General features: G+C 40.1%; 4 protein-coding genes across 10 annotated transcripts; all 4 read left to right on the top strand.

Annotated features, from left to right (window-relative positions):
• The first annotated feature begins 12,827 nt into the window (after positions 1-12,827).
• Positions 12,828-35,143, top strand: cdc42ep4b (CDC42 effector protein (Rho GTPase binding) 4b). Of its 6 annotated transcripts, none has more exons than XM_073026110.1 (2): positions 12,828-12,998; positions 32,012-35,143. In XM_073026110.1, the coding sequence occupies exon 2, from the start codon at positions 32,245-32,247 to the stop codon at positions 33,247-33,249; it is 1,005 nt and encodes a 334-aa protein (XP_072882211.1). In that variant the 5' UTR covers positions 12,828-12,998; positions 32,012-32,244; the 3' UTR covers positions 33,250-35,143. The 6 variants fall into 6 exon arrangements, with proteins under 6 accessions (XP_072882211.1, XP_072882215.1, XP_072882210.1 ...); XM_073026114.1 differs by lacking the exon at positions 12,828-12,998 and adding an exon at positions 13,085-13,107; XM_073026109.1 differs by lacking the exon at positions 12,828-12,998 and adding an exon at positions 23,262-23,468.
• A 22,396-nt stretch (positions 35,144-57,539) lies between these two features.
• LOC140714668 (large ribosomal subunit protein eL38) lies at positions 57,540-69,115 on the top strand. Its single transcript, XM_073026116.1, has 4 exons — positions 57,540-57,800; positions 64,280-64,340; positions 67,865-67,987; positions 69,039-69,115. The coding sequence occupies exons 1-4, from the start codon at positions 57,798-57,800 to the stop codon at positions 69,062-69,064; spliced, it is 213 nt and encodes a 70-aa protein (XP_072882217.1). The 5' UTR covers positions 57,540-57,797; the 3' UTR covers positions 69,065-69,115.
• Positions 69,116-76,810: 7,695 nt separating this feature from the next.
• On the top strand, positions 76,811-192,788 carry ttyh2 (tweety family member 2). 2 transcript variants are annotated; one of them, XM_073026107.1, is made up of 14 exons: positions 76,811-77,074; positions 107,928-108,100; positions 128,966-129,077; positions 141,393-141,613; positions 152,063-152,158; positions 162,699-162,771; positions 169,786-169,855; positions 171,752-171,807; positions 172,311-172,403; positions 176,500-176,589; positions 177,817-177,959; positions 178,175-178,375; positions 181,774-181,852; positions 185,375-192,788. In XM_073026107.1, exons 1-14 carry the CDS (start codon positions 76,949-76,951, stop codon positions 185,453-185,455), a joined length of 1,614 nt encoding a protein of 537 aa, XP_072882208.1. In that variant the 5' UTR covers positions 76,811-76,948; the 3' UTR covers positions 185,456-192,788. The 2 variants fall into 2 exon arrangements, with proteins under 2 accessions (XP_072882208.1, XP_072882209.1); XM_073026108.1 differs by having other exon boundaries at positions 176,497-176,589.
• A 5,549-nt stretch (positions 192,789-198,337) lies between these two features.
• On the top strand, positions 198,338-238,822 carry dnai2b (dynein, axonemal, intermediate chain 2b). The gene is made up of 14 exons (XM_073026106.1): positions 198,338-198,406; positions 205,375-205,562; positions 206,860-207,021; positions 210,346-210,470; positions 211,897-212,039; positions 214,318-214,431; positions 215,796-215,935; positions 217,185-217,307; positions 219,498-219,721; positions 229,139-229,274; positions 235,046-235,192; positions 235,879-236,103; positions 238,197-238,229; positions 238,558-238,822. The coding sequence occupies exons 2-14, from the start codon at positions 205,380-205,382 to the stop codon at positions 238,570-238,572; spliced, it is 1,770 nt and encodes a 589-aa protein (XP_072882207.1). The 5' UTR covers positions 198,338-198,406; positions 205,375-205,379; the 3' UTR covers positions 238,573-238,822.
• The last annotated feature ends 6,240 nt before the right edge of the window (positions 238,823-245,062 follow it).

Here is a 245,062-nt window from a genome sequence, read left to right as displayed (position 1 = left end):
TTTGGAGAAACTCCAAAGAAATAATGTTAAAGTTCAGATAGTAGTTACTAAAGGCTGAGATTGATACTGGGTTGTGTGACACAATTTGATTTACCAACTTAGATAAATACAAACATCCTGTATGTCCATTGCAAAGAAAGAAGGGCATTGGTGCTAGTGTCTTTGTCTTATGTCCTTTTTAGTAATCTGCATAAGCTGCACAAAGCAAGTGTTAATTGAATAAAATATTTTCAGTATTACTGAGTATCTCAGTGCACAGAAAGTAGATCGATAAATATTTGAAGAGTGCAATTTCAGTTTGTGGTGTTAGGCAATGGAGCCATACATTTACTGGTCGATCTTACATATCAAAAATGTACATACGAGGGGTGATTGATATGTTCGTGGCCTAAGGTAGAAGGAGTCAATTTTAGAAAACCTAGCACATTTATTTTTTCAACATGGTCCCCTCCTACATTTACACACTTAGTCCAGCAGTTGTGGAGCATACGGATCTTGGACCTCCAAAAAGTGTCCCCAACTGGCTGACTATAAGTTTGTGGCCCAAGGTAGAAGGAGATGAGTCATACAACTCTCGTTACATGTACATGCAGGTCAACTCTTTGAGTGATTATGCAGAAAGTTTGAAGTTAATAACTCATCTCCTTCTACCTTTGGCCACGAACTTATCAATTACCCTGATGAGTTATTAACTTCAAACTTTCTGCATAATCACTCAAAGAGTCGAACTGCATATACATGTAAAGAGAGCTGTATAACTCATCTCCTTCTACCTTAGGCCATGAACTTGTTAATCACCCCTGTTGTGGACACTTTCTGGAGGTCCAGGATCCGTATGCTCCATGACCGCTGGACTAAGTGTGTAAATGTAGGAGGGGACTATGTTGAAAAATAAATGTGCTAGGTTTTCTAAAATTGACTCCTTCTACCTTAGGCCACGAACATATCAACCACCCCTCATACTTTGCACATGAATTCCAGAAAGCCAAATCACCAAATATTGCTTTTTAATGTGTGTGTTGTGAAATAAATCATAAATTATATGTGGATCCTCCCCAGTTTTTAAACACATGGCATTTGCAGATCGGGGGGGGGGGGGGTTTAGATGGGGATGGATTTGCCCTCTGTTATAGGGCTGGCAGGTAGCTTCTGCTAGGTGCAAACAAGGGATTTACATGACCCTTCTTTCCCCACCCCCCAACCTTTCATGCCCTATCCCTCACCCCCAGAAGCTGGTTCAAGCTGAGCAGCGATAGGAGTGCTCAACAGACCTTCTTGCTCACTCACTGAGTCGGTGAAGCCAGCTAGCGGATATTCTTCTCACGCCTGCTCACCCTCCCAACAAAGTCATTTATTTCTGCTAGCCTCTCCAACACACTGCCCCTGTTCATTTCCAACTTGCAAACAGTGGAGGTTGTGATCTGAATCCTATCATGATCCCAGGGACTGCCTGTATGGACCATTTAGCTAATTATTTTTCAAAACGTATTACAAACTAAGGCAGCGCACACAAAATGCTGGAGGAATTCATCCATGGAAAAGAGTGTACAGTTAACGTTTCAGGCTGAGGGCCTTCTTCAGGACAAACTAAGAATGGGCCTGCAGTTTCTATTTGGAAAGGGGATTGCAACTATGCTGACTAATCAGAAACATTCAATTAAAAACAAAAATTACAGATGTTGGAAATCTAAAATAGAAACAGAAAATGCTGGAAGTACTCAAACAGTCTTGCAACTGAAACTTCTCTTTCTATAGTTACAGCCTGATCTACTGAGTATTTCCTGCATCTGCTGTGTTTGTTTCACATATTATGATGACATTGGGATCTTTGCCAGACTATCTGTTAAACTTATAGGACAAAAGGTAGCAGATGGCAAAGTGAGCTGACAAAAATATTCTTGCCCTCTCAGATGAGTGCTTAATTCCATACAAGACCTATAGGACAAATTTATTCATTCTTCTAAAGACTTTGCTGAATTTAATACTAACAATTCTGCACTTTGGCTGCTAGAAGGCAAGTACTCATTTTACATATAAGAGATTCTTGCTTTGCATTTGTTACGGCACAATTTCTTCTCCTCCCAACAAGCACGACGGGTTTCAACTGATTTTATTCCGCAGTAACAATTCAGCCACCTGTTGCTTTGCTCTCTCTCCTTTTGTATATTTTAAATACCTATCATCTCCCTTACGCATCTCATGGAACATTCGGCCTCCCTGCATGAAACAAGTAGCACTTCACCCATCGTATAAAATCTGTTGCCAAGATGACACTGACTGAAACACTGGAATAAAGGAGGTCAGCCAAAGCTATTTTCAGACTGCCACTGCTGCATTACATCTGGCAGTAACATTAAAAATATCATTCCTTGAGTATACATTTTGGAAAACATCCATTCTTCCACCCTTGGTGTGCATAAAAATTCATAATTATTCTTCCATCTTGCAGATTCATTTGTTACAAAAAGCAACAGAAGTATTTTCTCTTCTTACTTTTATTCCCTTGATTTTAGTCTAGTCTGAAAAATAATACAAAATATTATTTTTCTCTGGCTATACATTATGAAATATGATGCAACCAACCAGAATTTTTAAATAAATCCTTGGATGCACATGATGGCCAAAGGGAAATGCCAACTGCAAACATTAGTCAGTCCCTTTTTTTGACAATATTTGTGAGCTTTGTACAAAAAAGAAGTGTTTCTATTTTCTTAAATTTTCTGAAATTATATTATTGTTTTTAATCCTGTGTGATTTAAAATCATGAAGAAAATACATTACTGTACAAAACAACATTGTGAGGAAGCAAAAGTCTTCATAGTTCAATCTTAGGTTTGTGCAATGATTGGCAGATATGTCGTTTTGGTAAATTAAAAATGATGGGGTGTGCTTCTGGATAGTATTTCAGCCTCTTGCTGAAAATCTAACTCCTATCATCCTGTATAAAGGCTGTATGAAGAAAAATGCTTCACTGATTTGCATATGTTCATTTTCTTTTTTACCAATGATTCCAAATCTCTGAACTGGTATAATGTTCATTGTTATATCATACACAAACTGTGATATTTTCTGGGAGTTAACGAAAAACCTGCTTTACAATGAGAACTTTAAATTTTTTATTTTTTTTAACTAGTTAAATTTGTGAATTTTCTGTTATATTTGCTTTAGTGTATCAGTATGTTTATACCATTCTTTTATTAGTTTAGGTTGTTTCAAGTTTTGCTGAATTTATTCTCTGTCTACAGCAATATAATGGTTTTATAAGTGTGTTCCATTGTACTCAGTACTTCAATGTTATGCGGTCTTTTTTTCCTGTTATGCTTTTGTTCATGATGTTTGAATACATTAGTTTTATCTTTGTTTCCCTTCTTCTTGACTTTATTGTGAATATCATATCTAGGGAAACATTTGTCTTAATACACTCAATACTTCTTACATTCGTCATATATATAGTAATAGATAATTACAATGTACTTTAAATCTGAAATTTTAAATGTTGCTTTGAGAAATGACATTCATTTGAATGTTGAATCTTGTTTTGCATGTATTATTGTCCTTTTCAGAAAGAATAGGGGATAGAACAACTGTATATTAAGAGATGGCAGAAAGCCTCAAACTCATCTTCAGTCGAACAACTTAGCTGAGAGATGGCCAACTTCAGGACCATCTTTCACTTCATTGCTAGACTCCCTGAGAGCAGGACATTGGAAGGTCAGTCCTTTAATAAGTATGGAGCAGAGTTTAAGACCTGTCCTGCATTCAAAGACACACAATTTTATTCACACATATATTTAAACTACAGCTTAACAACAGTGACATCAATCATGCCTAGCATGAATGTCATTGATGCAGCTGGCCACTATGCCTAATTATGCCATGCAAATGGAGCCTGCACAATACTACATTAAGTGCATAATATTCATAGAGTTCTCAATCATTCTTACTGATGGACTTCAAGGTTATAAAATATTGTTTTGTAATACAGAAAAAAATTACACACCATGGCGTAGGGTTTCTTACCTGGTTTCATCCTCCACTATAGTCTGGGTACAGTCTAGCTTGTTGAAAGTCATTCTATTTGAATTAGAAACCACTCGCATTAATTATTCCCAAGATACGTCTCACTGAGGTGCAAAATGCATTTCTCTTTGTTAAAAGAGACAACAAGAAAATAGCAAATATTTGGATCAATAAGCAATCTGCAATTTGGTCCAAATTCAAGCCATTTTTCGAAGAGATACGGGTGATAGTTAACTTAATGGGACATTCTATCCTAGAGGTATTTGCAGAATTTTTATTTGCAATAGCACGTAGAATATTCTTATTTGTAGGAGTTAAATTTATAGTGTATATTTTTTCTAAACTACCTGTTCAATTTACAAGATTTACAGTAGTTTTTTTTAAACTGTTACCCAAAATTTAAATTAAAAAGTACAATCAAGAGTTCTAAAATACTAGTGCTATGCCATACATCTTCTGCATTTTGGAGAGCTGGTAGTTATTCGAGCAATTAGCAGACTTGGTTTCTATCCTGTTCTCTGCTGCATTCTGTATGGAGCTTACCCATTCTCTCTGTGACTGACTGTGCATGTTTTCCCTACGTGCTTCATTTCCTCCATCTCAAAAACATGGTTGGCTAATTGACTACTATAAATTGCTCTAGTGTGTGGCTAAGTGGAAGAATACTGAGGCATGTAAAGGGGAATGTGGGAAAAATAAACGAGGATTAGTATAAATTGGTGCCCAGTGGTTGGCACGAATTTGGTTAGCCAAAGTTAGTCAGTTTCTGTGCGGTAAGATTTTTATTTTAATAGTTTTGCATGGCAGGTACTAAAAGACGACATCTAGAATTTGACTTAATTGCTTCTTCAGATGCAGATAAAAATTGTGCATTTTGCACATTTAAGGAAGACAGTGAAATCCTGTTATCAAGAAAAATAACAATATACTGCAAGAACTACTGAACTGTGCAGGATATGGAATTTGGTGTTTATTGTACAGGCTAGAAGCATTACAAATCATTTTCAGCAGTATTCTTTTTAAGGGTTACTGGGTAAATGTTTTTATTGATGACTATGAAGATAGCCTTGCCGGAGTTGCATCCATTTTTCCTAATCAGTTTCTCTGTTTTCTTTCATGAATTCACTAACTAAAGTCAAGGTATAACTTCATGAGCGATAGCAGTTCTCCAGTGTCATACCAATGAGCTATTCTTTTGTGAATTAGACTCAAGCTAATTCTCAAGCAGCACCTAATATTTGCATTTTGCCAGCAGAGCTCAATAGCAATCAGGGATATTTTCAAGTCTCAAGACTAATAGCAATAGCTATAACATTTCCTTTATTGAACAGGGACTGAAAGCTGAATCTTCCTGGACTTTAATGTCCATTTGCCCTTGAAAAAAAATAAAGAAAAAATTGAAAGCCAAGCCATGAACATATAGAACCTTCTCGTGTCCTGTATAAAAATGTCATTTCTACAAAAGAAAAGGTTTCCTGTGTATTACCTTTTATCAATCTAGAGTAAGAAAACAGAAACAGTGAGAAATTGCTGCTTACATTATATGGAACTCTTACAATTACACGTTATTGAGATTAAATCTGACCAATTGTTCATTGTTGATTCATTGCTAATTTACTGTCCTTTCTATATGTTATTGTTAATCACATTTGGTTTAATTTCAAGACAGATAACAGAATACTAATAAAAAAGTTGCAATTAAACAGATAGTATACCTTGCAAAAATACTTGAGGTTGAAGGGAAACATCCTTTCTTAACTCAACCAATCAAGTACCATAGATTCTCCAAAGGTAAAAGAAAAGAGACCTCAAAGATGACACACTATCAACTGTAGTTCAGGCTTGTTATACTCCATTTTTCATTCTCTCCACTTCTGCAAAAGCTCTCCTTCCTTCTAAACTCCATTCCTGTGTTGTACACAATGTAAATCTCGAGATACAATGTTGAGCAGATGTTTCGGGCATAGAATGTAGAATAGTTATTTGATTTATTCTATTTCACGAAGATAGATGGAGGTGCAGGTAGTGTTGAGGAAGCAGGGAGTCTGCAGAAGGACTTGGACAGGTTACGAGAACAGGCAATGAAATGACAGATAATGCGTTGTAGCGAAGCACACGGTCACGCACTTTGGTAGAAGATGTAAAGGCGTGGACTATTTTCTAAACAGGGAGCAAACTCAGAAATCAGAGCTGCAACGACCGTGGGAGTCCTAGTGCAGGATTCCCTGAAGGTTAGTTTGCAGGTTGAGTCAGTTGTAAGGAAAGCAAATTAAATTTAGCATTCATTTCAAAAAGACAAAAATAAAAGCAAAGATGTAATGTTGAGGCTTTCTAATGTATTGGTCAGTCCACGTTTGAATTATTATGAGCAGTTTTGGTCATCATATAACCATATAACAATTACAGCATGGAAACAGGCCATCTCGACCCTTCTAGTCCGTGCCAAATGCTTACTCCCACCTAATCCCACTGGCCCGCACTCAGCCCGTAACCCTCCATTCCTTTCCTGTCCATATACCTATCCATTTTTACTTTAAATGACAATACCGAACCTGCCTCTACCACTTCTAGTGGAAGCTTGTTCCACACAGCTACCACTCTCTGAGTAAAGAAATTCCCCCTCATGTTACCCTTAAACTTTTGCCCCTTAATTCTCAACTCATGCCCTTTTGTTTGAATCTCCCCTACTCTCAATGGAAAAAGCCTATCCATGTCACCGCTATCTATCCCCCTCATAATTTTAAACACCTCTATCAAGTCCCCCCTCAACCTTCTACGCTCTAAAGAATAAAGACCTAACTTGTTCAACCTTTCCCTGTAACTTAGGTGCTGAAACCCAGGTAACATCCTAGTAAATCTTCTCTGTACTCTCTCTATTTTGTTGATATCTTTCCTATAATTCGGTGACCAGAACTGTACACAATACTCCAAATTCGGCCTCACCAATGCCTTGTACAATTTTAACATTACATCCCAAGAATGGGATATCTAAGAATGGTTGTGCTGGCATTGGAAAGGGTCCATTGGAGGTTTACAAGAATAATATCAGGTTTGAAAGGGTTAACGTATATTGAGCATTTGAAGGCTCTGGTCCTCACTGGAGTTCAGAAAAGTGAGGAGATTCTCATTGAAACTGACCAAATATTGAAAGGGCTGGAGAGAGTGGACATGGTGAGAATAGTTCCAATAGCGAATAGTGGAACAGTCTTGGACAAGAATCCGCAGCCTCAGAGTACAAGGACATCCCTTTAGATATGAAGTGAGGAGGAATTATTTCAGACAGAGGGTGGTGAAATCATTGCCACAGTTGCCTGTGGAGATCAAGCCGCTGGGTATATTTGAAGTGGAGGCAGATAGATTTTTGATTAGTAAGGACATCAAAGGTTATGAAGAGAAGGCAGGATAATAGGGTCGAGAGGGAAAATAAATCAGTCATGATCAAATGGTGGAGCAGACTTGATGGGCTGAATGGCCTAATTCTGTTACTATATCTTATGATCTTAAGTCTACTTTTACTTCATTTTATTTCATATACATTTTCAAATATATTTATTGAAACATTCCATCTTAGATAAAATCTACGTTTTGCAGATCAAATCTCAAGTTAGTATCTCACCTGACATCTTATAAGCAAAAAACAGCAACACTCTGGTGATAGTACAGTTATCTTCTGTCTTGATAATTATTTGAGGTGTGCATTCGAGTTGTAGAAAAACATTAGTGACAAATATTACTTCATAACATACAATAACCTCCCTGTTAATGTTTTTCAGACACCGACATGCCTCCAGTAATTGGTATTTTACATTGAAAACATTGACATTTTACTGAGGTAAAAACTGTTACATGTTCCTCCAAAGTCTAACTTCATAAATTATTGAAACTCAAACTGAATCTCAAATTCACTACTATGCCACTTGGATCAATGAAACTGTAATTTGCTGATAAAAAAGAATGTGGAAAACTGTAGTAATTATTTTAGATTCTTAACCTCAGTTTTGTGATAGTTCTATCAGCAATATAGTTTTAAATGATTTGTTTATTATAACTCAACACAACATAAGCTCAGTGCCGGTTATGCTGAAGATATCACCAACTGGAATTTAAGTTTATATTTGTAAAACTTCCACATTAATATTACCTAAATGTCCATCTAATTGATGATATTAAACCTCAATTTAATTATGCTCATTCTACATGAGAACAACATCCGGATTCTAAGATCTCTGAGGTATGCATTTATCTGATAATTGTGTTAAATCGAATCTGCACAATTAAATCTCAAGAATACAATGAAAATCATCGTGTCAATTTCTCTCCAAGCACTACAAATCCTTTAAAATATACTGCTCATAAAGTATTTCAGGGAACTTCTCACACATTGATTTCTATTGAGATTAAACCAATGATGAAGGATGTCCAGTCCCTATACACTTATATATCAAGAAGGCCCTAAAGCTCACTGTTTCTTTCTCAACAAAAGAACCAACCAGATCCCCTCCACCACCACCATCCTCTGGCAGAACTGGTCCTCACCCTCAACAATTTTTCCTTCAGCTCGTCCTACTTTCTCAAGACTTGAGACATAGCCATGGGCACCCACATGGGCCCCAGCTCTGCCTGCCTCTTTGTTGGCTATGTAGAACAGTCCATGTTCCCAGCCTTCCCTGGTAATGCTCCCCAGCTCTTCCTCCACTACATTGACGTCTACATTGGTGCTGCTTCATGCACCCATGCTGAGCTCATCAAATTCATCAACTTTCCATCTAACTTCCACATGGTTCACTTGGTCCATTTCAGACACCTTCCTCCCATTTCTTGATCTCTTTGTCTCCGTCTCTGGAGACAAACTGTTGATTGACATTTTTATAAATCCACTGATTCCCATAATTATCTTGACTATACCGCTTCCCACCCTGTCTCCTGTAAAAACCCTATTCCCTTTTCTCTATTCCTTCACCTCCCAACTGTTCCCTGGATGCGGCTTTCCTTTTCAGGAGATCACAGATCTCCTCCTTCTTCAAAGAACAAGGTTTCCCTTCCTCCATTATTGATGCTACCCTCAACTGCATCTCCTCCATTTCCCAAATATACACACTCACCCCATCTTCCTGCCATCTTCACAGAGTTCCTTTTGTCCTTACCTACCACCCCATGAGCGTCCACATCCAACACATCAACCTCTGCATCTTCTGCCACCTCGAAAGGGATCCTACCACCAAACATCTTTACCTCTCCCCCCTGCCTTCCACAGGAATTACTCCCTGCATAACTTCCTTATCCATTCATCTCTGCCCACTAATCTCCCTCCCAGCACTTATCCCTGCAAGTGGCCAAAGTACTACACCTGCCCATTTATCTCCTCCCTCACCTCCTTTCAGAGCCCCAAACAGTCCTTCCAGGTGAGACTTCCACCTGCAAATCTGTTGGGGTTGTCTATTTTGTCCGGTGCTCCTGATGCAGCCTCCTCTACATTGGTGAGACCCAACATAAATTGGGGGACATATTCATTGATCACCTCTGCTCCATCCGCCAAAAGCAGAACTTTCTGGTGGCCAAACATTTTAATTCCAATTCCCGTTCCACCATGTCAGCCCATGCCAAGATATGGCCACCCTCAGGGTGGAGGAACAGCACCTTATATTCTGGTAGCCTCCAACATGATGGCATGAATATCGATTTCCCTTTCCTGTGAAAAAAATGTTTCCCTTCCCCTCCCCTCTTCTTCTATTCCCCACTGTGGTCTTTTAACTCTACTCACCTGCCTATCACCATCCCTAGGTCCTCTCCTCTTTCCCTTTCTCTTATGGTCCTCTCTCCTCTCCTATCAGATTCCTTCCTCTCCAGCTATTTGTCTTTCCTATCCACCTGCTTTCACCCATCATCTACTTCAGAAAATCTGCAGATGCTGGAAATCCAACGCAACACACAAAATGCTGGAGGAGCTCAGCCAGCCAGGCAGTATCTATGGAAAAAAGTTAACAGTCTATGTTTCAGAAAATGTCATCAGGACTGCTGCCTGGCCTATTTTACGTCTGTTGCTTACCTATCACCTTATAGTTGTCCTCCTTCCCTCCCCCCCCCCCCCACCTTTTTATTCTGGCTTCTTCGGCCTTCCTTTCCAGTCCTGAGGAAGGGTCTCGGCCTGAAAAGTCGACTGTTTATTCATTTCCATTGATAATTCCTTTATAGCTGAGTTCCTCCAGCATTTGTGTGTGTTATGATGATGAAGGATGTTGCTGATGAAGGAAGAATTGTTGTCTACCTGTTTTGATACAGTTTAATTTTTGTTTTGCAAATGTTCCTTCCTCATCCTTCCAACAATAAATATTCAATCAGAATAATATTATGGTTTTTTTTCACCTCAGCTTAGACTTGTTGCTCTGTGCAACTTGATTATTATGCATGTCTGAGCTTTGGCTGTGAGAAGAAGCAAACCAGTCAGTCATAAAGTGGACATCAAAGCTGAGCTCATCCTATCATGCCCTCAGCCTCATTCAAAAGACATAGAAGTATCACTAATTTCTAACCTAGAATATTGATCCTAATTGTCAAGCACTTGCAATTTATCAGAATCCTAATTAAAGGTGATCAAATCAATGGATTCACTTATTAAATTCATTGAACTAGCGAAATTCCTTTCTTACTTCTTCATTACTCATGTTTCTCTGCTCAACTTCAGTGACATTTCTCAACCACTGCCATCAACATTTGCATCATTCAACCTCTCTTGGTTTCAACTCTCTCATAGATCTGCCCTTCTCCACATATTTACTCTTTCTCCCTAACTTAAAACAATTTTGATTTCTAACTTTTAATAGTGCTGCTCAAGTCATCAACCTGAAACATTTCTAACATCAGAGATTACTTTTGTTACTTCAAATTTCCAGTATCAACAAGTTGTTTTGCTTTTTTATTGGATGAATAGTTGTTTCTTTTCACCACTTTGACATGGTAAACAATCATATTCTACCTTACTCTTCCCAAAAACACTCTCAGGACGAGGAGAGAGAAAAACAAAGTTAACACATTTAACTGACCTACTGTCTATTGCTAGCATTTTCTGCTCTATTTTCACAGATTTCAGTTGAGTTCACATCTGTGCTTTTGACCTATCAAAAACGACAGTGTGAATCTTCGCAACGTCAGTGACAGAGAAACTAGGACAATGGAATGGGAAGTGGAATAATCCTTACAGGAAAAAGAATGATCTTATAATAGACAATTCAGACAATCCAAAGTCCTGAAGAAGGGTCTCAGCCCAAAACCTTGTTTGTTTATTCATTTCCAAGATAAATGGTAGGGCATTGAGGAATGCAGTAGAACAGAGTGATCTAGGAATAATGGTGCATAGTTCCCTGAAGGTGGAATCTCATGTGGATAGGGTAGTGAAGAAAGCTTTTGGTATGCTGGCCTTTATAAATCAGAGCATTGAGTATTGGAGTTGAGATGTAATGTTAAAATTGTACAAGGCATTGGTGAGGCCAAATTTGGAGTATTGTGTACAGTTCTGGTCACTGAATTATAGGAAAGATGTTAACAAAATAGAGTACAGAGGAGATTTACTAGAATGTTACCTGGGTTTCAGCATCTAAGTTACAGAGAAAGGTTGAACAAGTTAGGTCTTTATTCTTTGGAGTGTAGAAGGTTGAGGGGGGACTTGATAGAGGTATTTAAAATTATGAGGGGGATACATAGAGTTGATGTGGATAGGCTTTTTTCATTGAGAGTAGGGAAGATTCAAACAAGAGGACATGAGTTGAGAGTTAAGGGGCAAAAGTTGAGGGGTAACATGAGGGGGAATTTCTTTACTCAGAGAGTGGTAGCTGTGTGGAATGAGCTTCCAGTAGAAGTGGTAGAGGCAGGTTTGAAATTGTCATTTAAAAAAAATTGGATAGGTATATGGACAGGAAAGGAATGGCTGGTTATGGGCTGAGTGAAGGTCGGCACGGACTAGAAGGGCCGAGATGGCCTGTTTCTGTGCTGTAATTGTTATATGATTAAAGATGCTGCCCAACTTGCTGAGTTCCTCCAGCATTTACTGTGTTGCTTAGGATTTCTGGCATCTGCAGACTTCCTCATGTTTATTAATTTTTAACTGGATTTATTAGTAGATATCGATTACTGGACTTCCCTCCAAAAAAAAAGGATGTGGAGAAATCAAGGAAGGACAAGAGATGGACTGAGGAGAAAAATCAATAGAAAATGACGTCAAACTTGATGAAATGTCATTCAGTGTGAGAGCAGAAAAATAGCATCAATTCAGTTAGCACTGTACTAATTAAACAGACCACCTCGGGTTGAGAGCTGACCACACTATAAATTGCCCCTAGATGAGTGGAATTGATGGAGATTTGAGAAATGAAATTAGAGATAAGGGTTGGGCGTTTGATGACACGAGATGAGAGCTCAAAAGGGCTGTACTAACATGCAAATGGCTGGTGGAATTCAGCGGTTCGGGCAGCATAAGAGGTGTGAACTGGACGGTGGATATTTCAAGTCATGACCCTTCCTGTTTCCGTGCTGTATGACTCTCATCTGCTACAAAAGAGGACGCAAGAAACACTCCGCCGGTCGGGCAGCGCCTGGAAGAAGGGATACAGTTAACGTTTCAGATTGAAGACCTTTGTGCCGGACCCGTTCAGTTTCTGAATAAAGGCACCGTGTCCTTGTTAGCACAACGACCACTCCACCCATTTATCTCGCACTCTACAGTCCCGGGGCAAACTTCAGGCTGCGGATGGGCGGGCCTTGCCATCGCAGCTTGGCCATTGGCCCTTTGGCTCGTAGTGACGCGACCGCGATGACGCCACAAGCGGCGATTGGACAACATGTGAATCCCCGGACAGTTCCAATCCCTTAGTTAATGTTCAAGAAACAAAAAAAAACGAGGACCGGGAGTGGAGGGGGGAAATAATAACAACGAGCCGGCTCTGAAGTGAGGGTGACTGAACGATTGGTGCAGAATTTCCTTTCAGGTTAGCATTGTGTCTATTATTCCGGCTCTCGCTGGGCGTTCACCCTTTCTGCGGCTTCAAACCGGCGGGCGTTGGTTACTCGGGTAGAGCGCCTTCCTCTTGGTTCTCAGTGAGTTCTAATTTTCGCCGTTTTCGAGAAGGGGGATGGACACTGTCGTTGGGCTGGGCAGGCGGGTGGGAACGGTCGCTTGTCCGCAAGGCGCACGCAGCGAGAGCCCGCATCCCACCGTCCGTCCCCGACCCCCTCCCACCAGCCCCGTCGCACCCTTTTCAGGTCGGCGAGCTTCCCTGACACTCTCTCCATTTGGACACTTCGGGACAACGAGACTGACACCTCCTGAAACAACCTTACAGGCGCATTCCCGACGAGTGTTCCCCTATTGTTCCAATCAATTCATTGAGGCATCTTGAAAACGTCTAAAATGCGAATAGTGAAGCGGAGAAAATGCCTCTGATCGATTATCTATTTTTCCCTCGCACTGTTCTCTATTGTTATCGCAGTATGTGATACGAGTTCAGTTTAAATTGCACAAACGTGTAACTGACTTTTTATGATATTCTATGACAATGACATGTTTCACTAGACAGTTATTATGCTTGGAGTAAACGAATGAATCATTTAAAATCGCAGGGCGGTTTAATTTACCTAGACACTAAAGGGGACAAAGGAATATGTTAATAAGGCTGCCACATGGATTACAACAACCAGTATCGTGCCTTTTTAACGTACCTGGTGCCCAGTTTTTCACAGCAACAAAGCCACATATTAAGGTGATTGCCCGAAACGTTTTAAGAATTTTGAATTTTAAAGCGAGCTTTGTTAGTAAAGAAGGTATGGGATGGACATTCGAGAATTTAAGATTCGAATAGTTGAAGGCTTTCAAATTTACAGAGTAATTACAGTACCGAAGAAGACCATTCATTCGACCTCAAGTCCTTCCAACCCAATCCCTGCCGTCTTGCCGTGACCCTACAATTCTTCCTTTACCGATATAGCTCCCTTCTGGATGCAACAATGTCTTTTTTTCAAGATGTCTCGTATCCCTTTGGTTCTTTGCACATATTAATCCCACGCCTCCTGGTTGTGTTCTCTATCACACACACCCCCGACCCCCAGGTTATCCGCATCTTTTCTGCACCCACTCCAAATCCTTCTCATCTAACTACAGCGTGGTACCTCAAGTAATGTTTTATAAAGGTCATTTCCTTTTTCATGTCAGAGTTGTTGAATTGTTTACAACAGTGACTTGGAGTACTATAGTGTTATGGTTTGTGATTTAGTTCTGCAAAGGGTAAGATCATGTGCAGTTGTTTGACCTGTAAAAGCAAGTTCCATGTACTGTATTTCAATGTAAACGAGTCAGGGCTATAATATCAATGTCATTCCTTGGGTAATGGCAGCTCGTTAGTGCAGAGTTAAGTATGATCTTGCTGCAAGACGCTCAACTTGTCTGACAGTGGGGTGTAAAAGGGAACAACAACACACACAAAATGCTGGTGGAACACAGCAGGCCAGGCAGCATCTATAGGGAGAAGCGCTGTGGACATTTCGGGCCGAGACCCTTCGTCAGGTGTAAAAGGGAAGACTGTTCCTCCTCTCTTTCCAAATATGAGTGTTTTAGGATGAGTTGAAGAACTGAAATCAAGCATCACATCTTTTCTGCCTTCACTGCCTTTTTGATGTTGTTATCCATTTTAGTAGCAAAGGCTGATAAATCAGCTATTGAACCAGGAGCAATGACATTTTTGAGCGCAGATTAGAGTGAACTGGAATAAAACTGATAAGTTGCAGAGTTATAAAGAAATGTTGACATTTTATGCTACATTTTGGGGAACATTTAGAATAAATGTATATTTTAACCTTCAGATTTGTTGATAACATGCAACCAGAATTATTAATATGTTAATCTGGAATGACAATAAGTGACACCAATAACAAAGGGTTTTAAGTATTTTTGTCTGTTAACATATTTTTAAAAATACTCAGTGAATCTCAATTTGAAAAATAATTAATTTTCTTCAATAGTAGATGAAGCAGTCTCAATCTGCTGTGTGTTTCAATTTTTATCAGTTTCAAGAGTGCAATTGCAAATCCCTCATTGAGTCTGTTCTTGCCTTTACGCAATAAGGATTCAAATTGTGATGCATAAATACTTCAAACATGTCTTTGCTGTGATAAAGGACCTGGACTTGATTGTTAGCTCAACCCACTCAAAGGGTCTCAGCCCAAAATGTTGTATGTACTTTGTTTCCATATATGCTGCCAGCCCTGCTGAGTTCATCCAGCATTTTGTGTGTGTTACCTATCCTTTACCCATCTTGCAGAATTCAAAGTTTTGCTGTGTTCCTACGTCCTTACAAATTTAAAAATCTTTCATTGACACCTACCTTCCCCTAATCACCAGTTTGTATGCTAATTACCTCCATTATGACATCCTCATATCCTCATTCTTGCCATACACAGGGCTAATTTGCACTTCACCAGCATCCATCTGGGCATTCCCCAGACCGAGTTCACACCGCATAAACAATTTGCATTTCTTCATTTATGTTTTAATGTAGGATAAGCTACCAAGGTATTTCACAGCATTCTCAAACATTGTTCTCAGTGTAAAGTTTGGTCAGGTGACCAATTGCTTGGTCAAAGGGAGTGGTATGTAGGAACATCTTCAAGGGAAGGAATTCCAGTGGTTAGGGTCAGTTGTTCATTGAAGAGTGGCGTTCAAAGTAATATCATGGAGCTCAAATGATCCAATGTCCCATGAGTGGCAGCAAGGCTACTGATGTGCATGAACATAATAGAACAGTACAGAAAGCATTGACTATGAATGGAAAGAATTGGTTTATTCTTATGAATAAAGATCCTTTTGTTTAAACATGTTTCAGTTTATGTCAATTGAAGAGTTGGGGACCAGATCATGGAGGGATTTGAAAAAGGATGAAAATTTTAGAGTGAGTTAAGTTCTTGATGGGAGCTAGTGTGGGTAACAATTGCAAGGATGTTGGGTGAGTGGGACATGTTCCCAATTAAGATTTAGAAATCAAAAATTTTGAACTTCACTTCAGACGGTAGAATAAAAGGATGCTAGGAAACAACTGGGATAATCAAAAATGAATTTAATATAAAAAAAAGCAAACCTGAATCTTACTCCCAACTGGAAGGCCTTAAAGTTCTCCACTAACGTAACCAGTTCACCTCCGGTCCTCACCCTGAATAATTTCTTTTTTGGCTGGTACCACTTTCTCCAAACCAAAGATGTAGCCATGGGCCCAAGGAGGATCCATGTTCCAAGCCTGCACTGGCAACACTGCTCAGCTCTTACTGCACTACGCCGATGACTGCATCAATACTGCTCGGTGCACCCACATGTCAATTTCTTCAACTTTGCCTGCAATTTCCACCCTTTTACACTGTCCTCAAATTTACTTGGTCCTTCCATACACCTCTCTCCCCTTTCTCTATCTCTGGAGACAGACTGTCGACTGATATCTTTATAAATCTACTGACTCTCACAGCTATATTGACTATAGCATTTCCTACCGTGTCACTTCAAAAAATGCCATTCCCTTCTCCCAGTTCCTTTATCCCTGCCACATCTGTCTTCAGGATAGGGCTTTCCATTCCAGAGCATCTGAGATGTCCTCCTTCAAAGAACTAGGGTTTTCTTCCTCTACTGTTAAAGCTGCGCTCACCCACATCTCCTCCAGTTTTTCAAACATCCACTCTCCCCTCATCTTCTGTCATAACAGGATAGAGTTCTGCTTGTCCTTACCAACCATCCCACGAGCCTCCCCATCCAGCACTTCATTCTCTATCTCCCACCACCTTAAATGGAATCCTGCCACTACTAAACACATCTTTTTGTCCCCTTCCTTCCTCCACCCCCCCACCCCCCACTTTCCACATGGATCGCTCTCGATGCAACTCCCTTGTCAAGTCATCCCTCCCCGCAGAGCTCCTTGCTGGCAACTACCCCTGAAAGTGGGACACTTGTTATTTTTATTTATTTAGATATATAATGTGGAACAGGCCCTTGTTGCCCACTGAGCCATGCCACCCATAAACCTACTGATTCAACCTCAGCCAAATCACAGGACAATTTACAATGACAATTAACCTACTAACTGGTGCTACTTTGGACTGTGAGAAGAAACGAGCACCCTGAGGAAACCCATGCTCACGTGGGAAGGACATACAGACTTTATTACAGAGGACGTTGGAATTGCCCCAAGGTGAAACAGCATCGCGCAAACCACTACACTACACGGCACCCTGTACTATATGTGCTGCACCTATCCCTATTACCTCCTCCCTCACCACCATTCAAGGCCCCAAGCAGTCTGCACCTGCAAGTCTGTCAGGGTTGTCTACTGTGCTCCTGGTGTGGCCTTTTCTTACATTGGTGAGACCTGACGTAGATTGGGGATCACTTTGTCAAGTGTCTGTTCATTACAAAAGATAGATTTTCCTGGTGGTCATCAATTTTAATTCTGCTTCCTATTCCCGTTCTGACACGTTGGTCCATGGCCTCCTCTGCTGCCACAAGGCCACCATCAGGTTAGAGGATCGGCACTTCATATTCTTTATGGATAGCCTTCAACCTGATGGCATGAACATCAAGTTCTCTAACTTCTGGTAATTTCCCCATTCTGGCTCCCCCTTACCCTTTTTCTTCTCAACTGCCCATCACCTCCCTCTGGTGCACCTTCTCCTGTAGCCCACTCTCTCTCCTCTCCGATTGGATTCTTTCTCCATTACCTCTTTAACCTATCATCTCCCAGTTTCTCACTTCATCCCCCAATCTTCCCCCTCACCCACCACCTTATTCTGGCTTCTTCCTTAATTTCCAGTCCTGATGAAGGGTTTGTGCCTAAATGTCGATGGTATATTCCTCGTCTTAAATGCTGTCTGGCCTGCTGAGTTCCTCCAGAATTTTGAATTGCCAAAGATGAGATTTTTGGTTTAAGATAAGTAGAGATAGATGCATGTTACAGTCTTTAAGATGGCATACAGGCTAACTATTAGTTAAATGCCCATGAGCAATCATGAACTGGTTAGGTACTTTGTTTTTACCAATACAACAGCTTTGGACTATTTATATTTGAATTAGAAGAAATTTCTGTTGATGCATTTATGGATATCAGGCAAGCAGTAACACAAGCTTTAAGAAGATGAGCATGAGATTCTGTAGATACTGGTCTAGAGTAAAACAGAAAAAAATTCTGCAGGAACTCAACAAATCAAGCAACATCTATGGCAGGGAGTAAACAATTGATGTCATGGGCTAAGACCCTTTATCAGACCAAGTCCCGATAAAGGTTTTCAGCCCGAAAAACAACTGTTTATCCTATTTAATTAAATGCACAGCTTATTTGATGCAGAAGCAGATAAAAGGTGTTTCTGCTTGTGAGGGAAATTTGAACTGGGGTCACTGTTTTTCTTGAAATCCTCTTAGTGCTGAGATTTTTTTTGTCTCCAAGTTTCATGAATTCTTTGGAAATCCCCTTCCTCAGAGAGCAAAAGCAGAGATTTTGAATATTCTAGGCAATGGTGGAGTAAGTAAGAGATAAAAAGTTAAAAAGGGTAGAAAGGAATAAAGTGTAGAGATAGACTACATTCAGATTAGTCAAGATCATGTTAATTAGCAAAACAGGCATGAAGGGACAAGTGGGCAATTCCCTAATTTGCCTTTTTTTGTGATAGCTTAAACAATTTTAGGGTTAGACTCATAATATTTCCACTTGTATTGTCCACTTAACATTTTAAAGTGTTTTTTTTTAAGGCTGAAAATGATCTAAAAGCTCTAGCCAGGCAGTGGAGATGAATGTGAATTCTCAGAACACTGCTGTAGGTTTTTTTTAGACTATAGCTATCTTCCTATCTGCATTTCTGGAGAAATTACCCTGCTATTGCTGCTGTATGTTTGTTAGTATACTCTCTAGTTAAGCTCACTTTGTTGAGAGGCAAACAACAAAGTAGGGTTGATAGTGTTGGCAATAAATACCATTTTTAAAGTATATATGGGAATATATATTTAAAATGTCATGGTTATTTCTGCAAAAAAACAAAACCTATTTTAGATTTGCATTAACTTTTAAGGGGATGGATGAAGGAGTGTTAACTTTTCCTACTGAAATTAAATATATTGCAAGGTGTGTATTTGGACCAGAATTCTCATTTGTATTATGAAAAGACAAGAGTGTCCATTGCTTGGAATTTGATCAGAACAATACTGTCATGCAATTATTAACACAAGAGATTCTACAGATTATGTTTGTTCATTAAATTATTACCTAAATGATGAACAGTTGCAAGAAAAACCCTTTGCAATTACCTAGTTTTCTGCATTAATTACTCATAAAATGTGATCTGATGGTCATCTAAGACAAACACAATCTGCTTAAGCTAATTACACACAAACAATTGTACTTCTCGTCAATACTGAATACACCATTTAAACAATCACAGTCTAGGTTCAAAAAAGTATGTGATAAGTAGGTTACAAAAAAGTATGTGATAAGTAGGTTACAAAAAAGTAACCTCTGGGATAATTTCTTCTAAAGACTTGAGTGTTTATCAGTCCACAGCAAGAGAAGTTGTCTACAAATGGAGGAAATTTAGTACTGTTGCTACTTGCCCTAGGAGTGGGCATCCTGCAAAGATTACAGCAAGAGCATGGTGTGCAATGCTGAAGGAGATGAAAAAGAACTCATGGATAACAGCAAAAGACATACGGAAATCTCTAGAACTTCTAAAGTCTCCGTTCATGTGTCCACTATAAGAAAAGCACTGAACAAGGATGGTGTTCATGGCAGGACACCGTGGAGGAAACCACTGCTCTCCAAAAAAAAAATATTGCTGCACGTCTCGAGTTTGCAAAAGACCATCTAGTTGTTCCACAGCGTTTCTGGGACAGTGCCTGGCCAGCTTGTAATCGTTGAGGGAATGATGAATTCAAAATTTTATCAAGTTATTTTACAGGAGAATGTCAGGGTAGCAGTCAGTCGCCTGCAGCTTAACAGAAGTTGGATAATGCAAAACACAAGAGTAAATCAACATCAGAATGGTTTAAAAAGATGAAAATTCGTGTTTTGGAAAGGCCAAGTCACAGTTCAGGCTTTAACCCAATTGAGATGCTGTGGCATGACCTGAAGAGGGCAGTTCATGCTTGGTATCCCAGAAATATTGACAAACTGAAACTGTTTTGTTTGAGGAATGGTATAAAATTCCTCCCCACTGTTGTGCAAGTCTGCACAGCTGCAGGAACCATTTGGTGGAGGTTATTGCTACTGAAGGATTATTACAGGTGAACCCTTGTAAACCAGTATTTGCAAGGATTCACATACATTTTCAAGCCTGGATTGTGAATGATTAAAGAATGTGTTCAATAAAGGTGTGAAAAGTACAATTGTTTTATGTTTTATAGTTCGGACAGATTGTGTTTGTCTATTATGGTGACTTAGATGGAGATCAGATTGCATTTTATGAGTAATTAATGCATAAAACCAGGTAATTGCAAAGGGTTCACAATTTTTTTCTTACATCTGTAGATATATTTTTTGTCAAACTAATCTTAGAGTTATACTTTTTTGCCTGCCCTGGATGATGGTGTAAGGAGCTATGTTTTCTTATTTTAGTTTATTATTATGTGGTTCATGCTGGGAAATATTCACAATAGGCTTTATCAAATTCATTAAATTTTTTCACATCATGCATGGTTAAGCAAAAGTTACAAAATGATTCTTAAAAATTCACGCAAAAGATTGTGTAAATATAGATGAGTTGCTTCAGGAAGTGGTCAATTCATTGGTTTGTTTTTTTTAAATTATTGTCACATGTACCAAAAAAGAGTAAAAAAAACTTGTCTTGCTATACAGATCAAATCATGACATGGTACATTAAGGTAAAACAACGGCAATGCAAAAGTAAGCTACCAAAAGAGTGCAATGTAGATAAACAATGAAGTGGAATATCATAACAAAGCAGATTGTGAAGCCAAGAGGCCATTCTTATTGTACAAGAGGTCCATTCAAGCGTATGATAACAGTAGAAAGAAGCTGTCCTTGAGCTGTGTGGCATGTGCTTTCAGGTTTTGCATCTTCTGCCCAATGGATCAGAGGCAAAAGAATGTCTGGAGTGAGTGGTGACTTTCATTATGTTGGCTGTCTTACTGAGACAGTGAGAAGTACAGATGGTCCATAGAGGGGAGGCTGTTTTCTGTGATGTGCTGAGCTGTATCAACAACTCTCTACAGTTTCTTATGATCACATGCAAAGCAGTTAGCGGACCAAGCCATTATTTATCCAGTCAGAATGCTTCCTGTGGTGTTTCAGTAAAAATTGGTAAGTTGTTTTGGGCATGCTGAATTTTCTTTAGCCTCCTGGAAAGGTAGAAGCATTGGTAAGCTTTCTTGGTTGTGACATCAACATGGATGAACCTGTTCATGCCTTGGAACTTGAAACTCTCTCAAGGTTGATGTAGACATGAGCGTGTGACTTTCTGAAGTCAAAGACAAGCTCTTTTGACATTGAGGGAAAGGTTGTTTTCATGACAGCATGTCATGAATCTGTCTCCTTCCTGTATTCCAACTCATCATTATGAGATGTGATCCACTACAGTGGTTATCATCTGCAAAATTGTAGATGGGGTTAGAGCAGATTCTGGCCATGCGGTCATGAGTATACGTGGAGTAGAATAGGAGGTTAAGGATGCAACCTTGTGGAGCACCAGAATAATTGTGGCTGAAGCTTTGCTGCCCATCTGTACTGATTGTGGTTTGCTGATCAGAAATTCAAGGATCCAGTTGCAGAGAGAGGCATAAATTCCCAGGGTCTGGAGTTTGGTGAAAAGTTTGCTTAGCTTATTAGTATCGAAGGCAGAACTGTAGTCAATAAACAATGGTCTGATTTAAGTTTCTTTACTGTCCACTTGCTCCAGAGATGAATGCAGGGCCAGGGAGATGGTGACCCTGTTTCAGAGGTAGGCAAACTGCAGTGGGTCGAAAGTGTCTGGAAAGCTGGAATAGATGCGTGGCATGTCCAGCTTCTCAAGGCATTTCACAGTGGTTGAAGTTAAGACCACTGGGGTGGTAGTTATTACAGCACATTATCTTTCTTATTTTGAGTACTAGGATGATTATGGTGGCTTTAAATCAAGAGGAAACCCCAGTCTGGAAGAAGGTATAATAACATTTAAAATAAATTTGCAAGGGCACTTGGATTTTAAAAAAGGTTTTGGTTATCGGCTAAATGGAGGCAAATGGGTCTAGTTTAGATAGGCATCTTTTAGGCATGGGCATGTTGAGCCAAATTTCTGTGCTGTATTCTGTGACAGAGATTATTGAAATCTGAAATCAAAACAGGAAATGTCAGAAACACTCAACAGGGCTGGAGGTCTAAGATATTTTGTCGAAAGTAAGTTTTAGTTGCAGAGAAGTTCGGGAAGTGAAATAAGTCAAATAAGGGGATACCCCTTAGAGAGCAAGGTCCAACTGTGTGACAGGGACATGAGTTTGCAGATGCTGGAATCTAAACAAAAAAAAACTGCTAGAGGAACTTGGGTCAGGCAGCTCCTGCAAAAGGAAATAAATGGTCTACATTTCAAGATCCTTCATCCTGACTCTTCAGATCTGCTGTGTTCCATCAGAAGTTTGTTCTTGACTTTTTTAAAAAAAAACATTCCTGCCCTGCAACTGAAACTAATTCACTTTTCCTTGGGGTCTTGTGCCTGAAAATTGAACTAAGTTTCTGTTTCCATAGATGATGTTTGACATGATAGTTGCCAGACTGGAATGTAGAGACAGAGAATAAACATTAGAGAATTAGCTTCACATACAAACTCTTTAGCATTTTAAAAACTGCTTCCTTCGAACATTCAAGGTATCTAGCATTTTGACTGTGAAAGAAGAATTTGTACGTTGTGTGTTGAATTTGTACAACTATATGTTAAGGAATGAGTTGAGAGCTTTGGGAATCTGGTCTGAGCATTCTTGATAAAGTGATTTAAACAAGATGTAGTCAGGACACTGTTACAGTAGGACAATAGGACATTCTACATCCATCTTGAGATTTAGTGGCCTATCCTGTTTTACAATCGCTTTATTCTCTACAAAACATAAAAAAACACTGTCATATCGCATTCTTTAAAATTGGTCAGTTACTCTGCTTCATCATTACGTTCATTGAGAATGCAATTTTCCACGTGGATGAGATGTGAGTTAAAGGGGCGGGGATGTGGTTCTGACTGGCTCGCACTACGCCACCTATCCCAGATTGTGGGGTATTCTGCCGGACCAAGTCTGCGGGAAGACGCCCGCGAAGAAGTCCTGTGAATCAAGCATTGTAAAAGCAAGAACTTCGCACGATTTCGAGAGTCAAGGTTCCGTTTTCCCCCCCAGAAGCTTGGTATTAGCTTTTTTTTCCACTTATCGAAAATAAACCCGAGGAAGGAAGGAACCGAAGCGGATCGAGGTATTACTCCAGAACCAAATATCTGAAATACAGTCTTTAGGGATGTTATTGCCGTTGACTGGATTTGGAAGGTCGCTACTTTAAATTTGATCGTCTTTGGAAACTTCGGATTTTCGTGCAATAGTAACTTATTAGTTTAGTCCGAGGACTGTGCACTCTGAGCATGATGTCACGGTTCGTGTTAGTTAAGGCGTGTACTGGACGATTACTGGGCAATTTCAGTAGTTTGTCGCCCCTGTCTGGATATTGAGGCGAGCTTGGAGCTTATTCTCCGCAATTGCTCAGCTTTATTCCTTAGTTTTTCCCAGTACGTCTTTTTTTTTTGTGTCTGCCTACCATAATCTTCCCCCACCATCCTTGCAGGTAAGAATTGCGGCAGAGCAGGTTAATTTGACTTTTGAGTTGTGACCACGCCATGGAAATTTTGAGTTTGACGCAGTTTGTCGATCGGAGCTGAAACCGAAGGGATCAAAAAGAACGAATCAGTTGGAGAATGTAATGGGAATCGTAAACAATATTATCGTGGCATGATTTTTAAAAAAGTTGAAGTAGAGTCTTAATTTGTTTCCTAGTAGATCGAATGTTTCTAGGCTGAATCACTTGTTCAGTTGCCGCCATGACAGAAGGTAAATACGAAAACGTTTTGGGAGCAAATTATAACCGTATTTGAATAGAACGCCGGCGTGTTGTAGAAGGAAAATGAAAGTGAGTATTTTCCCCAGTGTATTTTCATCCCTGTGACTACTGTGTCTCTCAGTGCCTTGCATCAAATGCTTGACAAATTATTAGAGAATAATTTCTTAATGACAGGACTTACTGGCATTTAGAAAAACATGGACTTGTAAGGAGTAGTCGGCATGCTTTTTGCGGGGGGGGGGTGATCTTGTCACTTAAATTTGATTGTTTTGAGGATATGACAAAGATAACCACAGAGCAATAAAGTGTTTACATGGACTTGAGTAAAGAATTTGACAGCGTCCCTCTTTGGCCATTCTGTAAGATTAATTTGCATGGGATCCATAGTGAGTTCTTAAATCTAGAATTGACATAGACTGGGAGTGGCAGTTGAGGGGTGTTGCTCTGACTTGGATGTCTGTGGCCAGAAGTAGTTTTCCAGGAATTTGCCTGGATTGATGTGTAGAAACTGTAAAGAGAGGTTTGACACACTTAGATTTTTGTCTCAAGCATTAGAGGCCTCCGACTGGATATATTCAGTTGTTAGATATATTTCCTGGGTTGAAATATCAAATACTAGGGGGCATAGGCTAATGTTAAAAAGGAGGAGAAAGTTTTTAAATATGTGAGGTAAGTTTTTATTACACTGTTGATGGGTTTCTTGAATGCAAGAAGTGGTAGATGCAGGTTGAAAATTTTGGAGGCATTTCACCACATAAACAGGCAAAGGATAAAGAGAAACGGACCACGTGCTGGTAAATGAGAATAGTTATATATTAACATCATAGTCATTGTCGAAGGGTTTTGGCCCGAAGCATAGACTGTACTCTTCTATAGATGCTGCCTGGCCTGCTTAGTTCCCCCAGCATTTTCTGTGTTTTGCTTGGATTTCCTGCATCTGTAGATTTTTCTCCTGTTGATATTCACTGTAGATATAGTGGACTGAAGGGCTTTTTCCTGTATTCTTCTGTTCTGTTCTATAATGAGTTGTGAGAAACCTTTGTGTTCTGATTTGTGTTTTGAGTCCAACTGAAAAGTGAGTGCACTCCTCACTTAAATAAAGCCAGTGAGTTGTGAGACAACATATATTCATTGCTGGTTTTGCAAAAATGGCTCAGATGACACTACAGTTAACACATTGTTATCCATTATTGTTAAACGATTCTTTTAGAAATGAAATTTGATAACATTGTCAATTTGTAGCAATCCTGCTTTGTTAAGAGAGAGTTTTAAAGTAAAGAAGGAACAGGTTGCTGACTCTTCTGCCAATGAAACTGGAGAGCATAGATGGTAATTGGCTAAAATAAAATGAGAAAGCCTGTATACATTGGGAGATTAGGATCTAAATTACATGGGAGTGGGAGGCAAGTTAGTAGCAGCAGATTTCACTTGTGACATGTGGATTATCAGTTCCCTCATCTCTACCCCCATCTGTTCCCAGAATGAGGCTTTCCTTTCCAGAGATGTCGTCGTCCCCCCTTCAAAGAATGGGGTTTCCCTTCCTCCACCATTGATGCTGCCCTCGCCCGTATATCCGCCATTTCCCAGACATCTGCACTCACCCCATCTTCCTGTTACCTTACAGAGAAAGTTCCTCCTATCCTCGCCTACCTCCGACAGGGCTCCACATACATCAATCTCCGCACCCTCTGCCATCTTCAACAGGATCCTACCACAGACACATCTTTACCACTTGCACTCCACTTTCTACAGGGATAGCTCCCTCCATGATTCTCTTGTCCATTCATCCATTCCCACTAAACTCCCCCTTGGCACATACTCAATTGCAGTTATCCCTGCAAGGGACATATACTGTATGCCATACTTTCCCATCTACCTCGCTTGCCTCCATTCAGGGCCCCAGTCCTTCTAGCTGAGGCAGCACTTCAGCAAATCTGTTGGGGTTGTCTGTTGTATCCAGTACTACTCTACAGTGGTGAGACCCGATGTAAATTTGTCAAGCACCTCCACTCCATCCACCAAAAGCAAAATTTCCCAGTGGCCGACCATTTTAATTCCGATCCCCATTCCTGTTCTGACATGTCAATCCATAGCCGCCTCTTTTGCCACGATAAGGCCACTCTCGGGGTGGAGGAGCAGTACCGCATATTCCATCCATGTAGCCTCCAAATGACAGTATGAATATCAATTTCTCCTTCCGATAAACAAAAATTCCTCCCTCTTTCTCTCCTCTATTCCCCACTCTGTTCTCTCACCTCTTCTCCTCACCTTCTCCCCTGGTCCACAGTCCTCTTTCATCAGATTCCTTCTCCAAGCCTTTGCCTTTCCCACCCACTAGGCTTCACTTATCACCTCCTAGCTTGTCCTCCTTCCCCTCCCCCACCTTTTTATTCTGGCATCTTCCCCTTTTTCAGTCCCTGAAGAAGGGTTTCCGTCCTGTTTATTCATTTTCATAGATGCTTCCTGACCTGCTGAGTTCCTCCAGTGCTTTTTGTGTAATACTGGGGCAAAAGAAATCAGCATGAAAAACGTGCATGTGCTCTAAGGAATTGTATTCTGTAGCAGTTTATCTCGTGCAATAAATCAGCTTGCATTTTGCTTTATTCTCTAACAAGGTTCTGAGCTGGAGTGGGTCTAAGTTTGGTCTGTCCAATTTCTGTGAAATTTGAGGCATAAGCTGCTAAATGTTTATCAAGAGTTTTTCACACCATTGTCATGATAATTTTCTAATTACTCTTTGAATTTCAAGTTCGCAATATATAAAAGAAAAATTGGTAATATCTCTCTTGAATGTGGTTAAGTGATTCATTTGAAGTATGGAATGTGTTCCCTCTATATTTTGAGTAAACAATTCTATAAATAGAAAGTAAAAGTGCAAATAAGCATTCAGTGTTTTTTTTGTAATAAAATGAAAAGTAGCCTGTAAATTGATATACATAGTGTAAAATATAGAAACTACCGTAGATGTCAGATTATAAGCCGCTACTTTTTTCCCACATTTTGAACAGCTTTGAACACTGCGGCCTTTACTACAGTGCGGCTAATGCATGATTTTTTTTCATGCCGCCAAAAACATTTTGCCTCGTAACAGTAGACCAATAAAATTGATGAGTAGTTCACAGAGGTCCAATGAAATTGTACGATAAATCAAGCGCACTTTCACAATTAAATTATTGTAAATCAGTCATTTGTACTCACCCTCATCAACATGGAAAACACTCGAAGAAAAGCATTGTGCTGCCTTTATGGCAGTTATTTAGTTTATAATATTTTCGCTTAGTAATTCATTTGTTAGTATTTTCTAGTTAAAGTTAGAAGTACTACATCCCGGGATACTATGACGTCACATCTGGTTTCGCCGCGTCTTGTGGGAAATACCGGTTTGCGATAAACGGGAAGGTGGGGGCATTAGGCGAGCGTGAAACGCTGCTTTTAAGTTAAAGGCGATCAATAACTTTTCCTGGTAGGCTGCAGTATATATTTTTTTACCAGTCGTTAGGAGATATTGGAATGTATACGCAACGTAATTTGTGTGTTACCGATACGTATGTATATTTAAAAGTAGCCGTGTTACAGGCACGGTTCGAAAAAAAGCATTTGCAATATGTATTTGTTTATGTTACCATATGGATTTAATTAAAAGTTAAAAAATCCTCACGTGTAATATCTTTCTGTGTAAATATCTCATATTACAACGTGGGACACCTGCGGCCTAAAATCCGGTGCGGCTTGTACAAGTACAAAATTGATTTTCTTTCTAAAATTAGAGCCAGCGGCTTTTAATCAGGTGCGCTCTGTAGTGCGAAATCTACGGTAGTCCATTATCTGTAGCAACACTTAGGACAGTGGGCTGTAGCATTAATTAATTGATCCAAAAAGAAAACATGGTGGACATTGGTTCCTGTTAATGAAACAGACCATGCATTTTGGCCATTTGATTTCACAAAATTAATGTCAGGATTTATTTCAGTGGTCTTGTATCTGGTTGCTTCCACTGTGTTGAAAATTCTAGCCTAACTACAGAAGCTGTCTCTAAACAGGACATCCTCAAATTAGTTTCTTTAAGTGACAAGTGAAAATCATCTTGGAACTTGTGCTTCTGGATCAAGGATTCCCAACCTGGGGTCCATGAACAGCTTAATGGTATTAGTTCATGGCATAAAACAGGTTGGGAACCCCTGCTGGATAATTAAATTATAATAATTGAACTCATAACAGATTAACATTGTAACATTCGCAAGTACAGCTGTCCTTGTAAAGCACCAAAGTGAAGTGGTGGGGCAGGTGATGCTGAGGAATCAGGTAATCAGCAGAAGGACTCGGACAAGATTAGGGCAATGAGCAAAGAAGTGACAAATGAAGAAAATGTACGAAAGTGTATGGTTGTGTACTTTGGTAGAAGGAATAAAGGCATAGACTTTTTTAAACAAGAAGAAAATTCAGAATTCAGAGGTGCAAAGGGACCTGGGAGTCCTAGTGCTGGATTCCCTAAACATTAACTTGTAGGTGGAATCAGTGGTAAGAAGGCAAATGCACTGTTAGAATATAAAAGCAAATAAGTAATGCTGAGGCTTTATAAGGTATTGGTCAGACCACACTTGGGAGTATTGTGAGCAGTTTTGGGCCTGTTATCAAAGAAAGGATGTGCCAGAATTGGAATGGGTCCAGAGGAGATTCATGAGAATGATGCTGTGAATGAAAGCATTAGCATATGAGGAGTGTTTGAGGGGATCTCATTGAAACGTATGGAATATTGAAAGACCATGTATGTGGAGAGGATGGTTCTTAAAGAGGGGGAGTCTAGGACCAGAGGGCACAGCCTCAGAATAGAAGGACGTCTCTTTAGAACAGATGAGGAATTTCTTTGGCTAGAGAGTGGTGAATTTGTGGAATTCATTGCCACAGATGGCTGTGGAGGCCAGTGTCATTGGGTATACTTAAAAGTAGAGGTTGTTAGATTCTTGGTTAGTAAGAATGTCAAAAGTTGTGAGGAGAAGGTTGGAAAATGGTATCCGAGAAGAAATTCTGCTCCTATAATCTTATGGTCTTAGTCTTCAATGAAATGTACCTCCTCATCATGAACAACTTACAGGAAAAGTTTTCAATTAACTGAAGTTGAATAATGGCATCCATTTGTGATTGTTCAGTTTTGTAGAAATTGAAGTAGGCCATTACCCCACCCCCAGATGTTGAGCTTCTTGTATAGTTGGAGCTGCACTTAACCAGTCAATTGGAAATCACATTTCTGACTTGTACTCCGTAATTCAGGGGTGTCAAACTCATTTTAGGTCACGGGCCGGATTGAGCAAAATGCAGCTTCATGCGGGCCGGATCAGTCGGACGCGTGTGAACGCAGCTTTCGTTGCCTCCGTTTTTTCAGCCTGCTCTCATGTGTCTCAGTCTCTGCTATAACTACAAAGTGTTTCACTTTACAAATTCCGTTTCTTATGAAGAAGACTGCCGAGCAAGACTGCCGAATAAACACTAAAAACCCTGAAAACCTGGTACCTGAATAAACTCAGCATTAGCCATATCATACGCCATAGGCGCTTCGATTACTGGGGCCAGCTTTAATAGTAATTAGATATTATCTCGCGGGCCGAATTTGGCCCACGGGCCTTGAGTTTGACATATATGCAGTAATTGGTGAAAGGCTTTTCATGCAAGGTGCATCATTCACTGCACAATAGTTGGTCTCTAAGCTCTGTTGTTTTTATTTGACCGGTCCTTGAGTTTCAATTAATGATACCTAGATTGTTGATGGTATTTATAAGGGGATGTAGTTAGACCTGAGTTGGTGATGGTCATTGCTTGGCCTTTTGTGGTGTGACAACTACTTGCAGTTTGTCAGTGCTTGTCTGCATATTGTCCAGTCCTTTCAACATGCAGGCATGATCTGCCTTTGACTGAGTTGTAAAAGGAATTGAATACCAGCTATTCTGTTCAAGGTAGGTAATTGAAGCAACAGGTTGGTTGGGCCTAGGATACTATCCTGATACCTAGGAGTTGGAATGTTTGACTATCCACAGCTACCTTCCTTTGTGAAGAGTATGGATCTAGCAATTAAGACTGCTTTCCTCCTGTTAACAATTGAATTATTTTGGAGAGTAAGTTTCATTCAAAAGCATCACAAACAATACCCTCATAAGTAATGGAAGGTAAATTGGGCAGTGATTGGATTAGATTTGTTCACAAAACGCAGGGCAGCACGTGTGTATCATAAACATTACAATAATTACCTTACATTTATTATAGTGGGATTTGGTAGCTGTGGCATACCTGAGAAGGGAATAAATCTATTGGATTATGTGTACTTTGGCATTGAGCAACCTGAGTTGGTGGAGTGGACCGATACCCTGTCAGGTGGAGAATATTCCATCAGTCTTGTATAAGTTACTGGTAAGTATGAAGGGTGATAGTTGTGCCACAAATGGCTAGCTTCCAATCTCTTAAAGTCATAGTAATGTTCCCCCATGAAATACTTTTTATGTATAAAGTTCATGAGATTTTATGTCTATCTTAATGTAGATTACATACACATGTCTGTAAAATGTGATTTATTGGCTTTCAGTTGATGGCTGGTGTTAAAATCAAAACTGTTAATCATTACTTCTAACAGAATGTGATGTAATAAGCATTACATTCTCAGATAATGGATGTTGAACTGATCAAGAATTGTAAAACATCTCTAAGCTCTGCCTGTTGTCTTCTCAATTCTGCTCTGGGCTACCTGCATTTATGGTCAATTTCAGGGCAGCAATTCTTCAAGCCAATGCCTGTTTTAGATAGAATATGTGAATTGAGATGGGCACGTAGCTGGATAGACTTTAACCTGGGTTAGGTTCTTGGACTGATCTTGTTTGTATGACTAACTGAATCTCGGCTGTTTTGCTAAGCAGTCTAAATGGCACTATTCTGAACCTGTACCAAGCCTATTTTATGAATTTTTGTCTGTTATTAATAAACAGTGAAAAAATATTTTTTCCAGAAAGGATACTAACACAATGTTTGTAAAAGAGAATTGCCCTCCTTGCAAACCATAATCTGTCAGATCCTGAAGTAATACAAACTTGAAGACATTGAGTACAAACTTCCTTATTCTTATTTGCTCCATCTACTTGAATGTCTTTTACATTTCCTCCATTTCTGTGTTTTGGTTCTGTGGAACCTACATTTGGCTCTGCTGGTGTTTTTTTTTAAATGAAGAGAACTAAATTTTAAATTTTAACCATGTCTAAACTTCATTACTGTTCTTTAAAGCAGAAAAAAAGCTGCTGAAGGAACTCAGTGGGCCAGTTTCGGCTGGTCCTGTGACAGAGTATTATCCTTTTGCCTCCACAGTTACTGTGTAATCCACTGTCTTTTGCTCTAGATCTCAACATCTGCAGTCTCTCGTGTTTCCTTTCTTGTCATAAATTTGCCTCCTGATTACTAACCCCTTGTGATTGAATAATTCCTTATTACTGATTAATCCCACTCATCATTTTCAATATTTCTGTTCAATTCTGCCTCAGTCGTCCCAGTGGCAAGCAATTAGAACTTATTTGTAAAGCTGCTCTGTTCAAGATAATGGTATTTTTCTTCAAATGTAGCACTTGGAATTAGGCATGCTATTCAATGAGGATTAATTAGTAATTTTAAAACTATTTTGCAAAACCTAATTTTGTATTTCTACTTCAGAAGGTTTTGTTGAGACTGTCTTTTCCATTAGCTTAAATTATTACTTTTGTTTATACAACAATATCAATTGTTTGTCTTTTGCTTAACTGCATGGAAAATAGAAGAAAATTAAATTTTACTTTGAATTTGAGAAGGTTTCTTAATGAACTCAAATAGTTTGTTTTAAGACATTGTCCATAACTAATTCTATGACTTTTAATTTTTAAAATCATCTTTATCCTTTTTAGGTGCATTAAGTTGGAACAGTGAAGCAAGGATTAGCGAAGGAATGGCTGCAACAGATAATGTGATGCTTCATGACCTGTAATTTTGCTACAGAAATTTTAACTTTGTGTTTCAAGATTGCATTGTGCTGCAAGTGTGGATTCTGGCTGTATGAAGAGAGTTGAAGACGAGATTATTTTGCTCATCTAGAGGAAATTTCCAGTATACTTGTGTAATCGTCACCTACATTTGGAAAATGCCGATCCTGAAACAGTTAGTGGCCAGCTCCAGTCAGTCTAAGCGTCGCTCCCGAGTGGACTTGACTGCAGATATGATCAGTGCACCTCTCGGTGATTTCCGCCACACAATGCATGTGGGTCGTGGAGGTGATGTCTTTGGAGACACATCGTTCCTTTCGAGCAAGGTTGGAGCGACAGCTGCTGCTCCCGCTGAAGCAACCCCTAAACCAGGTTTGCTCTCTCGGAAATTCAGAAGCAGCAGTAAGCGGTCTCAGTCTGTGACACGCGTTGACAAGCAGGATATACTGACGCAAAGTGATTCTGCTTTTTTTGTGAAAAATGCAGTATCCCTTCCTCAGCTAAATGATAAGATTGTGGAGCCTACTAATCAATTGGCAAAGAGCCTTTCGTCAAGCCCCCTGAAAAAGCTTACAAATGAAGACACTGAAAATAAACCGGTTAATGGGGCTGCTGGTGGAGTTGAAAGTAAATCTATAGAATATCAAGATGAGAGAGATTTTGGAGATATCTCGGACCTTCCCACATCTCTGTCCAGTGGTGGGTTTCCACTGACACATGCTGAGTCCATCATGTCCTTCCATGTCGATCTTGGTCCTTCAATGCTTGGTGACATTTTAAGTGTTATGGAAAAAGATACCTGGGAAAATAATACTGATCTTGGTTTGGGAGAAGCCAAGGAAGGTGACTATTCAAATTTGAAGAAGATGACTACAGAAAAGTTTGTGGAGGATTCCTCAAAATCAGCAACTAGTTTGCCAAGTACTGTTAAAGGTGTTGCATATAGCCCAGGTTCTGGTAGTTGCTTATCACAAGGTAGTGGCTCTGTGTCAAGTTTGGCATCTGGGACAACAGAAGAGATGCAGTCAGTTTATGAAGGAGTTAGTCATGGAAATACAGATAGCATGAAAAATACAGGTGAATCCACAGATGCCTTCAAAGAGGAAGAAAATGAAGGTGAGGAATTTACCTTCATGGATGAAGAGGATGAAATCCGTGTATAAAAATTGGCCTTCAATATAATTATTGACTTTTAAAGAGCAAGATGAAATTTGCCGGACCTAGCATTTGCTGAGTTAATGAAGCATGGCAGGATTGCACTAGACTTTTACACCACAGACTCAAAATTCTTTCTGTAATAGAAGCTGTAACCAAAATTCTCCAGTCCACATAAACTAGCAGTATGTGCAGGTACTCTTCATGACTTTGCTTGTTTTGGTTGATCAGAATAAATTACATAAAATGCCCATCCCAAGTAGTGCAAGTAATTTTTGTGGTACCATCTGTAGATAGTGCATACCATTGTTGACTGTAAATATTGTGATCAAAAATGATATGCCCCAAAAGATGTAGTTTATCGATCTTTTCTGTTGCGTGCCTTTAGAAATTCTGGTTTAGGGTGCTCCCAAACTTTTAGTTGCCTCTTTCTTTCTCCTTCCCTGTTGTTCATTTGGTAATTTTAGGGTAGATCTTTTATATATGCACATAATGTCCTGTGTAGGGGTGGATACATGTCGCCAACCTGTTGGATGCCAGATTTTTTACAAATTTTAAGATAATGTAATTAATTTTTTTCAACAGGTGTTTGATTTAAATCTGTCTTGAAACCTGCCATCCAGAAGCATAGTGGCTTGTGACTATTTTTGCCAAGTTAAATGAAAGTGGGTCAATTTTACCATCAAAGGAAATTAACTTTAAAAAAAATTCCAATATAATATCTGCTGAAGTGTTCCAGTATTAAGCATCCGTATAGACCCAACATCCATTCCATAAATGAGTTTATTTCCCAGTGCTTCATTAACTGTGAAACATTTATGATGTTGCATAAATGTAAGTTTGTTTAATCATTAATAATGAGAAATAAGTTCTTTTGTTTTACTGCTCTGAAACTCTTAACATTTTTAAGACTAGTTTCCTGTCAATTGTTTTATGCCCAACTCGTCAATTTTTTGCATTTATCTCCAAACATTACTTTTCACCAAGTAGTTCTTAAAGCTACATTTTGCACATTCCATTGAGATTTGGGAATTTTGCATCAACATAGCACTATACCAGTTTATGGAATTAAGTGGAAGGGATTTTTCAAAACTTCCTTTTGCTTAGGATATAAGTTTGGCTAAAGATTTAATTTATTTTTCAAGATGTTTGACATTTAGGACTTTGGGGTGTTTTGACAGCTTGCTTTACTATAGTTCAAACAAAATCTTTGAGATAAAAGGTGACGTACTTTCTTATGTGCATAGAGTAGATCGATTATGGGCAAACTTCAAGATGTGTATCTAAATTATGCCTCTGCATTCTTGAAGCATATTGCTGATGAATTTGCAAGTAGAAACTCTAGTGTTTTGTAGGTACAATTTTAGCATCAATATATAGATATTCTCATTTAAATGGCAAATCTGGAACCTATAAAATATTATTGCAGGCATTATACTGAATTTACATGTCTATCTTGAAACAAGTTTTCAGTGCAAGATACCCTAGCAATGAAAATACAGATATTTTAGTTTCCTCTACCTGGTACATTTGTAGTCAAAGGATTGTAATGATGGCAAATTATTTCTACAGAAGAACACTAACCACTACTTTATCACTAATTTCAATAGATCATATTAATTTTTTTGCACTTTTATAACATTTGGGGTTAATTGTGAACCCATTCAGGAGTGGTAGCATTTGGAAACATCACTACCTGTCTTAGCTCCACCACGTCCCAGTTTAATTATGAAGTGAAACAAAACATAAGCAATGCTTCCGTCAAAAAAAATGGAGATTTCTTCTTAATATATTATATAAATCGAGCTCCGGTGGTATTTCCTGAGCTTCTCCAAGCTTGGTGTTGCACGATGGCTGCTCAAGTGGACTGCTGGCAGAAGATCCAAAATTGCTTTTGGTACATTGTATGGGTTGGAGGGAAGCATACAGGGTGACACAAGTATCTGATCCTTTTGTAATCTTTGCACTCACTCATGTGTATCTCTTCTAATGGAGTCCTTTTGATGTGGTTTGGGCTGATTTCTGGTAACTGAGGGCAAACATCCCTTTTGCAATATTTTAAGTCCCATCTGTAATGCAGCTTGGTCATACAGTTAATTGCCAAGCATGGTGAAATATTGCAGTGTTATTTATTAATTTGGCACTGCTCAGAGTTCACATGTTTTTCTTGTTAAATAAATTGAGATGGAGAACTGAACCCATTCATCTATAAATAACACTGATATCATCATTATTTAAACTTACTTTGCACTACAGTAATGTTTGCCTTACCTTAGTGTAATGGAATCCTAATACTTGTTAATTTGATTTTTTTAAATCAACCTGCATCCGAAAAAGCTCTCCAATTAAACATTACTTTATATGACACGCTACACAATTGAGTTATGGAAAGGCAGCAGTCTGAAGAGTGCTTTGTGCATTTTTTCCAACTGCTTTCACTATATAACACAGTTAAATGCAATCCTGGTTGAGAATAGATTATTCTCATTAAATGGCCAGATATGGTGGCACGCAACATGCTGCTTTATCTTTTTTATTGAATATTTATACCATTTTATACAGTGTGTAAAGGCCTCAATGTTGGAATGTAAATGAAGCAGGTCACTAGAAAGCTGTGCAGCAGCACGGTTACTTTAATGTTTGTAAGCAAGTGTGTTTGTTAGTTATTGGCCTGCTTTTGAGTGGTACAATGTAAAATTTTGATCAACGCATTGTTTTGTTCAATACACGCTAGACAATGCTCAGATTCAAGCTGACGGCTGTGTTTACAGCTGGAGAGTTGCATTAACTGCATGCTTAATAGGAAATGTGAAGGTTAACAGTTCCTTCTTTTAGGCAACTCCCAAATATTGACACTAATTTGTTTCTTAACAAGAGCTGAGATCAGATTATTTGATGCAGTGCTAATTGTATACTTTGTGTAATTTAGCCTCTATTCTGAATGCATTTCATTGTGTTTTTAGAAAGTTCTATGCGTAAGTTGCAAATTTCTGTTCTACGATCCCAGCTGCAGAACATAAAACTTTCTTTTAAAGTTCTTCCAGCTACAAATGTGATTGTACAATATAGTGGTTTGTTGTGGAGAAAGAAAATGTGACCAAAGGATCCCAGCAAAAAGGCTGTAATGGTGTTCTTGTGTGTTTTTGTTTGCTGGTTTGTCTGGTTTTTAAAAAAATTTCAGTTTTGTACATCTTTAATTGTGAAAACGCTGGTGATCTGAAATGTACTCAGCAAGTAGGTATCTGTGATTTTTTTTGTTGATGTTTTGAATATGTACTGTTCAGAGCATACTAATGCATGGATAATGGACTGTGTTCTTGTACTCTAGATATGCAGGCTGACCTCCCAGGTACAGTTGCTGATAATACAGAAAAACAAAGGGGTTGAACAGAAATGATATTGTTAGAATATTTTTACTGTCAATAACTTGATTTGGGAAAATTGAGAAAAAGCAAATATTCAGAAAAGACAATAGTTTTTGCATTGGTATCAAATGAGGCCTAGAATGTAATGCACAAATGATTCGAAATATACCACTAAAGTGATTTTGTAAAGTTAAAATTGCACATGACCTATTTTGCTAGTAGTATTTTAATCCAATTGTGTGCCAAATATTTAAAGGTATCTTAATTGCTAAACAAAACTACAGTTATGAAGTGCTGTCTTCTATATGCTGTCAATCATACTTAAATAGAGGTATTACATAGTGTCTACATAGACTGCTCACTGTGTATGATTTTCTATGTAAAAATGAATGTAAATAAACTGACATTTTAAAGGTTTTATTTTTGAAATGTGTTGGTATAAAAACTCGAGTAATGCTATCACTGACTTCACAAAACAACCTGATATTTTCACATATTATTACATCATTGTAACAGTATTCAATAATTTGATTCATCTGATTATTTTTTTAGTTAATAAACTGCCAGCAAATTGGTTTCTTTATCTTGTCTATTGTGAATTGTTTTACTCTTCATCGGTGAATGTCATTTGTTTACCTATTACTGATAAAAGTCATGTCGTTAGGGATGGAGAGAAAAAATCCCAAAACGTCCATCATTTGAGCAGGATAAGTTTGGCCAATGCTCAGAAATTCACTTTCCAGCAAGGTCATCTGCTAAAATTGAACTCGAATTTCTAGTTGTCATGGTTTTAAATTCTTTTGGATGTGATCCAAATTTTGAAACCATAGGCAATGAAGAAGGTAATACAGAGGATTTATTTTCATAGTATTCTCATCTCGAGTCCAACTTCATGACTGAGCTCATGCTGTGAGGTTGAAGTTCATGCACTGTGGAGATGTAGTACATGCAATCTGAAACCCTGGCTGTTTTCGAATCAAACTTCCAAGCCCTTTTTTTTAAAAAAAAAAAAAGCAGGAGAGCTCATCTTGTGGGATCATAAGTAGAGGAGAGAGCAGTTATGCCAATCATTAGTTTCTCCTGATGCCAATCTCTATCTGCATTAGGATTTTGTGAGACTTAAATCGCCTAACATTTATGCCTACACTGTATGAACCAATGATCGAATCAATTGCGCCCCTGTGGAGCAAATAGTCTGATGAATCTGAGTGAGGACCTGGAAGACAAGGTATTTCTGGCACAATTTCAGTAGTGTGGTGGAATAGTCCAGTAGGGTATCTCCCAAGGAGAATATTTATTGCCCTTGAACTACAACAAACTGAAGTAGAAGAGCTCTTCTTTGTGGTGGCGTGTTGGGGAGGAAGCATTAAGAAGAAGGACGCCTCACGTCTTAATAAGCTGATAAGGAAGGCGGGCTCTGTCGTGGGCAAAGTACTGGAGAGTTTAACATCGGTAGCTGAGCGAAGGGCGCTGAGTAGGCTACGGTCAATTATGGAAAACCCTGAACATCCTCTACATAGCACCATCCAGAGACAGAGAAGCAGTTTCAGCGACAGGTTACTGTCGATGCAATGCTCCTCAGACAGGATGAAGAGGTCAATACTCCCCAATGCCATTAGGCTTTACAATTCAACTGCCAGGACTTAAGAACTTTTTTTTTTAAAGCTATTATTAATGCTTTTTGAGTTAGTGATTTAGATGCATATCATATTATTACTGAGTTAAGTATTGTATGTAAGGAGTTTTTGCTACAACAAGTGTATGGGACATTGGAAAAAATGTTGAATTTCCCCATGGGGATGAATAAAGTATCTATCTATCTATCTAATGTATTAACATCTAATTTGTTATGTTAAAGCTAATTTGAACTGTACTTTCAAATCTGGGCAACTGCTGTTGCTAGCAACTTGCATTTCTGCTTGTAGATATGTCAGTACATCTCACCAAGTCTGTCATGACCTGCAGCAATGTGTGAAAGGGGGGATTTTTAGTTGTTGATTTCCATCCTGTAGGTGTGTTACAAGAAACTACCATATCTACACAAGGACCCAAGTACTGTATCTCAAATTGTTGGCTGGCTGCTCTGTCATTATTTCATCTACTTAGCACATTCACTAGCATTCTCTTGTAAAAACGATAAGCTTGATTATTCCTATTATCTCTTATAGTCCCTGCAGTTATTTGTCTGTCACTATTTTGTTTAATTTAATTATTTTACCCCTGCCACATTCACTTTGTCTGTTTCAAAAAAAATGGGTTCAGTTTACTCATAATAAAATTAAAACAAACCATTCCTAAACTTTCAAACACGAGGAAATCTGCAGATGCAGGAAATTCAAACAACAACACACACAAAATGCTGGTGGAACACAGCAGGCCAGGCAGCATCTATAGGGAGAAGCGCTGTCGAGACCCTTCGTCCTGACTCGGTATTGGCTCAGTGAGCTACAGGACATGCAGGTAGGTGTACGCGCTGCGGTATTTGCCAGATAAGCTGATTGCCAACATCATTCAGAGTTTGCCAGTGACAGCAAACAGCAAAGAACAATGTGTTGTAGCAGGGCTATGCAATACGCAAGTGGCAGATTTTTCTTTTGAAAATCCAGTTAGGGTATTGAAATCTCTGAGGTAGAGAATTCTTGATTTAAAATGCCAGAAATCCTCAGTAAATCAAGTGTTATATATCAAAAGGGGTATAGAATCAATATTTAAGAATATTCAATCCTTCGTCAACGCCAGAAGTAAAAAAGAACATAGTAACTAATGCCAGGGGACTTTTGCAAAAGTGGAAACGAAGGGTGTCTGGGGATTGTTTTAATGCTTCTCTACATTTGCTTGGGATTAGCTTTATCTTGTATGCAAATTACTCTTATTAAACATGAATTCAGTCTCTGCTGTTTTAAATACCTCCTGGAATCTTTTAACTTGTCTTTGATAAAATGCTGTTTAAGCTTAATATTGTTACACATTTTTGTGAAATGTGAATGCTGTTTCCTCCCTGACAAGTTTTGTATTTAACACTTTGCCAATTACATTATTGAAAACAAATTCTTCTGGTAATATACCTTTTAACTTTCATACAGCAGACTCAACGTTAAAATTACTTTTATTTTGATCTAGCCCCCACCTTTACGTTAACAATTTTCAGTCCAAGGGCAAGTCCTCATGGTCAAAATTTATGCTTTTGTAATTGCCAATAAGGAAAATGGATAATTTAAAATGCTGTTGCTTGCAGAACCAAGCCATGCTGAAGCAGATTGCCATTTGCCTAAACACTGACAAGGCTCCAGCTTGAATTAACTAATGCATTTTGGAACATTCTTGTGCATTGAAGGCTTTTGAGAAACCTATTTTTATGTATTCAGGTTAAGGAATAACAAGTCTCATTTCAAATTGTAGAATCATGTGTTTTTATTCTCGGTTTTAAAAGCATTGTGCAAACAAAGTATTTATAATGTAAGTTAATGAAAATGTGCTTATTAAAAGTTTTGGATGAAAAATCAACTACAAAAACTATTTGCTTACCAGCATTTGCACTTGGCATCATGACTAAATTACGCTCAAGTCCTTTTACAGAGGTGCAAAGCTATTGCAACACCAAAGTAATAGTGGGCAGAATTTGAGATTAATTAACCTTAATGAACTATCCACTTAGTTTACATATCAAAATGATTGAATGGAATTTGCATTTACCAACTCCTTAGTGCAATTCTGATACAAAGCAATCTACATTGATGGACTAGATTATTCTGTATCCAGCTTGCTGCTCCAGTTTGCCTTTTGTATGTACTCGACTGTACCTAAATATTGAGGGCCCACCAAGCTGACCTACCTGTGGTGAACTACATATACCTGTCTGGACACGCCCCTCTGCTGACTGCTCCTGTGGCTCCTCCCACAGACCCCTGTATAAAGGTGGTTGGAGGCACTGCTCCCCCCTCAGTCTCCAGGATGTTGTGTGGTCGTTTCTTGCAGCTAATAAAAGCCTATCGTTTGCCTCCAGTCTCCAAGAGTTCTTGATGGTGCATCACTACCAAACATACCATACACAGGCCCCAGTTGGAGCCATTTGATTTATATTTTGAATGGCTTCTGAATAATTAAGATACTTAAAATGCATAAGAATGCAAGCATTTAAGTAAACGATATACATTACAGTAACACCAAACAAATGAATGGCTCTTTCGCCCTTGTTTAAAGAGGACAGATGTAAAATGCATGCCATTTCTATTTTCAGGGCAAAGTGCACTGACCACAGTTGCTTGGGGCTTATATGCAGTTATCTACACATGCATGAACATTTAAGATGCTCTCTATAATTAGCTTCTGTTTTCTAAGGAGTTGCAGTCCATTAGTTCCATAATTTGTTTAATGATATTAATAGGACTAGTGGAAAGAATGATCTAAAGATGTATTTGGTTCATAACCAAAATTTAATCTGTTGATAAACAACCGTGTTTCATATACCTACTTTTGAATTGTATGTGAATTTCTGAATACTTGCCTATCAGAGTGTAACTAAGAACGGAGAAATCCATTTTCATTGTTGTGACTTTGGAACAAAGTTCCAGAAGACAATATTTGAACTAAATTGAATTGGCTGAGGCATCATTTGCTATGATCTTAAAACATTGATATGCTTTTCAAAACATTGATATGATCTACATTTGCATTTGTTTTGTGTAAAATTAAAAGTTTTAAGTCCTGTTGCGGTCCTGACTCGATGCTGACAATTCCTTTCCCTACCACACAGCTCCTGCTCAGCCTGCCGAGTTCCACTGGCAGGTTTTTGCTTAGAATTTTTACTCTCTGGTGGAAGCCTATAATTGCATTTTTGTCTCTTTTGGTGAGGGTGCAATATCTTTTCTGAAGACTGACATTGAATATTAGATGGTCCTGTTAGCCCAGTGAATAAATACATAATTGATGTGAATTTAAACTATATTCTATAGAAATGCATCTGGCACTACAATGGACATACTCTGAAGCTCAAAACAAATGCAAAAAAAATTAATACTGGAAACACTCAGCAGCTTGGATGCAAAGTGGAAAGAGAAACTAATATATAGTATTGAAACCCAAAATCCAGGCTGACATTCAAGTATAAACTTGGAATACACTTAAATGTTTGACTAAAATATTCCAAAACCAAGAACTTTCTTCTGTTTAAAACTAGGCTAATCCAGAGGACAATATTGCATTAGTTTCTGTGTGGTTTAGTGTCCATGAGGAAATCCATCCAGAAACGTAGAAAACCTACAGCACAATACAGCCCCTTTGGCTCACAAAGTTGTGCCGACCATGTCCTTACCTTAGAAATTACCTAGGGTTACCCATAGCCCTCTATTTTTCAAAGCTCCATGTACCTATCCAAGAGTCTCTTAAAAGACCTCCTTCACCAATGTTGCCAGCAGTCCATTCCATGCACTCACTACTCTTGTGCTTAAAAAACTTATCCCCAACATCTCTGTACCTACTTCCAAGCACCTTAAAACTGCCCTCTTGTGCTAGCCATCTCAGCCTTGGGAAAAAGCCTCTGACTATCCACACGATCAATGCCTCTCATCTTATACACCTCTATCAGTTCACCTCTCATCCTCCATCGCTCTAAAGAGAAAAGGCTGACATTACTCAACCTATTCTCATAAGACATGCTCCCTAATCCAGGCAACATCCTTGTAAATCTCTGCACCCTTTCCCATGGTTTCCACATCCTTCCTGTAGTGAGGCGACCAGAACTGAGCACAGTTCTCCAAGTGGGGTCTGACCAGGGTCCTATATAGCTGCAATATTACCTCCCAGCTCTTAAACTCAATCCCACGATTGATGAAGGCCATTGCACCATATGCCATCTTAACCACAGAGTCATCCTGTGCAGCAGCTTGGAGTGTCCTGTGGACTCGGACCACAAGATCCCTCTGATCTTCCACACCGCCGAGTGTCTTACCATTAATACTATATTCTGCCATCATATTTGACCTACCAAAATGAACCACCTCACACTTATCTGGGTTGAACTCCATCTGCCACTTCTCAGCCAAGTTTTGCATCCTATCAAGTCTCGCTGTAACCTCTGACAGCCCTCCACACTATCCACAACACACCCAACCTTTGTGTCATCAGAAAATTTAATAACTCATTCCTCCATTTCCTTATCCAGGTCATTTATAAAAATCATGAAGAGTAGGAGTACCCAGAACAGATCCCTGAGGCACACCACTGGTGACTGACCTCCATGCAGAATATGACCCGTCTACAACCACTCTTTGCCTTCTGTGGGCAAGCCAGTTCTGGATCCACAAAGCAATGTCCCCTTGGATCCCATACCTCCTTACTTTCTCAATAAGCCTTGCATTGGGTACCTTATCAAATGCCTTGATGAAATCCATATACACTACATCTATGGCTCTACCTTCATCAATATGTTTAGTCACATCCTCAGAAAATTTAATCAGGCTCATAAGGCAGACAAAGCCATGCTGACTATTTCTAATCATATTATACCTCTCCAAATGTTCATAAATCCTGCCTCTCAGGATCTTCTCCATCAACTTACGAACCACTGAAGTAAGACTCACTGGTCTGTAATTTCCTGGGCTAGCTCTACCCCCTTTCTTGAATAAGAGAACAACATCCGTAACACTCCGATCCTCCAAACTTCTTTCTCCATTGATGATGCAAAGATCATTGCCAGAGGCTCAGCAATCTCTTCCCTTGCCTCCCATAGTAGCCTGGGGTACATCTCATCCAGTTATGGTGACTTATCTAACGTGATACTTTCCAAAAGCTCCAGCACATCCTCTTCCTTGATATCTACATGTTCAAGCTTTTCAGTCCACTGTAAGTCATCCCTACAATCGCCAAGAACCTTTTCCATAGTGAATACTGAAGCAAAGTATTCATTAAGTACCTCTGCTATCTCCTCCAGTTCCATACACACTTTTCCACTGTCACACTTGATTGGTCCTATTCTCTCACATCTTATCCTCTTGCTCTTCACATACTTGTAGAATGCCTTAGGGTTTTCCTTAATCCTGTCTGCCAAGGCCTTCTCATGGCCCCTTCTGGCTCTCCTAATTTCGTTCTTAAACTCCTTCCTGCTAGCTTTATAATCTTCTAGATCTCTATCATTACCTAGTTTTTTGAACCTTTCGAAAGCTCTTCTTGACTGGATTTACAACAGCCGTTGTACACCACAGTTCCTGCACCTTACCATCCTTTCCCTCTCTTATTGGAATGTACCTATGCCGAACTCCATGCACATATCCCCTGAACATTTCCCACATTTCTTCCATACATTTTCCTGTGAACATCTGTTTCTAATTTAAGCTTCCAAGTTCCTGCCTGATAGCCTCATATTTCCCCTTACTCCAATTAAGCGCTTTCCTATCCCTTGGCCAATGCTATGATAAAGTATTGTGATCACTATCTCCAAAATACTCTCCCACTGAGAGACCTGACACCTGACCAGGTTCATTTCCCAATACCAGATCAAGTACAGCCTCTCCTCTTGTAGGCTTATTTACATACTGTGTCAAGAAACCTTCCTGAACACACCTAACAAACTCCACCACATCTAAAACCCTTGCTCTAGGGAGATGCCAATCGATATTTGGGAAATCATAATCACCCACCACAACAACCCTGTTATTATTACTGTACACCTGTCCAGAATCTGTCTCCCTATTTACTCCTCGATGACCCTGTTACTACTTATTGGCACAAAATTGATCTGCACTGAGATTTTCAACCTCTGTGATCTCAAAATTGAAATTTCTTATTTACTAACAAAGCAACCAAGCTTTACTATCCCTGTTTTCTTCAGTAATGATAATGTGTAAAGGACCACCTAACAAATTGTATTTGTTTTCCTCATCTTATGACCTTAAAAGCAACCTTGTGTTCAAGTGCTTTGCCTTTTAGGTCAGGATCACAATCGTTGTGCAGTCACATTTGACTACACCTTGCATCTTGCTTCTTATAAGGATTCCATTTCATTCTCCCCAATTTCTGTCTCTAGCATATCTGTCTTAGGGATGAGACTTTCCACAGCACTGCTCTGCAATGTCTGCCTTTTCCCCTCAGTCGTAGTTTGCAGACTCTCAGCTATGTCTCTTCTGTTTCCTGTACTTCTGACCTCAGTGCTTTTCTCCCAGCCAGAATATGGATCTGCTTGTCCTCACTTTCCATCCTGTCAGCCTCCACATTCAATGCATTTTTTCCCAACCAGACATATCTTCCTCCTCCCTCCCTTTCCAGCATTCTGTAAGGATCATTTGTCTTGTAACCCTTGTTTTGGTCTTCCTTCTTCAGCAATTATTTTTTCTTTCATTGCACTTCTCCATGTAATTGTAAGGTATACATTTGCTCTTTTGCCTCTTCCTATCATTCAGGTCCCAAATAACTCTTCCTAAGTACCATTCAACTTATGCTTCTTCTAAATTAATTTATTGCAATCAGTGCCCACAAAGAATCATTATCTTTGAAATGTTAATTCTATTTTTCTCTTTACAGATGTGTTCTCATTGCCATCGTTCATGTTTATCTGCCCAAATCAGAATCGGGTTTATTTTCATTGTTTTACATGGTGTGAAATTCGTTGTTTTGTGATAGCAGTACATTGAAAAGATGCACGATGCTATTAATTACTAAATAAATAGTGCAAGCTGAAGAATAATTGTGCACTGTTGATGGACAGTTCAAAAATCTGATGACAGGGCAAGAAGCTGGTATTGAATTGTCAAGTGTGGGTCTTCAACCTCCTGTACCTTCTCTCTGATGGTAGAGGGCATATCCCTGATGTTGAGGGTCTCCTAGCACCATTATTCACCAGCCATTCCTGGCTCCTTGCACCTTGTAGTGCCCATTTATTGAGAACAGCACTCCCATGCAGCTGGCAACATACTGGTTGACCAGTGCATATTTCTTAAAGTGAGAAACCACGCTCAGTACCACAGCCTGAGAATGTGCAAGGCATTAATAGGGACACTGCTGTAACTAATGATGTTTTAGCACAGCTGTACATAAAGAAATCTGAGAACAATATTACATGACAACATTCCACTTTGCAGTACTGTTGCAATGCCAAAATAAAACTGACAAGGAGAATTCATCGACCATCTTTTGGAGGAGAGTCTTTAACCACAAAACTGCATAAATGTGGGTGGCCCCAGTTTGAAGGTAAGTAGGACTAATATAAAATTAACACCAATATGACTGTAACTGTGGGGGGGTGGTGTGGGTGGAGATTAGCTAGAAACACTCAGCAGGTCAGTCAGCATCATGGAAAGGAACAATTGGTTTTTCAAATCATAGAATCTTCATCAGAACTGGGAAAGGCAAAAAAAAAGGTTGTTTTTAAGTTACAGAGAAATGTGCAGGGATCTATAGAACAAAGGGAACAGAGGAGATTTACCAGGATGCTGCTGCCTGCATTTGAGAGCATAGTTTATGAGGAAGGGCTGAGTGAGCTAAGGCTTTTCTCTTTGGAGCAAAGGAAGACAAGAGGTGTATAAGATGATAAGAGGCACAGATAGAGTGGACAGCCTGAACCTTTTCCCCAGGGTAGAAGTAGCGAATACAAGGAATAATTTTAAGATGATTGGAAGAAAGTATAAATGTTAGAGGTAGGTTTTTTCCCCACACAGAATGGTGGGTGCATGGAATGCAATACCGGGGTAGTGGTAATGACAGACACATTGGGAACATTTAAGAAACTTATAGGTAAGCACATGGATGAAAGAAAACTGGATGGCTATGTGGAAGGGAGAGGTTACATAGATCTGGAGTACTGTAACTTAAAAGGTTAGCTGTACTGTGCTGTACTCTTCTATGTTCTATGAGGTCAGAGTTGACATAGGGTTTCAGTGATAAAGTTTTGGGAAGGAGGGATAAAATATAAACAAGAGAGTGCATAAAAGCTCCGATAATGCAGGTCAGAACTGTTGGGAATGCTTGTCATGTCAGGCAATGGTAAGAGAGAACAAAAAAAATGAGTTAATCGTATTCATTGACGGATACCCCTGACATCCGATTTTTCACTTCTTGCCTCTCCACAGAAGCAATTGAATATTAATTCTAAACATTTATAAGGTTATAATGTGATACTCTTAAACCCACAAGAGAGAGACAATATTCCCCAGTGAATTATACACTTCTGGGTGTTTTTTGGTACATGCAAGCAAGCTACTTTCTAATATGCTAGATCATATATTTTACATGTACAGTTGAATTTTGTGCCAAAAAGATGCTGCAAAGAAGGTGTAATTTGTAGAAGGAAAAAACCCTCTCTAAAACTAATCCTCTATGTAATGTGGTGTGTCCCAGTAGAATATAATACAGCAGAGTCTGTTTAAGATCTGAGAAACACTAAAATTAACCTTTTTCTGATTCTTTCATGATATTTTGCTAAACCAACTCGTGTTGGTAGGCATAATTTTTAAGGTGCTGGTTCGTCTCAGTGCTGATTAGAAAATGTGCTAGTTGTACTATTTTTATGGCAATAATGCATGTGAATCTGAACAAGGACAATAGTAGTTTCTCTTGTGAATCCTCCTGCATTGAATAACCAGCATCTTTTCCAAGATGCGCCCAAACATGGTGAACTTCCATTCAAGATGGTGGCAGCGAACAGCGATTCCTCTGGCGACATCATGCAGATTGTCAATCTCTTCAATTATTTCACTTTCTCTATGCCTTCTGCTTATTCTTTTTGTTTTGATTGTGCTTTGTAAACTGTTGGAATCTGTGACATGCAGTTGGAGTTCGACTGAGTGATCTGGCGCTCTACTGTACATCTACATCTCTACATCTCTGCTGTACCTAGAAAGGACCTTGAGCACAAGCTGTGTCATGCAGAAGACCAGAGATGGGGAGTAGGGGCATGATCGACTCCATTTTGAAGCATCGAAGAAGATTGAAGCACCGAGGCGAATGCGGAGAAGATTAGTGGTGGCTCCCCATGGAGGCCACCGGTCAACGTTGGCGACATTTGGAAGGCTGAAGGTCAGCAGCATGGCAGTCGCTCTTCACAGAAGGACTGACTTTGAGCAGTCACTCTCCTGGATTCTGACAAAAGGATGTTTTCAAAATTCTAAGTTTTATGTGATTATTGGACTGCAGTTTATATTGCTCTCCTCCAGTCTTCTGTGTTTTATTTCTTGTTGCCAATTGGCTATTATCAGATGCCAATTGGGTTCCAGGTGGGTGATATGTTAGTTTTTGTGCAAGGGAGGGGGTGGGATTTGGGGCCTGATGTTCTTGCTGGTTTTTCTGTGTGGGCGAACTGTTAAGTTTTTTATGTATGAGCGAGGGAGTTGGGGGTTTGATGCTATTGTTGCTGTTCTTTTTTTGCAAGTTTAAAAAAAATGTTTTTCATTGCTATCTGGAGAAGATAAATATCAGAGTTGTATTGCAGATGCAGACTTGGACAATAAAATTAACCTTTCAACCTGCTCATTTTAGATCCACCAGTGCTGACCAGGGCTTCGCATAAGCTATTTGTTCCATTTGAATGTCTGTGCTTGTGCAACAATATTCCTGCAAACGGTTAATACTGTTAAGTAGCAGGAATGGTAGCCAAGATCAAAACAAATAGTGATTATTGTGCTGCCAACAAAACAGAAGATTATATACTTTTAAAAATGTGTCATCAAATGCTAAATGCCAAACATGATGTGGAAATCCTTCCTAGGAAGAGTTAAGTGTAAAAGTCAGATGATTTAATCAATTTTGTAAAAAAAAATTTTGGCCGTTTAAACGGTTTGGCATGTTGAGGGGGCAATTTCTCTGCTGTACTTTTCTATGGCTATATCTGCACAGGTGCAATGAGAAAAAGTTCTTGCAGCAGTATTGCAGGCACATAGCATCATGTAAGCAGCATTCATAAGAAAAACAAAGCATAAATCTTAAATAATTTCTGCAACCAAGTTTTTACAAGTTTACCCTCTTCCAAGTTTATTGGAGATAATACGAGGGGAATACAGCCAATTCACTCCCAGAAAATTGCTTCAGTTTTGAGTGTGATTCTGCCTGTCGATTAGAAGACAATAGGTTCACGATCCACACCAGAGATGGACATATACAGTAACTCTAGACTGACCTCCATGCATCACTGAGCGAATGTTGTACTACTGGATGTGTGGGCTTCAGGGTCAATCAAACCTAGTCAAATTCCTTAATTCTTGTTGTTAAAACACTTTATCTAGTGATTATCAGATGTCTGTCACTGTTATTTTGCCTTGCCCTAATTAGCTGCTAAAACTCCAAGCATTTCAATAATGTTTTAGTGAAAACATGTTGTGGTTCTTTCTAAGGTTGTGAAAGATGCCATAAAAATGAGTAATCACATTGCAATTCAGCCAATGCTGACAACATGAAATAAAAACAGGATCAGGAAGTATATGTAGAAAGAGGAAAACAGAGTTAATGTTTTAAGGTGACTATATTTTATATTCATGTATTTCAGACAGCCCACTTGGCTGAATCAAACTGATCTGGCCAAGCTTCTCAAGATAAAGGGAATAGATAACAGTTTTGGACAGAAGATGCTGAGATACTTTCAGACTAGGAACCAAAGAAGTAATGCCACCAAGTTTACCCTTTTTGCCACCAATCACTGGGAAATGGACACCCCTGTACAGTTGCAGTCATAAGAGCAGGCTCTTTACCTGGCTGGGAGCTCTGCACACACCACATCTGACTGAAAACCAAGCCCGTCAAGCTGACTTTGGGGAGCAAAGAAGTGGGTGGTGTGGTGAATCTTGGAAAATGAGAAGTATGCTAGCTTTTCCTCATTCGGCCGGCAAGCAATCTGATCTAAAGGTACTCATTCTGGTATTTTCCTCAAATATGTGCTTGAAGAAAATTCTTCTGAGCTGACAAAGTTCATGTGATGATCACTGCTGATCACTTCCAGCCTTTTCTCTTAACATGCAGTATTTGTTTACTAACACTAAAGGTCAGGGTGATTGTTAGATTCCAATTGTCTTACCCTTCTCAAATAACCACCTTTCAGTTTCTTCATCTGTAATGTACCTTTTAGTGGAAGGGAGAAATAATAGCTTCATTTGCAACTATTCAGATAACTCCATAATCCATGGCCACTTTGAGACTTGGACAGACTAAAGATGAGTCATAATTGTGCCATACAGGAGTGAAGCAATGGCCCCTCAATGGCAAATTGATTAATTAATTAATTTATTTATTTTTATTATTATTATTATAGATTATGTATTGCATTGAACCGCTGCTACTAAGTTAACAAATTTCTCGACACATGCCGGTGATAATAAACCTGATTTTGATACCATTATCAAAGCTTGTGGTTTGCAGAAAAAAACTGAGCGTGGCAATACACAAATAAGTATCAAGAACACAAGTGAGTCAACAGTTTGCGGAGTCAGTTCAGTGTTGGGGTGAGTGAAGTTATCCCCTCCGGTTGAGGGGTAATGTTCCTGCAGCTGCTGGCATGGGATTTGAGGCTTCTGTACTTCCTTCCTGATGACAGTAGCAAGAAGAGTGCTTAGCCTGGATGGTGGGGGTCCTTGCTGATAGATGCTGCTTTCCTGCAACAGCACTCCTTGTAAATGTGCTCAATAGAGGGAAGGGCTTTACCTGTGATGGACTGGGCTGCATCCGCAACCTTTTGTAGTATTTTTTCTCTGTTCAAGGGCACTGGTGTTCCCATACCAGGCCGTGGTGCAACCAGTCAATGTACTGTCCACTGCACATCGAGAGAGGTTTGTCAACATTTTAGGTGGCACACTGAATCTGTGCAGACTTCTAAGGAAGTAGATGGACTGCTATGCCTACTTGTAATAACAGTTACATGCTGAATCCAGGACAGATACTCTAAAATGATAATGTTGATTCTGTGGTCTGATCTTTACCAAAAGAAATGCTGTTTAACAGTATGTTTTTTTTTCTGTTTTATTAGTTTTTCATTCTTACTGGTCAAATATTCCCACTCATCAGACAAAACTTCGCAGAATAATACATATAATTACAATAATGAGGGTTATGTATTTCAATACTAACATTTTAATAAATTTGATGTTACAGTTGAATTTTCTACATGATTTAGGGCTTGTAACTTTTGTAAGAGGCACAAAATTGAAGAAGGATGCCTGCCCACACGGAAGGGGAAAAATTGTCAAAGACAGCTGGGGGCACTTACACCTCCATTTAAGTATGATGAGACACACCCAGCCTAGATAAGTAAGGAATTTACACATACATTTTAAGGTTTAAGATGCTTTGCAATGGTACCCATTCGTATGCAAATTCATTAAGCAATTTAAGCATTCCAAAACATTTACAGTCATCTTGATAAAAAATGCAATTCACTTTTATCTATTATATTTAACAAGGTAGGTTTGCAAACACCAAAGTCCTTTGTGCATGCGATAACATTAAGGAATGCAAAATAATTTTTAGTGGTAGTGTGAAATTAACACTGAGGTGTATTTGTGTGTTTAAGTCTTTCATGGAGTGGATAATCTATGTTTGATCTAAAGCATGAAGAAAATTCTAACAACTAAAGCTGGAACATTGTGCAGAGGTAATTGATTTTGCTTCAAAACAGTAAGTAGAGTGTTCACATGCAAGAAGGCAGATTGAACAGCTGTAGGAAGAAAGGATGCAAACACAAAGCGGGGGGTGGGGGGGGTAGAGGGGGAGTGGTTCCTGGAAGAGACATTGTTTTTTCTGTCATCTATAACAACAATTTGGATGATAATGCGGTTAACTGGATCAGCAAATGTCCAGATGACACCAAGATGGCGGGGTGTAGTGGACACTGAGGAAGACTGTCATGGCTTGCAGCGGGATATGGATCACCTGAGAAATGGCAGATGGAATTTAATGCAGAGAAGTGTGAGGTGTTGCACTTCAGTTGGACCAACCAGGGCAGGTCTACACGGTGAACAGTAGGGCACTCAGAAGTGCGGTAGAACAAAGGGATCTGGGAATACAGATCCATAATTCATTGAAAGTGGCGTCACAAGTTGATAGGGTTGTGAAGATAGGTTTCAGCACATTGGTCTTCATATATCAAAGTACTGAGTACAGGAGGTGGGATGTGATGTTGAAGTGGTATAAGACATTGGTGAGGCCTAATGTGGAGTATTGTCTACAGTTTTGGTCAACTACCTACAGGAAAGATGTAAATAAGATTGAAAGAGGTCACAGAAAATGCTGAGTCTGGAGGACTGAATAGATTAAGACTTTATTCCTTGGAACATAGAAGATTGAGAGGAGATTTGATAGAGGTATAGAAAATGATGAGGAGTAGAAATAGGGTAAATGCAAGTAGGCTTTTTCCACTGAGGTTGGGTGAGACTACAACTAGAGATCATGCATTAAGGATGAAAGGTGAAAAGTTTAAGAGGAACATGAGGGGAAACTTCTTCACTCAGAGGGTTATTGGAATGTGGAACAAGCTGCCAGTTCAAGTGGTGCTTACGAGCTCAATTTCAACATTTAAGAGAAGTTTAGAAGGATAGATGGATGGTAGGGGTATGGAGGGCTATGATCCCAGTGCACATCGATGTGATTAGGGCAGTTTAAATGGCTTAGCATGGACCAGATGGGCCAAAGAGCCGGCTTCTGTGCTGTACTCTTTTATGACTGTGTATCTTTAATTGGTGTTGATCAGAATCAGGTTTAATATCACTAGTATATGTAGAGAAATCTGTTAACTTTTGCAATAAATTATATATATAGAAAAAAAGAATTATTGTAATTATATATACATTTATTAAATAGTTAAAATAGGTAGTGCAAAAACAGAAATAAATGAAGTATTGAGGTAGTGTTCATGTGTCCAGTGTCCATTCAGAAATTGGATGGCAGAGGGGAAAAAGCTATTCCTGAATCATTGAGTGTGTGCCTTCAGGCTCCTGTACCTCCTCCCTGATGGTAACAGTGAGAAGAGGGCATGTCCTGGGTGATGGGGGTCCTTAATGATGGACACCGCCTTCCTGAGGGACCACTCCTTGAAGATGTCTTGGATACATCATACCCAGGATGGAGCTGACTAATTTTACAACACTGTGCCACTTACTTCGATGTCGTCAGAGTGCAGAATTATGAGGGGCTGTCCCTCTGTCCTGCATCTGGCCTCAATTTCCAGCAGAAGAAGCCGTAGCCAGACTTGTCGGTGTGGGAATGGGAAGTGGAATTGAAATGGCTGATCCAGGCTACTACAGAGGATGGAACAAAGGTGCTCGATGAAGTGGTTCCCCCAGTCTGTGTCAGGTATCATCGATGGAGGGGAGGTTGCAATGGGAGCACTGAATGCATTAAAGGACACCCACAGAATCACCAGTGAAGTACTGCCTCACTTGGAAGGACCCTAAATGGTGGTGAGGGAGGAGGCGTAGGGGTAGAGGTAACATTTGGGACAGTTGAAAGGGAATTGGTGAGGAGGGTTGAGTGGACAAGAGAGTCACAGACAGAGTGATCCCTGTGAAAAGCAGAGGGGGATAGCAAGGGGGAAGTGTGCCTGGTAGCGGGATCCTGTTGGAGACAGTGGAGGTAGCAGAGAATGATATGTTGGATATGGAGGCTCGTGGTGTGGTAGGTGAGGAGAAAGGGAACCCTATCCTGGTTATGTCGGGGGATAAGGGGTGAGGGCAGATGTGCAGGAAATGGAAGGTATGTGGGCAATGGCTGCATTGATAGCAGTGGAGAGTAAAATGAGGACATCATGAGAACAGATGTGGAAGAAACAGATGAACTGAGGGAAGAAAATAGCATCTTTGCAAGTGACAGGGTGTGAAAGTTGTCAAGGTAACTGGGAGTCAGTGAGTTTGTAAAAGATGTTAGTTGGTAAACTTTCTCTGCAGATGACGAGATGAACCACATGAATTAAAGGGCAGAGTGGGTGTTGGTGACACTGATGTAGTGGAAGAAGAGTTAAGGAGCATCATAGTGTTGGTTTGGAAAGGGATTGTTTCACATATCCATTGAAAAGTCAGGCATAACTGGGGCCCATGCGAGTGCCCAGGGCTGCACCTTTGGTCTGAAGAGAGTGGGAGGAGCTAAAAGAGAAGCTGTTAAGGTTAAATACCAGTTCTGCCAGGTAGAGGAGGATGGTGGTGGAAGGAAAGTGTCTGTTATGAAGAAAGAAGTGGAGAGACTTGAGGTCTTCCTGACAGGGGATAGAAGTGTACAGGACTGATGTCCACAGCGAACAAGAGCTGGATAAGGCAGGAAAACTAAAAGTTATTGAAGTGGTGGAGAGTATGCAAAGTGTCACCGACGTAGGTGGGAAGGGACTGAACCACAGGGGATAAAATATTTGAGATACGAAGACACAAGTTTGGTGGGGCAGAAGCAGGTGGAAGCAATGGGCCAACCAAGGCAAACTGGTTGGTGGAACTTGGGTAGAAGGTAGAAATGGACAGTGCGGCTCTGGGGAACAATGAAGCTGGAGTCTATAGTGGGGCGATCTCTGGAAGTAATGAAGTTGGCCATTGTGCAGGAGAAGTGTTTTGATACTTTTCTGTGGTGTCCTAGTTGAGGGGTAAACTAGGGCAGTCTGAGGGCTACTGTTTGGCCCTGGCTAGTGGAGATCAACCCACCAGACTACAACAGCACAGTCCTTTGTCTGTGGGTGTGATGGTGACGTTGGGATTATTGCAGAGAGAATAGAGAGTGGTGTGTTCAGAGGGGGTGAGGTTAGAGCGGGAGAAAGTAGTTGACAGTTAATGTCCCATTGGCAGTTAGAAATGAAAAGATCCGGAGCAGGTAGAAGACCAGCTGTGGTGTGTTGCTCCAGATTTCCAGGACTTGTAGGCTCCTGTGTCTCCATCAGGACTCTGACGCTGGGTCTCAGCCTAAAACATTGACAATTTCTTTTCAACCATAGATGCTGTCTGACCTGCTGAGATCCTCCAGCATTTTGTGGGTGTGTGTGTGTGTGTTGCTCTGGATTTCCAGCATCTGCAGACTCTCTTATGTTTATAATTTTGCTGCTCGATCTCCAGCATATTGTTTGTTGTTCTAGATTCCGTCTGCAGTCTCTTGTACCTCTTTAGAAATGTCCATACATCAGGATGCACTTTATTAGCTACAGATTGGCATTCTGTAATATCATCCCCTCATAACCAATCAACAAACTTCACGACCTTTAACTGAATACGTCCTTGTGCAATTGGAATCTCAAGCTCCTCACTTGTAGACCCCAGTCAGTTTAGGTTGGCAACAGCATCTTCTTCATAAGAAGGATACTTATGTGAGAATGGTGTTCTTGGATTACAGTTCAGCATTCAACGCCATAGTTCCATACAGGCTCGACAAGAAGCTCAGAGACCTCGGCCTTCACCCTGCCTTGTATAGCTGGATCATGGACTTCCTGTCAGATAGCCGGCAGGTGGTAAGAGTGTGCTCCCTCACCTCTGGCCCTCTGACCCTCAACACAGATGCCCCCTCCTTTGCTCTCTGTACACCCATGACTGTGTTGCCACCCACAGCTCCAATCTGCTAATTAAATTTGCTGATAACACTACACTGATTGACCTAATTTCAAATAATAATGAGGCAGCCTGCAGTAAAGAGGTCATCACCCTGACACAGTGGTATCAGGAAAACAATCTCTTCCTCAGTGTCGTAAAAGGAAAGGAGCTGGTTGTGGACTACAGGAGGAATGGAGACAGGTTAACCCTTATTGTCATCAATAGATGTGGGGTTGAGAGGGTGAACAGCTTTAAGTTCCTCAACATATACATCACTGAGGATCTCACATGGTCTGTACAACGTCACCTCTTTTCACTTCAGATGGTTGAAGAAGTTTGGTATGGGCCCCAAATCCCAAGAACTTTCTACAGGGGCATGATTGAGAGCATCCTGACTGTCTGCATCACTGCCTGGTATGGGAATTGTACTTCCATCAATCGCAGGACTCTGCAGAGAGTGGTGCGGATAGCCCAGCACATCTGCAAATACTGACTTCCCACTATTCAGGACATTTACAAAGACAGGTGTGTAAAAAGGGCCCAAAGGATCACTGGAGACCCGAGTCACCCCAACCACAAACTGTTCCAGCTGCTACCATCCAGGAAACGGTACCACAGCATAAAAGCCAGGACCAACAGGCTCTGGCACAGCTTCTTCCACCAGGCCATCAGACTGCTTAATTTAAACCAAAAGAAGCTGTAGAGAGTTGGAAATTTAGTCAGCTCCATCTTGGGTACTAGCCTTCAAAGTACCCAGTACGTCTTCAGGGGGTGTTGTCTCAAAAAGGCAGCGTCCATTATTAAGGACCTCCAGTAACCAGGGCATGCCCTTTTCTCACTATTACCATCAGGTAGGGGGTACAGAAGCCTGAAGGCACACACGCAGCAATTCAGGAACAGCTTCTTCCCCTCTGCCATCCGATTCCTAAATGGACATTGAACCCTTGAACACTACCTCACTTTTTTAATATACAGTATTTCTGTTTTTTGCACGATTTTTAATCTGTTCAATATACATATACTGTAATTGATTTACTTATTTATTATTATTACTTTTTTTCTATATTATGTATTGCATTGAACTGCTGCGGCTAAGTTAACAAATTTCACATCACATGCCGGTGATAATAAACCTGATTCTGATTCATGCTGATACAACTGTATTTCTATGTTATATTGACTGTCCTGTTGTCCATACTATTTATTATAAATTAACATAAATTGCACATTTAGACAGAGACGTACTGTAAAGATTTTTACTCGTAGTGTATATGAAGGAATTAGTAATAAAGTTGATTCAGTTCCACAATCTCTATCAGCACAGGTGCACCACAAGGCTGTGTGCTTAGCCTCTTGTTCTACTCACTTATAACATCACTGTGAGGCTAAATGCACCTCCAATGCTATATTTAAGATTGCTGATGACCCCACTGTCACTGGCTGAATCAAAGGTGGTGACAAATCGGTATACAGGAGGGAGATTGAAAATCTGGCTGAGTGGTGCCATAACAACAACCTCTCACTCAATGTCAGCAAGACCAAAGAGCTGATTACCGTCTTCAGGAGGAGGAGGCCAGAGGTACATGAGCCTCACTGGGGTTCGGAGGTGGAGAGGACTAGAAACTTTAAATTCCTTGCTGTTATCATTTCAGAGCGTCCAGCAAATAAGGGCAATTACAAAGAAAGCACGACAACACCTCCACTTTCTTAGAAGTTTGCAAGGATTTGGCATGACACCTAAAACTTTTGACAAACTTATATAGATGTGCGGTGGAAAGTATATTGACTGGTTGCATCATTGCCTGGTACAGAAACACCAATGCCCTTGAGTGGAAAGTTCTATGAAAAGTAGTGGACACAGCCCAGTCCATCATGAGCAAAGCATTATCACAGGAAAGTGGCATCCACCATCAAGGACCCCCAACCATACAGGCAATGCTCACTTCTCACTGCCACCACCAGAAAGTAGGTACAGGAGCCTCAGGACCTGCACAACCAAGTTCAGGAAAAACTATTACCCCTCAGGTGCTTGAACCAGAGGGGATAACCTCACTCGCTCCATCACTGAATTGTTCCCACAACTTATGGACTCACTTTCAAGGACTCTTTATCTCGTGATGTTCTCGATATTTATTGCTGATTTATTTTTATCATCATTATTTTTCTTTTGTATTTTCACAGTTTGTTGTCTTTTGCACATTGGTTGTGTGTCCATCCTGTTGGGTGCGGTCTTCCATATTTCTATCATGTTTCCTGGATTTTCTGAGTATGTCCACACGTAAGCGAATCTCAGGGTTGTATATGGAGACATACATGTACTTTGGTAATAAATTTAATTCGAAATTTTAACTTTGAATATATAGGCAAGGCAGTGATCCTCATATCGAGTTTTTCGTTGTGAGAGTCGCTGTGCGTTTTGACCCTGCGCGGGAGCCGTCGTCGCGCTGTTACTTCCCGGATGTAGGGCGGGCCTCACTCTCTCCCTCTTTCTCTCGGTAGCCGCTCAGCTTCAGGTAGGACTTCAGCGGCGGGCGCATCTCATCCGTGGCCATCCTCACTCACAGGGCGCCGGGTAGGGGCATCGGCCACCCCGGTCCCGAAATAAAGGGCCGTGCTGCCCGGGTCTCGGTGTTCCCGGTTGCGGCAGGTTTATAAATTGGAGCCATTGACTCAGTGTCCGGTTTGTTTTACTTTTCCAGGTGCCGTACCTCCATCGCTGGATCAGCCGCCACCATGGTAAGTCCCGGCACGGAGGTGGTCGCCTCCCTTACCTCAAAATAATCTAAACTTCTGAAGAAAAAAATTAAATCGCCATTTGGTTCTCTACACCCCTGTGTCAGACGTGCGTTCCATGGCCTTCCTAATGTAGAGAGTAGAATAGATAATATCATGCCATTTGTGTTCCAAAGAATGTTGAATAAAATCGACTTTCTTCCCGAGGAAGGTTTTATAACGTACTTTGAAAAATGCGATTGTCAACTTGCATCTGACACCTTTACGGATTGTATATCAAAAGCTGACGTTGACCCGCTGGGTGCATTCTGTATGTGTTACTCATGTTATGTAAAGGTTGTAGTACATGATGGAGGCCTACTGACTCTGCATATTGAAAATGAAGGGACTAGATTTCTCCCGGAAGTTCCAGTTTCAGACGGTGATCGGGGAAACGACCGCTGAGCAGCTTGGGATGTGGTGTTCTCTTGGAGATGCGTTGGAATTGGTTTGTAATTGTCACGTGTACTGACAGATGCTACAAGCTCGTCAGACAGCGAGGTAGTACCATGGAGAGGCAATATGGGAACGGAGAATATGGTTTTATAATTAATGAGAGTGCAGTGCAGGTGGATTTAAAAAGATGCAAAAACCAGTATGAGGTAGATTGAGAAGTGTACAAAGGATCTATATGACAGCAGGAGAGAAGCTGTCCATGAACCTGCTGGAAATGAAGTTCAGTGAAAATATATTAAAATGGCGCTGATACGTTTTGCACAGTAATGTTCATGCAAGGTTGATATCTGCGTAGTTCTTGTTCGGATTGGCTTGTGCATATGGCATGCTTTTCCCTAAGCTACACTTAGGAATTGATTATGTTGTGCATCCACTCTGGTTTTTTGGCTGCTGAGGTTGCTAATGAATCTAATATGAGAGCAGGTCATTTCACGAATGAGATAAAAGCTGATCCGGCAAGTGGGGTGGATTTTTTTTGCAGCAGTGTCATTCTTCAGTGTGAAGTTGTGCATTAACTTTTGCATGGTAACTTGGTCCAGAGTGAGGTGGTTAGTTGCAGTTAGAGGGTGGTGTTGGAGCGCTGTTTTAATTTGAGGCCTGCTGTGTGTGTGTTTGCTGGGTCTGTTGTTGGATAAGAATGTAGATGTAGTTTGCAGGTGACATGAGTTGGTGCTGAAGTGAACACTGAAGAATGGTATCCAAGTTTCCATCCAGGATATGCTGCTCTTCTCACTGCTGTCATCGGGAAGGATGTACAGAAGCCTTGAGGTCCCATGCCACCTGGTTCAGGAACAGTTATAATCCTTCAACCATCATACTCCTGAACCAGTGTAGATAACTTCACTCACCTCAATGCTGTACTGACCTGAACTCAGCCCATGGACTTGCTTTCATGGATTCAAGGACTCATTCTCATTATTACTTATTTTTGTATTTGCACAGTTTTAGACTTGTAACATTGGTTGTGAGTCTTTGTGTGTAGTTTTTAATTGATTTTATTATAATTCTTTGTTCTACTGTGAATGCCTGCAGGGAAACAAATCCCTGGGTTGTATATGGTGATATACAAGTACCTTAGTAATAAATTTACTTTGAACTTTTCAAGTTTGAACAGAATCTAGATCAAGAGGGAAAGATGGCCAAGGAATGGCACAGGTGGAATTTAACTGGGATAACTGGTGGTGTACTGGCATCAGCATTGGACCACAAGGTGGATAGTCCTGAGTTTGAATCTGGCCAGGTCCCAACCTGTGTGGCCACAGTATCTGCATGAAGGAAATGCCTGGTAATCTACTTCTGTACCTTACCACAAAAATCATATGGACAACTACAGTATCCATGGGGTAGCCATGAGATGATGGCACTCAACAACAAGCATAAAGATAACATTTAGGAAAGTTAAATGAGGGCGAAACATGTATGGAAGGGGTCGAGGGAGGGGGATGTTGCAGATCAGGGAGAATTGAGGTTATGAATACAGTGTTTCCTTCATATGGCAACACATTATAGGGTAGTGAAGGTGGTGAATATGCTTTCAGCAGGGGATTGAGTACAGCAGTTGGGTTGTCACATCACAGCTGTACATGGCATTGGTGAGACTGATTTGGGGTATTGTAAAGTTTGGTTGCTATACTATAGGAAGGATTAAGCAAGAAAACATTCAGTGTTGTTGCCTAGACTGGAGGGCTTTATTATAAGGAGTTGGGCTGGCACTGTTTTCTTGAGATGGGTGAGAAGGGGTCTGAGGGGGGGTTTGGCATATGGAATGAAGTGTTAGTAGTGGAGGAAGGTATAATTACAATGTTTAAAGTGCATTTAGACAAAGGTGGATAAAAAGGTAAAGAGGGATTTGGGCCAAATGCAGGCTGATGAGGACCAGATCAAGTAAGCACCATAGGATAGGCAAGTTAAGCCAAAAGTCCCTTCTGTCTGCTAACTACCTTTACACACTCCTATTATACATCTTGTGTTCCCAAATCAGCCTGACTTGTTTCTTTTCCACTTCTAAGTGGTTGCAGGGCAGAGATTTCCAGGAGTCATTGGACATGCACTGAAGGAAGCTTTGAGTATATTCTTGAATCTTTCTCTTTCTGCCTCAGGAATCCAGTGATGTGATTTTAAGTTTTTGTGGACACAGCTTGGATGGTACTTTTCTAATGTCTAAAGATCGCTGTTTTAGGTCGTCCAGGCCTCGGGTGCATATGGAAGAGTAGGGATTACTGCTGCCCATTAAACTGGTGAATTTCATTGATGTCTGCCTTCACCAAAGAGTGCGTTTTTAAAATTTGGGAAGTTTTTGCAGAAAACTGGAAGGCTGGCTGTTGCAGTAGGAGCATGTTGGCTGAGGATGTTGAGCATGAGGCCTGATTCCATATGGTTTGGAGAGTGGCATTTTAGAACTTGGCCTATGTGCACAAATGCGATATTTGCATATCCCATTTGGACTGGAGTTTGGTTAGATAGATAGATAGATAGATACTTTATTCATCCCCATGGGGAAATTCAACTTTTTTTCCAATGTCCCATACACTTGTTGTAGCAAAACTACAACAACAACAACCTTGGTTCTGAAGTGTTGTCATTGTTGGTTATACATATGTCACCATATCAAACCCTGAGATTGTTTTTTTTTGCAGCTATTCATAGTAAATACAAGAAACAATAGAACCAATGAATGACTGCACCCATCAGGACAGGCGAATCATCAAATGTGCAAAAGACAAACTGCAAATACAAAAGACAAATAAAATATTGAGAGTCCATGAAAGCACATCCATAACTTGTGGGAATGTTCCAGTGATGGGGCAAGTGAAGTTGATTTATTTCATTTGCACCATCTAATTGGGGGGGGGGGGGAATGGTGCTTCAACCATTTTTCCCCATTAGATCAGATTAGCTCTGCTCTCACAGAAAACAGAATTTTGAGGTAAGCCTCAAAATTATGCTCAAAAAAATGGAGAAAAGTGTTTTAAGAAAAATGACATGTCGACATGACTTGACCAGGATATGTTTGTACTTTGGTGTTGTGGAGCAGATGCAAGATGGAGGTGAATCTCTGTTCAGTTTAATTTTTGGAGAATGGTCCCTCCAAAACATTCAGAGGCTACAACTGGTGGCTGTTGCTGCTTCCTGCATTGAGTTGCTGCACTGTGAATACTATAGTCCCGTGTGCCTCAAGATGGTTTGAATCCACATTGGATTTAGCTTGCTGGCTGAACACTTGCAGAACTCTCCCCTAAGCAGGCACAATATGGTGACAGAAAATATTATGGGATGAGCTGGCCTGATTGACTCCTGCCTGTGTCACTTGCCCCCCATGCAGCTGCTCAAGGGTTCGTGATTAGCTGTTTTTTATTATTGTGAAAGCTGTGATCATTGAAGGAGACCAGAAAATTTTAATGTGCTACTGGTCAATGAAAAGTGCAGCTGGAAGGTATGGCATTAATGTGAAAGTGCTGAATTTCATTTGTCATTTTCTTCCCAACAGAAAGCTTTCAGTGCTTTCAGAGTGATGTTGGTAGCTTGGCTTTCTGCTGCCAGTATGCAAATGAGTACAGTTTTTAGTTGTAGAACCAAAACAGGTCCTCCACATGTTGTCTGTGCTAATGATGCCAAACAAACTAATCCCATCTGTCTACACAAGGTCTGTATTTGTACCAGGGGCTCCCAATCTGGGGTCAATGGACCCCCGCTTAATGGTATTGGTCTATGGCATTAAAAAAAAGTGGTGTACCCTTGATTTTTGCCAAGCCTGTTAATGTGTCTATCCAAGTGCCTTTTAACATGACTATACATCTGCTTCTACCAACTTCCCTGACAATACACATTCTTGTCTTAGTTATTAGTGAGCTGCAGAATTCTCCAGTCTTGAGAAAAGGTAGAGCAAACATTTGCCACAAATTCCATCCACCTTCTTGAGCTTGAAGGTTTTGTAACTTTCTGAGGAGGGGTCCTTAGCCTGAAACATCTAGTTTCTTTATCCACAGGTGCATCTTGAGTTTTTTCCAGCATTTTGTTTTTGTCTTTTAGCCTTTTTTTTACTATTTGATCAAAACATGCCTTTACTTTTTCTGCAGAGACCCAGCCATGTCATCTGTCATCATTCATGCTTTTGTTAACTCAAGGGCTAATTTTTAAAACAGTCTTAACAACTGCCTTTTCATAGTCTATACTCCATAAAATTGAAATTAAACCAAAACCATGATTATCCTTCTCACTTCTTTCTGTGGTCTAAATTGACACATACTTCAAGTTGCCTTAAATTCTCATCTTGTCCTTTCCCCTTCCCTGCACACATTTTCACCAACATTGACCTTCTGAAGCACACATTTCATCACTGGCAGTCACCTTGGATCATTCACTTGCAATACATGTAAGCTCCTGGAGAGATTCTTTGTGGAGTTTTATTAAGTCTCCTGCACTAATTGTATATTTACAGCTTTATCAGTTTTTTTTGGCTTGATTACTTTTCTGTGATTTGTGTTTAAGATGTTAGGTTAAAAAAATAAATGGCATCATTGCTTCTCACAGATCTATAAAGTTTGCTGTTTGATTGTTTTGGTGGTTCATGTAACTTCATAATGGTCAATTTTTTTGTTTGTCAAATCACTGATTATTTAGTATCTGATGTCACAATAATAAGATTTGATTTTAAAACTTTGTCATAAGTATGATATCCCCAATAAACATTTTTTCAGATATTTACAGGTTAGGTATTTTTCACGTTATTTTTTACTGAATTACCCCTCGGCCTGCTCTTTAAATTTGGCATGTTATTTTTCAGTTTAAACCTTTTCAAAAATGATTAATAGCTATCATTTATAAACAGTTAACGAATGATCGCATGTCGCCTAATGATAGGGTTCAACGCACCTGGGAAGTAAAACTTCAGCATTCACTTTCAGATAATCAATGGAGTAAAATTTATTATTTAGTTAATAATTCATCTATCTGTGCATGCCATATCTTAATTCAGTTTAAGATAGTACATAGGGTCCATGTGTCCAACGATAAATTGGCGCATATTTTTCCTAATATAAGCCCTATTTGTGACAGATGTAACGCAGAAGTGGCTACACTAACTCATGTTTTGGTCATGTGTAAGTTTAAACAATTTTTGGAGGGATGTGTTTGGAATATTATCTAAAGTCTTATCTAAATATTATCATATGGATGTTCAACCTAATCCACACAGCAATTTTTGGGATTATTCCAGAGGAAGCAAGCAAAGTGTCTACTTCCGCCCCCAACATGTGATAGCTTTTTCAACTTTACTGGCTAGGAGAGCTATTTTGCTACACTGGAAAGAATCTAACCCACCTACTGTTTTTTATTGGCTCTCCTCCATTATGTCATGTCTAAGCTTGGAGAAAATTAGAAGCCAGACATTTGATACATCCTTTAATTTTGAACAAATCTGGTGACCCTTTATTCAATATTTTTACATGATTTAATTTATTCTTATTTATTTATTTTTCTTTATTCTCTGGGGGAAAATCCTTATCCATGAAGGTTCGGAGATGACTGATTTCTTCTCTCTTTAAAAAATTTTATCCTCAATTGGACTGCCCAATTTTTTTTCCTTCCTCTGTTTTTTTTGTTTCAGGTTAGTTAGTGGGGTGTTTTTTTTTCTTTTATCAATATAATTTCCAATTTTTTTTACGATTGCTATGAGTTGTAGTTTTTTTTTACCATTGTATATATAACAGCATAATATTTTACCTATTTGATTTTGACATTATATACTTTGTTTTTATTATTGCTGTTTATATGTCTTATATTATCTGTTAGTTAAACTCCCCCTCTAATTTGTATATTCTTTATTTGAAAATCAATAAAAAGATTGATAAATGAAATGAAAATTTTGTCCTGAATAGGCATCTGGAGAGTGACTCTAGATGATTCTTTAAATCTTTTAGCACCTTATTCTAACTGGTGCATTTTACATGATATCTTCAATATTAATTTTTCTATTTGTATTCCAACAGCCTCGTTATATTTGTGAAATCAAAGATTTCTTGCTTACAGCAAGAAGAAAGGATGCAAAGTGTAAGTGAATTTAAAATAATTTATTTGATTATGGGATTCAAGATTAAATTCCAGGAAACAAATGTGATAAAAGGGTGAAAGGAAAGTGGAATACAGTAGATTGTAGTTGATTGGGACAGATCAGGGCCAGTGCTTTTTAGCCCAGTTGTGGCAGCTCCGCATTCCATCAGTTCTCAGCAGATATTATCACCACCTAGGAATAATTCTGTGTCCAATTGATCTACTGCAGATATTTGGGATGTGGGAGGAGATTGGAGCTCACAGAGGATACCCATTCAACAATGGGAAAAAAAGTGAAAAATCCACAGAGGAATTGAACCCACGTCAGTTCCTTTCTCAGAGAACTGAACAATTTATTGACCTACCATGGAAATTGGCCAAACAGGAGTTGTAAAATGTGATGAGTGAAATAAAGGATCATGGTTGTGACCATTATCCTGGCTAGGTGGAATGTTTTGAGAAATTGCAAATAAGTGATGTTAGAGCTGAAACTAAACTGAAGTCATAATAGCATGGGAAGATGGCATAAACTATAGATGAATTTCCTGCAATGTTGAGAATGGGAAGGTTCTAGTGTTTGGTGACTGAAACAAGGGGATGAAGTTTTTGATAATTTAGAATTAAATCTTTATGACTGATTTTCAAAATTTCTATATGCACAGCACTAGAACTTTTGAATTCTCATTGCAAATGGTATTTGGTGCTCAGCTAATTTTAAAATGTTAGCATGGAAAAAGGTGACTGTATAGAGTTGGATCACAAATCAGTGCTGGTCTTAGTACTACTAGAATGTTATAAGTTAGATGGCTTGCTACTATTCTTATGTGATACAAAGTTTTTCTCTAGGTTTGGCTGGACAAATAACCAGCATTTTCTGTTTATATCATTTGGGTGCATCTTAGAGCACTGCACTTATTCCTGGGAAAACGTTTTAGTCGTACTTGGTATAGCCTTATTAGTCTGGCTGGTGTAGATACTGGTTTGTCTGACAGAAAGGGGGAATACCTTTCCTCATCTTTATCTCATCTTTGCGTGTTCAGATTCACTTTATTGTCATTTAGAAACCTCAAATGCAGTTAAAAAATGAGGCGATGTTCCTCCAGAATGATATCACAAAAGCATATGACAAAACAGACTACACTAGAAAATCCATATAACGTTTAGCAATCCCCAATCCAGAGTCTGGAGAGGCTGCTGCGTATTAATATCGCGCTACTGTCTTCGCGTGTTCCCCGGAAGGGAGCTCCAAATCCACCAGACAAAAACAAGACCAAAAACTAAAACTACAAGACCTGCAGAAAACCACATAGGTACAACATATAGTTACAACAGTGCAAACAATAGCATAATTGATAAAAAAAAAAACAGACCATGGGCACAGTAAAAAATAGTCCAAAGATGTTAAAAGACTATAAGTTCAAAAGAAATCACCACACAGTTTCCACAAGTCCCCAGGGTCCCGACAGATTCGCCATCCCACGCCGGCGGCAGAAGGGAATACCCCACTATGGACTTCCACAGCGCCACCCGACTCAGCCTCGCAGACGCAGCACACAATGAAAGCTCTGTCCAACCCAGTCTCGCAGACGTAGCACACACCGAAAGCGACCTGACCACAGCGGACAACGAGTCTGTCGAACCTCCGAGCATCCCCTCCGGCACAGCTTCTCCGAGCATTATCCTCTGCCGAGCTTATTAAGATGGCCCTGCCAACGGCCATCGGCAATGCGACCCCGAGGACTGGGGGCCTGTTCTTCCCAGCAGAGTCCCGGACCTCACAGCAGCAGCAGCAACGAAGGTCTTCCTGGAGATTTCCCGATGTTCCTCCGTGCTCCCACGTCCGTTTTCAATCGATTATGATTGTGCACGGCACCCCACTTCACAAATAACAGATAATCAGCTCCGGAGTGGCCGCTGCAAGCTGTGTCGCGCTGCCATCTTGGATCTTGGAAAGTTTATTGTGATTCCCCCCCCCCCCCCCCCCCCCCACCACACTATGTGTGTCATGGACCATACAACCTCATTAATATTCCTATTAATCTGGCAGTGTGGAGAGCCAATTAGTATTAAGTGCAATGGTGCCCATTTGTTACCAATCCATAGATTGAAATTTACTGTGATCTTACGAAGTCCCAGTTTATGTTGATAGCAAAGTAAATCGTGAATGACTGCAATTTTATTGTTGAAAGTTCACATTTAATTTTTAAAATCTCCGTTTGTATTTGCTGATTTTTGGACATGATTTCTGGAGATCTCTAATATGGTTAGATTGCAATGTATAGCACAGTATAGCTATAGTATGATCAGTTGGGAATTAACTGGCAGTCCTTTGTAGGTTAGATGTAACTTTCAAAACTTACATAGAACAATACAGCACAGTACAGGCCCTTCAGCCTACAATGTTGTGCCGACCCTTAAATCCTGCCTCCCATATAACCCCCACCTTAAATTCCTCCATATACCTGTCTAGTAGTCTCTTAATCTCTTTTATAGCATCTTAAAATTTCTAAAAGATATCTTGTAATGAAATATTGGAGTTCTAGAAGGCAAATATGAACATCAATTGTGGAAGTTTTTAATAAAGGATGTTTTGCTTCCTTATGGCTTATAAACTTGACCAAACCAAGAAAAGCAATAAAAGATGTTGGTTTTCAAAGGAATGTGTGCCCCACTCCCCATCCAAATCTATGAACATAAATGAATAGAAGGTATTAAGAAAGTGAACATGTCCTTTGTACATTGATTATTGCAAGAGGATTTGAGTCCAATTGGAAAGGTGTCTTGTCACAAAGGTCCTGGTGTGACTGCTGGGATAAAGTATGATTAGAGAACGAGGCACTTGCAACTGAAGTGTAGTTAAGATTACACGAGTGAATCTGCAGATGCTGGAAATAAATAAACACAAAATGCTGGCAGAACTCAGCAGTTAAGATTAATCAGGTTGATTGCTGGAGAATGTCATAATTTCACAGAGGCCTCTTGATGCTGAGTTATTTTAATGTAACCAGGGTTAAGATTTTTGAACTAAAGGGTAGTTGAGAATTGTGCTGCTGAGCTTGAAAGTAAATTTGAGATATGTAAGCCATTTGGTTGTTCTGCAGCTCATAGGGGCATGTGATGTGTAATCAACTGGTTATGCAGAAATTTTTTGTTGAATTAGATGTTTCCATCTACTTGCAATAAAAATAGTAACGGAGAGGCTTGGGTCAAGCAGCATTTGAAGAGAGAAACAATACCTTTCTGAAAGTGACTTTAGACAAGGTTTGTCTTTCTGTAGGTGCTGGCTAGCCTGCTGAGTGTCTCTGGCATTTTCTTGTTATTTCACATTTCTAGCATCTGCAGGTTTTGCTTTTTTACTGTGGATGTGGACTGCCATTTGGCCAGGTTTGTTTCTGTTTGCCCCCTAGCCAAGTATCATTTGTCTTGTGTCTTCTACGTACATGCTTGACTCCAAGACTTGTGATGTTTCTGTAAAAATATTTTATCAACTATGTAAATAATTTGCCTATTTTGTTTTTCTGTAGCTGTGAAAATCAAGAAGAACAAAGATAATGTAAAATTTAAAGTACGGTGCAGTAGGTATCTGTACACACTAGTCATCACAGACAAAGAAAAGGCTGAAAAACTCAAACAGTCCTTGCCCCCAGGTAAGCAAATTGTAAACTGTACAGGTTAGGCATCTGCTAGAGTAGGCTAGCTGGTTGTCATGTTTGGAAACTATGCTAGAGCAAAACTTTGTTGTGTAAATAGCAATACATTTGTATCCATTTAGTTGTATCTGCATGCATTTTGTACTGCACTGTAAGTAAAAAGGGTTGGTTAAATCAGTGTAATCAATTTATTTAGTGACACAGTGTGGCTGAGGCACACTGCCTCAGCAACTCCACAACCCCGATTACTCTAACCGTGGGACAATTTTACAAGACCAGTTAACATACCTGATACGCCTTTGGGCTGTGGGAGGAAAACAGCACCTGGGGAAATCTCTCACATTTCATCAGGAGGACGTACAGAGACTCCTTAGAAAATGGCGCTGGAATTGAACTCTGAACTTCAGAACTCCCCGAGCTGTAACAGTGTCACGCTACTGTGGAATTAAGTGCAATTAAGAATTGTAATCACTTTTGGAATATGAATTTCAGATTTTGTTGTTTAGACAACTTATTTGAGTAAATGTGCAAAGATCAATTTGTGCATACCATCCGTCAATAAATTGGTGAATTGGATTTGCAGCATTCCACATTAATAATGTCCAACAGGAGATCGCACACGCAAGAAAAGATGATCACTTGCTGTTAGACTGCACATGTTCTCCATGCACCAATGTATGGACCCTTGCCATTAACCAAGGGGTCTGTCAACTCCAGATTGGGAACTCCTGTTATAAAAGGACAGTAACACCTTTGGTTGACCCTGTAGAAGCCACTGTGATCGAATATGCCACCATCTTACTGGAAGACTTGTAGATATAAGTGTGTGCGTTCTGCTTTAAAAATGCCCTGTGTACTCAAACATGCTAGGGTGAGATTGGCTCTTTGGAGTTGAAGTTTAGACATATGTTAAATTTCCCCATTGCAGTAGGAAATGTACACTAATGTGTTTATAGTCAAATGATTCATTAATATTTGCATGTTTTTGTGAAATATTAATTTTTTATCATCTCTTCAAGCTTCTAATTTTGTTTTTGTTTTAAACCAGGTTTGGCTGTCAAAGAACTCAAGTGAAGAGCTGCAATTTCAATGTTCAGATTTTATTGAAATAAAATGACAAAAGGTTCCTGTGGTGTTTGTATTTTTTTAATCGCTTATGATGAAAATACATTTAACACTTGTGTTAAGTGGATGTTCAAAACCCAATCAAAATTCTTAAGTGAATAATTTAGGCCAACATCCAAGTGTTTTTGGGCTGAAGCATAAAGTTACATTTCACACTCCTGATTGAACATAAATACTGCCACATTATTTTGAAAAAAAAAGTAGCTGACATTTTACATCAAGTTCTTGATATCCGCAAAGGATTCCACAGGCGTCAATATCCTCTTTGTTCCCAATACTCGTGCCCAAAGAAATGTGTTCTAAAATGGAAATAATTTATTGCCACATAATGTAATAGTACAGTGAAGCAATTTTTCATGCCATCCATAGAATTCGCTTCATCAGATCAGTATATTGAGTACAAGGGAAAACAGTAACAAGAATGTTAGAGCAATTATATTCTAAAACCTGTAAGTGTTAGGGCTTCGTCCCATATTCCAAAGATCTATGGTTAGGTTTAATGAGTTGTGGGGATACTACATTGGTGTCAGAAAAGGAAAGTTGAAATTGAGGTTGAAAGAATACAATGAAAATTTACAAGGATATTGCTGGGACTGGAGGATCTTAATTATAGGGAAAGATTGAATAGGTTAGGACTTTATTGTTTAGAATGTAGAAGATTTGAGGAGAGCTTTGATAGAGGTATACAAAATAGGGTATAGATGGCATAAATGCAAGCAGGCTTTTTCCACTGACAACTGGAGGTATTGGGTTAAGGGAACTTTGAGGGTTGTGAGTGTGGTGTGAACTGCCAGCATAAAGTGGTGCATGTGAGCTTGATTTCAAAGATTTAAGACAAGTTTGGATAGATACATGGAGGGCTATGGTACTGGTGCAAGTGGATGGGAGTAGGCATTGAAGTGGTTCAACGTGGACTAGATGGGCGGTGCTGTTTGTGCAGTTCCTTTCTACAACTATACTAAATTGAGTTCTGGGTAGATTTGATGGGCCAGTGGTCTACTGCTCTGATATGGTCTAAACAAAGCTAATCAAAAATGAGGATACTTTGCTGATTCATTTTCTATTTACTGCTTGTTCCTCCAGGATCAGCCAACAGATCTTTCCACATTGTGTATTCTGTATTGCCTACGAGGGATATGGTTTCTAGGCTGGTTTCCATCCCTCCACTTTGTCAGGGATTAAAAGGTCCTTGATTGGATGTGGTATCAAAGGTTACTACAGGAAGAAGGGTGGGAGAGTGCAGAGGATCAACCATGATTGAATGGCAGAACAGATTCGATGGGCCAAATGCCTGATTCTGCTATTTTTTAAATCTTATTTTCCCATGTTGTAAATATGCCTTTAACTCACCTTTAACTTGTTTTGCAAATGTTGACATAAAGTAATTCACAATTGGCAAAACTCAAATTAAGCAGTAGGCTTAATTGCAATTGACTACTTATTCTCTATGAATTTTATAAATATGCTCCAAATTTAGGTTTAAATTATGAGAGGTGCAAGACCCACGCACTGAATCCTGTGGAATTAGCCTCCTAATTAAAAAGCCGCTAAGTCACTTTGCTTCCTGTCTCTGAAAACAATTAAACCGAAAACTTAATCACTTATTTGGACTCCAAATACTTTTTTGTAAGTTGCTCAAAGCTGTGCATCAAATTCCCTGCTTCACTGAATTCTTTACGTCAACGTTTATGCTGGTTGTCCTTAACAGCCAGTAGATGGCAGCAAATGCAAAGTTATGTCAGAAATGGAGTCGACATTTGGAACTTCAAAATGTGTATGATTATCTTTTAACAGCAAACATCTTTTGCTGCTTGTAAGATTAGGGTACAAGTGTTCAATTAGTTGAAGATCTGACAATTTGGATCTATTTAAATGCTGTTTTGATTTTTGGGGTTATAATTTGCTTGTCTCTCCTAGGGTGCTGGTAAAACCATGTCTAATTTTAATTGGTTGAGATTTTAAACGGCCTTCATATTAGATTACAGGATATTGATTGTGGTCCGAAATGTATAGGCGAGCGAGGGTCGTAGCTGCTACCCCAAAATTATGTTGAGTATAAATCAGATAGCAAAATCACATTACCAAGCAGCTTTGCAAACTCACATTTTAATTTAGGACTGGAAACGATTCAGGAGCATTTTCTGGGGCTGGCTGTGGGGTCTTGACTAATCAAAGTGCTGTAAGCAAGTACCACCTGCTCCTACCACACACACACACAGAACACCTTTAATATTAATGTTTTCCTAATTTTAAAAAAACGGAGGCTGTCTTGACCATTCTTACAAAGTATTCCACCCTCTTAGTAGCAAGAAATGTACACAAGAATTAATTATTCTAACATCACCATATACAATCTTGAGATTTCTTGCAAGCAATCACAATAAATACAAGAAGCACACGAGTCAATAAAGGACCACAACCAATGTATTAAAAAACCCAACAAACTGTAAATGCAAAAATAAAGAGAAAAGGTAGCAAGAATATGAGTTGAAGATTCCTCTTAAGTGGGCTCAATTCAGTGATAGGACGAATGAAGTTTTTCACTGTGGTTCAAGAGCCTGATGGTTGAGGGGTAATAACCATTACTGAACCTGGTGATGTGGGTCCTGAGGCTCCTGTACCTTCTTCCCGATGGAAGCTGCAAGAAGAGAGCATGTCTTGGATGGTGGGGGTCCTGCAACAGCACTCTGCAGATATGGCCAATGGTGGGGAAGGCTTTAAGCTTGGTGGAGTTGAGAAATTTATTGGTTCAGTGCCGTTTGGAATCATATGAAATGTTAGTGGAAACCGAATTTGAAGAAGTACATAAAGTTCTCTCCCTAATGAAGCAGTGGAGGCTACCTCAGTAAATATATTAAAGACAAGGTTGGATAGATTTTTGCATAGGAAGGGAATTAAGGACTATGGGGAAAAGGTGAAGATGAGTCCATGGTCGGATCAGCATGATCTTATTGAATGGCGGAGCAGGCTTGACAGGCCATATAGCCTACTCCTGCTCCTATTTCTTATGTTCTTATGAGAGTGAGAACTTAAAGATGCAGACAAAAAATGTAGCTTTAAAAAAAAACCAAGCATGATGCTCTTTTAAGGAGTTAGGCCGGGCCCAACAGGTTGAATTGCCCTTTCTGTCCTGTAAATTTCAACAATTCAGTGTGATCTAGAAATGAAAATTGGAATCAAGTAATTGTCAACAGGGTATTTAAAAAATACTAGGAATCTGAACTAAACTGTGCAGAAAGAATGTATCGTAAATGAAATTTGAGAACTCGTTCCTCAATAACAATCATCTGTTATTAAGAGTGCTGATTTCTGTGAAGCTTTGGCTGTTTGAATTGTGTCACGGATTGTATTGTTTTATGCAACTGAATTGTTGCTGGACGATTACATTATGATTCTTTGATTTACTTTAAAGACTGATGTCCCTCCAGGAAAGCAGCACATTATAAAATTTAATATGGAAATCTTTAAGCTATGTAACGCTGAGGTTCAGCCGGCATATGTTTGTCTAGGGTAAGAAAGCCTCTGGCCCCGCCAAACTGAGTAATCTCATTTGGTGGATGCTGTATGATGTGTTGCCCAGTTACAAACCTGAACTGCAAAATATCAGACAGTACACCGTATACAATTAAACTATTGAACTTTATAAATCTTAATCTGACTATAGGGTTAGTAAAGAAAATTAAAAGAAAAAGGGCCTATTTTAATGAAACAGTCCAATGTGCACATTGGAGCTCACAGATCCTTCCATTCGCTCCCCATCGACCTTGTCCAAGCATCGCTGACCGTCAGACCCTCGCTCCTAGTCCACTCCGTCCAGTGGTCTACCAACTCTTTCCATTCGTGTCTTCTCCCTTCATCTCTCACTGACAAAAGAACACAAAATCCCTCCTCCCAGACCCAGAAGAAAGAACAACATGCCTCTCATTGGCTAGCATACATTCTATAATCTCTAGTCATAACCCAAACATTGCTGCTACAGAGAAACCATTACCTTTGCAGTGAAACCTTACAGAGAGGCCATTACGTTAGCAGTGAAGCCATACAGCGCGTACACCTACGTGTACCTGTATGAAACATTTCAAATTGATAGTTTAAAAAGGGGGGGGGGGCGAATGAAGGGTATAATCTTTAATATTCAGCACCATTTCATGTTTCTGTTTGAGGTAAACAGTCTACAGTTATTTTACCTGTGAATTCTCTGGGGAATGGTTTGAAATTCCTGCTGAGTTTTTGAAAACCTCTGATCAAAGTAACCAGAATTAAATACATATGCTTCCTGCTATTCTTATGCAACAAAATAGTCATATTTCCTTTTATTAGAATATTTGTTATCCTTTGCCCCTCAGTTCAGATTGGCAGGTAAAGATATATGGAACAAGGAGCGGTACAGCACAAATGGCCCTTTGGTCCATGATGTTGTCAGACAGACAGACAGACTTACTTTATTGATCCAGAGGGAAATTGTGTCTACCGATAACCTAACTCTTCCCGTATACTCCATTTTTCTTACATCCATGTGTTTATCTTTTACATGTCCTCATTGTATCAGCCAGATATCTGTATTCCTAAAATGCAGAACAGTTCAGCACAGGCTCAGGCCCTTTGGCCCACACAGCCTGCATCAAATGCAGTGACAAATTAACATCAATGGATTGGGGTTGAGAGGGTGAACAGCTTTCAGCTCCTCGGTATACACATCACTGAGGATCTCACTTGGTGTGTGGTTAAAAAAAACGTACGACAGTGCCTCTTTCACCTCAGAAGGTTGAAGAAGTTCGGCATGAGTCCCCAAATCCTAAGGAATCTCCACAGGGATACAACTGGAAGCATCCTGACTGACTGTACACCACCTGGTATGGGAACTGTACTTCTCTCAATCGCAGGACTCTGCAGAGAGTGGTGCGGACAGCCCAGCGCATCTGTAGATGTGAACTTCCCAGTATTCAGGACACTTGCAGAGACAGGTGTGTAAAAAAGGCCCGAAGGATCACTGGGGACCTGAGTCACCCCAGCCACAGATTGTTCCAGCTGTTACCATCCGGGAAATGGTACCACAGCATTAAAGCCAGGACCAACAGGCTCCAGGACAGCTTCTTCCACCAGGCCATCAGACTGATTAATTCACACTGACACAATTGTATTTCTAAGCTATATTGACTGTCCTGTTGTATATCTTACTGTACCTTCAAGCTACTATAATTTGCTCATTGCACATTCAGATGGAGATGTAATGTAAAGATTTTTACTCCTCATGTATGTGAAGAATGTAAGAAATAAAGTCAATTCTATTCAATGTTGAATCTGCCTGTACATGATCTGTATATTCCACTCTCACATTCATGAGTCTATTTAACATCCTCTTATGTCCCACTGTCTTGTCAGTTTCCACCCTAACCCTGGTAGCCCGTTCTAGGCACTCACCACTCTTCCGACGTATCACTTTAAACTATCTCCCTCTCACCTTAAGTATATTTCCTCTTGTATTTGCAGTTCCTGCCCTGGGAGACGAATGATTCCGGTTGCCTCTCTATCAGGCCTGTCAGCCTCCATTGCTCCAGAGGAAAAAAAGCCAAGGTTATCTATCCTCTTACAGCTCGCAAACTCTAATCCATGCAGCTGCCTGATACACCTCTTTTACACCCTCATAACTTTGCTGACAACACCACTGTTACTGGCCAAATCAAAGGTGGTGGTGAATCATCATATGGGAAGGAGACTGAAAATCTGGTTGAATGCTACCACAACAACCTCTCACTGAACGTCAGCAAAACCAAAGAGCTGATTATTGACATCAAGAGGAAGAAAGCGGAGGTACGTGATCCAGGCCTCATTAGGGGATTGGGGGTGGAGAGGGTCAGTAGCTTGAAACTCCTTGCTGGAGGATCTGTCCTGGAAGCAGCTCCCTTGTGCCATTACAAAGAAGGCAATGCAGCTCCTCTCCTTTCTGAGAAGTTTACGCAGATGCGGCACGTTATCTAAAAGTTTGACAAACTTCTATAGAATCACAGTGGAGAGTACCCTGACTGGTTGCATATGGAAACACCAGAGCCCAAGAATGGACACACCTGCAAAACGTAAACACGAGAAAGTGTGCAGATGATGGAAATCCAAAGCAACAGCACACTTGTTGGAGGTACTCAACAGGTCAGGCAGTATCTTTGGAAATGAATAAACAGTCGACGTTTTGGGCTGAGACCCTTCTTCAGGACTGAAAAGGAAGGTGGGGCGTGGGGAGTAGTGGATACAGCCAAGTCCATCACAGAAATTTGCCCTCCCCACCACTGAGCACATCTTCAAGGAGCCCTGCAAGAAAATAGCATCCATCATCAAGGACCCCCACCTTCCTGGCTGTGCTGTCTACTTGCTGCTGCCATTAGGCAGGAGGTACAGCAGCCACAGGTCTCACATAGGTTCAGAAACAGTTATCACCCTTCAACCATCAGGCTTCTGAACCAGCTTAGATAACTTCACTCACCGCAACACTGAGATGATTCCACAACCCATGAACTCACTTTCAAGGACTTTCCAGCTCATGATCTCAGTATTATTTATTTATTTTGTATCTGTACAATTTGCCTTCTTTTGCACATTGGCTGTTTATCAGTCTTTGTGTGCGGCTTTTCATTGATTCTATTGCAATTCTTTATTCCTGCAAATGCCTGCAAGAAAATGAATTTCAGACTAGTAATGGCATACAGCATAAATTCTTCGATAATAAATTTACTTTGAACTTTGATATTTGAACCCTGTCTAAAACCTCAACATCCTTCTTTTAAAGGAGCAAGCAGAATCATACTGCAAGTGCAACCTAACCACAGTTTTATATAACTGCGACATGATTTCCTGAGCTTGTTTACTAGTAACCTGTTCACAACCATCGTTCAAGTGGGGCATCTGGCTGAATGGAAGTGGGAAATTGGGTAGGCGATTATGCCAGACCCAATTAACACCTTTCACTGTCTCCAGATGAGGCGAGGGGAAACATAAAAAGTAATAAAAAGGTGAAATGCAAATCAGTTTCAAAAATGAATGTAAAAATAATTTATAGAGAATGTCAAAGATTATTCTTTCTACAAATATTTTAAGGGAAAATGGCTTGTAGTTAACGTTTGTACATCTGGACGTTCAGGATGCCTCGGTTACAGAGTTCGATTTCAGCGATTATTGGAAATATTGAAAGATCATAATTGAATGAAAGCCTCGGGAAATGAAATTTGCCATTTAGATTGCGATCAGGAGAAATTTCATCACCCGTGGAATTCTTGTGCCACAGAAACCAATGGGAGACCAAGTCATTTAACATCTTCAAGGCGATGGAAACACTCCTCAGAGCGAGACTAATCAAGACAATTAGGAATAAAGTAGGAACTGGGTACGGAAGTAATGCAAGATCACAAAGAAATGATGTGACGGGTCTAAGCGTCTCACTCTTGACCCTATTTTCTATGAAAACCTCGAGGCAGGAGCTCGATTAAAGTTTTGGTCAATTCATTCTATTTGTTGCCTGCTTTTTAAAGCAGTTTTTTTTGTTTTAACTGACAAAATCCTCTCTGGTGTATGCACGGACATAACTTGTAGGAAAGCTTTACAGTACTTAGAAAGAAACTTGTATCAAAGCTTTGCCTCGGGGCTGGACGATGGCTCCCCCGCGTTTCTTGCGCTTTGGGCGCGGCGGCTGGCGGGGGCGCGCGGGAGCAGCGACGGCGGCGCGCTTCAGTTGTACTCGCTGCCCGGGGGCTGGTGGCTGCTCCGGGGCCGTGCCTCCGCTCGCAGGAGGACCGTCTGCTGGCCGGGGGCTCGTTCCAAGTGCGGCCGCTCTCGCTGCCCGCGGGCATGGCTGCCCGGTTCGAGTACATCCCTCCTTGGTGGACTTACTGGTTGCACAACTTCCCGCACGTTAACCTCCGCTTCCAGCCCGTGGACAACACCTTCAGCCCGCAGGATGCAAACTACCAGCAGGTCAGCAGGGGCTCCCGGCCCCTTCCCACTCACCGCCAGCCCTTCTGTGAGCCCCTCTCCACTCCTTACGCTTCAACCGAGCCTCCTCCTCTCTCTAACCCCTCTCTACCACTCTGCTGAACCGCTCTGTCCCATCCAGCGCAACCACTCCATCAGCCTTCCACGCGACCCTCCCTCCCATCTGAGTCTCCCCAATTGTCCCCTTCCCATTCCCTCAGCACGCTCTCTCCCCTTCCCAGACAACCTTCCCACCTCTTTCCCTGCATGTTGCCTTAAACTCTCTCTCCCCACTTGCCCCGAATCTTTGAACTGCCAATTAACTAAACCCCTTCCCCTCAGCACGCTTCAATTTCCTGCCAGTTTCTGCCCTAGGTCTTCAGTCGTGCACCTTGAGCCTACTTTCCTTGCCTGGTCTTGCAGTTGACTTGCTCCTCTCAACCCCACTTTGGGGCTCTTTGTTTCACCTTCAGCCACCCCAAACAATAGTTTATTTCCGCTCTGCACCCCGTAACTCTGTCCTGTCTGTGAAGCACACGTCTTTGTTCTGAAGAGCTACGGTGCAACTTTCACTTTGCTGCAGGGTTTCTAAACAGCTGTTTCAACGTGGTGCAAGTCAAAATGTTGAATTTAAATAGTAGAAACAAATGGAAGAGTTTGGCCCCTTAACAGCGGTGACAATGAGAGCCTGTTTCGTTAAATCTTGATTCCATGTTGTCTTGCTGAAGCAGATGCGTGATGAATAGTTGATAGAAAGCCAGGAAGATAAGAAAATCAAAGTCTCAGTGCACAGCACAGAACTAACCTATGCATCCACTTGAAATCAGCCATTTGGCCTTGGCTTCAGACAAAGATTGGAGTGGCCAGTCTTGTTCCCAGTGTAGTGGTTTAATATAAATATTGAATCCTGGCCTGAACTTTTTGTTTACAAAAAGTCCGATAAAGTGAAATGTGTTGTGACCAAAACTTTTATGATAGCTATTTAAAATGTTCCTGTTCAAGGAGACTTAAACACATTGCAGTACTCTTAAAATTGATAAATAAGCAATACGGAGTGACAGTATTCACCCCCCAGAAGGCTGACAGGTTTGGGACTTCCTTGTGAGTGAGGGAATCTCAGCCTTGCTGGTTCACCTCTCTGCTGGCCATTCCACAGTTGCAGCCCTCATGGAGTCCAGGAACTTGATGCAATTTCCCAGCATTTGCACAGGGGAATTAACTCTCAGATCCAGTGCCAGGTTAAATGAGTTTGCAGCATCTGGCCGCGTATCTGATGGTGTATTCACTTGGACAGCAAATGTAGAGTTGCTGAGGATCAAGAGGAGGCTAAATTAAATATTTTTGATGATAATGTTTTATCATTTAGGTGAATTAATTTATGCATTTTAAATTTTGTGCAACATACCCTGGTTTTGCGTTCCTGAATGTCCCGTCCAGAAGCATTGGAGGGACTTTGACAGATGGTAACAGAAAAAAGACTGCAGATGCTGAAATCTTCAGCAACAAACAATGTGCAGGAGGAACTCAGTAGAACGAGGCATGTGGCAGGGTTTCGACTCAAAACATCAACCGCTCTCCTGCAGATGCTGCTTGAACTGCGGTGTTCCTCCTACAGATTGTTGACAGATGGTAAAGCTGGAGTGGGATTTTGTTCTCTAAAAGGTTTCACACGCTAATGGTTTGTTCCAGCCTGTCCACATCACCTGATAAGATTTAGGGCCCTGATGACGCTCAAGGCTTGGCTCCAGGATGGTCTCAGCCATCAGGATTGATCTTTTAGAGAGAAAGAGCTGATTGGTTTTGGATGCTGGGGAATAAAGATGTTAAACAGCTGATAAGCTTTGCCTGTCACTGTAGCATATCAGATTATTGAAGCAAAAGATAACATGTTTAAAATGTGATGCAGATTAACACTATTCCCACCCCCATGAATGCTTCATGATGTCAACACTGTGAATATTGTTAAGCTTCCATTTGTGACTAAGTCACCAGAGAGTTACCGAAGCTGGTGATATCAAACTCTTGAATCAACAAAGCAGATCATCTGTAGAAAACCTTGTTCTAAATCAGAATCAGTGTTATTACCACTGACCCACTGCATGTCGTGAAATTTGATTTGTGGCGGCTGAACAGTGTAATACATTAAAATTACTGTCGGTTACAGTAGTAAATATAAAAAAAATCAGTGCCAAAAGAGAGCAAAAATTGATAGTGTTCATGGTCCATTCAGAAATCTGATGGTGAAGGGGAGGAAGTTGTTCCTAAAACATCGAGTGTGTGTGCGTTTTCTGGCTCCTGTACCTCCTCTCTGATTGTAGCAATGCAAAGAGGGCGTATCTTTGATGGTGAAGGTCGTTAATGATGGAGACACCTTTTTGAGGCATCGCCTATTGAAGATTTCCTCAGTGGTGGGGAGGCTAGTGCCTATGGTGGAACTGACTGAGTTTACAAAACTCTGCAGCTTTTTCCGATCCTGTGCATGGGCACCATAGCAGGCAGAGTGCTCTCCAAGATAAATCTGTAGAAATTCGCTAGTCTTTGGCGACATCAAATCTCCTCAAACTCCTAATGAAATATTGTCACTGCATTCCTTCTGTGTAATTGCACCAATATGCTGGGCCCAGGATAAATCTTCAGAGATGTTGACACCCAGAAACTGCTCACCCGTTTCACTGATGGGCCCTTAATGAGGATGGCTGTGTGTTGTTTGTCTTCCCCTTCATGAAGTCCACAATCCCTATTCTCTTCCCAGACACAAAATTTTTATACTCTCTAAACACAAATTCTACAATAAGGACTAACTACAGTTTCAATGGTTAAATTACCCACTTAGTTTCTTCTGTGTTCCTTTTCACACCTTGTGTGTACATCGGTTGGTATTTTGCCATTTCTGTAGCATTTGACTGTTTTTGCTCACACTCAACCCAGCACAGATGGAAAGTGTGCAAGGACCCGGCTGGATTTGAACTCAGGACCATTCACCTCGAAGTCCAGTGCTGATGCCACTACACCACCAGCTGGCTATAGTAGTCTCAATCTTGGAGAAATCCAATAAGGGGAATTGCTGGTGAGGTGAGGAATGATGTGAAACTTTTCATTGTGGTGGTAAATAAAAACACAAAATGCTGGCAGAACTCAGCAGGCCAGACAGCATCTATGGGAGGAGGTAGTGTCGATGTTTCGGGCCGAAACCCTTCATCAGGAGAACCCTTCATCATTGTGGTGGTGTTGGGTGATTGCTCTCGAGATGACTTTTAAAAAAGCACTGAAGAAAGAATACATCTCTTGGCTGTCAGTATGTTGTTCCGTGCTTTCTCCATTCACTGTCTGCACTTTGGGCCTGGAGTTTTGTCTCCAGATACCACTGAAGCTGTGAAGTTTCCAATCCCAGAATGGTCTGGGTTTGCAGTTGATTAAAGTTCTTAAAACTCCTGACCATTTTCATGGGATCAGTCCTGGAATTTTGTTTTGATGGAGGAGTCAAGTGTATGTTTACAGTTCCAGTTACAGCAGACCTCATTCAGGCCATAGCCTCTGGACACTTTGTTGCTCCTGTAGGCTGGAAGTTAACTGGTTGTCCCAGAAGAGCTGTTGTTGTGAGATCTTTGAAAGTTTTGACATTGGCAGGTCTTACTCTGGCAGGTCTTTTGTTGTTCATTTTCTAGCACCACCTTGATATGGCTTACAGAGGAAATTAGGCAGTAGTCAGTTCAGCAGTGACTGGTGACCATTCTGGTGTTGTTCTTGAATGATAAATTAAATCCAATAGGTGTCTGTGCTTGTACTGGGGATGTCGCCACGATGACATGTGTTGCTCCCTCTGATTAAACATTGTTTGTTATAAAAAGGCTATTTCCCATGTAATTTGTCAAGGGGTAGAAACAGGCTTCCAAATCAGGCAACACGGGTGAATCTGCAGATGCTGGAAATAAATACAAAACACAAAATGCTGGCAAAACTCAGCAGGCCAGACAGCATCTATGGGAGGAGGTAGTGACGACGTTTCGGGCCGAAACCCTTCATCAGGAGTGTTGATGATGATGAACCCTCCTGATGAAGGGTTTCGGCCTGAAACGTCGTCACTACCCCCTCCCATAGATGCTGTCTGGCCTGCTGAGTTCTGCCAGCATTTTGTATTCCAAATCAGACAGTCTGCTGTGGGACGAGAGTACCCGCTGTTCTGAGGAAAGGATTCAAGGGTGTGCTTAAGTTTCCTTGATGAAATACAATATCCCCACTGGCTCTTGAGAATCTCTGGTCCATGACCATTCAACATGGAGATGGGCTATTCAGGGTGATATTGAGACACTCGAGGTCGGCTGTCAGGAGTAGACCGAAGCCTTGCATAGGCAGTGGAAGTAGCACAACACTGCAGAGACTACTCAACCACCTGCCCATCTGTGATAGGGAATGCAGTTCCTGCATTGACCTCATTTTCCATTACAGTGAAGTCACCTTTAATCCTGAAAGACTGCTTTTGAAATAGAACAGCAAAATCAGAATGAACTCAGTAGGTTGTGCAGCATCTATGGAAGGCACTAAGCAGTCAATGTTTGGGGCCGATGCAGACCTTCAAAACCATCTCAACCAGAAGCATCGGCGGTTTACTGTTCTCCGTAGACGCTGTCTGACTCGCTGAGTTCCTCCGGCATTTTGTGTGTGTTGCTCAATATTTCCAGCACCTGCAGAGTCTCCTATTTGTAACAGCAAAATCATCTTTGGTATCATCTGACCTTGGCTGTAAAATTGATATTCATCTTTAAAAATGCCCTTTGCAATAACTTTACAAACTTGATTCCAAAGAAACAATTTTTCTGTTTTTGCATATGGCCTGAGTTAATGGCGTGGTGCGTGGCCAAGTGGTTAAGGCATTGGACTAGCGATCTGAAGGTCGTGAGTTCGAGCACCAGCCGAGGCAGTGTGTTGTGTCCTTGAACAAGGCACTTAACCACACATTGCTCCAGTCCACCCAGCTGAAAATGGGTACCAGCAAAATGCTGGGGGTTAACCTTGCGATAGACTGGCGTCCTATCCGGGGGGGCGGGGAAGTCTCGTACTCTCAGTCACTTTACGCCACGGAAACCAGCATAAGCACCGGCCTGATGAGTCTATAAGGCTCGGGATGGACTTTAACTTTTTAACTGAGTTAATGATTCATTAGCTATATTTTGTTTGATAAAATGGTATGTGACTTTGTTTGTTGAGACTTTAATATAGTGTCAACATTAGTTAGATAACCATGTATGTCAATTTTGATAAGAATGTATCTATTTTGATATGCTTGGACAGAGAGGCTAAGGTTTCCACAGAATAATTAATATTACATTTATATTGAATATTATAATATGTGCCATTAATTGTGTTGTGATATACATCCTGTTCAATGTTGAAGATATTTCAATATTGAAGGAAATAATCCAGTTACTGAGAGAGGCTTTACTATTCTCATCAATGAGTTTAAGGACCAAGTGATGCTGACAGAGGTGCTACAAACAAGAGAAAATCTGCAGATGCTGGAAATCAAAGTTATGCACACAAAATGCTGGGGGATCTCAGCAGGCCCGGTAACATCTATGGAAAAGAGTAAAGAGTTGACGTTTCAGGCCGAGACCCCATTATCAGGTCCTGATGAAGGGTCTTGGCCCGAAGTGTCGACTGTTCACTCTTCTGATGGTCGTGCACTTAGTTCATTGAGTGAGTTGCTGGCAGGGTGGCATCTTAAGAAATTGTTCAACTTGGAACAGAATATCATGGAACAAAATTTAAATGAAATAAGCTATGATGTTCATTAAATGATTATTTTTTAAAAAAAGTTTACTTTATAATGGAAGTGAGCATCTGTGAGATTGTGCGCTGTTAATGAGGAGATTGACATATGATTAAACATAATGTGTGTCAGGAGTTCAGTAGAATAAGAGCAGATTTATTGGATTTTTCTATTGATGAGACATGAGGGAGCAGATGCTACGACATTGTCTCTGTTTTGGGAGAGTCAAATTCATCATGATTGTGAAACTTCGGAAGTTTCTATCTTGGAGTGCTGTTCATGATAAATCATTAACTGTAATCAAGGCCAAGTTAGTTTTCCTGGAATATATACTTGCTTCATATAATATACTTTGTGATCAGCCAGGCAGGGGTGGACATGGGCTGGTGCGGTGTACTGGTAATGAAGTGATCAACACTGTATTCATAATTCTGCTCTGCTGGTAATAAACTTTCCTTGCAGCAAGTGAACAGGCTATTTTTGATTCGATCACATGCAATAATTTAGAATTCTCAATAAAATGTACTGTGCTGAGAAGGACTTTCCTGTAATGATGGCTAAAAGAGGAAGTTACGAAAGATATTCAATTGAATACAAATGCAAATAGTGTTGCAAAGATTAGAGATAGCCCAGAAGATTGGATTTTTTTTGTGGAAATAATGGATTAAGGAAGAGAAAATTGAGCGATGCAGCAATGCAGGTGTGTGCAGGGAGAGAGGAATCATGGTGGGGTGAGGGGGGGGGAGGGAGCAGGAAGCACCAGAGGGACATTATGCAACAACCAATTAACCAATTGTTTGGAATCAAATGTCCTTGCCTGGTGTCCCAGGGCTGGGTGTGTTTGCACCCTGTGCCGTCCCGCCCCTGGCACTCCTTTTCTGTTGCCTGTCCCACACCCCTTCCGTAATTCTAGAGATTTTTCTCATACCAGAAGACTCTGAAAGAAGGGTCTTGTCCTGAGACCTTGACTGTTCACTCCACTGCTTCCTGACCCACTGAGCTCCTCCAGTATTTTGTTTGTGCATTAAATCCATCCAAAGAATAGAAAATCTAGAGGCAAAAGGGAGGAAGAATCCATACTTATTACTACAGAAAAGTTATGAAGCAAAACACAAGATCAGTATCTGACCAGGAACCTGTATCACAGGATCTGTGCAGTTAGTGGAATTGAAAGTTCCCAAGACTGTGAACATAAAGAAAATAGAAGCCAGAATATCACTAACAAGAGAAAATATGCAGATGCTGGAAATCCAGAGCAACACACACAAAATGCTGGCAGAACCCAGCGGGTCAGGCAGTATGTATGGAAAAGAGTAAACAGTTGACATTTTGGGCTGAGACCCTTCGTCAGGACTGGAATGGAAGAGAAGAAGTCAGTAGAAGGTGGAGGGAGGGGAGGAGGAGGAGGAAGTACAAGGTGGTAGGTGACAGGTGAAATCAGAGGGGGAGGGAGTGAAGTAAAGAGCTAGAAAGTTGTTTGGTGAAAGAAATAAAGGGCTGGAGAAGAGGTCATCTGAAAGGAGAGGACAGAAGATCGTGGAAGAAATGGAAGGGGGAGGAGCACCATAGGGAGGTAATGGGCAGGTAAGGAGATTAGCTAAGAGAGGGAAACAGGAATGGAGAATGGTGAAAAAGTGAGGGCAATTCCCGTAAGTTTGAGAATTTGATGGTCATGCTGTCAAGTTGGAGGCTACCCAGGCAGAATATGAGGTGTTGCTCCTCCAACCTGAGTGTGGCCTCCAAGCGGCATGGCGGAATGGGAAGTAGAATTGAAATGGGTGGCCACCAAGAAATTCTGCTTTTTGTGGTAGACGGAGCGAAGGTATTTGGCAAAGTGGTCTCCCTATTTATGTTGGGTTTCACCAATATACAGGAGGCCAAACTGGCAGCACTGGATGACCCTAGCAGACTTGCAGGTGAAGTGTCGCCTCATCTGGAGGGACTGCTTGGTAGTGAGGGAGGAGGAGTAGGGTCAGCTGTTTCACTCGTTCTGCTTGTGAGGGCAAGTACCGGGAGGGTGATTAGCAGGGAGGGATGAGTGGACAAAGGGAGTCATGTAAGGAGTGATCCCAGTGGAAAGTGGGGTAGAGGGAAAGATATGCTTGGTGCTGGAATCCTGTTGTAGATGTGGAAGTTACGAAGAATTATGTGCTGGACGTGAGGCTAGTGGGGTGGTAGGTGAGGACAAGAGGAACCTTATCCCTAGTGTGGGCAGATGTACATGAAATAGAAGGGATGAGGGTGAGGGCAGCGTTGATGGTGGAGGAAGGGAAGCCCCTTTCTTTGAAGAAGGAGGACATCTCATTAGTTCCTGAATGAAGAGGATGTGGCGGAGGAACCGAGAGAAGAGGGTGGCATTTTTACAAGTGACAGGGTGGGAAGAGGTATAGTTCAGACAGCTATGAGAGTCAGTGAGTTTGTAAAAGATAGCAGTAGACAGATTGTCTGTAGATGAAGACAGAGAGATTGCGAAACGGGAGGGAGGAACCAGAGTAGGCTGGTTCACTATAAACATGTCTGATTTACCACATACCCATGGAGCTTTGACCATTTAGTGATGAGATGACTTAGCAATAACCTTTTTGGAGTTTTGTACCTTTGAGGAATGTTATTGCTGAGCTCTGAGTATATACAAGGATGAAAGTGATATAATTTTGTGGAGAATATGGTCATCAAATGCTAATGTGGATTTGAAGTGTAGGATAATGATCTTTTTGAATGAAGTAGGAGGCAAATTGAGGCTGTATCCTATTTCTTGCATTCCAATACAAGATCCTGAAGATGCAGAGTTGGGGCACGATTTTTTGGGCATGGTTGGACATCTCAATATTGGAAGTTTGCTTTTGAACTCTAATTATGTTTGTATCCTTGATTGAGTTAGAAGCCTTAAGATGGGCTTTTATATTTGAGATTAAGTTTGTATCTGCTGCATGACTTGGAGTCTTGTGATAGTTTTGTCTCTGCTTGTTAATGACTTAATCTTTTGTAAGCGGTGCTCCTGTGGTTGAAATGAACTTTGTACAGTTTAAAAGTGGCTGGAAGGATTGAAACTTCTGCTCTAAATTCATTTAGGCTCAAAACACAAAAGGCCTTTTGTATTTTTATTTACAATTCCTGTAAGTTCCTTTTGTTGAAAAGCCTGTACAAAGTTAAATAGATTTAAAATTAAATCTTTAATAAATGATGTATCCTGATTGAGCTTTTCCTTCCCAACACAGTTTTATGGATTTTATTTAAGAATAATCGTTGTGTAATCAGGAGCTAGGGGAAAAGCAGCCATGATTGATCCTGTTTTGAAAACACTTCATGATATTACCTCGTATTTTGAAATGACCCGAATGCCGGCTCTCCTCAGTATAAGTTTCAGTGCTCCCATGAAAATGGAAATGTCTCAAACCTAACTGGATGCACTTGGGTTAATCTTGCTCTGATTTCTCAGTAACTAAGCTGAGGGACATGTTCTAGGATTCTGTACAAGTCGACACCCAGCATAAGACCAATGCTGTCAATATTCTTTATTACTTATTATTATTCAATTTTTTGTTTTGCATTTGCAAAATTTGTCTTTTGCACATTGGTTTTTCATCTTTGTATGTAGTTTTTCATTGATCCATTTTATTTTGTATCTTGAATGCTTACAAGAAAATAAATCTCAGTAGTATATGGTGACATATATGTACCTCGATAAGAAATTTACTTTAAACTTTGCATATGTAGGCTTGGATTTTTAAAAATCAACTCTTACATTTATGTATTCAAGTGGTAATTAATATGTTAAATCAAATGGAATAAATATTTTAAAATCATTTATGAATATCAGTTCAAATCCATTTCTGAAGTACTGAAAATGATAGTTCTAACCGATGCCAAAGCTGGGATTGGGGCTTTGCCAGCTGCCAAAGTTTTTCAGAATATTTAATAGGGACAGCATACTCTAATCCTCTCGTGTCACTTGGTCAGAACGTAATGCAACCACGGAATCCCACCATGTGACTCTGGAATTGTCTAGAAAAAAAGAATAGCCTTCACATTACAGTAAATGTTTGCTTACAAGAACTTTGACCCATAACCTGTGTCAAAGTCTGTTGCCATGCTGGAAAAATTACCTCAGATGACCAGAATGAAAAGAATTAGAGTCAGAGTATTGGAATACGACAGCATGGCAACAGACCCATTGTCCCTACTTGTCTGTGCTGGCTAAGATGTCTTTGTTGGTGAGCTTCATTTGCACGCAAGCCTCGAAACCTTCACTATCCATGTACCTGACCAAATGTTTTTTAAACATGGTTGCTATTGGTTCTTAAAACAGTAATGATAACATTTCAAAAATACTTGGGGTAACAGTGGTGTTTTGAATTGAATTGACTTTAATACTTACACCGTTCATATATACATGATTAAAAATCATTGTGTTGTCTCCATTCAAATGTGCAATTATAGTAATTTATAATATTATGTACAACAGGATAGTCAATATAACATAGAAATACTGTTGAGTCAGCATGAGTTAAGCAGTCTGATGGCCTGGTGGAAGAAGCTGTCCCGGAGCCTGTTGGTCCTGGCTTTTATGCTGCGATACTGTTTCCCGGATGGCAGCAACTGGAACAGTTTGTGGTTGGGGTGACTCGGGTCTCCAATGATCCTTCGGGCCCTTTTTACACACCTGTCTTTGTAAATGTCCTGAATAGTGGGAAGTTCACATCTACAGATGGGCTGGGCTGTCCGCACCACTCTCTGCAGAGTCCTGCAATTGGGGGAAGTATAGCTGCTATACCAGGCAGTAATGCAGTCAATCAGGATGCTCTCAATTGTGCCCCTATAGAAAGTTCTTAGGATTTGGGGGCCCATACCAAACTTCAACCGTCTGAGGTGAAAGAGGCACTTTTGTGTCTTTTCCACCACACAGCCATTGTGTACAGACCACGTGAGGTCCTCGGTGATGTGTTTGCCGAGGAATTTAAAGCTGTTCACCCTCTCAACCCCAGATCCATTGATGCCTATAGGGGTTACCCCGTCTCCATTCCTCCTGTAGTCCACAACCAGCTCCTTTGTTTTTGTGATATTGGGGGAGAAGTTGTTTTCTTGACACCACTGTGTCAGGGTGATGACCTCCTCTCTGTAGGCTGCCTCATTATTATTTGAGATTAGGCTAATCAGTGTAGTGTCATCAGCAAATTTAATTAGCAGATTGGAGCTGTGGGTGGCAACACAGTCATGGGTATACAGGGAGTAAAAAAGGGAGCTTAGGACACAGCCCTGAGGGGTTCCTGTGTTGAGAGACAGAGGGGTGGAGGTGAGGGAGCCCACTCTTACCACCTGCCGGCGAACTGACAGTAAATCCAGAATCCAGCTGCACAAGGCAGGGTGAAGGCCAAGATCTCTGAGCTTCTTGTCAAGCCTGGAGGGAATTATGGTGCTGAATGCTGAACTGTAATCCAAGAACAGCATTCTCACGTAAGCATCCCTCTTCTCCAGATGTGTAACGACGGTGTTTAGAACTGTGGCTATTATGTCATCTGTCGATCGGTTGTGTCGGTAGGTGAACTGTAGGGGGTCCAGTGTGGGTGGTAGCAAGCTGCAGATGTAGTCCTTGACCAGCCTCTCAAAGCATTTGCTCATTACTGAGGTGAGTGCGGCAGGACGCCAGTCGTTCAAACATGTTACTTTGGTCTTTTGAGCTACAGGGACAATGGTGGATTTTTTTGAAGCATAAGGGCACTCTACACTGGACATCCACAATTATAAAAGTCCGTAAATTACATTTATATGAGGACTTTAGTAATTCTGGGATGTCACAGCAAAGTTCATGGTTAATAAAGAACTTCTGCAGTGTTGTCATTTATAGAGAAAATGCAGCAGTGGATTTTGCAGCTTGCATCCACATGCAGGAATGAAGTAATTTACCCGTTGTCTTTTTTTTAAATCAAATTGTATTGTTGAGTCCTTCACAGCCAGGGTAGTATCTCATCAAAAAGGCGACATTTCCAACCGTGCCGTCCTCAATACTGCTCTAAACCTGCTGAGTCTGTGTGCTAAAGTTTCTTGTGTGAGAGTGGACTTCTCGTTATGAGATGAGGGTGTTGCTGGCAAATAAAGGCAGGGAATATGACTGACAAAAGACATTATTGGAGTTCATAATGGAACCTTTTTCAGTTAAGTAAGTAAGTTGATTTTTGTGAACTTTTGTTAGTGACTTCTGAAAATGGAATATTGACAACGATGGAAAATGACAATTGAAATTGTTGCAGTAGAAGATGATGAATGGATCCGGTGTATGACTAACGTGTCTTGCGATTCGGATATATGTGTGTCGAGCTAATGCTCGAGTCTGTACTACATTGCCACATGTGGTCTTGAGAGCAGATGGCTTCTGGTTTCTTCATCATAGAAAGGCAGGAAAATGGTTCAGAATCAGGTTTATTATCAGTGGCATGTGTCGTGAAATTTTGTTAACTTATTAGCAACAACTCAATGCAAAACAATATAGAAGAAGAAAAAAATAAATAATTAAATCATTTACAGTATACAGTAATTGAATAGATTAAAAATCGTGCAAAAAACCAGAACTAATATATATTAAAAAGTAGGTAGTATTCATGGGTTCAATGTCCATTTAGGAGTCGGATGGCAGAGGGGAGGAAGCTGTTCTTGAATCGCTGAGTGTGTGCCTTCAGGATTCTGTACTACCTGATGGTAACAGTGAGAAAAGGGCATGCCCTGGGTGCTGGAGATCGTTAATAGTGGACACTGCCTTTCTGAGACATCACTCTTTGAAGATGTCCTGGGTACTTTGAAGGCTAGTACCCAAGATAGAGCCAACTAAATTTACAACCCTCTGCAACTTCTTTCTGTCCTGTGCAGTAGCCCCGCTCTCCCCCACCCCATACCAGACAGTGTGCATCATTCTGTTAGCAGTAAAGTAGATCATTGTGTTCCGTCCTCAATTCAGCTCTGACTCTGGAGGCTCAATAGGTCTCATATACTGGGCATTATGTTATAGCTTTACTAAGCAACTGTGAGAAACTTTATCATAAAAGTGACGTGACCTCCAACTATGTTAAGAGTGATTCAAATGTATTCTCTTGTATAACTTAGAATGCTAGATTTATTTGATTTCTCAAAATCGGAATTGCGTTTATTAACATTGACTCTTATGAGATGAAATAGGTTGTTTTGCAGAAGTAGTTTGGTGCAGAGATGTTAAAAATTATTATAAATTACAAGATAAATAGTGAAAACTAAATGGAATAACAAGGTAGTATTCCTAGGGTGTTCAGAAGATTAATGGCGGAGGGGGAAATAGCTGTTCCTAAGTCATTGAGTTGGGACTTCAAGATCCTGCACCATCTCCCAGGTGGTGGTAACAAGAAGAGGGCATGTTCCAGGTGGTGAGGGTCCTTGCTGATGGATGCCGCCTCTTAGGGATGTTCTCTGGTGGGGAGGGTTGTGCCCGTGATAGAGCTGGCTGAGTCTATAATCCTCTTCTACTGGAACTCATGTTCTCAATACAAATTTTATTTGCACAGTTTGTCTTCTAATGCACGTAGTTTGTTTGTCAGTATTTGTCTGTTTATGTATGGATTTCATAGAATGATTTCTTTCCTGTAAATGTCTGCAAGACAATGAATCTGGAGGTAGTATCTGGTACGTATACTATCACTCATCCCTGCAAGTGTTACGCCTGCCCGCTTACCTCCTCCCTCACCTCCATTCAGGGCCCCAGATAGTTCTTCCAGGTGAGGCGACACTTCACCTGCGAATCTGCTGGGGTCATCTTTTGTGTCCATTGCAGCCTCCTCTTCATTGGGGGGACCAGTCGTAAAATTTGATGCAGCTTTGTTGAGCACCTCTGCTCCGTCTGACAATAGTGGAACTTCCCTGTGGCCAGGCATTTTAACTCCCGTTCCCGTTCTGATATGTCAGTCCGTGGCCGCCTCTTGTGCCAAGATGAGGCTAATCTCAGGGTGGAGGAGCAGTGCTTTATTTTCCATCTGCGTAGCCTCCAGCCTGATGACATGAATGTCGATTTCTCCTTCTGGTTAAAAAGTATTGTTCCCTCCTCCATTCCTCCTCTTCTATGGCCTTTTACTTCTCCTCACCTGCCAATCACTTCTCCCTGGGTTCCTCCTCCTCCTCCTCTTTCTCCTATGGTCCATAGAAGAAAAAATTGCCTTTCCACTCACGAGAGAGCATAGGCCATCAACTTTTTGTTGTTGATGTTTCTGTAGCAGGCAACTTCTTTGTTTTACGAGGCCAAGTTGCTAGCTCGGTGCTCAACCCAGCACAGATGGAAAGTGTGCACGGGAGCGGGCTGGACTCAGGACCTTCCGCCCCAAAGTCCAGCGCTGATGTCTCTGCACCACTAGCCGGAGCCATGCTTCTCTCTTATCAGATTCCTCCTTCTCCAGCCCTTTTCCTGTCCCACCCACCTGGCTTCACCTATCACCTTCTAACTGGTCTCCTTCCCCTTCCTTCGCCCCCCCCCCCACCTTTTATTCTTCCCCCTTCCATTTCAGTCCTGAAGAAGGGACTCAGGCTGAATCATTTGTTTATTCATTTCCGTAGATGCTGCCTGACCTGCCGAGTTCCTCCAGCTTTCTGTGTGTGTGTTGCTATGGTAATATACATACATTTAATGCTCTGCAGCCTCTAACAGTACTGTATATTGGAGGCTGCGTACCAAGCAGTGGTACAACCGGTCAGAATTCTCTCCACCCTTCATCTGTAGAAATCTGCGAGAGTATTTGGTACATATGGAGTAGGTTAATTGGTCGTTGTAAATTGTCTCATGGTTAGGTTGGGGTTAATAGAGTTTGTTGGGGATTACTGGGGCAGCATGGCTCGGAGGGCTGAAAGAGCCTACTCCATGCTATATTGTTAAATAAATAAACTTGAAGCCAGCCGCTCACCCTTTCCACCACTGACCCCTAACGAGGAATAGTGTGCGTTCTCTTGACCTCCCTTCCTGAAGTCCACAATCAATTCCTTGGTGCCGCTGACACCGAGTGTGAGGCTGTGTTGCATCACCACTCGATCTGTCTCATTCTTAAAAAGATAAATATTAAAGATTGGCTTTATTTGTCACATGTATGTAAAGTAAAACACAGTAAAATGTGTCGTTTGTGTCAGTGACTGGCACAGTGCTTCCAGCACCAACACAGCACGTAATCCATCTTCAGAATGTGGAAGGAGACTGGAGCACCCAGGGAAACCCATGTGGTCACGGGGAGAATGTACAAACTCCTCACAGAGAGCAGAGGGCATTGAACTCTGATTGCTGGCGCTGCCTGTAATAGTGCTGTGCTAACTGCTACATTACCGTGCCTTTTTGGCACCATGTGAGATTTTACCGATCACAGCGTGTGATGAGCGAATTCACAGATGATGTTTGAGCTGCCCTTAGCCACACAGTCATGGGTGTTGAATAGAGCAAGCACATGTCCTTGTGGTGCGCCTTTGTTGATTGTCAGCAAGGAGAAGATGATTCCCACAGACTGTTTATTTAAATAATTATGGGTTAGATTTAGAAATATGTTAATTGCATACGTCATCACGCTACCATGTGATAGGTACGCGTCTCGCTTAAAGTAAAGACAAAGTTACACCTGTATTTTCAGAAACCCGTGTCTTACTTGGAATGAGTTGAGTGTTTTGCAGTTACAAAACCTAACAAGTGGGTTAACTGGTCTTTGTAAATCATCCTGTGATTCGGCGAGTGATTCGTGCGGCATGTTAAGCTGAAAGGACCTGTTCCACACGATATCTCTGATAGATAAATAAATAGTAAAATAATTTCTAATCTACTCTTGACCATACAAAGAAACAATTAACTGGATTTCATTTGCCTGAATTTTGGAAGAAATCAGCAGACCCTCAGGCTACATCCACACTAGACCGGATAATTTTGAAAACGCTGGTTTCGCGTAAAAACAATAGGTTTTCACACTATGCGTTTTTAAAAATATCTCTGTCCACATTGAAACAGACACTTCGGCAAATCTCCTCCTGCTGCGCATGTGCAGGACACTTCTACAGAAAACAAGCGGCATGTTTGGTGTCGAATCTGGCTGTGAAAGTGCACGTTTGTTCAGTTACAGACTAGAAAAACTTAAACAACGGGCAGCTGTTGGCTCTCACGCAGGAGGACTTAAAAGTAAAAAAAAACTAATACTGAAGCGTACGGAGGCAACCGACAGGGAGTTCACGGACAGATTGACCCGGCTGACGACGAACATTGAAAAACTGACTAACTCTGTTGCATTAATAAAGCACCTTGTTAAATGTATAAAACATGTCTGCATCAGTATTATATTGTATTTCCATACAATGATACATTAGGCTGTTACACATCTATTGTCAGAGAAGTACTTGCATAAATAGGTAAACCACCTTCATACAAGCAAGGACAGAAAACAGGGCAAAGTGAGTATGCTTATTTATTCAGTAAGTTATGGGTCAAAGTATTTGGTGTGTACATTTCTAACTCTTCTGGCTTCAGTCTTGTTGCCGTCTGTTCTGAAATTGTTAGTTTGCGTTCAAGAGAACAATGAAATGGTGCGCAGCCGTCTGACGGCGTTTTCAGATTTCTCCGGTTGCCCCGTCCACACTGATCTGCCGAATCGGCGTTTTCAAAAATACACACCCTGGAGAGCATTTCTGAAAAGCTCCGGTTTCGGGGGACGAAAACGCCGTTTTAGTGTGGATGGAGGGTAAAAACGAAGAGAGAAAGCTTCGGTTACGGATTTATCTGGTGTAGTGTGGATGTAGCCTCAGTAATGTTACAAAGCACAAATCCTCAGTATGTCACAGGAGGGAGCATTGGAATGTAAATTAAGTCCATTGTTTCTGTGATATGTTGATGGAGGAATGGATTTTGCACTTTGAAATGATGAGACTCCAGTGTCTGGTGTTAATAGAACATGAAACTGACAATGATATTTGTTGTGATGTAAAGTATCATAATACATAACCCAGTGAACCGAACTTGATTTTCCTCTTGTCTGAAACTCAGTTTGAAATGTACAAAATGCTTTAATGCCCGATAACAAGATTTCAGAGAACACATTTCTTTCTATCTGACTTTTGGTGGCTGTAGTGTGTCCTGGCTACAAAATGTCTTGAAGTTTCTTGTAAAGGCTTCTCTGGCAGCAGCTCATGTCCATCACCCCTACCGCCATGTAGGGATAGAGGAACACCACTTTCTATACTTTCCCTGCCAAGTTACCTGCAAGCAAGTTAATCTTAAGGTAGTATTTGGTGGCAAATACATCATTTGATAATAAATTTTCATTGAACGTTGTGCAAGTTCCTGAGTTGGAAATGTATCACCAGTTTTTGTTTGTTTATCATTATATGCCATGTTATATGACATGGGTGATTGTGGTCTGTGCATGACCATGATTATTCTTGGCAAATTTTTCTACAGAAGTGATTTACTATTGCCGTCTTCTGGGCAGTATCTTTATGAGACGGGTGACCCCAGCCATTATCAAAACTCTTCAGAGATTTTCGGGCTGGCGTCAGTGGTCGCAGAATCAGGATTTGTGATATGCACTAGCTGCATTTACGACCGTCCACCATGGCTCCCATGGCTTCTTGTGACTCTGACTGGGGGGACTAATGCAGGCTAGCAGGGGGAAGGAGCGCCTTACACCTCCTTTAGTAGAGACATATCTCTAGCCCGCCACCCATTTTGTTACTGGATTCAAATTCTGGTATTGCATGTGCAACAACACCGTTGGACCACTTAAAACAGGAGGATTAAGCAATTCAGGGTAATGGCTCACTACTTTCCTGGAGGCATATGGGCTGGGGAACAGTGGGTAAGAAAATCCTGATCTGAGAATGAATGAAAAGGAAAATTACTGTTTTGCAATCTCTCTGGCCCCCTAAATATGTGTGGATTGTAATTTCTTCAGATAAATAGTTCAAATTATAACTTTTCAAAAAGTACCGTAGATTCCGGATTTTAAGCCGCTACTTTTTTCCCACATTTTGAACAGCTTTGAACTTTGCGGCCTTTAATACGGAGCGGCTAATACATGATTTTTTTCATGCCGCCTCGTAAACATTTTGCCTCATAACAGTAGACCAATAAAATTGATGAGTAGTTCACAGAGGTCCAATGAAATTGTACGATAAATCAAGCGCACTTTCACAATTAAATTATTGTAAATCAGTCATTTGTACTCACCCTCATCAACATGGAAAACACTCGAAGAAAAGCATTGTGCTGCCTTATGGCAGTTATTTAGTTTATAATATTTTCGCTTAGTAATTCATTTTCTAGTTAAAGTTAGAAGAGTTTTAACTATATTTGTTTTCTGTACTACATCGCGGGATGCTATGACGTCACACCCGGTTTCGCGGTGTCTTGTGGGAAAACGCCGGTTTGCGATAAACGGAAAGGAGGGGGGAGCGCATTACGCGAGCGGCTTTGGATCTGAGCGAACGCTGCTTTTAAGTTAAAGGCGATCAATAACTTTTCCTGGTAGGCTGCAGTATATATATTTTTTACCAGTCGTTAGGAGATATTGGAATGTTGTTCAGTAAAGAAGTATACGCAACGTATATTTAAAAGTAGCCGCGTTACGGGCACGGTTCGAAAAAAAGCATTTGCAATATGTATTTGTTTTTGTTACCATATGGATTTAATTAAAAGTTAAAAAATCCTCACGTGTAATATCTTTCTGTGTAAATATCTCATATTACAACGTGGGACACCTGCGGCCTAAAATCCGGTGCGGCCTTTACAATTAAAAAATTGATTTTATTTCTAAAATTAGAGCCAGCGGCTTTTAATCAGGTGCGCTCTGTAGTCCGGAATCTACGGTAATTGAATACTTTAAGGCTGTAACTGGAATATATTTTTAATCTTGTAGTTGTTTTAGTTCATAAAGTACTGAAATGTTTAGTTAGAAAGTTGTTTTTTCCCCACGTTTTAACAATTATTTAATGCAGTTGGATGTTCAGCCATTTTAGTGTTATCAGCATTATTGCCTGCCAGAGTTCCAACTGAATTGATAAAGAGGAAGCCTTTAAATATACTTAGTGGGTAATTTTCTTCCAGAAAACAGTGACCATTGTGAATGCATTGTTAACAGTTGAATCAAATTGGGTGTTTTTATTCTCCATTAGCTTTGGTGGAGGGGAGGATAGATCATATAAAGGTCATTTATTCCTTTGTGGACAGAGTTATTTGTTAATTGGTCTGAATGTGGTTTATTCATGGTGGTAAGGGGGATAGATTTGTCCTTAGGCTAGGGAACTCCAGATTGAGAGAGCAAGAAGTTTGTAGGGTGAGCTATTATGAAAATAATTCATAATATTTGGCTTTCTTTAGTAGATTAGATACTTTAAAAAGGACAGCTACGCCATGAATCTTAAAAAGCTATGTCTGAAATGGTGATACCTGTATAACTGTTTTTGATGCAAAGGGTAGATAAAATTATTCACAATTCCATTTTTTCCTGGAACAATGCTGGACAAATTCTAATAAAAGATCTTCTTACTGAAACATTTTTTTTCCATTTGGGATCAATAAAGTGCTTATTATTATTTTTAACTTTTTTTCTTCCACGTATGGTGTTGGTACTTTTAGTGTTAATTTCAGACTTTTAGCATCTGCAGTTTTCATATTTTCATGTTTTGAGTGGTGCAAGAGTTCATATTGCAAAATTATCTTTCTGAGTCAGGGATGACACATTGCCCGGACTTGTTGCCTACCACCCCAATTCATGTGGATTTATTTTTCTAGCACAGGGCACACCCAGCACATTCAAGACTGCAAAATCAAACAAGTAGTCACGCAAAAAAGATATAGCTCGACTCCAGGTGATGTATCCCTCAAATTGATGGTGTGATTCCCAGCTGTCTGCAAACACACAAACCAGCCAGTGAGGTAGAATGAACACTAAATCCCAGTAGGCCTCTGGTTTTGTACCTTTCTTTGCTGATAACATGTGCCAGAATTTTTTCTCTTTAATGTCATTCCAAGTTTCTGCCATGCATTTGGTAGGCAATACCTGATTAGTTGTGTCATCAGTAAACACATTGCAGGACAGTGTGTCATCATTACGATGATTGGATTCAAATATGCTCATAAGTACTTGTATTGCTGTACTTGCAGGACCACTTAGTACATTTAAAAGGGCCTCTTGGGAAGTTGTGCGGAAGTAACTTTGCAGAGTAATTGAATGGCTTTGTTTTGAATGGGAAATGTGTTATTAGTGTGAGCAGTTTGAGTTACCAAGATATCTGCTGTGTTTAATAATCTTGAAATCTACACACTGCAGTTGTCCGTTTTCATGGAGATGCTGCACGCAAACAGGCACTTCGGCTTTCCAATACTATACTCACCTTCAAACACCCATTTTTATACCGATCCTGCCTAGCCCTTATTCACATTCTCATCAGCTCCTTACTGATTCTTCCACTTACGTGCACACTCAAGGGGTGATTTACAGTGCTCAGTTAACCTGCTGGCTCCCTCCTTTTGATGTGGGAGGAAACCAGTGCATGTGAAGGAAACTTAACCAGGGTCCCAGGAAGAACATGCACACTCTACACAGAGAGCACCTGGAGGTCAGGATTGAACCTGGGTCACTGGAGTGGTGGGGCAGCAGCTCTAATAGCTGCACTGATCCTTTTCTAGAATGAATCGAGGCAGTTTCTAGAGTAGGTTACATGGTCGGCACAACATTGTGGGCTGAACGGCCTGTAATGTGCTGTAAATTCCTATGTTCCATATTTAATACACACAAAATGCTGGAGGAATTTAGCAGGTCAGGCAGCATTTTGGAAATGGATAAACAGTTGAAGTTTTGGGTTGAGACGCTTCATCAGGACTGGAAAGGAAGTGGGAAGATGCTAGAATAAGTTGGGAGGGAAAGGAGTACAAGCTAGAAGGTGCTAGGTGACGCCGGGTTGGGGAGAGGTGGTTTCAGGGGGATGAAGTAAGAAGCTGGAAGGTGATAGGTGGAAAAAGCACAGGGCTGGAGAAGGAGGAAGCTGATAGGAGAGTGGGCCATGGGAGAAAGGGAAGCAAGAGGAGCCACTCCAATGTATTAAGGCTGATTTATAGTTGTGCGTACGGGCTATGCCGTAACCCTGATTTTCACTTCTGCATTGCTCTATGCTGTAGTGAGTATGCGTTGGTGTGCACCAAAACGCTAGTTGGCGGTGGGGTTTCTATGCCACTGTGTTGAGTTTATTCATGAGAGACATGGATGAGGAAAGGCATTTCAAACATTTTTTGCATGTTGGCAGGTAGATTTGACGATTTGGTTCATCTATTTCGCATCGGTGTACAGACATGGTGGAGAAGAAGCAACCGGAAATGTGTAGGAGGAAATGCAATGCTACCAAGCAGACCAATCACAGTTGTTGTGGTCTGTGTTGCCGCGACGTGTGAGTTACTTTTTTGGGGAGGTGCATGTTACCCTATGGTGTAGGTACAGCGTAGGGGATGTGGTACCTACGGCGTAGATGCGACGCACGAGTATAAGTCAGCCTTTAGTCTTTAGCACATTGTTAAAGGAGTATTCCTGCCATTTAATGTGCAGTTCAGGATAGGTCTGTTTTGTTATTCTATATTCTGGCTGGTTTAATGTTTGCTGGGCCATTCCTCAACACCATTAAAAAAAAGTCATAAACACAAGAGATTCTACAGATGCTGGCAATCTAGAGCAGTACACACACACACAAAATACTGGAGAAACTCAGCAGGTCAGGCAGCATCTATGGAAGCAAATAAACAGCCGACATTTTGGGCAGAGTCCTGATGAAAGGTCTCTGCTTGAAAAGTCAACAGGTTATTCATTTCCATAGATGCTGCCTGGCCTGCTGCCTTCCCTCAGCATTTTGTGTGTGTTGTACTAACAAGGGAGATATGTTTTGGATATCTGGAGTTTATGCTAAGAAGCATTCGGACCAGATACTGGTATTTGAAAGGAGTTCTGCTAGTTGTGATGTTCTTCCTTTATAAATATGTAATTCTGTAAAATATTAAAAGCTAAGGTGTTGGGTTGAATGAAGTTAACCTCCCTGATTCAAGAGCCCGATGGTTGAGGGGTATGAACTGTTCCTAAACCTGGTGATGTGGGTCCTGAGGCACCTGCACCACCTTCCTGCTGGTAGCAACAAAAAGAGTCCATGGCCTGGGTGGTGAGGATCCCTGATGATGAATGCTGCTTTCCTGCGCAGGGCTCCGTACAGAAGTGCTCAATAGTGGGGAGGGTTTTACCAGTGTTGGACTGGGCCATATCCACTACTTTTTATAGGATTTTCCATTTGGGGCGTTGGTGTTTCCATACCAGGTTGTGATGCAGCCAGTATCAGTTGGAAGTTAAATTGTGTACAGGTTTTATTTCTTGAAAACTGTTTCTCATTTTAGTTAATCCATAATTCTGCTATTCATAATGTCATAACTCTGGAATGCCCTTTAACATCTGTGATACCTGGAGTTTTCAAATGAAAGAAAATAAGATTTTGAAATAATAAGTTTCCCTTGAGGATCAGAATATATGTTTAATGATGTAACATTATAGAGACCACTTAATCCACCTATATGTGCTGGCTTTTTGAAAGGACTATTCAATTTTTGAACTGCTACATTTTATATCAGAAGAACTCATTTACACCTGTAGTTTTCCAATCCTTGTCAAAGTTTCTCCTTTTAACTTGGAGTAAACTGAACTACCAGATGCAATTGATTGTTATCAATTGGCATAGTACTTAAGCAAAGTATTTGATACTGCAACTGAAAGTTTCGGTAATTCATTCAGTCGTAAGATTTTATTGCTCTGTTTCTTTTGGGGAACTAAGACCATAAGACATGGGAGCAGATTTATGCTATTTGGCCCACCAAGTCTGCTCTGCCATTCGATCATGGCTGACTTACTATCCCATTCCTCATGATCTTGGATGCCCTTACTAATCAAGAACCTATCAACCTCCACTTTCAATATACCCAGTGACTTGGCCTCCACAGCCATACGTGGCAACAAATTCCACAGATTTATCACACTCTGGCTGATGAAATTCCTCCTAATATCTATTCTAAGGAGATGTCCTTCTGAGGCAATGCCCTCTGGCCCTAGACTTCCCCCATTAATAGAAACATCCTCTCCACGTCCACTCTATCTCGGCCTTGTGCACATGTTCTCAATGAGGTATTTGGCAGTCAAGTTGAAAAATGGTGTGCATCTTAACAGGTTGCAAATGTGTTGTGGTATAAATGGTTGGCTGCATTTCAATTTGACAAGTTGAAATTGGGAGGCTGGGTGTAGGAGAAATGTAGCTGGAGAAAGTAAAAGGGATGTGGTCTGTATTTTTTCTATCTCTTAAACAAGAACCACAATCAACCTTGAGGAGTATTGAAAAAAGCTGACATTAGATTTTTAACTTCCTGTCAGGTTGGTGGCTGGAAGTGGTTTGTATTTACCTGTGTTACAGGCCACCCCTTACGACTGTGATGCTGTAAATTATTGTCACATACTGCTTCATAGAAACATGGAAAACCTACAGCACAATACAGGCCCTTTGGCCTACGAAGCTGTGCCGAACACGTCCACGTCACTTTAAACTTTTCTATTAGTGTTACATATTTTGTAGAACTTAGAATGTCACCAAAGTTAGTGGTTTTTAAGAAGTTTTTCAAGATTCCAGATCACAAAATAAGTTGTTATATTGCAACAAAAACCCAAATATTCCTTCTGCTACCTTTGTAACTCTGCTTTCCCATCACAATTATGTATTGCTTATTAAACACCAGTACATAAAATGTTTTGGGTGGGGGGAGAACATAAGAGTAGCATTATTGAGATGAATTTTAATACAAATCATCTTCGGTGTTTAATGCAGCCCCCCAAGAGCAGCATGTTGAAAGGCCTAGACAGAGCAGAAGTGGAAAAGATGCTGGGGGAGTCTAGGACAAGAGGGCACAGCCTCAGGATCGAGGGGCATCCATTTAAAATGGAGATGTGGGGAAATTTTTTTCAGCCAGAAGGTGGTGAATTTGTGGAATTTATTACCACAGGCAGCTGTGGAGGCCAGGTTGATGGTTGTATTTAAGGCAGAAAATTGCTTGGTAGGTTCTTGATTGGACATGGCATCAAAGGTTATGGGGAGAATGCCAGAAGTGGGGCTGAGGAGGGGGAAGAATAAAGATCAGCCATGATTGAATGGTGGAGCAGACTCAATGGGCCAATTGGCCTGATTCTGCTCCTACACTGTCAGAGGCCCAATTGATGTTTTTGCTAATTGGGCATGCTGTTTGATTTAATTAGAAGGCTTAATTAATTTGAAAAGTAAATATTTAAAAACAATAGAATCTCCAGGATCTTGTCTTTGCTTAATGGTTTATTGCTGCTACATCTATGTCAGATGTGGAGAGGAACTTGCCTGTTGATAGCACTGCTTTGTACTTCCCCTTCTAAGCAATAAAATCCATGGCTTTGGGAAGAGTTGTATGATATAGGAATGGTTATTGAAAATGGATTGACTCAGACATTGACCTGAAATATTCCTGCTACAATACTTTGGTCTGAGCTGATTATTTTCTCATGAGTGCAACCATGTTTTTTACGCAAGTTGTGACTCCAGCTATTGTAGTGTTCATATTGATTGCCATTGCCTTAAGCTTTGAAGACTCCCCAATATCTCACTTGGTCAGTTTTGCTGTAGTGCAAAGGACTGTTGCAAGTCTATTTTTGTGATGGTTTGGATCAAGTTTGTAATGAAATCTGGGCCCGAGTTGTTCTGGTTGAACACAAACAGAACACAGTGAAAAGATTAAACTAGACTGACTGGATGGAAATGAGTTATGATATTAATTTTTAAAAATAAGATTCTTATGCTGTTTTAGTCATCTTTAAAATAGTTGCATTTGGCCTCAGTTGAAGCAGTGCACTTTCTACACGTGTTGGCTGAAGTGAGGTCATCACTTTTCACAGAAATGTATTCTGCCTCCACTGACTTGCAAGGTGCAATCTGACGTCAGTTTCGATATGAGACAGGATAAGGAGGGACAGATGAAGAAATCATGGTTGACAAGAGATGAGGAACATCTAGTTAAGAGGAATGCTTAAGGTATAGGATGCAAAAATCAGACAGGGCTCTTCAGAGTTATAAGGTAGCCAGGAAGGAGCTTAAGAAGGAACTTTGAAAGCTGGAAGGGGAAATGTGAAGGGCTTGGTAAGTAAGATTAAGGAAAACACCAAGGCATTCTACACAAACATGAATAACAGGAGGGTGACTAGAGTGAGGGTAGGACTAATCGGGGATCAAGGTGGGAGTGTGCTTGGAATCTGAGGAGGTAAGGGAGGCCCTGAATAATTGTGTCTGTGTTCACCAGTAAGAGGGACCTTGATGAATATGACGTCAGCATTAGAACAGGCTAATGTGCTGGAGGATTTTGAGGTTGGGAAAGAGGCAGTGTTGGAGCTTTTGAAAAACATTCGATGGACAGGACCCCAGTACTGGAGGAGATAAACTCTAAGGTATTATGGAAAGTGAGTGAATGGGTTGTTGAGGTTCTGATGGTGATCTTTGCATCATCACTGACCATGGGGTAGTATCAGAGGATTGAAGGATGACAAATATTGTACCTCTTTGTTCAAGGATTTATGAGCATTAAGAGAAGCATGGACAGTCAACACAGCTTTGTCAGGGGACGGTTATGCCTCAATTTGATTTTTTTCAAGGAAGTTACATATTGATGAAGGTGGAGTGGTGTACACAGATTTTAGTAAGGTTGGCTACATAGATTCTGAATTTGCTAGCACATAGAAGGCAGAGGGTTGAAGGAGATGGAGTATATTCTGCCTGGATGTCGGTAATCAGTGATGTTTCACAGTGATCTGTTCTGGGACCCTGCTCCTTGTGATTTTTATAAATGACTGTAATGAGGAATTGAAAGTGTGGGCTAGTAAGTTTGCAGATGACATGAAGGTTGGTGGTGCTGTAGATAGTGTAGAAGGTTGTCGTAGGTTACTATGGAGCATTGATAGCATGCAGAGCTGGGCTGATAAGCAGATGGAGTTCAGTTGGGAAAAGTGTGAAGTGATTCACTTTGGAAGGTCAAGCTTGAAGGGAGAGCACCAAGTTAACGGCAGGATTCTCTGCGGATGTTAAGGTCCAAGTTCGTAGATCCTTCAAAGTTATCACACGTCTTGTTACAGTGGTTAAGAAAGCATATAGTATAATGGGGTTGGCCTTCCTTGGTTGGTGATTGAGTTCAGATCCATAATGTGGCAGCTCTATAAAACTCTGCTTAGTTCACAGTTAGAGTATTGTGTTCAGTTTTGGTTCTCATTATAGTAATGAGCTGTAAAAGTAATGAAGTGTTGTATTGGTTATAATAAGCTTATAAATATATTTCTGACTATACCAGAGAGGAATTGCATGTCTGAATAAATAATTTATTAGTATTGTCCTGTCAAAGTCATTAGAGAAGCTGACCAGCCCCAGAAGGTGAAATAAGAAATAAGTGTGAACTTCACAAGTTGTAAGTGTAACTTACTCTGTAACAGAGGTGGGCCAATGTGTGGGTGAAGGAAAGGTAGCTGCAAGCTACTTGTGTGGGGAGATTACAGTTAATTAGCACAAATACTGAACGATCAATCTGCCATTTTTTTCAGTGGACTTTTTCCTCTACTGATGTTAAATTAATTTTGATAGAGTAGTCAGCATGCAAAAAATACATGTATTGTTTGATTATTTGCCTCAATATCTTCTTGGAAAGTGAAGGCATTCTCTTGGCTTAAGACCATAAGATGTAGGAGCTAGTTTAGGCCATTTGGCCCATTGAGTCTTCCCCACCGTTTCATCCATTTTTCCTCTCAGCCCCACTCTCCTGTCTTCCCTTTCCTGCCCCGGACCGTATCCCTTCATGCCCTGACCAATCAACAATCTATCACCTTTGCCTTAAATATACATAAAGACTGGGCCTCCTCAGCTGCCTGTGGCATCAAATTCCATAGAAGCACCACTCCCTGGCTAAATAAATTCCTCCTCATCTCCATTCTGAAAGAATACCCCTCTGTTCGAAGCTGTCCCCTTTGGTCTTAGGCTCTGCCACCATAGAGCAGATCCTCTCCACCTCCACATCCTTTTTATCAAGACTTTTCACCATTTGATAGATTTCAATTGGGCTACCTCTCATTCTTCAGAATTCCAAGGATTATAGGCTCTGAGCCATCAAATGTTCTTCATATGACAAGCTGTATAATCTTGGAATCATTTTCATGAACCTCCTTTGAACCCTGTCCAGTTTTAGCACATCCTTTCTGAGATCAGGGCCAAAAACTAGATGTCATTTACTTGGATTTTTAGAAGAATTCGATGAGGTGCCACACATGAGGCTGCTTAACAAGATAAAATACTATGGCATTACAGGAAAGATACTGTCATGGATAGAGGAATGGATGACAGGTAGGAGGCAGTGAGTGGGAATAAAAAGAAGTCTTTTCTGGTCGGCAGCCAGTGAACTAGTGGTGTTCCTCAGGGACCAGTACTTTGTGGCAAAGTTTGCAGATGATATGAAGATAGGTGGAGGGGTAGGTAGTGCTGAGGAAGCAATGCGATTGCAGCAGGATTGGAAGAATGGGCAAAAAAGTGGCAGATGGAATACAGTGTTGGGAAATGTATGATAATGCATTTTGGTAAAAGGAACAGTAGTGTAGATTATAATCTAAATGGGGAGAAAATTCAAATATCGGAGGTTCAGAGGGACTTCGAGTCCTTGTGCAAGACTGCCAGAAGGTTAATTTATAGGTTGAGTCTGTGGTAAAGAAGGCAAATGCAATGTTGGCATTTATTTCAAGGGGAATAGACTATAAAGGCAGGGAGATAATGCTGAGGTTTTATAAAACACTAGTCAGGCTGCTGCACTTGGAGTACTGTCAACGGTTTTGGGCCCCATATCTCAGAAAGGATGTGTTGTCATTGGAGAGAGTCCAGAGGAGGTTCACAAGGATGATTCCAGGAATGAAGGGGTTAACATATGAGGAGCGTTTGGCAGGTTTGGGCCTGTACTCACTGGAATTTAGAAGAATGCGAGAGGATCTCATGGAAACCTACTGAATGTTGAAAGGACTAGATAGGGTGGATGTGGAGAGGGTGTTTCCAATAGTGGGGGTATCCAAAACTGGAGGGCACAGCCTCAAAATTGAGGAGACCTTTTGTAACAGAGGTGAGGAGGATTTTTTTTTTATTAGCCAGAGAGTAGTGAATCTATGGAATATTTTGTCACAGACTGCAGTGGATGCCAAGTCCATGGGTATATTCAAGGCAGAATTGATTGCTTCCTGATTAGGCAAGGCATCAAAGGATATGGCGAGAAGGCAGGAGTATGGGGTTGAATGGGATCTGGGATCAGCCATGATAGAATGGCGAAGCAGACTCGATGGGCTGAATGGCCTAATTCTGCTCCTATGTCTTATGGTTTCTCTCTGTCTCTCTCCTTGCCGCCTCACTATCTGCACTCCCTTATAAACCTCTTCCTCACTTCCTTCCATTAAAACAAAGCAGCATCCAGGGACAAATCTGGCAGCCATATGCAGAGGAAGAGAGACACTTCTGGTTCCAAGTAATGCAGGACCATCTGACAGGAAGTGATTTATTTTTAAGTTTCTCAATATTTAAGAGGCATGCAAAAAATTAAATCTTCGTTTAGCACAATTCAAAGCTTTCAGCTTGTGGAGAGCAATCAGCTTACCAGGTCAAGCAAGGATTATTAGTTGAATTGTTTTGAATATTTTACAATTGCTAAGAAATCAGCTTAGCATTACAGTGATTTCCAGTTCATTTATTTTAGGTAAACTGAATGCTGCACTTAGGAGCAGCACGTAGTTTTGTAACAGTGTGCTCCTTCAGATTGTAGTTTTCTAAGTGATTTGCAAAGCTATCGTTTATAAAAGTAGAGTTATGGAACATTTATCCTGAGCAGGTCAGTGAAACAACTCTAGGCTAAAACTCTTTCTGTTGTGATGGATAACAAAAGCAACACAAACAAAGTACTGGGGGAACTCAGCAGGCCAGGCAGCATCTGTGGAGAAGAGTAAGCAGTCGACATTTTGGGCCGAGACCCTTCATCAGGACTGGAGAGAGGGACATTCAGAGTAAGTAGGTAGGGGGAACGGAGGAAGAAATTCAAGGTGGTAGGTGATTGATGAAACCGGGGGAGGGGTTGAAGTAAGGAACTGGGAAGTTGATTGGTGAAAGAGATAAAGGGCTGGAGAAGGGAGAATCTGATAGAAGGAGAAAGAAGACCATGGAAGAAAGGGGAGGAGGAGAAAGCAATGGGCAGCTAAGGAGATAAGGCGAGAGAGTGAAACAGGAAAGGGGAACGATGAAGGGGAGTGCAATTACTGGAAGTTAAGAGAAATCAATATTCATGCCATCAGGTTGGAGGCTACCCAGTTGGAATATAAGATGTTACTCCTCCAGCCTGAGTGTGGCCTCATCATGGCTGTAGAGGTGGCCATGGTCTGACGTGGGAATAGGAAAGGAAAGTAGAATTGAAATGGGTGGCCACCAGGAGCTCCTGCTTTTTCTGGCAGATGGAGCATGGGTGCTTGGCGAGGTGCTCTGCCAATTTACGTTGGGTCTCACTGATATACAAGAGGCTACACTGAGAGCACCGGATACAGTTTCACCGGATACAGTAGTGAGGTGTTTCCTCGCCTGGAAGGACTGTTTGGGGCCCGGAATGGTAGTGAGGGAGGAGCAGTAGGGGCAGGTGTGGCATTTGTTCTGCTTGCAAGGATAATTACCACGAGGGAGACCAATAGGGAGGAGGAGTGGACTAGGAGGTCGCATACCAAATGATTCCTGTGGAAAGTGTGAGGGGGGAAAAGGGAGGGAAAATGTGCTTAGTGGTGGGGTGGTGGAAGTTTCAGAGAATTAAGTGGTGAATGCAGAGGCTAGTGGGGTGGTAGGTGAGGACAAGAGAAACCATATCCCTGGTGTGGCAGTGGGAGGATGGGGGTGAGGGCCAACGTGACGAAACGGAAGAGATGTGAGTGAGGGGTTACTTTTGTTATGTTACTTCTTTGGGTGAGGGAAGGGTTGGGGGTTTGATGTCATTGTCACTTTTTTTGTGTGGGAGGAGCTTGGGGCTTCGGGGTTTGATGTTTTAGCTGCTATATCCGGCTGGGCGATCTGCTTGTTTTCGTGCGAGGGAGAGGTTGTGGGCTTCGGGGTTTGCGAGTTTTGTTTTTGTTTTTCATGTGGGGGGGCGGGGTCCTCATCGACTTCCATAGTTTTCTGTATTCTATGGCTATCTGAAGAAGACGAATCTCAGAGTTGTACTCTACATACATACTCGGATATTAAAATGAACCTTTAGATGCTCCCTAGCTTTGTCAGGGAGAAAGAACATCTTAACCAACAGTGGTAGTTGTTTAAAAGTATTAAGCTGTTTTGAGATTTACATTATCACACAGGTGCAAAGATTGTATAAAACACATTGAGGGAGAATAAATTAGTAGGCAAAATTGGTTGTGATTTTAAACCTGAATTATTTAGGATGAAGTTCAATGTGTCCTTCCATGAGACATGATCTTAATGATTGCCGTTGACATTCTCTCACTTTTTAAAATTACTGCTTCAGTGAATCTTCCCAATTTATAATGTTCCCACAAAGTACACTGTGGGAACAAAGTACACTGCAAATGCTCGGGTCAAAGCAACACGTACAACAAGGAACTCAGCAGAGGTCGGGCACGGATATACAGGAGGCTACACAGAGAGCACTGGATGCAGAAGATACATGGATGCTGCCCAACCTGCTGAGTTCCTCCAACTTGTTGTATGTGTTGATAATGTTCCCAGATTCTGTATAATCTGATGATCACTACTACTTTTGAAAAATCTAGGCGCTAAACCCGGATATGCAATAAGACTTGCCAGTTGGTTCACAGCATCCATCACAAGTAGATGCCAGTGGGCTGTATAATCGACCATAGTCTGTCCTGTTAGTTTGTTGTCATCTGAATCATTATGTTTGTCAATTAAATACACAAGTAATATTTTGAGTGCGATTCAAGTTCTGTGAAAATCTTAAGTTTCTTTTCCTTGTTCCCCCAGGCATTGATCTTTTTGGCAATAGTAGCTGCTGTCTGCTTGGGCCTCAATTTGATTTTCATTCTGATTTACTTGTTATGCATCTGCTGCTGCAAGCCAGCTGACGATGAAGAAAACAAGAAGCTACATTCCTGCTGTGTCACTTGGACAGCTGTGGCTGCTGGTCTTATCTGCTGGTAAGTGGGGATATCATACTTGAAAGAATTTGTCAGTGTTGTCCTGTGTGCCATTGTGCAAGGTGCCATTTCCTCCTTTAGCGGTCTGTTGAGCTCCATCTCCAGATTTTGCTGTGATTAATCTATTTTCATTTGAATGACATTGAACTCAGCATTTGGCATTGATGTATTTTTTTAATGGATGACTACTCAGTTGCCACTTTATTTGGTATCTGGTAGAACCTGGTGTGGTCTCCTGTTGCTGTAGGTAATCCACGTCAAGGTTCAGCATGTTGTGCATTCAGAGATGCTCTTCTGAACACCACAGTTATAATGAATCATTATTTGAGCTATTGTCGCCTTGAACCAATCTGACCATTCTCCTCTGACTTCTGTCATTATCAAAATGTTTTGCCCACAGAACTACTGCTCACTGGATGTTTTATTTGTTTTTCACACCATTCTCTGTAAACTCTAGAGACTGTTGCATAAAAACTCCAAGGGATCAGCAATTTCTGAGATACTCAAACCACCCCATCTGGCACCATCCATGATTCTATGGTCAAAATCACTTGGATCACATTTCTTCCCTATTTTATGCATTGAGTTGCTGCCACATGATTGGCTGATTAGATATGTGCATTAATGAGCAGGTGTACCTAATAAAGTGGTCACTGAGTGTATGTGAGTAAAGGCAAACTCAGTTATGTTGAAATTTATGGTTCAAGTTTGTCAATGTTTATTCAAACTTCTTTGTTTGACTCTCTGAAGGTAAGTTTACTCTGGATTCTAGGTTTCACCTTTGGTATCGATCAATCTAATCTCTACAGTCAGCATGTTGATAAACAATCTCCCAGTCAGCAAGTAAGTTGTTATCGTTAATTGTAATCAGTGTTGGTTATTAGAATATGCATGCAGACTTCTGAAGCATAGTGAGTCTTTCTGTGGTGAATAGAATAATGATAATTTATTTTTTTTTTTACTGTTGTCAACATCCACGCATGCATAGTACCCAGCAGAAGTCATTAGATCTTGATCAGAAGTGAGAACCCAGGCTGAAATCCTTTAATCGCACCAGTTGTCTATCCCAAAAAAATTGAGGCAACTTATAACACCCTTTACTATTTGGCTGAGATCAACAATCTGCTCGCATCAAATGCTGGAAAGTATTCCCCCCCCCCCCCCCACCACCAATAATCTTTAAATTCCCTGCAACAGAGCTGTTGAGATTTATGTGCTGGATGGATTCAAGACTGAAGAAGACAGAATTTTGATTGACAGGAGAGTAGAAGGTTTTGGGAAATGGGCAGAAAAGTGGACTTGAGGCTAATAAAAGCTCAACTTTGATCTTGTTCATCAACAGAACAAGCTCAAGGGACCAGAAGACCAACTGTGCCTATTCCATGCATAACATTTGCAGTACATTTTTCAATGTTTTTCAGTTCAGATTTCAAAGTTTGAAGGAAATCTATTATCAAAGGACATGTATGTCACTATATATAATCCTTAGGTTAATTTTCTTGAGGTCATTCACAGAAAATGCAAAGAAACAAAGAAAAATAATAATAAATAAGCAATAAATATCAAGAATATGAGATGAAGTGTCTTTGAAAGTGAGTCCATAGGTTTGAGAAGAGTTCACTGTTGGGATGAATGAAATTATCCCCTCTGGTTTAAGAGCCTAATGGTTGATGGTTTAGCCAATTTTTTCCAGTATGCTGACATTGACTGCCATAATCAGTAGACTGTTATAAAGGATGATGCATCCTATTTGTTCTAAAAGTTTATGTTGTCAATTTTAGTGATTGGCTCTTGTTAGATGTTCAGTTATAGATATTCTTTCTCACAATGGTGCACTATGTGAGTTAGTTAATATTTTGCTTATATTTTGGATCTGTGAACTTCTGGGATGGCCAGCATTTATTGCCCTTGAGGAGATGGTGCTGAACCGCATCCTTGAGCAGCTTCGTTGCCTTTGTTGAAGGTGCTCTGTTAATGTTGTTGAGTAGTGTCTCACAGGATTCGGGAGTGGTGATATCATTCTGGAGGGGAACCTGTAAGTGGTGGTGTTCCCAGTCTGCTGGTCTTATCCTTGACAGTAGAAATTGTGAATTTGGGAGGTACTGTTAGAGTAGTGTAGGTGCAAAACTGCAGTGCATTTTGCAGATGGTAGAGAATAGTGGTGGAGGATATAAATAGCTGCAAATAAGATGATCTAATTTGAATCAAATGACACACACAAAATGCTGGAGGAACTCAGCAGGTCAGGCAGCATGTATGGAGGAATAAACAGTTAACGCTTTCTGCCAAAACCCATCAAATGTTGCTCTGGATTTCTAGCATCTGCAGAGTCCCTTGTGTTTCTAATCAAAAGGGCTTAGGTGTCTGAGATGGAATTGAGCATGAGAGTTGCTGGAGCTGCATTCAATTGGAAAGTATCCTGTTGTGCCAGGAGGATGATGGTGAAGAGTTTTGAGTGTTATTGCTACAAGACACACAGCCTGTGACCTACTCTTGTAGCCACAGAGATGGTTTCATTCTTTTAAGCTCCAAAGGAGATGAAGCTTTGGAACCCTCTACCTTGGGGGGGGGAGGGGGGGTGACGTTCATTCCAAAATGAATTTAGTATATTCCTGGAATTAAACAGAGCTAAAGTATTTCCTTTTTCAGTCCAATTACTACTGAATTTCTATGCTGGCCTTCACTGACTTGTAGACAGGCATATTCCATTCGCTTTGAACAATAAAGCTCGCCAGCCTCTCACCTACATGTGGTCTATATTAACAATTTGGTCAAATATAATATTTCCAAATTTGCTGATAATTAAGAATCCAGACAAGAGTTTTAAAGATGCTTGGGGAGACATAGTCAAACTGTGTGAGTGGGTAAGAGCATAATAGAATATAATGTGGAAATATGTGAGGCTGTTTGCTTCGGTATATATAAAAGGAAAGTGTTGTATTATTACTTAGTGAGAAATTTTTTAGTGTTAAGGTTCACTTGAGTGTGTTTTATTCAAGTCAGTTGAGAGCCAACGAACACATTCAGTGGTGATTGGATGGGCTTATGGGAGAGAGTTGAGCAGTGTAGAATGAGGCCCTTTCGACCCAGCTCAGCTATGTTGACTGTATTATCCAGTGAACTGGTCCCATCTGCCGATATTTGGCCCATAGCCTTCTATAATTCTGTCTACATACTTAACTGAATTCCTTCAAAGTAAAGGAGTAAAGATGTCTTAAGTGTGTAGTGCTTTGGTGACTTTGCACTTAAGTACTATGAGTAATTTTGCTTTCCTTTCCTAAGAATGGATATACTTGTGTCACGAATCCCGTGCCAAGTTGAAAAGGTCCAGCAGAAATGGAACACACCTGGAGTCTGGTTTACTGTAAATTAATACTTTTTATTACTACTACGAATTAATATCATTAAAACTGGATAATACAATGCAGGTTATAAACTATTTAATATATATATCTCCCCGTAAATGTGTGTGTGTGGATACAAAGATAATAGTCCCGGAGGTAGATAGCAGTCTTGCGGTGTCAGGTAAGTTTAAGCAGTTCAGTTCACTTTGTGTTGCGTCGAGTTGAATTGATGGAGAGAGAGAGAGTTAATTGAGTTGATGTTTACGTTGGCAGCTTTAGTTGTTCTTGCTTCTGAAGTCTTTAGAGTCACTTCGTGTGGACCCCACACAGATGGACAGAGCCCCTTCCAGGGAATGGTTTACTAACCCACGGCACGGATTCACCACCAGCAGACCCCCACAGGCAAGCTCTTACCCACACTGGTAATCACGGTTCGAAATTAATTGGTCCGTGGCCTCCACCCTCGTGGTGGTCTTAAATTCCACCAGTGGTTTCTCGAGTCGCTTCCGCACTTCTCCCGTGCTGTGTCTCCTCTGCCGTTATCAGACCAACAGCCTCAATTTTTTATATTCCATCCGGAATTCCAACCGTCCGTTAGCTCAACCTCTCTGAGCTGTTAACCATGGCGACTTCCCAGCTCGTGACTCAGCTGGCGCCGTACTCTCTCTCTCTCAAGGTTACAATTAGAAGTGTTATCAAAACCAAGTCAGAGTCCTCTCTGTTTTAATTGCCTCCTTGTTCATTAGACTGCTGAATTTTCTAGCAGTTTCTCACCTGCATGACACTTGCCATTGAGGGAGTACAACTAAGGTTCACTAGACAGGTTCCAGGGATGGTGTGTTTGCCATGTGAGGAGGGACTGAGTTAATGCAACTGTATTCTTGGAAGTTTAGAAGAATCAGAGGAGGTCTCATTCTTCTAAACTCAGGAAAATGGAGCTTTGCAATGATTTATTCTGGAGGGCCATGGAGTTCATTAAAAACAAATGCAAGTAGATTCTTGGAATTTAAATGAACCACAATTTTGCTTTTTCAGTCAGATAAATCTCATCACAAATTTATATCTATCTATTCTCCAACACTTACTAAAGCAACTATAGTTTTTTGTTTATTTCCGAGTACACTTATGATTTGAAGCCTAACATTACCGTTGCTTGTGTTGTGAGTTCCACAATGCCTCATGGAAGGTCAATTGTTCGGGCTGCATTGAAAAATACTTCAGTTGATTTGAGAGATGATTATTAATTCCTTCTCTCTTGACTTCAATCAGTGTTTGGTGGAGACATAATTCACAGGATCCTGTCAGTCCCCTGAATTTCATATAATTTCACTTTGTATTGCCAGGTAGGATAATCTGTGAGGCGTTGCACCTAAATATCATTTGACCATGTCTCAGATATTTACTTTGAAACATGGATAATTAATTAGAGGTAGGCTCCCCGAATCTGGGATGCTGAGATGAAAGTATCTATAAATCTTGCCCTACCTGTAAACTAATTAAAAGTTGGACAGCACCTGATGGCTTCTTTATTTGCATATTGTGACACAGTGTTGCATTTTAGATGCTGAACTTTCAGGTTTAGTACCGTCCAATGTGATTCCCTTGCCTAAAAGTATATTTTTAGTCTGTAGATTAGTTGGAAGTAAATATTTAATGAGCACGAGATTTTCTTTAGTGCCTTGTCATTTTGCTTTAAATTAAATTAAATGGTTGACTACTACTACTTGCTCATGAACAAAAACTACATTATCTCCAAACTCTTATTGAAAAAAAAATCTGTGTTAATAATAATATCCGACTCTGTACAGAATATTAATAAATTGAATCTTCATGTAATTTGGAATTCTTATGATTATTCTGTCATGATGTACAACTAAACCTATCTTGTGACTAGCATAATTAGTTTGCCTTTCGTTTGATTTGATACAGTGGCCGCAACAAAATTTTGTTCATAATGAACCATTTTTCCAGTCTTTCCTAATCTGTTTATCCATTTGGAGTACGAGTAATTAATCTCTATATTGCACAGTATAGGTTTTAGCTCCAATATAAAATTAATTAAGTTTATTTTCTGCCGAGAATTAAATTCTAATTATCCTTACTGAAAACTCTTGAAGTTTTCTTCAGTTGTTCTTACTTTCATAAGTGAGAAGGTTTTGGATTTAATCCTTACCATTTTTTGAAGCCTTCTATGCTAATGGATCCAAACCTCTCCATTATCAGTACAGTCAGTTGACCACTGTATCACCATCTCCTGTTAACAGAATATTCTACTGCATATGAAGCCCAAGGTATTATGATCTCCACAACTGCAGTGAGTGGAGATTGTGATGAGGTTTGCTTGTGGAAGGGCAAGGTCATATATAGCTGGATGCCATGTAATGGATTGGAGTGGATGATCAGCAACAATTGTTGGATGGATGAAAACTATTGCATCCAGGAGCAGATGACAGGAATGAGGACAGATTAAGGAACAGGTGAGGGTGATGAAGGGTGAGTGTTGATCAGATAAGATATGTATTTATGCAGTTGGTGAAAAGGGGGCATGTTTGGCCATTTGCTGGGGCAGTCAGGATTGGATAGAGTGAGGATGCCAGGTGTTAGGCAGATCGCAAATTATGATATTAATTTTGCTTTGAACTTTGATCACAGTGGGGATGGACAGTTGGGGAGTGGTTTAGAGGTTGTTGAGGACATTGAGTGCTGAGAGAAAGAGTGGTATAATCAAATCTTTGTTTTAAAAATAGTGTTCTTTCTGATTTTCAAAGAGCATTCATGGATGAAATTTGTTTTTTTTTGTAGGGCACCAAACACAGTAAATGGCACAATTGTAAATGCTGTAGAAATTTGGAATAAATTGAAATTTTACTGTGGTGTTACATAGCTTTACTGCGTTCAGCTGACACACTGTTATGTCCTTAAATATTGCACTTGGAAATGAAAGCATACAATGTTGCTTGATTTGAAAGATTACTTACTTTTTATTCTGCATAACTTTAAATTACATGGGGAATGAAAGGCCATAACATTATCTTGAAAATGTTGAAACTATTCTAATAGTGCTACCTATTTAACATTATCATCCCTTTTGTGAGTGCTCCTGTGAATGCGGGATGGATCCAAGAAAGTAATTAAGTTGTAATTGCTATTCTATCAAACACCTTGTAGTTTAATAATATGCTCAAGTATTTGCTGTGTCTGTGGTACTGGGAAGCCGGGTGACCGTGAATAACACACACTCGGGAGATGAGGAACAAACATGCAGCTACACACGAGGAAATCTGCAGATGCTGGAAATTCAAACAACAACACACACAAAATGCTGGTGGAACACACAAAATGCTGGTGGAACACAGCAGGCCAGGCAGCATCTATAGGGAGAAGCGCTGTCGACGTTTCGGGCCGAGACCCTTCGTCAGGACTAACCAAAAGGAAAGATAGTAAGAGATTTGAAAGTAGTGGGGGGAGGGGGAAATGCAAAATGATAGGAGAAGATCGGAGGGGGTGGGATGAAGCTAAGAGCTGGAAAGGTGATTGGCGAAAGTGATACAGAGCTGGAGAAGGGGAAGGATCATGGGACGGGAGGCCTCAGGAGAAAGAAGGGGGGGGGGGAGCACCAGAGGGAGATGGAGATCAGGCAAACAACTAAATATGTAAAACAGTGACTGGATGATGTGAAACCTGCTGATAAGGGGGGAGCTGTTGTTGTCTGGCGTACTGACCTCTACCTGGCCGAGGCACAGCGACAACTCTCTGATACCTCCTCTTATTTACCCCTTGATCATGACCCCACTAAGGAGCACCAGGTCATTGTCTCCTATACCATCACCAACCTTATCAGCTCTGGGAATCTCCCATCCAGTGCCACCAACCTCATAGTTCCCACACCCCGCACTTCCCGTTTCTACCTCCTACCCAAGATCCATAAACCTGCCTGTCCAGGTAGACCCATTGTCTCAGCTTGCTCCTGCCTCACTGAAGTCATTTCTGCATACCTTGACACTGTCTTATCCCCCCTTGTTCAATCTCTTCCCACCTATGTTCATGACACTTCTCATGCTTTGAATTTTTTCAATGATTTTAAGTTCCCTGGCCCCCACAGTCTTATTTTCACCATGGACGTCCAGTCCCTATATACCTCAATCCCCCACCGAGATGGTCTCGAAGCTCTTCGCTTTTTTTTGGATTCCAGACCTAACCAATTCCCCTCTACCACCACTCTCCTCCGTCTAGCGGAATTAGTTCTTACTCTCAACAATTTCTCCTTTGGCTCCTCCCACTTCCTCCAAACCAAGGGTGTAGCCATGGGCAGCCATATGGGTCCCAGTTATGCCTGCCTTTTTGTTGGCTTTGTGGAACAGTCCATGTTCCAAGTCTATACCGGTATCCATCCCCCTCTTTTCCTTCGCTACATCGACGACTGCATTGGTGCTGCCTCTTGCACGCATGCTGAGCTCGTTGACTTCATTAACTTTGCCTCCAACTTTCACCCTGCTCTCAAATTTACCTGGTCCATTTCCGACACCTCCCTCCCCTTTCTTGATCTTTCTGTCTCCATCTCTGGAGATGGCCTATCTACTGATATCTACTCACTGTTTAAGCAGCTGTTTATTTTGTCTGTAAGTCATCTACCCAGATTGCCCCCTCACATTCCGTTTAGTATGTAACACATGGGGAAGCTTGACAGCAACCCGCAAAGATCGAAATGTACACGCCTACATAACGTATCCCTCCCCCCTTATTTTAAAGATTCCTCCCCTTCCCATTCACAGACCAGCTCCTGAACTTTTAACATTCAATGGAGTAATTATCAAATTCAACTAACAACAAAATACTTTTCTTCTAAACGAGGGAAAGAGGGTAGACTGCCTCAGGCATAACCCTGGGGATCGTTCTGCCCCCTGTGCTAAGGGTTATTCACTAAACTAGAGACTCAATCCATTTGTGAGGGTGAGGCAACCTGGGGATAATGCTAAAGTCGTTTTATCTTTTGGTGGTGTATGTGTAGATCTTCAGAATCAGGATTAATATCACCGGCATATGTCCTGAAATTTGTTAACTTAGCAGCAGCGTTATAATGCAATACATGATAAAGCAGAAAAATAAGTAAGTTACAGTGAATATATATGTATATTAAATAGTTAAATTAAAAATGTGCAAAAACAAAAATAATATTTCTTTAGAAAGGTGAGGTAGTGTTCATGGTTGGATGGCAGATTGTAAGAAGCTGTTCTTGAATTGCTGAACGTGTGCCTTCAGGCTTCCTGATGGTAACAGCGAGAAGAGAGCATGTCCTAGGTGATGGGGGTCCTTAATAATGGATGCTGCCTTTCTGAGACACCACTCCTTGAAGTTGTCTTGGATACTACGGAACCTATGATGGAGCTGACTAATTTTACAACTCTCTCTGGCTTTTGATCCTGTGCAGTAACCCCCCACACCCCATACCAAGCAGTGATGCAGCCTGTCAGAATGCTCTCCACCGTACATCTGTAGAAGTTTTCGAGTGTTTTGTGTGACAGACCAAATTTCCTCAAACTCCTAATGAAATATAGTTGCTGTCTTGCCTTTATAGCTGCATCTGGGTAAGTTCCTCGGAGGTATTGATACCCAGGAACTTGAAATTGCTCACTCTCTCCACTTCTGATTCCTCTATGAGGACTGGTTCGTGTTCCCTTGACTTAACCTTCCTGAAGCCCACAATCAGCTCTTTGGTCTTGCTACCATTTAGTGCAAGCTTGTTGTTGCGACCACACTCAATGAGCTGGTACATCTCGCTCCTGTACGTCCTCTCATCTCCATCTGAGATTCTGCCAGCAATGGTTGTATCATCACCAAATTTATAGATCTTGGCTTGGGTACTGCATTGACAGTAGGGGCACCTCAGAAAGCACAGATGATGGGGGATGACTGGCTTGTCATTTGATCTTAAAGGAGATTCTACAGTTATCGTTTCGGAATCCTGTCTCGTTTCTACCACCGGATCTGGATTGTTCAATTTGTGTTGGCTTTCAGTAGACTCAGAAATTGGCAATAGCCAGTCAACATGCCTTCTCCAGATGTTGTGGTTACTGGTTTTCTCTGTGTACACACAGGACCAGTTGGTGCTACCACCATGACAGGTATCCACCTTGTTCCAGAGGTGTAGCTCTAGATAAGTCCTCTCCCTCCTGCTGTGGAACTTCTGTACTTCACTTTGGTATGTCTCTCTGCTTGGCTCTTCTGTTCCTTTAGCACAACCGGTTTTGTGTTTGGGGGTCTAAGCAGGTCAAACTGGGGGGCGCAGCATTGTGGCTGAGGCAGTCTTTGGTGGTGCCTGAGATGTGTTGTGGTATGTCAGCAAGAAAGTGCAAAGACACTGGTTGAAGGTTCCACATCCCACTGAAGTCTTGCAGGCTTGTTTCGTTGAATGAATCGTTCATCAAGGCCATTAGTGACTGGATGTTGTGGTGCTAACTTGATGTGCTGCATTTTGTTTGCTTCCATAAATGCCTTGAGCTCTTCAGACGGGAGTTGCGGATCATTGTCAGTTACAAGCTATTAAATCCCAAAGTGGCTAAAGATGGAACGTAGCTTCTCAATGCACTTTTCAGAATGCTCTTCACGATGACAACCTCGGTCTGTTTGCTCTGTGCCTCCACTACAACCAAGAATGTGGCCTTCCGCAGGTCCTGCAAAACCTACATAAATTCCCTGCCATGGTTCTTCAGGCCACTTCCAGGGATGGAAGGGAGCAAGCTGAGGAACATTTTTCAATTGCTGACAATGTGGGCATGCTTTGGCCTTGTCTTCAATGCTTACATCCAGTCCTGGCCATCAGAAGTAGCGGTTGTGATTTTATTTTCATGCACACTACGCCCTGCGTGTAGCTCAGTCAAGTTTTCTTAATGATGGAGGAATGACAACATGGTAGCCCCATTCTAAACATCCTGCTTGGACTGTGAGCTCCTTCCATTGAGTCAGGTAAGGGGTTTCAATTCTGTGGTTGGCTCTCTTTCTATTTTTGAGTTATCATGCCCATCACTTTAGATAGAACAAGGTCAGTACCTGTGTGCTTCTGGACTTGTGCTGCTGCTGTTGGAACTGTAGGTGCTTGAAGTAAAAGACCACTTTCACAGATGGCTGTGGAGCTGCAACAGCTAAGGGGAGGTCTGGATAGTCGAGCAGCATTTGAATGGTATTCAGACCTCCTGTGCTACTGATGTGCAGATTGTAACAGAGCCCGACTTTGCATGTGATTAACAGCCAGGGAACCAAAGATCAATGTCAAGGAGCAATGATCTGTCAGGAGTGTAAATCATCAACCAAAGAGAAACTGACGGAATTTCTTAACTCCAAAGATAATTGCGAGTGCTTCCTGGTCAATACGGGCAGAGGCTTTCTGCCTTGCTTAATGTCCCTGATGTGAAGGCAATTGGACACACTTCACCTGATGGCCCGAGGCTGATGCATTACAGGCCAACAGTATGGACAATAACGTGTTGAAGTGTGTGAGTGCTTTAGATGGTGACAAAGCAGTTTTGGCCTTTTTAAAAAGCCCCTTTTTAAAGTGCACTGATTTGTTTATAAGCTCATGAAGGGGCTTCAGCATGCTAGCTAGGTTAGGAACAAACTTGGCGTAGTATGTTAGTAGTCCTAAGAAAGATCTTAACTTGCATTCTGGCGTGATGGAGCCTCCACGATTGTCTTCACATTTGTCTTGTGAAGCCCTGAGTTGTCGCTCTCAAGGCCCAAGTATTCAATCAAAGATCAAAAGAACTGAGATTTGTCCTTCAGGACCCTTTGCCCAATTTCCTTGAGTCTTTCTCAAGTAGCATCCAGGGTTTGTCGATGCTCCCTCTCATTTTTCCCAGTAATGATTAGGTAATTCAAATAGCATTGAACCTCTGTCAGCTCACCAAGAATCTGGTCCGTTGCTCGCTGGAAAAGTGTGCGGGCTGAGGTGATGCCAATTAGAAGCTTTTGGTAACTGAACTTTCCCTTGTGAGCCACTATTTTCAACAGTTCCTGTGTCTCTGGCTTCACATGCATCTGCAAGTATGCTTTGCACAAATCAGTGTTATGAAATATTTGTCCACCAGCTAATCCTGCAAAAAGGCAATCAATGAGGGGAAGAGGGTATTGTTCAGCTGTAAAAACTGAAGTCTCCAAAAAAAACCTTAAAGACCCTTTCCTTTTTAGGACAGGAACCACTGGAGTTGTCCATTTACTTGCACACACTGGTTCCAATAACTTTGGCCTAGTCTTTCCAAGTTGGCCTCTACCTTTGGTTTGAGGGTGTATGGAACAGATCTTACCCTCAGGCTTTTGGGTGTTGTGTCTGGCTTAACAGCCATTTTAACAGAGATTCCTTTCTTACTGCCCAGTTCTCCGTTGAATACTTCTGCGTGTTTCCTCAATACCTCTTGTAGACTAGTGCTCTCGCCAATCAAGTGCACTTCATGTCAGTTGAGTTTGAGCTGTTCCAACCACGATCAGACCAGAAACACTGGATAACTACCTTTAACAATGTACAATGGAAGTTTCTTTCTCTGCTGATCTCCACTGTATCATAAAATAGTCCCCTCCCTGGAACAACCTCACCAGTGTAAGTCTTTAAAGCCATGCTTGCCTCTTCTGGGCTGAGATGCTACAGTTTTTCCTTGTAACCTGTCTCTGACACCAGCGATACTGCAGCACCCGTGTCCACCTGCATCCTTACTATGGTCCAATTCAGCCGTGAGTTCAACTAAAAGCCATTCTTGTGTCCTGAAACAGATAAAACATGCAAACCACAGAGAGCCACTCAGTGCATCTTCTGTATCCTCCATCTTGAAAACGTGTTTCTTTTTGCTTTTCCAAAAGTTATTTTTCTTTATTACCTTGTTTCTGGTTGACAAGTGTCTTTTTACTTCTACAGACATATTCAGTATGTCCTTTTTGCCAAGCTTTGGCAATCTAAATCCTTTACCAGCATTCTTTTGCTGAATGCCCAGATTTGCCACTATGGTAACATTGACTGTCAATAGGTGTCTTATTCTTAAAGTCAGTCGAAACTTAATGAATTTGGGAAGATGTGCTGAATGGCTGTGCTTGATTAGCTACCATCTCTATAGATGTACTAATCTCAATTGCCTTCTATAATGTTAATCTGTCTTTTGTTGGCAAATGTTTATGAATTGCCTCACTACGCGATACAAGTCCATCACGTAACATGTCATTCAGTGACTGCAGAAAATCACAATCTTCATTCAGCTGCTTCAGCACCATCACAGACTGTGAAACAGACTCACCACCTTCTTGATCTCTTTTATGAAATCTAAACCTCTGCAAAATAGCTGGTGGTCTTTTAAGACTTTAACTATGTATTTTATAAGGCTTATCGCCAGGCTTAGCAGGTTGCACTAGACTGTGTGATAAACGTTTTTGCACCCATCACAGTCAGAAAAGTTGGAACATGACTATCATCTGAAATTTGATTTGCCAGTGCAAAATATTCAAATCTTTCCATATGAACTCCATTGCTCTGTTGTTTCGTCATATGGCCCCAAACTTCCAAACGTTGTTGTCATTTTCAAACACAATCACTTTCCAGAAAATTAAGCCTTTCTCTTTCCCTCTTTCAGTTGTTTTATTTAACCATCCCGTTCTCGTTCTCTCGTCTCGGATTCTTCGTTCACCACACTTCCTGTGGCTGATTATTTGCTTATCCACATGACACAGGAGTACACCGACAGCATTGCACACAGACATTTTTTTTTGCCAAAGGGAATAAAACAGTAAATATCAAATGAGAACTTGTCACCTCGTCGTTGGTTGCTGTTTGTGGTACTGGGAAGCCAGGTGGCTGTGAATGACATACACGAGGGACAGAGACGCAAGGAAGGAAGCTTGACAGCAAACTGTACGGTCAAAATATAAAAATACATAATAGTATCATTCTCCTTAGCAGCATTGAAATGATCTGTTCCGACTTCACTGAGAGTCATTCAGAAGTTCACCTTGAGGTAACATATAGAAACAATATTTAAAGTTCAAAATATCTGAGGACTTTCAGTTCTTGAGATTAACAAACCGTATAAAAAGTATTTTGTTAAAGGAATTCAGAGCTATAATATTTAGTTGCATTTCCCCTTTTGTGTTAAAACTATCTTTAATTTTAACCACACTGGCAAAATACAGGCAATCCTTCCTACCAAATGCTTCGAGTTATTGCTGCGTCATTCATTTGCATTTCTTGCACCTGGCTTTACCCTGAAAGTGCTGTTGAAATTCATTTCTGAACTACGTCAGAAATTATCTCTTGATAGATTTATTATGGCAGTTTTCACAACACTGTAATTATTGGCTGGTGAGGAAAGTTGCCCTATTTGTGTATTTTCCCGATCAGATCTTTATACAGTAAAACTCACGCAAAATATTCTTTTCTTTGCAAATCCTCATGTTTTAGGACCTGACACACCAGGGTCTGTTACCCATGCTCCTTTAGAATTCTCTGGGGCCTCATTACCTGCACATCCATTAAAGACTATAAGATATAAGAGAAGTTTTAGGCCATTCAGCCCATTTAGTTTGGCCCACCATTCTATCATGGCTGATATATTATCCCTTTCAACTCCATTTCCCTGCCTTCCCCAGTATCTTTTGATGCCCTCACTGATTAAGACCCTATCAACCTCTTTTTTTAAATATACTCAATGCTTGGCCTCCACAGCCATCCATGGCAGTGAATTCCACAGGTTCACTACCCTCTGTCTAAATATATTCAACATATCCCTGTTCTAAATTGACGTCACTCTATTCTGAGGCTGTGCCCTCTGGACCTAGATGCCCACTATGGGAAATATCCTCTCCATATCCACTCTATCTAGGCCTTTTAATATTTGATAGATTTTATTGAGGTTTGTCCTCATTCTTCTAAACTCCAATGAGTATAGGCCCAGAGCCATTAAGTGCTCTTTGTTAACTGTTTCATTCCCAGAAGCATACTCATGAACCTCCTCCAATATCAGCATATCCTTCCTTAAATAGGGGGCCCAAAACTGCTCACAACACTCCAAATGTGGTTTGACCAATGCCTTATAAAGCCCCAGCATCACCTCTTTGCTTTTATATTCTAGTTCTCTCAAAATGAATGCTAACTTCGCATTTGCCTTCCTTACCACTGGCTCATTCTGCAAGCTAACCTTTGAAGAATCCTACACTAGGTCTCCCAAATCCTTTTGCACCTTCTGATTTTTGAATTTTCTCTCCATATAGAAAATAGCTTTCGCCATTATTCTTCCTACTAAAGTGCATGGTCATACACTTCCCTACCCTATGTTCCATCTGCAACTTCATTGCCCAATCTCCCAACCCGACTAAGTCGTTCTGTAGACTCTTTGCTTCCTCAATACTATCTGTCCATAAGACATAGGAGCAGAATTGGGCCATCTGGCCCATTGAGTCTGCCCATTCAATCATGGCAGATCCTTTTTTAAAATCTCTTCCTCAACCCCAGTTCCCGGCCTTCTCCCCGTAACCATTGATGCTATGTCCAATCAAAACCTATCACTCTCTGCCTTCAATACACCCCATGAGCTGGCCTCCACAGCTGCATGTGGCAACAAATTCCACAAATTCACCACCCTTTGGCTAAAGAAATTTCTCTGCATCTGTTTTGAAATGGCGCCCCTTGATCCTGAGGCTGTGCCCTCTTGTCCTAGACTCTCCCACCATGGGAAGCATCCTTTCCACATCTACTCTGTCTAGACCTTTCAACATTCGAAAGGTTTCAATGAGATCCCATCACATCCTTATGAATTCTAGTGAGTACAGACCCAGAGCCATCGAACGTTCCTTGTAAGATAACCCTTTCATTCCTGGAATCATCCTTGTGGACCCTCTCCAATGCCAGCACATCTTTTCTAAGATGAGGGGCCCAAAACTATTCACAGTACTCAAGGTGAGCTCTCACCAATGCCTTATAAAGCCTCAGCATCACATCCTTGCTCTTGTATTCCCTCCACCTATCTTCATATCATCTGAAAACTTGACCACAAAGCCATTAATTCTTTCAACAGATCATTGACATACAACAGGAAAAGAAGTGGTCCTGATGCTGATCCCAGCCAGCCTGAAAAGTTCGGAGGCCTGTATATATCTCCCATTAGGGTCTCTTTTACCCTTAGTTTCTTTGCTCTAACCACAGGAACTCTACATCTTCCAATCCTGTGTCACCTCTGTTGAAGGATTTGATTTCATTTTTTACCAACAGAGCCACCTCACCTCCTCTGCCTACCTGCCTGTCTTTTTGATACCATGTGTAACCTTGGATGTTGAGCTCCCAACTTTGATCTTCTTTCAGCCATGACTCAATGATGCCCACAAAATCATACCTGCCAATCCTAACTCTGCTACAAGATCATCTACCTTATTCCATATACTAAGTGCATTCAGATATAATGCTTTTAGTCGGAATTCATCACTCTTTTTGATTTTGCCTCCATGTTACACTTCACTTCATCCCACTGACTGAAATTTTGCCCTATCATTTGCCTCTCCTTCCTCACAGTCTCACTATATACTGTGTATACGTACTTGTATACCAACTGCCCCGTCTTTAACCCTATCACTCCGGTTACCATTCCCCTGCCAGGTTAGTTTAAACTCTCTCCAACAGCTCTAGCAAACCTGTCCACGAGGATATTGGTTCCCCGCCCCACCCCAAAGTTCAGGTGTAACCGGTCCCTTTTGTACAAATTAAACCTTGCCTGGAAGAGATCCCAATGATCCAGAAATCTGAAATGCTGCCTCCTGCACCAATCCCTCAACCAGTCATTCATTTGCCTAATCATCCTAGTCTTACCCTGTCAGGCACATGGTGCAGGCAGTAAATACTACACTGGAGGTCCTTCTTTTCAGCTTTCTGCTTAACTCCCTGTATTCTCTCTTCAGGACCATCTCCCAGTTCCTACCAATGTCGTTGGTACCAATATGTACCATGACTTCAGATTGCTCATCCTCCCCCAAAAAAATGCTCCCCCTTTTAAACTACTAGGTTCACTGAAAAGCTTATTCTACCGCAGTGTAGCAAGAGAAGGTAAGCGAATTAAAACAATTAAAGGTGAGTGTTCAACGAAAAAGAGGAACATCCTCTGAGTTCCTCCAGCATTTTGTATATGTTACAGAGGAACAATCAGTTGTCTGGAAAATCCATTCACTCATGCTGGGTTATTGGAGATTTAATGTATATTGCAACCTGAAAAGTATATTAAGCAGCTGTACTGTATATCAACTTTGACAAGTAGGATATCTTCATTTAAATGAAGTCACCTCATCCTGCCAATATGTTATATCTAAATCCTCAAACTACTCTCCTTTCATCAAACATTGGGTGAGCAGCAAATTTCTCCAATTAAACCATAGGAAGATCAAGACGATTACCACCAGTCTTTGCTGTGAGCTGTATTCCTATACCACTGACTATCTTTCCATCCGCAGCTCTCTGAAATGGAACCAGATTATCTGCAACCCTGATGTTGTCCATGAGACCATTTGAATTGGAAATCTCTGTGTCATCAGTAATATCGCCTACTTCCTTCTCCACAAACTTGTTCTATGCCTCCCCTGCTTCAACTCCTTTGCAGCTGAAATCCTCACCCCAGAATGGGAATGTGAAGTGGAATTCAAATGGGACCCGAAGTAGATTGGGAAACCACTTCGCCGAGCACCTATGCTCAGCCCATCAGAACAAATGGGATCTCCCAGTGGCCACCCATTTTAATTCCACTTTCCATTCCCATTCTGGCAGGTCCATCCATGATCTCCTCCACTGTTATGATGGGGCCGCACTTGGGTTGGAGGAACAACACCTTGTATTCCATTTGGGTAGCCTCCAACCTGATGGCATGAACTCAGATTTCTCAAACTTCCAGTAATGCCTTCCCCCTTTTCCCTCTGTCTGTATCCTTGGAGAATTAGACGAGCCAATGAGTTCACTTGCACAAATTGCATCATCAACCACAAATATACCTCCTTAAATGTGTAAGACTGTTATTGTAGTATTGTCAATTAAAGTTCAAGGTACAAAGTAAACTTTTTATCAGAGTACATTTATGTCACCACATATAACCCCGAGAGCATACTCTGCGCGCATACTCAGCAAATATGTAGAATAGTATCTATAAACAAGGATCAATGAATAATGAAATAGAGCATAGAAAACAACAAACTGTGCCAGTGCAAATATAAATAATTAGTAATAAATAACAAGAGGATGAAATACATAACAAAATAAAGCAGGGGTGTCAAACTCATTTTAGGTCACGGGCCGGATTGAGCAAAATGCAGCTTCATGCGGGCCGGATCAGTCGGACGCGTGTGAACGCAGCTTTCGTTGCCTCCGTTTTTTCAGCCTGCTCTCATGCGTCTCAGTCTCTGCTATAACTACAAAGTGTTTCACTTTACAAATTCCGTTTCTTATGAAGAAGACTGCCGAATAAACACTAAAAACCCTGAAAACCTGGTACCTGAATAAACTCAGCATTAGCCATATCATACGCCATAGGTGCTTCGATTACTGGGGCCAGCTTTAATAGTAATTAGATATTACCTCGCGGGCCAAAGATAATTCCACCGCGGGCCGGATTTGGCCCGCGGGCCTTGAGTTTGACATATATGAAATAAAGAGTCCTTAAAATGAGATCATTTGTTGTGGGAACATCTCAATAGATGAGTGTAGTTGTGCTCTTTGTTCAAAAGTCTGATTGTTGAGGGGTGGTAACTGTTCTTGGACCTAGTGGTGTGAGCCCTGGGCACTTGTACCTGCTACCTGCTGGCAACAGTGAGCGAAGACTATGACCTGGGTGGTGAGGGTCTTTAATGATGGACGCTGCTTTCCAATGACAGTGTTTCATGTAGATGTGCTCAGTGGTTGGGAGGGCGTTACCGGATGTACTGGGCTGAATCCACTACCTTTTGTAGGATTTTCCACTCAAAGGCATTGGTATTCCCATAATGCAACCAGTCAATACACTTCCCACCTCACATCTATAGAAGCTTGTCAAAGTTTTTGATGTCATGCCGTATCTCTGCATGAAGTAGAAGTGTTATTGTGCTTTCTTTGCCATTACATTTATACGATGGGTCCAGGACAGGTAAGTAACACCCAGGAATTTAACATTACAGACCCTCTTCACTTCTGATCCTCCAATGAGGATTTTCTCTTAGAGCTCTGGATTCCCTCTCCTGAAGTCTCCTTGGTCTTGTTGACATTGAGTGAGAGGTTTTTGCTAAGACACCACTCAGCCAAATTTTCAATCTCCCACCAGTATGCTGATTCATCACCTTTGATAAGCCCCACAACAGTGGTGTCATCAGCAAACTTGAAGACGGTACTGGAGCTGTACTTAGCCACACAGTCATAGGTGTAAAGCAAGTAGAGCAGGGGGCGAAGCACACAGCCCTGTGGTGCACCTGTGCTGATGGAGATTGTGGAGGAGATGTTTTTGCCAATCTGAACTCACTGGGGTCTGCAAGTGAGGAAATCCAGGATCCAATTGCGCAAGGGGGTATTGAGGCCCCGGACTTGGAGATTATTGGTTAGTTTTAAGGGGATTATGTAATTAAGTGCTGAGCTGTATTTGATAAAGAGGATCCGGATGTATGCATCTTTGCTGTCCAGCTGTTCCAAGGTTCCAAAGAATCAAATCTAATCTTAATTTATATCGACCTCAGTCAAATACTTCAACTGTATAAGCAAACAATTGGTGTCGGTTTATGAACTGCCTTTTCAAAAACTTTTTGCAAAACGCTGTGATTCTAAGATTTTCAAGAAATGCTGCAAAGCTACAAATGACTGAGAGTTAACCAGACCTGGTAATTTATGTATAACTACATGCCCAAAGAAAAGGTTTTTTCATGTAGGGAATGCTGAGTTTTGAATACAATGGATTAGACCCTTCCATCAATGCACAAAGTGGAATTAAGTTGAGAATAGCCATAGTTGAAAGGGAGTAGAAAAGATTTTGGAAAAAAATATTGTCTAGCAGAAGTGACAAGTGAGTCCATGCAGATGGTTGGAAGAGTGTGGGGCTGGCCTCTTGATTGGGGTATGCTGAACTGCAGAAAGTTGCAACACAGATGGGAAGAATGTTGGAAGTTTTCAGTAATGGTAGAAAGTTGACAACTACAGTTCTGGAAATTATTGGCATCCATATTCCCTCCTTAAATGAACTTCAAGTCAGCAGGATCTTTCCTGATTAGTTGCACTGTTACAAGAATGATGACAGGACTATTTCTGAAATAAGGATTGAAAACGTTCGGGATGGATATGAGAAGAATAAAACTGATTTTTATAATACTGCCTGGTGGAAGCACATGTAAGTATTCAATTTGGAGTAACCCTTTCGAGAAATCCAAAGCTTTAGAGAATATTCAGAAAGATGGCCACCCTTAAGCAAACCTGAAAATCCCAAGAAGAATTTTCAGATTTGCTTAAGTACAGCCATCTTTCTGAATATTCTTTAAACCTTTCCTAGCACAGAGTGGATGCAGAGCAAGGATGGAAAATATGAGTTTGTTAAAGTAGCAGAACAATTCTTTTGCAGCAGTGCATACACATATTATAAAAGTTGCACCATTACTTCATCAAAATGTATTCAGCTGTGTCAGTAACACGACTGATGCTTGCTAGTATGACTGTCATCGGCCACCACATGGGGTAAGTGATGTTGGATGAGCAGTTGATATGGATGACAACAGTTTGCTACAACAAGTGTATGGGACATTGGAAAAAAGTTGAATTTCCCCATGGGGATGAATAAAGTATCTATCTATCTATCTATCTATCAGTTGTCAGTGTGTTCCAGTGCACCCATGTCAGGTTAACTCCCGCTGGCATTCTGCTCTGATGTAGCCAGTGTTCTGGTGGATTCGCTCAGTTGCTCAGTGCACTTCCATGAAGTGGGAGCTCATCTGTGAATGCTGCTGAAAGTGCCGGGCCTCATTGAGACACTGTTCCTAGAAATAAGTCATGTACCTTATACGTAACAGAAAAATGCTTTGGGTTCTTTGAAGGCAAATAGGGCTAAAAGAATCAAATTTCTTAAATCTGCCAACTTTTGTTAGTGAGGTTGAAGCAATACCCTTTCTTCCAATCTTTATAGTGGGCTGAAAAACTGGGAAGTAGCAAGAAATGCATGAGAATATTCTAACCCATTTTAGTGAAATATTCCTCAAGTAATTATAGGTCAACAGTAAGTGTTTGCTTTGATCTTAGAACATAGAAATCATTACAGGTCCTTTGGTCCACAATGTTGTACTGACCATGTAACCTACTCTAGAAACTGCCTAGAGTTACCCTACTGCATAGCCCTCTATTTTTCTAAGCTCCATGTACCTTTCTAAGAGTCTCTTAAAAGACCCTATTGTACCCACAGTGAATTTTTTCAGTAACATTTATTTGTTAAAAATATACGTACGTTTTGTAGTCACACAGAAAGTTGGCAGTTTTAGATCGTAGTATTGCTTTGTTTCAAAGGGTTTTATTTTTCTTCAACAGTGCTGCCATTGGGATTGGCTTCTATGGAAACAGTGAAACCAATGATGGTGTCTACCAGCTGACCACCTCCATCTACAATGCAAACCACACACTTGCTGGAATAGATGGCTTGGTAAGGTGACTAGCTTTTACACCTTCTGGAATATTTTTAATTGTATTTCTTGGGACATCTATGAGGGGTGATTGATATGTTTGTGCCCTTAGGTGGAAGGAGTCAATTTTAGAAAACCTAGCACATTTATATTTCAACATAGTCCCCTCCTACATTTACACACTTAGTCCAGCGGTCGTGGAGCACACAGATGGGTGATTGATAAGTTCATGGCCTAAGGTAGAAGGAGATGAGTTATACAGCTCTCGTTACATGCACATGCAGGTCATCTCTTTGAGTGATTATGCAGAAAGTTTGAAGTTAATAACTCATCTCCTTCTACCTTAGGCCACGAACTTACCAATCACCACGCATACATTTCAAAATCTTCATTGTTGATATTTGTATGATAATGTGTCCATTATCAAAATAAGGCCTCTACATATAATACACACAAAATACTAGAGGAACTCAGCAGGCCAGGCAGCATCTATGGAAATGAGTAAACAGTTGATGTTTCAAGGCAAGACCCTTGTGTATTTCTCTTTTGCCTCTCAAAAGCAGAGGTGGAGGTGTATGCCTCATGATCAACTCCTCTTGGTGCACAATTGTATCAGTGCTGTCCCAATTCTGCTCTCCAAAGCTGGAATATATCGCAATTAAGTGCCGTCCATTTTACCTGCCGCGGGAGATTTCTATTATTTTGGTAATGGTGTACTCTTCACCTCAGGATAACAGGCTCTAGATGATCTGAGCAATGTGATCAACATGCATAAAACGGCATACCCTGACACCTTCGCCATCATTTTGGGGGATTTTAACCAGGCCAGCCTAAAAATTATCATCAACAAATCACTTGTACTAGAGGAAACAACACACTGGACCACTGTTACACCACCTTCAAGAACGCCTTCCACACTCTCACTTCAGAAAGTCTGATCACCTGGCTGTACTTCAGCTCCCTGAGTATAGGCAGAGTCTGAAGACTGCAGCACCAGTAGTGGGAACCAAGAAGGTACGGACAAGAGAAGCACAAGAGTGTTTACAGGACTGCTTTAAATCAGTGGACTGGACTGTATTCAGGGATTCGTCTTTGGATCTGGATGAGTATGCCACAGTTGTAACGGACTTCATTAAAACCTAGTGTGGATGAGTGTGTGCCTGTGAAAACTTGCTGTATGTTCCCAAACCAAAAGCTGTGAATGAACCAGGAGGTTTGTCGTCTGCTTAGGGCTAGATCTGTGGCGTTTAAGTCTGATGACCCAGGTCCGTACAAGAAAACCAGCTATGACTTGTGGAGGGCTATTTCAAGAGTGAAGAAACAAATCTGAGTGAGGTTTGAGGAGACATTGGAAGCACATAAACTCTGCCAGAGTTTGCAGGACAATACTTCCAACAAAGCGAAACCTAATAACATGAATGGCAAAGATGCTTCTCTACGAGAGGAGCTCAACACCTTCTATGCTCGCTTTGAAAGGGAGAACACAACTACAGCTGTGAAGATCCCTGCTGCACCTGGTGATCCTGTGATCACTGTCTCGGAGCCCTGTTTGGCTGTTTTTTCAGGAGGATGAAACCTCATAAGGTGGCAGGCCCCGGTGGAATATTTGTAGTCTTTGGAAACTTGTGCCAACCAGCTAGCAGGCATTCAAGGACATTTTCAACCTCTTACTGCTATAGTCAGAAGTTCTCACCTGCTTCAAAAAGACCACAATTATACCAGTGCCTAAGAAGACTTGCCTTCAGTGAGCTGCCTTAATGCTTTGGCTCAGTAGCACTCACATTTACCATGATGAAATGCTTTGAGAGGTTGGTCATAACTGTAATAAACTCCTGCCTGAATAAGAACCTGACCCACTGTGATTTACCTATTGGCATAATAGGTCTACCGCAGACACAATCTCTGTGGCTCTTCACCTGTCCTCAGATCACCTGAATAATGTAAGCACGTATGTCAGGATGGTGTTTGTTGATTATAGCTCAACGCTTAACACCATTACTCTCACAGTCCTGAATGATAAGCTACAAAACCCGGGCCTCTGTACCACCATCTGCAATTGGATCTGTGACTTCCTAACTGGAAGACCACAGTCTGTGTGGATTGATAATAATATCTCCTCCTTGCTGACGATCAACACTGGTGCACCTCAGGGATGTGCACATAGCCCAGTGCCCTACTTCCTCTACACCCATGTCTGTTTGGCTAGGTATAGCTCAAATACCATTGATAAATTTGCTGATGATGCAATCATTGTATCATGGAGACGAGAGGGCGTACGGGAGCGAGATATACCAGTTGGTTGAGTGGTGCCTCAGTGACAACCTTGCACTCAATGTCAGTAAGACAAAAGAACTGATTGTGAACTTCAAGAAGGGTAAGACGAGGGAACACGCACCAATCCTCATAGAGGGATCAGAAGTGGAGAGAGTGAGCAATTTCAAGTTCCTGGGTGTCAAGATCTCCGACGATCTAACCTGGTCCCAACATATCGATGTAGCTAGAAAGAAGGCAAGAAAACGGCCATATTTCATTAGGAGTTTGAAGAGATCTGCTTTATTAACAAAAACACTCAGAACTTCTATAGATGTACGGAGGAGAGCATTCTGACAGGCTGCATCACTGTCTGGAATGGGGGTGACTACTACACAGGACCTAAAGAAGCTACAAAAAGTTGTAAAATTAGTCAGCTCCATCTTGGGTACTAGTCTCCGTAGTTTTCAAGACATCTTTAAGGAGTGGTGCCTCAGAAAGGTGTGGTCCAATATTAAAGACGCCCATCACCCAGGACATGCCCTCTTCTCATTGTTACCTTCAGGAAGGAGGTACAGAAGCCTGAAGCCACAGACTCAGCAATTCAGGATCAGCTTCTTCCCCTCTGTTATATGATTCCTAAATGGACATTGAACCCAGGAATACTATCTCACTTTATTTTTAATACATGATTTCTGTTTTTGCACTATTTTTAATCTATTCAATATACATTTACTGTAATCGATTTACTTATTTACTTATTTTTCATTCTATATTGTCATGTATAACATTGTACTACTGCTGCAAAGTCAACAAATTTCATAACACATGCCGGTAATGAAAAACCTGATTCTAAATCTGATTTCCAGCATCTGCAGATTTTCTCTTGTTTGTGATTCTTTTACATATAATATCAAGTATTTTAATGGTAACTTCCAGTAGTTTTCTTCATAAATATTAACAGTTCCAATTCCTATTTGGAGATTAGCAACACCAGAGCACTTTTACATGTGGAGGGTCCAACACTAAAATCTTATACTTTCCATTATTTGGTGCCATTTGCTCTATCCTTGGATCTCTGTGGTGTCTAGCAGTGAAGACCCACCTTTCCAAGATATCCCAACATTCAGTCACTGTGCCATTTAAGTGTGGACAAGGGACGGTTGGATGTATGTTACACAAATCTGGATCAATAACGTTTAATGGTGAGCTCTTTTTAAGCTTTCAAATGTAATGTAAAATGAACAACATTAGTAACTGGCTCCCATTTTATCTTAAAGCTGTTTTTTGAATTGATTTGTCAAATGGAAAAAGGCACCAGTTAATTTTTGAATAAACGATTCTTGTCTCTTTCTTTGCTCATCTGCCATGGAGAGGCAGAATGGGACCATTCATTCAACTTCTGTACTCGTTTCTTCTCTCTCCCTCCCCCCCACACGAATATCTCACTTCAACACAGCACAACTCTACGTTTAGTGTTCTTGTGTGCGTACAAAAATCTTAAGGGATGTAAGCTTCCCTGTCAAGGGAACCATTTATAGCTTGTCCGCAAAAGGGCAATGAGTAATCATTAGTGAACGTCCCCTCTTCTAATTTTATGAAAGAAGGACCATTGATTGACGAAGGAGCTGAAGCTGGCTTGTTCTGGAGGAATGCTCTGGGGAACCTCGGCAATAATGGCCTTACACTGAGACGATTGACCTCCAGTAACCATTAACAACATCCTTTGTGTGTAATGTGACTCCAGCTGCTCAAAACATTTCCCTTGACTCATGTTGATTCCAATTCCTCGATGTCACAGTCTGTCAAGTGGTGCATCCATGTTAAGGGAATTCCTTGTTGCTTCACCTTTGGAATTCAGTTGTTTAGTCAACTGAAGATGAGTGGGTCTGGCAAGGCCTAATTACAGCAAAATCATGCACGGCTTTCGATTGGTGCAACTTGACAGTACATTTGAGAGCACCTTCCATTATCTTGCTGATTGAGATTGGGCATTGATTACAATGTACAAAATGCTGGAGGAACTCAGCAAGTCAGGCAGAATCTATGGAAAGGAACAAACAGGCGATTTTTGGGCTGAGACCCGTCAGCAGGACTGATTTCGGAGTACACTTATTATCAAGGAATGTATAAATTGTACAACCTTGAGTTTTGTTTGCTTATAAGTAGCCACAAAGCAAGAAACCCAAAAGAACCCAATTAAAAAAAAAAGACCAATACCCAATGTGCAGAGAAAGGGGGAAAACACAAATCATGCAGACAATGGAAGTAAGCAGCAACATTCCAAAACAAAATGAGTCCTCGGATCCAAACCCTGGAGCAGCCCATCTTAGGCCCAAGCCTCGGTATCTGTCCATCCTATTAGTGGGTGAGGAGCACAGCAGCCAGGGACAGGCTTCATAGCCCCAACATCATAGAGAGAGAGAGGAGTGAACATCACGGGAGAGCGAGTGAAATCGGTTATTGCCTCCAATCCGACACCCTGTCTCTCCAGTATTTCATTTACTTTGTCCAAACAGCGTATCATACCTCACACTGGGACCCAGGCACCGCTGCAGAAAAAGGTTCCAGGCCTAGAATATACCGCCCAGCACTCACTCTGTTCCCAGATTTTGCCAACCCAAAGCCACTCTCGACTGCTCCAGTTCAGCTAGGCATCCAGAGCAATACAACCTTGCACCCGGGCCAGTTGTACGGGTATCGGTATTCCTCTGCCTCGCCCTTTCCTCTCCAGATAGCTCACTCCATCTTCATCCCTCAAGTTCTCTCGCCTCTTCATTGTTTGTGGTGATAATTTGTGATGAAGGGTCTCGGCCCGAATGTCGCCTGTTTATTTTTCTCTATTGATGCAGCTTGACCTGCTGAGCTCCTCCATCGTTTTCTGAATTTCCAACATCTGTCGAATCTCTTGTGTTCATAGTGGCTGATTTGCCAGATTGCGTTTTGCATACCTGGGCATTACGAGCTTTACTGAACGTGTGAGTTATGGAGTATAAACGTTCAGAAATACAGGCAGAACGTTATGAAAACAGGTAGTGCTGGAGGCTAATGAGCACTATCTGATTTACTTCCCTGATTTAGCTGAGATTCAAATTTGAATTTTAGTGCAGAGCACCCCATGTTAATTTTGCACTAATCTTTATTGCCCAATATCCAATCCACAGTCTTTGTAAAATGTTGATTAAATTGATAATCTCCAAGATGTATCCATTTTTGAAAAAAAGCTGCTGATAACGCTTATGTCAAGTGAATAGACAGAAAATAAAAGCTGTTATTTTAAAAAAGTTAAACTTGGTTGAATAATCAGTAACCAATATTTACCAGTATGCTTTTAAACATTTGTTTGGACAAGTGGTTAAGATAACGCAGTCTCTGCATTCACTTTAATATCCCTGCCCACAAATCCCTTCACCCTGAACTACTATGACCATAACCCTGTTGTTCTGTGACTTTTCAGCACTCTTATTTGTAGAGGAGACTAACTTGGAGGCCAACTTTCAACATCATGGCAAGCCTGCATCCTTTGAATGGGCTTGTGTTGACCAGGTTTTGTATCAACATGGACGTTTTAAAAAAAAGATGTGAAACCCGTATTAACCAAGACATTTAGCACATAGTGACAATGCCCATGAGATGACGGATCGCATGGAAGCAGTAAATTGCATTGGGTCAAATTGTGCTGGCTTTGACATGCGACGTTCACTGAAGTTTAAAACCTCTCCAGGGCATTATGACCTCCTTATTCCACAGCCTTCCTCTCTTTGCTTTTGTTGTTTCCTTGCAAAAGACACTTAGCATCGAATTTGTGCAGCGCCCTTCATTCAATCGCATTGAAACTGGATATGAGTTTGTGCAATGTGCTTAACCCAGTTACAGCTGCTTGAAGCAAAAATGTACTTCGTGCATTGCACTTCATTGAATTGCAAATCTATAATCTGGCTAAATCCCTCAGCCTGATATGTCAAACTCCCATCAGTGATTATGTGAAATGCAGTGTGTACTATAAGACCACAAGATATAGGAGTAGCTCCAGGCCATTCAGCCCATCGAGTCTGATCCACCATTCTATCGTGGCTGATTTATTACCCTTTCAAACTCCATTCTCCTGCCTTCTCCCTGTAATCTTTGTTAATCTAACTAATCAAGAACCTATCAAACTCTACTTTAAATATACTCAGTGACTTGGCCTCCACAGCCGCCTACGGCAGTGAATTCCACAGAATCACTACCCTCTGCCTGAAGAAATTCCTCCCCATCTCTGTTCCAAATGGAAATTGCTCTATTCTGAGGCTGTGCCCTCTGATCCTAAATTCACCCATTATAAGAAACATCCTCTCCACGTCCTCTTTATCTAGGCCTTTTGATATTTGGGAGGTTTCAGTGGGATTCCTCCACCCACCCCCCCATTCTTCTAAACTCCAGCAAGTACAGGCCCACAGCCATCAAACACTCCTCATACATTCAGCCTTTCATCCCAGAATTATTCTCATGAACTTCAACCCTCCCCAATGCCAGCACACCTTTTCTTAGATAAGGGCCCCAACGCTGCTCATAATACTCCAAGTGTAGTAAGACCAATGCCTTATAAAGCCTCAGCATTACGTCCTTGCTCTTACATTCTCCAAATGAATGCTGACATTGTGTTTGCCTTCTTTACCACTGGCTCAACTTGCAAGTAAACCTCTAGGGAATCCTGAATGAGGACTCCCAATTACTTCGCACCTCTGATTTTTGAATTTTCTCCTCATTTAGAAAATAGTCTACACCTTTATTCCTTTTACCAATGTGCATGATCATACACTTCCCTACGCTCTATTCCATCTGCCACTTCTTTGACATTCTCCCAATATGTTGTAGTCCTTCTGCAGATTCCCTCTTTCCTCAACACTAAATCTTTATATCATCGACAGACTTGGGTGCAAAGTTCTCAATTCTGTCATTCAAATCATTGACATATAAGAAGCGGTCCCAATACAGACTCCTGTGGAAAATCACAAGTCACTGACTGCCAGCCTGAAAAGGCCCCCTTTATTCCTACTCTTTGATTCCTGCCAGTCAGCCAATCTTCTATTCGTGATCATTTCTCTCCTGTAATACCAATGCCAAGGGCTTTAATTTTAAGTAGCCTCATGTGCAGTATCTTATCAAAGGCCTTGTGAAAATCTGAGTAAACAACATCCACCGATTCTCCTTTGTCTATCCTGCCTGCTATTTCCTCAAAGAATTCCAACAGATTTGTCAGGAAATCATGCCGGCTTTGGCCAATTTTATCACGTGCCTCCAGGTACCCTGAAACCTGATCCTTAATAATGGAATCCAGCATCTTCCCAACCAGTGAGGTCAGTCTAATTGGCCTATAATTTCCTTTCTTCTGCTTCCCTCCCTTCTGAAAGAATGAAGGGACATTTGCAATTTTCAGTTTCACGGAATCTAGTGATTCATGAAAGGTCATTACTAATGCCTCCGCAATCTCTTTAGCTACCTCTTTCAGAACCCTGGGTGTAGTCCATTTGGTCCAAGTGATTAATTTATCTATCTTCAGACCTTACAGTTTCCCAAGCATCATCTCCTAAGTAATAGCAAATGCACTCATGCCTGCCCCCATCTCAAATTTCTGGCATACCATTAGTGTCTTTAACAATGAATATGGACACAAAATACTTGTGTTTGTCTGACATTTCTTTGCTCCCAATCCTGTCTCTCCAGCATAATTTTCCAGCGGTCCGATATCCACTCTTGCCTCTCTTTTACTCTTTAGTATTTATCTGAAAAAACTTCTGTTATCCTATTTTATATTATTGGCATGCTTTTCTTCATATTTCATTTTTCCTCTCCTTGAGGCTTTTTAGTTGCCTTCTGTTGGTTTTTAAAAGATTCCCAGTCCTCTAACTACCCATTAATTATATTATATGCCATCTTTTACATCCTTTGTCAGCCACAGTTAGATTATCCTCCCTTTAGAAACCTTCTTCTTTGGGATGTATTTATTTTGCGTCTTCCCAATTGCCCCAGAAACTCCAGCCATTGATGTTCTGCTGTGATCCCTTCTGGTGCCCCCTTCTAATCAACTTTGGCAAGCTCCTCTCATGTCTTTAGAATTCCCTTTACTCCATTGTAATACTGATACATCTGACTTTCTCTTCCCCCTCGCAAACTGCAGTGTGAATTCTATCACATTATGATCACGGTCTCCGAAGAGATCCTTCACCTTTAGCTCCTTAATCAAATCTAGTTCAATGCACAATATCCAATCCAGAATTGTCTTTCCCATAGTGGGCTCAACTACAAGCTACTTTAAAAAGCCATCTCATAGGTATTCTACAGATTTAATCTCTTGGGATCCAGCACTAATGTGATTTTTCCCAGTCTACCTGCATATTGAAATCCCCCATGAGTATCGTAACATTTCCCTTTTTACACGTATTTTCCATCCTCAGTTGTAATTTGTAGCCCACAACTTGGCTACTGTTTGAAGTTCTGTATGTAACTCCTATCAGGGTCTTTTTAACTTTGCAGTTTCTTAACTCTAACCACAAGGATTCTACATCTTCCAATCCTATGTTAGCTCTTTTTAAGGATTTGATTTATTTTTTTCTTAACCTGCAGAACCTCCCTACAGTTACCAACTACAGTACTTGGTATATTAGATATACCATAATTTATTTTATGATTCTTTGTTGGTCTTCAGTGTTATAGTTGACTCATAAAAGCCACTTTAAATATTGTTCATTTTGTAAAAGGGGTTTGATGTGCAAATCCATTGATGGTTGGGTTACATTGGGTACATTATAGAATTAAAGCTATACCAAGGGAGTTTTTAAATGGCACACAGATCCAGAGATCTGGGCTTACTTCTGACCTCTTGCATTGTGTGAATGGACTTCTCCCTGTGAGTGTGTGGATTTCTTCCAGACGCTCTGCTTTTCTTCCACACTCTGAAGAGGTGTGAGATGGTAGGCTTTTAAATCAGATAAATGTACCTCATTTGCTGATTTATTCTAGGCAGTTTTCATACTTTAAAACAATTTTCTTAAGTTAATTTATCAATTAAACTCCCATCTTAAAATAAACATTACCAGAGAAGACATTTTGTGAAAATGCTTAATTTCCATTGAAAATAATTTTTATAATAACGTGCTGAACCCTTCTCTGGATTGCTACTTGTTATTGGAATTGGGATATAAAATCTTAAGTGGAAATGAATTGTGCTGCAAAAAAAAAGGCAAGGACCTGGGAAATGGCTAAGGCTTGTTGAAGCTTCATAGGCTTGCTGCTTGGGTAGATAGCGCCAGAGCAACTTCCTTTGTTTCTTTTTCTCATTTATCAGTGTCTCAGAAAGCTCCCCTTTCCTCAGAGAATATTGTCAGGAAGTCTGAATAAATCATTTCCTTCCAGGGAAGGCAGGAGGAGATCTATTACACAGACTGGCCTCCTCATGCAAGCATTGTCAAGTCTATATGCTTGAAGCATCCAACAGATATACTTTAATTCTGTTAATGTTATGCATGATAGTCACTTTATATACAAATGTTGTATATTTAAAGCTCGACACAATCTGTGACTTGGTGACAACATGTCAGTTGTCATGTCTATGAGCCAAGATGTGAATTGTTACTTACCGATATAATAAATTATATATGTCTTGAAAACTGCTCCCAATTAGTCCCTAATGTAGTTTTATGAATGGTGGAATTAGTCTTTTCTTTCTCCCTATAAATCCCCAAGCCTTTCTCTTTATTCCATGGTTCACTGCCCTCTCTTATCCAATTCCATCTTCTTTAGCCCTTTGTCACGTCCACCTATTACATCCTAGCTTCTCACATCATTCCATTTCCCTCCTGTCTCATTTTCCTTTTAATCTGGCTTCTGCATCCTTCCTTTCCAGTGAAGGGTCTTGGCCTGATGTATCCACCGGCTGTTCTCTTCCAAAGACACTGCTTGATTTGCTGAGTTGCTCCAGCATTTTGTGTCGATTTAATTGTAATAGCTTTGAGCTTTAAATGTTTTCCAACGACTGCAACAGTATTAAAATAATCAGAAACTATTATTGTTCCAAATACATACCTACATCCCTTTTATAAAAAAAATGAAGTTCCCAGAAGATTAGCAGCAGAGTTGGAATCGCACTCTGTAGTGAACCTTTCAATAAATGAATCCAGATCAATGACCTAGAATTCCATCATAACAATTCTGGAGAAAAAAGAGCAGCTGAAAATAGGAATGGATAAAATTGCCATTTTCATGATTCTCAGTGAAATATTGACCTTTAACGTTCTCATGGGGGGGGGAGGGGTTTCACCAGCACTTGAACTATGCTTCTAATGTAGAGCTCCCTAAATGATATTAAGAGTGCACTATCCAGTTTTAATCTTCATGATAATTTTGCATCCTCACTTTTATGAAAAATTACTTTGAATTTTTTTTAAACTTAGAGAATGATCAGCTTTTGCTAACTCCATTTACTGGTCTCCTACCAGATTCCCCTGGCTCTAGCCTTGGAAGGTTGCCAGAGACAGAGTGTATACTTGTTCTTCACCAGAATGCTCAGGTGCAGATTCCACTGAGTTCCTCGTAGTACTGTTCCTCCTCTCTCCTATTATTGTGGCATTCATTTTTGAAGCATCAGTCTTCTTCAGCAGCCACATCTGTTGCTCATATTGTGTATCTGTCCCGAGTTGTCACAGTCTGGAATATTCTCCTTCAACCACACTTGCTCTCTATTATAGACCAAGAGGTACTGCAGATGCTGGAAATCTAGACCAACACCCACAATGTGCTTGAGGAGCTGAGCAGGCCAGGCAGCATCAATGGATGGGAATAAACAGTCGATGCTTTGGGCTGAAACCCTTGACTGTTTATTCTCATCCATAGATGCTGCCTGACCTGCTGAGTTCCTCCAGCACATTCTGTATACTGACCCTCCATTATCTCTTTTGGCTTGTTTGAGAAAATCCACCTAAACTTTTGGTCACCCTTCCTAATACCTGTTTCAGGCTAGCATTCTAACAGTTTCTGCACCATTGATCTGAATTATGTAGTTTATTTCAGAAATTTCATTCAGGTTTGTTTGATAGTCATTTTAATTTCTGATACAAAGTGTAAGTAAATGCATCTTGACTGCAGATGCCAACCTTCTCTGTCAATTTAATGGTTGATTTAGTCTGTTTGTTAAGGCAGGTCTGTGCTGCACCCAAACGCATTGTGACCTGAGATGAAACTGGTGTTGATTAATCATTTTCACATGAACCAAGGAGCAGAGAAAAGCTTGTCTTGCATACTGTTTATACAGATCAAATTATTACACAGTGCATTGAGCTAGAATAAGGTAAGACAATAACAACGCAGAATAAAGTGTAAAAGCTACTGAGAGAGTGCAGTGTTGATAAGCAATGAAGCATAAGGTAGACTGTGAGGCCGAGAGTCTGTTTTGTTGTACAAGAAGTACATTCAAAATTCTGATAACAGTTTAAAGAAGCTGCCCTTGAGCCTGCCGGAATGTACACTCAGGCTTTTGTACCTTTTTGCCTGATGGAAGAGGGGAGGAGAGAGGATGTACAGGGTGAGAGGGGCTCAGATTGTGCCGGCTGTGAAAAGTATAGGCAGAGTCCGTAGAGGGAAGGCTGGTTCCTGTGACGTGCTGAAATGTGTCCATGACTCTGCAGTTTCTTGTGGTCACATGCGGAGCAGTTGTCATGCATTCAGACAGAATGCTTTCTGTGGTGCATCAATAAAAATAAAAGAGTTGACGGGACATTTAAAATTAAAGCATTCCAAGCCTTCGAAGGAAATAAAGGCATTGGTGGTTTTCTTGGCCATGACGTCATTGTGATTGGACCAGGGCAGGCTATTGGCGATATTCATATCTAGGAACCGTTCCAATTGTTATTGGTATTAAAAGTCCACCTCCATGACTTTTGAGATGAATGGCTTTAACCCAACAGCTATCCTCTCCTTCATGTTGAAGGGTTATTCATTGAAACATATTAAGTTGAAAATGCAATGCAGGGATTTGTTAAGTCTGCTGGGGAGCAACAGAAATTGTTTTTGTTTTGACTCCTTATAACTGCAGTTTATTTTCTCTTAAGGTGTCTAAGACGATGAAGAACATGGAAGTTGATATGAAACAACATATAGCAAGACTTGATGAGATCTTCACACAAAAAATGGAGTTTATTTATTCACTGAAAATGTTGCAGCATTTGGCAGATGTAATTATCTCACAGCTCTCTGGCCTCCCAACATGGAATGATGTCAATTTGAATGTGGCAGAAACAGCCAATGAAATTGGCTACATTGAATATTACAGGTAGGAATTAACAAGAAATCTCATTAAAATAATTTTATATGGATTATTTATTTCAGATTAAGTGACAGTATCAGGTGCTTGATCTTTCAAATGAAAATTCACGACTAGTGCTTTGGGTAATTGCTCTCACTCCCTGGAAACGGGGATTTTTTTTTGTAGTTTAAGAGGTATCTGCACCTTTGACACTTTCTATTTAAGCTGGCCGTCAATTTCGCAAGAGAGCAACTTTGTAATATTTAAATAAGCTGCACTGGTGCTTGGCATCTATTCAAGAGATCCTAATGCATTTTTTGTTTCGTCATACTGATCCCCCCCCCTTATGTGAGTCAATTAAATATAGAAATGAAATACAGTTGAAATGAACATCGTATGGATAACTAATTAGTGCTATAAAAGAAATCTGCAAGGGATAGAATGGAAGTCTCATTTATGCCAAACTGTGCTGTGATTTACAATGGTTTCAATGTAGCACGACGGTGGATGTATGGAATAATCATTTTTGGGTGCACAGATCTTATTAATTTGTTTATGACCTAAGAAGCCATCTGACCAATTTGCAGATTCCAGTCCTAAATCTGGATTTAAATCCGCTGAGAAACAGGAAGTACTGGTTTTGCAATAGTGTGGAGAAGTAAGCCTACAGTAACATCTCTTGAGTTGCTGTCAATCTCTCCCAAAGCTCAAAAGATTACAACACAGGGAAAGATCTTTTAAGCTAACTTCCAAGTGTTGACAACCCATAAATACTCATAGAACATTACAGCCCATCAAGTCCATGCCAAACCATTAATCTGCTGAGACAAATCGATCCGCACCCGGTCCATTGCCTTTCATACTCCTCCCATCTGTGTTTCTATCCAAATTTCTGTTAAATATTGAAATCAAACCCACGTCCACCACTTAAGCTGTCAGCCAGTTCCACACTCTTCACCACCCTCTGAGTGAAGAAGTTCCCCTTAACCCATGACCTCTCGTTCTAGTCTCGCCCTTCAGTGGAAAAAGAGGCTTACACTGACCCTAACTATACCCCTCACAATTTTGTATTCCTCCTTTCAAATCTCCCCTTATTCCTCTATGCTCTAGGGGAATAAAGTCCTGACCTATTCAGTCTATCCCTATAACTGGGGGGGGGGGGGGAGGAAGGGGGTCCTCAAGTCCCGGCAATTTTCTCTGCACTCTTTTAATCCTATTGATGGCTTTCCTGTAGGTAGGTGAACAGAACTGCACGCAATACTTCAAATTAGGCCTCACGTGCAAATAGTTACAATCGCATTTGTCCATTCCATTCCTTCATCTACCTATTGTACACTGTCAAATGAAGGCAAGTTGAAGTGGGGTGACACAGTGTATGGATAATAGCTTGCTGAGATGGTTCAGAGTTTATGCGGTGTTTGCATAAACCATTTTGCAGTAGATTTGTTGTCAAGGAAATGAAATGTGGTTGGAATTAAAGATCCTGTAAATCTGAAATAATAACAGAAAATGCTTGAAATGCTCGACAAGTCAAGCAACAGATTTAATGATCAGGTCAAACTGGGGAAAGGACTTCGACCTGAAGCATAACTCTCGCCATTTTCTGATTCAAATTGACCTGTTGAGTGTTTCTACCATTCTCTGCTTTAATTGTATGTGAAATGTAGTTATCGGGGTACTTATTCAACAAAATAAACTTTGGTGCCGAATATGTTTGGGTGCAAATTGAATGAACAGGATTCCATTCTGAAGCCAAATGAGCAGCATGTGCAGTCACGTATTGCTGGCTCAACAGTTCAAATGTTTTGTCTTTTAGGTGACCCTTAACTTAATTCTAATCTCAATAGAATTAGTGAAATGGAAGTAATGCACTGGGTTCAGGCTGGGCAGAGGAGTGAGGGAAAGTTAGGTTGCCAGTGGAGATAGAATGTAAATGAAAATGTGTAAGTGTAATTCAGCTGCTCCTTCTCTCATTAGGTTTGTGTATTTTTTCTATTTTCCTGAACAATAACATGAATAAGTGATGTCAGTGGTGAGAGTCTCATTCTGCTTCAAGCTTTGGTCTGGTTTTCTATGGCTGCTTTTCAGCTGTATCCAGTCTCAGTAATTAGCCAGTATCCCAAGGAGTGGAAAAATCCACAGGACTAGAGGCTGACAGGGATGAGTCAGATGGATGAGCTAGATAGTGGTGTATGCAATAACAAAAAGAATTGGAGAAAATAATAGAGCAAAGGGAGCAGATTTCTAAGTATCAGAGCATCTTGTAGCAGATTTGATTCGGACTGTCCAATAAAGGACTTGAATAACATGGATTATAGTTCCTGATTGGAACTTTGTGTTCTTGGAATTTTGGTTGCAATTTGTCATTTAGAAAGGATTTTTTCTTTGGTATTTCAACTGTCTTACATTAATGGGTTTCTGTAGATTAAATTTTAATATTTAGTTCCCTACTTGTCACAACCTTGCTAAAGTGCTTTTATAGAAGGCCACAGCTGAGAAGAGCCATAATTTAATTTTATTCTGCTTTAAGCAGCACCATAGTTTGAAAGCATATTAACAAGCAGCTGCTAAGGCAAATTAGAATAATAGATTTTCAACCACTGCAGAATAAATTTCATGGTTTCATTCAGAGTTCTTCCTTTTCCCTTTGTAATTTCATTAAAAGCACAATGTGCTTTCGAGCTGAACCTTGAACCCGATTTATTGGTATGGTTCTGTTGGCTTTAAAGCAAAATAATCCTGGTGCTTCTTGGTCAATAGCTGAGATATCATCTTACATTTGGCAACTTGTTCAATATACCTCACATGTAGATTCTAATTTACAGTATTGGAATGACTATGAAACAGGTACTGTGACTTTGGGGTTCTCATTGATTTTCTGAGTGTACAACAGAAAAATTTTCACTAAAAAGATGAAGAAGATAAAGGTCTGCATCAGCTAATATAGACATGATGTAAAGCGTGTTTAAAAAATACAGTTGTTCACATGTCTTTTTCTACGGTACATTTTAACCTCCACTTCAATAGTGCAATTTTAACATCTAGTTTCTATACTTTGTGGTAAAGCAATATTTTTATTGACCACTTCAGTCAGAGATATAAGATCATCTGTCTGCCTTCCTTTCACATGAGTCAGCATGGTTCAGCTGGAGTCTGTTCAGCCCCTCAATCTCATGCTGGTACTTTGCAAAAGATTTTTGTTGGTTTCATTCTCCCCTGCACTATTACTACAGCTGTGCAAGTTTGAAATAAGTTTGGAAACTTTGATCATTTCTACTTCGACTATCCCTTTATATCTCTTACTTAAAAACTTAAATCTGTATCCCCCTGGTCCTTGTACCATCAGCTAATCTGATCTTCTTGTTTGTCTTATGTAAACCTGCTATATTCTTGTATAATTTTATTAAATCTCCTTATCTGAAGGGGATGGTACGAGCTTTTCACGCGAGCTTTATAATTCTCCCTTATCTGGAGAACCAATTGCTGGCCAATTTCTCTGCATCCTCTCAAGGGTTCTCACATCCTTCCCAATCGGATGTAGAACTCTAGATTTGACCTAACCAGAGCTTTCTGAAGGTTCAGCCTAACTTGTTTGTTTTTGTATTCAACACATCAAAATCTGAAATCCGATACACAATGTATTTTGCTACTACTTTCTCAATATGTTTTGCCCTGTCATATGAGCTCCTAGGTCCTTGTGTTCTTGTGCACCATTAAACTTAGCTTTGTTAAAGTCATCTCTATTGCAGAATACATCAGCTCACACTTCTCTGTGTTACACAGCATCGGCAACTGTATTCTGCAAGGTTTTTTGTGCCCTGTGGTAGAATTATGGTGTTATCATGATTATGCGCCACATTTCCAATTTCAGTATAATTGGCAGATATCCTTAAGCCAAGTTTATACAGTGCCTGTAAAAGGTATTCATCCCCCCCAAAGTTTTCATGTTTTACGGAAAATGACTCTTCATGTGTCAAAGTGAAAAGATATCTCTACAAAGTGATCTAAATTAATTACAAATATAAAACATAAAATAATTGACCGTATAAGTATTCAACCCTCCCTTTTAATACGACACACCAAATCATCACTGGTGCAGCCAATTGGTTTTAGAAGTTACATAATTAGTTAGCTGGAGATCTAGTTTTGGAGACCTGTGTGCAGTCAAGTTGCTTCAATTGATTATAGTAAAAATACACCTGTGTCTGGAAGGTCCAACTGCTGGTTAGTCAGTACCCTGGCAAAAACTACACCAGGGAGACAAAAGAACACTCCAAGCGACTCTGCGAAAAGGTTATTGAAAAGCACAAGTCAGGAGATGGATACAAGAACATTTTCAAGTCACTGAATATCCCTTGGAGTATAGTTAAGTCAGTCATGAAGAAATGGAAAGAATATGGCACAGCTGTAAACCTGCCTAGAGCAGGCTGTTCTCAAAGACTGAGTGAGTGACCGTGCAAGAAGGGGACCAGTGAAGCAGGCTACTGAGAGACCTATGACAACTCTGGAGGATTTACAAGCTTCAGTGGCTGAGAAGGGCAAGACTGCACATAAAATAACTGTTGTCCGGGTACTTCACCAGTCACAGCTTTATGGGAGAGAGGCAAAAAGGAAGGCACTTTGAAAAAAACTCACATGAAATCTCTGCTAGAGTTTGTGGGATGGCATGTGGGAGATTCTGAAGTCAGCCAGAAGAAGGTTCTATGGTCTGATTGAAACAAAATTGAGCTTTTGTCCATCAGACTAAACGCTATGTTTGGCATAAGCCAAACACCACACATCATCAAAGACACACGATCCCTACCATGAAGCATGGAAGTGGATGCATCATGCTGTGGGGATGCTTCACTGCAGTAGGCCCTAGAAAGCTTCTGAAGGGAGAGGGTAAAATGAATGTAGCAAAATACAGGGAAATCTTGGAGGAAAACCTGATGCAGTCTGCAAGAGAACATTGACTTGGGAAAAGATTTATTTTCCAGCAAGACAATGACCCCAAGCATAAAGCCAAAGATACATAGGAATGGCTAAAGAACAATAAAGTTAATGTCCTGGAGTGGCTGAGTCAGAGTCCAGACCTCAATTCAATTGAGAGTTTGTGGCTGGACTTGAAAAGGGCTGTTCCCTCACGATCCCCATGCAATCTGACAGAGCTTGAGCAGCTTTGTGAAGACGAATGGGGAAAAATTTGCAGTGTTCAGAGGTGCAAGGCTGATAGAGACCTATCCACACAGACTCAAGGCTGTAATTGCTGTCAAAGGAACACCTACTAAATACTGACTTGAAGGGGGTAAATACTTATGCAATCAATTATTTTGTGTTTTATATTTGTAATTAATTTAGATAGCTTTGTAGAGATCTGTTTACACTTTGACATGAAAGAGTCTTTTTCTGTTGATCAGTGTCAGAAAAGTCAAATTAAATCCACTGTGATTCAATGTTGTAAAACAATAAATGTGAAAACTTCCAAGAGAGATGAATACTTTTTATAAGCACTGTATTTAAAATGACACTGCTCTTAATCCAAGAGTCCTCAGTTTTCATAACTAGTATTATGGTATATGGTATATGAAATATGGTATTTCATCCCTTCATCTGTTAGCTCATCCAATAATTCAGATCAATTATTTAAACATAATCTGCCTTTAGTCAAACAATCTATGCTGGTTCTCCTTCATTACCCATTTCTTTTCACTGATTATTGTTTTTAAAATATCATCCACCACCAGTATTAAACTGACAGTACTGTATTTATAGGCTCTGCCCAGGTTATAATCATCCATCGAAGTGTTTGGGAGACTGAGGGATAGATGGGATGGGTTTGCAGATTCTATGGGGCCACAGTGTCACTCTACCTGCTAGGAATGGGGCATTTCCACATCTTCTCTCCCCACTAACACTCCCCCCCATCCCCAACATACTGTAAAGCTGCAACAATTGGTGCATATTCCAGCTGTGCAGAACTGGGAGCTCTGAGCAGACACACTTGCTCTCTGAATCTGAGAGGCCTGCTGGTAGTTTGGGATCCCTTAAGCATGGTCTAGATTCTCTGTCATCCAATTGAAATCAGTGCTCTTTTAGTTTAGAAGTTCAATTTCAGTAATGGAGCAGAGCTGGGAACAACGTGGAGCATTAGGTTTGTGGTGATATAATGATCACTTTTATTCAAGTGTTCTCCCAATGACATTTGGTCAATTTAGCTCACCTCATTCCAGAGTTAGTGATGCCTTCTTCCTAGAAGTATTAAGGACGTAATAGTAAATGAAGTCCTCCAGAGTATATTTCAGAAATCTCTCATTATCTGCTCTGTTTACTCAAACATTACCACAATTAGTATTTGGGTATTTTAATGACTCTTTTTGGTAGTTGTTGCAATTCTCTAACTTCCTGCAGAAAGAGTGAGGAATGAGATTACCTTTGTCTATTCCTTTGTCGTTATGTTACTGTGGGCCAGAGAAGGGGAGGTTGTGAACCGTCTTTCTCAGAATGACTTTTGTGCAATCTTACAACGTGGAATTTTGCAAATCTTGCAGCAGGTTCACAGACACGTAGGTACAGAGAGTAAATTTAATTTAATTCTGTGTGTTTTCAGTATCTACGTTCCCATGATGTTGCTGCAAGTTCTTCATTGAACGCTCCCTCCCTGTACTTGTGCACATGACAATAAACTCAATCTGATTATAGCATAGAGCAAGAATCGGAATCAGGTTTATTATCACCGGCATGTGACGTGAAATTTGTTAACTTAGCAGCAGCAGTTCAATGCAATACATAATATTGAAGAGAGCAATAAATAAATAAATAAATAAATTGATTACAGTATATGTATATTGAATAGTTTAAAAAACATGCAAAAATCAGAAATATTGTATATTTAAAAAAACTGGGGTAGTGTCCAAGGGTTCAACGCCCATTTTGGAATCGGACGGCAGAGGGGAAGAAGCTGTTCCTGAATCGCTGAGTGTGTGCCTTCAGGCTTCTGTACCTCCTACCCGATGGTAACAGTGAGAAAAGGGCATGCCCTGGATGCTGGAGGTCCTTGATAATGGACACTGCCTTTCTGAGACACCACTCCCTGGAGATGTCCTGGGTACTTTGTAGGCTAGTCCCCAAGATGGACATTTACAACCCTCTGCAGACTCTTTCGGTCCTGTGCAGTAGCCTTCCCCCCCCACCCCCATACCAGACAGTGATGCTGCCTGTCAGAATGCTCTCCACAGTACATCTATAGAGGTTTTTGAGTGTATTTGTTGACATGCCAAATCTCTTCAAACTCCTAATAAGGTATAGCCGCTGTATTATTGCCTTCTTGATAACTACATCGATATGTTGGGACCAGGTTAGATCCTCGCCCAGGAACTTGAAACTGCTCACTCTCTCCCCTTCTGATCCCTCTATGAGGATTGTTGTGTGTTCCTTCGTCTTACCCTTCCTGAAGTCCACAATCAGTGCTTTCATCTTACTGATGTTGAGTGCCAGGTTGTTGCTGTGGCACCACTCCACTAATTGACATATCTCACTCCTGTACGTCCTCTCGTCACCACCTGAGATTCTACTAACAGTGGTTGTATTGTCAGCAAATTTATAGATGGTATTTGAGCTATGCCTAGCCACACAGTCATGTGTATATAGAGAGTAGAGCAGTGGGCTAAGCACACACTCCTGAGGTGTGCCAGTGTTGATCGTCAGCGAGGAGGAAATGTTATCGCCAATCCGCACAGATCGTGGAGGACATTTTGTCCATCGTGCATGCATAAATTTTGAAAGAGCTATACAGTTCACCCCAGTCCCTGTTCCTTTCACTTAACCTTGCAATTTTTTTTCTTTTTCAAGCACTCATCAAATCGTGGGTCTGATGTAATGTAAGGTAGTAGCTAGGCCACTTCATTTAAGAGTCCAGCAGGTAGTGGAATCCCGTGCAACTATTTCTTGATTTAAATAGTATTTCTCAACATAGTATAGTGTTTCAAGGCAGTCGCGTGTATCTCATAAGTGAAAGTTTGGTACAGAGGCACATGATGGAATATTAGAATAAGAGGAAAGTGAATAGCTTTTCTCCCTGCAGGACCCCAATGGATCTGCTGAATTTTTAAACCAATCTTAACATTTTAAAGTAATTCTTCATTGAAACATTTTCAAAAATCCAGGATTCTAGTGGAATTTTGCCAGGGGGAAGAAAAAGCTACCCAAAAACAAAACCCATGTGATGTGGGAAAAAATGTTGAATTTCCCCATGGGGATGAATAAAGTATCTATCTATCTATCTATCTATAACTAGTGAAAACTGGATTTTCCCAGGGGTGTTTGCTTGTTTTTGTAGAAAAACAAAATCCATTTTAGTCACTTCCTCTGAGTAAATTTCTCTTTCCAGAGTTAAGTATATACAGTGGAATCAGGTTAATTGGGACACATTAGGACCAGTACACTTTGGCTTAATTAAGCAGCTGCCCCAGTTAGAAGTTTCATGGAAATAGTTAAGGTATAAATAAGACAAATTACTATTTAACTGAGTAACAAATTACCTATTTAAGTGAAATAGAGAACAAATTGACACACTATCAACGCTACTACAGTACTTTACAATTGTGTGTTAGTGTGTACACTGCCATGTATGGGGCGTCCAGCAAGGGGTAACACCTCTCGTGAAAGGGTTTGTCATGTCCGTTATGGGCGGGTCACTCACCTTGGGTCCCCACCGGACACTCAGCTCTCACCTGTGGCTCCAAGCACCTGCTAGCCTGCGACAGTGGCCACACCCCAGAAAACTGCGTTGTCAGGCAGTCTAAACCAGGTGAAGGTGGCCGGCAGGCCTCGTACCCTGGTGAAATAAGGACATGCCTGTCCTCGCGTATGGCATCAGCTCCGGCGGACTGGCTGGATGAGATCAACAGTGAGATCCCACAGCCAAGAAGGCCATTCTGCAGCGCTCTGAGAAGAGGAAGGGCATGATAAGGCACGGAAGAAGTCATGGTTACCCACTGCAATGAAGTAAGACCCCAGTTTGCGACAACTACCCGTACCATTGGACCCGGACTTCTGAGGTCAAGAGAGTGGAACTTCCCCAGTGCAACGGCTTTTCCACTTTAAATCTCTCCCACTGTCATCGTCAGTATGATGGATAATCAACAATCTGACGAGTTCTTCTGATTGACTGTAAATGAACAAATTTAGCGCATTTGCCTGGTGCAGGTGATGAACTGCCATCGTACAATGCTTTCAATGGCATCCTCCAAATCTTCATTTTCGTTGTAACATTCAAGATGATTGTTGATACTTTCAGATTATTAATATTGTAACTTGTTGTAGTAGTGAAAGTTTCATTTTCATTCCTGGCCATTTCCGGCATCTCCAAGTTTGAAAGCTTGAAATCGCAGTGAGCAAAGCAATCCTGAATTGTCTTGATGCTTATTTCTCGCAAACTATCAGCGACAGAAATCACTACTTTTTGAAAGCAAACACATGCAAATGATGCTATTTTAAAACTGTTCACTTTATACACAGTGTACTGTCTAACGGGCACCAAAGTTCATACAACTGGCGCTAATTAGAAACTGTTCGGCAACAGTCTCAAAGTGGCATAGTGTCCCAGATAAATGAAGAAAACCGGGCTATTTTCTTGATTATTTTTTATTCTTTGAGAGTCCTCCCAAATAAGTGGCTGTCCTGATTAATGGATGGCCCAATTAACCAGAATCCACTGTATTATTAATGTGGAAGAGTGCCGTAGCTGATTGTGTAATGTAATTTCAGTGAGCAGAAAGGGAAGTTTGGTGGTATCATTTAAGTACTTTGGGAGGAGGAAGCGGTATATTCAATTCATATGGCATCGTACACGAGGTGAATTGGCTGGGGATCAAAATTCCAATGTTCTTAAAGCTGAGTGATGACGCATAGCTGCTGAACTCTTGATCTGCTTATAGTGTGGCTCAGCTATTAATATAATCGATGTCTGGTCTGGAAAACTGGATGGGACAAATCTAAAATTCCCAACAATCCATATTGTGAGAAAAAAATATTAATTAAAGTCACCTCTAATTTTGATTTGACTCTTGTTGATATATTTGAGATGCTATATCCTGAAAAACCATGTGGATGTCTTCTCCAGGAGGTGGCATCTGAAGATGTATAGTGTCATCTTAAATCCTTGTTTTCTATGTAGTACAATTGGAATTAGCACTTTGCTTCTGCATTTCCTCTCTGTTGGTTCAAACCTCATGTCAGGACTTCAGCATTGTATGGAAGTGTGGGGCAAATTTCTATGAAGTAGCTCCAAGTTGTTGGAGATAAATCGGAGTGGGCGTAATGTTGGTGTTCCATGTGTCTTTCTCTTCAGATTAGTAAATGAAGTCCTTGAGCAGCACAAGGGCAGGTGTCATGGATATTCCCTAAATGATTTTTAAGAGTTTAAATGCTTTTTAAAAAATTTAACAGTAATTTTAAAACTTTATTTGAAATGTTCATTCTTAACTGTCATTACAGGTGGCTGTCTTATCTTCTGCTCCTAATTGTTTACTTGGTTATTTGCCTGGCAGCTTTTCTGGGCTTGGCCAAACGATCCAGGTGGCTTCTCGCACTGTGAGTATCTCACTAGGGCTAAATGTTACATTACCTAATCTGTATTGGAAATAAATGATGGAGATGAAGGAACTTGGCTTTTTTTTGTGAATGGGTTTCTTTTATTTTAAAGTATGCTATCTTTGATGCGGGATTATATTGATACTTTCTTGTAGGATTTCCATTTCAAAAATGGAGAATCTTGAGCTTTGTTTCTCGTCCACTGTAATCTCACCCAAATCAGCAGGGTGCCTTTGGGACAGAGGTGGTGATCTGTCTGAGTGGGAATAAGCCAAAAGAAATGGTAAAGCATCTGTTTCCGTTGATCCTGCTCAAAAAGTAACTTTGAGCCACATGCTCGAGCAAGTGCGGAGTGTGAGTCCCAGTGAAACGTTAATCAGTTAATCTATCTTTCTGGGCAGTGAGGCATTACAATCAACCGTAGTGCCAGTTTCCAAGGGAGCAATTCCCACACAGATTTACATCAGGTACATCAAATTATTCCAACACTGAAAGCTAGTCTAAAAGGTTGGACAATCTTCTATATTCTATACTCTTGGAAAAATATTGTTATCAGGGCAAAATGTTCCAGAAAATAATTGGTAATGGAGATATTTATTTAATTAACTCCTACATCAGAATCAAATTATCATTGACATAGGACATGGAAATTGTTGTTTTGTAGTAGCTGTACCATGCAAAGACATCAAGTCTACGGTATATTACTAAAATAAAAAGTGTTGAGGAAAAAATAGAAGGGGTAGTATTTGTGGGTTCATGGACCACTCAGATATCTGATGGTGGTGGAAAGAAACGGTTTCTAAATTGTTGACTATAGGTCTTTGGGTGCCTGTACCACCTCCCTGATGGCGTAATAAGAAGAAAGCAAGTACTGGTTGGTGAGTATCCGTAAAGATGGATGCTGGATTCCTGTGGCACCGCATGTTAAAGATGTCCATGATGGAGCTGGCTGAATCTCAAACTCTGCAGTCTCTTGCGACCTTGTGCATGGGGGCCTCCGAACCAGACTGTGCTGCAGCCAGTCAGGATATTTTCCAGGATTCCGCAAGTCCTAATGGAGTAGAGCCGCTGTTGTGTTCTTCAGGATTGCTTCTATGTGTTGGGCCCAGAATATATCCTCCGAAATGTTGGTGACTGGAACTTGAAGTTGCTCACCATTTCCAAACCTAACCCTCAGTGAGGACTGGGGTGTCATCTCCTGATTTTCCCTTTGCGGAAGTCCACAGTCAGTTCCTCAAACTCTCTGGTACATTGACAGCAAGGTAGTTTTGCTTCTGTGTTAGTTTTTTTTTACCATAAGGGATGAAAAGAGAAATGTTATAGAAACACTGAAATCATCATTGTGTCATATGATGTAAGCAAAGTTTTCTACAGAAGTGGTTTGCCATTGCCTCCTTCTGGGCCGTGTCTTTACAAGATGGATGACCCCAGCCATGATCAATACTCTGCTTGCCCGGTGTCAGTGGTCGCATAATCAGGATTTGCAATTTGCACCAGCTGCTCATACAACCATCTACTACGTGCTCCCATGCTTCATGTGACCTTGATCCGGGGTGGGGGGGGTGGTACTAAACGGGTGTTACACCTTGCAAAGGGGTGACCTGCAGGCAAGTGGAGGGAAGGAACACCTTACACCTCCTTCGATCTCTGTGTCCATTTTTGGAGACAAATTATCAACTGACATCTTTTATAAACCTTCCAATTCCCACAGTTATCTTGACTATTGCCACAATAGGTCAATGGCAGATGCAATCTCAATAGCTCCACACAACTGTAGACCACCTGTACAACACAAACTCCTATGTCAGGATGCTGTTCATCGACTATAGCTCAGCATTTAATATCATCATTCCCACAATCATGGTTGAGAATTTGCAGAACCTGGGCCTCTGTACCTCCCACTGCAATTGGATCCTTGACTTCCTAACTGGAAGACCACAATCTGTGTGGATTGGTGATAACATATCATCCTCGCTGACAATCAACACTGGTGCACCTCAGGGGTGTGTGCTTAGCCCACTGCTCTACTCTCTGTATACACATGACTGTGTGGCTGGGCATAGCTCAAATACCATCTATAAATTTACAGATGATGCAACCATTGCTGTTAGAATCTCAGGTGGTGACGAGAGGGCATACAGGAGTGAGATATGCCAACCAGTGGAATGGTGCCACAGCAACAACCTGGCACTCAATGTCAGTAAGAGGAAAGAGCTGATTGTGGACTTCAGGAAGGGTAAGATGAAGGAACACATACCAATCCTCATAGAGGGATCAGAAGTGGAGAGAGTGAGCAGTTTCAAGTTCCTGTGTGTCAAGATCTCTGAGGATCTAACCTGGTCCCAACATATCGATATAGTTATAAAGAAGGCAAGGCAGTGGCTATACTTCATTAGGAGTTTGAAGAGATTTGGCATGTCAACAAACACACTCAAAAACTTCTATAGATGTAATGTGGAGAGCATTCTGACAGGCTGCATCACTGTCTGGTATGAGGGGACTACTGCACAGGACTGAAAGAAGCTGCAGAAGGTTGTAAATCTGGTCAGCTCCATCTTGGGTACTAGCCTACAAAGTACCCAAGACATCTTCAAGGAGTGGTGTCTCAGAAAGGCAGCATCTATTATTAAGGACCTCCAGCATCCAGGGCATGCCCTTTTCTCACTGTTACCATCAGGCAGGAGATACAGAAGCCTGAAGGCACACACTCAGTGATTCAGGAATAGCTTCTTCCCCTCTGCCATCCAATTCCTAAATGGACATTGAACCCTTGGACACTACCTCACTTTTTTAATATATAGTGTTTCTGTTTTTTGAACTTTTCTTAATCTATTCAATATACATATACTGTAATTGATTTTAGTTATTTATTATTATTATTTTTATTTTGTTTATCATTTTTTCTATATTATGTATTGCATTGAACTACTGCTGCTAAGTTAACAAATTTCACGTCACCTGTCGGTGATAATAAATGATCCTGATTCTCACTATACCTCTTTCCACCCTGTCTGCTGTAAAAATGCTATTCCCTTTTCTTCCTTCATCTCCACCATGTCTGTTCCCAGGATGCAACATTCCTTTCCAGGATATCAGAGATGTCCTCCTCCTCCAAAGAACGGGATTTCCCCTCCTACCCCATTGAGGCTCCTCACCCGCTTCTCCTCCAGTTCCCGAAAATCCGCGCTCACCCCATCTTCCTGCTGCCTTAACAGTGATCAAGTTTCTCTTGTCTTTGTGTACCACCCCATGAAACTCCGCAAACAACACATCATTCTCCGCAACCTTCGCCACTTCCAAAGGGATCCTACCTCCAAACACACCTTTACCTCCCACCACTTCTCTGCTTCTGTAAGGATCGCACCCTCAAGTGTTTCCCTTGTCCACTCATCCCTCCCCGCTAATCTGCCTCCAGGCACTTACCCCTGCAGGCGGCCCAAGTGCTACAATTGCCCATTCACCTCCTCCCTCACCCCCAATAAGGGTCCCAAGCAGTCCTTCCAGGTGAGGCAACACTGCACCTGTGAATCTGCTGGGGTCGCCTATTGTGTCTGCTGCTCCAGATGCAGCCTCCTCTACATTGGTGAGACCCGTTGTGAATTGGGTGACCGCTTTGTCAAGCACCCCCACTCCATCTGCCAGAAGTGGAACTTACCGATGGTCCAACATTTTGATTCTGATTCCCATTCCTGTTCTGACATGTCCTCTTGTGTCATGAAGAGGCCATCCTCCGGATGGAGGAGTAACATTTTATATTATTTCTGTGTCGCCTCCAACCTAATTTGACATAAATATTGATTTCTCCTTCCTGTAAAAATAATTCCCTCCTCCTCTCCTCTTATTCTGTTCCTCACTCTGGCCTCTTCCCTCTTCTCACCTGCCCATCATTTACCCCAGGTCCCCTCCACTTTTCCTTTCTCCTATGGCCCTCTCTCCTGTCCTATCAGATTCCTTCTTCTCCAGCTCTTTAACCTCCTACCCACCTCGCTTCACCTATCACCTTCTAGCTACCCTCCTTCCCCTCCCCCCACCCTTTTATTCTGGCATCTTTCCACTTCTTTTCCAGTTTTGAAGAAGGGTCTCGGCCCAAAACTTCGACTGTTTATTCATTTCCATAGATGCTGCCTTGACCTGCTGAGTTCTTCCAGCATTTTGTGTGTGTTGTTTTAGGATAAAGATTAGTTGTGAAAAAAGAAAACATCTTTTGCTCTTTACTCCAATTTCCAAACTAATAGTAATTGTAGAGATGTGTTAATTCCATTCAGTAATAGTTATTTTCTGTCTCATTACAGTTATTATATAACTTAATTTGCAGTATTTGTGATAAATGTTCTTATTTGAGAATGATATCACACTCTTATGCTGTGAAAATTGTTGTTTTGAGGCAGCAGTAGAGTGGAAACAAATTAGAACCTGCAAGTTAGTAAAATATATAAAAAGGTCAGGTAGTATTTATGGGTTCATGGATCTCTCAGAAGTATGATGGCAGAGGGGAACAAGCTGTTCCTAAATTGTTGAGTGTGTGTCTTCAGGCTCCTCTACCTCCTTCCTGATGGTAGTAATGAGAAGAGGGCATGACTTGGATGTGGTAAATCTTAATGATGGATCCCGATTCTTGAGGCACCACCTCTTGAAGATCTCCTCGACGGTGGGAAGGTTATGCCCATGATGGAGCTAGCTGAATCCACAACCCTCCGCAGCTTCTTGTGATCCTGTACGTCGGAGACTCCGTCCCAGGCTGTGATGCAACCAGTCAAAGTGCTCTCCATTGTTCTTCTTTCGAAATTGGCAAGAGTCTTTGGCGACGTACCAAATCTCCTCAAACTCCGAATGAAGTAGAGGCCGCTGGCATGCCCCCTTCATGATTGTATCAATGTGTTGGGCAGAGGACAGGTTCTTCACAATGTTGATGCCCAGGAACTTGAACATGCTCACCATTTCCACTGCTGGCCCCTCACTGAGAACTGGTCCGTTTGTTCTCCCAACTTCACCTTCCTGAAGTCCACAGTCTGACATTGGTCGTGCTGACATTGAGTGTGAGTTGTTGTGACATAACTGAACCAGCTGATCTGTATCATTCCTGAAGGTCTCCTCGCCGCCCTCTGAGAATTATTAACTTGAACACAGCATAAAAATCTGAATTTGACAATGTATTTTGGGATGGACTGTACTGAAAAATTAGGAAATATTGTGAACCAATATTTAAATTAAAATTAAAAAATTTTGGGAAAAGAAAATTATTGTGGCTATGCGTACAGCAAAAGTAGCATCAAATAACTTCATACTCTGTTACAGCTGTTGGAATAAACCTCTAGTGTTACATGGCTGAGCCATATGGCTGTGTGAAGAGCTTCAGCTGGCTAATTCAGTGCCACTTGGGAACGAGCACTCTATCAGGACAGAAGGCTAATGCTCTTCAACACATTTTAAAATATTATCATGTTTGTGTAAAGCTTTTAAGCCGCAAGTTTATTACTCTTTTTTATGTTTTTAAAGAAACTGTCACTCTGGGCAATCGCTGGTTCTGTACGTTCTATGGTTTTAGAACTAATACTTACTGCTACGTCTGACTAGCCACTAGAGATGCTTTCAAATTACCATGGCAAATGCACAGTTCTTTCACTATCAGTGCTTGGAAACGTAAAGAGCTTGACCTTCTCATGAACCCTTTTAGAAGAACCTTGTCAACTGTTATTGGATCTGCTCAGTACTTCTGAGCTATTTCATACATGGAACTTGTTCAATTATTAAACATTACCTGTCAGTGAACAACTAATTTCACAATACAGGTCGGTGATAATAAACCTGATTCTGATTCAGAACATTCATCTTACCACTGCAAATCAGTTGTTATATAATGTGTAATTTTTGGTGAAGAAGAGTAAATAACTTGGTGTGAGTCCTGATGCTGAGGTAGTTAATTACTGTATTGCCTTTACTTGTGCCAATAAACATAATTCACTGAACTGGGAGAACTGGTTTGAGAAAAACCTCCTATTTTGGTCCCAACTTTGACTCCAAGGCTCAAACCTTCAACTATCAGACCCTTGAACCAAAGAGGGTAACTTCACTTAAGTTCACTTGCCCCATCAATGAACTGTACCCACAGCCTATGGGGCAGCCCAGTAGCGTAGTGGTTACCAAGGGCTTTACGGTGCCAGCAACCCGGGTTCAATTCCCGCCGCTGTCTTTCAGGAGTTTGTATGTTCTCCCTGTGACTCCACCTGCTCCAGTTTCTTTCCAAGGTCCAAAGATGTACCGGTTGGTAAGTTAATTGGTCATTGTAAATTGTCCCATGATTAGGTTGTGGTTAAGTCAGTTGCTAGGCAGCATGGCTTGAAGGGCCGGAAGGATGAAATCCGTGCTGTGTCTCAATAAATAATAAATAAAACAAGTAAATAACACTATTCATTGCATTTCTGGTTAGATGCTAACTGCATTTCATTGGCTTTGTATCTGTACTCGGCACAATGACAAAAAAGTTGAATCTAATCTAATTGATTCTAAACAGAACAAGCCATACCATAAGGAGGTTTCCATTGCACTGGCCTCATCCCCAGTTTATTACATTCTGAAACTCATAGAAATGCACTGTTTCCTTGCATTTCATAGTGGGCCACTGAAAATTGCGTTTCTTTGGAGGGCAAAAGAACTCCGCTTCTCACCCATGCTATATCATGGAACACTAACATTAAGCTAGTATTTCAGAGGTAGGACTATTATGTACATAAAGTGAAGATAGATAGATAGATACTTTATTCATCCCCATGGGGAAATTCAACATTTTTTCCAATGTCCCATACACTTGTTTTAGCAAAACTAATTACATAAAATTACTCAGTAAAAATATGATATGCATCTAGATCACTCTCTCAAAAAGCATTAATAATAGCTTTTAAAAAGTTCTTAAGTAGTTTACTTAAGATTTATACTTGTGTGTCACATCAACGCCGTAGGTATCCCATACCCTATGCTGTACCTACTCTGTACCCTGCGCAATAGGGTGACATGCACCTCTCCAGAAAAGTTACTCACGTGTCGCCGCGATGCAAACCGCAATGACTGTGATTGGTCCGCTTGGTAGCATCGCATTTCCTCCTACGCATTTCCAGTTGCTTCTTCTCCGCCATGTTTGTAGGCTGTGCGTACACCGATACAAAATAGATGAACCAAATTGTCAAATCTACCTGCCGACATGCGAAAATGTTTGAAATGCATTTCCTTGTCCATGTCTCTCACAAAGAAATTGAACACAGTGACATAGAAACCCCACCGCCAACTAGCGTTTTGGTGCACTCCAACGCATGCTCACTACGGCGTAAAGCGACGCAGAAGTGAAAATCAGGTTTACGGCATAGCCCGTATGTGCAAGTACATATCAGCCTTTACACTTGCCAGTGAAGATGCTGAATTATATGATAGCACGAGGGTGTGAACAGAAATTCAATTGCACCATCTTACATTTCAGTCATTTGATATTCCAATATTGATTTAAGCATATGAATCAACAAGATTAATCATTTATTCATTTAATTCACTTACTACCTGTCCTGTTGAGTTCCTCCAGCACTTTTTGTGTATTGTAAATTAGTAAGAGTTTGAGGCTTGGAGTCAAAGTTGGGAACAAAATGAGGTTTTCTCAAAACAGTTCTCCATGTTCAGAGAATCATATCTATTGGCACAAATAAAGCCAATAATTAACCATGTCCGCCTAGGATTCACACCATCAAGTTCAAGACAGCCAGCTCTTGAACCATTCAAAGGGGATAACTTCACTCAGCTTCACTTGCTCCATCATTGAAATGTTCCCACTTTCAAGGACTCTTCGTCTCAGGCTTTTGATATTTATTTCTTATTTATTTTTGTATCTGCACAGTCTGTTGTCTTTTGCACACTGGTTGTCTACCCTGATGGTGCAGCCTTTCATTGATTCTGTTACGGTTATTGGACTTATTGAATGTGCCCATAGGATAATAAATCTCAGGGTTGTATGTGGTGAAATATATGTACTTTGATAATAAATTTACTTTGAACGTTGAACTTTTAATGAAAATGCTTTCTGATATCTGGCTTTCTATAATGCTTTTTAAAATCTCAGAGTTTTAAAAAAATCAGTAATTAAGTGTTTTTGCTAAATTCTTGATTGATCAGATTTAATTGTAAAGACAAAAGAAGAAAATGTGTTCTTGGATAATGAGTAACATGACTACCTTTCTCACGTGTTTGCATCTTGTTTGTGGTATTCTGGTTGTCATCTCCATTGGAAAATGTGACATGAAGATATTTTTTATTTTGGACCAGCCAGTTGGATCAATGTTAAAACTATTCCCAGCACACATCTTTTGCTACCAGTGCACAAAGGAATGTAAACTGCACACAAAATGTTGTCACCCTCTAACTCGTCGGCATGTTAAATATATTTCACAATCATATACAATCTCAGTTCCTTTTCCGGTTTCTGATGAGGACAGAGTAGACAATGTAGAATTTGCAATGATTTGTCTATATATTTTGGAATTGGCTTACTTATACTGTTTTTATTGAAGAAATTATTCAGTGTGCACATGTTGTTGTCACAGGGCAAGATTTTTGCTCACTTTGGTCATTACAATTTAGAGGGAACATTGTTCAAAAGATATTTTCCTTCAGGTCTGTTTGAATCATACAAAGTCACTAATTAAGATTTAAATTAGAATGGATGAGGATGGCTAAATTTTCTATTAAGTAAAAGTAGTTGGCCATTAAATTAAGATTCTTCTGGTCAAGGCTACTTTTACCAGGAGAATGAGTTTAGGCTTTCTGTACTTTTAACGAACTGAAAATAAAGTGAAGATGGAAAAAACAGGTACTGGAAATCTAAATCAAAAACAGAAAAATGCAGGTCAGGCCACTTTACTGTTTTTGTTTCATCATCCTAAAGATCTGTGTGCTATGTTTTATTTTGAAAATGGTTTGGCAGCATATGTGGATAATAATTAAATTACAATGAATCCAGATTAATGAACATAAGATGACTTAATTCCCTAAGTGGCCATTCAGGTTACATTTTCAGTAACTGAGCTAGCTGAATACTCTGACATTTCTGTTCCTTCTAATAAGCAGTTGCCTTGTCTGCACATGCATCAAGAAACTCAAGTTGGGGGCAAAAAAGGCTGAACTTTTTGTTGATCATTCACTTTTTCTCACACATTCCATGAGAGAAAACTTTATTCTGAAAATTTTAAATCTTATAAATTTTGCTATCAAATTTTTGGTAATGTGTGAATTCTTTGAGGCTGAATTTTTGTAACCCAGATAATCCTAATATGTGAGTTTCCTGTATTGGCGTAGCAAACAAGAAATTCACTTGGTTAATTTCTCAGTATGTGAGGGGTTATCCAAACAGGATTAGTTGAAATAACAAAAATGGAAAATCTGCAGATGCTGGAAATCTAAGCAACACATACAAAATGCTTGAGGAAGTAATTAGATCTATATTTAAAGTCTAGAAGAACAAGTGGTGATCTTACTAAAACATAGTAGATCCTTAGGGGGCATGATATCATTGATATTCAAACATTTCCACTAATGAAAGAATCTCAAATGATGAGACGTAGTCAAGGTTAGAGGATGGTCATTTAAAACAGTCATTTAGGACCTTCTCCAAGAGTGTGGTAAATCTTTGGAATTCTCCATCCCAAAGGGTGGTGAAGACTAGATTATTGGAGATATTAAAGTAGAAAGTAGACATTACTTTTTGAAATACAAGGGATTTTGGGGTGATGGGGTACTGCCACAGAAGAGGAGGAGGCAGATTGGACTTGTTGATATTGAATCGTGGGCATGCTTAAGGGCTGAGCAGCATATCCTGCTATTTTCTTGTGTTCATGTGGTTAACAAAGAGATTACAGAACAGAGGAGCATTGGCTGCTGAAGATATAGTTACCAACAGTAATCAAAATCCGGTTTGTGCAATGTTCCCTGATCAGTGAACTGTTATGAAGCAGTTTGTAAATAGGGTAAAATTCAGCCCAATTTGAGTATCTACAGCATTTTCTGTTTTTGCTGTTGTGGTATGTATATTAAATAGTAAATTAAAAATAGTGCAAAAACAGTATTTAAAAAAAAAAGTGAGGTAGTGTTCATGCGTTCAGTGTCTATTTAGAAATTGGACGGCAGAAGGGAAGAAGCTTTTCTTGAATTGCTAAGTGTGTGCCTTCAGGCTTCTGTACCTAATGGAAAAGAGATGTTGGAGTGACATTAATCACCTCAAAAGCTGCAGGCAGAAAATGGATACCGTAAATGAATATTGAAAATTAGTCTCAATCTGTGAAGTGAAATATGAGAGACAAATGTGTCCTCTGTAGAATTTGATCACAAGATAAAATTCTGTTGAAAACGAAACGTGTGCAGCATGTTTTGATTCTTCAATTGTTTTACCTAATTCTTACAATTAAACTCTCCTCAATTAATTTGTCCAGTAACTTCTGAAAGCTAAATCTCTGGCAATGACATTGTTTTAATTATTATTCATAACATTTCATGTTTTTATATTTTCCAGAATGATTGTCCTTGGCATCCTGACTGTAATTGTCAGCTGGGGGTCGCTGGGTCTGGACACTGCTGCAGCTGTGGTAAGTAAGAGAAGGTCCTGTTTCTGTGTGGAATGCCAACTGCTTCTACAGCTTATTTACCAACAACTCTACTTGCAAAGTATGACTAATGCGTATCGAGATTAAAAGTTAGCACTCATGTTTTTTTAAGCTTGAAGATCTTGTGACAGGGAAGGCAATCAGTATTGGTCTCAGTATAGAAGTCACAATAATATTGAAAGTGGATGAGAACACAAGAACAGGCTCTTCATGATGTGCTGAACTCGTTAAATGAGTAATTAGATGTCTGCCTAAACTAATCCCCCTGCCTACTTAATATCCATATCCTTCCAATCTCTGCACATTCATATGGCTGTATAAGAACCTCATAAATTTCCTCTGCTGTATCTGGCTGCACTACTTCCCTGACAGCGCACTGCAGACTCCCATCGCTCTCTGTGTAAAACGTGACCCACAACTGCCACTTAGTTCTTGCTGTGATTACTGTTTCATGAGACAACTTGACAATTGTTTAAATGGAAATCTATCGGATAAATTTGCATTTCTTTTGCAAGGTATGCAGATTTGAAATTGGAGTCTTCAAAATAAAATCTACTTCAGTTGAAAATCTGGTTCTTTCTAAGGCGATGACTGCCACAAGCATTACACAGACCGTAATAATCATTTGTCCAACTTAGTCCAGGCTAGTGTCTACACTCTTCCACTCCTTCCATTTTTCTTCACCTTTTTCGATGAGCAAATTTCAAAAACATCCTATCATTTGCTGGTTTCTTACGGTGCATTTCTGTGAGTTTTCTCAACTGCGCCCTCTGGTAGCAGATACTATATATACATCTGGTAAAATTTTAAATTGGAGGATTATATTACCCTACCATGTAGAATGTTGTGGGGGGGGGGGGGCATTGAACTTCCCTGGTTAAACATTGTCCTCGGTTCAGACTCAATGCTGATCTGGTGCTGCATTACTCAGGTTATTTAATTGTCTGGCAGAATATTATGGTTCTAGCTTCAAATAAAACAGAAAAGCCAAATTTATTCATTATGTGGTTTTGGCTTTTCTCCCCAGGCTTGAGAAGGAAGAAACTAGCAGAATTGCAAATTTCAGATCATTGTCCAGTGATATGCAGGAATTTCACACTTAGTGTCTTTGATGAGGATTTATGTTGACTGTTCTTTGCAGTCAAAAATCTTGCTGTCAGCCACTTTATAGAAAAACTGCTGGGACAAGATGGTACCATTGTGACAGTGCTGCAGAGAGGGGAATAGAGAAGCAGTTAACACCATTCATTGAGTTAACTTTGTGGAACCTCAGTCTGTCCATTGAGCGTGACTAGGATCTACATCAGGACTCAACAATGGGCTGTGTGCTGACACAAGGGAACTGTCAGTGGTATAAGGTCAGGGCCAAGAAGTAATTAATCCGTTGTTTCCCGTAACTTGCCTTTTTGCTGATGTCAAACAAGTGATACAGAAAAGAGACAAAGACCAAGGGAACAGATTGAGCAGGAGGGAAGAGTAGAGAGATTGAACTGAGTATCTTGAATCTGGGTGCAAAAACAAATTGACTAGAAAATACAGGACAGTATAATATGTAAGAAAAAGTGGTATAAATGTGTTTCAGTATTAATAGGAGTGAAATACAATAACATGGAAAATCTGCTAGTCCAGCAATACCAAAGTCCCAAGACTGTTGGATGATTGAAATTTTATTATATTCTGTCTTTTTTCCATCTGGAGCAAGGTGCATTTAAGTGTGATAGAAATACCTGTTCCCCAACACTGGAACAACAGTTAACTTCATCAATGACGAATAAATTCTTCTCGGACTTCCAGCTGGATGCAGGTATCGATTTTAACCAACTTTTCAATGACAATCTCTGCCAACTTCAGGGATGATGCCTGAGCTTGTCTAGTCCTGTGGTATTTAGATAGCAGAATTTGTCATTGAAATGTCTGTGCCTCCTGATTGGCTAGTCCTCATCCAATCAGGTTTCCACTCTCCCACCTTGTTTACACTTGATTTCCAGTTCTTACTTAGAGCGAGACCTTTGTCCTTGTTAAAATTCTTTTCCTCTAGTGTTATTCCAATGGCTTTCTTTACCAGGGAGTCCCAAACGCCAGTGGTGTGGCACAGGAGCTTTGTGCCATCAAAGTCAATCCTGTGGCCACTGCAAATGCAGTGTTCTGCTACCACCGGATATACCCCTTGTGCTCCTTGATGCAGGTCTGGCTGATATACACTGAAATTTAATTGTAAACAAAGTGGAAGAGTGGAAACCTGATTGGATGAGGACTAGCCAATCAGGAGGGACAGACTAAGGGGGTATAAATACCACCCGACTAGACGTGCCTAGGCGTCATCCCTGATGAAGATAGGAGAGATTGTCATTGATTATGTCGGTCATAATCGATATCTGGCTGGAAGCCCAAGAATAAGTGTGCTATTTATTTGTTAGAAATGCCAAGAAAGCACTAGATCCTTTTTCATCAATGACTATTATAGAGCAAAGGCATTGTATATGTAACTGAATGCATTACATTTCCTTCATGTGTTTTCAATCTTGTAGTAACTCCCCAATACTTTATCATTTGGCTGTAACTGAAGCTCAGACGTTCACAATAATCTTCTAGCTTTATTTCAGCTTGTGCCTAGAACAAAAACCTTCTGAAATCAGGTACTTAAAATTCAGAATATACAGATTAGAGGTCATTTAGAGGTGCCGTACATGGTACAACAATATTTTTTCTATTTGTACAGATTAGTGTTTCTTCCATCTAACTTCTACTTAATGTTGAATACGTGCCATATTAGTGCAGTTCATTAATGCTGAACACAGAATGGTTCTGTTGCAAGATGAGTACATTTTATGCAAAAACATGAAATATGTGTTTAAATATCAACAAGAATAGATGTGTGTCGGCTTGATCAAAGATCTATTACATTTTCATTTTGTTTATATATCTTATGATGTAAACAATGGTATGATTTCCTTAATTTATTCTGTTTCCTGTCCCAACCCTGACAACTGGTATAGTCTTGTTAAACCTGATGGCCTTTGGCGACAGTCAACGGATTGAATCCCATGTTGTGTTTCATCTTCAAGACATGATTTGTTCCCCTCTTGTTCTGGATGGTGGCTGGGGAGGAAGCTCCAATGTCTCCTAACTGGACAATTGTATGATGGTGCTATTTAAAAGTGCACAGCCCTGCTGGGCTTCCACATTAAACTGTGGAGGAATCACTTCATTTCAATACTTCCTTAAATTTGTTTTTAAACATTCCGTTTTCTTTCCACTTCTACTTCCATTGCCTCGAGAGGTGTGCTGACAGGAGCTTTGTTTATTCTGAATGAATTGAAAATTGATTTAGGATCCATCTCAATCAGATTGATCCTTTGCAACACACACAAAATGCTTTAGGAACTCAGCAGGCCAGGCAGCATCTATGGAGAAGTGTACAGTTGACATTCCAGTCTGTGACCCTTTATCAGAACTTTTCTGCCATAGTATGTTACAGTGTAACTTCTGGACACGCAGATAAGATTATTAGTCTTGTTCATTGCAAGAGTCCTACACATAGGTTTTTAAAATATTTGCTTCTCGGAAGATGGCTGGCCCAGGGGTTGAAGGACTGTGCATGTGCATGGGTAAGTGGGTGGCAGGGAAGAACAGGGCTTGTCTGACGTTGTGTCGGGCATTGTGGGTGTGCAGTGTTGGTGACACTTGCAGTTTGCCCCCGTTATATCATTAGGTTATGATGATACATGCAAATGGCACATTTCGCTGCATGTTTTGATGTACATGTAATGAATTAAATAAATGAATGAATCTCTTTTCACTCCTTTTGGTTCTTTCTTTCTACTCCCTTTCTTCCTCTGTTCTTTTTCATTCATTTTGAAGAAAGATGTCCAGTATAAATGTTTACCTAACTAATTTCAATGTTGAATATTTAATTCCAACAGAGTATACCATGCTCAGGTCATTTAAAAATGTGGTTATTTATAGTATTCTTTAAAACGTCAAGTATTAAATAGTTTGGATGTTAAATTAAGACATGAGTAATTTGCCTGGGAATACTTCTCAGGAGGGGTATCAGATTAAACAACAGAATATGAAGCTTCCAGTGTTGGCAGATCTGATAATGCCATTGTCAGTGATTTGTTGTCAAAAAATTGGTCTTCAGTTGATATTTGACATATTCAAGCTAAATAAACAAAGTTCAAGATTTCTGAAGTCTTTGAAGGCTTTTTTCTCATTTATGTTCTTGAAGGAACGTGCCAACTTCAACATGTTCAAACACTTTATCACTGTTAATATTCACTGTACTTGTCTGTCAGTGAAGGAAAATTGGCTCACTAGCTTGGTTATTTTTCTGCATGACATTAACTGTTACCTTGTGGTTATACACTGCTTTTTAATCAGCTGGTCAATTTTTTAAAGATATTGATCACTTCTAAGAACATTGCAATTGGAATTTGAACTACTTCCTTCTGGAAGCAAGTGGTTTGTACGATGCTTCTCAAGTACAGTTTCTTGTGAATCCCTCACTTTTCCTGAACCACCATCAACGTTCCCTCTAATTTCTCATGACCAGTGTGTGCAAAAATCTTGTGCTGTGCCCAGTGACGACAACAAGTGTGCACTGAATAATTTCTTCAATAAAAGCAAAATACATAAGCCAGTTCTACAAACTGCGGACAAATTATCGCAAACTCCATGTTGTCAACACTGTCCGCATCAGAAACCGGAAAAGAGAATGTGATTGTGGATGATCGTGAAATATGCTTAACATGCCAATGAGGTAGAGGGGGGACTAACTTTTGTGCGCAGTTTAAATTCCTTTGTGCGTTAGTAGTAAAGGATGTGTGCGTGCACACACACCTTAGGAAACATTGACCACCATTAGTGGTTGTGCCTTCAATCATCTCAGGGCAAAACTCTGGAATTATTTTCCCAAATAGCATAATCACTCTAATCCCCTTCATTTACTTCACCACTTAAACACTTTACCTTTGAAAATGCATTTGGCCACTCATCCCAATGCACCTTCCTTTAACTTGATCGTTGAATGCATTGGAACATATTGTTTAAAAGTGCCATATGGTACACACCGAGCTGTTCTTTCTATTTTGCTGAAATATTTGTTAAAAATGGACGGATAAGATTTGCGTGTTCTGTATCCTCATTCTCATTGGCGTCTTGCTCAGGTCCACATCCTGGGCGCAGATTTGCTGATCTTTGAAGCTTCAGTTTTCTTGAGGCACTTTCCACTCCATGTTTATGCATCATTTTGCTAGCTCTTCCTTATCAGCACATGAATTATTGAAAATGGTCCCAGCATCAGCATCAGTAGCAATGCTGTACTGATTTTTAAGAACAATTTTTAAGCACAGTCATGGGTCTGCTGACCCATGACTGTGCTGCAGCACACAACTTGGACCACATCTTGAAGTTTGCCGATGACACCACTGTGGTGGGACGCTGAGTCAGCTTACAGAGAGGGGGTGCAGCGGCTAACAGACTGGTGCAGAGCCAACAACCTGTCTCTTAATGTGAACAAAACAAAAGAGATGGTTATTGACTTCAGGAGGGCACGGAGCGACCACTCCCCGCTGAACATCGACGGCTCCTCGGTAGAGATCGTTAAGGGCACCAAATTTCTTGGTGTTCACCTGGCGGAGAATCTCACCTGGTCCCTCAACACCAGCTCCATCAGTTCACTTTCCCAGGTAGATCGTTACAGTAGGGTTGGAAGAGTTTTACATTGAAGAATTGAGCATCAAAAACTTGCAATGGCTGCAAGGCAGATCCTGTTCATTTGGCCCAGTCACCTTTCATTTTTGTGAAGCCAAACTACAAATAAATATAAGGCGCTGATAAATATGAATGCTAGCCTAAGGTGCACTTTTGTTGGCTGAAAGAGAATGTTCACCTCATTCCATTTTTCCTTTGCTAATAATGGATGGAATAGCAATTTAGTTGTAATGCTAAATAGTTGTCAGTAAATAGCAGGTTCTTTTGGATGTAGGCTGTTGGCTGGAAAAAAAGTCAAAATAAATTCAACGAGCGTTAAAAAATGTTCATTTTTATCTTGATTCCTCTTTGGTCTCCTGTAAATTGTACATGAAATGCATCAAATGTTGGCACTTAAAAAAATATTATATGTATTTAATGGGTTTGGAGGCAGATTTATTAAACATGTTAAAAGCCATACTAAATTTGTTGATGTACAACTGAAGTAAGCTATGTAGACAGTCATTGGAAGCTTATAGCCAACTCTAAATCAGTGCCTCCCTGTGCTGTTGAATACCACCTCTCCATCCATCTGTTGTAATTTGGAGCATATTGAGAAGTCATGTAAATTATCAGCACCTATTTAGTGAGATTTGTTTGAAATGCTGAATTACAGCTTGATTTCAAATAATCTTTTTATGCCCACTACCATAATCTTCACCAATTCTAGCAACAATGATAAATGGAATAAAGCCGACCAACAGAAATTTCTAAAACACAAAAAAGAATTCTAGATGAACAGCACGGTTCCCTTGATTTCATCTGCCTTCAAGTACATGAACAGTCCCACGTAGGATTCAAACTAGAGAGCGAATTCAAACCTTCCTCTGCCCATGAATAATAGTCACAAAATCCTGATGAAGGTTCTCGGCCCAAAACGTTGACTAATTTCCCTCCATGGATGCTGCCTGACCTGCTGAATTCCACTAGCATTCTTTGTGTGTTGATCAAGATTTCCTGCATTTGCAGAATCTCTCATGTCCCCGCCTATGCAGATTGCAGTCTAATTTACACATCGTCACATCCCGAACAAATTACATTGCAATATCTTTGAGGCAAGATCACAATGGGTTATGTACTTCAGGTTCAATATAGGAATGTTCTTCAGGCAAACACAAGAAAATGAAGGCTCCACCATTCATTGGTTTATTGATTTATTTCTTCCTCCTTGCTTTTTTATTCCTGGCACATGTGTAGAATCTTATTTTAAATTGCCAATTGTTTAACTTCCATGTGTTTCAGGGAACAAGTGATTTCTGCGTGGCTCCAGATAAGTTCATCATGAATATGACCCAGAATAAAATTAGCCCAGGTAAATTAGCACTTTTAAAACCTTGATTGTATTGTATAAAAAATATTCTTGCTCTTGTCCTCTAAATATGGCAACTGATACAAATATCACTAATTGTCTTGCTTTCCCTTGACTTCTATGGCACATCTTTTTAAATGTGATCTTGTATAGCAAATAATAACCTTTCATCATTGGTTGATGTCTGAACTGAGGATTTCAGAAGACATGCTGAGAAGGAAAAAAACCTAGGTTCATTTGTCCAAACTTTACCAGATTTTTGGAAGTTCTGTCCATTTAATCCAATTTATGTATTCATTCCCAGTATCTTATGTCTTTTTCTCTGTTTAAAATATTTTTTCCGATGCCCATTGGTTCAGTGATTGGAATATTTTATTATTGTCCCGTGCACTGAAACGCAGTGGAAAAATTTGTCTTGCGTACTTTTCATACAGATCAGATAATTGGAGTAGACCAGAATAAAACAAAGCAAAATAAAGTGTAATGGTGACAGAGTAAACAAAAACTGCAAAGTGCACAATTCTGTAGATACTCAGCATCTGAAGAGAACAAAACAGAGTTTTGAGATTCATGAGTAATAGACAAATGCTGGAGGAACACATAAGCTCAGGCAGCATGTATGGAAAGGAATAGAGTCAATATTTCAGGACGAGACCCTTCATCAGGACTGGAAAAGAGGGGAGCAAGCAGTGTTCCCTCTAATTCGTAATGACCTGTGTGCGCAAAACTCTTGTTCTGTGCACTATGCTGTTCTGTGCCCAGTGGCAGCAACATGTGCACACTGAATAATTTCTTCAATAAAAACGGTATAAATAAACCTGTTCCCTGCAGACAAATCATCGCAAACTCCACGTTGTCAACACCATCCGCATCAGAAACCGGAAAAGGAAATGTGATTGCGTACGATTGTGAAATGTACTTAAAGTGCCAACGAGGTAGAGGGTGACACCCTTTGGTGCGCGGTTTAAATTCCTTTGTGCGCTAGTAGCAAACCTTGGAGGGAACGTTGGAATGAAGCCAGAATAAGAAGTTGAGGGGAACGGATGGAGTACAAGCTAGCAGGTGATGGGTGAAGGCAGATGAAGTGAGAAGCTGGGAGATGGAGGATGTTAACGTTGAAGAAGGAATCTGATAGGAGAAAAGAGTGGACCATGGGAGAAAGGGAAGGAGGAGGGGCAACAGAGGGAGAGAGGTGATCGGCAGGTGAGCAAAAGAGTCAGAATGAGGAAAGGAAGAAGAGGGGTGGGGGAGAAATTACTGGAAGTTAGTGAAATCAATGTTCATGCTGTCAGGTTGGAGGCTACCTGGATAGAAAGAGGTGTGACTCCTCCAAACTGAGAGTGGCCTCATCGTGGCAGTAGAGGAGACAGTAGGCAGTAGACTAGAGCAGAGTTAGGGTTAATGAAGTTCTATGTGAATGGCCTTGATAATGAAAATCCCCCTTTTCTGGGGGAGAAAGTGTCTCATTATAACTGCCTGCAGTTATTGTCAGTTAAAGTCCACCTGCCTGTCTCACATAATTGTGGAGTTTCCCGTAGCAGGAAGCAGTAACAGGGCAATGAAGCTTGTGGAAAATTTCAAGCTTCACTAGTCAATAATAAACTCATGTTGACCCCGTATTCAGATGCATCACACAGCAAAGTTGTGCCAATATCTGATCATCCCACTTACCTTGGCATTATGAAAGAAACAAAATTCCAATTGAAGAATGCAGCTGACACCGAGCATTTCTTTGCTAAAAATGAACTCCAAAAGATTTGTTATCATGTGGATACTCACATTTTCAGATTTTTGTCTACTTCCTGTTGCGAAATTGGCTTAAGAATAGTTGTGCTCTTAAGATGGTTGCTCACATTGATAGCCAAAAACTGTTCTAATTTATATTTACTTCTGTTACAGATATTGTGCATTATTATCTGTATTGTGGCCACAGCACTCATAACCCATTCCAACAGGTATATATTGTGTTATGTTGATACGTGCTAAGCAGGCAGTGTAAATTGGGCAAATTCTTAAATGGGCTTCAGATATGGTGTGTTTCAATTGAGTTCTCACTTCCTGCTAGATAAATGCAAACTGTGTTCTTCATAAAATGCTTTGTTATATTCTGGGGAAAAGAGGAAAGGGTCTGAACAGTTAGTTCTTTCAGGAAACAAGCAAATGTGTGACAGTCTTTCTTCCATGATGCAAGTTTCAGTATAATCATTCCAAACTGGTGGGTTAAAGTAGCACTTTCTAATGGAGTGAAAAGCATATGTAGTGTGGCAAAGAAGCACCACTATAATGTCAACTTCAGCTGTCAATCATTGTAGGCAATCAAATAGGAAACTTTAGAACAGGAATTAACTTCTATTATTATCCAGGTAATTCAAATGAAAAAACTCGATCAAAGTGAGTTATGAATTTTCATTAGAATGTAATATTTGAGTAAAGAACATTCTTACCTTTTTTTCTGTAGACTCTGTTGAGTTTCCAGCGCGCTCTGACAAACATGCAACTGCAAATCCAGGGACTGATGCATATTGCTATACCACTGTTTCCTATGGCAAAGGTGGGAGTGAAAATTTTTCATTGCAATGTCTCTATAAGTATGAACGTCAATCCTCATTGACTCCTCTGTAGGTTCATGCACCTGAAATGTTCCCTGTTTTTCTCTCCATCTACACTGACTCATCTGCTGAGCACTTCTAGCATTTTCTATTTTTATCCCAACCATACAATTCCCTTCCCCGGTGATTTGCCGATAGCTAGGGCAATTCTGACAATCCAGATAACACCTAAAATGTACGCCGGTGACTCGGGACTTCAGATTTAATGCTCCTCGATTGAAATCATCTTCCTGCATCGAGTATGCAGGAACCAGGGCACATCAGAGACCACCATGGAACAAAATATTATCCTTTTGTGCATTGACTGGCGATTCAGAACCCTGCAAAACCATTAATGGGATGGCATGGTGGCACAGTGGTTAGTGTAATGCAACCACAGCAGCAACGACCTGCATTCAATTCCTGAAGTTTGTGCATTTTCTAAGTTACTATGCGGGTTTCCAGCAGGTGATCAAGTTTCCTCTCACATTCGTAAGATGTACTGGTTGGAAGGCTAATTGGTCTCATGGGTGTAATTGGATAGCATGGGCTTGTTGCACCAGAAGGGCCTGTACCCTGAAGTTAAATAATATCTACAAAAATAATCACTTACAACTACGGAAGGCTATTGTGAGAGTAAGATTGCAATTCCACGAGAGACAATCGGATGCACAACAGTTATGGTAGTGTTGGCATGCTATTACTTGCTTTCAGCTGGAACCTAGCAGCATAAGTGGCTGTGGTACTTCACTCTCTGGTGAGCCCAACGCCGCTTATGCATGCTCTGAAAGAGAGAATAAAACTACACCCGTGTGAATCCCAGCAGAACCTGGTGACCCCAAGATCTCAGTCTCGGTGGCCGGCATCGAAGCAGGTGAGCCTTTGTGAGGCGTCAAGCACTAATTGTGTATCTGGACGAGAGTGGAGACCTGTGCTGGCCAACTGGCTGGAGTGTCCCAAGAACATCTTCAACCTCTCAGTGCAACATTCGGAGATTCCCACCTGCTTCAAAAGTGCTTCATCAGTGCCCAAGAAGAGCAGGATGAGCTGCCTCAATAACTTTTGCTTGGTAGCGCTCATATCCATTGTGATGATGTGCTTTAAGAGATTGGCCATGGTTGGAATTAACTCCTCCATAAGCAAGGGCCTGGACACATTGCAACTTGCTTACTGATGCAGCAGGTCGAAGGCGACGCAATCTCACTAGCTCTTCACTTGGCTTTGGAGCACCTAGAACCATAGAACATTACAGCACAGAAACAGGCCTTTTGGCCCTTGTTGGCTGTGCCGAACCATTTTCCTGCCTAGTCCCACTGACCTGCACCTGGGCCATATCCCTCCAAACCCCTCTCGTCCATATACCTGTCCAGGTTTTTCTTAAATGTCAAAAGTGAGCCCGCATTCACCACTTCATCTGGCAGCTCATTCCACACTCCCACCACTCTCTGTGTGAAGAAGCCCCCCCCAATGTTCCCTTTAAACTTTTTCCCCTTCACCCTTAACCCATGACCTCTATTTTTTTTCTCCCCTAGCCTCAGTGGAAAAAGTCTGCTTGCATTCACTCTATCTATACCCATCATAATTTTATATACCTCTATCAAGTCTCCCCTCATTCTCCTAAGCTTCAGGGAAGAAAGTCCTAACCTATTCAACCTTTCTCTGTAACTCAGTTTCTCAAGTTCCTGCAACATCATTGTAAACCTTCTCTGCACTCTTTCAACCTTATTACTATCCTTCCTGTAATTAGGTGACGAAAACTGCACACAATACTCCAAATTCGGTCTCACCAATGTCTTATACAACCTCACCATTACATTCCAACTCTTATACTGAATACTTTGATTTATAAAGGCTAATGTACCAAAAGATCTCTTTACGACCCCATCTACTTGTGACGCCACTTTTAGGGAATTATGTATCAGTACTCCCAGATCCCTCTGTTCTACTGCACTCCTCAGTGTCCTACCATTTACCTTGTATGTTCTACCTTGGTTTGACCTTCCAAAGTGCAATACCTCACACTTGTCTGCATTAACCTCCATCTGTCATTTTTCAGCCCATTCCTCCAACTGGTCCAAATCCCTCTGCAAGCTTTGAAAACCTTCCTCACTGTCCACTACACCTCCAATCTTTGTATCATCAGCAAATTTGCTGATCCAATTTGCCACATTATCATCCAGATCATTGATATAGATGACAAATAACAATGGACCCAGCACTGATCCCTGTGGCACACCACTAGTCACAGGCCTCCACTCAGAGTAGCACTCCTCTACTACCATTCTCTGGCTTCTTCCATTGAGCCAATGTCTAATCCAATTTACTACCTCTCCATGTATACCTAGCGACTGAATCTTCCTAACTAACCTCCCATGTGGGACCTTGTCAAAGGCCTTACTGAAGTCCATGTATACAACATCCACTGCCTTCCCTTCATCCACTTTCCTGGTAACTTCCTCAAAAAACTCTAATAGATTGGTTAATCATGACCTACCATGCACCTGCCCAATCTAAGTCAGGCTGCTGTTTTTCGATTCTAGCTCAGGGTTCAACACCATCATCCCATCAGTACCAATCAACAAACTCCAAAACCTGGGCCTCTGTAACTCCCTTTGCAGCTGGATCCTTGAAAGGTCAAGGTCAGTTTGGATCAGTAATAACATCTCCTCACTGACAATCAACATGGATGCATGCTTAGCCCACTGCTCTGCTCTGCTCTACACCAGTAACTTTGTGGTTTTGAACAGCTTAAGCAGCATCTGTAAATTCTCTGACAATACCACTGTTGTTGGCCAAATCTCAGCTGGTGATGAGGAGGCAAACAGGAGTGAAGTAGATTGGTTGATTGAGTGGTGCCACAACAGCAATCTTGTACTCAATGTCAGCAAGACCAAATGTGGACTTGAGCAAGGGGAAGTCAGGAAAACACACAGCAGACCTCATCAAGAGGTTTGCACCAGAAAAGGCAAAAGCATCTTCAACATCCCAGAAGGTCTGTCCTGGCACGGAAAGCCTGCTGGCAGCTATACTTCATTAGGAGTTTGAGGAGATTTGCTGTGTCAGTAAAGACCTGAGCAAATTTCTACCGATGTATGGTGGAGAGCATTCTGATGTGTTGTATCACCCCCAAGCATGGAGGCTCCAATGCACAGGATCAAAAGAGACTGCAGAGGGGTGTAGGCTCAGCCAGCTGCATCATGGGCACAAGCTTCCCCACCATGGAGAATTTCTTCAAAAGGCAGTGGCTCAAGACAGTGGAGACATCATTAAGAACCCTCATGATCCGTGCATACCCTCTTCTAATTACTACCATCTGGGAGGAGGTGCAGGAATCTGAAGGTGCTCCCTCAGTGTTTGAAGAACAGCTTCTTCCCTTCTGTCATCTCATTTCTGAATGAGCGCATGTCTATTTATTTATTTATTTATTTATTTGTGGCATCTGGGACGTTTCTGTTTTACACTGTACTGCTAGCACAAAACAACAAATTTTGTGATGTATGTCAAGTGATAGTAAAGCTGTCTCTGATTCTGACCTGAAGGGATTGGACCAGATCTCACTGGACTTGGCCAGAGCTTGCAGTCCTGTGTGCCTTCTTGGGCCAGATATGAAAAGCCAGTCTCACTGCTCCTCCACACTTTCGAATCGGGTGCAGATATCTTCGCGATATTAGGCCAAGAGCGAATCTGAAAGCTCCTACTTGGTTTTGCCAGGTCAAAATTGGGATGCAGTTTTGGATCCTGGCAATGCTGTCACTAATTTTATCAGTTGTAAATTATCTCTGATATTCAGGAGCATTTAAAAGAAAAATAAAAAAACATAAAAATTGGTGAAATAATTAAAAACAATAAAATCATTTGAAAACCCACATATCCATAGGCATAAAATTACCACAGATGTTTTTAGGGCCCCTATGGCAGAACTGACCTGTGGATAACGGACGCAATGGCATCTGATAGAACCACTAAATTCCAACAAGCAGTTTTGCACTAACATTTTTGTGACTGAAACATCTTTTCAATTTTTTAAAGATCAACTGTTTTATCCTTTCTTGACAGAAGGACATTATTGGCATTCAGCAGCTGCTAAATAAATCTGAATCCAATCTGCATCAACTCACAGCAATGCTTGACTGTCGAGGACTGCACAAGGTAAACATTGATGAAGGAAAATCATACCTCTCCCTGTTTAATCTGATGTGTTTATTGTTTGTTATTTTTTACTTTGAGTAAAAAATGGCTTGACTGGTTGCTGGACACAAAAAAAATATAATTTTCACCATTTTATTAGTGAAGGACTTATTGACAAAACCCTTGGGAGCAATGTGTCTTATTTGCAAATAAAATGAGAGACACCTAAATAATAAAATTATAAACAGGCAAACTGATTTTAAATGTACCAGCTATAGGTACAGGAGAACAGTTGTACTAGTACTGGAGAGCCTTTCTATTTTTCAGTTATTCTGGTTTGTTACTTTCTATTGGCTTCAGTAAGCCTGTAATGTTTTACGGTCTGGGTAACATTACTTTAAAAGTTAATTTATGCAGAGATGAACTCAGCTGGTCCGTATAAAGAGAAAACAGCATTTCAGTTCAAAGGTCCTTCATCAGAACTGAGAAAGGAGAAAGCAAGTCCGATTAAGTAGCAGTGAAGGTTGAGCAGGACAGTGCATAGGATAAGGAGAATGTCTGTACAGGGTGAAATTATGTCGCCATTGAATGGACAGTTTGAAATCCTTTATCTGTGTAGTGTGAAGTCTGGGTGATGTTGTATCGTCCAGACAGCAGGGACGTGCTGAGCAGACCAGAATACACGATTGAAAGAAACAAAGGGAGAGGAACAACAAGCACATACAGCCTGTCCTGATACAAATAGAAAGAGCAAATTATCTGAAGTTGGAGATCTCCCCTGCAAGCTGTAATGTTCCTCAAGCTTAGTCTGGAGTTTGTCATAACAGTGCAGGAAGTCACAGGTAGAGGGTCAGATTGGGATGGGTCATTTCCAGAAGCTGAGGGTCACTCGTGTAGACTGAGCACAAGTTTTCTGCAAGGCGGTCATCCAATCTGCACCTGGTTTCTTCAGTACAGAAGATGCCACATTATAAGATATAGGAGCAGAGTTAGGCCATTTGGCTCAGTGAGTCTGCTCCCCATCACCAGAAACAGCAGACTAAATTGAATAAAGTGTCAGAGAATCACTGCTTTAGCTGGACTGGATGGTGCTAATGGAAGTGATGAATGGACAGGTGTTGCAGGGAAAGGTATGAGTTTCATTAGAAGAGTGGGACCAGGAAGTACGTCAACTCTTCAGTTATTTATTTGCCCTGTACAATCTGAAATTGTTGGATCTAATTTATTTTTCTGTTTGTTTTTATAAAGGACTATCTGGATGCCGTGAATGGTGTGTGCTATGATGGTGTCGAGGGGTTGCTGTATCTTTTATTGTTTTCACTCCTTGCTGCAGTTGGATTCTCTGCCTTGATCTGCGCCATATCTCGCAACTGTAATCACATTGTAATCAGGCAAGTGACGAGAATTTGAAATATTTCGGGGGATTACTACCACAGTGCAACTGTATTTTAGAGAGGCAATGAGAAGGTGATTTATTTGTGTAGGTCATTGTGGCCTGACTGTTTTTTAAAAAAAAACCTTTTTATTTTGTGATAACAAGGACTGCACAGAATTTCTCATTTTGTTTTACTTCTGCTATCCTAACGTTAGCTCCTTTGTTGTCCAGGGATCGCGATTACGATGACATGGATGAAGACGACCCTTTTAACCCACAAGCTCGTCGCATAGCAGCCCATAACCCAAGCCGAAGTCAGATACACAGTTTCTGTAGTTTCAATAGTAGTATGGGGAGTCAGACTAGCCTTCAGCCACCTGTGACCACAGCCACCACACAACCAGCCACTGCTGCACCTGCACCTGTGTATATGTAAGTACAGTCAGCGGACTGCATCAATGATTTTAAACAGAATTACTGGGATTGTTTACTCCTTCAGATTTTATGCCTTTACTGTAAATTGTAGTGCCACCAATGAGCAGATTATCAAACCACTGTAAATTATGTTAGATAATATGAATATTAATTACCCTCGTATTATCTTAACATATCTTTGGGCTACACAAAGTTCACTGCAGATGCTGTGGTCAAATCAACGCGTACAAACAAGCTGGATGAACTCAGCAGGTCGGGCAGCATCTGCTGACTGCTCATTTCAACAGATGCAGCCCGACCTGCTGAGTTCATTGTTTGTACGTGTTGGTGTTTCTGGGCTGCTGTTCAACGCAACTTGCAACGATTGGATCCGACAGAAAAGTGGTGATAGCCACTTTTTTGTTGTTTTGTCGCTAACTCTGAGCCTCCGAGGAAAGCCGTCGCTACAACCTGCAGCCTGGTCTGAGGCGGAGGTACTCAGGTGTTTGCGACGAGTGGACAATCGCAAGGCTGCGGGATCGGGTGGCACCCCAGGGCGAATAGTCAGGATATGCGTGGCACAACTGGCTGGAGTGTTTACTGACATTTTTAATCTCTCGCCTCTCCCAGTGTAGAGCACCCTCCTGCTTCAAAATTATCCACCATTGTCCCTGTACGAAAAAAGATCAAGGTAACATGCCTGAACGACTGGCATCCTGTCGCACTCATCTCAATAATAATATCAAATGCTTTGAGAGGCTGGTCAAGGACTACATCTGCAACATGCTCCCATCCAAACTGGACCCCCCTGCAATTCACCTACTGACACAACCGGTCGACAGACAACACAATAGCCACTGCTCTACATACTGTCCTTACTCATCTGAAAGAGGAAGGATGCTTATGTGAGAATACTGTTCTTCGGCTACAGTTCAGCATTCAACACCTCAGTTCCATCCAGGCTCGACAAGAAGCTCAGAGACCTCGGCCTTCACCCTGCCTTGTATAGCTGGATCCTGAACTTCCTGTCAGATTGCTGGCAGGTGGTAAGAGTGGGTTCCTTCACCTCCACCCCAACACAGGAGTCCCTCAGGGCTGTGTAGTAAGTCCCCTCCTTTACTCCCTGTACACCCATGACTGTCACCACCCACAGGTCTAATCTGCTAATTTAATTTGCTTATGACACTACATTGATTGGCTTAATTTCGCACAATAACGAGGTGGCTTATAGGGAAGAAGTGATCTTTCTGACACAGTGGTGTCAAGAAAACAATCTCTCCCTCAATGTCACAAAAACAAAGTTGGATGTGGATTACAGGAGGATGGAGATAGGCTGACCCCTATTGACATCAGTGGATCTGGAGTTGAGAGGGTGAACAGCTTTACGATCCTCAGCATCCACATCACTGAGGAGTTCACGTGGTCTGTACACACCAGCTGTGTGGTGAAAAAGGCACAACAGTGCCTATTTAACCTTAGATGGTTGAGGAATTTTGGTATGGGCCCCCAAATCCGAAGAACTTTCTACAGGGGCACTGTTCTATTTATTATAAAATATTATAAATCACTATGGTTGCACATGGCACATTTAGATGGAGACGTAACATAAAGATTTTTACTTCTCATGTACGTGAAGGATGTAAGAAATAAAGTCTGTTCAATTCAATCGAGAGCATCCTGACTGGCTGCATCACTGCCTGGTTTGGGAACTGTACCTCCCTCAATCGCAGGACTCTGCAAAGAGTGGTGCGGACAGCCCAACGCATCTGTAGTTGTGAACTTCTCATAATTTAGGACATTTACAAAGATAGGTGTGTACAAAGGGCCCATAGGATCATTGGGGACCTGAGTCACACCAACCACAATCTATTCCAGCTGCTACCAACTGGGAAGCAGTACTGCAGCATAAAAGCCAGGATGAACAGGTCCGAGGCAGCTTCTTCCACCAGGCCATCAGACTGATCAACGCACGCTGATTTGAGTGTATTTCTATGTTACATTAAATGTTCTGTTTATTATAAATTATGATAAATTACTATGATTGCACATATCGACGGAGATGTAAAGATTTTTACTCATGTTTGTGAAGGATGTAAGTAATAAAGTCAGTTCAATTCTGTTGTTGCTTGTGTTGTTCTGTGAACATTGTGGGCTTGTTATGTTGGTGCCAGAAAGTGTGGCTACACTTGTGGGCTACCCCAGTGAATCCCCAGGTTGTGTTGGTTGTTTAACACAAATTACACATTTCATTGTATGTTTTGATGTACATGTGATAAATAAATAAATGACCACAAAAAGCCAATCTTTTTCAATGAAATGTAGTATTGATTTACAGTGGATTCTGGTTAATTGGCACAACTCTTTTATAAAAAAAAAACAAAAACTGATCCAGAAAATTGCCAGATTCCTTTCATTTATTTGGGACACTATGCCGCTTAAATTGGATGGGAGACTGTTGCCGAACAGGTTCTGACTGGTGTCAGTCACACACACTTGTGTGGCTGTTATACACTACCCTGTCCTTGTAGCGACAATTTTTTTAAAAAGTGTCAGTTACCTGTGTTTATGTTTTTAAAACAAGCAGTGATTTTTGTCAGTGATAGTTGGGGAGAAATAAGCATTGAGACAATTTAGAGCTGTTTTGCTCACTGCAGTTTCAAGCATTCAGGCTTGGGGATGTCAGAAATGGCTGGGAGTGAAAGTGAATCAGGTTTACTTCTACAAGTTAGGAACTATGAAGAATTTGGAAGTATTGACAATCATCTTGAATGTTACAATAGAAATGAAGATTTGGAGGATGCAGTCATTGATAGCATTGTATGACAGTAGTTCATTATCCTCACTTGGTGATTTTGTTTATGGTGTGCACTGGGTGAATTTCTCCATCAATAATTATTAGAAACTAATACACAATTTTATAGTACTATTGGTAGTGTTCTTATTTGTTCTGTATTTCATTTAAGTACAGAATTTGTTACTTAGTTTGTTCTTTTTTTTATATACCTTTTTAACTTGTTCCATGGAACTTCAGCTAATTGTGGCAGCTGCTTAATTGTACCCAAATGTACTTGTTCCAATGTGTCCTGATTAACCAGAACCAGTCTTGCTCCATCAAAGCAGGAGATCTCATGATCAAGAAATACACCTCTGTCGTCTGTTTGTGTCTTTGAATAATGCCAGAAATTAAATATATAAAGAGAATTAAGTACGTAGCTTAATGGAAATAATAATCGCTAAAGTTTACCCAGTTACATTTTCTACCAGGCTAGGGAAGTGAGGATTGTGGGGCTTATGGTATGTATCTAGCTTTGTAAAACAGTTTAATGGAACACAATCCCTCTCAAAATGTGATGCTAATTATTTGTTTATCATGCAGAATGGTTACAATTACAATTGATTTCATTTCTTCTACACAGGAATAACACTGTGTTGTTTGGTGGAAATCCTCGATTTGAAAATGTTCCACTGATTGGAAGAAATTCGCCCCCACCTTCGGTACGTTGGGTATCTGAGACAAACTCATTTTGATGGTGCTTGTTGTGATACTACTTTCTTTTCTTGTTTTTGTTTTGGTTGTTTCTATCCTGTGATATGTCTATTGGTAACAAAAATGCTGAAGACATTCTGTGAGCTTATTTCAAAAATAATACCAGTAAAAATAGCAAAACGCACTTACTTAAGATGTATGTTCTGAATGTGATATGAGCATTGGATATAATGCCCCATCATGCATGATATCTCTCTTTATCTCACTAATTCAAGGAAAGTGAACTAAAATGTTTGTTATCAAACTATTTTTATTCATAACTGAGAAAGCCCATAGGAACACTCTGAATACCAGTATCAGAGATATGGAAGGGTTGAGTGCACACAGACCTATAGGCTAAGTATTTACCTGATTCCAAAAGTGGTAAACTTATGTCAGCCCTGAGTTCATTAAATATTCTTTTGAACCCTTTGAGGAGGGGAAAATACTGCTGTATGGGTATAAATCCAGTTCCTCATTGTGCCTCTGAATTTTAAGAAATATCTGTATTAGCGATATTATTTATTGAATTTTCTGGGAATTACTCACCTGCTCTGTTTCTTATTATTTTCTATTCCACACTTACAAACTTTTACTTGTAGAATAATTTTGATTTTGGCAACAGAATTTTCTTAATTGTAAGCTGCTGCTTTGTGTCTTATTTTTCCCACTGCCAACTAAAGATTTAAAGTATTTCATGCAATCAAATTAAAGTTGTATTCTGTTATTAGTTATATTGTACTAATACTGGTTGTGTTACCAATATTTTATTTTTGACTGACTTTTGGAGCTGAATTATGAGTGTTTTAAAACAGTAAGTTCTGCCATTTGTGTTATCTCATATTTTTCATTGTCATCAAGTCTTCATTATATATTAAAATCAGTCTTCATTCATGTTTTTCTCCATTGTTAAGAGGTTTGGGTTCAGCAAGCTGACATGCTTGGGATCACTAGGTGTTTTATTTTCATTCTTTTTTTCAGACAAGCCTCATATACAGTAGAAACTTAGCCAGCTTCATTTTGGCCCAATGACTATATTCTTGTTTCAGTCTTTCATGTCCGTTGCCAATACACAGCAATTAATTCTCCGCCGTAAATTTTCAAAAAGTTCTCTTAACCTCCCAATGTTCCTATCAGGTTTTGAAGGGTAAATATAAATACTGCTTGAATTCAGATGAAGCACAAGTACATAATTTTAACATTGTCCTGGTTAAAAAATTTTAAAATCACAGATGTTCAGATATTACTCAAGCATTGACGAGTACATCCTAATAGTATTTTATAGGTAAATATGCTGATACATAGCAATGAGAGTAACAATTTGTATTACATGTTCCGGGCTACTTGTTGAGTTGATTTTGGTTACTTTGGATGAATTTGAAATGGTAAAAGAGGAAGTCTTTAAGTTACGAAATTACTTTTGTAGAATTAGAATCCATTAAAAATCCCTAACCAAGAATTTTTTAAGAAGCTCATCACCATCTTTACAACATGCATGGTTTTGATAATTTCCTCTCTTGAGAAGCTTGTTGTTGTCCTCATGAGGTTTACAAACCCTCTTGCCTCTCAACTGATTGAAGAGGCTGAACCATACAGTAGGCAACTCTTTCTGTACCACACCAGAGTGTTGCTTTGTGCAAATATTCTGTGCTGTATACAATTCCAACAGGCATCTTGTAACATATTTGCTGCTTTGTGAGCATCACTGTTATCTTTTTTATTTATAATAAGATTATCATTTCAGGAAATCTGGTAGGGCTTCTCCAGTATTTCTGCCCCTGTACCTTCACCCTACCCCCTTCAGCCTTGCCCCCATATTCTCCTTACTGATGGTAGAACTGATGAAATTCAATTACAGAAGTCATAATTAACAGAATGAATATCTGAAAGCTTTTTTTTAATTCTAGAAAAGTAAACAGTGACGGCATCACATAAACTTTGAAATAAATCCTCAGGGAGGATTTACAAGAAATAGCTGTATACAAGAGGTTTAAAATGAAGCTTGCAGATAATGAACAACTAAAATAAAGGCAGGAAATAGTGAGGGGGAAAAGTCTGTTTGTAGTACATTTAAACAATCGCATATAAACATGTCAGAAATCATCCAAAAATCACTTCACCTCACGCAACTCAAAAAAACCCCACTATCATTCTGCCCTGAACTTTGCTTGTTTCAGGCCTTCCAATGTGCAAGATACTGAACATGTCCCATCATTGTTCTGACTCAGAGTACTTTCCTGTTTGTACACCCAAACCCTCAGCATTCTAACTACCTGAGCCATTTCATTCCTGTAATGTGGGTTATCTTTAAGCCAGGCCAGACTATATTTCTCTTTACATGTTTGAAGAAATATTCAACTATTTTCACTATTCACTATTAAGAAGGATATTGTGTAGTAGTTACTTTCTCATTCAATTCTAAACAACTTGCAATTTAATAAACTAAAACTGATTCAAATAAACTTACTAAAGAATTCAGCTTTCCTGAGAGCTTCCTGTTGAAATTTTGTTTCAATTACGTTGAAAACTTTATAGAAAGCAGTACTGGATCCTACCTATCTTTTGAATATATAGGGAGATAGGTTCGAAAATTGTTGTCGTGTTTTAACAGTGCCTTCAGTCTAATAATTAATAAGTGTTAGTATATAGCATTGATTATGCCAGCCATTAAATTTAAGGAAGATAAAGAATGGTTTGTAGTAATAAGCATGCATTCATACTGGTGCTTGAAAAGTACCTAGTGAAAAGTCATGTAGAATCCTAGAAGGATACGGTGCAGAAACAGGTCTTGTGACCCACAGAGCCTTTGCCCATTAATACTCTTCACATGTTTATAGTATCAGAAGCTCGATTTCGACACTTAAAATAAACCTACATCAAATAGTATCAGGTTGCTTTGCTTTATTAATAATTGTATATTTTGAAGAGACTTTTCAGAAGCTTTTTTTTTAAGGTCAGTTGTTTTGCGAGATGATTAACTATGTTGAGCAGCTGTGCATTGCAATACTTCCAAAGGTAGAATTCCTGTCTCAAAATTGCATGCCTTGGGTTGCATCAGTTAGTACCAACATAGTGGACTCGATGTGGTGTCAGAAAGAACTGGAGAATATGTACCCAAACGAAAATCACGTAGTTATTACAGGAGCAGACCCTGTCGATGTTTATTCATCAGTCCTATCCCACTGTCTTTTCAGCATTTCTACAGCCGACTTTTAATACCATTCCATCAACAGCAAACCACAATCCAATTGTTGCAGAACATTAATTTTCATTCAACTTGTTTTAGTGAAATTGATTGCTGTTTAAAATTATTCCACCCAATAATCCAGTATGTTTTATAGTCTGACTGTCAAGCAGTCTTATCTGTGCATTCTGTGATCCCTGATGTAGACTAATGCCAAAACTTCACATTACTTTGCATATTTTTAAGCATGTTTATCAAAGTATTGGACTTAGAGGTTTCTTTACTGATTATTTTTTCTCCTTTCCAGTACACCCCCAGTATGAGAGCAACCTACCTTGCAGTGAGCGAAGAACCTTCCAGAATTTACGGAAATGTATTTCCTGCTTAACATTTCTGCTGATCTTCATAGCAGTGTTCCTAATAATAGCCTAAGGTTTTACTTTCCAAAAAGAGTGCTCTGGCCAAAACTCTCTGATTCAATGAAGTTTGATGGGAGCAGTAAAGAACTGTTGAAGATTGATGCTGTCAGTTTATTAACATTTTTCTGAAATGGTGTTGAAAATTACTGTTACTCTGAATATTTGTAATTACTTCTGAAAATATTGCATGTTTTTTTACATACCATTATTGGAGCTCGGTGCACAGCAGATAAGTGCTTGGAAGATGAATTTGAATGGAGTTTCATTTAGCATCTGATATAAGGAGTACCTTGTAGACAGATGCTATTTTTAAAAAGTCAGTTTGAACTGAATATCTAAGGTGTCTACATCAAAGTTTGATGCATTTAATTCTAGGGCTTCAATCATGTGACTGACCTCACAATACCGTTAAAACTGTGATTTATTGTATTCTTGAACAGGGTGCACAATAGATGATCAAACATTGCATTTCCAAGAAAAGAAAAACTAATTTAAGCTGATCATGGTATAGACAGTGGCTAGGAATCTCACATCTTTTGAGTCAAAGGAGATGAGATTGGCAAATGAGTCTTGAAGCAAGAGGAATAAGAAATATGGAACTTAAAAAAAACAAGTAAAAGCTCTCAACACGTGATGTCTTTTAGGGCTGACTCTGCCACAAATTTTTTTCAATGAATTTAGTTAATGCTCTTTTATTAGAAATAGTGCTACCAAATTTCCACACAGTCAATTCTTAACACTGGCACTATTTGTAATGTGTATTTTTTGATTATATAATCATATTGTGAATTTGCTGAGACAGCGACAGAAAGCTTTCTTTCTAATAAAGGAGCTTTGGATTCCAGATTGAAAATTCATAAAAATATTTGTATTAGTTTCTTTCTTTAAAACAATTTGACAATGTCTCACCAAATTGTATTTGCCAATATGCTTATTGTAGAATGGTAAGTGGCTTTAGATCTCTTTCAAGCTTGATCTCTATTGTAGAGATGGAGGAGATTTCCCTTACTGTTAGCCTGGATTTTTCAGCAGAAGTAACAGTGATGCTAGATGCATTCACGGTCATTATACAATGAAAACGTAACTTCAGCATTTTTGTAAATGCAGTGCAGAAATTTCAATGTAGATGTAATTGATTTAAGACCACATCATAACTTTAATGCTAAAGTGGCTGTCACTGGAATAAACAGGAGCTTTCCAAAAGCTGCATTAACTTGGAATAACAAGTTCTGATGAGGGGTCTCGGCTGCCTGACCTGCTGAGTTTCTCCAGCATTTTTTTTATGTGCTACGATGAACTTGAACTGATGTCTTCTACTTGCAAAGTTCACATGACTTCAGAATTTACAACCCAAAGCATCCTGTGTTCCAATCCTGCATAATCAATGAAGATTATTGACGAAGATTTTTATGGAAGGAAGTCTCAGACAACAGCAGAGGTTCAGGTTAACAGATTTTTAAATGCTTACAAATTGTAATGTCTCCTCATTCAGTTCTTAAATGGTTTATTAGTTTTAAATCATTTTTATGATTTTTATGATTTTATATATATAAAACTAGCACAGAGAACTATGAAAAGATTTTTGGAATTATGCATGTAGAACTGACCAAGAGGTATTTTCACCTGTCCAAGAGCGTATCAGCAGTGGCTTTATGGCACAGGAGGAATTATGTGAATGCCAGTAATGATTAAGTTGGCAACCACTATGATACGTAAAGTAGGACTTATAGTCATGATGCAAGTCCTGCACTGCCTTGATGCGAAATTAACCATGAAACTAACCATGAGGTTTGATGAATGTGGGACCATTTCAGTCAAGCAGCCTCACCACATTATCAAATGTGACTGGAAGATAGCAGTCAGCAGTACATGGACATTCCTAATAGATTCTTAGTTCATAAATTTTTACCCATCTCTAGCAGAGCCTATTGAGATCCATCATATTTAATTCACTGATTCTCTAAAATTCTTGGGAGTAATTTATGGAACCCAATTGAAAGTAATTAAACATAAACTTGGCACATTAACACATCAGGAGGCAGTTTCTTAAATGTGATGATCTGTTCCAACACGTTTCCAAACTTCAGTGCAGATTGGTGAAAAAATATCCACAGTGCTTAGGTTTTATATGACACTCCAAATTGGATGCAGCCTCCATCAGGATGAATGTTGGGTGACGAAGGTTACCCACAGATGTAACGGACCAGCAGGACCAAAAGGGAAGATACAATCGTGAGATGTCAACCTAACAAACGATGAAGGATTGCGAAGTTGACGCCATGGTTCCGAGTGAGACGGTGCAGTCTTTATCTGCAGATGTGACAAATATTGTGCCAGTATGTTGCACTTATTACCGTCTTCTCTTCCAGGCAGGACTGACCTTTGTTGACTCTGGCAAAGGTGGATGAATCTAAACTGACAGGCTGTGGTCCGTGGAGAATCTGAGGAAGGAAAGGTTGTTATGGGCAATACTGTTGGATAACAGCAAGTAGCACCTATATTTGGAAAGTGGGTGGCAAGTTGCTTCATTCCTTTTGTCTCCACCTCTTCCAGCCACCATCCTTTTCTTCCTGATCTCTAGCTCCTTCTCCCCGTCCAGCATCTCCACTTTCCCATGGCAGTGAAATTTGAATTAGGAAACAAACATTCATTGCAAGAATTGATACCCTGATTGCAAAATTGTAAATGAAAATTTAATTAATTACCTTTTTACTAATTTGTAAAATATTTGTCATTTTAAAATAGCATTATACTGAGTAAAAAAACAAAAAGTTAATAGTAATCATGTTTCAAAGTAATAACGTGCAGAATTTTAACAAAAACGTCCTTCAGAAAAATTAGTCTTTCTTCTCCGTCTGCATGCCCATCGCTGCTGCAGTTAAGTAATAGTCAATTAAAGGGAACTCAGTGAGAGGTTTCACATTACATTCAATGACCTTGACCTGAATGGATAGCTTGCGTGACCATCAGCTGGAAACTCCCAAATGCTCAAAGGTGCCTGTCAGAGGCACGGCAGCTGTGCCATACATCTTTCAAACATGCTGGTGGCCAAGGCAACACTTGCCCCCTCTCTTCATTCCAGTGGCTCATTGGGCACTGAACTTCAGCTGAATGATATTTTATACTTGGTTAATAATCCTTGTGAGCACAGGTGGCTCTCTGACATTTCTAAAGGAAATGGCCATCTTGCTCCATTTGAGTATGACAAATGCAGAGTACCTTTAAGTTTGTCCCTTGTCATCAAGGGGAGATGTACTGTTTGGATGTTCTGACTAAATTTTATACTTCAAATCTATGCAAGAACAGTGAAAGGTTTTTAGAACTCCTGAGATCCATCACAGCTGAATTGTACAAGAAATTGATATTTTTTTCAGGTTATTGCATCGGTAATATTTAACGAATTATAATGTGCAAATTTCACATGATTGTAAAACCCAAGCAACCTCAATTCTCTTTTTTCCTGTCAGTAAGTTCTCTCATTGCTAGTCCATGCTCCTTGACAGAATGGAGTTGGTATTGAATCTGCCACCACTTCGCATGCCAACTTGAAGATCATATTACGCCCAGTACTTCATATTCTCCTAAAGTCACTGGCTCTTTGGGTTCACCTCATTAAAGAATATTCAAAGTACTTATCAACCTCCGCCTTGGAATGTATTCAGTGAAAGATTTTGAAAGATTGAGAAACTTCAGATAGGGAAAGTTCAAATCTCAGTTTAAGTGATTGTGGGAATATTCCACGTGGTTTTAGACTCTCTAGCTAGATAAAACAGCTTTTCAACATCCACCCAGATAATCTCTCTCTGACTGATGTATGTTGTGATAAGCATTATTGACTGCCTTGTAGAAGAAAGAGCCGTTTGCGCTCAAATGCGTTCATGGAACAATATCCCCATTCCAGGAATCACTTCAATAATTCTACGCTGTACTAACTCAAGGCAAATGTTTCTTTCCTTGGACAAAGGGAACAAAACAACATACGACAACTAGGAGACATCTCAATCTGCGTAACTTTTTCTTCCACACTCTAACCCACTTGCAATAAAGGTCAGCAAACCATTTGCTTTGCTGATCACTTACTGTATCTGGGATCTATCCTGTTGATCCTTTTTTGTGTGCTCCAAGTGTTAGCATTAGAGAACACTGGAAGGTATGCCACAGAGTGTTCAGGTTTTTATCCTCAATCTGTTTGCTTGAAGAACTGCACAAAGTAAGTGAGCAGTTTTTCCGAGGCCACCAATGCCTGCTTATTGGCTTCTGATGACTGCACGACTCACAGTACTTTTCAAAAGTCTTAAAATGTATATATTGCTTAAGACTTTTGCATGTTCTGTAGTAATCTTATGTATTGCACTGTACTACTGCTGTGAAAAAAAATCAAATTTCATGACATGAGTGATGATAAACCTGATTCTAATATGCAACTCTATTGTGGACTGAGAGTGTGAAGGGGGCAGGGAGAGGGGAATCCATGGCTGGGAAAAGGGGAAGGGCGAGAGGAAGGAGCGGGAAGCACAAGAGAAGCATTCCATAATGATCTATAATGCAAATATTTGGAATCAAATGACCTTGCCTGGTGTCTCAGGGTTGGGTGTATTGGCACCTATTCCACCCCCAACCCTGGCACTCCTTTGCCACTTGTCCCACATATCTCCCCTGGCCTCCACTCTCACCATTCCCAACATCCTTTGATCCTGACAGATTTACAAACTCACCCTCTGCTCCACGTTGACAAATACAGTACTGTGCAAAAATCTTAGGCACCCTCGCTATACATATGTGGCTAAGGCTTTTGTACAGTCAGTGATATTAAATCTGATTCTGATTCAACACTGGGCCATTATCTTCACTCATCAAAAAAAGTGGTCTGCTGAATTGTGTTGTGTTTGGTGTAGACATTTTCTTAAGCTACCATATTGCATGTATTGGCTTCATTTAAAAGAGCTGCAGATGGAAGTGCTTTATATACTTGATCAAATGATATGGGATGTAATTTATTTACTTGAGATTCACCTTCATTAGATCCTTATCAACATTGCTAAGGAATATTCTCATATGCAGTTGTGTGTCTGATGAACATAACTCTTGCACATATGTTCCAAAGCAAATGTTACGTAATCACACTTGTAATTCAGACTGCTTTGAGTTGAGCCAACAAAGAAATAACAATTGTCGAACTAAGTGTTATAAATCTTATTTTGATTGAAGTCAGCAATATCTTGCGGTACACTTTAATTGTATTATTTTGTATTCCCCAATAATTAGTGAATGTAAGATGATCTTGTTGGAAGTAAGTCATTCTTTAAGCAGCAGTTCATTTCATGTCTTTATTTGTGTCAGAAATAGATAAAACATTGTCTGATAATCATTGACTCTTCACAAAAGGAACTCTTAAATTGAAATGAGTAAAATATGGTGAGGTTAGTCAAAAGATTAAAGTAAAAACCTCTTGTATATTTCCCGACAAACTCAAAATTCAGTCAGGGTTATCTGTATTGGTAGTGTTGTTAAGCCCTGTCATCCTTCTGGGGCGTAGGCAGCTGATAGTAGCTCACCAGAGTCCTCTGTCCTGGGACAGTCTGTCAAGTTGCCTCTAGATATAGCCCATCTTCTTGGTGTATCCTTCCTCTCTCACAATGAGGTCACTGAAGCTTCTGTTGATGATTTGATAACTCTGGGTTTTTAGCCTCATGCCCAACCCTCCTCCTTTTGCAGCTGGGCTTGGGACTGTTCATGGTAGAGTTTGTATTGTTAGTACTTGGCTATAAAATATATATTTGCCACATTTGAATGAAGCTATCAATTGTATGTGTTTTCTTTTGGTTTGTTACATACTTTTGAAGTTAGAAGCAATTAATTCTGATGTATGAAATTCGGTATTGTGCCAAATACATTACTGCAGTGCAAGAACAGGTCTGGTTGAATGTTCTTGTGTAATGGCATCGGTGAATTAAAAATAGTGAGAGACTGACTAAAATGCAGAACCTTGAAGCTAACATTATAAAATGGCTAATAAATATCATATCAATCCTTTTCTTGCACTGAATATTGTATAAGATCAAGATCTAAATCTGATTTAATTCATTGTAGAGTGTAATTGTTTTTGTCTTTTTATTCTGCCTTTAAGCACAATTGCTCAAAAGTGCTTCTTTGCCTGCTCCCTTTTGGTTTTGTCTTTGTATTCCATAATACTGAAATAAAGTGCCATTTTCAGCATGATCTACTAAGCACAAATTAATGGATTTATTAGATGTATTCAAGGTATTTTGTACTGTGCAGTTGGAATAGATAAAACATGTTTCTCTTCTGAACCACTGTTTAACTGAAAAATTACCATGCAAGGCCAGACTGCAGTATGATTTTTCTCATTGTGTAAAGTTTTATCACTTGCTGTGTGTACAAAATGCAAGAAAACCATTTTAAATTTTGAATTCTGAAATAAGAAACAGAAAATACTGAGAAAGTAACGCATGTTAAGGTAGGATGCTGAGCATTTCCCTTTTATAACAACACACACAAAATGCTGGTAGAACACAGCAGGTAAGGCAGCATCTATAGGGAGAAGTGTTTTTGTGTCAGATTTCCAACATTTGCTGTTTTTTTTCATAAACTGTTTCAGTAAGAAATTAATTTTTGCAGACTAACACTGAAGCATTACTTCTACCATATGGATAGGAAAAGCATTTTTGTTATGATATAACACATGAATTCTGCCATTTCCAATGAAATTGAAGATAAAAGTGCAAAACGCAATCTCGCTGTCAAATAAACTGTTGAATGCTTTAAAATAATCCCAAAACAAAATTGTTCAACTTGTCAGATTTCATTAATATTCATTTGACCTGACTATTAATTTGTGAATTAAATCTGGCTCAGGGATCAGTTTGCTTATCATTGTGAACTATTAAGAACATATTAAAATAAGATGTATTCACTCTGTTCTGCTTTTGGATAGAAGCAAGTTGAGTTTCAATGACTATTGTCACTGAGCAATATTTAAATATGATGTGAGATTCTTATTTACACTGTAATAAATTTCATTTCAGGAACTTTTTAAATGGTAATTTTTTTGTAAATGTATTTAACTGGATCAAAATTGTTAGTGTATTGTATTTGGATATTTTCATTTCCCTGCAAAAACCAGTTTCTGAATGAACACAAATAAACACAATAATACAGAATTTTCAAAAAGATAGTGTTTTCGTTATTTTAAGTTTCACATTGTTAATAGACGACCTTTGTTTGTAATACGCACTGTTAAAATGGTTTCTTATTAAATAAGTTCTAAATCTTCAAAAAGTATATTCTTGTTATCTCTCCTGTAATTTGGCCTCCATGATGGAGCAGATTATGATTTTCTATCTAAAGAGAGTTATTATTCTCATTCTGCTTCTTTCCCGGCAATGAGAGCAGAAAGACTGTTGATGTTCTGACAGAGAATCTTAAAAGTTTTGTTTGTATAGCTTTTGCATGTTTGCTATGAAAGGAGGCCTAGAAGAGGAGAAATTTGCTCCCTTACATCATCAGGTACCACTCTTCCTTACCTTTGGAATTTCAATGCATTTGTCATGGAAAAAATACTCTTTTAAAACCAAGACCTCTCATTGTTCAAAAATACTTTAAAGAACACATAAAAATTAACCAAAGTATGAATATTATTAATCAAAATTATACTGTTTATTTTCTTCTAGTCATTTGATTAGTTCACCTATAAAATGTAACGAGAGAAAGTACTGACAATTTTACATTACCTTGGGCAAGAACTTGATGTTAATAATGCAACAACTGCATAGAAAATAGGCACACATCTTCAGCAAGTCCATCCCTGTCAATTTAGTAGTAAGTACCAGGTTGATCATAAGTGAGGTGAGAGCTTTGCTCAATGTAATATCCCCATATTATTGGCAGTAGGGAAAAGGCATGGCTGACCAAGAAATATCCTTAAGATTGTTCAAAAGTATGACTGCTAACTATGCATCTGCTTGGCAGCCTGTCATTCAGTCAAGACCAATTTGGTGATAGTCTTTGACATTTAAAAATATCAACCATTTAAAAGTTTAAATGATTAAACTTAACACATTTAAAGACAAAGTTAAAGTTAACATAATTCAAATCTGAGAACTTCTTCATACAAGTTCCTCACACCTACTTCAAGTCGTTGAAATCAAAAGATCCACATCTTTATGCAGTTATATTCAGCAGTATCATCGATAAGTTTGCAACATACTACTGGAGTCCCATGAGTAGAATATCAGAGTGACTCAAGAAACTGCCAGGGAACTATCAATTTGAAACTCACGGTTAACTGGAAACGTTATCAGATCTGTGTGAATTTCCCAGAAAGCGTTGGCTTAATATAGCTTATTTCTTTTCCAAAATTGTGTTATGGCTACAGGTATTAGATTTGTCCAATTTTATTTTTGTTTTACTTTCTTGATTTAAATTTAAAATGTTTGAGACACATCCCTTGACCACAACAATTGCAGCTACAGTTATTTTAGTTTAAAGCATAACTAATTGTTGCATTTGGTAAAAGAAAATGCAATACATAAAAGTCTTGTTTCAGTTTGCTCTGCAAAACCATGGAAGCCTGCTCTCTGAATGATCATTTCACCATCTCTTTTCCTTTTGCTATGGTTTGCTGACTACAGATTTTCTTATAATCATCTAGTTTTCCCTCTGGCCCCATATTTATATATTTCTTTGTTTTGACCTTGCATTGTAACAACAGTCTCCTCAGCTACCTTACTCTGTCATTTTTAGAAATATGTTTTACATTTGCTGTACTATCCCTGTTTTGTAGATTAAACTATTCCTTATCATCCTTGTTTACCTTTTTGCAGTCTAAGCTGCTACTTGAATGGGACCCGCACAGGAATTATCCAACATTGTGCCACAGATCAGTTGTTCAAGTGGCATGGTCCTTTGAACATTTCAATCCCTCTCAATCAATATTCTCCCTTTCACTTACTTCTTTACTTTGTTATCATGTTCCTGTTACATTTCATATACTTGTAGCTCTTATAGATAGTGGGGTCAAGGGATATGGGGAGAGGGCAGGGACGGGGTACTGATTGTGTATGATCAGCCATGATCACAGTGAATAGTGGTGCTGACTAGAAGGGCTGAATGGCCCACTCCTGCACCTACTGTCTATTGTACTGTCCCAGATTATCTACCGTCAGCACACCACCACAGTCCAAACTAGTGCCCTGACCTTTAGTCTAGAAGTTTCAATACTTCAGTACATCTTCAATTAATCATTCCTTTATTTAAATAATGATCGTCCATGACTTTCTGCCATGTTAATACTTTCCATTTCTGTTAACAATATTTACAACTATATTCCATCACAGCAACAATATTAGCACACCAAGACACAGCAGAAACAATTTAAGGTAGCCTTAACATTCTCTTTTTGATTAATCTACTAATTGTACAGGTTTATAAATTGAGCAAATTAGATCATGCAATCATTCCATTTTATCCTCCTCCTAGTGTTCTAATTTAGAGAATTAATTCAACAGATGCTGTTGATGTCAGCCTTGGGACAGTAGTATTTTTAACCTTGAGACAGAAGGTTGCACCTGAGATTCATTTTCTTGCAGGCATTCACAGTATATACAAAGAAACAACAGAATAAATGAAAACCCACATGCAAGATGGACAACCAACCAACGTGCAAAAGACAACAAACTGAGACCTTCAAAGTGAGTACATTGATCGTGGGAACAGTTCAGTGTTGGGGTGAGTGAAGTTATTCCCTCTGGTTCAAGAGCCTGATGGTTGAGGGCTAACAACTTTCCCTGACCTGGTGGTATGGATCCTGAGGTTCCAGTACTACCTTCCCGGTGGCTGAAGCGAGAAGAGAGCCTGGTCTGGATGGTGGGGGTGCTTGATGGATGCTGCTTTTCTGCAATAGTGCTCCAAATAGATGTGCTCAGTGTTGTGTAGGGCTTTACCCATGATGGACTGGGCCATATCCATTACTTTTTTGTAGTCTTTTCCAGTGAAGGGCATTGGTGTTTCCATACCAGGCTGCAATGCAAACAGTAAGTATACTCTCCACCGCACACCTATAGACGTTTGTCATTGTTCTAGATGACATGCTGAATCTTCTCAAACTTATAAGAAAGTAGAGGTGGTGCTGTACTTTCTTTGTAATGGTACTTGTATGTTGGAATCAGGACAGATCCTCTGAAATGATAGAACCAAAGAACACTACAGCACAGTACAGGCCCTTCAGCTCTCCATGTTGTGCCGACCCATATAATCCTTAAAAAAAAAGTACTAAACCCACACTACCCCATAACCCTCCATGTGCCTGTCCAAGAGGCTCTTAAATACCCCTAATGTTTTAGCCTCCACCACCATCCCTGGCAAGTCATTCCAGGTACTCACAACTGTGTAAAAAACTTACCCCTGATGTCTCCCCTAAACCTCCCTCCCTTAATTTTGTACATATGCCCTCTGGTGTTTGCTATTGGTGCCCTGGGAAACAGGTACTGACTATCCACCCTATCTATGCCTCTCATAATCTTGCAGACCTCTATCAAGTCCCCTCTCATTCCTCTACGCTCCAAAGAGAAAAGTCCCAGCTCTGCTAAGCTTGCTTCATATGACTTGTTCTCCAAACCAGGCAACATCCTGGTAAATCTCCTCTGCACCCTCTCCATAGCTTCCACATCCTTCCTATAATGCGGTGACCAGAATTGAACACAATAATCTAAGTGCGGTCTCACCAGAGATTTATAGAACTTATATTTGTAGAGATTATAATATCGAGGAACACCAATGAATCAAAAATTGTGGGTCCTCTCCACCTCTGATCCCCTGATGAGGCCCTGGTCTGAGTTTTTGTGTGAAATAAAGGATTCCATGGCACTAATGAAGAAAACTGAGCAATTCTCTGAAATCTCTCTCAATTAACTCCTTAAACAATGCAAGCAAAGAAATTGTTGGGTTATTATTCCAAGAACCAAATCTCAGGGTTGTTTATGGTATACATACTTTGATAATAAATAAACTTTGATTGCTTTTGAGGTGCCTTGGTGGCATATTAGCAATGGTTTTCTGCAATGGCAACTTGTTTTGAAAATAAGATGTAAGATGGATTTGGATACTGTTGCTATTAAATTCTAATGCTTGTGTACTGAAATACTATTGCAAACTGGATAGAGTTTACAGCTTTATATATATTAAAAACTATCATTTTTTTTTACATCTACCTTTTATCTGTTGAGAGTGTCAGCGCTGAACCCTTAAGTAAGTTGGTTGCTATTTTGAATTACTGCAGTTGCCTATGCTGAATGTTTCCTTACAGTGATATTAGGTCAGTAGTGCAGAATGCTGACCTATCAGCAATATTCTGACTGAAATATTGCATGATTCACTGTGGTATACAGCATGTAGTTGATCAGGAGAGATTGAAGTGTATCTAGCACCTTACAGAGAAGCAAATAAGGTAAGTTTTGTTACCAATAAAGTAGATTCGAAGCAAACATGACAATCGAATACTTAAACAATCAAGCCATAAGTCTGGCCTCTCACTTCATCTGATAAAGGATCTTCCTCTCATTTCTGACATCTCTTCCATCTCCGTTAACTAAGTGTTTAAAGCAATGACTTTTCTAATCTGCAACAATTCTTTGTCCTGAGTTTGTAACTCACTCCAGATTTTTAAAAAATTCCTGCATTTTTCAGATGGGAAGGCAGGGGAGTTAGCAATTCTTCACAGATTTCTAGAGGTTACTAACTGCCCACCCCTACAATCATAAATAAGTACACTTTCCATAACCTATCCATGACCCATTTCTGACATGGCTGGATTTAACCATTATATTGATCCTTAATGTAGATTTGGTTAGTATTTATTGCCTATTTGAACTTTAGTGTTCAAATAGTTTTGAACATAATTTTGATATAACATAGTTTAGTTTTGAACGTAGTGTTGCTGGTGTGCAGATCCTAAATTTCGACCCAGCAACCATGAAAAAATGATTGTATATTTCCAAGTGAGGATGGTGTTATTTGAAAGAGAACCTGTAAATAGCGTTTTTTCCCCGTGTGCCCACTGCATTTAACCTAATGCTAGGAACCTTTGGTTTGAAAATCGGAAACTCGTCAATTTTGTAGATGGTGCATGTTGTATCCAGGATGCGCCAGTGATGGAGGATGTAGGTGGTAAATAAAGTAGTTGATGGGGTAGATTTGACCTAGAGATGTTGAATCCTCGGCTACTGTTGGAATTGGAGCAGCAAGCGGAGAGAATACTATTATATTGCCGATGTTTAAATTGTTTCATGAATTCGATAGATGATATCTGGTGCAACAGGTAAGCTTCAACAGTGCGCGTATGCTTGTGCAGTGCCGTTTCTCACATTTAGTAAACTTGTAACCTCCAAAATCCTCCTGCTCGTCTGGAATTTCGAGGTACCCGGCAAAGGTTATGCTTATTCGTCATTGGTTGGTTCATTGCAAGCACTTACTGATTATTTTAGAACACTCCAAATTGTTGTTCCCAATCTCACCCCCATCTTGATACCTTCTAAAGTGATCTCTGTACTCCTAAAATTCAGGTGATTTATTTCGTAAATTTAATTTCGTTTCCGTTGGTAGTTCACCTTTCCAGCCTAGGTAATAACTTTTGGAATATCTTCATTTCTATCACCTCAATTCACCTTTAATCTGGAAGTTCTATAAAAGGAAAAACATATTTTTGTTTTGACCACGTTGGATCACCCCGCACTACTAAACGCCAGCAGCAGGAACCCAACAGGGCAGCGAGTGTCCGGGATTGCTTCTGGAAGCACGTGGTCCCGGGAATCCAGGCGCCTGCGCGCAGACCCCGTTGCTAGGATACCGTAAACTAGTCGAACCGAAGTTTTCCCGTGGCCGCCGAGTAGGGCTTTCCATCCCAGGTAAGAAGCCGGGGACTGGGGAGGTCGCTGCTCAGCAGGCGGGCGGAACCGTGGCCGGTAGCGGAGAGGTGGTTTTTGTTGCATCAGCCTGGGTAAAATAAAATACTACAATCTCCCCTATCAACCTCCCGGCCCCCCGGCTTTGGGCCTTGCTGAAAACCATCCTCCTGTGGACGCAAATGTAAAATTATATCTTATGTTGTTTTGTTTTTCTACATTAATTTATCAGCCTTATTATTCATCAGATTCCAACACCGGTAGCCTTTGTGTTCCTGCTTCTCAACCTCCAGCACCTTTCACCATCTTCACCCTCTCATCTGCTCCCTTAGTTCCATCTGCCTCCACATCACCCACCTGTCTCTGCCTTCGCAACTCCACTCCTCCGCCCCCTCACCTGCCCCTCATCCTTCACCACCCCACACTCCTCCACCCCCCCTCACCTGTACCTCATCCTTCACCACCCCACCAATCACCCTTTGCCCCAGGTCACCATTTCTCCTTCCACTTTCCCTGCCACGGATGCTGCTCCACCTGCTGAGTTACAACAGTAGATTACATCTTGTTAGATTTGTTTATCGTTTTCTTTACACCTTCAGTTTATTGAAACACCTTAAACAAAACAAATGTTTTTTTGGAGCTTGTGCAAAAATCCCATCATCAAATTTTGCAGCAGCTGTTTTGAACTTGTGACTGATGGCTTTAGGTTAGGTACCAAAATTGTATTTGCTCATTTTAGTTCATTTAAAATCTTTCACACTATTGAATTCTGTATTTAAAAAAAATTTTGGTCTCTCACATGGTGGATTGGATAGTGGACTACTTGACAGATAGACCTCAGTATGTGCGGTTGGGAGACTGTAGGACTGACACGGTGGTCAGCAGCACAGGAGCGCCACAGGGGACTGTGCTCTCTCCGGTCCTGTTCACCCTGTACACATCAGACTTCCAATACAACTCGGAGTCCTGCCATGTGCAGAAGTTCGCTGATGACACGGCCATAGTGGGGTGTGTCAGGAATGGACAGGAGGAGAAGTATAGGAAACTGATACAGGACTTTGTGATATGGTGCAACTCAAACTACCTGCGTCTCAATATCACCAAGACCAAGGAGATGGTGGTGGACTTTAGGAGATCTAGGCCTCATATGGAGCCAGTGATCATTAATGGAGAATGTGTGGAGCAGGTTAAGACCTACAAGTATCTGGGAGTACAGTTAGATGAGAAGCTAGACTGGACTGCCAACACAGATGCCTTGTGCAGGAAGGCACAGAGTCGACTGTACTTCCTTAGAAGGTTGGTGTCATTCAATGTCTGTAGTGAGATGCTGAAGATGTTCTATAGGTCAGTTGTGGAGAGCACCCTCTTCTTTGTAGTGGCGTGTTGGGGAGGAAGCATTAAGAAGAGGGACGCCTCACGTCTTAATAAGCTGGTAAGGAAGGCGGGCTCTGTCGTGGGCAAAGTACTGGAGAGTTTAACATCGGTAGCTGAGCGAAGGGCGCTGAGTAGGCTACGGTCAATTATGGAAAACTCTGAACATCCTCTACATAGCACCATCCAGAGACAGAGAAGCAGTTTCAGCGACAGGTTACTATCGATGCAATGCTCCTCAGACAGGATGAAGAGGTCAATATTCCCCAATGCCATTAGGCTTTACAATTCAACCGCCAGGACTTAAGAACTTTTTAAAAGCTATTATTAATGCTTTTTGAGATAGTGATTTAGATGCATATCATATTTTTTTACTGAGTTAAGTATTGTATGTAATTAGTTTTGCTACAACAAGTGTATGGGACATTGGAAAAAAGTTGAATTTCCCCATGGGGATGAATAAAGTATCTATCTATCTATCTATCTATCTATCAATGTAGGCTAAACTAAAATAACATTATTAGAATTATGCTTTTGAATTTGATCAGATTACAGATATTGGACAGAAGCTGAATGGAATTGTTTAGGTTAGTAGTCTTTTTTTTGCTTACGTTACAAATTCACTAATATCTGCAACAAAACTTGGCAGACGGGAAAGGCGAACACCCTGGACAAAATCACTCATCATCACTCTCTCCAGGAAAGGCAGCTTTCAGCAGTGCCAGAATGACAGAGCTGTAAGTCTTAACAGCCATACAAGCAGAGTGATGTTGAAAGTCATCTTGAACAGAGTGAAACCACACGCAAAAGAAATCATCGCTGAAGAGCAGGCTGGATTCAGAAGTGGAAGAAGTACAACAGAACAGATATTCAGCCTCCGAGCACTGTGTGAGAAATGCAACCAATGTCAACAGGACATCTTCCACTTGTTCATGGACTTCAAGAAGGCATTCGATAGGGTGCGGCATGATGCACTCTGTGCCACAATGAAGAGATACAACATGGGCTGGAAGCTGATCCAGACCATCAAGCAGCTCTACACCCAAACTAGCAGTGCGGTACTTGTTTAAGGCACAGTTGGAGAGTGGTTCCACACATCACCAGGAGTCCAACAAGGCTGCCTCCTTTCACCCACGCTGTTCAACATTTTCCTGGAGCAAATAATGACGGATACCCTGGAAATCCATATCGGAACAGTCAGCATCAGAAAACAGATCATAACCAACCTTAGGTTTGCCGATGACATTGATGGGCTGGCAGGAAGACAGGATGAATTGGCCTGCCTTGTGAACTGTCTGGATGGTACATCTAGCAGATATGGCATGGAGATCAGCACAGAGGAAACCAAACTGATGAGAAACAGTGAGGATCCAATCACGACAAAAATCACAGTCAGTGGACAAGAACTAGAGACTGTCAAACGGTTCAAATATCTTGGCGCCATTATCAACCAAGAAGGATCAAGGCCTGAAGTGCTTGCAAGGATAGCCCAAGCAACAGCAACACTGGCTAAACTAATACCAATCTGGAGAGACAATAACATTGTTCTCAGATCCAAGTTAAAGCTCCTATATGCAGTTGTGCTCTCCATCTTCTTGTATGAATGTGAATCATGGAGTTTGACCGCAGAACAGCAAAAGAATATCCCGACAGTAAAAATGAGATGCTTCAGAAGACTTTGTTATCTCCTGTGCAGACCATGTCTCAAATGACGAAGTACGATGAACCATCACCCAACGCAGGAGACACTACAAAGATCTACTATATCCACAGTAAAGAACAGGAAACTGAGATGGTATGTCCACATAACAAGACCAAGTGGACTGTCAAAGACCATTCTTCAGGGAACGGTACAGTGAGAAAAAGGGGCAGACAAAGGAAGAAATGGACAGATGACATTGCAGAGTGGACCAGAGAGAGCTTTGCTGCAACCTAGGCACTCACCCACAACCATGAGAGATGGAGGCAACTGGTGCAGTGCTCATCTGTACAACTGCCCTATGAACCTGGCAGGTTGCGGAATCTGAAACTGCAGCCGTAACAAATTAACCTGTTGTTAAAAGCCTTACCGAAATGTGCTGAATACAATCAAATTTTAAATTTAATTATGCAACTGAGTTGAGCAGGAATGTCAATGGTAACTATGCATCTGACATCGTAGAACAGTACAGCACAGGACAGGCCCTTTGGCCCACAATGTTATGCTGAACTAATTCATAATCAAATATACAACTAAACCAATCTCTTCTGCCTATACAATGTCTATATCCTTCTATATTCTTTGCATTCATGTGCCTATCTAAACTGCTCTTAAAAATCCCTAATGTATTTGCCTACACCAGACAGCACATTCTAGGCACCCACCACTCTCTGTATGGGAAAAAAACTTGCCCCTAATGAGACCTTTCAAATTATTCCCTCTCACCTTAAGTGCATGCCCTCTGGTATTAGACATTTCAACCCTTTGACAAAAATGATACTGTCTGTCTACTCTATCTATGCCTCTCATAATCTCATAAACTTCTATCAGATCTCCCCTCAACCTCCACCTCTCCAGAGAAAACAACCCAAGTTTGTCCAACCTCTTGTTATAGCATAGCGTCCTCTTCTCCAGGCAGCATCCTGGTAAACCTCTTCTGCACCCTCTCCAAAGCCTTGACATCCTTCCTATAACAGGGTAACCAAACTGTATGCAATACACTAGATTCAGCCTAACTAGAGTTTTATTAAGCTGTAATGTAATCCCCCGACCAACACACGCACAAATGCTGGTGGAACTCAGCAGGTCAGGCAGCACCTATGGAGAGGAATTTCTGTCAACATTTCATGCTGAGACCCTTCATCAAGACTTCTGAAGTCAGTCCCTGGACTAATAAGAGCAAGCATGCCATATGCCTTTTGAACTACCCTATCAACTGCGTAGCCACTTTCAGTGAGCTATGAACTTGGACCCAAAATCCCTCTGCCCATCAACATTGTTAAGCATCTTGCTTTTAACAATGTACAGTCTCTTTACGTTTGACCTACCAAGGTGAACGTTTTACATTCAGCCAGGTTGAACTCCATCTGCCATTTCTCTGCCCATATCTGCAACTGATCTCTATCACGTTGTATTCTTTGCTATCCATAACACCACCAATCTTTGCATTGTCTGCAAACTTATTAACTCACCTATCTGCATTCTCATCCAGTTTGTGAAATATATATCACAAACAGCAGAGGTCCCAGTACAAATAGATCTCTGTGGAACACCACTAATCACAGACCTCAAGCTAGAATAAATTCCTTTCATTACGACCCTCTGTCTTCCATGGGCAAGCCAGTTCTTACTCCACACAGCCAATTCACCATTGATCCCATGCATCTTAATCTTCTGAATTAGCCTTCCATGTGGGACCTTGTCAAACACCTTACTAAAATGTAAGTAGACAACATCCAAAGCTCTAACTTCATCAATCACCTTCACCAACTCATCAGAAAATTCAGTCAAGTTTACAAGACACAACATGCTCCGCGCCATGCCATGCTTGCTCTCCCTAATTAGGCCATGGATTTCTAAATGTTCATAAATCCTATCCCCAAGAATTCTCACCAGTATTCCTTACCAATGACATGAGTCTCACCGGTCTATAGTTTCCAGGATTATCCTTGTTTCCCCTTGAATAATGGAATAACATTAGCTACTTGCCAGTCTTCCGGGACCTCGTCTAGAAAGGACAAAGGTGAAAGGTCAAGGTGAGATGTTAAAGGATAATTTGTCCGGTTGACTTGCTGGAAATTAGATGCTTTTAGGTGATTGACTGGTCTTTGTCAAGTACTACTGAGATGTGAAAGGATAATTTGTCCTGATGACATTGAAGAATTTAGATACTAATCGCACACATTGTTCTTGGGTGGATGACCTTTGCTTCTGCTTTAGATGCTAAAGTATTCTCTGTCTCATACTATCACTGTTGCCAGACGTGACTGTGGGGATAGCTAAAAATTATATCTTGCATACGTGACTGACTGTGGTGTAAAACCCTATTTAAAAAAAAAAGGACTGTTCCTTTGTTCGGAGAGCATCGCTTGACAGGGCTTTGCAAGCACTGCAAAGTTTGTTTAGTGATCCTCCAAAAAGCTTGTATTGGACTTGCTTAAATAAAGAATCGTGGCTATCCACAGAAGTTAGCGCATTGCATTTGTATCAAGTGTGTAAGAATCTCAAGAAAATGAACTGACAAAGGCGCCAGTAATCTCTTCTCTTGTCTCTCTTAATAACCTGCAGTAAATCCCATCAGACCCAGGGGCCTTATTCCACAAGCTATTTGAGTGCACCTCGTAAACCAAATGGAAATGCCACATTTTCTAATACTTTGAAATACGCTGTTATTTTAATGGCATTTTTACGAATTTGAAATAATATTTTAAGAATATTAACATTGAAATTGTTTCAATGAAGCCATTGGGCACCCAAGGTAAGCACAGTATTTTTAAAAGGGGCCTTTAATTTTACGATGATGATAATTTCATAATTCATTGGTGAGCCACCAATGAGGCAGGAAAGATACAAGAATTGCAGATAATAAATTGTGACACACATTATGAAATGAGGGATAATTGATTTATCTTGCTTATAGTGATCAGCCACTACCTTTTCACATGATTCTTTGCTTGTCTCAATGTGAACAGAGCACAAGTCTATCCCAGATATACTCTCAAATCTAAAGGCTGATAATGTACATACTGTATGTTATTAATTATAGATGGTGATTGAGAGTACAACTCTTAAAGTATGCCTTCAGCCTTATTCTTCATCAATTTCTGAAGAAAATAAGTTGTGAAATGTTTACATGTGTGAAAGATTAGTCTTTCAATCCTAATATCTTGAAACAGTCAAATCTCTTAATTGGACAAACAAAAAGCATTTTATTGTGAAAAGTATCAAAATGGATTTTGGATTTTTAGTGAGATTTTTAAATTGCTTCTCTTTTTGCATTCATCATATAATGATCTGATGCTAAACTGTGTCCTTTAAGTCAGTAAGTCAACAGTCTAAACTTCATAGTTTTACATTTGTGAAAGCGTTAGGGAGAACACTAAAGAGCAATCATTAATATTTCGTACTCTTGTGAGATGATTGTGAGTATTCTGATGTTCCACTCTATTCACATCCAGGGAAATATCAACGAGCAGAAAATTTCTTTGTAAAAGAATAGGCTCCATGTTCATTATAAAGATCCTATGAGAAGTGAGAATTCTCAAAAAGTTGGAAAAAAATACTCTATTTATATCCCTCCTGACTGATGAATAGACAAAATTGTACACCAGGTTACATACAATGTGAAATCTTATATGTATTGGTCCTGACAGTAGATAATGAATAACATAGTAAGTGAGAGATGTATTTGATCACAAAAAAACTATAGGCTCATTTGGTATAACAATTTAAATTTAATTTACAATGCTTTTTTCTACTGTATTACAAGGAATAGAAATACTGAGAATGGGAGCTGGAGGAATTGGTTTTAAAAAAAACTCGATATTGTACTAAATGATCACAGTACACTCAGTTAAATTGGTAACTAGTTAGAGTAACATGTTACTTTGTTTTGTTTCAGGCATCATGGAGATTGTATACGTTTATACCAAAATACGAAGTGAATTTGGCCGACAGTGCAACTTTTCTGATCGCCCTACAGAGCTACAGACTGATATTGTCCCAGATCCAAAGTTAGCGGAAAATTTCATTGAGAAAAATCCAGTTGATATGTTTGTACAGGTTTCAGAAGACATGTCGGAACACGAGGTAGAATTGAATGTAGTATTTTAAATGTATGTAACACTCCTGACATGTCAGCAAGGAAACGCTTTCTACATTTTTCACCTATATGAATAAGATGAACCAAAATCACAGATTTTGGAGCATTCTCATCTATTAGCAACTACTTGTGTTTAAGGGTGCATCCAACTAATGATTGGATATTATTCTACATACAGTATATTTACATAGCAAGCTAATCTGGATAATTTATATGGATCAGGAGATGAACTATAAAATACTGGCATTATTAGAAAAATGTTCACAAAGTTATGGGAAAAGAAGTTGCAATGCTTATTAAACAGCTGATGATTGCTTTGCTTCTGCACTAACTCTGTCCACCCCCCAACAAAAATGTCACTAGTCTCGCCAGCCTAGTATATAGTAAAATATATGTACTTTTACTTGAGATATGCTGATTGCCAAGTTAGCAGATTGCAGAACTTTTTTTTTTGATGAAGGATAATATCCTCTGTATTTCTGCGCTCCATTTCATAAAAATACTGGTAGTATTATTCATTAATTAAAACATCTGTTTAAAACATTTTAAGAATTTCAGCATTTTTGGGAATGTTATATAAAGGCAATATTAGGAAGAATCATTTTTATTGTTTTATTAGAAGAATGTGCCTTTGTGATGAGATATAAGATGCATTTCTTTGGATGAGCTGAATTTGGAAGATAAAAAGTTGTAGACTTCTTATAGCATACTTCTATTGCAGAAAAAGACATGTTTTATTAGCTCTTCCCATAAATTTCTCAACCTGTTCACTTACTATCTCAATGATGATTTCAAATATATGACCCCTTGTCATTCATCAACAATAACAAATATTTTTTTCAAAAACATAATAGTTTTAAGGTACTGTATATGCATTTGTATTTCTCTTGTTATAGTCTTGTTACTTCACCTTTTTTTAATCTCACCAATTGTTCATGGATATATCTTCACTGATTTACGTTGTATCCAAATTCCTGAATTTTTACTGTCTTTAAATGGAAGTTCTAATTTAATGGCAACATTTATTACCTCCCTAACTGCTTCAACAATAACTTACATTAAGCTTTACTTTTAAAATTTTAGAAAAATAAAGAAACCAAAGAATAGTTTAGTGCTTTCTGAGGTTTTGTTTTCCTCCACAAAATAACTTTATTTCCAAGTAATGAGTGAGGTCTTTGTGACAGAGAACTAGGTAGACATCTGGTACTAAGTGGTGCTAATTCAAATTAAATTACTTTATGCTTTTGACTATTTTTTTTTCACTTTCTTTCTATCCATTTTAAGGTAAATACAGAACATATTGCAACCGAGATTCGAGGGATTAACCACGTTGAGGGTGGTTGGCCTAAAGATGTAAACCCAAATGATCTGGAGCATACCATGCGTTACCGAAAGAAAGTGGAAAAGGATGAAAATTATGTCTACACACTCATGCAGCTGAGTGGAGTAAGTGATATAAAAAGGAGACTTCAGTTCAAAATAGTATATTCTAGATGCTCTGAATATTTCAACATATAATATTAGTACAATAAAGTTAGCACAGATCAGTGTTCATGTCAAATATCTATTATCTGTTTGGTGTATTCTAACTCAGTGGCTCATTGCTTGTGTACATTTAGCTTTTAAATTCTTTCTTGTAAAGTTATTGGAAAATAATCATTAGCAATAATGGTTACTTAAACTGCTAAGTATTAGATTTAAATGTGTGACAAGTTAAGTGCACAATTGATTTATATATACATACATCCATTTTATGAAAGTAAATGATCACTTAAGCACAAGTTGTGACTTCTATTAAGCCAATGGCAGAGCAAAATCTGGTAGCCACTTGGTTCCTTGTAATTATTATGTGTACCTTGCTTAAAGTTGTTGCTCAATTTGTATATATGCAACTTCCTTCATTCTTCCCCCCCATCCTCCCCAACCACACAAAATTCACACCCAATTCATCGTGCCCTAAAACAATAGAACAGGGGTTCCCAGCCTGGAGTCCACGGACCCCCCAGTTAATGGTAGAATTCCGTGGTATAATAAAGGTTGGGAATCCCTGTAATAGAATGTGGATGAGCCTTTAGTATCTACAAATAAATTTTAGGACCTTTTTTTTAAATTAAAGCACTGTGACAAACTGGGATCTAATGTTCTCTGGCAGTCTGTGTAGACCAGTATTTCTCAGCCCTTTTTGGGTTACTGTCCCTTTGGCTCCCTGACCACATCTCTCTTTCCAGCTATTACATAAAAATTACAAAGAGTTTTGATTTATGATGTATAGTGAAAGAAAATAGGAACTGTAACTTCAAAGCTGTGACAAATAATTACTAAAATTATTCAAGTATATTTAAAGCTACAACTAAAATAATTTTTTCATTTAATTACAGTAAAAACAATTTTTGTCAACAATTTTTGAGTGCACATTAGCAATTCTAACTATTCACTACTTCATTGCTTTTACACCTTTCAATGAGATGGATGGGCTTGGTGCAGTGATATCAGCTTCTTGGCATCAGGCTGAATACCACTCAGAAGGAGTCTCATCCACATATTCAGTAATATTCGGTCTGTTTTGTTGCTTTGAAAGAAGTTGGGCAACTGCACCCCAAAAACTAGGATGTTGGAAAGGCAATTAAAAACACCTTTATCAGGCTAGCGGCACTGTCACCAGCTCTCAGACTCAGGGAAGGCAGAGCGATAGTGATAGGAAACCTGATAGGGGGATAGATGAGATATTATGTGGCTGCGAAAGGGAAGCCAGGGTGGTGTGTTGCCTCCCAGGCATTAAGGCCCAGGATGTCTCAAAGCGGCTGCAGAGATTCTCAAGAGGAAGGGTGAGCAGCCTGAGGTCATGATGCACATTGGCACTAATGACATGGGTAGAAAGGGGGAAAGGGGCCCTGTGCAGTGATGTTAAGGAAAAGGCTGAAGAACAGAACCCCTGGATTACATCTAGTGCCACATGCTAATCAGGGCAGGAATAGAATGATGATACAGATGAATGAATGGCTGAGGAAGTGGTGTAGGGGTCAGAGTTTCAGATTTCTGGATCATTGGGATCTCTTCTGGGGAATGCATGACCTGTACAAAAAGGACACCTGAACCCAAGGGAGACCAATATTCCTGTGGGCAGGTTCGCTGGAGCTGTTGAGGAATGTTTAAACCAAATTGGCAGTGGAATGGGAACCAGAGTGATAGGGCTGAGGATGGAGCAGTTGGTATGCAAGTCAATGCAGTGTGTAGTGAGACTGTGACGATGATAGGGCAAAATTGCAGTCGGTAGGATGAGGTGAAGGGTAGCATGGGGGCAAAATTGAAATGGGTGATAAATGCCGGACTGAAGGTGCTAAATTTCAATGCATGCAGTATACCGAATAAGGTAGATGATCCTTTAGCACATTTAGAGATTGGCAGGTATGACATTGTGCACCTATAGCAAATTACTGTAGAAAATTCAGAGTTGTTCAGAGGCAGTTGTTGTTTGGGATGTAAAAATCCATCCTTTGAATGGTGGAGATTTGCAAAAGAACTTAAAAGTTGAGTAGAGTAACAAAAAAGTTGTGTGGATAGCTATAGTTGGCAGTAGGAATATCAGTTAAATAAAATTAATTCAAAACTGTACTGTGAAATTAATATTTTCAGGAGTTGGAAATTGACTGTCCACTCCATTTTTGCAGATCACCTTCCCTTCCCCACTGCAGCCCACCTGCAGGAGTTACATTCTTTCCTAATTTGTCTGCTTCTTATTTAGAATCTAAAGCAGTAAAACAAAGTATTCAAAAATAAAATGATTTTAGCGTTATTAATAATCACGTGCTTCAGAGAGGCCAAGAAAATAATTTAAAAAACAAACAAAAAGGCTTGATATTATTGGCCCATATGGTGCTGTTTGCCACCCACTGCAGGTTAGCTAGTTGGAGCAGTAAATCAGCTCATTTCAGACTTCCACTCTTGCATATTGCAATACATGAGTCAGGAATGAGCCAGAGCTCTGATGCCAGCACATCTGACCATCTGCTGTGCTGCCAGACTCTGATTTGAATCCAGTGGCAGAGTAACTTGTCATGGTTGGTGTGTGGACCCGCACTGAAGCAGTCCTTCAACTTTACATTAGCCAGTACAAATGTCATGCTGGCATATGGAGTGTGGTTCTATAAAATTGGAATGTTGATTTAAATTGAAGCAGTAAATGTTTTTTTATTTTATAAAAATTACATTATCTTAATTAATTTCTATCACATAAGTGCTTCCATCTAAATATAATATTTTAAATTAATATTTTCAATAACTTTTGTGTTTTAATACTTAAATCTTTTTCATTTGTCTTTTGTACTTTTGTTAATCAGAGACACGTAGAAAGTTACATAAGCCTACGTTTGTAGTGAGCTGATCCTTGGGTGGAGCCAGGCATCACTGCCACTCACTGAGAGCTCTACCTCATGGTGTGGAGGCCTGGAGAATTATTGTTGTCATGGGCTGCAACTTTTGATTGGGGAGTAAGTTCAAAGACTGTCCCAGATCTAATATAATCCAACCCATTAAGTTTTCCATCTGTCTGATGTGATTTTTTTAAAAGCTTAAATCAGTATCACAGGGATTAGTTTTGAAGCTTTCTTCAGGTAGTTTCAATATTGTCAATAGAATTGATTGCTAATAGACAGATAGCAAGTAACAAGTAGAAAGGACGATTTAAGTATATGTCAATGTGCTTGTCCTCAAAGAGCTAAATGTTCCACACATCAAATACTACACAGCACTGAATTTTGTTTTTTTAAACAGTTAATGGACCACTGCATTAAACAGAATAATGCTATCAATATTTATGAGGAGTACTTTGAAAATAAAGAGGAACCTGTGGAATCAATTAATGAACCACCTTCTGCAAAAACCATAAATGTCTTCAGGTATTTTTCATTTTTAGGAATTCTGTAGATCTCTCATTAGGTAATTTTAAATTAACATGCATGATAATTCTTTGCAATTTCTAAATATGTGTGTATACTAAAAATTAAAGTGAAATATCAAAAAAGATTTACTAACCTTACTCATTGCTCTTCATCATTTTGAATATGAAAAAAAGAAAATACTATTTTCAACCAATAACACGTTTATTCATCTTCCATGTAATCATCTACTCTGTACTGAGAAGTCTTCTCAGTTTTGTGACTGGTTTAACAGGTTTGTTCCTCTGGCACACCCAAAATTAACAGTAACAAGTAACATTCATGTCACCAATTTACTTTAATATTACTGTGTATCACCTTAACGGTAATATACTGCAAGATGTTTTAATTCGCTCCATCTATCCTGGAAAGAAAGGTAGCACCATGGCTGGTCTGATTGATTTTTGGCAACAAGGTTCTTGTGCGTATATGAAATTGCATCTGAGACACAATGGATGCTTTCAAAAGGGCCATCCTTACTGAAGTGCAAATGTCTCACTCATTGTTTCTTAGCAAGGTTCACACAAAAAAATTCTCCCTGAACACATTGAACAGATGTAGCATTGCATTTTCCATGTTCATCTTTCTAATTGTACTGATTGCAATGATCACCGATGCACCTGTAGCCAGGAACAAATGGTTTTTGTATAACACTAAGTCAGCATAGTGTTCATCACACCAGCTCCTCTTGAACTTGAAGTAATACTGAAAAGCACCTGACATTCGTTGATTCACACCAACAGCTAGAAGAAGTAACAGCCATACTATAGGAAGTTGATTCGTTAAGTAGCAGTGGTGAGGTACATTTTTCATGATGCTGAATAATTTCAGCTATGAAGTTAAACCACATTTAGCCTGAATGTAGAGCTCTGAAACTGATTCACTAGTATCAGATGAATACACACAAAATGCTGGAGGAACTCAGCAGGCCAGGCAGCCTACAGAAGTAAGTAAACAGTCTACTTTTCTCCCCCACTGTTATCAGATCTGTTGAGGATGCAGATTAATGGTATAAGCTGCTGCTCCCTCGTATTTCTACCAGATATTTAGTGCACACATATTTTTACCAAATGCCACCTTTATGCTAAAGTTGTAGATGGCAATTTTTAAATTCTAAGGATGGAAGGTGCTGATAGTTCTAAATTCATCTTGAAAGTATTTCTGGTGAAGCATGTAAGTGAGTTGTGTATACCAATATGTATAAAAATTTGCAAGTTCATAATATAACTAAGTTTATACCAATTTGTAAATTATTGCAGCATTTAATTAGGAGAGTTATGCTTCTTATATCCTGAGAGCTAACTGAGATAGAAATATAAGTTGATCTTGTTCAGGAATTTGTGTAATGAAGGAAACATGCCTTTAACTTTGTTGTTTCATTTGTTAGTGACCCAAATGAAATTAAACGGACAGTATCTCATCTCTCATGGCATCCAGATCAAGGGAAGAAACTGGCAATTTCCTACTGTTGTTTGGAGTTTCAAAAAGTTGGTGATAATATGTATCCTGACTCGTATATCTGGGACTTGGGTAATTCATTTGATATTCTGTGCTGCAGAGCAGTTATTGTTGGAATTTTTGTTATGGAATGCAATCGCACTGAACAGCATATGGAACTTTATGTCAATATTATTATTTCCTCTGCATAAAATATGGGGGAGCTTGTATAATAGTAAATTGTCTTAAACATCTGCCTTGCATACTTGCCATATTGTATTTATTCTCTTTCTTGAATCAAAAAGCTGCAAATTTCTGAAATTATAAAAAGAAAAGTCTAATCTAATTTAATCACAGTTCAACTTTGCATATCTCCTGTTTATCCAGTCTTCTGTTTGAAAGCAAAATATCTGTGGTCATCTTATGGGGAAATTATCACCCCTTATGGAGCTTGGCAATTTTGAGAAGGTAATTTCAATCTAAAGTGGGCAAAATGCAAACAAAAAAACAAAAAAACACCCAGGCACAAGTGTTGAATGCAAAAAGGAAATCTGAGAAGATAGTATCAGTGTATCATATAAAATATGGGTTGAGTTAGCAGGAGCTGCCATACTGCCTTTAGGTCTGCTAATATTGGAAATAAGAGATAAACTGCCTTTAAAGTCTAATGGCAAGAGCCACTTGACATTTAATAGGTGATGTCTTTTCATTGATTCAATTGCTGGGCAGTTTGTTTTATTGATTAGCCATGTATAAAATTACAGCATAGAAACACAGACATGGAAAAATAGGAATTGGAGAATGTCATTCAGCCATTTGAGCTTACTCCAAAATTCAATATTATCATGGCTGACCTACTGCTTTTCTCAGTACTCTTTCTCCTACACCTTTTTTTTTATGTATTTTGTGCCTAGTAGGTTATTAGTTTTACAGTATGAAATCAGATTGAGTTACATCTAGAATAAACAGATATTAAAATATAGTCCATAACTAATTACCTAAGGCATAGGGAAAATAACATTTATGCATCTTTTTAATCTTGTGGGTTGGTGTGGTGGAGAAATGTCCATGCCAAAGGGGGTGTAAGGCACTCCTTCCCTCTGCTAGCCTGCAGGTCACCTTCAGGCAAGCTGTGTCATCTTCTTAGCCTCCCCTTCCACCCACCGATCAGGGTCATGTGAAGTTGGATCAGCAAAACTGTAGGTAACACAAAAGATTAGGGGCATAGTGAACTGCAAGGAAAGTTAATCAAAGATTGCAGCAGGACCAGCTGGAAAAAGGCTGAAAATGGCAAATGGAATTTAATGCAGACTAGTGTGAGCTGTTGCAATTTGTGAGGACAAACCAGGGTAGGACTTGCACAGCGAATGTTAGAGAATGCAGAGTGCAGTAAAACGGAAGGATCTGGAAATAGAGATCCATAATTCCTTGAAAATGGTGTCACAGGTAGATAGGGTTGTAGTGAGAGCTTTTGGCACATTGGCTTTTATGAATCAAAGTACTGAATACAGGAGTTGGAATGTTATGTTGAAGTTGTGTAGGACATTGGTGAAGCCTAATTTTAAGCATTGTGTGCAGTTGTGTTCTGCTTACACGCAGAAAAGATATTAAGATGATTGAAAGATTAGAAAGAACATTTCCAAGGATGTTGAGGACTTTAGTTAGAGAGAAAGATTGAATAGGTTAAGACTTTCTTCCCTGAAGTGTAGGAGAATGAGGGGAGATATGATAGATGTATACAAAGTTATGAGCAGTATAGATAGGTGAAAGGCAAGCATTCTTTTTCCATTGAGGTTGGGTGAGACTAGAGCTAGAGGTCATAGGTTAAGAGTGATATGTGAAATATTTCAGGGGAACCTGAGGGGCAACTCCTTCACACAGAAGGTGGTGTGAATGTGGAGTGAGTTGCCAGCAGAAGTGGTGTTTAAGAGAACTTTGGATAAGTACATAGATGGGAGGAGATTGGGTGGCTATGGTTGATGGGACTATGCAGAATAATAGTTCAGCACAGACTAAATGGTTTGAAGGGGCCTGTTTCTGTGCTGTAGTTCTCTGATTCAAATGTCATGATATTCATGGTGTGTAAGAAATTTTCTCATAAGTCTTTATCTTTGTTGTTCTATAATTTATTTATTCTAAGCATGCAGTGTGACTTAAAATGATGCAACTATTTTTCTTTTACCCTGAGTGCAAATACCCAGATATTTATTGTATATTTATGTGCAAAATAATCTCGAATGGAAAATATTTATGTAGAATTCTGTGGTTTACTTGAGGATTGTGTGATGTATGCTTCATTATGCTCCTGTTAAACACAGGTGATGACATATTATAGTATTGTTTGTAATGTCAATGTTTCTTCCCTCCACAGAAAATCCAAATAAGTACGAAATGGCAATAAAACCAATATCTCCTCTTGTTTGTCTGGAATATAACCCTAAAGATTCACATATTCTGGCTGGAGGTTGTTACAGTGGACAGATTGGTCAGTGAATAAGTTTTGTTGCCAAAGATGAAACACTGAAATTTAAACAACTAATAGAAATTAAGTAATTTACAAAAGTTAAAATAAAATTTCCTTGTCCCATCTAGAAAATTATTTTTTTTTTTAGCTGATTTGAATTAATTATGCTTGGGAACAGTGTGACATAAATGGAAAAGCCAGGCCAGATATCATTGAGTGATCTCCAGTATTGTAATGTTTATGGCATTTCATGAAATGATAACTTGCATTCCTAAAAAAGCTTTTTTTCTTAATTACATTAGAGTTATAAAAGCAGAATATGAGCCATGATAAGTTATCAAATTAGCAATATTAATATTCTACAACAGTAAAAGTTTGTCAAAAATGATCAGAAATATGCAGACATCATTACTAAAAACTGAATGCTAAAACTAAGCCAAGATATAGAAGAAACCAATCTGGGGTTTAGAAGAATGAAAGATGATCTCATTAAAAATCAAAAAGTTTGACACATTTGCTGAATTATCATTTTCCCTGCCACAGAAGCCGATAACTAAAACTAGGAATGATAATCTTAGGCAAGAGGCTGATCATTAATGTGTGAGATGGGAAGAAATTTCTTCTCTTTGTAATCTTTGAAATCCATTGGAATGTAGAGGGCTGATGTTGATCAACGAATGTAGGGTCAGGTAGATTAATGGATTCCACAGAGAAGTTCTAATGTTCAGTATGATCATGACATCTCTGCTGGTATTACTAATATAAGACAAGAATTTGTTCAGTAGATTCCCTTAATTGAGCCAATCATTCTCTTAATAGTATCCACATACTGAATTGGGAAAGTGTGAGCTCTAGATTATATAAATACCCATTAGGATAGAAGTACCCTGTATATAATTAGCTTAAAATCACTCTATTTACTAAAGATCCCATTAGGGCCCTTTCACAAAATTGATAGGGCAAGGCTATTGTAAGATAATATAATAACTCTGGCTGGTAACTTGAATGAAAAATCTGTCTGATGCCAAAATTTTTCTTTCAAAATGCAGTATTTCTAGTAAAATAGCCAGAGAGAAGAAATGTTGAATTATCAGTCATTTGTAGATGTTACATGGAATTGATAAACTGACACATCAACTCTTACTTAAATTTTTCATTCAGAATACTACGTACACATTGTTTTCACAGACAGACAAGTTATTTTCACTGAAGACAATGTAAGCCAGGATTAAATATTGTATTAAGTGTAACATTTTTTTCAAAGGAAAATAACTGACCAAATGAAAGGTATCTTCACAAACTATTACAAAAATATCAATGAGGCTACTCCAACATGAAATCGTTAGCACTATTGCAAAGATGCACATCTTGCTTCCATTATATAGGGTACTGGGATACACGAAAGGGAAGTCAGGCAGTCGAAATGCCCGCAATTGAGCTTGGACATCGAGACCCAGTGTATAAAATTATTTGGTTACAGTCTAAAACAGGAACGGATTGTTTTTCTACTTCTACTGATGGACAGGTAATTGCATAATGAGATGAAAATAAATTTATATTTTACGTAATTAATTATTTTTAGCAATGTTGAATTCAGATTGCAAAAAGACTGGTCCTCAAGTCAATTCTGGAAAGGGAGAACCAATGCCATAGAAAATGAAACATAGGGGAGCTTAATAGCAAGATGTTAGGGCTAACTTGCAAACCAGGACAGTCTGCAGGATTTCAGGAATTGTCGAAGGTGATCAGAAAATTGCAAGCGAGGCTGAGAGGACAAGGTGGGAAGAACAGCTTCCAGACTGTGGCACATTAATGTCAACAGTGGGAGAGGAAGGACCATTACTTATGGGAAGCACTGGAGCTAAGCTAGCCTGAGACCAAGCTCTAAATGGACAGCACTTCAAACTCATAAAGTGGGCAATATACATCAAGAAAGTTAGGTGTAATTGGACAGAGGAACCCAGAGAGAATCTAGCTCAAGATAACATTAAAATTGATAGGTAAAAAGAAAAAGATTAAAACCTAAATCAGAGTCTAAAAATAGGTATAATTAATCAGCGTTAACTACTTGGCCTCAGCATATCAGCTAAAGCTATCTGTGGTCTAGTTAATGTAGATCCTGGTTAGTAGCAAATAAATCCCAAATGCTGACAAGTTTTGCTTTATTAAATGCAAATTGTTGTGTAGCATGGATTCATGTCTACAGTATCACAGTTTTGAGACTGAGTAGCCTTGATGGTGGTGACTGAGCATACTATTTTCTCTTTTGAAAGGTGTTATTGTGAGTGCACAATACTTGCAGGAATTTATTATAAACCTCTCTTCTTTGCCACTTGATCTTGTGGCTACCACTTCATGACCTGAATTAACAGAACCTCTCAACGGATGATATTTGAAATAAAGCAACACAGTTCTACAATTCTCTTGATTGGTACTTGCCCCTTATCTAATATCACCCAAAACAGTTATTAGTTAATAATGCTATTACATTTGGAACATTGATATGCATAAATGGGCTGACATCTTTTCTGTCCAATACAAACAAGGTATATTCCTGAAGTACTTCATTAGTTGTGGAGCAACTGGGAGCTAATAAGATTTTGAGAAATTTATAAAATACCTTTATTTCTATTATCTTTAAATATATATTTTCTTACCAGAAGAGAGTACCTGTGACAAAATTTTACTATAAATCAAAAACATGGTTTATTCATCGTTAAGCACATCAGCCAATGATAAGAGCACTATTGTAATGCTATGGTTTGTGCCTATAGGTACTGTGGTGGGATATCCGGAAAATGAGTGAACCAGTGGAAAGACTCATCCTGGATGTAACAAAAAAAGATAATCCAGATATTGCATATGGAGGTGTTTCACTGGAGTTTGAAACCACGATGGTAATTAATGACTTGCTGGATAGGTATTTTGGCATGAAGCGTGTTACAGTGGAACATTTTGCCAGCAATGAAGAAATTATGCTGCTCAGTTTGAGTGAAAATTTGGACTATGAGCTTTAAAAAGACAGGAGAAAGAAAGGTTCCCCAGACATAGAGATACTTGCATGTACTTCATGAAAGATTTTCATGTTAGGCAATAAGACCATAAGGTATAGAAGCAGAATTAGGCTCTTTGGCCTATTGAGTTTGCTGCCGCCATTTCTTCATAGCTGATCCATTTTCCCTCTCAGCCCCAATCTCCTGCTGCTGTTGCTTCAGCACAAGGCTAGCAAAAGCTTGGTTGCCTACCCAAGGAATGATTCTTAATACAGGAAGGCTCAGAAAAGAAGACAAATATACAATTACACACAATATGCTGGAGGAACTCTGCAGGCCAGGCAACATCTATGGAAAAGAGTACAGTCGACGTGTTGGGCTGAGACATGGCTGTACTCTTTTCCATAGACACCTCCTGGCCTGCAGAGTTCCTCCAATATTTTGTGTGTGTTACTCGGATTTCCAGCATCTGCAGATCTTTTCTTGTTTGTGACAAACATAAAATGCTGGTTTCACATTGTCCCTATTCCCATGTATTTTGAATAAGCACGTTCAACTCTTTCTTTCTACAATTGGAAGTTAGGTAGAATCTTGTAGTAAATTTGCCCTTTTTAAAGCTGTGGATGAATGAAAGAAGTAACTATATGGGAGAAATTCCCTAAAAAACAAACAAAAAAAATTGGAAGGTAAGAGATGGACTGCAAAATGCACAACTTTTGGGAACATCAATTAATTCATACACATTGTTTATTCAGGTTCTTCAATATGACAGAGGAATGTCAGAACTACAGTATATGGTTTCTACTTCTATGAATGCATGACAGATATGGTTTCCTCAAATATAACTTGCAGAAAGAGAATTAAAACTAGTTGGTCCTGTCATTCAACATAGTACTCTGAATGAAAACACTTTTCTGTGTTCTGAAATTGATTGGTTTGGCTTTTAGAAGTTAATCTTTTGCTGATTTGTTGCACAATTTGCATTTGGCAAATTGTTTGGATACTTTCAATGATTAAGTGTTACAGTACAATTTGTAATAGAAACTTGGCTTATAAGTAAACACACCAAAGTTTACAGCTGTTAATTTGAAATTGAATCTGTATATTAAAACCAATAGTCATAGGAGCAGAATTAGGCCATTCAGCCCATCAAGTCTGCTCCGCCATTCCATCATGGCTGACCCAGATCCACTCAACCCCATACATGTGCCTTCGCGCCATAACCTTGGATGCCCTGACCATTAATTTTCGCTTAAAATATACACATGGTCTTAGCCTCCACAGCTGTCTGTAGCAGAGCATTCCACAGATTCACTATTCTCTGGCTAAAAAAAATTCCTCCTTACCTCTGTTCAATTTTGTTGCTGTGCCCTCTAGTTCAGGACACCCCCACCACAGGAAATATCCTCTCCATATCCACCTTATCTAGTCCTTTCAACATTTGGTAGGTTTCAATGAGGTCCCTCCCTGCATTCTTCTAAATTCCAGTGAGTACAAGCCCAAGGCTGCCAAATGCGCCTCATATGTTAACCCCTTCATTCCCGGAATCATCCTCGTAAACCTATTAAATCGGACTAACTTTCCATTTTGCTTTTCTGCTTTAGTTTAATTCAAAATTTTTCAATCACATGAATATTTTGAAGTGGAAGGTGACCCATATTCAAATTCTGCTGCATGACCATTGCACTAATATAGCTCTTCTCACATGCCTATCTCTTCCCCTTGGGTCCCCTCCTCCTTCCCTTTCTCCTACAGTCCACTCTCCTCTCCTATCAGATTCCTTCTTTACCTTCAGTGAAGCCAAGTGGGTGGGAAAGCCCTTTACCTTCTTCTCCTCCCCCCACCACTTTATTCTAGCATCTTCCCCCTTCCATTTCAGTCTTGACGAAGAGTCTTGGCCCAAACTTTGACTACTTATGCTTTCCCATAGATGCTGCCTGACCTGCTGAGTTCCTCTAGCATTTTTGTGTGTGGTGCTGTTATTTAACTGCTTTGTTTAGAGCTTTAAAATTAATTTAAAAACATGCTACCTTTTCTCTAAACAAAATTTTCATTTGTATTACAGTGTTCAGTAATTATGCTTTGTCTCTATAGCCAACAAAGTTTATGGTAGGCACTGAACAAGGAGCTGTAATATTAGGGAATCGAAAGGGAAAATTGCCAGCTGAGAAGATAGTGACCACCTTCAGTGGTCATCATGGCCCTGTCTATGCTGTGCAGAGAAATCCTTTTTACCCAAAGAACTTTCTGACGATTGGGGACTGGACAGCCAGAATTTGGTCTGAAGAGATCAGGGAATCATCCATCATGTGGACAAAGTGAGTAAAATGCTCATATGGAATAAAACTAAAAGGTAAATTGAAAACATACCTCTCTTACTGGTTGTTGCACAGCAGATAATACAAAGATGTTGACATCTTCAGAATGTGTGTTACTGATTTTAAAATAATATTGGTAATGCACATGCTATTCCAAGGCCATTAGCCAAGTGAAATGTGCTTACAATTGTGGAACCATGGTCCATTAGATCATTTCTCACTGAATCATAAAGCTCTCAACTGTACAAATGGAGCTTTCATTATTGGTAACTTTGAAACTGCTAAGTAGAATTTCAAACTTTTGGGCAATTAGTTTTGAGTTATTTAAGCATTCAGTGATTCAAGGTTAGTTTCTTCTTTCATCATATTTAAACCTTAACAAATATAACAACATAATATTCCAAATTCACTGTTTCAGACTTGAAAGTACCAAAGGAATCAGCATTCATGGTTCATAGAGATGAAGAGTTCTACCAGTCTGCTAGGTATCCTATCTGCTAGGTAACACCGGACTGGTTCAGGTCTGAGAAGAATCTAAAAATGCTTTTATATTGAAATCTACAATTTCAAATAACTCACTCTTTCAATATCAATACTGGGCATTTTTCCCTGTCATCATTTTGGCTCAGTTTTTATTTTTCTACTCGATAGTCAAGCTTGCTGTGCTATTACATGGATAAAGAAACATATTATGCTTCTAACTGCTACACCAATTCATTTGGTCACATCTTGTCAGTGAGGTTCATCTTGTCTTTATTCTGACCACTCCCTCCACCTTCTCTGCCACTGCAAATTAAATTATTTTCTCTCTTTTCCAATTATGACAAAGGGTCTCGGAATTGAAAGTTAATTATTTCTCTTTCCACAGATGCTGCCTGGCTTGCTCAGTGTTTTAGTATTGTCTGGTTTTACTTCTGATTTCCAGCAATTTCTGGTATTCAAATTTCTACCTTCTGCATTTTTTAAAAAATCCCTAGAGCCTGGATTCATTTACTAAACAAGTAACAAATAGAGAGCAAAATCACTGCCAGAAAGTTCCCAATCAAGAATTTCCTACTTTTAATCTTAATGTAAAACCTACAGGTTTCTGGGATGTAGTATTTAAATATTTCAGAAGCATAGAGACAGAAAGCTTAGAGACTGTGTGAGGGAGGATAGGCAGGTGATAGAGAAGGGATGCACTCAGACTGATGGTTTGAGATGTGTCTATTTTAATGCAAGGAGTATTATGAACAAAGCAGATGAGCTTAGAGCATGGATCAGTACTTGGAACTATGATGTTGTGGCCATTACAGAGACTTGGATGGCTCAGGGGCAGGAATGGCTACTTCGAGTGCCAGGCATTAGATGTTTCAGAAAGGACAGGGAGGGAAGCAAAAGAGGTGGGGGCGTGGCATTGTTGATCAGAGATAATGTCACGACTGCAGAAAAGGAGGAAGACATGGAGGGATTGTCTATGGAGTCTCTGTCGGTGGAAGTTAGGAACAGGAAGGGGTCAATAACTCTACTGGGTGTTCTTTATAGACCACCCAATAGTAACAGGGACATCGAGGAGCAGATAAGGAGACAGATTCTGGAAAGGTGCAATAATAACAGGGTGGTTGTGGTGGGAGATTTTAATTTCCCAAATATCGATTGGCATGTCCCTAGAGCGAGGGGTTTAGATGGGGTGGAGTTTGTTATTGTGTCAAGAAACCTTGAACACACTTATGTAGATAAGCCTACAAGAGGAGAGGCTGTACTTGATCTGGTATTGGGAAATGAACCTGATCAGGTGTCAGACCTCCCAGTGGGAGAGCATTTTAGAGATAGTGATCACAACTCTATCTCCTTTGCCATAGCATTGGAGAGGGATAGGAACAGACAAGTTAGGAAGCATTAATTGGAGTATGGGAAATATGAGACTATCAGGCAGGAACTTGGAAGCATAAATTGGGAACAGGTGTGGTAGGGTACAGGAACCATAGTGTACAAAGGCTGTTGTAAATCTAATCAAGAAGAAAAGAAGAGCTTACAAAAGGTTCAAAAAACTAGGTAATGATAGAGATCTAGAAGATTATAAGGCTAGCAGGAAGGAGCTTAAGAATGAAATTAGGAGAGCCAGAAGGGGCTTTGAGAATGGCTTGGCAGATAGGATTAAGGAAAACCCCAAGGCATTCTACAAGTATGTGAAGAGCAAGAGGATAAGATGTGAGAGAATAGGACCAATTAAGTGTGACAGTGGAAAAGTGTGTTTGGAACCAGAGGAGATAGCAGAGATACTTAATGAGTACTTTGCTTCAGTATTCACTACAGAAAAGGATCTTGGCGATTGTAGGGATGACTTACAGTGGACTGAAAAGCTTGAGCATGTAGATACTAAGAAAGAGGATGTGCTGGAGCTTTTGGAAAGCATCAAGTCACTGGGACCAGACAAGGTGTACCCCAGGCTACTGTGGGAAGCGAGGCAGGAGATTGCTGAGCCTCAGGCGATGATCTTTGCATCATCAATGGGGACGGAAGAAGTTCCAGAGGACTGTAGGGTTACGGATGTTCTTCCCTTATTCAAGTAAGGGAGTAAAGATAGCCCAGGAAATTATAGACCAGTGAGTCTTACTTCAGTGGTTGGTAAGTTGATGGAAAAGATCCTGAGAGGCAGGATTTATGAACATTTGGAGAGGTATAATATGATTAGGAATAGTCAGCATGGCTTTGTCAAGGGCAGGTCGTGCCTTATGAGCTTGATTGAATTTTCTGAAGATGTGACTAAACACATTGATGAAGGTAGAGCAGTAGATGTAGTGTATATGGATTTCAGCAAGGCATTTGACAAGGTATCCCATGCAAGGCTTATTGAGAAAGTAAGGAGGCATGGGATCCAAGAGGATATTGCTTTGTGGATCCAGAACTGGCTTGCCCACAGAAGGCAAAGAGTGGTTGTAGATGGGTCATATTCTGCATGGAGGTCGGTGACCAGTGGTGTGCCTCAGGGATCTGTTCTGGGACCCTTACTCTTAATGATTTTTATAATTGACCTGGATGAAAAAGTGGAGGGATGGGTTAGTAAATTTGCTGATGACACAAAGGTTGGGGGTGTTGTTGATAGTGTGGAGGGCTGAAAGAGGTTACAGCAGGACATTGATAGGATGCAAAACTGGGCTGAGAAGTGGCAGATGGAGTTCAACCCAGATAAGTGTGAGATGGTTCATTTTGGTGGGTCAAATATGATGACAGAATATAGTATTAATGATAAGACTCTTGGCAGTGTGGAGGATCAGAGGGATCTTGGAGTCCAAGTCCATAGGACACTCAAAGTTGCTGTGCAGGTTGACTCTGTGGTTAAGAAAGCGTACGGTGCATTGGCCTTCATCAATCGTGGGATTGAGTTTGGAAGCTGAGAGGTAATGTTGCAGCTATGTAGGACCCTGGTCAGACCCCACTTGGAGAACTGTGCTCAGTTCTGGTCGCCTCACCATAAGAAGGATGTGGAAGCCATAAAAAGGGTGCAGAGGAGATTTACAAGGATGTTGTCTGGATTGGGAAACTTGCCTTATGTAATAGGTTGAGCGAACTTGGCCTTTTTTCCTTGGAGCAACGGAGGATGACAGGTAACTTGATAGAGGTGTATAAGATGATGAGAGACATTGGTCGTGTGGATAGTCAGAGGCTTTTTCCCAAGGCTGAAATGGTTAGCATGAGGGCATAGTTTTAAGGTGCTTGGAAGTAGGTACAGAGGAGATGTCATGGGGTAAGTTTTTTTTACGCAGAGAGTGGTGAGTGCATGGAATGGGCTGCTGGTGGCGGATGCAATAGAGTCTTTTAAGGGACTCCTGCACAGGTACATGGAGCTCAGAAAAATAGAGGGCTATGGGTAACCCTAGGTAATTTCTAAGGTAAGGACATGTTCGGCACAGCTTTGTGGGCCAAAGGGCCTGTACTGTAGGTTTTCTACGTTTCATAGACAGGATATGTAATCAAAGTCCTTTTTCCCCTTATAGTGGAAATGTCGGAGACAAAAGGCATAGATTTAAGGCAAGAAGGGGGAAGTTTTAAAGGAGAATTACAGTTTCTTCACAGGTTGCTTTTTGCAGGGAGTGGAAAGTGCCTAGGACATGTTGGCAGGGGAGATGATGGAAGCCAATATACAGTATTAGTAACATTTAAGTGGTATATTTTTCAGTTGAGCAAACAGCCCATGTGTCATATTATATGTATTTTTTATTATTATTATTGGAATTTAAACACATTTGGGAAGGATTTTGGAATTGTGGTTTTTCAGGGGAAAATTTTCTAAATTATGGAAAATATTCTGTATATACTTTTGATATTTAACTTTGTTGTAATTTACGTTCTTCTGTTTATTATGTTGAAGGTGACTATGCCGAGTGTCTCACTGACTGAGGTGAAAATATTTAAATTTTTGCCCACTAAGCTTAAATTTGATGCTGTACAGCCATAACGTTGAAAAACTAACCATCAGATGGTGCTAGTGAACTGCTTTGACTCTCTTTTGGAGCAAGGATTGCTTTCATCCTGAGGTATCAAAGGACTTTAGGATGGTTAATGTGCTTTTATTCAGAAGATGCAGCAAGAATAGGCTAGACCTGGACTAGAAGCTAGTGAACTTTATATATGTTTGGAAATTTCTTGAAAGGGACTCTGAGGTTCAGGATTTATTTGCATTTACATGGACCTTAGCAAGATGTTTGACAATGTCAGCTGGTTTGGAATGTTACCACACATAGAATTCAGGCTGAGCTTGTCAATTAGATACAAAATTGGTGCTAGAAGGCAGAAACTGGTAGTGGAGGATTCTGTTTCAGATTGGAGGCCAGTGACCAGTGGGCTATTGTTGTTTGACATGTATGTTGATAATTTGGGCAAAGTGCAGTAATTAGTGATGAGTAAGTTTGCAGATGACACTAAAATTGATGGTATAGTGGAGGCAGGAGCAATAACACCATTTAAAAGCTATCTGGACAGATACTTGGATGAGCAGGCAAGAAAGGGATGTGGAATTTATGCAGGCAAGGTAAAATTGAGATAGTATATGCATGATAGTTGATTCATAGATGACATGATGGTTTAATGATGATTATATTAGTACATTTAATACAAAAGAAGATGGCAGAAGTTGCAGAAAACAATGTGTTAGATATGCCTCCCTGACCTCTTTTCAGGGCCCTGAGCAGTCTTTCCAGGTGTGTCAACACTACACATGTGAATCTGTTGAGGTTGTCTACAGTATGTGTTGCTACCAATGCGGGCTCCTCTACATTGGTGAGATTTGATGTTGATTGGGGGAATGCTTTCTTGAGCACCTCAGTTCTATCCGTAAAAAGTGGAATTTCCTAGTGGCCAATAATTTCAGTTCCTAACCCCATTCCCGACTGACGCGTCGGTCCATGTCTTCCTCTTCTGCCATGATGAGGCCACTCTCAGGCTGGAAGAACAACAGGTCGTACTCCATCTTGGTAGCCTCCAACCAGATGACATTAAAATTGATTTTCTCCAACTTCTGGTAAATTCCTTACCCCTCCCCACTCTTCTCTATTTCTGCACTCTGGCCTCTTAACCTCTTCTCACCCACCCCGGTGTCTTTCCTCCTTCCTTTTCTCCCATGATTCATTTTCCTCTCCTCTCAGATTTGTTCTTCTCCAGCTCTTTGCCTTTTTCACTTATCACCTCCCAGTTTCTTTCTTCAACCCCTGTTCCCCACACATCTATCACCTTCTAGCTTGGCCTCCTTTCACCTTCTTATTCTGACATATTTTCCCTTCATTTCCAGTCTTGATGAAGAGTCTCGGTCCTAAGTGCGGATTGTTTTTTCATTTTCATAGGTCCTACTTGATCTGCTGAGTTCCTCCAGCATTTTGTATGTGTTAATCTGGATTTTCAGCATCTGTAGGATCTCTTGCTTATTAGGTCAGACAGCATCCATAAAGAGAGAGTAAGAAGGCATTACTGTTTCAAATTGATGTCTTTTCTTAAGAAAAATTAAATAATTGAATTGAGATAAATTATAAAGTACCTCATTATTTCAAATTATCACCAATGCTTGCCTGCAAAGTAACATTCAATAGGTATTCAGTACTTCTCCTCTTTACCTCCAGATACAAACAAAATCATACCAGAAAGTTAACAATGAAGAAGTGAAAAAACTCCAAACATAACTATTGGAAATTTGAATAAAACCAAAAAATGCTGGAAATTTTTTTTTCAGGTCTGTGTTAACTTATTCCTTTAAAATAAATTCAAAAGTACTGCTTGACATCCTGAGTATTCCCAGCATTTTTTGTTATGTTTCATAAAATAAAAACTTTTAGCTAGTGATTTAATATTAATGTCAATTGATATATTTAATGGACTTTGGAAATCAAATCATAATATTTCTTTTTGTCACCATATTTTGCCTAGGCATCAATGGTATTGGGATTTAGTAGGACTTTTTAATTGTTAAGTATGATAGTGGTCATGGAAATCTTTGTGCAGTTCAAGTAAAACATAAATTATAAATTATTTTAACTGAGTTTACATTAAAGCCTTATTTTCCCACAAAGAGAATGAAATCAGAGCAACTATGTCATGTCTGATGAGTCTTATCATGTTAGAAAAGTCAACACTACTTCCATACTTAGAATAGTGAAGGTAGATATTTTGAATACATTCACCAGTGCTAATTGCTACACCTGAGCTGTTTGCCTCCATTCCCATGGTGTAAGTTTACAGCTTTTAAACCTTGCCATTCATGGAACAATTTAACCAAATAAAAGTTTCCATAGTATTGAATAGCATGCTCAGATTGCTCACTATGCCTGTAAAATCTCAATTTGCAAAATATTGGCTTCAAGATATTAAGACCATAAGATATAGGGGCAGAATTAGGCTATTCAGCCCATTCAGTCTACTCTGCCATTTGATCATGGCTGATTATTATCCCTCTTAACCCAATCCCTCTGCTTTCTTCCCAAAACCTTTGACACCCTTAATAAACAAGACCCCCTCACTTCCGCTTTAAATATACCCAATGACTTAGTTGCCACAGCTCTCTGGGGCAATGAATGCCACAGATTCATCATCTCTGTTAAAGAAATTGTTCCTCATCTTCTTTCTAAAAAGACATCCTTGTATTCTGGAGACTCTCCCACTATTGGAAACATCCTCACCACATTCACTCTATCTAGGCTTTTCAAAATTCAACAGGTTTCAGTAAGATCAACCCTCATTCAATGGCTCAGTTTAATAGCAGAGATATATTTTCACATGCAAGGCTGTCAAAAAAATCTAGTGAATGGCAGTTCTGTGGGCAAAAGTGCCTTGTTAATGAGAGAGGTCAGAGGAGAATGGCAGACTGCTGTGCGTAGAGAAGAGCATCTCTGAATTCATTACACTTTGAACCTTGAGGTGGATGGGCTACAGCAGCAGAAGACTACACTGAGTTCCTTCTTGTACCTGATAAAATGGCCACCAAGTGTAAGTTGCGGGACCATAATACATATTCAGGGAATGCCATTCATTTATTACATTAATCATAGTAACTTTACAACATCAGTTCAAAAGTTGTGCTAGGATAGCAAAACAGAAATGTTCATATTTCTGCATTCTCAGAAGTGACCTCGGGAAGATGATATATTTAGTGCTGAGGCATTTTAAGGCTTTAACTTTTTGGCATTTAAATTCTTTGTATATGATCTACTGTCTTTTCCATGTGTTCATATAACACAAAATTACTTTTCTTTCATAGATTTGCAAAATGTTTTATAACATTAAAAAATGCTGAAAGCATTCAGAAGATCAATTTAAATTTAGTTACTGATGTTTCAGCTTAAGCTAGATTAACAATATAAGTGATTGAATATTATGTTATACTCATTAAAACACTTTCACTCATGTCTAAAAAGGATAGTCAACTAAATATTGGAAGGTCACACTCTGGTTACTGGTTTGAATCTTTAAGAAATTTCTGCACCATTGTGACTATCCATGGAAGACTATTTTTTTGGGGGGTGGGTGGGGGGGGGGGGGAAAATCAAAGCTAACCCAAACTAAATAGCTTTGAGTTTTCTTCAACTGCTCTGTGAGCAAGTTAAACATAATATCCATAAACTCTGAATGCCTTTACTGTTTCTGTTTAGTGATAGTATCCTAATAATCAGAAGATCATGATTTCATGCCTAGTTATCTAGGCTGACAATTCACTGAGGAAGTATAACCTTTTTGATGAGATGTGAAACCTGCTGACTTTGAAGAGATGGGATTCATTTCAACTGAAGAAATTCCGTGTTGCTGTACAAAAATGATCAAATCAGATTTCCCAATGTTTATTCATCGATCAACTTATCAATTACATAACCTTTGTGGGATCTTAATATATGCAAATGGCTGTCACTTTCCTCTACCTATAGTGATGAACATGCTCCACTAAGATTCCATTAGGTGTGAAAGATTTAGAAAGGACCTTAGTTGTCAATGTACAACACAAGTCCATGTTTTCTTTTTATTATTGTCACTTTTGGTAAAATTTACTGGGAGCAGGTTTAACCACAAGATACAGGAATAGGCATTTCATGTAAGGAAATTAAAGACTGCATCAAATGTCATTCCAGAATCTTATGTCTGGTGTTATACTGTGTTCTTTACAGTCTTACCATGTTTTATACTTATTACCAATCATTTCCCAATTACCTATATTGCAAGAAAATATACACATAACAAACATGAAACTTATGTGAAATCCATACTGTCTTTAGAGCTTTACAATGATTACACCACATTATGAAAGAGATTGGATTAAACATTAGTACACTGACATTTGTTTCCTGTTAAATCAATTACTTTTAACCTTTTTCATACTGCAAACAAATGTTAGAAACTGTTTTGTGGCACAGTGAATGAATTTCTACATTGCCTGGTCATGTGATGTCCATATTACATTTTTATATGACTAGCCGTATTTGGTATAAATTTGCATGAATTGAGAACTGTAGTGGTAAAACCCAAGGATGTGGTAATTACATGGATCTACCGTGTGCATGCTTGGTCATTTTGATCTGTATCCCACTGATATTCTATTACAGCAACAAGGAATATCATGTTGCTTTCACACAATTAATTGCACAGTTCTGAGACTATGTTCAAGTTGTTTGTGAAATGAATGGGATTATAATACCAGGAGGATAATTGACTCTTGCTACTGTAAAGTGTTTATAGTTCAATTATGGTAATTTCCTTTTCTAACAAATTCCACCTGTTGAAGCCTTCATGACTCGAGCCCCCAGAAGTAGGCAGTGAGATCCAAGATACAGAGAATTTATATCCTGTTTTAATTGCAACCAGTCTGAAAGAACTTCAATGAAATTGAGGAGACTTTTGTCCTTGTGATAGAAAGAGCTTCCTTAAAAAGAATTAGTCAAATTTCATCTGCTGTTTTTGTTTCAGATATCATGTGTCTAATCTCACAGATGGTTGTTGGAGCCCTGTAAGGCCAACTGTCTTCTTCACAAGCAAAATGGACGGTACGATTGATGCCTGGGATTTGTCATTTAAACACAGTGAAGCAACACTTAGTGTTAAGGTACATGTACTCCTCAATTTAAGGAAGAGTTCCATTCCTGGAAATGTTTCTTTAAGCAAAAATTCAAATTGAAAGTACGGTAATAGGAATAACAGTCCCAATGCAAAATTTTCAGAGCTCAAGAATTATAGTCAAAAGAAATCTAAACACACAGAAACACCTAAAATAGTTAAAATATCATTTTATTTACAGTTGAGTCTTAATTTAAGATGAAAAGGCATACAAGATATAAACCAAATGAAATATGTAAAATGCTAAGAATTCTTGTATGGATGGATACCAAGAGAATGTTTCCTCTGTTCAAGAATCTAGAACTAGGGGTCGCTGTTTCTGAATAAAATATTGCCCATTTAAGACAGAGATTAAGTAAAACAGGTGTTCAATCTTTGGAACTTTCCTCAAAGGCTGCCTAAAGAAATGTTTTTTTGAGAAGGATTCTTGATAAATGACAAGAGTGAAAGATTAAGTAAGATATAGAGTTGAAGCTGCATTAAGATTCACCATGATCTTTCTGAATGGCAGTGGCTCTGTTAATTAAAAAAAATGAAAACAAATCCTTAGAAAGAGGTAACATAGGATCAGAAAATGTAGAATCATTGTAGATATAGTTAAGAAACTGCAAGAGTAAAAAGACCTGTTGGGAGTTATACACAGGCCCCAAACAGTAGGTGGCTGTGGGAATAAAAAAGGCATGTTAAAAGGGCAGTGTTACAATGTTACTGAAATCATGGGGGATTTTAGTATGTAGGTAGATTGGGAAAATCAGTTTGGTGCTGAATCCCAAGAGAAGGTGTTTGTAGAATGGCTCTTTAGAGCAACTTGTGATTGAGCCCACTAGGGAAAAGACAATTCTGGATTGGGTATTGTGTAATGAACCAAATTTTCTGAGGGAGCATAGGTAAAGGAACCCTTAAGAGGCAGTGATCATAATATGATCTAATTCACCCTGCAGTTTGCAAGGGAGAAGCTAAAATCAAACATCACAGTATTACAGTGGAGTAAAGGAAACTACAGAGGCACGAGAGAGGAGCTGGCTGAAGTTAATTGAAAGGGGATACTAGAAGGGATGGTAGTTGAACAACAGTGGCTGGAGTTTCTGGCAGCAATTTGGAAGGCGCAGGATAGATACATCCCACAGAAGGGAGGATGAGGGAACTGTGGCTGACAAGGGAAGTCCAGGACAGCAGAAGACCAAAACAGAGGACAACCAATACAGCAAAAATTTGTAGGAAGCTAGAAGATTGGGAAGTTTTTCAAAACTAACAGAAGGAAACTAAAATAGCAATAAGAAAAGATTAAGTATAATGGTAAGCTAGCAAATAATATCAAAGAGGATACCAAAAGTTTTTTTCAGATATATAAAGAATAAAAGAGACCTCTGGACAGGTACTCTCACTGCTAGAGTCAGAAGTTTCCACCTGCTTCAAAAGGGCAACAATTATACCAGTCCCCAAGAAGAGCAGAGTAAGCTGCCTTCATGACCATCATCCAGCAGCACTGGTGATGAAGTGCTTTGAAAGGTTGGTTACAGCTGGGATTAACTCCTGCCTCAGCAAGATCCTATCACAATGGGTCTATGGTGGAACGCGACCTCACTGGCTCTCCATGCGACCTTGGATCACCTGGACAATACAATTACCTATGTCAGGATGCTGTCTATTGACTACAGCTCAGCATTTAACACCATCATTCCTACTGTTCTGATCGAAAAGCTCCACAACCTGGCCTCTGTACTTCCCTCTGCAACTGGATCCTCGATTTACTAATCAGAAGACCACCATTTGTGCAGATTGGAAATAACATCTCCACCTTACTGACAATCAACACTGGTGCACTGTGCATAGCCCACTGTTGTACTCTTTCTACACCCACGGCTGTGTGGCTAGGCATAGCTCAAATGCCATCTATAGATTTGCTGATGATACTACCATTGTTGGCAGAATCTCAGATGGTGACGAGAGGGCGTACAGGAGCAAGATATACCACCTAGTTGAGTGGTGTCACAGCAACAACCTTACACTCAAAGTCAGTAAGACCAAAGAACTAATGTAGATTTCAGAAAGAGTAAGACAAGGGAACACACAGCAGTCCTCATAGACGGATCAGAAGTGGAGGAAGTGAGCAGTTGTAAGTTCCTTGTTGATACCTCTGAGGGCCTCACCTGGACCCAACATATCGATGCAGCCATATAGAAGGCAAGACAGCAGCTGAATTTAAGTAGGAGTTTTAAGGAGGTTTGGTAATTCACCAAAATCACTCTCATTTCTACAGATGTACCATAGAGAGCATTCTGACAGGCTGCATCACTTTCTGGTATGTGGAAGGGGAGGCTACTGTGCAGGATCAAAGCAAGCTGCAGAGAGTTGTAAAATTGCTCAGCTCCATCATAGGCACTAACCTCTGTAGTATCCAGGTCATCTTCAAGGAGTGATGCCTCAAAAAGGCAATGCTCATCATTAAGGACCTAGGACACACCCTCTCCTCGTTGCTACCGTCAGGAATGAGTTACAGAAGCCTGAAGTAAACAGCATCCTGATATAGGTAATTGTTTTGTCCAGATAATCCAAGGCCGCATGGAGAGCCAATGAGATTGTGTCCACCGTAGACCTATTGTGGTGATAGGATCTTGCTGTCCTTGATTAGTATGATTATCAACAGTTATGGGGAAAAGGGCAGGGGAATGGGGTTGAGATGAATAATAAATCAGCCATGATTGAATGGCAGAGCAGATATGATGGATACCTGAATGGTCGAATTCTGTTCAAATATCTTATGGTTTTATAGAAGGTCAGAGGTGGCCTGCCCCTATTCCTAATTCTGACTTTCATTTTTAAGTACTAATATGGCTTTGCACATTGGTTGGAGAGGTGAGACATGATGGTAGTGAATGTGAAGTTTAGTGCATTTTGTGTCGTTCATGGCAAGGGATTTTCTTAATTACCTGGCAAAGTGGTTTGCATCGTTTTCTGTAACAAGAAAAATGTTCTTGTGAGTGAAGACCCTAATGATAAATTTAATTTTCAGAATTGTATATGGATAAATGCTTTGATAAGTGAACCTTTGAACCTTTAAAAAAATATTTTGCTTTGAAGTTTATTCATAATGAAGCAGCAATTTGGAGCCCCAAGGGTATCTCTTTTGATGATGGCCCCTCATGTAACTAGGACTTAACTTTTTATTATGTTCTTATTTTGAAGATACTTACTTTTGCTTCTGGTCACTGCAATTCTGCATAAGATTCAACAAAAAAACACCTCTTAATTTGGTTCATTGTCTTATGATTCCACTCTTTGCAATTCTGAAGTAACTCGTCACATTTTGCAGCCGTGCCACAAAGTCCAATTAAGCTTGATCATTGTTTTTCAAAAAAAAGTACACTGCATACTCAATCCTGTAACTGCAGGAAGTGTGATGAAACTAGCATGGATTGCATCACTGAACAACCTTTTGCTGTGGAATGCTAAGATTAGTCAGGGGTAATCTGCTCTAAAGAGGCTATGTCTTCAAAAATGTCTGTACTTGAATTGACTTTTATTTCTGAAGTTTTCACCCATAACTTGCTAACACAAAACATATTCTAGGTTAGGCCAGGTGACAAAAGGTGAAAATTTCAGAGATGAATAATCCACAATTTTTCTCATTATTATATTGGGTAAGGAGTCTTGTCAAGAGCTCTGTAAGTAAATTCATTTCCCAGTTAATGCACAGAACAAGATTCATGTATTTTTGTTGAGAATGGGACTTCTCAATTCCTTTTTCAAAAGTTCTTCCATCTCAGAGAGTCAAACCTTGAAAACTTTTCTTCAGTCTCATATTTGGAATGTCATTGAATGATTCCCTCTCCGGTCATTTAGCTGTGGGTGGAAAAACCTGACAAGTGCTTGGAATTTGTTAGAAATTATAATTCAGATCAGAAGTTCAGAATGGAAGAAGTGTGAATCTGAATGCCAGCTACTATTTGCATTACTGAATTAAAATATTATATTCTAATTTTCTAATTGAAGAAATAAAAACGAATATTCAACTGTTTTGGGCTCACTCATCCAACTTTTCAAAGAACAGCAAACATTTGAAATGAAAATCCTTTTCAAATATGTGAAAATTGATTTCCAGTATTTTGAAATAACTTTTTAGTTCACTTTAATAATTTTTATATTTAACTGAAAACAATTTGTTAAGTATATATTAGCAGTTTCACAATTGTTTGTGCCCAATCTGTTAGCCTTTTGTTCCATTGACTACTGTTAAATTAATAGTGAACTTGCTATGAAGATACACTCATCTGTCATGATAGCCAGCTTTAAATTAGTTGCTTTAGTGTTCTTGTTTCAATTGGTGTTTGTCATCACCTCATTAGCCATGTACCCACTGCCCTAAGCATTCATTCCCTACATCATGAGTGGCCATGTTTGCTGAGTCCATCATCTAGAAAATATGCTATACTAATTCACCCAAGTATCATCCCAAACTCATGGTCTCTAATGACTGGGAGAAAAAAAAGAGTCAGCTTTGTATTCCCTTCCAAACTGCACATCTTTGACTCTTGACTTGAAAATACATGACCCTAACTCTAGCCCTTTATCACTGGATGAATTGTCTGATACTCCTTATCGATAATGCTGGGGAAAGACTGTACTGGTTCAAGAATACCACTCCCCAGCACTATCTAAAGAGCAAGCAGGGGCATAAAATTCTGTCTTTTGCAGATAAGACAGATTTAATGCCTGTCATTGGTGCAGGGTGGGAGAGGATTGAAATTCAAACAGTGCTTTTTGTTGAACTACTGTGATGAGTAAAGTTTTACCATCAAGATTACAGGTTTAATTGAAATGGGGAGTTTATGAACAGAGTACATTTTCTTCTGCGCTAGTGTAATAAAGGTTGAGCATCCCTTATTGGAAATGCGGTAATGCTTGGGGCCAGAAGTGATTCTGATTTCGGAATATTTGTATCTATATGTTGAGATACCCAAGGGATGGGACTCAAGTCTAAATACAAAATTCATTTACATTACATAGACAGCTGGTGAGAAACTCACAGAGTGAATAGTCCACAGTCGGAGCACAGTCTGACATGATGGAGCTGGGTCCTCCACAGCCTGTTGGGAGTTGAATGAACACCCCCCACGGTGTTTATTACTGGGGTCTATTGTCGTGATTAGCTTTGTATCTGCCAACAATATCAAACTATTGCCTGTTTCACAGGAACTAAGGCAAGGGGGTAGTTATATATATCATTTTTTTAAAAGTTTTGTGCATGAAAATTACCTTCAATTTTCAGTTTATGATAGGTTTTTGCTTGTTTCATGATCAGCATACCGTTAAGTGGCATATGTGCACTCCAATGCTGATGAACCACTCTTTTAATACATGATCAAGGTCCTCATATTTTGCTTCATGCAGTGTTTTTCTATTTTGATTAACTTCTGATCATTACATGTGTGAAATCTCTTCTCAGAACTGTCTGTGGTGCTCAGAGACCTGCGCATCATCTGGGAACCTTCCCAGCACCTTGTGGAATTTTCCATCTGTAGCAAAGTGTCAGTACTCAAAAACTATTTGGACTTCAGAGGTTTTGGAATTTGGAATTTCAGATAAGGGATATTCAACCTGTATAAACCAGAATGTTTTGCTCATATTGAAATGTGTATAAATGTGTTACTGGTTAAAAGGAACAATCTGTTTTCCTCATTAGTCAGAATTTTGACATTTTTTCTATATATTTCTTTCCCATATCCCCCTCCCCAACTCCATCTCTCCTAACTCAATCAGGTGTGTGATGATCCTCTGTACAGTTTGCGTATCCAAGACAATGGACAATTCCTTGCCTGTGGCTCTCACCAGGGAGCAACAACCTTGCTTGAGTTTTCACCCAGTTTCTATGCTTATATGAAACAGGAAAAAACAATTGCAAGTGCAGTAAGTGTTCCGTTCTAGTCATATGATCCTTTTTGTGGTCAGCTTGCAATAAAAACATTAAGTAAAACTACCTCACAAAAGAACACACTTCATTTCTAAAGAAAGTGAAGCTGTAGGTATAAAGTCAAATTAAATAATTACAACAAAATTTATGGTTACTTAATGAAGTTTTGCTTAATGCATTGGACTGAAATACCCAGCCAAAATGCTAAAATTGCACACTAATGATGAGACTGTCAGTTGTCAGTTCTTTTGGAGTTTTTCCACAGTCTGCTTTGATGTGTCTGAATGTCCTTTTCAAATTACTTAGACTATAATCAAACAAATTTTAGTATTTTCAAATGTTGATCTGACTTAGCTAACTACAGTTAGAATGTCCCATATAGGTTCAGTTCCAATCTACTTCATCTTTGAATCTAGCAGTATATTCCATCAGAGGTAAAATGACCGAATACTGTTTCAAATGTTCCACTGAATACTTTGTTTTCCATTTCTCCAGTATTTATAGATATTATATGGTTGGGAGGTATCTATTAGCTTCAAGCAAAGTGAAATATGTGGAAACTTGACCATTTACTTACCCCTCCATGTCGGCCTTGGATCTTAACTGACACTAACTTTGTGCAGTGTTTATTGTAAGTGCTGTATGAGGATTGCCTTTTCCATGTGTAATGTTACATTTTTAGATGTTTGAGAGGGAGACAAAGCGGGAGAAGATTCTAGAATCACGCCAGCGTGAGATGCGGGCAAAAGAACGTGCTAAATCAGAGCAAGAAAAGGTGGTGGAACAGCAAGCTGAAGATGAGGAGGATACAATTGAATTCAAAATTGCAAAAGCTGAGAGAACGTTCTTTGAAACTATTGACCAAGAAAAAAGCAGATTTGAAATGGAGAAAGTCGATGACACCAAGGTAGGAAAAGAATCTGTTTTCACTTTGGAAATGGTATTAAGCTCCATAAATTTACATATAAAACTTTTGAACAGTTCTGCTTGATGAATATTTTCACGGTGATTTCATAAATGTTCGAATACTAACTAATCAGGATCAAGCTTTTAATTCAAATGTGGAAAGGCAAACTTAATTTAAGTGTAAATTTACATTTTGTTAGAGAGATACACAGTACGGTAACAGACTGTTCTGGCCCAATGTGCCTACTCCACCCATTTACGTCCATGTGACCAATTCACCTACCAACCTGATATCATGGTTGGTTTGAGCAGGGTTTTTTGCATCATTATGTGAATATTCATCATTTAAAAGGAAGAATCCAGCCATTATTCATCCCTTATGTGTGTTGTGTATTGTCATTGTCACTTTGAACTGATGCCAATCTTCATGAAGTGCTTTGAAACACTTGGTAATGGTACAATCAAAAGCCCCATTCCTACCACACAACAGAACTGCTCTTCAACAGATGCCATAATGTCTATCATGCACTTGGTCCTGACACACTTAGAAAACAAGGATACTTGTGTCAGAATGCTGTTCCTACATTTTAGTTCTGCATTCAACATTATTGTCCCACAGATGTTGATGACTACTCCTCAGTCTAAATACAGCATTGTGCAACTGGCAGTTTGACTTCCTAACCAACTGACATCAGTTACCTATATGTTGTATTTTATAGGATTGCTTTATATTTCTTGTGGATCTTTTTGACTTTTTAATGCTGCATTGGATCCGGAGTAACAATAATTATATTCTCCTTTACAATCATGCACTGAAGACTGACAATAAACAACCTTGAATCTTAATTCTGCATTAAATCTAAAACTTATGTGATAGTATCTTTGTTTATGCTGTATATGGTAAAAGTGTGTAGTAATGTTTAGAAAGGTGTTAAACCTAAATAAACAGACTTAGCTAATTATCCCAGCACCGGCTGTCGAACATTTTCCTACCAGTAGTCTACTTCTGCAATTCTGAAAATAAAGTATATTGTACCTTTTTTAAAAAAAAAGTTACAATTCATGGGCATATTGGGAGTTTTGATCTGCTAAATCAACTACAATTTTTAGATTTCAGTCAAATTTCCTACCTTGTTGGCAAATTTTAGATTAGGTTTACACCATTGTATCTTAAACTGGCCTTGTATTAAATTTGAATGTTGCTAATTTTTAAGGGCTCAAACTGTATTAAAGTTAATTTGCAGCAATATGTTTACCACAGAACTAAAAAAAGCACACAAATAATATACTCTGAGGCTATGTTTCATTTGTAAAACTTTCCAAACTAGTAGATGCTAGGAGAGCAGCTGCCTCAAAGCTACACTGACCTGAGTTAGATTCTGTCCTCCAATGTTATTTAAGTAGAATTTGCATGTTTCCCTGTGACCGCGTAGGTTTACCTTGCATGCTCTGCTTTCCTCCCACATCCTAAAGATATACAGATCAAAAAATGAATTGGCCAACGTAAATTGTTCCATGTGAGTGAGTAGTAGCATTTTGTAATGTTGCTGGGAATGTGGAGAAAATAAAATGAGATTGATGCACATTGTTACTTGATGGTTGGCATGGACTTGGTGTTCTGAAGGGCCATTTCCACACTCTATGGCGCATTCTTATGGCCAAACTCAACTTCTGGAAATGTGTATCTGAGATCAATAGTTTTTGTAGTCTGAACCAAACTGACAGACATGTTGAAAAAGGATCCAGCAGCAGTTGACAAAAGAGGCAGCAGTTGATATATTTTTTAGCTTGACCATGATAGTTTGTATGATGACAATTCCTGCAAGTGTGGGGGTCATTCATTTGTTGAGAGCCAAGAAAGCAAGATAATTTACTAAGAATGGTACGATATGGAAAAAAGCAAAAAAAAACAGGAATGCACGACCACACGTCTTTGATTGTAACTGTAATGTAGTTAAGAAATCAAAAAAGCTTTTTCTTTATTGGTGGAAGGCACTGAACATTATAATGGAAGATGATGCTGGAATTACATAAAATGCTCAGGAAAAGATGCTTGGTATATTTGTTTTAGTTTTTTTTTGTTTTATCTGCTAGGAATCAATGTCAGAGGATGATGAAGATGATGAGGTGAGAATAATAGTCTTATACATTTTGTTCAAATTCTAACAAAATCAGACAATGAAAATATCAGCAGTTTTGTGGGTTAATTTTAAATTCTTTGTACAGGGTTTAGAATCTAATTATTAAGCACAATATTTAGCTCTTTGAAGACTCTTTATGAGGCCAAAGCATAATTTTGAAATCCTTAAAAAATTAATTCCAAATAGAGAGTTTATATAATAGCTTGTATAGTCTATGTTCCAAAACTGTATTTTAGAGATGCTACTATGATTTTTGTTTTCTTGTTACTGTACATTTCAATAAGTACTGAGAGTGATTATCTTTTTTTTTGTAGCTGGACAACTTTTGATCTGAAAGTGCAACCAGCCTGCAGTACCAGCTACATCATTTAGATCTTTTTCATTATTAATAGAGTAAACAGCATTTACAGTCTCACTATCTTGAAAGTAAATATTATCTATTTTCATATTACAGTGAATGTATTCATATTATTGATTCTGCAGATATTTTTAAAATAAAAGAACTAATCTGTAGTTAATTGCTTCTTTCTCAATATTATTGTGAAATATTTGTAGAAAAGCAGCATTGTCAACTTTGTTACCAAACAAATTTCCTAATATTCTTGAATAAAATTTGTAGGGTGTGTGTCTGAGGTCTTAGTAGATGCCCCCGTCTTAGACCTATTTATTTTTTTCTCCCTCAGGTTTTCATTGTTATTAAAGGACATCACAGAATAATAGAACACTACAGCACAGAAACAGGCCATTTAGTACATGTGGAACTATTATTCACAGTCACAAACTATTACCACAAACAGTCTTAATAGGAGGCGGCCATCACTTCCCCAGCTATAGGTTGACTCATTATAGAGCCTTATGACCAAAGATAAGAATGACCTTCTATAGCGCTCTTTGGAGCAGAGCAGTTATCTTAGTCTATTACTGAAAGTGCTTCTCTGTTCAGCATGCAGAGTGTGAGAAACATTATCCAGAATTGCCAGGATTTTCCGTAGGGTTCTTTGTTCTATCACAGCCTCCAGTTTGACTCCTATAACAGATCCAGCCTTTCTAATCCTTTTTTTTAAGCTTATTGGCATCACCCGTGTTGATGCCATTGCCCCAGCACACCACCAGATAGAAGATTGTACTGGTGACAATGGACTGGTTGAACATGTGAAGGAGAGGCCTGCACACTTCAAGAGACCTCTGTCTCCTCAGGAAGTCGAGGCAACTCTGGGCCTTCTTGTACACAGCCTCTGTGTTGGCACTCCACTCAAGTCTGTCATCCAGATGCACCCCCAGGTACTTTAGGTTCTGTAGTAACGGGGAGCAGTGCAGGCTTAGTCTTCCTAAAGTTCATCACCATTTCCTTTGCCTTACTAATGTTGAGCTGCCGATGATTTAACTTGCACCATTTGACAAAGTCCTCCAACAGGGGCATTCATCCCCCTGTCCTGCCATTATACACCCAACTATTGCTGAGTCATCAGAGAATTTCTGCAGAGGATATGACTCAGTGTTGTATCTAAAGTCCAAGATATGCAGGGTAAACAGGAAGGGAGTCAGTACAGTCCCTTGTGGAGCCCCAGTGCTGCTTATAGCCATGTCTGACACACAGCTCTGAAGCCACATAAATTGTGGTCTGCCAGTCAAGTAGTCCATTACCCAGGATACAATGGAAGTGCCAATCTGCATTAAATGGAGCTTTTCACCCAGCAATGAGGGCTGTACGGTATTGAAGGCACCTGCGAAATCAAAAAACATGATCCCCACAGTGCTGCCTTGCTTAAAATGGGAGTGTAGTGTAGGCCTCCATTAGTCTCGATAGACCATGGATTTGCACCTTGGAAAGTTTCCAGGACCGAAGCCTGGGCAAGGTTTTTTTAATGGAAGACCGGCAGTTGCCCAAGCTGCAAGTCTCCCCTCTCCAAGCCACCAATGTTGTCCAAGGGAAGGGCATTAGAAATAGGAGTAGGCTCTGTTCAGCAGGTAGATGACAACATCATCAATTCCAATTTGCTCCTGGTAGGCAATGCAGGAGATCAAGGGCTGACCTGACCAGAAGGTGGAGGCGAGCCAGGACAAGCCTCTCTCGGGTCTTCATGATGTGTGAGGCCAGGGCCACTGTTTGGTGGTCATTCAAGACTGTCAGTTAGCCCTTCTTGGGTACTGGAATCACACACAATGTTTCCCACAGTCATCAGCCTTTCCAGGCTGAGACTCAGATTGAAAATGCACTGGAGAACTCCACACAGCTGCTCAGCACACTCCTTCAGGACCTTGAGGTTCCTGCCAGCCGATCCCAATGCATTGCCATGTCTTTGTTTCCCTAGAGCCCATCTCACCTGCTCAGTAGCGAAGGTGAGTCCGTGATGATTGCGGAGTTGGTGAGAGATGAAGATCGGGATGATAGCAGTTGGTATGTGGAGGTATGGATGGCAGGTGCAGGGCAAGAAAGGGATGCAGACAGTGGTACTCTGTGTAACTCTGCATTGGCTGTGAATTTCCCCCTCCTTTTCCTGGTGGTCATCCAGTTACCTGACTCCTGCAGCCTAGAGGTTACTTCCCTGTAGCTCCTTATTCTCCTGTATGAGTTGAAGGTCATCGAGTTGCAGCTCCATTTCCTTAATACATTCTCCGAGGAGCTGCAGCTCGGTGCACCTGTGATTATCTGGGAAACCTTCCCACATCCCACACAGAGTACAGAACACTGCCCAGAGCCATTCTTACTTATATACTATGTCCTAATAGGTATGGAATGAACAAATAAGGACACAGAGAGAATTTACAAGACAATCTACTTCAGCCAAACCTGATCTCGCGTGATGAGCCAAAACACTGGCGCACTCCAAATGAATGACTGTTCTGCTTGCACTTCAATTATTCTTATTGGCCCTTTCTAATGAATCCTGCTTGCTAATTGGTGATTGATCGCTCCTCAAATCAGAAAAACTGCTGCAAAACTCTGCCTTCAAAATCTCGATTGCTGCCCTCATTAAAAAGTAGCTCTTTTCACGCACCCCTAGTGTGGATTATCCACCTCAGAGAAAACTGGCTCGAAGCTCTGCTTTTTAAATGTTGAACACAGACCTGACTAAAAGGTAGCTCTTTTTACACACTGCTTGCTGATTAGTCACTCCTCAAATCAGAAAAACTGCCACTAAACAACACACACAAAATGCTGGTGGAACACAGCAGGCCAGGCAGCATCTATAAGGAGAAGCGCTGTCGACGTTTCGGGCTGAGACCCTTCGTCAGGGTCTCTAAACCTGCCACTAAATCTCAATTGCCATTCAGATGAAAAATTGCTCTTTTCATGCACCCCTTATGTGGATTGTCCAACTCAGATAAAACTCTTAACTCAAGTCCCAGCAACATCCTTGAAATGTTTCAATCATATTAATATCCTTACAGAAAGGTTTGCAAGTGTTGCCCTAAGGTTGTGGGGGGAGGGGTGTGTGGTTTAAACTAGAGTACAAGGGGATGGAAACTTGAGATGCAGTACAGTGGAGTGGCTATAGCAAAAAATATTGTAAAGCCGACATCCAAAGGTTGAGCATTGTGGGAATAAAGTCCTGAGTTGTGTCAATTTCAATCCAAGGAGTATTGTAAGGTGAATGAGCTTAAAGCATGGATCAGCACATGGATATATGTTGTCTCCTTGACCGCGATATTTTAATTCCTTCAGTGAGCTGTGATGTGGTATGTTATTGAATGCCTTCTGGAAATAGTGTATCTATAGCTTATCCTTTACCCACAACAATGTTACTGCTAAAAACAAACTAAATGTTCATTCAGATGTCCACTGCATCACTCTGATGGCTACACAGGGCCTGGTGTAGTTCATTACCTCCAGAGGCACCTGAGAGACATTCCAACCTGCTATTGGGCTGAATGGCCTAATTCTGCTCCTATGGCTTATGGTCTAGAAGCCTACTTAATCATTGAAGACTTACCTCTCATTCCAATATATTATTTTTAAAAAGTGAAAGAGAAAATCCAGAAATGTAATAAAAGACTGGAATTACTGCTAATTTTAGTTTAAAACTATCACACAATCTGCTTTTGAACAGAAGTGCTTCTAAGTTCACTGACCACCTTTCTGATGAATGAACACTGTTTACCAATGTATAAGTATAAGGTTAATTCCAGGGATGGGTGGGTTGATGTATGATGAGAGGTTGAGTAGATTGGGACTCTACTCATTGGAGTTCCAAAGAATGAGAGGCGATCTTATTGAAACATATAAGATTGTGAAGGGGCTTGATCAGGTGGATGCAGGGAGAATGTTCCCAATGATGGGTGAAACTAGGACTAGGGGGCATAATCTTAAAATAAGGGGATGCCGTTCCAGGACTGAGATGCGGAGAAATTTCTTCAGAGGGTAGTGGGGCTGTGGAATTTACTGCCCCAGAGAGCTGTGGAAGCTACTACACTCAAAACGGAGATAGACATTTTCCTGGATAAAAATGGCATTAGGGGATACGGTGAGCAAGCAGGTAAGTGGACATGAGGCTAGGTTTAGATCAGCCATGTGATCTCCTGGACCAGTTTTCGATAGCCTGGATGGGTCGGAGAGGAATTTTCCAGATTTTTTCTCCTCAATTGGCAACTCGGTTTTTTTGCCCCCGGGTGATCACATGGGTTTGGGCGGGATGAATAATAAAATAAAATGGGCGGCATGGTGCACTGTTGGTTGGCACTGTTGCCTTGTGGGATTCAGTGAAAACTAGAGTTAAGATTGGATCAGCCATGATCTTGTTGAATGGCGGTGCAGGCTTGAGGGGCCGATTGGCCTACTCCTGCTCCTATCTCTTATGTTCTTATGTAAGTACCCAAGATAGTTATGCAAGTTACATCTCTGTGAACTAAAACTAATAAATGATTTATGCAGATACATGATATACTGTATAGCACCTCTAATTTGCAACTACCCCTGCTGAGTAATATGCATACATCAGGATGCTCTTTATCAATTACAGCTCAGCATTTAATACCATCATCCCCTCAAGACATCAGAAATCTCCAAGACCTAGGCCTTAATACCCCCTTGTGCAATTGGATCCTGGATTTCCTTACTTGTAAGACCTCAGTCTGTGCAGATTGGCAAAAACATCACCACCACAATCTCCATCAGCACAGGAGTACCACAAAGATTTGTACTTAGCCCCCTTCTCTATTCGCTTTACATCTATGACTGTGCGGCTAAAGTTTTCTGATGTCACCACTGTTGTGGGTTGTATCAAAGGTGGTGATGAATCAGCATACAGGAGGGAGATTGAAAATTTAGCTCAGTGGTGTAATAACAACAACCTCTCACTCAATGTCAATAAGACCAAGGAAATGACGGTAGATTTCAGGAGAGGGAAACAAGAGGTCCATGAGCCAGTACTCAGAGGATCAGAGGTGGACAAGGTAAGTAACTTTAAATTCTCGGTTGTCACTATCTCAGAGGAACTGTCCTGGACCCATCAAATAAATATAATTCCAAAAAAAGAACAACAGCACTTCTACTTCCTCAGGAATCTGCAGAGATTCAGCACACCATCAAAAACCTTGGCAAACTTCTGTAGATATGTGGTGAAAAGTGAGCTAACTGGTTGCATTACGGCCTGCCATGGGAACACCAAATCCTTGGCGCATAAAATCCTACAAAAGGTAGTGGATTCACCCCAGTACATCATGGGTAAAACCCTCCCAACCATTGAGCACATCTACATGAAACATTGCCGTAGAAAAGCAGTATCCATCATCAAAGATCCTCACCACCCAGGCCATGCTCTTTTCTCACTGCTGCTATCAGGTAGAAGGTGCCTGAGGGCTCACACCACCAGGTTCAAGAACAGTTACTACCCCTCAACCATCAGGCTCTTGAACAAAAGGGGACAGCTACACTCATTTAAGGACACTCTTGTTATTCCTTGCTCATTATTTATTGCTATTTACTTATTATCTGCACTTGCATAGTTTGTTTACAGTTCCTGATGCTTACAGTTTACAGATCCTGTTCACAGTTACTGTTCTATAGATTTACTAAATATGCCCGTAGAAAAAGAATCTCAGGATTGTATGTGATGTCACACATGTACTCTGATAATAAATTTGAACTTTTTTCTTATCAGCAAGCTACCTATTGAAAGAGGCCTTTTATATTGGCTGACAACACACACAAAATGCTGGTGGAACACAGCAGGCCAGGCAGCATTTATAAGGAGAAGCACTGTCGACGTTTTGGGCCGAGACCCTTCGTCAGGAGTGAAATGTTGACAGTGCTTCTCCTTATAGATGCTGCCTGGCCTGCTGTGTTCCACCAGCATTTTGTGTGTGGTGTTGTTTGAATTTCCAGCATCTGCAGATTTCCTCGTGTTTGCTTTTTATATTGGCCGTATTGTCTTGAAGTTGCTTTGAGGACCTCCTGAAGAGGTGGCGTCTCAATAAGGTGGCATCCTTTATTAAAGGTCCTTACCATCTGGGACATTCCCTCTTTTCATTACTACCATCAGTGAGGAGGTACCGGTGCCTGAAGACACACACTCAATGATTCAGGAACACCTCTCCCTTCTGTCATCAGATTTCTGAAAAATCCACGAACACTACCTCAGTATTCTTTTTTTTTGCATCATTTATTTTTGTAATTTCAAGTATTTTATGACTTTGCACAGTACTGCTGCCACAAAACAACACATTTTACATCATTTAAGGCAGTGATAATAAACCTGATTCCTGTTATTGCCAGAATCTGTCCATGCCTTTGCAAATGGATATGTGAACTGATATCCAGATTCCTTCAAAACTGGCACCTGTTAATTCTGAGAACTCAGAAGGATATTATTCAAGACT

This window comes from Hemitrygon akajei, chromosome 22 (genome assembly GCF_048418815.1).
Source record: "Hemitrygon akajei chromosome 22, sHemAka1.3, whole genome shotgun sequence".
NCBI lineage: Eukaryota > Metazoa > Chordata > Chondrichthyes > Myliobatiformes > Dasyatidae > Hemitrygon > Hemitrygon akajei.
The sequence above is the reverse complement of the archived record's forward strand: the minus strand, read 5'-3'. Positions and strand labels throughout refer to the sequence as shown.

What these genes read in the sequence shown, in the direction of transcription:
- ttyh2 (XM_073026108.1), top strand. Translation starts at nt 76,949, where the DNA reads ATGGCTGCCCGGTTCGAGTACATCCCTCCTTGGTGGACTTACTGGTTG. An exon ending in CCAGAATAAAATTAGCCCAG is followed by an intron (nt 169,856 to 171,751) that starts GTAAATTAGCAC and finishes CTTCTGTTACAG; the next exon opens with ATATTGTGCATTATTATCTG. An exon ending in ACTGTCGAGGACTGCACAAG is followed by an intron (nt 176,590 to 177,816) that starts GTAAACATTGAT and finishes GTTTTTATAAAG; the next exon opens with GACTATCTGGATGCCGTGAA.
- dnai2b (XM_073026106.1), top strand. Translation starts at nt 205,380, where the DNA reads ATGGAGATTGTATACGTTTATACCAAAATACGAAGTGAATTTGGCCGA. An exon ending in AAGACATGTCGGAACACGAG is followed by an intron (nt 205,563 to 206,859) that starts GTAGAATTGAAT and finishes ATCCATTTTAAG; the next exon opens with GTAAATACAGAACATATTGC. An exon ending in AAAACCATAAATGTCTTCAG is followed by an intron (nt 210,471 to 211,896) that starts GTATTTTTCATT and finishes TTCATTTGTTAG; the next exon opens with TGACCCAAATGAAATTAAAC.
- LOC140714668 (XM_073026116.1), top strand. An exon ending in AAGAAGAAAGGATGCAAAGT is followed by an intron (nt 64,341 to 67,864) that starts GTAAGTGAATTT and finishes GTTTTTCTGTAG; the next exon opens with CTGTGAAAATCAAGAAGAAC. An exon ending in CAAACAGTCCTTGCCCCCAG is followed by an intron (nt 67,988 to 69,038) that starts GTAAGCAAATTG and finishes GTTTTAAACCAG; the next exon opens with GTTTGGCTGTCAAAGAACTC.
- cdc42ep4b (XM_073026110.1), top strand. Translation starts at nt 32,245, where the DNA reads ATGCCGATCCTGAAACAGTTAGTGGCCAGCTCCAGTCAGTCTAAGCGT.